The sequence below is a fragment of the Myxine glutinosa genome, chromosome 9, assembly GCF_964187855.1.
Source record: "Myxine glutinosa chromosome 9, kmMyxGlut1.1, whole genome shotgun sequence".
Lineage (NCBI taxonomy): Eukaryota > Metazoa > Chordata > Myxini > Myxiniformes > Myxinidae > Myxine > Myxine glutinosa.
In genome coordinates this window covers 38324748-38613105 of record NC_136269.1, presented here as the reverse complement: position 1 = coordinate 38613105, position 288358 = coordinate 38324748, and the positions used below count along the sequence as shown (strand labels likewise).

The 288358-nt window shown below is 46.9% G+C and overlaps 1 protein-coding gene across 1 annotated transcript; it reads right to left on the bottom strand.

Moving 5' to 3' along the window:
• Positions 1 to 110027: 110027 nt before the first annotated feature.
• LOC144893714 (uncharacterized) lies at positions 110028 to 277947 on the bottom strand. The gene is made up of 4 exons (XM_078785091.1): positions 276888 to 277947; positions 211901 to 211972; positions 211286 to 211463; positions 110028 to 110058 (listed from the first exon to the last, which is right to left on the bottom strand). The coding sequence occupies exons 1-4, from the start codon at positions 277945 to 277947 to the stop codon at positions 110028 to 110030; spliced, it is 1341 nt and encodes a 446-aa protein (XP_078641217.1).
• Between the last annotated feature and the right edge of the window lie 10411 nt (positions 277948 to 288358).

The following is a 288358-nucleotide window of genomic DNA, read 5'->3' as shown; positions in this document are numbered from 1 at the left end:
GATAGATGGACAAGGGGCCCATACTAATACGGACATATAAGCAAGGCAACCGGTAAAACGCACGCTTGCGGACTTGCATCACGAATGACGATGATAGGTAGGCCTAGGTGAGGATGGCAGATGCAGAACATGTTACAGGTGCCTGACAGAGGGGGAAATGTCAGCCGGAATAGAAAATACCATCAAACAAAAAGAGAGATGGAGTGAGATTGTGCTCAGATGCTTTTTAAAAGAATGAGGATAAAAGCGGGACCGATCGGATTCAAAGAGATTATTACACAAAAAGAAGAACCAGAGACGAATGGAGTGAAGATGTACAGTTACACTACATTTGGAAACCTGAACAAGGCACAAGTTACTGGATGAGCACATGTGACCAGGCATGGCTGCAGGGATCAAGGGCGGACGGATTAGAGGGGCCAATATCAGATCGGCAATTACAGGACGACCAGGCCAAGACAAGATCGGCAGTTATAGGACTACCAGGTCAAAACAAGATCGGCAGTTACAGGACCGTCAGGCCAAGGTCAGATCGGCAGCTATAGGACCGCCAGGTCAAAACAAGATCGGCAGTTACAGGACCGCCAGGCCAAGACAAGATCGGCAGTTATAGGACCGCCAGGCCAAGGTCAGATCGGCAGTTACAGTACCACCAGGTCAAGACAAGATCGGCAGTTACAGGACCGCCAGGCCAAGGTCAGATCGGCAGTTACAGTACCACCAGGTGAAGACAAGATCGGCAGTTACTGGACGGCCAGGCCAAGGTCAGATCAGCAGTTACAGGACAGTCAGCCCAGGAGCAGCTCGGCAGATACAGGACCGCCAAGCCAAGATCACCGCGGCAGTTATAGGACAACCAGGCCAAGATCACCTCGGCAGTTATAGGACCGCCAGGCCAAGGTCAGATCAGCAGTTACAGGACAGTCAGGCCAAGATCAGCTCGGCAGTTATAGGACGACCAGGCCAAGATCAGCTCGGCAGTTATATGACCACCAGGCCAAGATCACCTCGGCAGTTATAGGACAGTTAGGCCAAGATCAGCTCGGCAGTTATAGGACAACCTGGCCAAGATCAGCTCGGCAGTTATAGGACAACCAGGCCAAGGTCAGATCAGCAGTTACAGGACAGTCAGGCCAAGATCAGCTCGGCAGTTACAGGACAACCAGGCCAAGATTAGCTCGGCAGTTATAGGACCGCCAGGCCAAGGTCAGATCAGCAGTTACAGGACAGTCAGGCCAAGATCAGCTCGGCAGTTATAGGACAACCAGGCCAAGATCAGCTCGGCAGTTATAGGACCACCAGGCCAAGATCAGATCGGCAGTTATAGGACCACCAGGCCAAGATCAGCTCGGCAGTTATAGGACCACCAGGCCAAGATCAGCTCGGCAGTTACAGGACAGTCAGGCCAAGATCAGCTCGGCAGTTATAGGACAACCAGGCCAAGATCAGCACGGCAGTTATAGGAGCACCAGGCCAAGATCAGCTCGGCAGTTATAGGACCGCCAGGCCAAGGTCAGATCAGCAGTTACAGGACAGTCAGGCCACGATCAGCTCGGCAGTTACAGGACAACCAGGCCAAGATTAGCCCGGCAGTTATAGGACCGTCAGGCCAAGGTCAAATCAGCAGTTACAGGACAGTCAGGCCAAGATCAGCTCGGCAGTTATAGGACAACCAGGCCAAGATCAGCTCGGCAGTTATAGGACCACCAGGCCAAGATCAGATCGGCAGTTATAGGACCACCAGGCCAAGATCAGCTCGGCAGTTATAGGACCACCAGGCCAAGATCAGCTCGGCAATTACAGGACAGTCAGGCCAAGATCAGCTCGGCAGTTATAGGACAACCAGGCCAAGATCAGCTCGGCAGTTATAGGACCGTCAGGCCAAGGTCAAATCAGCAGTTACAGGACAGTCAGGCCAAGATCAGCTCGGCAGTTATAGGACAACCAGGCCAAGATCAGCTCGGCAGTTATAGGACCACCAGGCCAAGATCAGATCGGCAGTTATAGGACCACCAGGCCAAGATCAGCTCGGCAGTTATAGGACCACCAGGCCAAGATCAGCTCGGCAATTACAGGACAGTCAGGCCAAGATCAGCTCGGCAGTTATAGGACAACCAGGCCAAGATCAGCTCGGCAGTTATAGGACCACCAGGCCAAGATCAGCTCGGCAGTTATAGGACCACCAGGCCAAGATCAGCTCGGCAGTTATAGGACAACCAGGCCAAGATCAGCTCGGCAGTTACAGGAATGCCAGGCCAAGATCAGCTCGGCTGTTATAGGACCACCAGGCCAAGATCAGCTCAGCAGTTATAGGACAACCAGGCCAAGATCAGCTCGGCAGTTATAGGACCACCAGAGCCAGGCAACCACTGCTAGTCAAGTGGAAGAGGAATATTCCCTCTGCTTGAGCCATATGCCAAGAGGGATTAAGATTACACTGCATCAGCAATGCAAGACGAGATGCAGCAATGACAATCCCCAGAGGGAGCTCTATTCCATGCTATTGCAGTCTAATGGCATATTACTTGGAAGAGGCTGATTACGTTCGAGGAAGGCCTTGTCTACACACACACACACACACACACACACACACACACACACACACACACACACACACACACACACACACACACACACACACACACACATACACACACACACACACACACACACACACACACACACACACACACACATACACACACACACACACATACACACACGCACACACACACACACACACACACACACACACACACACCTGTCGTCCATAAGGTCTACCATTTTCCTGAGAGTGATGGCAACCCTTCAATCCATGGAACATTTTATATCCCTTTACGAGATTCCAGGTGAAGCGACTTTGTTCCTACCTGAAGCCGATGATGTCACCTTGCGTGAACCTTTCAAATAATTTCTCTCTTTGCTGAATATCTCCGGATGCATTAGGCCGCTGTGACGAAAATCGTTTCCTGCTTTGATCCATGCTGTATAGGCTTAACACCCAGGCAACCTCCATGAAAATTGCTCTGGTAATAAACTATTTGAGGCCTCTAAGTTAGTGCATCAAATCAATGTCCACAGTATGTGCTTTTTGCAGCAAAATTGTCTGTAATGATCAAACGAGCTGAACCTCCATGGAGGATGATGATGATTTGGTGAATGGTAACTTGTGCTGTCAAAAACGTTAATTTTGGACATACAGCCTACAGGTTGCAAGAATGTATATTGTATATCAGTGTTTACCATCATTTACTGTTTGACATGTAGGCCTAAGCAAAATTGAAAATTGTTAATTTGAGCTTTGGCGCAGCACTTCCAAAACCCATGACCTCCACTACCTTGAAGGGCAAGGGCACCAGGTTCTAATGCAACACCTTCACATCCAAGGTCCTGTTGAAGTCGCACACCATCCGGACTTGGACATATGTTCCGATATCATCAAACATATATGTCGCCGTCCATGTGATTCGTTCATCGTCACTGGGTCAAAATTCAGGAACTCCCCACCAAACGCCGTTGGGGGCGCAACTTCACGAGATGGACGGCGGCAGCTTAAGAACTTTCTAAATGCACTGTATATATATATATAATTATATATATATATATATATATATATATATATATATGTATATGTATATATATATATGTCTGTGGGAGAGAGGGAAGCACACAAGCACAACAACAACAGAGAACAAGGACATTGAGAGATCTGTGGGAGAGAGAGGGAAACACACAAGCACAACAACTGTGGAGAACAAGGACATTGAGAGATCTGTGGGAGAGAGGTCTGGGGCAGGCGAGTTGGGTGGGGGGGGGGGGGGGTAAGGGAGGAGGGCAGGAGGGAGGGGGGAGGAGGGAGGACCGGGGCAGCGTTTAGGGCGACAGATAGCATGCGCGGTGCGCTTTGTTTGCAGCGAGGACTGGCCGGGACCATAAGCTCGTCGCTCTTCGGAGCGTCGCGCACGATTCGGGCCGGGTCCCGCACTGAATGGTCAGTACCGCGTCAGAGTGGCGATCGGCGCGATTCCGGGGGAGGGGTGTGTGTGTGTGTGTGTGTGTGTGACCCACTCCCCCGTGTGTGTATGCATGTGTGTGTGTGAGACCCACGACCGCGTGTGTGTGTGTATCTGTGTGTGTGTGTATGACCCACTCCCCCCCCCCCCCGTGTGTGTGTGTGTGTGTGTGTGTGTGTGTGACCCCCCCCCCCCGTGTGTGTGTGTGATCCACTCCCTCTGCCTCCCCCCCTCCCCCGGAGGACGTAACGGAGGAGAGGTGTGGAACGAAGTGTGCGAACGACGAGTGTGCGCAAGAGGGTGTGCGAGAGGTGTGGTGTGTAACAGGGAGTACGGTGGTGGAATTGACGAAGTGCATGGGATGTATGAGCAACAAACGGAACGAGTGGTGTGAGCATGTCCGGGAGGCATCGACGTTGACCGGGGCAGCGTTGATCCAACTCAACATTTCCTTCATCTGCAGCTCCCTCTGTGCACACCTTACATTTGAATGTAGCTGCCACACTGGTTTATGACCCTCTCAGACCACTACATTTCTGATGAACCGACTCAGCGCACATTGTACATTGAATGGAGTTCACTCCGACACCCTTCCTGCACACAGCACAGGGCCACATATATATATATATATATATATATAATAACATAAGTTCAAAACACACCTGGTCACAAGTGTGCCGCACTGACCGGGTCCTCAGTCGAGGTCCTCAGCATTATCCCGTTTTGGCCCTTCAACCTCGATACGGTCAGCTAAGGTCAGCTATATATATTGTTGCGGAAATGAGGATTGTGTTTTTTTATTGTGTGTATTATTATTATTGCTTTATTCTGAGCCCTCCTTGCTCCAGTGTGTATAAAGGTCAAAAGGGCGTCCCGGTAGTTAATTCCATAAAGCATACATTGAAGGACACTATAATATCCCTTTTCAGTAGTTTATATCCTTATTATGTGTTTTAGGGTAAGGCCTTGTCTTCCATTAAAATGACACTCCATTGCACCAAGTGAAAAAGATAGATTCCCTTCATTCTTCATTCCCATTCCCAAAAACCTCCATTTCCCCTTTCGTCATCGCCAAGCCTCAATCTGCCAATTACATCCCCTCCAAGTCTCCAATGCCAACTGCACTGGGCAGTTGGCCAGTTTGTTACAGCTGTGGGTTGTTTTCGCCCCAAAGCCGCCATTGAACATGTGCTCGGGTTGGGGAAGAAAGGCGTGCCCGCCCGTCGTCATCAAGGGCGGAGCCAGAGGGTCGCGCGACCAACCAGGGCCGAGGTGAGCACACCGATGGGCGTGTCTTAAAAGCCGGTGGCTTAATCGCCGGAGGCGCTATAAAGGCACGCGCGCAAGAAGTTGCAAGGAGGTCCATGACAGAGGAGGTCCATGACAAGAGCAGAGCTGAGTTGTGTGGTTTTGGGAAAGAGCTGGGTTGGTCGTCAGTGGTGGTCAGTGGTTGTGTTGAGTGGTCAGTGGTTGCGTTGAGTTGTCGGTGGTGAGGAGTGATTGAACCAAGAGGAAGAGTTGGACCAAGAGAGAGAGAAAGAGTGGTTGGACCAAGAAAGAGAGAGGAGAGAACCCGTCACGCCAGACCCCCCACCAGCGCGTCGGCTCCACCAAGCAGCTCCGACCCGTGATCCCGCGCACACGACAGGATCGGTGGCATCAGCGGCCGTCGAGGTCCAGCCCGCCGTCCCGTGCAGGATCAAGCTCCAGCCGCACACCTCCTTCCAGCCAATCCACTCTGCAATTCCCCATTCGTGTACGTGAGTTTGTTCTGTTTGTTCTGTCCAGGGAATAAGTTAAGCTTGTATAGTTAAGCTAGTAATTTTCACTGTGTCACCTGCTTTTTCAATGTTCCCTGTACATAACCGTGACTGCTCCTTTTGCTTGTGTGTGTAAATAATAAATCCCGTTACTCTTCTGAACGTCTTCTTCTTCCTCTTTACATTCGGTCGCTTTAGAGTTTTCCATATTGAATATCTTTGGCGCGATACGGCCAACGTTCGGGTGAATCGGGTGAATCGGGGAAACTGTTAGGTCGCGGTGCCATCCGCTCGGCAAACATAACATCCTTAACCGCGGACCATAAGAATTGGTGTCAGGAGTGTCGGATTCGGACCTGGGACTAAATTTATTTAGCCCAAATTTTGGACACAATTGTACAATTGGCCGTAACAATTGGTGTCGGGAGCAGGGTCGGACCCGAAGCGCGCTTAACGCGCTCAAAATTACGAGCTGCTGGAAATTGTTTTGTTTTTAAAGAAAAACCCGAATTTTGAAATCGCGCCATGGCTGGTCAAGGCGACGGGATGTCGGTGGGAGAGATAGACGGGGTAGAATCGACCCAGGACCTCGGGGAAATGTATGTGGAGGAGGGCAATGAGGAGGGGGTTGAGGAGGTGTCAGGCGCGCAAAATGGCGCTCTCACGCACGAGGTGACGGGCGCGCAAAATGGCGCCTCGCACATGGCCACGGCGACCGCGCCCGCGACCGTAGCAGCGCCGCCGGTGGATTCGAACCTTTCTTTCCTGCAAATGGGGGCCCTTATGGACAAAATGGGGGAATGGCTAGAAGCTAAATTTGAGGGGTTAGACAATAATTTTAAGGGGTTAGACAAGAAATTTGAGGGGTTAGACAAGAAATTTGAGGGGTTAGACAATAATTTTAAGGGGTTAGACAAGAAATTTGAGGGGTTAGACAAGAAATTTGAGGGGTTAGACAATGAGATAGAAGGGGTGAAAAATGGGTTAAGGGGGTTAGAAAACACAATGGACGACAAATTGCGGGAAGTAGGGGAGCAATCCGCCCGGGAAATCAAACGGATGGGGAACCAGAAAGAGGAGGTGAAAATCGGGTTAGAAAGTAAATTGGATGCTCAGAGGGATTAATTGGGACAGATGTGGGTGGCATCTACAAAAGAGATGGAGGAGATGAAAGAGGAGATACGACGAGGTGTAAGTGAGGAGGTCTCGGGGGTACGCGAGGAGGGTAAAGCGAGGTGAAAAGCGGATGGAGAAAGAGGTGAGGACGCACATAGAGACGGTCAAAATAGCCTTAGAGGACGAACTTGAGGAGACGCACCGGGAAATAAAAGAGGTGAAGCAAAAATTAGAGGAAGTGGAAGAAGAGGTGAGTGAAATTAAGAAGAGATGGACAGAAACTAAGAGAGAAATACAGGAAGAGGTGATGGAATATGTACAAGGTCGGTGCTCAACTCATAATTGTGTGCTCACTAACCAAATAAAGAGTTTGCAGGTGGCGAAGGAGGTGCGGAGACGGGGTGCCAAGGTGAGTGGCGATATACGTGGAAATGTATATGATGTGAGGGGAGCTTCAGTCGGCTTGGGGGTTGATTTGGATCCGGGTGTTCGTGAGAGGCCGTTGGTGAAGTGTGCGACAGGTACGGTGTGCGAAGGAGGAGGTGTGCGAGTATGTCCGACTCTGGGGTGTGTGAGGAAAAAGTGCGCGCAAAGGAGTGAGTGTGCTGTCGAGAGTGAGTCGGTCGTAGCGCGTGTGCGAGGGGGCACATGGAAGCGCGGTGTGGTGAGTGTTACAGAGGATGTAGCGAGAGAATGTACACCTGTGGTGAGTGTTACGGAGGAAGTAACGGGAGAGTGTGCGCAAGAGGATGCGCGAGAAAGGTGTGTAACGGACGGGTGCATGGGGAAAGAGTGTGCTGTCAAGAGTAAGGGAGGATGCACGCCTGTGGTGAGTGTTACGGTGGAAGTAACGGGAGAGTGTGCGCAAGAGTGTGCGTGAGAAAGGTGTGTAACGGACAGGTGCATGAGGAAAGAGTGCGCTGTCGAGAGTAAGGGTGAGTGCACTGTCAAGAGTGGTGGTGAAAGTAGTGAGAGTGACACGGAGCGTGAGTTGGTTGTGACAGGTGAGAGAGGATGTACACCTGGAATGGAAGGATGCACACCTGGAATGGTAGAGCGTGTGTGGGAATGCACACTTGAGTTGGTAGTGAGGCACGTGGTTGGGTGTGCGAGTGAGAGCACACCTGTGATTGTCACAGAGGAGGTGACCGAGAAGGGGGCACGAAGAGGTGTGTTGGTGAGGTGTGTGAACGACGAGTGTGTGCCAAGGTGTTCAGTGGTCAGGTGTGTGACCAAGTCTGTGAGCGAAAGAACGAGTGCAAAAACGAAGTATGCGGGGTGTACGGGCGGCGTTGGAACACCGAGCTCGGTGAGGGTGAAAGGGGTAGCGTATGCGTGTGAGCATGCAGGTGAAGCATCGACGGTAACCGGGTTAGCGGTTAGAACGACATTTAGCCGAATCGGGCCCTCGGTGCGCGCCGGGCAGCTTCGTGTGCCGCGAGGACCAGCGGGGATCCGAACCACGGCGGTTTCGAAAGAACCACCATACGTGATCCACGCCGGGCCGCGCTTTGAACGGCCGCGTCCGTGCTCCACTAGGCGGAGCGGGCAGCCCGATAGGAAGGGTCGTCATGGCGACTCCTTTTTGTTGAGACGTTCCGGCAGGTCGAGATCGGGCCATTGGACGGCTTTGTGCCGAGGTGGTGCGTGGGATCTCGGCCCGGGTAAGCATCCTATCCTGCACCGAATGCCGGACGCATCCAGCCGCTGGCACCAAACAACCCGCATTCATTGCTCGGCTTTACGAAGCCGAGCGTTAGAAGTGAATTGGCGCACCGAGAGGCACTAGTGAGAAGACTGATGACGAGAATAGTGGTTTGGGCCCGAAATTGCAAAGCAAAATTTGAGGATTGGCAGTAATTGGAAAATTTTTGATTGGTTGCCATTGGATGAGCCAAATTGATAGTGGGAGATGCCCGATGTGGTGGGATGGCAACTCTGCCATCTCTCACAGCGGAGGCAAAGGAGCACTAGTTTATGGGGTTTATGGCAGTGTAAGCTCACCGAGGGAGGGTTTGGATAATGTGTAGGGACCTAGAAGATGACCTTAGGTAACGTTAAGATTAGGTAGTGACAATGACACCTGTAGTGGGGACGCAGAGAGATTAGTGTGGATGATAACGACGTGGTATGTGCTTAGTTTAAAGGGAAGACGGGGAGCACTAAGTTAGCAGGGCAACAGGTAGTTTAGATGATGCCATGTGAGTGTTGGAAGTGTATCCAGAAGTGTATTGTGAAAAGTGTGTGAGGAACAGGTGTGATTGCACAGGTGTGCAACTGAACAGGTGTGTGGAGCAGTGTATGAGTGAGTGATAGTGATGAGTGTTGTATTGACCGAATGGTCCAGGAAGGAAGGAGGGTGCAGGTGGCACCAGGTGTGATTGCACAGGTGTGCAACAACAGGTGTATGGAGAATGGTTGTGTGGAATAAATGGTAGTGTGGAATACATGGAGTGTGGAATACATGGAATATTGGAATGGATGGTCGTGGAGTGAGTATGGTGGAAACTATGGAGTGGAGTGGATGGTGCGAAGGTGTGAATGGGGGAAGGATGGACCCCCATCACGAATACCAGGGGAGGGTAGTGTAAGTGTTAGGTAGAGGGTATAGGTAAATTGTGGTTGGATATTCGCATCTGTGGTGCGGGTGAAAGAATGGTATTTGGATGGGTGCATTAGTGTTGTGGAAATGGCTGGGCGTGTAGCCTGTTAGTGTGTGTAGTTGGTTTGGGCACTCCACCACTGTGAGGATGTCGGCCAGGTGAGGCCGCAGGTGGGCTCTGGGAGCCGGTAGTTGTTGTGGATGGGGCCCGAGGATCCGGAGGACGGACCCGGGTAGCCCAGTGCCAGAGGGCACCAAGGGGTGACAGAGCCAGGAGGGGCCTTCCCCAGTAGATAGGTTAGGTTAAGGAGCAGGTAAGTTCGGGTGGCAACTGCAGTGGTGGAGGTGTGCAGGTGGGTAGACCTACTGGGAGAGCTACAAATCTCAGCCCAGAAATTGTGCAAGGGCACCGGGAGATGAATCAGGGGAGTGAGACCCCAAATTGAGAAGCACCACAGTTTGGTCAATGGGAATTGGTTTTTAGAACCCATAGTGTAAGTTGGCCAATGGATTGGCAGGGAAAGACCCTGGGTAGTGTAAAGTGTGTTAAAGTCATTGAGAGGATAGTTAGGATTGAAGTCTCCTCGCACCATCTGCATCCACTCACCTGGAATGACGTACCTCCACACCATGCCAGGTTGTTTTTATTATTTTTATTGATGCAAATGTTTGGAATGTGAGACGCATCATGACGTGGGTGTGACATTGTGCTTTGTTGTTCCATCTCTTCCTCCTTATGAGGATTGATGACGAATTGGGTGATGGCAAATTTTGGCTAGAGGGATTGTGGTGATGAATTTGGTATAGAAGAAATATGGGGAAGACGTGACAGTAGTGACGAATTTGTAAATGTGTAGATTTTGTACATATGGGGTAAGGGCAAGGGTAGTGTAGGTGAAAAGGGGGGGTGACGTACGGTAGGGACGAGCTTTTCTCACTTCGCTCTCCGTACGCATTTCGCCTTGCATTGCCTTGTTTGATGTGTACCCTTGTGACCTTACCCCTCGCTCATCTGTCTGTCCCCCCTTTTGTCTCCCACATGAGGACCTGTGCGCCACTGGGCGCCGAGGGGAGCATGCGTGAGTCCGCCATTGTGCGCCCGGAACTCCCAGAACCAGCTGTCTGCATCGATGCACCACATTATGGACCACATGTCTGTGGCCGAGCACCACTTATGGACCCCATGGGTTGGGGCATGGCCCCTCTGCTGGAACCGGCCCTGAAGGCCCGAAATCTTGCTGGCGGACCTTGGCCACAGGGCACCGATGCCCCACAGGTGAACCATACATAGTCGGCCCCCCTGTGGGCCATAAATAAAATAAAAAGGGACACATTGGGTGCATTTTTTATTGCAAATAGGCCGCCAGCAAAGGAAAATGACAACATCTGGAAGAGAGTAATAGCCAGCAGAGGGAGCCGAAGAGCAAGAGACCACCTACAGGGTTAGGGGTTGTTTGGTTATTTTTATTGATGGACAGTGATGATTGTGCACCGATTGGTGCTTGAGGGTGTATTGGTGCGTTTATGGGTGCTTCCAGGGTGCATTGATGCAGAGCAGACTGTCTCCCCCCCAGAAAGAACAATCACAGGTCCTGGGTTGCGTTTTGTAAATAAAGTAGCGTCAATTGTAAATAATGCTCCCTGTTGTGTAAAACCAATCAGGTCCACACAACTTTAGTCCAACGGTTTGGTTTAATTGCATTTAGATCATGACATCATCCTGTAAAGTAGAAAATACAATAAGTATACGATGTGACGTCACATGGGTCCATTGATATCATTCAATGCAAGCAAGCTGGATATTCTATGCAGGCGTACCGTTAGTGAGTCTACCAGATGTAACATGTCACAGGAGAAGTCTCGGAGCACCGTCCGCAGCAGCGGGTCTTATAGTCATGCCCCTAGCGGTGTCAACGAGCAGCGAGCATCACCCCAGGTTCAGTACGAATACGATTTCACTACATTCTCCCCCCGTCAGAATTATACGGCAGTGCGGCTAGAAGCGAGTGAGCGTCAGCACGAACAGGGTGGAACATCAGTCGACCCAACCGTATCGGGCCGGGCGGCGAATTTCCCTGCCAGCACGCGTCCGAAATTCCCCGGGTACGGCATCACGTATCCCTGCGTCCCCGGCGTCGGAGGCGCCAACAGGGTCGGGTGACGAAGGGGTTAACTCCAAGTCGTCGGGCCCAGGTAGTCTCGGCGAGGGGAGGGTCGGTAGACTTTCGGCGATGGGAGCGTCGGGAGAGGCCATAGTCTCATAGATGGGTTCGATCGGTTCGTCCGATTCCCTACTTAGGTCGTCGACCCCGCAAGGGGCAAGGTGACGGACGGAGACAGTAGTCTCTCGGCCATCAGTCGTCATCACACGAGCATGCTCAGGATTAGCCTGGAGAATCTGCACTTTGTCCACTAGGGGGTCGTACTTGCTCGCGCGAACCGCCCGTTTAAGGTAGGCCGGCCCGGGCCCAGCGAGCCAACTGGGCAAAGACCGTATACACCCCGAGCTCCTGGGGTGGTGGAAAAGTCGCTCGTGGGGAGTTTGGTTGGTTGCCGTACTCAGGAGAGCCCTGATGGAGTTCAACGCCGCAGGTAGCGACCAAGCCCATTTATCGAGGCCCCGGCCGAGGGTCCGGAGGTGGAGCATGACGGCCCTCCAGATAATCCCGTTGAAGCGTTCGATCTGCCCATTAGCCTGGGGTCTGTACGGCGTGGTGTAACTAGACGCAATGTTATTTTGAAGCAGATAGCCGCGCACCTCCTGAGACAAGAAGACCGCACCCCGGTCGGTATGGACATAGGCCGGGTAACCGAACATTGAGAACAAGTTCTGTAAGCATCGCATCACCGTGGCAGCAGTCATGTCCGCGCACGTATAAGCAAAGGGGAATCGCGAGTACTCATCTACGATAGTGAGCAGATAGCGAGAGCCGCTCGACACCGGCAATGGGCCCTTGAAATCCATCGCCAAGCGTTCCCACGGGCGTGTAGCCTTCACCAGAGTCCCCATGGGAGGGTTATAGAAACGCGGTTTGATGTCCGCGCAGATAGCGCAGTCGCGACAGATACGGCGGATATCGTCAATCGAGTATGGGAGATTCCCACTCCGCACAAAATGAGCGAAACGCGTTACGCCGGGATGGCCCGCAGTGGCATGCAGCACCCGTAGGCCCTCCAAAGAGGTGATACCGGCACATGTAGCTGGCCGTGATAAGGCATCTGCGGCCTGGTTATCCTTCCCTGGGTGATATTTGATGGTGTAACAGAAGTCGGCGAGTTCGATACGCCAGCGAGTGATTTTCTCGTTCTTAATGCGCTGGGCGTGTAAGGTGTCGTACATGAACGCAACGCTTTGCTGGTCCGTGATGATTTGGAAGCTCCGCCCGAGTAAGTATGGGCGCCATCGCCGAATAGACTCGACGATCGCATACGCTTCCTTTTCAACGGACGAGTGTCTCCGCTCAGCGGTGGTAAGAGTCCGAGAAAAGAAAGCCACTGGACGCCCCCCTTGGGAGAGGGTCGCCGCGATGGCCTGATCCGAGGCATCACTTTCGAGGACGAACGAGCCGCTCTCGTCGATTGTCGCGACGGCGGCTCGGGCGATGTCGGTCTTAAGGCCGTCAAAGGCCGTCAATGCGGCCGGACTCAGGGGGAAGGTGTCGCAGGCCACAAGGGGGCGAAGTTTCGCGGAGAAACTTTGCACCCATTTGGAGTAATGGGCGAACAGCCCAAGGGCGCGCTTCAGGGACGCCCGATCGCAGGGAGGGGCCATGTCGAGCAAAGGTCGCAGACGCTCCTTATCCGGAGCGACAGAGCCATGGGTCACGGTGTACCCCAGAAGATCTATCGTGCGTAGGGAATATTGGCACTTACCCTCGTTCATAGTTAAGTGATACCGCTGCGCGACCTCAAGGAAGCGCTTCAGATTAGCATCATGGTGCCCTTGGTCATATCCACAAACCGTAAGATTATCGCGGTAGACGAAAACATCGGTTAAGTGCTCCCGCGCAACGAGGTCATCCATGGCCCTCTGGAAACAAGCGACCCCGTTCGTTACCCCAAAAGGCAGTCGCGTAAATTGGTACAACCGCTGCCCCGACTCAAATGCGGTATAGATACGATCCGCCCTAGAGATAGGGATCTGGTGGTACGCACTACGGAGATCGAGAGTGCTATAGACCGAATACTGGGACACCTGTTGCACTAGCGCGTCCATCCCCGGAAGGGGGTAGGCATCCAGCTGTGTAAAGCGGTTAATCGTTTGGGAATAGTCAATTACCATACGTCTGCGGTGGGCCTCGCTGCGCACCACCAAGACCTGGGCGCGCCACGGCGACCTACTAGGTTCTATGATGCCGTCTTTCAAGAGCTGAGCCGTTTCGTCCGCAATGAATTGCATGTCAGCGCGAGAGTAGCGTCGGGATTTTACCGCGACAGGGGTGCAGTCGGAGGTTAGATTGGGGAACAGTGAAAGCGGCTGGACGTCCATTTGCGTTAGGGCGCACACCGCAAGCGCGTCGTCCGCCCCCACAACAAGAGTGTCAGGCCCACCAAACTCCATTACCAGACGTCCATGCAGCTTAAGAAAATCGTGTCCTAACAGAATATCAGCACATAATGCGGGTAAAACCATAAGGTGTACATCAGGGAAAACCCGTCCCTTTAGCACGAGTTTCAATCGGCATTCCCCCTTCGTGCTGAGTCGAAGCCCCTGGGAAGCCATGAAGATCCATCTCGTAGACCTCCAGATCCGCCATCCATGCCTGAGCACAAGTCGCTGGTCGATAAAACTATCCGTAGATCCTGTATCCACCAAGGCCCGAACACAATGGCCTTCGACCATGAGGGGAATAAGGGCTTGAGCCAGGCCAGACGAGGCAGCTGGGAGCGGGACTGAGCCCCCCGAATGGGTCGGTCCAGCCTCGCGGGTGGATCCTACGCCAGCAGCAGTTTTGCGGTTGTGGCCGGAGTCTGTGTTGTCCATGGGAAATCCATTATCGTCATCAGAGGGCTTTCCCAAGCATTCCAGTGTTTTGCGATTCAAAAACTGACAATTCTGATGGGAAAAGGCCTCCGTAGTATTTGAAATCGCCTTTTGACAATTTTGGCAGAAAAAGGCTTCCGTAGTATTCGAAATCGCCTTTTGACATTTTTGGCAGCAAAGGGCCTCCGTAGTCTTTGAAATCTCCTTTGTCGGGGCGTGGGCCGCCGTTAGCTCGTGGACGACTCGAGGAGAACGTTCCGCTGGGGCTTGGCGTGGCTTCAAAGCCCCTTGCGTGGCCCGGAGATTGGTCAAGGACACGTCCTTTGTGCCCGATGGAGGATGAGACGATGGTGGCTGTCCGGAGACGCCCGCCAAGGACGTCTGAGCGCCCAGGGGCCCGCAGAGAGGGGCCCTCCCCTTCGAAGTCGGGTAAGGCGCCGGGTGTCGGGCTCGGCTCACGGGCTCCGCAATGAGCCCATTCAAGGTCGCCGCACCCGTGCGACCGCGGCCGCGCGAGTCCATGAGCCGCGAGCCGCGTGCTGTTTTCCTGCACACTTTCGCGTAATGACCCTTTTGCGAGCACAAATGGCATATAGCATCTCGTGCCGGACACACGACCCGGGCATGACGTGGCCCCCCACAAAAAAAGCATGCGGCCCCACGTAAGGCCTTGGGTCTGGTCGTAACGGCAGCCGTCAGGGCTGGGTCATCCTCCGGAGCATCCCGGAGTTCAGCGAGCGGATCCGCGTCCTCGGCGGTAGCACTCTCTGGCCGGGCGTGTAGTGTGGTGCCCGCCACGAGGCGCGTGCGATCATAGGTGTTCGATTGCATCCGCGCTTCGGTGTACACTGTCCCTTGCTCGAGTGCCGTAGCGAAGGTCAGGTCGGTCTTCTCCAAGAGTTTGAGCCTTAGTTCCTGGGAGGAGACCCCTGCAACGAAGGCATCTAAAAGACGATCATCCTGAGCCTGCGCAGGAGTCCGTGGCTCCCTGACGCTGTCCAGCAAAAGCTGCCGGAGCTCCTGGGCGTAATGGTCCATTGCCTCGTTGGGTTGCTGACGTCGCGTTTGCAGCAAATATCGTGCATACACCGGGCTTTTTTCCTTTATGTACAGCCGTTTGAGTTCCGCGATGGCAAGGTCATACGTCTCGCATTGAGCGATAGCGTTGTATACCCGGTAGTCGATTTTTGAATGGAGAGTTGCTAGCTTCGCGGCAGCCGTCGGAGCAGTCTCAGGCTCATCAAAAAGATTCTCCAATTGTCGGAGCCAGTGCTTCAGCTGCAAGCCTCCATCCGTGGCTTGTGGGTCGGCGCTGAATACGGACACCGTCAGCGTCTTGTTGCCAGCCATGTCTGTGGATCTTAAATGCAATTAAGTGTTGTGTAAAACCAATCGGGTCCACACAACTTTAGTCCAACGGTTTGGTTTAATTGCATTTAGATCATGACATCATCCTGTAAAGTAGAAAATACAATAAGTATACGATGTGACGTCACATGGGTCCATTCATCTATCTATAATTCCAGTAATCTCTGTGTGTATGTTTGTATGTTTGTATGTTTGTATGTTTGTATGTTTGTCTGTGACCGCTGTTTCTCGACAACCACGGGTCCGATATACTTGAAACTTGCCAGGTATATTGCTGGGGACCCGAGGATGTGCCTTTTCAAGGTTTCATATTAATCGGACAAGTAGTTACCGAGCTATGTCCAAAAAACGATTCAACCAATCAGAGAGCAGCGAGTTATCACGTGTGCCGAACGTGGCGAACAGACTCTGCCTCGGACGGCACATTTGAGAGCGTATTCATTTATTTCACGTTGGCAAACTATGTTGCCGCTATGTTGGCGTTAAACTATGTTTTAAAACTAATTAAAACTAATTTGCGATTCTTTCGCTTTCCTGCGCGTTTGTGCACGCTATGGCGATTTCTTTACCAAACTCCGCAAGCCGTTCGCTTTGGACCAAACCATTTCATGTAAATAGAGGGTGGGGATTGTCACCGTACTCGCAAGCCGTTCGCTTTGGACCAAACCATTTCATGTAAATAGAGGGGGGGGATATAATTTTAGATATAGATATAGTACGGGCATGCCCTAGTATCATTCAATGCAAGCAAGCTGGATATTCTATGCAGGCGTACCGTTAGCGAGTCTACCAGATGTAACATGTCACAGGAGAAGTCTCGGAGCACCGTCCGCAGCAGCGGGTCTTATAGTCACGCCCCTAGCGGTGTCAACGAGCAGCGAGCATCACCCCGGGTTCAGTACGAATACGATTTCACTACACTCCCCACCGTCAGTGTATAGTTTGAAGACCATTCCGCAATTCGGTTAGCTGTGGGCGTGAGTCTGTTAGGTAGGGTGCAATGGAGCAGCGGGACATCTGTATTTATGTTTTAAGACTGTCGCACTCAGGGTCAGGTTAAAAGTAGAGGGAACTACACCTACGTGTCACACTAAATTAAAGTTATAGGCCCGGGACGTGCCTAAGAGGAGGAGGGTGCAGTGTTGCGGAAATGAGGATTGTGTTTTTTTATTGTGTGTATTATTATTACTAGGGCGTGCCCGCACGTACGTGCTTGCCCGTACGTGCGTGCAAAAAAACATGCGTGCAAACAACAACAACAAAAAAAAACTTTGAAACCACGTGGCAGTAACGACCACAGAACCCCCCCTCTATTTACATGAAATGGTTTGGTCCATTCGCAAAGCCAAAGCGAACGGCTTGCACGTGGCAGTAACGACCACAGAACCCCCCCCCCCCCTCTATTTACATGAAATGGTTTGGTCCATTCGCAAAGCCAAAGCGAACGGCTTGCGAGTACGGTGACCATACCTTGGGAACCACTTGTCCGATTAATTTCAAACCTTGAAAAGGCACATCCTCGGGTCCCCAGCAATATACCTGGCAAGTTTCAAGTATATCGGACCGGTAGTTGTCGAGAAACAGCGGTCGCAGACAAACACACACACACACACACACAGACACACACACATACACACAGAGATTACTGGAATTATAGATAGACTAGGGCATGCCCGTACTATATATATATCTAAAATTATATCCCCCCCCTCTATTTACATGAAATGGTTTGGTCCATTCGCAAAGCCAAAGCGAACGGCTTGCGAGTACGGTGACAATCCCCCCCCTCTATTTACATGAAATGGTTTGGTCCATTCGCAAAGCCAAAGCGAACGGCTTGCGAGTACGGTGACAATCCCCCCCCTCTATTTACATGAAATGGTTTGGTCCATTCGCAAAGCCAAAGCGAACGGCTTGCGAGTACGGTGACAATCCCCCTCCCCCCTCTATTTACATGAAATGGTTTGGTCCATTCGCAAAGCCAAAGCGAACGGCTTGCGGAGTTTGGTAAATAAATCGCCATAGCTCGGTAACTACTTGTCCGATTAATATGAAACCTTGAAAAGGCACATCCTCGGGTCCCCAGCAATATACCTGGCAAGTTTCAAGTATATCGGACCCGTGGTTGTCGAGAAACAGCGGTCACAGACACACAGACACACACACATACACACACACATACACACACACATACACACAGAGATTACTGGAATTATAGATAGATTGCTTTATTCTGAGCCCTCCTTGCTCCAGTGTGTATAAAGGTCAAAAGGGCGTCCAGGTAGTTAATTCCTCAAAAAAGAACCCCTCGGCACAAACATAGGGGCAGGTGCAGACTGGAAGTTTGGGACGATTACACCTCACCACCACATAATTTAAAACACCTCACCACCACATAATTTAAAAGACCTCACCACCACATAATTCAAAACACCTGACCACCACGAAATTGAAAACACCTCACAGCCATAAAACACGTAATACAAACACCTCACAGCCATAAAACACGTAATAAAATCACCTCACAGCCACAAAATGAAAAACACCTCACCACCACGAAATTAAAAACACCACCACCACGAAATTGAAAACACCTCACAGCCATAAAACACGTAAAAAAATCACCTCCCAGCCACGAAATTAAAAATACCTGACCACTACGAAATTAAAAACACCTGACCACTACGAAATTAAAAACACCTGACCATCACAAAATTGAAAACACCTCACCACCACAAAAATAAAAACACCTCACCACCACGAAATTAAAAACACCTCACCACCACAAATTGAAAACACATCACAGCCACGAAACACGTAATTAAAAACACCTCACAGCCACAAAACACTAAATTTAAAACACCTCACAGCCACAAAACACGAAAATAAAAACACCTCACAGCCATAAAACACGAAATAAAAAACACCTTACAGCGACAAAACACGAAATTAAAAACACCTCAGCCATGAAACACGAAATTAAAAACACCTCACAGCCACGAAATTAAAAACACCTCACAGCCACGAAATTAAAAACACCTCACAGCCACGAAATTAAAAACACCTCACAGCCACAAAATTAAAAACACCCCACAGCCACGAAATTAAAAACACCTCACAGCCTCGAAATTAAAAACACCTCACAGTCATGAAATTAAAAACACCTCACCACCACGTAATTTAAAACACCTCACAGCCACGGAATTAAAAACACCTCACAGCCACCAAATTAAAAACACCTCACAGCCACCAAATTAAAAACACCTCACAGCCTCGAAATTAAAAAAACCTCACAGCCACGAAATTAAAAACACCTCACAGCCACGAAATTAAAAACACCTCACAGCCACGAAATTAAAAGCACCTAACAGCCTCAAAATTAAAAACACCTCACAGCCACCAAATTAAAAACACCTCACAGCCACCAAATTAAAAACACCTCACAGCCACGAAATTAAAAACACCTCACAGCCACAAAATTAAAAGCAACTAACAGCCTCGAAATTAAAAACACCTCACAGCCACCAAATTAAAAACACCTCACAGCCACCAAATTAAGAACACCTCACAGCCACCAAATTAAAAACACCTCACAGCCTCGAAATTAAAAACACCTCACAGCCACGATATTAAAAACACCTCACAGCCACGAAATTAAAAACACCTCACAGCCACAAAATTAAAAACACCTCACAGCCTCGAAATTAAAAACACCTCACAGCCACCAAATTAAAAACACCTCACAGCCACCAAATTAAAAACACCTCACAGCCACCAAATTAAAAACACCTCACAGCCACCAAATTAAAAACACCTCACAGCCACCAAATTAAAAACACCTCACAGCCACCAAATTAAAAACACCTCACAGCCACGAAATTAAAAACACCTCACCACCACGTCATTTAAAACACCTCACAGCCACGAAATTAAAAACACATCACCACCACGTCATTTAAAATACCTCACAGCCACGAAATTAAAAACACCTCACAGCCACGAAATTAAAAACACCTCACCACCACGTCATTTAAAACACCTCACAGCCACAAAATCAAAAACACCTCACCACCAAGTAATTTAAAACACCTCACAGCCATAAAACACGTAATAAAAACACCTCACAGCCACGAAATTAAAAACACCTCACCAACACGTAATTTAAAAACACCTCACCACCAAGAAATTCAAAACACCTCACCACCACGTAATTCAAAACACCTCATCAAAAACTAATTCAAAACACCTCAACACCACATAATTAAAAACACCTCACCACCACGTCATTTAAAAACACTTCACCACCACGTAACTCAAAACACCTCACCACCATGTGTTTTAAAAACACCTCACCACCACATAATTCAAAATGCCTCACCACCACGTTATTAAAAACACTTCACAACCACGGAAACAAAAGTTTCACGGAGTAGTTCAGTGACAACAGACACTGCCCAGATATGTAGATATATAGATAAATGACTGTACCTGAGTTGCTGTTTTGTCATGGTTTACACCAATCATAATTCAAACAATCATAATACACAAATGTATTTGTAATATACATGATATTACATTTCATAAACAATTGCAGTTGAAGACTTAAGTTGAAAAAAAAAATCCCCCCCCCCAAAAAGAGGAAAAATTGGAAAAAAAATTCAAAGGAAATACCCTTAGGACATACCGACGGGAGATATATGTGCATACCAGAAGTTTGGTCGGATTTCACAAAAGTTTGAGGGAGTAGTTCAGTGACAAGACAAGACAACACAACACAACACAACACAAGACAGACACTGCACAGATATATATATATATATATATTGTTGCGGATCGACGTCGACGTCGATGCCCGTCGACGTACAGAGCGGGAGTTAAACCCCCTTTCCCCCCTCGGGTCTTCGAGTCCACGAGGCCGATTCACCACTCCCATAGCGAGCGTGCGGAAGGGTATCGGGTCGAGTCCACACGTACCTTCGGTACCCACGCCGCCACGATAATGGGGACTGGACCTCGCACAAGCCACGCTAATCGAATACGCCCGAGCGGTTTGCGTATCACGTGACTCGTGCCGTTACTTTAATTGAACCCGATTTGAGCGGTTTTATTCGTACGATGCTCGGCCAATAGTGAAAGGACGGGAACGATCAAATAGAAGAAAGAACACGGGTTTATTTACAACTATACAAGGATCATAGTAAGGGCATTTTATGAGATATTTCTCAAATCTGTTAACTAAATTGTTACCAAAAAATTTCTTCACCAATATGTTTGTAAAGGTGTGTAATAACATGTGTTAAAATGTTGAAGTTCAACTCCCGTGGGAAACCCAGAAAAAAAGCTGTTGAATTCGGGTACCGAAAAATTATTTTCGAGAATTTTTATTTTTTTTAATCGGCCCTTAAGTAACTTATGAGGGGTCAAATAAGGGTTTTTCATGATTCTGAGTTGATTGTTAACATTTATATTTTCACTTTTACATTTACACACAAAGTAGCTTTTATTTCGCATACATATATAATACTCAAGAGTTATTTCTCATTCACAATGTCAGAAGTTTCAACAGTCATTGTCTATGTCTTCTTCAGACTCAACAACATCATGACTGCAGTTTCTGCATGTAATGCCATTACAGACTCCACAGGCCGAGATGCACGTGACCCCATTCTTCTTGCAGCTGCATCGCCGGTTGCTGCAATCTCCATGACAATTACAGCTCGTGAACTGCAATAGCTCCTCAGGAGCCGTGGGGTCCAGTGTTGGAACTGGCTCATACCCATGCACACCTATTGTCCATCCATAGTCACTGGGGTTCAGAGACATGCTCTGTAGAAGGATCCAGTCCCGGGTCTGCAGGTAGGCACGGAGTGAATGTTGTGCAGCTGCACCCTCTGTTGGAGGTAGAGTCTCTGGTTTGATCACTCCTGCCGCTGCCTTCCTTGAGAACATGTTGCACCGAATTTCACCCTTCTTCAATTCCTTCAATCTCCTTCTCCTGGGAGGAACTCGATCTGTGTGCTCTGCTTTGCATCATTAGCATGGATTCTCTTCATCCAGCCATTCCAGTTGGAGTGTGGGAACTCAGGATCGTTGGCTTTGATCACCCACCCCGCTGCCCAGAGTGTGTCACCTGGAGTGAGGAGTGGCTGATCATGAGCCAGGGAGGAGGAAAGCTCAGCGAGGGGGAGAAACATGATCGCGTTCGTTCCTATCTGTTTCCTGTTCGTAAATGGAATAATCTTTACTTCAGTTCCTCTCAGGATCTTAGCTTTGTCGAGTGCCTTCAACTTCACCCGGGGGAAAGCTGCTGTTGTCTGTGGATCTGGCAAAGGTGGTGCCGGAGAGGTGACTTCGATCCAACCCATTGAGTGAAAGGGAGTGTTTCCGTGAATAGAGACAATGTTTAAATCTATATTGTCTCCAACAAACTGAGTGACTGCATTGTTTGTTTCCCCAACCTCCATAAAGATCACCTGATCATTACTTGACAATTCACTTTCACTGGCTGGCACTTTGGCTGTCATCACTGATTGATCCTCAAGCGCAGCATCAACCGCAACCTCATCATTGATCTGTTCATCGGTTTCCTCCACAATGGTGTCAAGAGTGCCAGAAGTATCTGGAACATCATCTCCACTCCTACTATTAAGGAAGCAGTATTTGTAGTTTTGTGTCTCCATGTAAGACTCAGTGTATCCCAGCCGGTGGAACTTGTTGAGCATCCATTTTGACCCAAATCTATGATCAAGTTGTATGGCAAGCCCCATTTGGTGTGGCAATACTCCAGACCGAGGTCGACAGGCCTTAATAAAATTCTGCCCCCAAACGGCAACTCTTTCGTCTGTCTTGACAATCGGTCTCAAGAACATCTGAAGGCTTGCAGGAACAAGTGTCAGCTGACTATCGATGTCAGTCATACTGTGTGTGGTGGGGTATGACTTTGGACCTAAATCAATCAAGGCAATATCATTGGATATGAACTTGAGTGCCGTCTTTATGATCTGAGTCTTCTCATCTCCATGGTCAAGATTAGCATGATGCTCTCGCAGAATATTGTCGGTGCCATCTTTGAGACAGAGTACATCTGCCCTTCTTTCCTGTGTTGTGAAATACAAGGTGTCTTCGTATTTCTCTAGAAGTTTTATCTTTAGCCAATGCTTTGAATAAGAAAGGCTCTTCTCTGGTGACTGATCAAACTCCTGCAGCTTTTCATGGACTTGGTCCATGTTCATTACCCCATGCTCTAATTCTGATCCTGTTGTTGACTTCTTGCTGCGACAGACAATCAGTGACATGGTTCTTTTAACAAATAAATCACCAAAGTGTAAAAGAAACTCACCAGATTGATATACTGAGTTAAGAAAGTAAACCCAAGTCAAGAAAAAAAAAATATTCCATATTAAATGCCAAGTCTGTATATACATACATTATAAACGTTAAACGTATATATACATATATATATACAGACAGTATAAACATATATGTATATATATATATACGAGCTTTGCTCGGCTCGCTCCGCATGCCTCACCACGCGTCGTCGTTACACAGGAACGGGAGTGTTTTAGCTGAGGATAATGACTGTACCTGAGTTGCTGTGTTGTCATGATTTACAGCAATCATCATACAAACAATTATTTTGCACAAATTTGTTTGTTGTGTTTGTGATATTACATTTTTATAAACAACTTAGGTTGAAAAAATAATTTTAAAAAATTCAAAAATGAACCGCTCAGCACATACATACAGGAGGGGTAGGTGCAGACTGGAAGTTTGGGACGATTACACCTCATCACCATGTAATTAAAAACAGCTCACCACCATGTGATTCAAAACACCTCACCACCACCTGATTCAAAACACCTCACCACCACGCAATTCAAAACACCTCACCACCACGTAATTCAAAACACCTCACCACCACGTGATTCAAAACACCTCACCACCACGTGATTCAAAACACCTCACCACCACGTGATTCAAAACACCTCACCACGACGTGATTCAAAACACCTCACCACCACGTGATTCAAAACACCTCACCACCACGTGATTCAAAACACCTCACCACCACGTGATTCAAAACACCTCACCACCATGTGATTCAAAACACCGCACCACCATGTGATTCAAAACACCTCACCACCATGTGATTCAAAACACCTCACCACCACGTGATTCAAAACACCTCACCACCACGTGATTCAAAACACCTCACCACCACGTGATTCAAAACACCTCACCACCATGTGATTCAAAACACCTCACCACCGTGTGATTCAAAACACCTCACCAACATGTGATTCAAAACACCTCACCACCGTGTGATTCAAAACACCTCACCACCATGTGATTCAAAAAACCTCACCACCAAGTAATTCAAAACACCTCACCACCACATGATTCAAAACACCTCACCAACAACGTTATTAAAAACACTTCACAAACACAGAAACAAAAGTTTGAGGGAGTAGTTTAGTGACAACACAGACACTTCCCAGATATGTAGATATATACATAAATGACTGTGCCTGAGGTGCTGTTTTGTCATGGTTTACACCAAACATAATACAAACAATTATTTTGCACAATGTATTTGTAATGCACGTGATATTACATTTCATAAACAATTGAAGTTGAAGAAATTAAATTTTTAAAAAATCCAAAAAACTTTTCAAAAAAAAAAATCTATTCTGAAATTTTCTTTTAAAAATACCCTTAGGACATACCCACGGGAGAGATTTTTTTTAATTTTTTTTTTTTTGTATACAAGAACGAGGTTCGTGAAAGAGCTAACATTAATCACAAAATGTCAAACCGACACACAAAACACAAAAAACAAAGGGAGCGGCAGACAAGATGGGGAGAGAGGGGGAAGGACACAAACGCAACATTTGAGAGCAGGGACATCGGGAGAAATGTGGGAGGGGGAGGGCTTGGGGGGAGGTGGGAGAGGTATAAATCATATTAACACTGAAAGGACTTCCAGGAAAGAAGTTGGAATTTCAAAAAAAAAAAGAAAAAAAAAAAGTGTATCTGGGGTGAATTAGCGGGGGTAGAAAAGATCAAGGTTTTGGATGGGGGAAGATAAGAGATGGTGGTGAACAGCTGTTTTAAAGACCTGGAGGGAGGAGTGGGATTGAAGGGAGTGGGGGAGTTTGTTCCAGAGGCGGGAGAAAAGGGGAATGAAAGAGTGAAGGTGAGCCGAGAGCCTAGACTTTGGCAGTTTAACCATAAGAGGGTTGCAGGCAGATCTTGTGCGACCTGAAGGAATATTGGGGAGACAGAGCACAGAGAGAGTTGGGGGAGCAAGGCCGGAGAGGAGTCGGTAGAAGACAGAAAGACCACCAACCTGCCTGCGGTGAGTGAGTGAAAGGCCCTCGGAGTTAACTTCATCGCAGGAGATTCCAATGATTCTGAAAGCTTTGGTTTCAACAGCGTGAAGCCGAGCTAAGTGTGAGGCAGGAGCACCAACCCAGAGGGGGGAACAGTATTCCATTGAGCTGCGGTTCAAAGCCTTGTATGTGGTGAGGAGCTCAGGTGTGCCAAGGAAGGACTTCGCACGATGGAGGATGCCCAGTCGGTGACTGGCTTTGGAGGCCAGCTTGGAAATGTGGTTTTCCCAAAAAAGATCATGGCAGATAGTGAGACCCAAAAGCTTGAGCGACAGAACTTCTTGGAGAGAATTGTTGAGAAAGTAGATGGGAGGGTTTTGCAGTTGATCCTTTCGGAGAGACATTGAAAGAGTGTGAGATTTGTCAGGATTGAAAGACATGTTCCACTTGTTTGACCATTCTGTGATTTTGTCCAGGTCTGCAGAGAGCGAGGAGGCTGCAGACTGCCGATCTGAGGGATGAGGAATGGAGCGGAAGATAGTGGAGTCATCAGCAAAGAGATAGAGAGGATTTTCCAGAGAGTCGGAGAGATCATTGATGAAGACCAGAAATAGCACAGGGCCCAGAACACTACCCTGCGGAACTCAGAACAGGAAGGGGAGATGAGAGAAATCCATTCAGGGCCACACGTTGCCTACGACCATAAAGGAAGTCCGCAATCCATCAGTGGAGATTTCCATGGATACCATAGGAGGAGAGTTTGGTGAGCAGAGCTGGGTGCCAGACCATATCGAAAGCACGTGATATGTCAAGTGAGACAGCTCTGATTTCCTGTTTGGCATTGAGGACCTCCATCCATTGTTGAGACAGCAGAAGCAACATGTCCAAAGTAGAATGACCTGGTCTGAATCCAAATTGATGATCAGAGATCAAGCCATTGGAGAAGAGGAAGGATTTGATATCCGAAGCAATGATGGATTCCATGACTTTGCTGATAAATTCGGAGCAGGCTGATTGGTCTGTAGTTGCAAGGATCTGTTTTTGCACATTTTTTGTGTAAAGCGGTAATGTTTGCTGATTTGCAAGATGCTGGCAGATGACCTTGAGCAAAAGATAGGGTGAAAAGAACAGAGAGAGGGTGAGATAGAGCGGCAGAGCAGGATTTTGCCAGAAAGATAGGTGCATACCAGAAATTTGGTGGGATTTCACAAATGTTTGAGGGAGTATTTCAGTGACAACACAACACAGGACAGGACAGACACTTCACAGATATATATATATATATATATATATATATATATATATATATATATATATATATATATATATATATATATATATATTAGGGCCAGTTTTATTGTAGCCTGTGAACTCACCTCCCACGACACTTGTTCGACTAACAATTGCCAGGCGCAAACATCAACAACTATCCTGCAGGATAGTCAAAGAGGTATTCAGTGTCCCAGGTGTTGGCCTTTCCATTTAACGAGAGACGTTCATCAATTCTGAAGCGCTCTTGAAAGAGCTGTGTCGTTAATTTGCACTCGGCTTTAGAACACAGTTTATGGGAGTCTGTGAGACATTGCAATGGCCATTAAGTATGGCGTTAAGTAAACTTCAAGGAGAGTATGATACCTCATTTACACCAACTGCTTGAATTTCCAGAATGGCATTTTTAGTCATGTTCTATATGTTAACAAATATAATTTCGTTCAGAATTTTGGGAGATAAGCAAAACTATACATTTTTGGAATCGGAGCATGGAGAATCCGAAAATCAATGTTGGCATTTGCACAGACACCTGCATGGCCGCCATTTTGGATTTTCAAAATGGCCGCCATAAAATACATATTTTGCGTGATCTTGGTTTCTAGTCAACCTAGAATCTTATTTAAATATGCTAATCCTATGTTTTCTGGGTCAAGGAATCCAATAAAGGCCTCAAAATAGTGCTCAGGATTATAGAAAAGCAACAAACAAAGGTAATTGAAAACCATTGTCTTTGTGATATAACTGTATTACATAATACATGATATTGCAAGTCCTTTGAAGTTATAGGTTGTTATAGGAAGTTATAGGTAGTATCAGATTGAACTACAAGTCCTATACACAGGATCTACGAGGCCTATACCGTTCAGGAATATGCTTTTACAGATCTTCATCACTGTCCTGAGTGTCATTTTCGCAAAGGTGTCTACGCAAATGTAAACATTAATTTTTGGTTTCCTCATGCTCTGAGTATTCCAAAAATGTATTGTTTTGCTAATCTCCGAAATTTTTGAACGAAAAAACATAGTGAACCTGACTATTTTGCGGGGCAGCGAGGTAGCCCGATGTTGAAGTCCGCACCACGGATCCGTGCCGAGGATAATTTGTGCTGATGAATTAGCGAGAATCCAGTGGGAATAGTCCCTCCGAATGAAAGAGTAATTGAATGTGCAGAACAGACATTTTGATAAAGCTTAACTTGATAGAAACAAGGTTTGACTTCAACGGGTGGTATTCTTCGACACGACGTGTCGTGGCCTTTCATGTAACTCGATTGGCAATGGAATTAGATGTTCCGATGTTGGGGAAACCTATCCTCGTGCAGGGAAAAAAAATGAAGGACGATTGTGATTAATTCGAAAAGCTTGACATGAAATTGAAAAAGAGTTTCACTATAAATATAAATTGTCCAGACGCTTCGTCTGTGCTTCGCACATATCGGGAGATATACTTATAGGATCAACGTCCCTAAAGGGATTAACTTGTTACAACATCTACTTCCAATCCCAATGACATTGGAATGTCAAGGCATTGCCGTAAGCTTAACGATTTATCACACTGTTAGGCCTAATCGGCTAATGCGTCAGATCTAGTTGAATGTTTTAAAAGTTTTGGTGCACAACCCCCTAAAAAAAGAGGAACCTGCACATGGTGAATGTGGCTGAAGTAGAGTTGGCCATAAAAGGGTTTTTTATGCAAGATCCAGGCTCATGGAAGAGCTGGGTTGTGGAGGTTAAGTGGGAATGTACTGACAGTGAGGCCCCAGTTGGACACAATAAGCAAGGGAATGGACGTCCAGGAAAAGAGGAGAGAGACAGAGGAGGGGAGGAAACAGTTACCTGTAAGTGAGAGTTGGGTTGGGTTAGGGTTAGAGTTCCTTTAGGGTAGAAATGATCACTCGTATAGGAGTTGAGGTGAGGGATGACACGAGATGGTGGGGCGCCACTTGATGGTCACTTCAAAGATGGACCAGGCCCGTATGTTTAGTCAAAATTACCGTGTGCAACACTTTGATATTTTCTGTACTCCGTAGTTATAATTTGGTGAAGGAAATGGTCGAATCAAGTCTTGTGTATGACAAATTACAGCTCGCAGATCTAAGTCTAAGTTGGACAGCCAGTTGGACAGCACGGTCTGTTGTTAGGTGGATTGCCCGAAATCTTTCATCAAATCTCCATAGGTGACACTCATTCACAATGTGATGAATAGTCTGATCAAACTGTCTTTGAAATTCCATTTGTGTAGGTGGTGTGATGCCCTTGCAAGAAGAATATGAATCCTGTTGAGGGAAGGCCACTGTTTCCGGGAGAGGTCGAAACTTGGGGATCACTCACCAGGTCTTCGTTAACAAGGTTGGTGTCTGCCCAGAGATTGCGCCACTTGTCCTTTGTGTTCAACCCCGTATCACTCAGAACATTTGCAGAGCCCTAGAAAGGTTTGTGTTACTGGGGTCACATACAGTATTTAGTAGATCTGCAGCTCTTCCTGAATTGGAAGCTCTGGGTTGGCTTTGATTGCTGTCAAGCTCTCTCAGGATTCTTGCCATCTGGTGCACATCAAGGAGTGAGATGTGAGACAGGACTGGGAGCCACTACATGGGTGTTGATTTCAGTGTACAGCTGATTATCCACGTCAGTGTTTTCAGGGCAGTGTCCAAGTATTTTTCCTGGCTGCTCTCTGAGCAAACAGGAAAACAGTATTCCAATGAGTACACAAGAGAAAGGATAGCAGTGCGAAGAGGGCGCACACTTGATCCCCAGCTGGTGAGAGCCCGCTAGTTTCTGGATGATGTTTGATCTTTACTGTGACCCATTTTAGGTGTTTGCGGAACGTGAGGTTGCGATCAATGGTGACTCCAAGGTACTTGGGGAAAGGTTCATTCTTGACAAGTTTGCTACCAAAGGAAACCTGGAGTTTGCTGTTAGCCAGTCGGTTGTTGAGATGGAAAGCGGTAGCTGTAGTCTTAGTTGGGTTTTGGCGGAGGCTCCAGTCGATGAAGTATTGCTTCATTACCTTTAAGTCCTGGGACACAGTACTGTTGAGATCTTCAAAGATCTTTAAAGGACACAGTACTTTTGAGATCTTCAAAGATAGGATTGCTCAGGTAGCAAGGGCAAGATCATCTGTGTAGGCAAACTTTCTTGAGGTGGTACAACCCATGTCGCTCACATATATGTTGAAGAGGAATGGAGCTAAAACAGACCCTTAGGGAAGACCATCATTCAGAGTCCTCATGGAGATCGTTTGCTCTCCGAGTGAAACCCTTTATCTTGGATTGGTAAGTGTTACGTGGTCCCCTCAGTGTATACCAGGTCTCGGTGACCCCCGGACCGTGAGAGGACCTTCGCCAGCAAATAGTATTATATAGGCGCATTCGCCACGCAATCCATAGGAATTTCACCCAGGCGACAACTGATGTGCAAGTATATATTTCCAATGGTAATGATACCAAACACTTTCAAAGACACAACCACGGAGATTTTCCCCGAGCAATCAACAATACACAACCAGGCACAATCAATATTACAACCATGTGAACTCATCTACACAAACTCTAAGATGGCCATCTTAATCTTATACATTCCTCACGTGAGCCCCACTCCTGACTCCCTCCGTGGTCAATGTCTCTCCTCTCCGCACACGGGCGGTTGAACGAGCCCCGGGCGGACGTGCTCTAAACGTGCCGTCTCGGACTGGGGCCGCGGCTGCAGCGCACCTCCTTGCCAAGCCACGGGGCAAACCCAGCGCGGCGTCCAACGTGCGCGAGGCCCCAAGTGCGACTCTTACGCGTCCTTGTAGATGGGCAAAAACCCCGCGCGGCTTCCGACGCGAGCGAGGCCCAACGTGCGGACCCGTACGCGTCTTTGTAGACGGGGCAAAACCCAGCGCGGCTTCCGACGCGAGCGGCCCAACGTGCGGACCCGTACGCGTCTTTGTAGACGGGGCAAACTGTCCCGGACGCTTGGTTTCGTGCACGAACTCACAGTGACTGGACGTGTCCAAAGGTATTTACCGCCCAGGTAACTCCTCTCGCCAGACGTTTCGCAACGGCGCGTTTTCCGCGCAGCGTAAGGTCGATTCCACCTTCTCGTCGTCGCGGGGCGAGGAAGAAGAAGCACCGTCCTTTTCTCTCCTCGTGTCTTTTTTTTTTTCCGTTTCCGGCCACTTCCGTTTCCGGCCACTGGTTCCGAAGGGCTCCTGACCCTCCCATCACAACAACCCTTAATATAATACACACGGATAAGCAACCTGAATGGTAATTTACATACATTCACCTAAATATGTAACACTCCCCCCCTTCAAGAAAGAAAGTTTGAACTCAGCGAAAACTTTCTTTGCCGGCCAATTTGGAGAAACAAACCAGATAACTCAACCCCCCCCACATTATCAGTTCCCCCCGGGCACAGTTATCACTTAAAAATAAAGCCAGTTAAGCCACTCGATAGCACTTTTCCGGGAGGCCAAGCCGAGTATTCACTACATGGATGCCTTTAGGAACGCGGAGTTCACGGTTAGTCCGTGCAGGAAAGTTCTCTACATGGGCGCCTTGAGGAACGTGGAGTTCACGGTTAGTCCGTGCAGGAAAGTTCTCTACATGGGCGCCTTGGGGAACGTGGAGTTCACGGTTAGTCCGTGCAGGAAAGTTCACTACATGGACGCCTTTAGGAACGGCGTTCACGGTTAATTCGTGTAGGAATCTTGGCTCGGCGGCTCCGCCGCCTTCAGTGCTTCAACTTCTCAGAACGTCCCTAATAATTAGGGTGGGACCACTGGTCCCTGTAGTCCCCTGAATACCGGTCTTCTTCTCGGCCACTACTTTGCCAATTCTTCCTTCGGGAGCGGCCGTAACTCAGGGAGCCTCCATAATAATATTGACTGCGGCCACCACCAAAACTACCGCCCAGTTGTCCTCTCCTGTAGACCTCTCGACGCCTACGAAATGCCTTCCCTACTGTTATGGTCCGACCCTCCAAATCCTTGCCATTCCAATTCTTCTCTGCCTCTCTGGCGTCTTTTGTGCTGGCAAACGTGACAAAGCCGAACCCTATTGACTGTTGCGTTTCCCAGTCTCTTACCAACCGCACTTCCACCAGCGGCCCATATCTGTTGAAGACAGAGGTCAGAACTTCTTCCTCTGTTTTGAAGTTCAGTCCCCCTACAAATAACTTGGCACTTTTGTCACCATCCCGAGCTGGTGTGGTGTTATTTTCCCTGCTGGGCTCTTTATCAACCCTCAGGTTACCATAAACTTGACCCCCGGCCAAATCATTCCCGAGAACCACAGATACACCCTCTACAGGAAACGTGGCTTGTAAACCGACGGTGACCGGTCCTGACACCAAATCGGACTCCAACTGGATGACCTGAAGGGGAGCACTAACACCGCCCCCGATCCCCTGTAAACGAACACTATCCCCCGTTGCCGTCTCCTCGGACCATGGCAAAATGCCTTCAAGCATTAAAGATTGATGGGCCCCTGTGTCTCTCAATATCCTAACCGGTCTCCGGTTAGTCGAGGCTCCATCCAGTGACACAAACCCCTCGGAAATAAATGGTTGGTAACCCTCTTGATGGCGATTTCTTACGCTAGCCATCGCATTCGGAGTTGTAATAGTCGGACTCCGCTCTGGGTTGTCCCTTTTCATGAGGTAACAACTGGACATCAAGTGTCCAGGTTTTTTGCAAAACGCGCAAGTAGGCCCGGAGGAAAAACTCGGGGTCTGCCTCGGGCCCCCCGAACTATAAGTTTGTCTTGGGCCCGCATCCCTCTGATTTCGAACCGGTGGGGTATCATAGTTGTCCCCATAATCATCTCGAGGCCGCCGCCATGTATGGTCGTTCTCCGCACCTGCTGTTCCCCACCTCCCCTGCGGAGATCTAGGCGAGGAGTTAGGTTCGTGGACCCCTATTCGGTGGGTTAAGGCATAATCATCTGCCATGGTGGCTGCGTCCCACAACTTTGGTACCTTCTTTTCCTGCAGGTACACTTTGATGTCCTCGTGGACACACTGCTGGAATTCCTCCACCAGGATCAAGTCCCGCAATGTTTCGAAGTCTTTCCCGACTCCTTTTGACTCACACCACCGATCAAACATGTTTTCTTTCACTCTGGCAAACTCCACATGGGTCTCACTCTCCCTCTTCCTGGCATTCCTGAATTTTTGCCTGTAAGCTTCCGGAACCAACTCATAGGCTTTGAGGATGTGCTTCTTCAGTACCTCATAATCTGCACATTGGTCCATTGGTAGCGCCGAATAAATTTCCTGAGCTTTCCCCACCAGCACACTTTGCACGAGTATGGTCCATGCCTCCTCCGGCCAGTTTAATTGTCGAGCCACTTTCTCAAAGTGTGGAAAAAATTTCGCGACTTCTTTTTCACTGAACGGTGGAACCAGCCTCACATGTCTGCCCACATCCCAGGTTTTCTGGTTAGGTGTCGACCCCGTCAGCAAGGGTGGTGCCTCTCCCCGTTCTCTCATTAACTCCAGCTCCTTGATTTTGATTTCTTGCTGAAGCTGCATGTCACGTTCCTTTAATTCCCTTTCCGCTTTTCTCTCCTCTGCTTCGAGGTCCCTTGCAGCTCTCCTTTCCTCTGCTTGTTCCTTTTCTCTTCTTTCCTGGAGTTCTCTTTCCACTCTCCTTTCCTCTGCTTGTTTCTCTTCTCTCCTCTCCTCTGCTTTCCTTTCTTCTTCTGCTCTTTCCTTTTCTGCTTTCCTTTCTTCTTCTGCTCTCCTTTCCTGGAGTTCTCGTTCCACTCTCCTTTCCTCTGCTTGTTTCTCTTCTCTCCTCTCTTCTGCTTTCCTTTCTTCTTCTTTTCTTTCCTTTTCTGCTTTCCTTTCTTCTTCTGCTCTTTCCTTTTCTGCTTTCCTTTCTTCTTCTGCTCTTTCCTTTTCTGCTTTCCTTTCTTCTTCTGCTCTTTCCTTTTCTGCTTTCCTTTCTTCTTCTGCTCTTTCCTTTTCTGCTTTCCTTTCTTCTTCTTTGATCCGTTCCTGGCTCCGTAATTGCAACTCCAGTTTCCGGAGCTCCACGTCTTCTGGTTCTTCGGGTAGCCACTCCCAGGCTAACTCGTCCCATGTTCCTAATCCCACCATAGATTGTATCACCGTGGCCTGCAACTCTGCCTTCCTCAAATTAGTTCGGACCTCCAAGTTAAAATGTTTGGCCAATTTCAAGAGATCCGACTTTAGCAACGCTCGGAACTGTGCCTCACTCGGGGTTACCCCAAAGTTCTGTGCCACAAACGCCATGGTGCCTATCGTTAACACCTGTTAACCTTCACCCCAAGACTTTCCCCAATTTCTCAAAAAAAAAATATTACCAATTAATAATTAATTAATAAATTTTAATTACCAAAAATATTATTATTTTATTATTTTATACACTTTTAGATCCCGGACGTAGACCCAATTGCGAAACCGCAAATCGTAATTTGGACGAGCCCCCAATTCTGTTACGTGGTCCCCTCAGTGTATACCAGGTCTCGGTGACCCCCGGACCGTGAGAGGACCTTCGCCAGCAAATAGTATTATATAGGCGCATTCGCCACGCAATCCATAGGAATTTCACCCAGGCGACAACTGATGTGCAAGTATATATTTCCAATGGTAATGATACCAAACACTTTCAAAGACACAACCACGGAGATTTTCCCCGAGCAATCAACAATACACAACCAGGCACAATCAATATTACAACCATGTGAACTCATCTACACAAACTCTAAGATGGCCATCTTAATCTTATACATTCCTCACGTGAGCCCCACTCCTGACTCCCTCCGTGGTCAATGTCTCTCCTCTCCGCACACGGGCGGTTGAACGAGCCCCGGGCGGACGTGCTCTAAACGTGCCGTCTCGGACTGGGGCCGCGGCTGCAGCGCACCTCCTTGCCAAGCCACGGGGCAAACCCAGCGCGGCGTCCAACGTGCGCGAGGCCCCAAGTGCGACTCTTACGCGTCCTTGTAGATGGGCAAAAACCCCGCGCGGCTTCCGACGCGAGCGAGGCCCAACGTGCGGACCCGTACGCGTCTTTGTAGACGGGGCAAAACCCAGCGCGGCTTCCGACGCGAGCGGCCCAACGTGCGGACCCGTACGCGTCTTTGTAGACGGGGCAAACTGTCCCGGACGCTTGGTTTCGTGCACGAACTCACAGTGACTGGACGTGTCCAAAGGTATTTACCGCCCAGGTAACTCCTCTCGCCAGACGTTTCGCAACGGCGCGTTTTCCGCGCAGCGTAAGGTCGATTCCACCTTCTCGTCGTCGCGGGGCGAGGAAGAAGAAGCACCGTCCTTTTCTCTCCTCGTGTCTTTTTTTTTTTCCGTTTCCGGCCACTTCCGTTTCCGGCCACTGGTTCCGAAGGGCTCCTGACCCTCCCATCACAACAACCCTTAATATAATACACACGGATAAGCAACCTGAATGGTAATTTACATACATTCACCTAAATATGTAACAGTAAGTATAGAAGAAAGGACACGTATTGTGGCTTGGCACTGGAAATGTCTGGCAGCTTTCAGCAGAAGACTATGTCACCTTAACGTATTGTTGCGGTTTTGAGTTTTGTACAGTCAGTATAATAAAGGTTAAAATTTCCCCCTCATAGTTAGTCACACAAGCAACATGTAGCCTCGCGATAGTGTAGTTATTTCTTAGTATTTGTGAGCTTAGTCCTTTTCCTATGTTAGTTCTGCGTTGAGTAGAGTCAGGAGAATAGGTCCTACTTCTACCGACTTTCCAGCCTCCCTAGCCTCATGCCCCTTTGCGCTGACTTTGGTTCATTTTGGACGAATTAACACGAGGCAGGCCTAGGAGGGTCGGGGCGGAGCCGAATGATGGGCAGCAGAGTGTGATGTTGTTGTTGTTGTTGTTGTTGTATAGCCTCGGACAGTTCTCTTGACCAAACCCGCGGCACGGAGACAGCCGATTGATCTCCCAGGAGCGACCCAGAGATCCCCCACATCTAGGATGGTGTACCCCTGCCTTCAAAAGTCAGGTCCACGACAGAGTTGGAGAGAGAGGGAGAGAGACAAGAGGAAAGGTCACAAAGGTCCATGGGGACCGATTGGCACTGACTATGATCACGCTGCCCTGACAAATCTTGGCAGCAAGATTGAATGGGGAAGATTTGGCCCCCGACTTGCATTGGGGGTACAAACACCACAAAAAGGCGTCCCGGATAGGTGCCATTATGATGTAATATATTAAGGTGGGACAGATTTGCCCTTCTCTATTCGTACATTCTCCTTCACCCTTATGTTGGGTACATATACTGAATATTTTTCGATGAAGTCGTCTGCTTTCCTGTGAGCCAGACAGCCATCTTTCAGAGCCAAGGAGATGTTCAGAAAACTGAACATAACCATCAGCACCGAGCATGCCATACAGACATGGGGTGCGGTAGGTGGGTCGTATGTGGGGTTGGTAGTAGTTGTGATTGTTGTGGTCATCTTCTTGCCCACCATATACAATAATGACACTTGAAAACAAAATAAAATCCAAAAAACCTCACACCAAAAGTGCATTTTCTAGTTGGTAGAAATGTTTTTGTATGAAGATGGAAGTAATACCCCATAGACCCCAGTTCGATAGAACCACCAATGAAATCCTTCCTGGGCAAGTAGTGCCGGTGTATTTAGTGAATTGTTTGAAGTCGATGGGTAGCGTGCTTTTTAATACGACATGGCATACGTCACAGAAGCCATTACTGTGATGACAAAACATATATCGTTTCCCAGTGACAGAGATATACCAGTAGTGATCGATGGTGTGTCTTTGGCCCAATCTCATTTCTTTGTTTGCAGGCGAAATCAAGGGTGATGGAAGTATTGGAGTTTGAAATTAAATCAGGTTTTGGCAGCTGGGAGAGGCTCTGTACCCCGCATGGCAGCCGGCGAATGTTATGTGGCAGCGGTGGCTTGTCGGATCAGTCAAGCATAATATGATCTCCAGTCAAGACATCGCTTATGATTCGCTGCCATATGATGATGGCATGAAAAGGTAATGCAAAAATCAATCTTTCAATATCACGTCACATCTTTCACTGGGGTGCATGTGGTAGTTGTAGACCAGCAGTTATGACAGGATGGTTTGCTTCTGATTATTCTAGCCTAGATTTGAGTCTTGGTTAGGCCATAACTCGTCATCACAGTGTTCCACATGTCTGGGAAGTCTTCAATGTGTGGGCCGTCCCTCAGATGGGCATTGCGCAGGACGTTAATACCCTTCTACCAGCAATGGTTGTTGATGTATATTAAGGAGCCCACATTGTCCTTCAGGGAAGAGTAGTTAAATTATCGCTGGTACCCTGAACAAATTTCAAATTCCTGCTCGAACCTAACTATTCGACTAGCAGGCCGCGTGAGACGGTTTGAGAAAGACTTGGGCCAAATACTTTCCCCAGCCAACCCCATGAGGTGGCAATAATTGTGGACATTAAAGAGCCATCATCCAACAGGATGATACAGATGGAGCAACATTACTCTTGAGATGTCTTGTCTGAGTCTGAGTCCTGACCCATCTATAAACTGTCAGATTGGTGCTTTGCCGACAACGTGTGTTAGATGAGCGATGAGCCTTTAGATGAGCGTTAAACTAGCTGCTGTGTATGATAAAGACTCCATGGTGTCTTTCACGAAGAGTAAGCACATGATCGTTGGCACCGTGAACAAATTACAAATTGATGCCACCTTCCGTCGAACATGTAGTTCCTGAACATCCCCTCGCCTCTTCTCGAAATATTTGCCCAAAAAACTTCGCCTGCTGACCCCTCAAAAGGTGAGAAGAATTGGGACTGTGAAAAGAGAATAAGAAGAAATAGTGGTAGGAGGAGGCATAGTGGTAGTAGTAGTGCTTTTGGTGGAAAGCCCTCAGACTTAGAGGTTTGGGCTCAAGGTACAGGAGAGCTCAGGCAGACATAAGTTTATTGTTCACTGTCGTTCAGTAGTAGTATTAGTATCAGTAGTATTCGTCGTAGTATTGGTAGTGGACGACCTTTGATCTTATGAGATTAGTTGATCAACCTTCTGCTTGGTCTATGCAGGTAGTACAAGCTGTGCTACCAGCCCTTGGTGCACTATCTGTGAAAGATACCTGGGGAGTTTTAACTTTTACATTGTTAAGGAACGGTCGGCTTAATCTTTCTGCCCTTGTTTGAAATTGTGATGTGATGATTTGAAATTGTGAACGGTCGGCTCAGTGATGCAGCTTCTCCTGCTTTTAGCAGATCAACTCTTCCTAGGAATCACTCTCAGAGCCATACAGCTCTAAACCAGTCACGCATTGCTAACCGAGTTATCTTTCCTCCCTATTCAATTTGCAACTAGAATGGCACTTGGTAGAGCACATACTTCCGCAGGCTTAACAGTTTACGTTTTATATACAACTGATAGGTCATATCTGGATCCAGACCTGAAACAAAGTCAAATCGGCTTGTTCTTGTCACCTAACCAACTCATCCACCTAGTTTTGTCATTACTTGTCCACAACTTTTTGAGATATCGTTTTTGGTCCTATCTCTCAATGGTGAAGATTCACTGAAAAATTCTCAGATCCAGATCTTCACCAAAATCTAATCAATTTGTCTGTGTCACATAACCAACTTCTCCACTAAATTAAACCCAAATCCGTCCAAAACTTTTTGAGATATCCTGTGGACAAACAGACAACAAACAGGAGTGAAAGCATAACCTCCACCCATTCGCCAAACTTTTGCATCGTCCATCGTCCACGTCCATGTATCATGTCCTACTCCTCATTCTGCCGGACACCCGTTATTTGTTCAATTCTCCCTCTATTTTGTCCATCAACCCTGCAATTGGCATTTCCTCTCTTTCCTTTGTTCTGTTGAGTCGTGATCCGTTCACAGTGTTCTAGCTCTTCCCCGAGCTTTGAGTCTACACAAAATAGTGATGAGATGGCAGTGCACCCGCTGCCTTTGAACAGCAATAATTTTCATGAACCGGTTGACTTTTTGGCGTTTAAGGTGCCTGAGAGAACTCACCTACCCTTCGCGAAATACCCGTGAGATCTTTATCTTCCACCAACGACCAGCTCTGGCAGATGGGTCCTCTAGATTGACCTCCATCCGAGTGACGACACACACGTTGATGCCTCATCTTGCGTCACACCAGGATGACAGTTTATTGCTGGGAATTTGGGAGATTTTTGAAAAGGAGGGGGGGGGAGGGGGGGGAAAGGAAAGAAAAGTCTTTTGCATTTGGTGTGGGTCGACAGACAAATGGAACAATGACATCAATACGCGCGAGGAAACAAAGGCAGCACTGCCATTTGGAGTCACTGCCTGTGTTTTCTGAGCACCTGCAATTGTTTTCCCTTGCATCGGTTCCCATTCGGCCACTTTGTCTCACATGGAAGAAAGAACACAGGAGGGGAAAAGCAGCGGGAGGGGTGGGTGTGGTTGAAGGGGAAGGGGAAGGGGAAAAGTGGGGAGGAAAGGGGGGGGGGACTGTTCACAAAGGGCATCTTTAACTGACCCCTTTGACAAGGATTCATTTTGGAGAGTGCTAATTGGGACCAATGGTAAATTTTTCACTGAGTCTCTCTGCCACTCCACTTCCACCTTCAGTTATCAACTTTATTTCAAACTAGCAGATAATGCGGTTCCACCGGGCTGTTGTAAGGGAATTAGATCCCAAAAGAGTGTGGAATAATTTGGAAGTTGCACTCATAAGGAGTCTGAGGTTCCGTTTGTGGGATAATTCGTCCGTTTCCAAAAGAATGAAGTTTTCTCAATGAAATAAATGGACGAAAAGGAAATTATTCGTCTGACAGAATTATTTGTGGGTTATATAATGTTTTACTTCTGGTGGGAGTGCAAACCAGCCATATTGAGTTTATACACCACCCCGTGAAACTCTGTGCTTTCACTCACACAAGGCATTGTCAGTGTTATTTTGTACGCGTCGCATATTAAAGAAAATATAGTCGTGTGGCGGACATGAAAGCCCACTGGCGTGGTGACATCATTCCGCGCACCGAGTGGGCGGTGGCCACGCCCAAGAGAGAGGCGTGGCCTCAAGATATACACGGGGCGCGCAGCCCGGAGCAGCTCAGTGCTGCAGTTTGAGTACTTTCAATAAAGACTCTTTTATGAACCGCGTTGTCCGCTTGCTCCTTGCGTAAGCATTAGCGCGCGCAGCATCGCGCTTCATATTGTGACCTCGACGTTGGATCTGCCATAGCGATCCTTCCGAACACGACGCCATTGCAATGGCAAACAACAATGCAATGTCGATGAAACTTCCCGAATTTTGGGAGGCCCAGGCCGAAGTCTGGTTCGTCCAAGCCGAAGCCCAATTTCAGCTTCGGCGCCTCACCTGCGACGACACGCGCTACTGCCACGTCGTCGCCTCCCTCGGGCCCGGCACGGCTGCTCGAGTTGTGTCCGTCCTTCGCCACCCACCGGACGGCCACAAGTACGAGGCACTCAAGCGGCTACTCCTAGCCACGTTCGGCCTCACGGACGACGCACGGGCCGAACGCCTCCTGGATCTCCCCGAGCTCGGCGACACGCGCCCGTCGGTCCGAATGGACCAGATGCTGTCACTGTTGGGCGACGAAGCCCCCGGTTCTCTATTCCGGGCGCTTTTCCGTCGCCAACTTCCAGCACAGGTTCGCCTCGCGTTGGCCGGGACCGTGCTAACGGAACCCCGAGCATTGGCAGCCGAGGCGGACAGGTACTTCGCGGCTTCGGATACGCGGGCGAGAGTCGGTGCGGCCATCACGGACCTCGAGGCTGATGCTGCTGATCCACAGCATCAGCTTACACAGCATACGCAGCATGCTGATACGCACCTCGTGACCGCCGCCATGCCCCGCCCACCGCCGCGGCGAAAACCGCCACCACGGGGAAAACCACCAACTCCACCGGCCTGGCGGAGCCAGCCGCACTCCTCCAGCTCCACCACCTGGTGCTGGTTCCACGCCAAGTTCGGCCACGAGGCTCGGCAGTGTCATCCGCCATGCTCCTTCAACAGGTCGGGAAACGCCCGGGCCGGCGCTCAATAGTGGCAATGAGCGCCGGCCGTTCGAGCAGCCTGCTGTTCATAACGGACACCTTATCCGGGCGCCGTTACCTGTGCGACACGGGAGCGCAGGTGAGTGTCGTTCCCGCCAGTATGTCAGACAAGCACGCCACGGGCGGGGGCCCCGCGCTGCTTGTCGCGAACGGGACGCCCATCCGTACGTACGGAAAACGCTGCCTCTCTCTGCGGTTCGGAGGGCAGGTTTTCCGATGGACGTTCGTCACCGCCGACGTGCCCATGGCACTGCTTGGCGCGGACTTCCTGTGCGCTAATGGGCTCCTGGTCGACGTAAAGCGCAGACGTCTTGTCCAGGCCGAGACGTTCAGCTCGCTCGCTTGTGCGCTGCCCAGCTCGTCGAGCAGCTCAACGAGCGGCTCACCGAGCGGCTTGCCAAGCGGCTTGCCGAACGGTTCGGTTCCGGCCACATTGATCTGTACACTTCCGGCAGCGGACGAATTCACCCGCCTCCTCGCCGGCTTCCCGGCCCTCACGCGGCCCACCTTCTCGGCGTGGACCGTCAAGCATGGGGTGGCCCATCACATCCCCACCGTCGGGCCACCGGTCTACACCCGGGCACGCCGCCTCGAGCCGACGAAGCTGGCGGTGGCAAAAGCGGGGTTCGCTACCCTGGAGCGACTCGGCATCGTTCGGCGCTCGGAGAGTGCTTGGGCATCGCCGCTGCACATCGTGCCGAAGCCCGGCAGGGGATGGCGACCGTGCGGGGACTATCGCCGTCTCAATGACGCCACCACTCCCGACCGCTACCCCGTCCCCCACATTCAGGACTTTTCCACCCATTTGGTGGGCATGTCCTTCTTCTCGAAGGTGGACCTCATACGCGGCTACCATCAGGTCCCCGTCAGGCCGGAGGACATCCCGAAGATGGCGGTCATCATGCCATTCGGACTCTTCGAGTTCCTGCGGATGCCCTTCGGTCTGAAGAATGTGGCTCAGGCGTTCCAGTGACTGATGGACAGCGTCCTGCGCGACTTGGATTTTGTCTACGTCTACCTGGACGATATCCTCGTCGCCAGCGCGTCCCGCGAAGAGCACCTCCGCACGCTCTTCGAACGCCTGGGCCAGCATGGCCTGATTGTGAACCCCGCAAAGTGCCGGTTCGGCGTCGCCGTAATCGATTTTCTGGGGCACCGTGTCACCAGGCACGGAGGCGTCCCCCTGCCGGCCAAGGTGGAGGCGGTGAAGGGGTTTCCGCACCCCCGCACGGTCAGAGGGCTGCAGGAGTTCCTGGGCATGGTGAACTTTTACCATCGGTTCCTGCCCCGTATCGCCCAGCTCCTGCGCCCCCTGCACGAAGCTCTCTGAGGTAAGCCGGGCAAAGGCGACGTTACCTGGACCGAGCAGATGGACACGGCGTTCACGGGCGCGAAGCTCGCCTTGGCTAATGCCACCATGCTCGCGCACCCGGCGCCCGATGCACCGATCGCCCTCACCACTGACGCCTCGGACTACGCGGTGGGCGCGGTGCATGAGCAATGGGTGCGTGGAGCTTGGCAACCGCTGGCGTTCTTTAGCTGGCAGCTTCGCCCGCCCGAACGCCGTTACAGTACCTTCGACCGCGAGTTGCTCGGGCTTCACTTGGCGGTCAGGCACTTCCGCCATCTGCTCGAGGGCCGTGCGTTCACGGCCTTTGTCGACCACAAGCCGCTGATCTTCGCGATGGGCAAGGTCACCGAGCCGTGGTCGGCCCGGCAGCAGCGTCACCTCTCGGCCGTGTCCCAGTACACGACGGACATCCGGCACGTCGCGGGGAAGGACAACCCGGTGGCGGATTGCTTTTCCCGGGCCGTCGCCCACGCAGTCCACCTCGGCATCGACTATGCCCGGATGGCAGCGGACCAGGCCGCTGGCCCGATGTCCAGGCCTTGCGGACCGCCGTCACGGGCCTCCGCGTCACCGAGGTGCCGTTCGACGGCGCGGGCGCGGCCCTCTTGTGCGACGTCTCCCTCGGGCGGCCTCGCCCCATCGTGCCCGCGGGCTGGCAGCGCCAGGTGTTTGACGCCATCCACGGCCTGTCCCACCCGGGCGCGAGGGCCTCCCAAAGGTTGATCGCCGACAAGTTCGTCTGGCATGGCCTCTGGAAGGCCGTCCGCGGCTCGGCCAGGACGTGCCTCGCGTGCCAGCGCGCCAAGGTGCACCGGCACACCCAGGCCCCGTTGGCCCCGTTCACGGTGCCGGAACGCCGGTTTGACCACGGCCACGTGGACCTGGTGGGACCTCTGCCTCCCTCGCGGGGTTTCACCCACGTCCTCACCATGGTGGACCGCACCACCCGGTGGCCGGAGGCCGTGACCTTGGTGTCGACGATGGCGGCGGACGTCGCGCAGGCTTTCATCGCCACCTGGGTCACCCGGTTCGGCACCCCCTCAGACATCTCGTCCGACCGCGGCCCCCAGTTCACCTCGGAGCTCTGGGGTGCGGTCGCGCAGGGGCTCGGGGTCCGGCTGCACCGAACCACGGCCTACCACCCCCAGGCTAACGGCCTGTGTGAGCGATTTCACCGCTCATTGAAGGCCGCGCTCCGGGCCACCCTCCGCGACGGCGGCTGGGTCGACAGGCTCCCTGGGTCCTGCTGGGCCTCCGGACGGCGCCCAAGGAGGACCTGCGCGCATCCGCGGCGGAGTTGGTCTTCGGGCAACCGCTGCGGGTGCCGGGCGAGTTCCTCCCCGACTCCACAGCACCATGTTCACCGCCTCCTCGCACAGCAGCACAGCAGCGCTCCGCTCTGCAAGAGACCGCCCAGAGGTTCGCCCCGGTGCCAACGGCATGCCACGGGCACCCACCGACACAAGTCGCCCCGGAGCTTCGCACGGCGGAGTACGTCATCGTCCGCCACGATGCCCACCGGACACCACTGCGGCCCCCGTACGACGGGCCTTTCTGCGTGCTGGAGACCGGGGCGAAGCACTTCACCCTGGACATCGGCGGTACTCCTGACCGCGTTTCTGTAGACCGCCTCAAGCCGGCCCACCTCGACGTGGACCATCCACCGCCAGTGGCCCGACCCCCGCGTCGGGGCCGCCCCCCTGCGGGCGGACCCCCGGCACCGCCCAGCCCCGCCGCCACGCCGCCCCCCGGTCCTGCACCCATCCCAGGGGCAGCCAGAGGCATCCCACCTGGCATCCCTGCACCCCGGACGCCGCCGATCGCCAGGGGGCGCTTCGGCCGGGTCATCCGTTTGCCCCGCAAACTGGCCCTCCAGGTGCGCGGGAATTCTGGGGGGGCGCGTGTGGCGGACACGAAAGCCCACTGGCGTGGTGACATCATTCCGCGCACAGAGTGGGCGGCGGCCACGCCCAAGAGAGATGCGTGGCCTCAAGATATACACGGGGCGCGCAGCCCGGAGCAGCTCAGTGCTGCAGTTTGAGTACTTTCAATAAAGACTCTTTTATGAACCGCGTTGTCCGCTTGCTCCTTGCGTAAGCATTAGCGCGCGCAGCATCGCGCTTCAGTGGAAGCATTAGTAATGGAGTCCCAGTTTCCATTTGAAAGATAATTGGTTGGTAAGAGAAAGTGAATTCAATTTTTTGTTTTGCGATGATTTTTCTTTAAAAGCTTCAGAGCGTTCACTATTAATGCTGAAAAGTTTTCTCAGTAAAGCAAATCGATGGAAAGGTAATGATACGTTGACAAAATTGACTGAATAGGATGGGGTTTTCTTTTTGACAGAACAGGCTTTTCTTTTAACTTCCGGTTTGTGTACGAACCAACGACTCTGAGTATATACACCACTTGTGCAACCAAAATGCAATTAACTCGACATTGCATGAATAACTAGAGTGACACTCAATAGAGAGCACACCTCTGCCAGGTGAACAGTTTATGTTTTGCATCCCAGAGTAGACCAGAAAATCACAATATAGAATCACATTTAATTGAAATCATTCGTCCACAACTTTTTAAGATATCCTACTGTATATCGTTTTTGGCCCGATCTCCCAATGGTGAAGAATCACTTAAAAAATTATAGTAGCCGGATCCGAATGCGGATCTTCACCAAAATCGAATCATTTCGTCCTTGTCAAATACGCTACATCTCTGCCAAATTTGGTCCGAATCCGTCCACAACCTTTTGAGATATCCTGCTATATATCGTTTTTGGTCCTATCTTTCAATTTTTATTATTTTTTTATTTTTTTATTTTTTTTTGTATACTGAATTGAGGCTCGTGAAAGAGCTAACATTTATTTCACAAACAAATCAACCAGACAAACAAAATATACAAAAAGAGGGAGCGGAAGACAAGATGGGGAGAGAAGGGGAAGCACACAACCACAACATTTGAGAGCAGGGAGAAGTGTGGGAGGGAGAGGGCTTGGGGGCAGGAGGGATGGGAAGGGGGGGGGGGGGGGGGGATGAAGAATTACTTAAAAAAATTAGACGAGCTGGATCCGGGATCTTCACCAAAATCGAATCGAATCGTCCTTGTCACACATACAACCTCTCCACCAAGTTTTGTCCAAATCTTTCCACAACTTTTTGAGATATCCTGCTATGTATCGTTTTTGGCCCTATCTCTCAATGGTGAAGAATCACTTAAAACATTATAGGAGCCGGATCCGGATCCGGATCTTCACCAAAATCTAAACATTTCGTCCTTTTCACATAAGCTACATCTCTACCAAATTTCATCCGAATCCGTCCACAACTTTTTGAGATATCCTCGTATGTATCGTTTTTGGCCCGATCTCCCAATGGTGAAGAATCACTTAAAACATTATAGTAGCCGGATCCGAAAGCGGATCTTCACCAAAATCTGATCATTTCGTCCTTGGCAAATACGCTACATCTCTGCCAAATTTGGTCCGAATCTGTCCACAACCTTTTGAGATATCCTGCTATATGTTGGTTTTAGACCGATCTCTCCATGGTGAAGAATCACTTAAAAATTAAATAATTCTCATATACGAATCCATATTCAGATCTTCACCAAAATCGAATCGAATCGTCCTTGTCACACACACAACCTGTCCACCAATTTTCTTCCAAATCCGTCCATTTTTTTGAGATATCCTGCTATGTCTCGTTTTTGGCCCGATCACCCAATGTTGAAGAATTAGTTAATAAATTCTACTTGCTTATTCCGAATCCGGATCGTCACCAAAATCCAAACATGTCGTCCTTGTCACTTAAGCCACCTCCCTGCCAAATTTTGTCGGAATCCGTCCACAACTTTTTGAGATACCTTGTTCACAAACAAACAGACAGACAGATAGGGGTGAAAACATAACCTCCATCCACATTTGGTGGTGGAGGTAATGATATTTCTAAACCTCCGCATGCACTGTCTGGAGCCAAGAGCTCTAAAATGACGTATCGTTCAGCATTGTGCATGCTGTGGTTATGACGTTTACCATCATCAGACGCAATCAGGCACCTTGTATTTCTATGTACAGTATGTAGATATTAGATAGATTACATTTCCTCTTGAATCTTGACTGTCGTATTAGCCTCCATATCTTCCTTCGGAAAATATTTTCAGACTTTCTGTTTCATATAGTACGGCAGATAGGTGAAATATTTGTCAGAATTGTGCCTTTGATGACACAAGAACGAGAGTTGGCACACAGTTAGACTATGCCCTAAGGAAGATATTTGGCTATAGGGCCATCGCAGATTTGTCCTGTGACAACAATGGCGGCCATTTTTCCAAAAAAGGACAAATCTGCGATGGCCCTATAGCCAAATATCTTCCTTAGGGAATAGTCGAACTGTGTGCCAAATGCCATGCTTGTATCATCAAAGGTACAATTCCTGCACCTATCTGCCAAACTAACAGTGGAGTATAAGATGCCATAAATCTATTATGGAGGGCAGACAAGCAAGACAGAGAACACAAAGCACCTGATTAATTATCAGATTCTGGACTTCAAAAAAAAGACTTTTGCTCGATGGCCACAAAAACATACCAGGCAGGAACACCAGGACGTGGATGACTCGGGGCATGCGAGGACAGAGTTAAAGCTCATCGTATTGCCTGACCCCGAAGACCCAAAACATCCTGAAGACACAAAACACCCCGAAGACCCAAAACACCCCGGAGACCCAAAACACCCCAAAGACCCAAAACACCCAGAAGACCCAAAACACCCCGAAGACCCAAAACACCCCGAAGACCCAAAACACCCCGAAGACCCAAAACACCCCGAAGACCCAAAACACCCCGAAGACCCAAAACACCCCGAAGACCCAAAACACCCCGAAGACCCAAAACACCCCGAAGACCCAAAAGACCCAAAAGACCCTGAAGACCAAAACGACCCCGAAGACCCAAAAGACCCTGAAGACCAAAAATACCCCAAAGACCCTTAAAGACCAAGAAGAACCAAAAGACCCTTAAGACCCAAAAGCCACTGAATACACTGAAGACCTAAAATACACTGAAGACCAAAAATACCCAAAACACCAAGAAGACCCAAAACACCCCGAAGACCCAAAACACCCCGAAGACCAAAAAGACCCAGAAGACCCAAAACACCCTGAAGATGTTTTTTTTTACGTTTACGATGAGGTGTTTTTAATTACGTGTTTCGTGGCTGTGAGGTGTTTTCAATTTCGTGGGGGTGAGGTGTTTTGAATTACTTGGTGGTGAGGTACAACACAACACAACAACTCAGGTATAGTCATTATCCTCAGGTAAAATAAGCCCGCTCCTCACTAACGACTCGTGGTGAGGCGAGCGTAGCGAGCTGAGCCAAGCTAGTATATGTTATATATATGTCAAGTATGAAAGTGCAAACATTCCCGAAAGTGCAAACGTTCCCCGTTTTATCCCGACACTGTGACGGCGGGTTTATTTCCGTTTCCGGGAGTTACGGCTCAGCTTCGACCACTCCCCCACCGTGTGTGTGTGTGTGTGTGTGTGTGTGTGTGTGTGTGTGTGTGTGTGTGTGTGTGTGTGTGTGTTTGAGCCACTCCCCCATGTGCGAGTGTGTGTTTGTGACCCACTCCCTCTCCCCCCCCCCCCCCCCCCTCCCATGTGTGTGTGCGACCCACACCCCCTTCCCCAGTGTGTGTGTGTTTGACCCACTCCCCCACCCCCCCCCCCCCCATGTGTGTGTGGGTGTGTGTGTGTGTGTGTGTGTGTGTGTGTGTTGACCCACTCCCCCGAATGTGACCCAGTGGATCTGATAAATTGCCAGTAACCATTTTGTAAAACTGTATGTGCAGCAACTAAATGAAGATGTCCAAATGTCACACATGCCCATGCCCGTGGGATTCCCACTGTGACCCCACTGGGGGTGAAACGGGCCTGTATCTGGAGAGTCAATGAATGTTCAACAATCGATCAGAGTCTGTCGAAATACCTTACATGGCGACGAGGATAAACATCTGGATGATGACTTATTTTGGCCATATCGATGAATTTGACCCTCATGAGGGAGATTTTGACACGTATTCTGAGCGGTTGTCTTTCTACTTCGAGGTGAACGGCATCGCGACGGAAGCCCGGATGAAGGCTGTCTTCCTGTCCGTTTGCGGGGGAGAGACGTTCACATTTGTTAAAAACCTGATTCGTCCTTGGACAATCCAGGAGCTCACGTATGCAGAGCTCAAGGCCACTTTGAAGGAACATTGTAATCCATCTCCTTCAGTCATCCTGTGTCGGTTTAATTTTTGCATGTGCAGACAGCAGCAAGGTCAGTCGATCGCAGACTTCATTGCAAACCTCAAAAAACTGTCACATCTGTGTGAGTTTGCGGACACTATTGACGACATGCTCCGTGATTTGCTGGTGGTTGGCATGTCCGATGACCGCACTCGTAGAGGCCTGCTTGCTGAGAGAAGACTGACTTTCCAAAATGCCAGAGACACCGCCATTTCCATGGAAAGTGCTGAATGCAACGCCACAAGCATTGGCACCATTCGCTCGTCTGGTACCAACCCTGCTGTGAATCGGTTGGATCATGATCAGCCAAAACGTTTGAACAAGTCTCCTCGTCAGAAGCCAGTGCAGTCTCAAACCCACAACAAATGTTTTCGGTGCAACGGAAAGCACCCTCCGGAGACGTGTCCGTTCAAAGATGCCACCTGCCATTTCTGTTCGAAAGCTGGCCATATTGCTCCAGTTTGCATCACTCGCAAATCGGGAAAAGAGAAAGCTGCTGACTAGAAGATTCATCAGTTTATCGGATCGGGGGAACCTGAGTTTGATCAGGTGAGCTCTGTGTCCAACAACTCAGAAGCGTATGACCTATTTCATATTGATTCTTGCGATAAGCGGGATACTTTTCTTGCCACTGTTGTTGTCAACAATCGACCATTGCAAATGGAGGTCGACACTGGTGCAGCTGTCTTGCTCATCATCCGTGCTGTTTTCACAAACCTGTGGAGTGATGCTGACCGACCCAACCTGAAACATACAACCTATGGACTCTCCACCTATACAGGTGAGAAGATTGTTCCCTGCAGTACTTGTGACGTCATGGTGGGCTACGATAACCGCGAGTTTCACCTATCCCTGATTGTCATTCCTGGAAAGGGCCTTTCCTTACGAGGCAGGAACTGGTTGAGCATAATTCAACTGAAGTGGAAAAGCATTCATCAACTCCGGGAAGCCAATCTTTTTTGCTACCGCAGCATACACAGTCAAAAATGTGCTGGATACATACCCGGACGTCTTCAATGATGAGCTTGGAACCTTGAAGGGACATACGGCTGAACTCAGTGTTGACCGGTATGCCAATCCTATATTTTGCAGAGCTCGCCCAGTCCCTTTCGCCCTGCAGGAGCGGATTGACAAGGAACTGGCTCATCTTGAAAATCTGGGGATCATCGGGCAAATTCAGTACGCCGAATGGGCGGTGCCCATCATCTACAAAACCTGGATCGAGTTCTGAAGAAGATTTTGGACTCCGGCCTACGTTTGTGTCGAGACAAGTGCAAATTTATGGTGCCATCGGTCACCTACCTGGGTCATACGATTGATGCCGAGGATCTACACCCAAAAGGTGAGAAAGTCTTTGAGCTATCAAGGATGCTCCGGCTCCACGAGACGTAACCAAATTGAAGTCATACCTCGGTTTGGTTCAGTTCTATGGTCGTTACATCCCGAATGTGACCGACGTTTTGGGCCCCCTTTATCGTCTTTTGAGGAAAGGAGTCTCCTGGAGCTGGGGGTCCACTGAACAATCAGCATTCCAAACCTCCAAGGATATGCTCAAATCGTCCAATGTTCTCGTTCATTTTGATCCAAAGAAGGATCTTGTGCTGACATGCGATGCCTGTCGGTACGGAGTGTGTTGTGCATTATCACACGTGATGCCTGATGGTACTAAAATAACTGTTGCATTTGCTTCCAGAACGTTGTCCCTGGCAGAGGAGAACTATTCCCAACTTGACAAGGAAGGATTGGGAATCGTTTTCGACGTCAGCAAATTTTGCCAATACCTTCTTGGACATCGTTTTACGATTCACACTGATCACAAGCTGCTGATCAGTCTGTTTGGTCCTACTAAGGCAGCATCTGACACACTACCACCAAGGATCATCCGATGGTCACTGCTTATCGCTGCTTATGACTACACCATATGTTATAAGGCTGGTTCGTTTATCACAAATGCAGATGCCATGAGTCGGTTACCCCTTCCAGAATCCGTTGATGATTCGCCGACACCAGGATCCATTATCGAGCTGATGGATCATCTGGAAGATTGTCCTGTCAACGCCGGCCAGATCCACACCTATACTCGACGAGACCCCGTTCTGTCCAGAACTGTCCAGGCTGTGCAGTGTGGATGGCATTTGCTACCTGAGGGTGACCCAGCTTTTGCGGCTTTTAAAGCACGTAAAAACAAACTCAGCGCGGAAAATGGTTGCCTACTCTGTGGATGTCGTGTCATGATCCTGGAAAATCTGCGTTCTCGGGTCATGGATGAAATCCATGACTGTCACCCTGGGATTCTGAAGATGAAGTCACTCGCTAGAAACTATGTGTGGTGGCCGATTCTTGATGCTGATATCGAACATCATGTTCGACATTGTTACCCCTGCCAGAGCACCCGCAATACACATTCGAAAGCACCACTGCATCCCTGGGAATGGCCCAGTGAACCGTGGCATCGCCTGCATCTCGATTATGCCGGGCCTATTAACAGCAGCATGATTCTAATCATCAAGGGTGCGCACACAAAATGGATCGATGCCTATGTGACGCATGGTACTACGTCGGCCATTGTCATCGAAAAACTCAGACGCTGTTTCGCCACTCATGGTCTGCCCAGGATGATCGTGAGTGATAACGGTACGTGTTTTTCCAGTTCCGAGTTGGCCGAGTTCACACGTCGGAACGGCATGAAACATAAGTTTGTCAGCCCACATCACCAGGCTTCAAATGGCTTGGCCGAACGATCCGTGGGAATCACCAAATGCGGATTGCAGAAACTTCAGGAGGGAAGCCTGGAAACAAAGCTGTCTAGTCTCCTGTTCAAATACCACATCATGCCACAATCAACAACCGGTGCAGCTCCGTCTGAGTTATTGATGAAACGACACCTGAGATCGACACTTGACAATCTCAAACCAGACATATCATCAAATGTGTATCAGAGCCAGCTTAATCAAAAGTTGGTGCACGATATGTCATCCAACAGTCGCTGTATCAACATCGGCGATCCAGTGTTTGCCCGAAATTTTGGTGCAGGTGCGACGTGGCTACCGGGGGGCATCATCGAGAAGCCAGGTCCACTATTCTGCGTGATTCGACTGCAGGACAGCCGCAAAATTCATCGACATCAGGACCACATAACCTACTGTCACTGTCAGTCGATAGAGCCTACAGCATCGTCACAGTCAGAACAACAGTTCGACCCGCCACTGCTGGAGATCTTCGTGGCCTCTCCAGCCGGCTCGGATGCCCCGACAACCATTGCGAACGCTACACCCTTCGTGGAGCCCAAAGGGATCACCTCGGACTCTGTATCCACTGGTCCACCGCGATGCTCAATGGGCGAGAGAAAAGCACCCGACCGTTTGAATCTTTGAAGATGTTTTCTCACGTTGACACATGTTCTATTTTCACATGGCACATGTTCTATTTTCACGTTGACACATGTTCTATTTTCACGTTGACACATGTTCTATTTTCACGTTGACACACACACAGGGGCAGAATTATCCCCATGTCCACTTGCTTTTGTTTGCACACATATTTTCACATGTTTTTGGAAATGTTGCTTTTGGAATGTCAATTTTGGAAATCTAGCACGTATTGCTCTTGGTAAGTTTGGACTTAAAGGGGAGGATGTCAGGTATGAAGGTGCAAACATTCCTCGTTTTATCCCGACACCGTGACCGACACTGTGACCGCGGGTTTATTTCAGTTTCCGGGAGTTACGGCTCAGCTCGGATGGCGTGGGGTGAAACGGGCCTGTATCTGGAGAGTCAATAAATGTGCAACAATCGATCGGAGTCTGTCGAGATACCTTACAATATATATATACGAATCATGAAGAAGATCATTGATTTCGGGTCGTTTATTGTCACATATCCTTTCCGCATATCTTGTGGGATTGTGAGTTGAACAGGTGACCATGATAGGTGGGGAGGGGGTTTGAATGCTTGGAGTGAGGAGAGGATTGACACCCTTAGGGTTGAGAGAGGGGGAAGGAGAGGACTTGGTATTGGGAGGTGGCAGTTGAGGACTGGTAGGGGGTAGGGCATCTTCATTTTTTTTTGCCCAATGCCTCAAAGTAAAGGAAAGAGTGAGGAAGACATCAAGATGAACCTTTTTGCCATTCAGCCTGCAACAAGTAGCCCAAAAGAGATTCTCAAAACAGTTGTTGATCATAGTACAAGCAACGTCCTTCATCACAGCTCAAACTTTAACCGTTCAAGGACCAAGGGACACATATGTCCCTAAACATTACAGCGGTGTATCTCTGACATTTTACATGAAATTTTTATATTCCTTTATGTTTGTACATTTGCAAACATTGCAGCTAACACTGGGACACGTCTTTTTTATCGTTTCCATAATTTTTCTTATTGATTCGAAAATATTGTATATTTTTGTCATGCATACTCTTGAATTAAAATCAATATTCGTGATTATTATCACCAAACTAATCTTACTATAATTCACCAAATGATCCACCACGCGGTAACCCGGGTTGCCCCGTGATTTTTAATCATTGTACATAATTAATTAATCTGTTTTAGGGGGAGTGTAACCCGGGTTCGTGTGATAGGAAAATCCTTTGTGTCACCAAGGATTTTCCTATCATGCGAACCCGGGTTACACTCCCCCTAAAATAGATTAATTAATTATGTAAAATGATAAAAAATCACGGGGCAACCCGGGTTACCGCGTGGTGGATCAAATGTCTGTCTGTCTGTCTGTTCCCAGGTACCGCAAAAACGGCTGAACCGATCACAACGAAATTTTGGTTGGGTAATCCTGGGACTCCCTGGAGTAAAATAGGCTATATTGTTTTTCCAATGTTTTCCAATTTTCCAATTTTCCAGTTTTTCCAAACACGATGGAGTAATATTTACCGATATAAACAGTGATGTGGCTTTTATTGAAATTCTACAAATACTGTTTAGATTTTGATGATTTGCGTGTGATATGATTTAACGGATGTTTACATAAATCGTTTAAAATAAAAAAGCCTTCAATTTCTGATATTTTGCCTTTTAATTTGGGCCTCCCAATTGAAGCCCCGCCCGTAGGGCGGGTACCGTTGCTAGTAATAAAAATTGGACTTGTATCTGAAATTACTTTCAAGATGCTTGTGATCCTCAAGGGAAGTTTTTCTATCATAGCTATCATGGAAGTTTTTTTTTCCTTCACTAAATTTTACTTTTAAAACGATTCATTTTTGTTCCTCGCCCCTTAAAGGTGTCAGAGATGGGGGTGGGAGGCAATAAAATGAGCTCCGTCCAACCGACCATCTAAACGACTGTCCTTCCGACCGACCGTAAGTCCGACCGACCTACCGACCATCTGTCCGATTGACCGTTTGTCTGACCGACCATTCGCCTGGCCGACCCTCCGTCTGACCGACCATCCGACTGTCCGTCCGACCGTCTGACCGTCCATCCGACTGACCGACCTTTCGTCTGACCAACCATCTGTCCGTGCAACCATCCGTCTGACCGACCGACTTTCCATCTGAACGACCATCTGTCTGACCGACCATTTATCCAAACATCCGTCCGACCATCTTTCTGACCGACCATTCATCCAAACGTCCATCCGACCGACAGACAGTCATCCGTCCAACTGACCGTCCATCCAACCATTCATCTGGCCGACCGTCTGTCCGACCGACCGTCAGATCAACCGTCCGTCTGACCGACTGAAAGACCAACGATCCGACCGTCCATCCAACCTCTCACTCTCACTCTCACTCTCACTCTCTCTCTCTCTCTCTCTCTCTCTCTCTCCATCCCGAACTACCGAAATTCGTTCGACCGACAGTGCATGTACTTTTGTGTTTCCGATATTTCAAAAACCGTTCATATTGTAGACATCTATTCCTCATGCTGTTATGTCAACCTGATTAGATCACGGCTGTGATTGGCAGAATTGTTGCCATGGCAACAATCTCAGTAATTTGGCTTGTTTTTCTTTGTCTTCTTTGACATGTCCTGGATTAAAAGGTACGAAACATTTTACCAGGGAGAATGCGATGTCAATTCTTCCTGTTTGTTTGGTCAGTGCAGATGTAAGATAAATCAGTCGTGGATATGCCCCAAAAGTTAAGGACATCCATTCTTTAATAGGATCATAATGTCGATCCATTTCGGGCGAAACACAATCATGTTTGTCCAGAGCATCGTGTGCTGTCCTGAGGCTTGTGCTATAAAGATAGCGCAAGACATTGGAAGCACAGAGCACATTTATTTCCATAATATGAAGCCCTGATGTTATTCGTAGTACAAGAAACACAATGATGATGGTTTATTTATTTAATTTTTATAAATAAATAAATAAATAGACTAACACAATCAAATATACATGTGGCACCACGCTTGGCCCATGGCCTCTGTCAATGCCCAGAAAGCTTTTCTTTTGGCTTGGCAGTTTTGTCGAAGTGTGTTCCTATTGCAATTACTGGGCAGATGGCACAGATGTCATGTTTATTAATGTACCTTCAGACAGCCTGTTTCGGCCCTTTACGTTCGTGCCTTGTGTACTAATGTGACGCACACATTATACAGGAGCCCTCAAATCCAGCAGCACTTTCCTCATTGGCAATGCTCATCGCAAACAATCAGGTTTTAGCTGCACACCCATGAGAAAAAGGCAAAGGCATACTCGTTTCTCGGTGAAAGGCCATTCGATGGGCAAGAAATGCAATTCCTTCTGAAGGGATGCGTTTCCTTCTATACAGAACCATTTACAACTGGCACCACAAAGCTGTCACTGAATGGAACTCGATCACTGCAGTTCAATGGAATGCATTGGACATCCCTTAGGGAGATACGGACCATCTCTGCCAAGGCCATCCAGACCTAAGCCGTGGGATATGCACCTGGGACAGTGATGCATCTGCTAACACCGATGGGATGTGGTTTATCAGACACACCTATTGCAGAATAGCAAAAAAAAGAAAAAGAAGATACTAGGCCTACTACCATTTCCAACAAGCTAATTTGGCATGTTCAAAATTGGGAAAGCTTAATGACATAAATGGTCACAAAAATACAAAAAGGAGCAAGCGGAGCAGGAATATAAAGAGGTGTTCACATCCATAAAGACAGATGAGAACAAGGTTGAAAAGCCAGGAAAACACCAATTAATGGCATCGTTCCGTCACTACATGTAGATTAACCGAGTGTGAATCAGACATGAGAAACATTCTGGATAATGATGAGTCAGAAATTATTTGGTGCGTTCACCTGCAGTTGCCTTCTGTTAGTATAAAAAAGGTGTTTTATGGTGTTCTGAAGACCAGGTAGCACGCCAGCAACCAGATACAGTAGTTCGGGACTCCATTAGGAAGTCACGGATATGTTGCATTTTCCTTCCCTTTGCTTTGGGAATTCTTGAGAAATACTCTCGAGGCAAATGTACTTATCTCCAGCTGTGTTGTTGACACTTGGGGTCTGTTCGACTTTCCATGACCATGCTGCGCGCAGGCGATCGTGCCAGCAGCACACTGCCATGTCGAGGATGGCATTAGGCACTTGGCCATCACCCAGGAAATTGGTGGGCCTCGATACTTACCACAGTAGTCCCTTCTGGAACCGAATTGCTTTACGCATATATAAACTCGTCTTGACTAAGTGTCTGCCATTGACAAGCTCGTCGTGCCTGGGAGAGCTTGTTATGTCAGGGGAGGTTCAACATTTGGAGTGGCTCGAGTCAACGTTGGTGGGTTCAACCGGAAGTCGTCGCCCAGGAAAACGGAAGCCACCCACGTGAGATTGCAAGATGTCGTCCATTGATAAAAAAATGGCGTTCAAGTGCATCGTTATTTCTCCGTTGATCTGAGCACGTCTGTACTTCCAAAATGCGAATGTCATGGAGGCGCAGCTTGCTTTACACGCATCGATTCTCAGCGTGGGACGCGATGCCATCACACAAGCGAGCGTGCTATCCGCATTCCGTGTCAAGCCATGGCCAATATGCCTGCAGATCCGCATTGATGAATTGCTAGATTATATCGTAGGAAAGAAGCTGTTTAAATCAGTCACTTATTTCCAGATAAGAAGGGGGGGAAGAAAAAGAAAAATCGAGGAAACTTTTTCAATCACCTGACAAAGCTCGAAAGGGCATGAATGCGGACTGTGAGAAATAATTGAATGGGTTTGAAATGGAGTGCCGGTGGATAGGTGAATCGCTGTACTGGTCAGAGGGGGGAAAAAAGCAGTGTTGATGGGGATGAAAGAGGGCGGCTGGGGGAGTGGGATAATTGGCCTAAAATAGACAGCTTTTTAGATGGAAACCTCTGAATTTTCCTTAAGAGCTAATTCTTTCACCTCCCAGTGTCAATAGGATGGAGACCAGAGCACCACACACCTGATATCAGCAGTGTTCGGAATTCAATAAGACGACCGAGGGCAGTGCCTGATTTAACGCTTTACCCTTTTTCCGTAAGACATGGCTCAGTGTAAATTGTCTGGTGGTTAGCACGATTGACGCTGGAGGTATTTCAGTGTGGTCGAAGCAAGAGCTGCCTCGGCATTTGTGCATAGCTTTGCTGGATGACGCCATAGTCTGGAAAATATTACTGGAAGCATTAAGAGCTTTTACACCGAGGTGCTGATTCAGCATTTGGTAGCTGCACCCTTACAGAAGTGTCTCGAGGATTTGCTAAATTATACATGCCAGGTCAATTCTTTGCAAACGAGATTGCTCAGCCTTTTATGTGCTATGGCGGTAGCCCTTCTTACCATGAATTACACATATTCTGAAGCATAATCATCAAATAATTTTTATGAAAGGCAAGATCTCCTTTACAGTTGCACATAATCTCATGTTACGCAAGTTCTATGAACTCCATCATATTCTACGTATTTATCTGGATTCTGCTGCTTTCTCGTTCTCATATGTATGTATATATATATATATATATATATATATATATATATATATATATATATATATATATATATATATATATATATTGTTGCGGATATGAGATTGGCCTCCATCCATATCCGCTTGTAAATATTCCCCTATTTCCCCAATACTTCCCAACTATCCCCAATCCCCCATTCCCTAGTCCCATTTTCTGTAAACAACACTCTGTAGACCCGACCTTCCCCTATTTCCCCCATTAAATGTCGCATCCAGGTCCACCACATCTCACGTAGACAACTATAGGACATCTTGCTAGTTATTCTTAGTCCATGTCAGTTAAGGACTCGTTTCCATTAATTCTGACTCTTCGTTGCACCAGAATGTGATTGTATGGCACCGTTAGGAAGTTTAGGACCTCCCAATACCTCCCCGCAGCTCTTCCTCACGGTTCAGCAACAACAACAACAACAACAACAGCAACAACAACGGCGGCGGCGCGGGGAGTGCGCGTCCTCACTCCGGCTTGGTTAGCCGCCATCGAACGCGTGCTCGACGGGGTTACCACGTAGGGGCTCGCTGTCAGCTCCTCGTCAAGGGCGGAGCCCGGTAACCCCCCGCACCCAATAGAAGCGGCGGACCGATTCCATCTGGGGCGGAGCCAACGAGCCGAGGGCGTGTCACTCCCCGCTGAGCATGCGCAGGAAGAGGGAGGTGACGTCAGATGCGCCCTCAGCTTGGAGAGAGAAGACGCCACCTCCGAGCGCTGCAATACCTCCCCGCATCTCTGGACCGGACCGTGTTTGATTCTGCCCCTGAGCCAAGGTGCACCTTGTGCTATCGACTGCCTGTCCTTCCTTGCCATCAATCCCTGTGTAAGTCAGTCTTGTTCCGTTTGTCTGTGGTCTGTCGGGGATAAGATAAGACTGTAACTAAGTGCCCATCTTTTCTGTGCTTTACCTCTTACCTTGTAATCTACCCCTTTTCTGCACCACCAATTATATCCTCCTCCGGAGGTCTTGAGAACGGTACCCCCTTGTGTCGTTTCATTTATCCCAGCCGTTGTGTCCTTTCCTTCATTGATTTAGCATAGCGCGATTTGGTCAACGTCGGGTGGAATCGGGTGAGTTGGGGAAGAATCGGGGGAATTGTTAGGTCGCGGCAATACCACCGCTCGGTAAATAACATCAAATCCGCGATCCGTAACAATATATATATATACTAGATGAGATCTGAGTCTGGGAGGGAGGTGGGAGTGGGTGGGATCTGGGGGTGGGGGGAATGTGGTGAGGGGAGGGGAAGTGTTCGTGGGGGTACTAAGTGGAGTGGGGAAGATACCTGATCAACCAGGTGAACCTGAGTTTGAGGGTGGAGCTGTGGGGGGCTGATGCTTCCTCATATATTTATGAAGCCTGGTGTTAGCTTAACGGCTAAGGTGGCTGGCTTAAGATCCCAGATCGCAAGGTCCTGAGTTCAAGCCCTGTCTTCCCGTTGAATTAACACCAGGTGGGTTGACTCAGCCAGTCCTTCTTCCGAGGTGGGCAAAATGAGCACCAGCTTACTGGGATGAATGAGCCATTCGAGTGTCCTGCATCGGAGTGGCGACCCGTCCAGGATTGTGCCCAATAACCAATAAACTGCTTCTGCAGCCATATGCTTCTGAAGATGCAAAAAGGAGTGGTCATCCTATATAGATATTAGGGTGGCCCTTAAACCGGGTGAAAATTTAAAGATGTTAATTCGAATGTTCTCATGGCCTAAATGTGATCCATGTGGGATGGCAACACTGCAGTCAAAATTTCATACACGTCTGTTTATATTTAGAGGTAGTCCACGCACCCTCAAGAATCAGGATTTTATATATATTTTATTTTTTTATCTCTATATATATATATGTGCAGTGTCTGTTGTGTTGTCCTGTGTTGTGTTGTGTCACTGAACTACTTTCTCAAACTTTTGTGAAATCGTACCAAACTTCTGATATGCACATATCTCTCCCGTCGGTATGTCCTAAGGGTATTTTCTTTTGAAAAAAATTCCATTTTTTTTTTTTTGGGGGGGGGAATTTTTTCGGGAATTTTTTTTTTTCAACTTCAATTGTTTATAAAATGTGATATCACGTATATTACAAATACATTTGTGCAAAATAATTGTTTGAATTATGATTGGTGTAAACCATGACAAAACGGCAACTCGGGTACAGTCATTTATCTATACTAGGGCATTGCCCGTACGTGGGTGCCCGTTCCTTGCCAAAAAAAAAAAAAACGCTACCCGTACGCTCTACCCCGCCCGTACGCCCGTAAACAAAAAAAACAACGCTCTTCGCTTCCGCCCTTCGCTCTGACTGAATTGGGAGAAATAATGCGCATAAGAAATCGAATTACGTACCGTAATGGCGGTCAGCTCGTAACGCGCTCAGCTCCGCTCGTCTCACATCGGCCACGCCTACGCAACAAAGCGTTCTGTGATTGGCTGCCGGAAGTGAAGTCGTCACTGTCCGGAAGTTCGCAAATCGCAGTTACGATGAATCGTTTTAATTTAATCGCAGTTTGAATTCGTTTTAAAACATAGTTTAACGGCAACATAGTTTTCCAACGTGAAATAAATGAATACGCTGTCAAATGTGCCGTCCGAGGCAGAGTCTGATCGCCACGTTCGGCACACGTGATAGCTCGCTGCTCTCTGATTGGTTGAAGCGTTTTTTGGACATAGCTCGGTAAGTACTTGTCCGATTAATTTAAAACCTTGAAAAGGCACATCCTCGGGTCCCCAGCAATATACCTGGCAAGTTTCAAGTATATCGGACCCGTGGTTGTCGAGAAACAGCGGTCACAGACAGACACACAGACACACAGACACACAGACACACAGACACACAGAGATTGCTGGAATTATAGATAGATATCCACACATTTGGGCAGTCTGTGTTGTCAATTAACAACTCCCTCAAACTTTTGTTTCCGTGGTTGTGAAGTGTTTTTAATAACGTTGTGGTGGTTTTGAATCACGTGATGGTGAGGTATTTTGAATTATGTGGTGGTGAGGTGTTTTTAAATGACGTGGTTGTGAGGTGTTTTTAAATCATCATGGTGGTGAGGTGTTTTTAAATCACATGGTGGTGAGGTATTTATAATTACGTGGTGGTGAGGTATTTATAATTACGGGGTGGTGAGGTATTTATAATTACGTGGTGGTGAGGTGTTTATAATTACGGGGTGGTGAGGCATTTATAATTACGTGGTGGTGAGGTGTTTTTAATTATGCAGTGGTGAGGTGTTTTGAATTAGTTGGTGATGAGGTGTTTTGAATTACGTGGTGATGAGGTGTTTTGAATTACGTGGTGGTGAGGTGTTTTTAATTTCGTGGCTGTGAGGTGTTTTTATTACGTGTTTTATGGCTGTGAGGTGTTTTCAATTTCGTGGTGGTGAGGTGTTTTTAATTTCGTGGTGGTGAGGTGTTTTTATTTTCGTGGTGGTGAGGTGTTTTTATTACGTGTTTTATGGCTGTGAGGCGTTTTCAATTTCGTGGTGGTGAGGTGTTTTTAATTTCGTGGTGGTGAGGTGTTTTTAATTTCGTGGTGGTGATGTGTTTTTAATTTCGTGGTGGTGAGGTGTTTTTAATTTCGTGGTGGTGAGGTGTTTTAATTTCGTGGTGGTGAGGTGTTTTAATTTCGTGGTGGTGAGGTGTTTTATGGCTGTGAGGTGTTTTAAATTACTTGGTGGTGAGGTGTTTTTAATTTCGTGGTGGTGAGGTGTTTTTATTACGTGTTTTATGGTTGTGAGGTGTTTTTAATTTTGTGGTGAGGTGTTTTTATTACGTGTTTTATGGCTGTGAGGTGTTTTTAATTTCGTGGTGGTGAGGTGTTTTTAATTTCGTGGTGGTGAGGTGTTTTTATTACGTGTTTTATGGCTGTGAGGTGTTTTTAATTTGGTGGTGGTGAGGTGTTTTTAATTTCGTGGTGGTGAGGTGTTTTTATTATGTGTTATATGGCTGTGAGGTGTTTTTAATTTCGTGGTGGTGAGGTGTTTTTATTACGTGTTTTATGGCTGTGAGGTGTTTTTATTATGTGTTTTATGGCTGTAAGGCGTTTTCAATTTCGTGGTGGTGAGGTGTTTTTAATTTCGTGGTGGTGAGGTGTTTTAATATGTGTTTTATGGCTGTGAGGTGTTTTAAATTACTTGGTGGTGAGGTGTTTTTATTACATGTTTTATGGCTGTGAGGTGTTTTAAATTACTTGGTGGTGAGGTGTTTTGAATTAATTGGTTGGGGAGGTGTTTTGAATTACGTGGTGGTGAGGAGTTTTTATTACGTGGTGGTGAGGTGTTTTTATTGCGTGTTTGATGGCTGTGAGATGTTTTCAATTTTGTGGTGGTGAGGTGTTTTTAATTTTGTAGTGGTGAGGTCTTTTTATTACGTGTTTTATGGCTGTGAGGTGTTTTCAATTACTTGGTGGTGAGGTGTTTTAAATTACTTGGTGGTGAGGTGTTTTGAATTACTTGGTGGTAAGGTGTTTTAAATTACTTGGTGATTAGGTGTTTTGAATTACGTGGTGGTCAGGTGTTTTTAATTACTTGGTGGTGAGGTGTTTTAATTACTTGGTGGTGAGGTGTTTTTATTACATGTTTTATGGCTGTGAGGTGTTTTAAATTACTTGGTGGTGAGGTGTTTTGAATTAATTGGTTGGGGAGGTGTTTTGAATTACGTGGTGGTGAGGAGTTTTTATTACGTGGTGGTGAGGTGTTTTTATTGCGTGTTTGATGGCTGTGAGATGTTTTCAATTTTGTGGTGGTGAGGTGTTTTTAATTTTGTAGTGGTGAGGTCTTTTTATTACGTGTTTTATGGCTGTGAGGTGTTTTCAATTACTTGGTGGTGAGGTGTTTTAAATTACTTGGTGGTGAGGTGTTTTGAATTACTCGGTGGTGAGGTGTTTTAAATTACTTGGTGATTAGGTGTTTTGAATTACGTGGTGGTCAGGTGTTTTTAATTACTTGGTGGTGAGGTGTTTTAACTACTTGGTGGTGAGGTGTTTTGAATTACTTGGTGGTGAGGTGTTTTAAATTACTTGGTGATTAGGTGTTTTGAATTACGTGGTGGTGAGGTGTTTTGAATTACGTGGTGTTGAGGTGTTTTGAATTACGTGGTGGTGGTGAGGTGTTTTGAATTACTTGGTGGTGAGGTGTTTTGAATTACTTGGTGGTGAGGGGTTTTGAATTACGTGGTGGTGAGGTGTTTTTAATTACTTCGTGGTGAGGTGTTTTGAATTACTTGGTGGTGAGGGGTTTTGAATTATGTGGTGGTGAGGTGTTTTTAATTACTTGGTGGTGAGGTGTTTTAAATTACGTGGTGGTGAGGTGTTTTGAATTACGTGGTGGTGAGGTGTTTTTAATTACTTGGTGGTGAGGTGTTTTGAATTACTTGGTGGTGAGGGGTTTTGAATTATGTGGTGGTGAGGTGTTTTTAATTACTTGGTGGAGGTGTTTTAAATTACGTGGTGGTGAGGTGTTTTGAATTACGTGGTGGTGAGGTGTTTTGAATTACTTGGTGGTGAGGGGTTTTGAATTATGTGGTGGTGAGGTGTTTTTAATTACTTGGTGGAGGTGTTTTAAATTACGTGGTGGTGAGGTGTTTTGAATTACGTGGTGGTGAGGTGTTTTTAATTACTTGGTGGTGAGGTGTTTTAAATTACTTGGTGGTGAGGTGTTTTGAATTACTTCGTGGTGAGGTGTTTTTAATTACTTCGTGGTGAGGTGTTTTGAATTACTTGGTGGTGAGGGGTTTTGAATTACGTGGTGGTGAGGTGTTTTTAATTACTTGGTGGTGAGGTGTTTTGAATTACTTGGTGGTGAGGGGTTTTGAATTATGTGGTGGTGAGGTGTTTTTAATTACTTGGTGGAGGTGTTTTAAATTACGTGGTGGTGAGGTGTTTTGAATTACGTGGTGGTGAGGTGTTTTTAATTACTTGGTGGTGAGGTGTTTTAAATTACTTGGTGGTGAGGTGTTTTGAATTACTTGGTGGTGAGGTGTTTTGAATTACTTGGTGGTGAGGTGTTTTGAATTACGTGGTGGTGAGGTGTTTTGAATTACGTGGTGGTGAGGTGTTTTGAATTACTTGGTGGTGAGGTGTTTTGAATTACGTGGTGGTGAGGTGTTTTGAATCACGTGGTGGTGAGGTGTAATCGTCCCAAACTTCCAGTCTGCACCTAACCCTCCCCTATGTGTGTGCTGAGGGGTTCTTTCTTGAAAAAAAAACATTCAACCTAAATCTTCAACCTAAATTGCCTATAAAAATGTAATATCACAAACACAACAAATACATTTGTGCAAAATAATTGTTTGTATTATGATTGGTGTAAATCATGACAACACAGCAACTCAGGTACAGTCATTTGCCTCAGCTAAAATAAGCACGCTTCTCAGTAACGACGCGTGGTGAGGCGAGCGCAGCGAGCCGAGCCAAGCTCGTATTTCATATTTCTCGTCCATAGATGTGATAATTATTCACAAGCATGTTTTATCAAACGGTGTTTATTTATTTCTGTGATACATTCTGTATTATCTGTGATATGTGTTTTTAGTGTTATGTGACCTCAATCACATGGCCTTCAGGGGGAAATGTTCAAGGGTGCTGGACTACCTCTAAGGATTTATGCATGTAGTCGTCATTTCGTCTGCTTTGTTATTAGGGCATATGGACCAGTTGTAGAGGGTGAGAGCGTAACATTGCAAACTTTCAAAAATAAGGGCCACACTAATATATTGTTGTGGATATGAGGATTGTGTTTTTTAAAATTGTTTTATTGTGGACCCTCCTGCCTCCAGTCTGTGTATAAAGGTCAAAGGTCGTTCCGTAGTTATTTCATAAACATCCACCAGCCAATCATAGATTTCCTCCTTGTTGGTAGTGTTACATATTTATGTGAATGTATGTGAATTACTATTCAAGTCTTTGCTTATCAATGTGTAGTCAATTAAAGGTTGTTGTGATTAAAGGGTCAGGAGCCCTTCTGGGGAAAAGGAGACCGGAAACGGAAGAAGAAAAGACACGAGGTCCGGGAGAAGCGATGATTCTTCTTCTTCCTCGCCGAGCTCGGACGCGAGCGGTATCGCTATTGAGCAACGTAACAGAATCGGCGTTTGAAAGCCCGACGGGCAAAAGTAATTACCCCTTGACACGTCAAAGTGCCATGGGTTCGTGCACGGAACCAAGCGTCCGGCACAGTTCGCTTCACCGTCTACCAGGACGCGTACGGGTCGCACTTTGGGCCTCGCGCGTGGTGCAAGCCGCGCTTGGTTTTGCCCCGTTGCTTGGTAAGGAGGTGTGCGCTGCAGCAGCTGTCCCCGGTACGAGACGGGCACGTTTGGAGCACGTCCGCCCGGGGTTCGTTCAACCGCCCGTGTGCGGAGAAGAGAGACATTGTGAGAGACATTGACCACGGAGGGAGTCGGGAGTGGGGCTCACGTGAGGAATGTATAAGATGGCCATCTTAGAGTTAGTGTAGATGAGTTTACATCTTTGTAGTATTGATTGCTGATTGTTGATGGTTGATTGCTCGGGGAATATATCATTGATTATTCCGGATCCTTGGTGTGGGGTTTCTTATTGATTGGAATTCATCTTGATTGCGTTACGGAAGCGCATACATAATAGATCTTTCTGGCGGAGTTCCTCTCACGGTCCGGGGGTCACCGAGACCAGGTAGTCACCGGGAGGACCACGTAACAGAATTGGGGGCTCGTCCAAATTACGATTTGCGGATTCGCAATTGGGTCTACGTCTGGGATTTAAAATTATATAACACTAGGGCGTGCCCGCACGTACGTGCTTGCCCGTACGTGCTTGCCCGTACGTGCGTGCAAAAAAACATGAGTGCAAACAACAACAAAAAAAAACTTTGAAACCACGTGGCAGTAACGACCACAGAACCCCCCCCCCTCTATTTACATGAAATGGTTTGGTCCATTCGCAACGACCACAGAACCCCCCCCCCCTCTATTTACATGAAATGGTTTGGTCCATTCGCAAAGCCAACGCGAACGGCTTGCGAGTACGGTGACCATACCTTGGGAACCACTTGTCCGATTAATTTCAAACCTTGAAAAGGCACATCCTCGGGTCCCCAGCAATATACCTGGCAAGTTTCAAGTATATCGGACCCGTGGTTGTCGAGAAACAGCGGTCACAGACAAACACACAGACACACAGACACACACACATACACACAGAGATTACTGGAATTATAGATAGACTAGGGCATGCCCGTACGATATATATATCTAAAATTATATCCCCCCCCCCTATTTACATGAAATGGTTTGGTCCAAAGCGAACGGCTTGCGAGTGGTGACAATCCCCCCCCTCTATTTACATGCAATGGTTCGGCCCAAAGCGAACGGCTTCCGGAGTTTGGTAAAGAAATCGCCATCGCGTACACAAACGCGCAGGAAAGCGAATGAATCGCAAATTCGTTTTTATTAGTTGTAAAACATAATGCCCAATTATTCAATTAGCGCCAACGTATTTTGGCTGTTTGCAATTTAATCGCAAGGCAAAGTAGAAAGAGAAGAGGGAAAAAAAGAAAAGCCTTGCCTTGCTGCAAACAGCTGCTGCAAACAACAACAACATGGAAGGCTGCACTGTCCGGAAGTTGGCATATCGCAGTTACGATTATTTTAGTGTTAATGGCCAATTATTCAATTAGCGCCAACGTATTTTGGCTGTTTGCAATTTAATCGCAAGGAAAAGTAGAAAGAGAAGAGGGGAAAAAAGAAAAGCCTTGCATTAACGCATTAACGCTTGCATTGCATTAACGGTTCGGCACACGTGATAGCTCGCTGCTCTCTGATTGGTTGAAGCGTTTTTTGGACATAGCTCGGTAGGTACTTGTCCGATTAATTTCAAACCTTGAAAAGGCACATCCTCGGGTCCCCAGCAATATACCTGGCAAGTTTCAAGTATATCGGACCCGTGGTTGTCGAGAAACAGCGGTCACAGACAAACACACAGACAGACACACAGAGATTACTGGCATTATAGATAGATAATAAAATAATAATTTTTATTAATTAAAATTAATTAATTAATTATTAATTGGTAAATTTTTGAGAAATTGTGGTAAAGTCTTGGGTGAAGGTTAACAGGTGTTAACGATAGTCACCATGGCGTTTGTTGCACAGAACTTTGCGGTAACACCTAGTGAGGCACAGTTCCGAGCGTTACTAAAAGCGGGCCTCTTGAAATTGGCCAAACATTTTAACTTGGAGGTCCGAACTAATTTGAGGAAGGCAGAGTTGCAGACCACCGTGATACAGTCTATGGTGGGATTAGGAACATGGGACGAGTTAGCCTGGCAGTGGCTACCCGAAGAACCAGAAGACGTTGAGCTCCGGAAACTGGAGTTGCAATTACGGAGCCAGGAACGGATTAAAGAAGAAGAAAGGAAAGCAGAAGAGAGGAGAGAAGAGAAACAAGCAGAGGAAAGGAGAGTGGAACGAGAACTCCAGGAAAGGTTAAAAGAAGAAGAAAGGAAAGCAGAAGAGAGGAGAGAAGAGAAACAAGCAGAGGAAAGGAGAGTGGAACGAGAACTCCAGGAAAGGTTAGCAGAAGAAGAAAGGAAAGCAGAAAAGGAAAGAGCAGAAGAAGAAAGGAAAGCAGAAGAGAGGAGAGAAGAGAAACAAGCAGAGGAAAGCAGAGTGGAACGAGAACTCCAGGAAAGGTCAGAAGGGAGAAAAGCAGAGGAGAGGAGAGCTGCCAGGGAACTCGAAGCAGAGGAGAGAAAAGCCGAAAGGGAGTTGAAGGAACGTGATCTGGCGCTTCAGCAAGAGATTAAATTCAAGGAGCTGGAGTTAATGAGAGAACGGGGAGAGGTACCCCCCTTGCTGACGGGGTTGACACCTAGCCAGAAAACCTGGGAGGTGGGCAGACATGTGAGGCTGGTTCCACCCTTCAGTGAAAAGGAAGTCACTCAATTTTTTCCACACTTTGAGAAAGTGGCTCGACAGTTAAACTGGCCGGAGGAGGCCTGGACCATACTAGTGCAAAGTGTGCTGGTGGGAAAAGCTCAAGAGATTTATTTGGCGCTACCAATGGACCAATGTGCAGATTATGAGGTATTGAAGAAGCACATCCTCAAAGCCTATGAGTTGGTTCCGGAAGCTTACCGGCAAAAATTCAGGAATGCCAGGAAGAGGGAGAGTGAGACCCATGTGGAGTTTGCTAGAGTGAAAGAAAATATGTTTGATCGGTGGTGTGAGTCAAAAGGAGTCGGGAACGACTTCGAAGCATTGCGTGACCTGATGCTGGTGGAGGAATTTCAACAGTGTGTCCACGAGGACATCAAAGTGTACCTGCAGGAAAAGAAAGTACCAAAGTTGTGGGACGCAGCCACCATGGCAGATGATTATGCCTTAACACACCGGATAGGGGTCCACGAACCTAACTCCTCGCCTAGATCTCCGCAGGGGAGGTGTGGAACAGCAGGTGCGGAGAACGACAATACATGGCGGCGGCCTCGAGATGAATATGGGGACAACGCTGATACCCGAACTGTTCGAAATCAGGGGGCTACGGGCCCAAGACAAACTTATTTTTCGGGGGGCCCGAGGCAGACCACGAGATTTTCCTCCGGGCCTACTTGCGCTTTTTGCAAGAAACCTGGACACTTGATGTCCAGTTGTTACCTCATGAAAAGGGAAAACCCAGAGCGGAGTCCGACTAGTACAACTCCGAATGCGATGGCAAACGTAAGAAATCGCCCACAGAAGAGTTACCAACCATTTATTTATGAGGGGTTGGTCTCACTCAAGGGAGACTTGACTAACCCAAGACCGGTTAGGGTTTTGAGGGACACAGGAGCCCATCAATCCTTAATGCTTGAAGGCATTTTGCCATTGTCAAAGAGTACCGCAACTGGTGATAGTGTTCGGTTACAAGGGATCGGTGGCTGTGTTAGTGCCCCACTTCATGTCATCCATTTGGAATCCGATTTGGTGTCAGGACCGGTCACCGTCGGTTTACAAGCCACGCTTCCTGTAGAGGGAGTATCTGTGATTATCGGAAATGATTTGGCCGGGGTGCAAATTTATGGTAACCCGAGGGCGGGTAAAGAGCCCCGCAGGGGAAATAATACCACCCCCGCTCGGGATGGCGACAAAAGTTCCAAGTTATTTGTAGGGGGACTGAACTTCAACACAGAGGAAGAAGTTCTGACCTCTGTCTTCAACAGATATGGGCTGCTGGTGGAAGTGCGGGTGGTAAAAGACAGGGAAACGCAACGGTCAAGAGGGTTCGGCTTTGTCACGTTTGCAAGCACAAGAGACGCCAGAGAGGCAGAGAAGAATTGGAATGGTAAGGATTTGGAGGGTCGGACCATAACAGTAGGGAAGGCATTTCGTAGGCGTCGAGAGGTCTACAGAAGAGGACAACTTGGCGGTAGTTTTGGGGTTGGCAGCAGCCGATATTACTATGGAGGCTCCCAGAGTTATGGCACCTCCCGAAAGAATGAAGGTCAGAGCACTGGCCGAGAAGGAGACCGCCAGTCAGGTAACGGCTGGGACACGGGGTCCCACCGTAACTGTTAGGAGTCTGGAGAAGTTGAAGCACTATATACGGGGGAGCCGCCGAGCCGGGGCTCCTACACGGACTAACCGTGAACGCCACGTTCTTAAAGGCGTCCAGGTAGTGAACTTTCCTGCACGGACTAACCGTGAACTCCACGTTCTTAAAGGCGTCCATGTAATGAACTTTCCTCCCCGGACTAACCGTGAATTCCACATTCCTTAAGGCGTCCATGTAGGGAATACTCCGCTGGGCCTCCCGAAAAAGTGCTATAGAGAGGTTTAAATTTGGGGGCTTTGGTCACCACCTCTTAACCGTCATTCAAGAGAAACTAGAAGTGGTTGACGCTTGGTCCAGAGGGAATTAATCTAGGGGATTGTGTGAAATTTTGTTGCTTTATATTTAAGTGATGACTGTGCCCGGGGGGAACTGATGAGTTGGGGAGGGGGGGGTGAGTTATCTGGTTTGTTTATCCAAGTTGGCCGGCAAAGAAAGTTTTCGCTGGGTTCAAACTTTCTTTCTTGAAGGGGGGGAGTGTTACATATTTATGTGAATGTATGTGAATTACTATTCAGGTCTTTGCTTATCAATGTGTAGTCAATTAAAGGTTGTTGTGATTAAAGGGTCAGGAGCCCTTCTGGGGAAAAGGAGACCGGAAACGGAAGAAGAAAAGACACGAGGTCCGGGAGAAGCGACGATTCTTCTTCTTCCTCGCCGAGCTCGGACGCGAGCGGTATCGCTATTGAGCAACGTAACAGAATCGGCGTTTGAAAGCCCGACGGGCGAAAGTAATTACCCCTTGACACGTCAAAGTGCCGTGGGTTCGTGCACGGAACCAAGCGTCCGGCATAGTTCACTTCACCGTCTACCAGGACGCGTACGGGTCGCACTTTGGGCCTCGCGCGTGGTGCAAGCCGCGCTTGGTTTTGCCCCGTTGCTTGGCAAGGAGGTGTGCACTGCAGCAGCTGTCCCCGGTACGAGACGGGCACGTTTGGAGCACGTCCGCCCGGGGTTCGTTCAACCGCCCGTGTGCGGAGAAGAGAGACATTGTGAGAGACATTGACCACGGAGGGAGTCGGGAGTGGGGCTCGCGTGAGGAATGTATAAGATGGCCATCTTAGAGTTAGTGTAGATGAGTTTACATCTTTGTAGTATTGATTGCTGATTGTTGATGGTTGATTGCTCGGGGAATATATCATTGATTATTCCGGATCCTTGGTGTGGGGTTTCTTATTGATTGGAATTCATCTTGATTGCGTTACGGATTGGTTCCGCTTCCGGTCCGGTATGAAGAGGACGCAGGCGTCACATGCTCGCCGCTTCTTCGACCGGGCCACTGTCAGTTGCTTTCTTTTTTGGTGGTCGTGCGGATTATTTGGCCATTGAGTCTGCCCTCTGCATAGTCCTGGCTCTGCTCCCTGCTTCGCCTGCCCGGCTCCTTCGCCTGCTTGCTGTTTCCTCGGGCACACTCTCGTGGGTTGTGACCATCGCAGCGGTTTGGTGGCGGTTTCCCGCCGTGATCTAGATTTGTAGCGGCTGCAGTCGATTCCCGCTGCATTTGCCGCTTTGCCGTGATCAACCTTGGCCTCGTGCCTGCCCTCGGCTTGGTCCCGGCTCTGCTCCTGGCTTCACCTATCTGGCTCCTTCGTTTCCTCGGGCCCGCTCTCATGGGTTGGGACCATTGTTTCACCTCCTCAACCTTGGCCTCGTCTCGTATCTCTGCCCCTGCCTGGCATGGCTCTGCGGTACTCCGCCGCAAGGCTCCTTCTGCTCAATACCCGCTCCACCCCATCATGCATCTCTGCCATCAAATCAAATGGACTCCTCCGACGACCCAGGTACATTCACCGTGGCTCCGGTCGTAAGTTTGTTTATTTGCAATCAGGTCACTCCATCCCCGTCCTCTGTTCAGCTCAGCGCACTCTCACTCTTCGTCCCAGCGCACCTGATCACAGCAACGCACACGATCGCACCTCCTGCCTACGAACCCTGGCTAAATCACCTGAATTCATCCCTGCTGTTCAAAACAACATCAAGCTCACCCTGTTCAACACCCGGTCCCTCAACAACAAATGCCTCATCCTGAACGAATACATCCTGGATAACAAACTGGACTTTCTCTGTCTCACCGAAACCTGGCAACAACCTCTGGACTACTACACACTCAACCTCACCACACCCAATGGATATTCCTACGTCAATAAACCACGCTCGGAGGGCCGAGGTGGTGGAATTGCCGTTATCCACCGTCAAGACATCAAGACCAACCTCATCTCCATCGCATCTGCTCCATCATTTGAACACCTGGCTTTTAAACTCTCTGGTCGCACGCAGTCAGTCATGGCTGTCGTCTACCGCCCTCCCAAACCCCACCCATCATTCCTGTCTGACTTCTCCTACTTTCTGACCCAGCTATGTTCCCTCTCCCCCTCAATCCTCCTCCTTGGTGATTTCAATATCCACATGGACTCCACTGACTCCACAATAACCACTGACTTCATTGATTTACTCACCTGCTTTAACCTCACTCAACATGTCGACTTTCCTCCCCATATCCGTGGTCACATTTTGGACCTTGTCTGCTCCACTGGATTAAATTTGCACCATCTCTCTGGCTCCGACCTCACCCTCTCTGACCACTTAGCCATCACTCTGACCATCAACATCCCCGCCCCAACACCAAGGCATTATCGCACTATCAACTTCCGTAAGCTAAACGCTCTTTCACCTACCTCATTCTCATCCACCCTCTCTGAAAAAATGTCCACTTCTCCCTTCATTGACCTCCACACCCCTTCCGACCTCACTGACTACTACAACCACACTCTCTCCTCCTGCCTTGACCAGCTTGCGCCTGTAAAAACCAAAACAGTTTCTTTCACCCATTCTGCTCCCTGGTTTACCCCTGAACTCCGCCTGATGAAAACTCGTGCTCGCCAACTTGAAAGACTCCGCAATAAAACGGGTCTCACAGTTCACTCCCAAGCCTACAAGGACCACCTACAACACTACAAAGATGCCCTCTCCCGCGCCCGCTCCGCCTACTACTCTCAAATTATCCACTCTGGCTCCGGAAACCCAAAAGCACTCTTCTCGACAATAAACAAACTCCTCCGCCCCCTGAACACCACCACCCAGTCATTCACAGTAGACAACTGCATCTCCTTCCTCTCTTTCTTCCAACGCAAAATTGACAACATCTACAACAGCTTGACCACCGCCGCACCCGCTCCCCCTCAAACCACCTGCCCCCCCTCGTCCTGCCATCCCCTGTCTCGGTTCTCCCCAATCTCCCCTACTGACCTCTCTGAACTCCTCATAGGAATGAAAACTGCCACCTGCACTCTTGACCCCATCCCCTCTAGCTTTGTCAAGGCCTCCCTCCCTGCTCTCTCTCCACTTATCATTGCAACAATAAACTCCTCCCTGTCTACAGGCATCGTCCCACCTTCCCTCAAAATTGCTGCTGTTACCCCCATTCTAAAAAAACCTGGTCTAAACCCTGACACCCTAAACAACTTCAGACCCATCTCCAACCTACCCTTTCTGTCAAAAGTTTTGGAACGCGCTGTAGCCACTCAACTCAAACATCATCTCTCTGCCAATAACCTGTATGAAACATTCCAATCTGGATTCCGCTCCAACCACAGTACTGAAACTGCTCTCCTCAAAATCAACAACGACCTTCTCCTCTCCTCTGACGCTGGCAACCTCAACATTCTCGTCCTCCTCGACCTCAGCGCTGCCTTTGACACCATCGATCACACCATCCTCCTCACCCGACTTGAATCCACCTTTAACGTTACCGGCACTGCCCTCTCTTGGATTAAATCATACCTCTCTGACAGACGCCAGTTCATCTCCATCAATAACTGCAAATCCCCCACTGCTCCCCTCCCCCACGGTGTCCCCCAAGGTTCAGTTCTTGGCCCCCTCCTCTTCATTCTTTACCTGTCCCCCCTTGGTCACTTAATCCGCCGTCATGGTCTCCAATTCCACTGCTTCGCCGATGACATCCAGCTTTTCATCTCCACCAAGTCCGTCTCCACCGACACCCACTCTATCCTGACAAACTGCATCACTGAAATAAAATCCTGGCTTCAAATCAACTTCCTCAAGCTTAACTGTGATAAATCTGAAATAATCATCATTGGCCCAGAAACGCTCACAAAATCCACCCATAACTTTGCCCTCAACATCGACGGTATCCCAGTATCCACCTCCCCTCACATCCGGAATCTTGGCGTCATCTTTGACCAAACCCTTTCCTTCGACAAATACACGAAACGGATCACAAAGTCAGCCTTCTTTCACCTGAAAAACATTGCCCGTCTCCGCTCATCCCTCTCCTCCACGGCTGCAGAAACCCTCATCCACGCCTTCATCACCTCCCGTCTGGACTACTGCAATAGCCTCCTCTATGGTTCACCCTCAAAAATCACCAATAAACTCCAATACATTCAGAACTCCGCTGCCCGTCTACTCACCCATTCCCGGACACGTGACCACATCACCCCCGTCCTTTACAAGCTTCACTGGCTCCCCATCCCCCAGAGAATCCAGTACAAAATCCTCCTCTTGACATACAAAGCCCTCCATAACCTGGCCCCATCCTACCTGGCTGACCTCCTCTCCAGACACACTCCCACCCGCAACCTCCGCTCTGCTGGTACCAACCTCCTGACCCCCTCCATCCGGACCAAATTCAGATCCTGGGGGGACAGGGCCTTCTCCATCGCTGCTCCCACCCTCTGGAACTCACTACCTCATACCATCAGAGACTCCTCCTCACTCACCACATTCAAAACATCACTAAAGACCCACCTGTTCAACACTGCATTCAACATTCAACCCACAGCATTTAACCCCTGACTATCTCTTCTCCTTCTCCCTCCTTTTGCTTTAAATATTTCCCTATTGATTCTTGTCTTTTTGCAATTGTTGTTTTCATGTATTGTTATGCATTATGTTTTCCACTCTGTCAAAGCGCCTTTGGGCTTCTGGAAAAGCGCTATACAAAATAAATGAATTATTATTATTATTATTATTACGGAAGCGCATACATAATAGATCTTTCTGGCGGAGTTCCTCTCACGGTCCGGGGGTCACCGAGACCAGGTAGTCACCGGGAGGACCACGTAACAGTAGTTATTTCCTTATTCTGTGTATTAGGCTAAGGATTTGTCTTCCATTAATTGACACTCCATTGCACCGAATTCAAATAGATAGATCCCCTTTCATTTCCATTTCATAAAGCCTCAATTGCCAACTGCATTCACCGCGACTCCATTAGCCACGAGGTAGGCTTGGAGAAGAAGGGGGAGGAGCTGCCGAATCCTGGGCGTGCCGCCCATCGTCATCAAGGGTGGAGCCAGAGGGCCCGTGCCGACCAATCAGGGCCGAGGCGAGCTCACCGATGGGCGTGTCCTAGAGGCCGGCGGTTTGATCGCCCGCGGTGTTATAAAAAGCGCGCGCGGAAGCCTTTGATGGGAGTGATGAGAAGGAGTCGAAGGTGGTTGCGTAGAAGTGCGAAACCAGAAGTGTGCCAGAGATGGTAGAGGAGTCCAAGTCCAGAAGTGCGAAACCAGAAGTGCGCCAGAGACGGCAGAGGAGTCCAAGTCGAGAAGTGCGAAACCAAAAGTGCGCCAGAGACGGCAGAGGAGCCCAAGTCCAGAAGTGCAAAGAAAGAGTTCTGCAGAGAGCCGCTTCAACCAGCCGCGTGAAGCCCTGACGGGGCAGCGAGTGACCCTGCCAGTGTGCGGTGTAAAGCCGAATACAAGGAGCTGCCGGCACCTCGCTTCCCGCCCGGAGTGGACCTGCTCGCTGTGCCCTGTGATTCCACCTGCTCATCCCTCCAAACGATTCCTGTCCTTCCATCCTTTTGTGTACGTGAGTTTGTTTTGTTTGTTCTGTCCAGGGTATAAGTTAAGCCTGTGTAGATAAGCTAGCATTTCACTGTGTCTCCTTGATTTCTTCTGTAAATTATTTTATTATCCTTTCCTTCTTCCTTGGTTTCTTTGGTCCTGTACATAGTAATAAATTATATTCGTATTGCAAACCCTTTTCGTCTTCTTCGTCTTCTTCTTCACATCCGTGTCGTCTTTGTCTTTTCCTCATTGAATATCTGTGGCACGATTTGGCCAACGTTTCAGGATCGGGTCTGTATATATATGTATATATTAAATGCCAAGTCTGTATATATATATATAACTGTGAGAAATAGTAGAAACTCCACAGTACGAGCAGGGCGTCTCATTTGCATTGAATAAATAATCGGGAGATTGAATAAGACGCGGACGTAGCTTCAGGGCTTCGATCTTTAATTCGACAAGCTTTCGACCAACAAAGGTCTTCTTCTGAGTCTACAAAAACAGCAGGCATGTATATCAGTCAAGTATGTGTAGTGATATCTGTGTAAGATGTGTGATATGTGTAGAAAATGCATACAGAAGGAAGAGCCACGCCAAAGCTCACTCACCGGCCCCAAGTTCAACGGAAGTGAAGCGCAGCTTACAGTTACGGTTTGCGTTACATTTCCGGTGCACGTGCATATACAAATATAGGGATACATACATACATAAACATACAAGCATATATTCATATGCCAATGCCCTGAAGCTACGTCCGCGTCTTATTCAATCTCCCGATTATATATATATATATATATATATATATATATATATATATATATATATATATATATATATATATATATATATATATATATATATATATATATATATATATTGTTACGTGGTCCTCCCGGTAACTACCTGGTCTCGGTGACCCCCGGACCGTGAGAGGAACTCCGCCAGAAAGATCAATGATTTATACGCTTTCGTAACGCAATCAATATGAATTCCAGTCAATAAGAAACCCCACACCAAGAATCCGGAATAATCAATAATATATTCCCCGAGCAATCAACAATCGTCAACAATCAACAATCAACAATTGATCACCAATATTATTAAGATGGCCATCTTATATATGTGTGTCCCCTTTCCCCACTCCCGACCCCTTGGGTACTCACGACCCCTTTGGTCTCTGTCCCTCACAATGTCTCTGGGCCCCTCCTGACCAAGATGATGGTCGGCTTCTCCGCACACGGGCGGTTGAACGAACCCCGGGCGGACGTGCTCCAAACGTGTACGTCGTGCACCGGGGACAGCTGCTGCAGCGCACACCTCCTTGCCAAGCAACGGGGCAAAACTAAGCGCGGCTTGCAACGCGCACGAGGCCCAAGGTGCGACCCGTATGCGTCCTTGTAGACGGTGAGGCGAACTGTGCCGGACGCTGGGTTCCGTGCACGAACCCACGGCAACTTGACGTGTCAAGGGGTAATTACCCCGCGCAGGTAACTCCTTTTGTCAGACGGGCTTTCAAACGCAGCGTCCTCCACGCTGCTCTATATCGATCCCAACTCGCGTCGGAGCTGGGCAAGGAAGAGGAAGAAGATCGTCGCTTCTCCAGGACCTCGTGTCTTTTATTCTTCCGTTTCCGGTCTCCTTTTTCCCAGAAGGGCTCCTGACCCTTTAATCACAACAACCTTCAATCGACTACACATTAATAAGCAAAGACCTGAATAGTAATTCACATACATTCACAGAAATCCGTAACACTCCCCCCCTTCAAGAAAGAAAGTTTGAACCCAGCGAAAACTTTCTGTGCCGGCCAACAAAATTTCACAAAACCCCTAGATTAATTCATTCTGGACCAAGCGTCAACCACTTCTAGTTTCTCTTGACTGACGGTTAAGAGGTGGTGACCAAAGCCCCAACGTTAAACCTCTTGATAGCACTTTTTCAGGAGGCCCAGCTGAGTATTCCCTACATGGACGCCTTAAGGAATGTGGAGTTCACGGTTAGTCCGGGGAGGAACGTTCATTACATGGACGCCTTTAAGAACGTAGAGTTCACGGTTAGTCCGTGCAGGAAAGTTCACTACCTGGACGCCTTTAAGAATGTGGTGTTCACGGTTAGTCCGTGTAGGAGCGCCGGCTCGGCGGCTCCCTCGTATCTAGTGCTTCAACTTCTCCAGACTCGTAACAGTTACGGTTGGACCCCTTGTCCCAGCCGTTACCTGACTGGCGGTCTCCTTCTCGGCCAGTGCTCTGACATTCATTCTTTCGGGAGGTGCCGTAACTCGGGGAGCCTCCATAGTAATATCGGCTGCTGCCAACCCCAAAACTACCGCCAAGTTGTCCTCTTCTGTAGACCTCTCGACGCCTACGAAAGGCCTTCCCTACTGTTATGGTCCGACCCTCCAAAGCCTTACCATTCCAATTCTTCTCTGCCTCTCTGGCATCTCTTGTGCTTGCAAACGTGACAAAGCCGAACCCTCTTGACCGTTGCGTTTCCCTGTCTTTTACCACCCGCACTTCCACCAGCGGCCCATATCTGTTGAAGACAGAGGTCAGAACTTCTTCCTCTGTGTTGAAGTTCAGTCCCCCGACAAATAACTTGGAACTTTTGTCGCCATCCTGAGCGGGGGTGGTGTTATTTCCCCTGCGGGGCTCTTTACCCACCCCCGGGTTACCATAAATTTGCCCCCCGGCCAAATCATTCCCGATAATCACAGATACTCCCTCTACAGGAAGCGTGGCTTGTAAACCAACGGTGACCGGTCCTGACACCAAATCGGATTCCAAATGGATAACATGAAGTGGGGCACTAACACAGCCACTATCCGATCAGCCCTTGTAACCGAACACTATCACCAGTTGCGGTACTCTTTGACAATGGCAAAATGCCTTCAAGCATTAAGGATTGATGGGCTCCTGTGTCCCTCAAAACCCTAACCGGTCTTGGGTTAGTCAAGTCTCCCTTGAGTGAGACCAACCCCTCATAAATAAACGGTTGGTAACTCTTCTGTGGGCGATTTCTTACGCTTGCCATCGCATTCGGAGTGGTAATAGTCGGACTCCGCTCTGGGTTTTCCTTTTTCATGAGGTAACAGCTGGACATCAAGTGTCCAGGTTTCTTGCAAAAAGCGCAAGTAGGCCCGGAGGAAAAACTCGTGGTCTGCCTCGGGCCCCCCGAAAAATAAGTTTGTCTTGGGCCCGTAGCCCCCTGATTTCGAACAGTTCGGGTATCAGCGTTGTCCCCATAATCATCTCGAGGCCGCCGCCATGTATTGTCGTTCTCCGCACCTGCTGTTCCCCACCTCCCCTGCGGAGATCTAGGCGAGGAGTTAGGTTCGTGGACCCCCTATCCGGTGTGTTAAGGCATAATCATCTGCCATGGTGGCTGCGTCCCACAACTTTGGTACTTTCTTTTCCTGCAGGTACACTTTGATGTCCTCGTGGACACACTGTTGAAATTCCTCCACCAGGATCAAGTCACGCAATGTTTCGAAGTCTTTCCCGACTCATTTTGACTCAAACCACCGATCAAACATGTTTTCTTTCACTCTGGCAAACTCCACATGGGTCTCACTCTCCCTCTTCCTGGCATTCCTGAATTTTTGCCGGTAAGCTTCCGGAACCAACTCATAGGCTTTGAGGATGTGCTTCTTCAATACTTCATAATCTGCACATTGGTCCATTGGTAGCGCCGAATAAATCTCTTGAGCTTTTCCCACCAGCACACTTTGCACTAGTATGGTCCAGGCCTCCTCCGGCCAGTTTAACTGTCGAGCCACTTTCTCAAAGTGTGGAAAAAATTTAGCGACTTCCTTTTCACTGAAGGGTGGAACCAGCCTCACATGTCTGCCCACATCCCAGGTGTTCTGGCTAGGTGTCGACCCCGTCAGCAAGGGTGGTACCTCTCCCCGTTCTCTCATTAACTCCAGCTCCTTGAATTTAATTTCTTGCTGAAGCGCCATGTCACGTTCCTTTAATTCCCTTTCCGCTTTTCTCTCCTCTGCTTCGAGTTCCCTTGCAGCTCTCCTCTCCTCTGTTCTGCTTTCTGTTCCTCTGTTGTCATCCTTTCTAACCTTTCCTGGAGTTCTCGTTCCACTCTCCTTTCTTCTTCTGCTCTTTCCTTTTCTGCTTTCCTTTCTTCTTCTGCTCTTTCCTTTTCTGCTTTCCTTTCTTCTTCTGCTCTTTCCTTTTCTGCTTTCCTTTCTTCTTCTGCTAACCTTTCCTGGAGTTCTCATTCCACTCTCCTTTCCTCTGCTTGTTTCTCTTCTCTCCTCTCTTCTGCTTTCCTTTCCTCTTCTTTTAACCTTTCCTGGAGTTTTCGTTCCACTCTCCTTTCCTCTGCTTGTTTCTCTTCTCTCCTCTCTTCTGCTTTCCTTTCTTCTTCTTTGATCCGTTCCTGGCTCCGTAATTGCAACTCCAGTTTCCGGAGCTCAACGTCTTCTGGTTCTTCGGGTAGCCACTCCCAGGCTAACTCGTCCCATGTTCCTAATCCCACCATAGACTGTATCACCGTGGTCTGCAACTCTGCCTTCCTCAAATTAGTTTGGACCTCCAAGTTAAAATGTTTGGCCAATTTCAAGAGGTCCGACTTTAGTAACGCTCGGAACTGTGCCTCACTCGAGGTTACCGCAAAGTTCTGTGCCACAAACGCCATGGTGCCTATCGTTAACACCTGTTAACCTTCACCCAAGAATTTACCCCCAATTTCCCCAAAAATTTACCAATTAATACTTCATTAATAAATTTTAATTAATAAAAATATTATTTTATTATTTTATACAATTTTAGATCCCGGACGTAGACCCAATTGCGAATCCGCAAATCGTAATTTGGATGAGCCCCCAATTCTGTTACGTGGTCCTCCCGGTAACTACCTGGTCTCGGTGACCCCCGGACCGTGAGAGGAACTCCGCCAGAAAGATCAATGATTTATATGCTTTCGTAACGCAATCAATATGAATTCCAGTCAATAAGAAACCCCACACCAAGGATCCGGAATAATCAATAATATATTCCCCGAGCAATCAACAATCGTCAACAATCAACAATCAACAATTGATCACCAATATTATTAAGATGGCCATCTTATATATGTGTGTCCCCTTTCCCCACTCCCGACCCCTTGGGTACTCACGACCCCTTTGGTCTCTGTCCCTCACAATGTCTCTGGGCCCCTCCTGACCAAGATGATGGTCGGCTTCTCCGCACACGGGCGGTTGAACGAACCCCGGGCGGACGTGCTCCAAACGTGTACGTCGCGCACCGGGGACAGCTGCTGCAGCGCACACCTCCTTGCCAAGCAACGGGGCAAAACCAAGCGTGGCTTGCAACGCGCGCGAGGCCCAAGGTGCGACCCGTACGCGTCCTTGTAGACGTTGAGGCGAACTGTGCCGGACGCTGGGTTCCGTGCACGAACCCACGGCAACTTGACGTGTCAAGGGGTAATTACCCCGCGCAGGTAACTCCTTTTGTCAGACGGGCTTTCAAACGCAGCGTCCTCCACGCTGCTCTATATCGATCCAAACTCGCGTCGGAGCTGGGCAAGGAAGAGGAAGAAGCTCGTCGCTTCTCCAAGACCTCGTGTCTTTTCTTCTTCCGTTTCCGGTCTCCTTTTTCCCAGAAGGGCTCCTGACCCTTTAATCACAACAACCTTCAATCGACTACACATTAATAAGCAAAGACCTGAATAGTAATTCACATACATTCACAGAAATCCGTAACAATATATATATCATTCAGAAAGTATTCAGACCCCTTCACTTTTTTCACATTTTGCAATGTTGCAGCCTTGTGCTGAAATCGTTTAAATTCATTTTTTCCCTCATCAATCTACACACAGTACCCCATAATGACAAAGAGAAAACAGGATTTTAGAAAGTTTTGCCAATTTATTAAAAAAAAAAAACTGAAATATTACATTGGCATAAGTATTCAGACCCTTTGCTATGACACTTTATATTTAGCTCAGGTGCCTCCTATTTCTCTTGATCGTCTTTGAGATGTTTCTACACCTTGATTGGAGTCCATCTGTGGTAAATTCAATTGATTGGACATGATTTGTAAAGGCACACACCTGTCTATATAAGGTCTCACAGCTGACAATGCATATCAGAGCAAAAACCAAGCCATGAGGTTGAAGGAACTGCATGCAGAGCTCAGAGATGGGATTGTGTCGAGGCACAGATCTGGGGAAGCCTACAAAAAAAATTCTGCTGCATTGAAGGTTCCCAAGAGCACAGTGGCCTCCATAATTCTTAAATTGAAGAAGTTTGGAACAACCAGGACTCTTCCTAGAGCTGGCCGCCCGGCCAAACTGAGCAATCGGGGGAGAAGGGCCTTGGTAAGAGAGGTGACGAAGAACACGATGGTCACTCTGGCTGAGCTCCAGAGATCCTGTGTGGAGATGGGAGAAACTTCCAGAAGGACAACCATCACTGCAACACTCCACCGATCTGGGCTTTATGGCAGAGTGGCAAGACGGAAGCCTCTCCTCAGTGAAAGACACATGAAAGCCCACAGAATCTTGTTTCTCACAGTCTGAGAGTCTTTTAGGTGCTTTTTTGCAAACTTCAAGCGGCTTTCATACACAACTGATAAGGTCCGGAAAACTTGGCTTAAATGAGGTGGAACTGGCAGCCTTTCGATTCTACAAACACATGAAAAATCCTTAAACCGGAATTTGGTTTGATTCAACGTTTGTGTAAAGTAAGGACGTGCTTTAAATAACTATTCACAAATTTGTCGACATTGTTTTATGTTATTCCCAGGACTGCCATGATATCTTGGAGCTACGCACACTTGCCTTTGAGTGCATTAGCTTAGGTTTCAGCATCGACCCACCAAGCTGTTGGCTGTATGCAGAGCGATCCATCAACGCATGCACCATCCATCAGACGGATGATAAGCTGCAGAGCCAGCCTGCCAGCACTGGTCATAGGTGACGTTGGTGATCCAATTGTGTATCGTCAAAGTCGAAGAGTTACCAACGGCACCCTAAATAATTACAAATTTGTGTCACCCTCATTCGAATGTTTGGCCTGACCAGCCGATTCAGGCAAAACACTTTCTCCAGCTGACCATGTTGTGTTCTATTTTACGTGCTTGATTATTTCCGAGGTTGCGGTTGTTGTTGTTGGTGAATTGCCAGATGCTTAAGGATTGCTGGGAGGGGATGATGATGTAAGCAGAAGGGGATTGTGGGAGAAATGAGAGGGATGCTATCTTGACGGTGTCAGAGATGTGCTGGTGGATCCGTGCGTCGAATAAACGGTCTTGTACATAATGGTCAGTGCCATTGTTTAGCATTTATTGAGTGACACAACAGACCACACACCTCGCTACTCGCATGTGGGCATAATTGGGCCTCCAATCGCAATGGTAGTAGTAGTAGTAGTTGTTGTTGTAGTAGTAGTAGTAGTAGTAGCAGTAGTGTTATTTGAAGATATTATTCAAGTCCATAATAATGTGTGGAAGCAATATATCCCATTAATGGCGAAGTTAATCTTCAAAATACTCCTCCAACAAGCCTTCCTTCAGCACAAAGATTTGATTTTCAATGCTCTGAACAGCAGTGCGACTGCAGAGTTTCCCTCAAAAGTTGAGAATTCTCTAGCTCATTGAAGTCATGCAATATTCATGAGACAATTGCATGTTGCCTTTATTGCTGAGGCTATACAAGAAGAGACCAGACTTTGTGTGTACACCGAGGGGACACATTTAAACCGGCCTCAAAATACAAGCCCACACCCTGGGGAGGGTTCTCTCTGATGTAATGTGCAAACCATGCCTCGTAGCAAGAAGATGAGCAAAAAAAATGTTTGAGAACTGCAAAGGCATCTTTTTTTTTTCTTTTTCTTTTTTAACTATATCGAGGTGAACCATATGCTAAAATAATGCTTTATAACCTTCATGCGTTATGTGAAATTGCCTTGAAATGCTTAATCACAATGCTCAGATGTTTTACATACTTTATAAAATTATAACGTTAATTTATTTTATTTTATCCTATACGAGCATATACCACCCGTCGCTTTGCTGACGAGAATAATATGGGAGGGAGCAGAGAGAGGAGGGTGGGGGAGAGGAAGTGTGGCAGATGGGGGGGGGAGGGGTGGGTGGGGAGGCGAGAACAATGCCTCACCACCTGGAGGGAGGGGTGTGAGTAGGATGGTGGGAGCGAGAGGAGAGAGGGAGATGTGTGGGAGGAGAGTGCTGCACTTTGTTTGGAGAAGGGAGGAGTGAGGAGGAGACAAAGAGACAGAGAGGGGGTGGAGGTGGGGGCGGGGGCGGTTATAAAAAGAAATATAAATGTGAGGGGGAGGGGAATTAGGAAAGATAACTATGTTATTCTTTATGGCCACACACATAAATATATACATGCTGTTATGTCGGTGGGGTAGAGTGATATATAGATTCAGGTAGATCTGCATAGGTAGGTGCTCCAATGATCGTGGGTAGGAAGAATCACTTCAATGTACATAAGTCAGGGACCTGTTTAGCCCGAATGTCAGATTACGTGTATATTTGTTCCAATTACAAGGATATAACTAGTGTAGTGTTAACTAGTGTAGGGATTACGTTAATTCCCTTGTTAGTCAAACCTCTGTGATCTATCTTTTGTCCCTTAAAGCACCACACGTACTAATTAAATCCCCCCCACAGTAAAACCAACTTGCATAGCAACACACATAGCACGGGCAAGACGGGAGCCACGCCCAGGGGGACTCGCTGTTGGGCGGGAGTTGACCAGTGGGAGGAACGGAGTAGGGAAGGACTTGCGATTGTCCAGGGGCGGGGCAAGAAGCTTCCCGTGGATTGGTTGTTACGGATTCGTCACTTCCGTTGTTGTGGTTTTCATCCACTGTAAACATTTTTGATTCCATATACTATTATTGTTGTCGTTTAAGGGAAATAGAGATTACTATTTTCAAAAGGTAAAAAAGTTTATGTTATAAAATGAAACCGGAACCGAACGACGACGCAGAGGAAGAGGAGGAAGAAAAGGCGGAACGAATGAGTCGGACAAGAAGCCAAGCTGCTTCGAGGTCTGGAGCGAACGATTGGCGAATGAGGGTGACGAGTGAACTTTGGGTTTCCTGGGAAAGGGATTCCTGCGACAGAGTTGTCATCGCTGTGACAGATAAACCTGCGTGACAGGTTTTGCGGTTGATTCCAGAGAGAATCATCAGAGTGCCGTTACGCCACGAGAACGGGCCGTCGGCCATTTTTACCTCGCGCAGGATTTGCGCATCGCTCAAGGTTTTTCACCTCGCTTTAACCATTGTCGCCGCATTCAGACGTTAATCTGGTGAGCGTGTGTAACGTGGCTTTTGAGTGGGAAATCTGCAGTTTGCCGAGTGGGAGCCGTGGAACGTCCATACCCGAGGGTGTGATTTCCCAGTCACCTTGAGGGCACCTTTGTGCAGCTTTGGCAGCGTGACTGTGACTGTCATCCGAACGGGATTCTGGTCTCGATTAGACATCGTTCTGATGATTACTGGAGCGGATCGACTTTGGCTTGATGCCGGAATAGAAACATTGGGAATGTTCTTCTTTTCGCTCACTTGGAGCACAGTGAGTTATATTGTACAAACCTGATGGTACCATCATAGGGAAAATATATTGGTTGTACAATTGATTACTATTGTTGTTGTACTGTTATTGTTATGTGATCTTAATACAATACTTGTTTGTTGGTAACAATTGGTGTGGTTTCACCATTGATCTTTGACATACAGAATAACACATCTTTCTGCCGTGACTCCTCTTGGGGCTCAGAGGTACACCGTGACCGGGGTTTGGGGAGGAGCACTTAACAGTAGGAAGAATCACTTCAATGTACATAAGTCAGGGACCTGTTTATCCCGAATGTCGGATTACGTGTATATTTGTCCCAATTACGAGGAATATAACTCGTGTAGTGTTAACTAGTGTAGGGATTATGTTAATTCCCTTGTTAGTCAAACCTCTGTGATATATCTTTTGTCCCTTAAAGCACCACACGTACTAATTAAATCCCCCCCACAATAAAACCAACTTGCATAGCAACACACATAGCACGGGCAAGCCGGGAGCCACGCCCAGGGGGACTCGCTGTTGGGCGGGAGTTGACCAGTTGGAGGAACGGAGTAGGGAAGGACTTGCGATTGGCCAGGGGCAGGGCAAGAAGCTTCCCATGGATTGGTGGAGGGAGAGGCCCGAGGAGACATCACGCTGATTGGTAGGGCACGCCGATGACGTCAAAGGGTGAACTGCGTGTGATAGGTGGAGAGCAAAGACAGTAGTTATGGCCTGCTGGCATTCGCAGAGAGAGACAGATGACGTCACGAGGGATTGATAAAACGAGCTGAAAGACCGACATTTTCCTCTCTTGTTCTGGACCTTCTCCCTGCGCTGGACGTGACCCTTGCTCATTAACCTTGGACTCAAGCTTGTTGGATGACGGCGGACGGTGGAGAAATGGTGAAGCGCTGACGATCCTCCTCCCCTGCGTTCACGTACGGGACCTCGCGAGCGATCGCGCGGGGACGCGAGGCTTGCCGCTGCAGTGTACGCTGGCCTAGCAGCGTGGCGTGAGAGGCTCGCACCAACGACCGGGCGGTTCCCGCCAAGAACGGAGCCGCATCAAGACTGCACGCTCGGTGTTGGATGATCGCTGCCAAGGTGCCAATTGAGCTTAACACACACACACCCGGTTATTTTTATTTATCTGTCCTGTGTCTGTGTTTAAGTCTGGTGTGAGGAATCCCAATTTAGGATATTTATTTACCATCGCGTTTCTTGTCACCGGTATTCCGTTTAATGAACCTGTTTATTTTTGTATATTTTAAACCTGGGTTTTCGTTTGAGTTATTTCCTGCAGGGTTGAAGACTGCCCAGCGAGATCGCAACCGGTAAGCTAGCGCTTCTTCTTCTTCGTTGTTCCTCCGCATAGATAGTACAATCTGCTAATTGAATTGAACGCCTCCAATAACGCTCAAATTGCTATCCATGATTTTCCGGTCTTCACCGAGGGGAATCACAGGACAATACACACATATGTATACACGCATACATCTATGTACAGGCACTTCCCTATTTATGTCATATACAGTGCCTTCAGAAAGTATTCACACCTTTTGACTTTTTTCACATTTTGTTGTGTTACATCCTGAATTTGCAATGGATTGAATTCAGATTTTTTTTGTCACTGATCTACACATAATACCCCATAATGTCAAAGTGGAATTTTCCCTGGTCCTTCACAATTTACAATTCCTCCCTCTGCTGCTGCATTCTGGCATTCACACACAGGTCCGATAGCCCTCCAGGTCCTCATTTACTTTATTGATTCTTGTATTAGTAGCCCCAGTTTTGTCTTCCAACTTTTCCCCCATTCAGACAGCCTGGGTATTACCCTCTTCTATTTTTAATACCATTTCCTCTCATTTTGACTCAAATTCTATCGCCATTGCCTTCTCTATTTCCCAGAATTTAGTCTCCATTTTTATCTCAAATTCTCCCAGTCTGTCCATATTTTGATTATTTATTCTCCCCTCTATGTTATAAATTCGTGCCCCCAGTTCCTGTGTTATTCCCTCAATTTGCCCCTCCACTTCATCAATTTTGTTTTCCATTCCACTAATTTCTCCCTTCAATTCTCCCTTCAATCCATCAATTTGGCCCTCCAATTCTCCCTTCAATCCATCGATTTTGGTATTCATTTGTTCTTTCATTCCATTAATTTCGTTGGTTTGGGCATTCATTTTGTTTTCCAATCATTCATTCCTTTCCTTCATCCATTTGTATAATTATTCACTTCCATTAATAATTTAAACATGGCCTAGAGAGTCATCGCACCCGTTCCCTGTGTCTCAGACTCCGACATTACGGGGGACGGAGGTCTGTCGCTCAGGACGGGGGAGGTTCCAGCCCTACCCTCATACAATCTACCCCCAGCCTGCTTCCTTGCACTTCGGAACCTTCTAGCTGCACCTCCATTTCGCACACATCCGCCATTACGTGACGAGGAGCTTTAACTGCACGTGCTTAATTTACCTCAGAAACAAAAAAACTTTTAATTTTTTTTTCGAAAACGCGATGTTGCGTTTTCGCACACCAATCGACTAAAATTTTGGACACCCCGGTACTACAATAGATCCTCCCTCCGAGAGAGAGAGAGAGAGAGAGGCGATCGTTCAAAATTTAGATTCCAAAAGCTGAGTGCAATTTCCACTCAGCGAGTGTCACACTTGTACTACCTGACACGTTTTTTTTTATTTTCCAAAGGGTTCAAATCCCACTCCTGATACCAGTTATTGTATCCCCGTGGTTAAAACCCCAAGGGGACGAATGACCGAAACAAGCTTTAACTCCGAAGTGTACTCCAAACCTTGGCGGGATTGTCTTTGGCGTGCCCGGGAAGGCCCGAGCCTTGTCTAATCGGGAACAAACGCAGGGGTTAATCCGAACCCACAAACACAAAGACAGCAAAGGCCACAATACAAGAAAAGTAAGATTCGACAAATAATGATTTAATGAAAATAAATGCAAATAACAATGAAAGGTGAGGTTAAAAACTAAATTTCCTAAATTAGACGTCTCCATTCAGACTCGTATACAAACAAGGGGAAAAGCTAATGAAAGAAAATAAATAATGTTTTGGTATCAGCCGGCACTCAGCTTTGCGTCACCAAATGGCTGGTAAGGCTTTCTAGTCGTCGCCTCGAACCACCGTGCGGGAAACGCACAAAATAGCATGGAGTCGCGCCCATAGCCAGCCGCCCAAGAGGCAAGCAGGCAGGATCCCTCTTTGTTTCGCTCGCGGCTCCCTCCTTCTCCGCAGGGTACCACCGTGAACCAACACCTCCTCCTTCCACGTTGCAAAAGTCCCGAAGCCACGACACATCTCCTCACCAGTGCACCCGAAACCACAGCGTCCACTCGAGACGAGAGCCAGAACGAGAGAGAGCCAAAGATGGCGAGACACGTCTTTTTCCTTTCAGCTCTCGAATATTCCACGATGACGTCACACTCTGTCCAATCACCGAGCTCTACTCAATCACGAAAGCAGGGGCATGGCCTCCCCTTTACGAATCGTCTGGGGGTGGAGACCAGTCATCATTCAGGAATGTTCAGATGACGTCGGAAGTCGTGAGGTGGGATTTACGTGCCGATCGGCAAATGTGATGGGTGTTGGTTAGCCCTGGCAGCGTTGTGAGAAAATCAGTCCATTTGTTATATTTGTTGTTTGGCGGGCTTTTTAATTGTAATAAAGATGGAGGGAAGATCACATGAGGCAAACACGTACAGGGGAATTTAACCTTGCAGACCCTACATAAATAGCACCACTCCACTCCTCCTCGTGGAGACACCTAAACACTTAACCGGACATTCTACTCGACTTATGTACATCAATATGGGTTCTTGTTCTTCGCGACACTCAGAGCATGCTAATCTACACAATTTGACCATTCTAAAGGTATTTCTTCATTTACCCCCACAAACGTATATATATATATATATATATATATATACAGTCGTAGCCAAAAATATTGGCACCCTTGCAATTTTTTAAAAATAACTCACAATTTTCTCAAAAATAACTTGAAATTGACAAAAGTATTTGGTCTCCACAATTCCTTATTTCACTGTTAATATTACAGAACCTTTGTTTTTGATTCAGAACTTAATATATCCTTTTAAATCACAAAATAAAAAGAAATGGCATTGATAAAATTATTGACACCCGAGACTAAATATTTGGCAGCACAGCCTTTGGACCAAATAACTGCAGCAAAGTGCTTCCTATAGCCATGAATGAGATTCCTACACATCTCTACTGGCAGTTTATCCCACTCTTATTTTGCAAACTGCTCCAGTTCTCCCAGATTTGAAGGGTGCCTTCTCCCAACTGCTCTTTTCAGATCTCCCCACAGGTGTTCAATGGGATTTAGATCTGGACTCATTGCTGGCCATTTCAGAACAGTCCAGCATTTTGTCTTGAACCATTCCTGGGTGCTTTTTGAAGTGCGTTTGGATCATTGTCCTGCTGCAAGACGCAGTGGCGGATCCAGGGGCGGGGGTGCAGGAGTGCGCACCCCCCACCCCCCTCTTCAACACAACGGCATGGATGTGCTGGAGGCATACTCTATGATTGACGACAAGAAGGACGCGCTCACTCAACTACGGTCAAATGCTGAAACTGAATTCTCTCTGTGGTTCGATCACGCTAAGGCCATGATAGAATCTGTAGGAGGCGATGTCACAATGCCGAGAGTTGTAAAACGACAAATCCATCGTCCAAACACTGCCGCCAATACTCCCTTGCTCTTCTACCTCAGAAACATGTCCATTCCATTTCTCGACCACCTCAGCCAGGAAAAGGACACCCGATTCTCTGCTGAAAATCGGGAAGGTAGTGATCTGTTTCTGCTGATGCCATCTGCAATAATCGCCGATACCTGCGACATTCCAGCCCTACATCAGAAGCCATTGCGTTGGAAAAACGACATGGAACATCCCGCAGGACTGATAAATGAGCTTAGAGACTGGCAGATGTTTTGGAGAAGAAAGCCCAACAACACGCTTCCAAACACATTCATGGATTGTTTCTGCGCAGTAGATGGAGACGAATTTCCATCCATCAAAGTCCTACTCCATATTGGATGCACCCTCCCTGTAGGCTCCTGTGAGGCCGAACGCTCATTTTCTTGCCTGCGTCGTCTGAAGACCTACCTAAGAAATTCCATGGGAGAAAGTCGGTTGGCATATCTCTGGCCCTCATGAACATAAACCATGACTTCACCATATCCCCACATGATGTGTGTGACATTTTCATTCAGAAACACAAGCGCCATCTATTCCAAAATAGCATAATTTAAAATTAATAAAATAATTCACATTCCGCTGTCCTATCTGATCTCTTTTGTGGGGAAAACCCCCTGCCTTGAGCTTCACAACCTAGGCGCATGGCGGTGCCGGGCTTTGACCAACACCAATTAAACTACTCTGTACACCTTAACATGGCGTGCGTTTAGAAACATGGGAATTCGTCTGGATGCTTTGTAGTTAATTAGCCGAATTAACTCAGGAGATCATGACAATCATTTCGCGAGAACTACACAAATCAGAAATTCCATATCAGAAAGCTCCAGTAGAACTACACAAAAAACATGCTGCACGCATGTACACCACAGACATATATATATATATATATATATATATACACACACACACACACACACACACACACACACACACACACACACACACACACACACACACACACACCTACAAAATTCATCAATTTATAGCAGAAAGAACAGCTGGGCAAGTCGTTTCACCAGTTCCTCTATCTGACCATTAGTCATTGCGAATCTGTTGAACTGTTGGACCAGGGAAGAACACAAGGAACTGCAGAAACTTCCAAGAACGCAAGAAATGCCGTTTCTGACGATAAATTTTTAAAAATTTCCTGGGGGAGGACCTCCACACCCCCCGTAACCCTCCCGCCAGCGCTTTTGTCTCATACACCCCCCCCCCAACCCTCCGTCTTGGAATTCCTGGATCCGCCCCTGAGACCCATGTCCTTCGATGGAGACCCAGCTCTCTGACACTGGGTTGAACATTGCGCTCCAAAATATCTTGGTAATCTCCTGATTTAATGATGCCATGCACACATTCAAGGCACCCAGTGCCAGAGGCAGCACAGCAACCCCAAAACATCACTGAACCGCCTCCATGTTTGACTGTAGGGAAGTTAGATGTTCTTTTCTTGGAAGGCTTAATTTTGTTTTCTGTAAACATAGAGATGATGTGCTCTACAAAAAAGGTCTAATTTAGTCTCATCTGTCCACAGAAGGATTTTGGCTTGTTCACATATGTTTTGGCAAACTGCAGTTGGGCTTTCTTATGTCTCTCTCTCAGCAGTGGGGTCCTCCTGAGTTTCCAACCATAGAACCCCCTTTTATTGAGTTGGCACGAGTTAAAACTGTCGTACCTTGTGTCTGAAGGTCAGCTTAAATCTGTTCGGCAGTTGATCGAGGTGCTTTCTACATCACTCTAACAATTCTTTGCTGCAATTTCGATCAAGTTTTCTCTTGCGGCCACGTCCAGGGAGGTTGGCTACAGTGCCATGGGCCTTAGACTTCCTGATAACATTGCGTACGGTGGACACAGGAACGTCAAGGTCTCTGGAGATGGACTTGAGGGCTTGAGAATGTCCATGCTTGGCTACAATCTTGTGTCTGACCTCCTCATACAATTCTCTGGATTTCTTTATTTTGTCCCTGCTCATTGCGGTACACACAGTGACACAAAGCAACAGAATGACTCCTTTTCTCCCTTCAAACTGGATGAATGAGTGATTTTAATATTGCAGGCACCTGCAACTCAGCACAGGTGAGTTCAATTCCAAAGTAAAGGAGAATCATTAGCTTGATTTCATATTATTTCTAACAACCTCTGACAGGTGCCAATAATATTGTCCGGGCCATTTTAGGATTTCTGTGTGGAATAAGCTAAGATTTAGTCTTTTTTCAACTTTTTTGTTTTGTTCCACTGCAAACAAAAGAAATACATATGTGGATACCAAAATATTTTTTAATTTCAACAATTTTCTGGAAGAAATGGTGTATTATTTGAAAAAAGTGCAAGGGTGCCAATATTTTTGGCTACACCGGCTGCACCATTTTTGGCTACACAACTGTGTATATATATATATATATATATATATATATATATATATATATATATATATATATATATATATATATATATATATATATATATATATATAATTATATTGTAAAATATATAAGTTGCCATTTCTTTAACTAATATTATACACTTTAGTTCTGTATTTACAGAACTCTGAACACTCCTCTTGTTTCTGAAAATCAATTACAATTTTGATCCTAAATCATCTGCAAGATTTTGGGACATTTTGATATAGTATTTGTGCACACCATGTAGCTCACCTTGGCTAAAAGCAGCGAGAGGAGTGTGCATTATGAATAATACCTTCTGGTTCTCAGTTGCAGGATGTTCCCAAGTGACGTTAATCGTATTATTTGTTTTCCATCCCCTTCTGAGCAATGGAGTTTGAGTGAGAAGGGGGATTGACAAGTGTGGAGCATCCGAGAGAGAAGGAAGAGAAAATGTCGGAAACTGGTGATTTATCAGAATGTGTTGATATCTTATCGGATTTTCCAATGATATTCATGAGAACTTCAGGTACAAACAGAGTCCTTGAAAGTCTGGGTGAGTCAGATATTCTGTTCGGTTATCTGCTGTTGACCGATTCGAAATGAAGTGAAGTTTTTGTTTTTATAATTATATTTTGACACTAATATCCAGGATGTTTTATTTCTACCATTTCATTTTTCCGCTGAAAAAACCTGTCATGCCACAAATTTAAAGTTTGATTGTTTGGCCTTCGATGCCATGTCATTCAGTTACTATTACTACTACTACTACAACTACTACTACTACTGATACTACTACTACTACTACAACTACTACTACTACAACAACAGTAGAGTAATCTAAAACGGCACTCAGTAGAGCACATACAGTCACGTGAAAAAGTAAGTATACCCCATGTAAATTTTGACTTTTTCAACATATTTCAACATACAGCTATTTGATCTTCATTTCAACAATATTGATAGATAAAGGTGATATAATATAACAAATATCATGAAACATTTACATTTTGTAGTCCATTGTATAATTTAAATAAACATAAATGCAAATTTCGCATGTGGAAAAAGTAAGTACACCCCTACATTTCCCACTTCTTCAAATACCTAAAATTAGAATCAAGTGCACCAGCTCAAGTGCAAATGATTAGAACATCGTTAGAGAGGATCTTGGAGGAACCTGCCTTATTTAAACCTCAGACATTTAGTTTGGTTTGCTCTTTGTTGTTGAAATGTGCAGCGTCACCATGCCTAGATCAAAAGAGCTTTCTGAGGCCTTCAGAAAGAAGGTCATAGATGCCTACGAGTCTGGGAAGGGATTTAAAAAGGATCTCCAAACAATTTGAAATTAATCATTCGACTCTCCGGAAGATCATCGACAAGTGGAGAAGATTCCAAACAACTGCCAACTTGTTCAGACCAGGCCGCCCCAGCAAGTTCAGCCCGAGTGCAGAACACAAGATGCCGAAAGAAGTCTCTAAGAACCCCAGAATGTCATCACGGGACCTACAGGTAGCTCTTGCCACTGTTGATGTCAAAGTGCACGAGTCTACCATTAGAAAGAGGCTGCACAAATTTGATCTACATGGGAGGTGTGCCAGGAGGAAACCTTTGCTGTCCAAAAAGAACATCAGGGCAAGACTAAAGTTTGCCAATGAAAACCTAGGCAAAGACCAGCACTTCTGGAACAATGTGCTCTGGACAGATGAGTCAAAGGTAGAGGTATTTGGCCACAGTACCAGAAGACATGTTTGGTGAAAACCAAAGACAGCATTTGACCACAAGAACCTGATACCAACAGCAAAGCATGGTGGTGGAAATATTATGGTTTGGGGGCAGCTTTGCTGCATCAGGGCCTGGGCAGCTCACCATCATATAATCCATGATTAATTCTTCATTATACCAGAGGGTCACCTTTTGCCCTGTTCAAGTGACTCATGGTCGTCACTCTTGGCTTCCTCTCCCCATTGGTATTTTTGTGAATACTAGGGCGTGCCCGTACTATATATATATCTAAAATTATATCCCCCCCCTCTATTTACATGAAATGGTTTGGTCCATTCGCAAAGCCAAAGCGAACGGCTTGCGAGTACGGTGACAATCCCCCCCCTCTATTTACATGAAATGGTTTGGTCCATTCGCAAAGCCAAAGCGAACGGCTTGCGAGCACGGTGACAATCCCCCCCCCCCTCTATTTACATGAAATGGTTTGGTCCATTCGCAAAGCCAAAGCGAACGGCTTGTGGAGTTTGGTAAATAAATCGCCATAGCTCTGTAACTACTTCTCCGATTAATATGAAACCTTGAAAAGGCACATCCTCAGGTCCCCAGCAATATACCTGGCAAGTTTCAAGTATATCGGACCCGTGGTTGTCGAGAAACAGCGGTCACAGACAAACACACAGACACACACACATACACACACACATACACACACACATACACACAGAGATTACTGGAATTATAGATAGATAAGATTGTTCTTCACAGTTCTGTTTAAATATGTTTCAACTATCCCCTTCAGTGTTTTATTCAGTGGTTTATTTCAACACGCTGTTTTTCTTCTTATTTAAAAGGCTCCTTTCAATTTCCTCTTCAACTCATTCCATTTCAAAAAAATATTCAATCTCTTATGATTCCAAATCACTCCAAGCTCTAAATTCTCATTCATTCCATCCCTCCTCCATCGTTCTTAAACGAATCGCTAACTTGAAAATCACAACAAACCCAATTTGTTATATATGTTCATCTTTCATTAATCATCCACTTTCTAAACTCCCCCCTTGCCCCTCCCCTTCAAATGTCCCCTCCAACCATCCCTCCCAAATTCTCCCTCCTCCCACCTCCTTCTCAAAGCTGCCTCCTCCCCACTTCGTCTCCCTTCTATGTCATACGTCCACCTCCCCCAACCTTCTACTTCCCTCTGCCCCCCCCCCCCCTCAAACAAACTCTCACTGTGCCTCATTCCATCACCATCAAACCTTTCGTCCTCCTCATCCTTCCCTTTCTTGTAACTCTTCTGTAATCTCTGACACACTATCAACTGCTCTTCCTACATCCCCCTCTCACCCTTCATCTGACCCTACCCCTCCCCTCCCCTGTCCTGCACCCGATGCTCCCCCTCTCTCCTCACTAACGGTATGGACCTCAAACATCCAGGGCCTTCGCTCAAACCTGATTGATCTCTCCATTCAGGTTGCTTCTGAAAATCCAGACTTGATCTGCTTAACATAAACTTTCCTCCTTCAAGATGTCTCTGATTCCTTAATATCTCTTCCTGGTTACTCCCTCCTCCGGTATGATAGACCTGAGCCTCGTCCTGGTGGTGGGGTGGCTATCTTTATCAAAAACTCTCTTCCTCACTCTCCTTGCACTGCCCTCTCTCCACCCCACCCCCAGGAGTACCTCTGGCTACGGCTTCCTCTCCGCTCCCACCCACAGGAGTACCTCTGGCTACGGCTTCCTCTCCGCTCCCACCTTTTGTTCATATGTGTTCTGTACCGTCCTCCAAACAGTGATGACTCCATTTACATTTCTCTGTCGGACAACATAGACCAACTTCTATCAACGCATCCAAACTCTCTCTTCCTCATATGTGGCGACTTCAACTGTCATCATGCCAGCTGGCTGGGTGTGGGTTCATCTCCCACCAGCCATGGCACCTCAGCAAAGGACTTCTGCAACTCATTGGGACTGACACAATCTGTCAATTTCCCGACCCGGATCTCAGTCAATGGAGTATCTTCTCTTCTGGACTTGGTTATGACTAACTTCCCTGCAAATGTCTGCTGCTCTTCTTCTGCTCCAATCGGTTCTTCTGATCATGTGCTTGTTAAAATGGACATCTCACTGGCCATTCTCAGAGAGCCTCCTCAGCGCCAACGAGTCTGGCATTTCACTCAGGCCGACTGGCATGGTCTGCAAGCAGCCATCAATCAACTGGACTGGTCTCCCATCTCTAATGCCTCTGACATCAACTCTTTTTGGGAATTCTTCCAAAGCAAACTGCTCTCTCTCATGCACAGATTTATCCCATCTTGTCTTCAGTTGTCTTACCCTTCCTCCCGTCCATGGTACACTGAATCTTGTGGTGAGGCAGTTGCCCTGAAACAACTTGCCTTTGCGTCTTGGAAGGCAAATCCAACTGAAGGCAATCTCAGTTCCTTCCACCAAGCTCGAAACAAGTGTGTGTCTACCCTCAGGAGTGCCAGGAAGCACTATCTCTCCACACTCAAGATTGAACTCTCAAACCTGACTCCTTCCTCCAAATCCTGGTGGCGTCTGGTCAAATCCGTTTCTGGTGTTTGTCCCCTCCCTTACCATCTCCATCCCCTCCCTTACCATCTCCTCCATCCCCTCCCTTACCTCAAATGGCTACACAGTTGACACCGCACGTGACAAAGCCGAATGCCTCAACTCTGTGTTTGCCTCAAAATCTTGTGCCCCAAACCCATCTCTCTCTGTTCCCACCTTTCCCAGTCGAACCCAACTGCTCCTGGACTCTGTGTCCTTCTCTCCTGACAAGGTGGAGAAGTTTTTATCAAACCTCGACTCTGATTCTGCAACTGGACCAGATGGCATCAGCCCTCGGGTCCTAAAATCCTGCTCTGCCGCTCTATCTCACCCTCTCTCTGTTCTTTTCACCCTCTCTTTTGCTCAAGGTCATCTGCCAGCATCTTGGAAATCAGCAAACATTACCGCTTTACACAAAAAGGTGCAAAAACAGATCCTTGCAACTACAGACCAATCAGCCTGCTCCCAATTTCCAGCAAAGTCATGGAATCCATCATTGCTTCGGATATCAAATCCTTCCTCTTCTCCAATGGCTTGATCTCTGATCATCAATTTGGATTCAGACCAGGTCATTCTACTCTGGACATGTTGCTTCTGCTGTCTCAACAATGGATGGAGGTCCTCAATGCCAAACAGGAAATCAGAGCTGTCTCACTTGACATATCACGTGCCTTCGATACGGTCTGGCACCCAGCTCTGCTCACCAAACTCACCTCCTATGGTATTCAGGGAAATCTCCACTCATGGCTTGCGGATTTCCTCTCTGGTCGAAGGCAACGTGTGGCCCTGAATGGATTTCTCTCATCTTCCCTTCCTGTTCTGGCTGGAGTTCCCCAAGGTAGTGTTCTGGGCCCTGTGCTATTTCTGGTCTTCATCAATGATCTCTCCGACTCTCTGGAAAATCCTCTCTATCTCTTTGCTGATGACTCCACTATATGCCGCTCCATTCCTCATCCCTCAGATCGGCAGTCTGCAGCCTCCTCACTCTCTGCAGACCTGGACAAAATCATAGACTGGTCAAACAAGTGGAACATGTCTTTCAATCCTGACAAATCTCACACTCTTACAATGTCTCTCCGAAAGGACCGACTGGAAAACCCTCCCATCTACTTTCTCAACAATCCTCTCCAAGAAGTTCTGTCGCTCAAGCTTTTGGGTCTCACTATCTGCCATGATCTTTCTTGGGGAAAACCACATTTCCAAGCTGGCCTCCAAAGCCAGTCGCCGACTGGGCATCCTCCGTCGTGCGAAGTCCTTCCTTGGCACACCTGAGCTCCTCACCACATACAAGGCTTTCATCCGCAGCTCAATGGAATACTGTTCCCCCCTCTGGGCTGGTGCTCCTGCCTCACACCTTGCTCGGCTTCACGCTGTTGAGGCCAAAGCTTTCAGAATCATTGGAATCTCCTGCGATGTAGTCAACTCCGAAGGCCTTTCACTCACTCACCGCAGGCAGGTTGGTGGTCTTTCTGTCTTCTACCGACTCCTCTCCGGCCTTGCTCCCCCAGCTCTCTCTGTGCTCTGTCCCCCCAATATTCCTTCAGGTCGCACAAGATCTGCCTGCAACCCTCTTCTGGTTAAACTGCCAAAATCTAGGCTCTCTGCTCACCTTCACTCTTTCATTCCCCTTTTCTCCCGCCTCTGGAACAAACTCCCCCACTCCCTTCAATCCCACTCCTCCCTCCAGGTCTTTAAAACAGCTGTTCACCACCATCTCTTATCTTCCCCCATCGAAAACCTTGATCTTTTCTACCCCCGGTAATTCACGCCAGAGTCCTTGCAGTGTTCATATGTTTTATTCCTCTCCCACCTCCCCCCAAGTCCTCCGGATGTCCCTGCTCTCAAATGTTGTGTTTGTGTCCTTCCCCCTCTCTCCCCATCTTGTCTGCCGCTCCCCTTGTTTTTTGTGTTTTGTGTGTCGGTTTGTCTTTTTGTGTGATTAATGTTAGCTCTTTCACGAGCCTCGATCTTGTATACAAAAAAAAGAAGAAAAAAAAAAGGGTGCTTGAGAATAATGTGAGGCCATCTGTCGGAAAGTTGAAGCTCAACCGAAGGTAGACCTTGCAACATGACAATGACCCTAAACATACCACTAAATCCACCAAGGAATGGCTGAAAAGAAAGGAATGGAGGGTTCTGGAATGGCCAAGTCAAAGCACGGATCTAAATCCCATCGAGATGTTGTGGGGGGATTTGAAACGAGCTGTGCATACAAGAAACCCCTCAAACATCGCACAGCTGAAAGAATTCTGCATGGAGGAGTGGGCAAAAATTTCTCCCAGTCGATGTCAGAGACTGGTAGACAGTTATAAGAAACGCCTACTTGAGGTTGTTTCTGCCAAAGGGGGCAATACCACCTTTTATAGCCAAGGGTGTACTTACTTTTTCCACATGCGAAATTTGCATTTATGTTTATTTAAATTATACAATGGACTACAAAATGTAAATGTTTCATGATATTTGTTATATTATATCACCTTTATCTATCAATATTGTTGAAATGAAGATCAAATAGCTGTATGTTGAAATATGTTGAAAAAGTCAAAACTTTACATTGGGTGTACTTACTTTTTCACGTGACTGTACCTCCGCCAAGCTATATAGTTTGTTTTGTATCCCACTGATAGACCGGATCTGGATCTGGACCTGAACCAAAATCTAATTGTCTTGTTCTTGTCACCTAACCAACTCGTCCACAAAGTTTAGTCATAACTCGTTCATTAACTTTTCAAATATCATGTTATATATCGCTTTTCGTCTGATCTCTCCATGGTGAAGAATTACATAAAAATTAAATTAATTATTGTATCAGAATCCATATTCAGATCTTCACCAAAATCGAAACAATTCTTCCTTGTCACACACCCATCATGTCCACTAAGTTTCGTTTGAATCCACCCATAGCGTTTTGACATATCGTGCTATATGTCGCTCTTGCCCTATCAATGGTGAAGAATCACTTTAAAATTCTCAGATGCAGATCCGGATCTTCATCAAAATCTAATCATTACATCCGTATCACATACCCACAGCTTTGGTCTTATCTCTTTTATGCAAATGACGTCGCTGTCACCTTGACTGACCTTTGACATATATAGTCAAATAATATTGACAGCCTCACCTTTTTCCTTCGGAATCCTCTGTTAAAGTTTGACGAAGATAGCTGAAAGCATTCGCGAGTTATTGCACTCACAGACAAACAAACAATAAATATGTCGTGCATAGCACGATACTTGCGGAAACCCGAAAATAAGTTGTTGGCCTATAATGACCTCAAAAATAATTGGTGGTTGAATTCAGTGACCTGGTATGCAAAATCCTGTTAAATTTCCAGTCAATCGAATGAAAATTGAAGATTTTAGAAATTTGGCCTATGGTGACCTTTTGGCCTATGTTGACCTCAAAAATAGTTGAGGGTTGAATTCAGGGACCAGATATGCAAATCCTCTTCAAATTTCAAGTCAATCAGCTGAAAGTTTAGGATTTTAGAAATATGGCCTATGTTGACCTTCTGGCCTATGTTGACCTCAAAAATAGTTGGGGGTTGAATTCAGTGACCAAATATGCAAATCCTCTTAAAATCTCAAGTCAATCGGATGAAAATGGAGGAGTTTAGAAAATTGCACCTAAGTTGTGACCTTTGGCCTATGTTGGCCTTTTGACCGATGTTGACCTCAAAAATAATTGGTGGTTGATTACAGTAAAGTGACATAATATGCAAATCCTCTTCAAATTTCAAGTAAATAGGCTGAAATGTTATATGTTGTTGACTTTTGACCTTTGTTGATCTTGCGATTGACACACAGACATGCAGACAGAATAATGCTGCAACCATCCAAAATACTTGAAAAACCTTCGATTTTCGCAAGTGGAAAACGAGACAGATTTTTTGAATTTTTTTTTTTCATATTTAACATATGTTAACATATTTTACATATTTAACATAGAAATTTAACATATGATGAATATTTTCAATTTCCGTTCGTAACAAACAGACAGGGCTGAAAGCGTAGTACACCTCCATCTACCTTGGGTGGCATTGGTAATAAACAATCAGAGGTTGAATAAATGAGATTACCATGTGCATTATAAGTGCTGATGCTAAAACAAAAACTTTCTAAATTTGGAGACATCATATGTGCAGAAAACGAACGTCTGGAGAAATCAAACATGCCGGGTATGGTGCGGGAAGAAGAGGAAGAAGCAGACCTTGCATGTGGTGAATGGATGGGGTTCAGGATTGTGAAACCTAAACGGTCTATGCCAGAACATCAGGAATCAGTGCAGGATCAAGATGTTTGGATAAACATGATCATGAATCAGGTCAAAATCAGATAAACCCAAAGTCAGCCACGACTTGATGGAAATAGATAACGAAGTGATGAAAGCCGCGTGAAAAGTGGTAAATATAAAAGAATTATCATGTTTTCCGTCCCATAGAAATGAAACTGACAAGTCCATTGCCCGAGCTCGAAGCGGGCCATAATTTGACTCCGCCAACAAGGTACAATCCAAAAAGGCTTCGATTAAGGTCCGAGTAAACGGTTGAAAGATGGACTCCAAGGAACGCGCCATTTTATAAACGTTGCGAAGCCGATCCCTTGGTCGAAACTGTGATTCCGGGATCCTAATTTTCAAATCGATGTCACCCTTGTATAACATGCGGTCACCAATAACGACAGAGTGGCCGAGGGGTAACTAGATTTGCGGCGAGGAGACCGAATGATTTAGCTTCAGCAGCTTTTGAACGATTACGACGTCACAAAGGGAACTAACGAGTTCTCCTTGGGAGAAGCCATCCGATGGACACGAACCACGGCAAACGCAGCATCGTAATGTTATATATGCGTGGAAAATGTGCACCTTTTATCTTCAGCATCAAAACGCAGCCATTGCCAATTAATACTGTGCAAACACTACCCCAAATTTTTTTAAATAATTTGCAAGCTGTTAGCCGACATTGCTCTTTTTAACAAAGTGCCAGCTGGTTGATGTTGTGTGGGCATGGGATGTACTGGCTAATGTCGACAAATTGCCCACCGACTGTTAATTCTACCTCTGAATATATATATATATATTTTGAATACTGAATCGAGGCTCGTGAAAGAGCTAACATTTATTCCACAAACAAATCAACCAGACAAACAAAACATACAAAAAGAGGGAGCGGAAGACAAGATGGGGAGCGGCGGGGAAGAACACAAACACAACACCTGAGAGCAGGGAGAAGCGGGGGAGGAGGCGTGGGAAGGTGGGGGGGGGGGGGGGGGGTGGAGTGGTATAAAACGCAAAGAGACCAAGGACTTCGAGGACAGAAGTTGGTATTTCAAAAAAGTGTAGGATTTGGGGTGAAATTAGCGGGGGTAGAAAAGATCAAGGTTTTGGATGGGGGAAGATAAGAGATGGTGGTGAACAGCTGTTTTAAAGACCTGGAGGGTGGAGTGGGATTGAAGAGAGTGAGGGAGTTTGTTCCAGAGGCGGGAGAAAAGAGGAATGAAGGAGTGAAGGTGAGCAGAGTCTTGATTTTGGCAGTTTAACCATAAGAGGGTTGCAGGCAGATCTTGTGCGACCTGTAGGAATATTTGCAGGACAGACCCCAGAGAGAGCTGGGGGGGGGGGGGCAAGGCCAGAAAGGAGTCGGTAGAAGACGGAAAGACCACCAACCTGCCTGCGGTGAGTGAGTGAGAGGCCCTTGGAGTGAGCTTCATCGCGGGAGATTCCAATGATTCTGAACGCTTTGGTTTCAACAGCGTGAAGACGAGCTAGGTGTGAGGCAGGAGCACCAGCCCAGAGGGGAGAGCAGTATTCCATTGAGCTGCGGATGAAAGCCTTGTATGTGGTGAGGAGCTCAGGTGTGCCAAGGAAGGACTTCGCACGACGGAGGATGCCCAGTCGGCGACTGGCTTTGAAGGCCAGATTTGAAATGTGGTTTTCCCAGGAAAGATCATGGCAGATAGTGAGACCCAAAAGCTTGAGTGACAGAACTTCTTGGAGAGGATTATTCAGAAAGTGGATGGGAGGGTTGTCCAGTCGGTCTTTTCGGAGAGACATCGTAAGAGTGTGAGATTTGTCAGGATTGAAATACATGTTCCACTTGTTTGACCAGTCTGTGATTTTTTCCAGGTCTGCAGAGAGTGAGGAGGTTGCAGACTGCCGATATGAGGGATGAGGAATGGAGCGGCAGAGAGTAGAGTCATCAGCAAAGAGATAGAGAGGATTTTCAAGAGAGTCAGAGAGATCATTGATGAAGACCAGAAAAAGCACAGGGCCCAGAACACTGCCTTGGGGAACTCCAGCCTGAACGGGAAGAGGAGATGAGAGAACCCATTCAGGGCCACACGTTGACTACGACTAGAGAATCCTTTTATGGAATGTCCAAATTCCTTTTATGAAGAATCTGTTTTATCTGAAACGACCTCACTTCAGTGGTGGTGTGGATAGTAGTGGTTAATTCATTCATTACCTCCGCCACCAAAGGTGGATGGAAGTTATGTTTTCACCCCTTACCTCCACTATGTTTGTCTGTTTGTTACTTGGCCAAAAAAAAGAAATTTTTTTTTGCAAGTCTGTTGATCACTCCGGTTGTTGTGTGTGTTTGTCTGCCTGTCAGCTCACTTATACTTGCCTACAGGTCACAATTTTAAACCGATCTTCACGAAACTTCACCAAATGGTAGAGTTCGTGGTCCGACAAAATCGTATATATTTGAGGTCAAAAGGTCAAAAGGTCAAGATAGGCCAAAGGTCACCCACTTTTTTCCAAATTTCTAAAATCCTCAATTTACATCCGATTGACTTGAAATTTGAATAAAGTTTACATATCAGCTTACTGAATTCAAGCACCAACTGTTTTTGAGATCAGCATAGGCCAAAAGGTCAACATAGGCCAAAGGTCAACCACCTTTTTTTTGAATTTCTAAAATCCTCAATTTTCATCCAATTGACTTGAAATTTGAAGAGGATTCATACATCAGCTAAGGAATTCAACCACAAAATATTTTGAGATCAGCGTAGGCCAAAGGGTCAACATAGGCCAAAGGTCAATTACTTTTTTCTAAAATCCTCAATTTCAATCTGATCGACTTGAAATTTGAATAGGATTTTCATTTCAGCTAACTGAATTCAACCACCAACTATTTTTGAGATCAGCATTGACCAAACGGTCAACATAGGCCAAATGTCAACAACAATTTCAAATTTATAAAATCCTCAATTTTCATCCGATTGACTTGAAATTTTAATAGGATTTTCATTTCAGCAAACTCAATTCAACAACCAACTATTTTTGAGATCAGCATAGGCCATAGGTCAACCACCTTTTTTGAATTTCTAAAATCCTTAATTTTCATCCGATTCACTTGATATTTGAATGAGATTTACATATCAGCGAACTGAATTCAACCACCAACTATTTTTGAGATCAGCATAGGCTAAAGGGTCAACATAGGCCAATGGTCAACCACTTCTTTCAAATTTCTAAAAGCTTCAATTTTCATCCGATTGACTTGAAATTTGAATTGGATTTTCATATCAGCTAACTGAATTCAACCACCAATTATTTGTGAGGTCAAAAGGATGCTCTACTGAGTGCCATTCTGCTTTGTTCTCTTTTGCCAAGTGTCGCTCTATGAGTGATTTTTCATCTGTTTGTCTGTCTGTTTTTTTTAGAACAAAATATCTCAAAAAGTTGTGGACGGATTCGGACGAAATTTGGCAGAGATGTAGCGTATGTCACAAGGACGAAATTATTACATGTTAGTGAAGATCCAGATTCGGATCCGGCTCGTAGAATTTTAAAGTGATTTTTCACCAGTGGGTGATAGGGCCAAAAACGATACATAGCAGGATATCTCAAAAAGTTGTGGACGGATTTGGACGAAACCTGGTGGACCGGTTGGGTGTCTGACAAGGACAAATAGATTGGATTTTGGTGGAGATAAGAATATGGATTCGGATATGAGAATTATTTAATTTTTCAAGTGATTCTTCACCATTGGGAGATCAGGCCAAAACGATACATAGCAGGATATCTCAAAAAGTTGTGGACGGATTTGGACGAAACTCGGTGGACCGGTTGGGTTTCTGACAAGGACAAATAGATTCGATTTTGGTGAAGATCTGAATCGGATATGAGAATTATTTAATTTTTTAAGTGATTCTTTACCATTGGGAGATAGGTCCAAAAATGATACATAACAGGATATCTCAAAAAGTTGTGGACGGATTTGGACGAAACTTGGTGGACCGGTTGTGTATGTGAGAAGGAATAATCCATTCGATTTTGGTGAAGATCTGAATATAGATTCGGATATGATAATTATTTAATTTTTTAAGTGATTCTTCACCATTGAGTAATATGGCCAACCAGGCAGGCAGAGGTTTGCTCTCCACTGAGTGCCGTTCTGGTTTACTTTGTATGCAACTTATATGCAGTGCTCCATGTTGGTTCGAGCAGGAATGTGGAATTAGTTCATGGTGCCGTTGATAGCTCGCCTACTCTTCACGAAGGTATACCTTGAGATATTTAACATATCCACCGACTAATGCCGGCGGCAGATTTGGGATGCCCATTCAATGGTGAGCAGACACACTGACATCTCGCAGGCATCACAGTTGATAGCCGGGTCGACATTTGAACCCGGACTAGAGGGCTCAGAGGCGAGTGTGCATACCTTTTGGTCATCCTGCCCAGTAGTTGGAATAATGATTTGTAAAAAAAAAAAAAAAAAAAAAAGCAGCATCGAGTGTATCATCCAGATGTGGTATGCCTTATCATGGTAAAATATACATAAACTCGATCGCAAAAAACCTCACCCAGCTTTCTCTCCATGTGCCAGTCATGCATCATCCAGTAGAGCAGACCATGCTGTCCGTGCATTCTGCTGCTGTTCCACTCAATCACTGTGGATTACAATCACATGTAACAAGAATCAAAACACGAAATGTTTGCTCTTAACAGGAACAGGAATTCACAACAGGAACAGGCATTCACAACAGGAACAGGCATTCACAACAGGAACAGGAATTCACAACAGGAACAGGAATTCACACCAGGAACAGGAATTCACAACAGGAACAGGAATTCACAACAGGAACAGGAATTCACAACAGGAACAGCAATTCACAACAGGAACAGCAATTCACAACAGGAACAGGAATTCACCACAGGAACAGGAATTCACAACTGGAACGGCAATTCACAACTGGAACGGAAATTCACAACAGGAACAGGAATTCACAACTGGAACAGCAATTCACAACTGGAACAGCAATTCACAACAGGAACAGGAATTCACAACTGGAACAGCAATTCACAACTGAACAGCAATTCACAACTGGAACAGCAATTCACAACAGGAACAGGAATTCACAACAGGAACAGCAATTCACAACAGGAACAGGAATTCACAACTGGAACGGCAATTCACAACAGGAACAGGAATTCACAACTGGAACAGCAATTCACAACAGGAACAGGCATTCACAACAGGAACAGGAATTCACAACAGGAACAGCAATTCACAACAGGAACAGGAATTCACAACAGGAACAGGAATTCACAACTGGAACAGCAATTCACAACAGGAACAGGTATTCACAACTGGAACGGCAATTCACAACAGGAACAGGTATTCACAACTGGAACGGCAATTCACAACAGGAACAGGAATTCACAACTGGAACAGCAATTCACAATAGGATCAGGAATTCACAACTGGAACTGCAATTCACAACAGGAACAGGAATTCACAACTTGAACAGCAATTCACAACAAGAACAGGAATTCACAACAGGAACAGCAATTCACAACAGGAACAGGAATTCACAACAGGAACAGGCATTCACAACAGGAACAGGAATTCACAACAGGAACAGGAATTCACAACAGGAACAGGAATTCACAACAGGAACAGGAATTCACAACAGGAACAGGAATTCACAACAGGAACAGGAATTCACAACAGGAACAGGAATTCACAACAGGAACAGGAATTCACCACAGGAACAGGAATTCACAACTGGAACGGCAATTCACAACTGGAACGGCAATTCACAACAGGAACAGGAATTCACAACTGGAACGGCAATTCACAACAGGAACAGGAATTCACAACTGGAACAGCAATTCACAACTGGAACAGCAATTCACAACTGGAACAGCAATTCACAACAGGAACAGGAATTCACAACTGGAACAGCAATTCACAACTGAACAGCAATTCACAACAGGAACAGGAATTCACAACAGGAACAGGAATTCACAACTGGAACTGGTTGGTTGTGGAAAACCAATCAGGTCCACACAACTTTAGTCCAACTTGTGGTTTAATTCCATTTAGATCATGACATCATCCTGTAATGCAGGAAATGCAATAAGTATACGATGTGGCATCACATGGGACCATTCATAACATTCAATGCAAGCAAGCTGAATATTCTATGCTGGCGTACCGTTAGCGAGTCTACCAGATGTAACGTGTCACAGGAGAAGTCTCGGAGCACCGTCCGCAGCAGCGGGTCTTATAGTCGCGCCCCTAGCGGTGTCAACGAGCAGCGAGCATCACCCCGGGTTCAGTACGAATACGATTTCACTACATTCTCCCCCCGTCAGAATTATACGGCAGTGCGGCTAGAAGCGAGCGAGCGTCAGCACGAACAGGGTGCGGAACATCAGTCGACCCAACCGTATCGGGCCGGGCGGCGAATTTCTCTGCCAGCACGCGTCCAAAATTCCCCGGGTACGGCATCACGTATCCCTGTGTCCCCGGCGTCGGAGGCGCCATCAGGGTCGGGTGACAAAGGGGGTAACTCCAAGTCGTCGGGCCCAGGTAGACTCGGCGAGGGGAGGGTCGGTAGACTTTCGGCGATGGGAGCGTCGGGAGAGGCCATAGTCTCATAGATGGGTTCGATCGGTTCGACCGATTCCCTACTCAGGCCGGCGACCCCGCAAGGGGCAAGGTGACGGACGGAGACAGTAGTCTCACGGCCATCAGCCGTCATCACACGAGCATGCTCAGGATTAGCCTGGAGAATCTGCACTTTGTCCACTAGGCGGTCGTACTTGCTCGCGCGAACCGCCCGTTTAAGGTAGGCCGGCCCGGGCCCAGCGAGCCAACTGGGCAAAGACCGTATACACCCCGTGCTCCTGGGGTGGTGGAAAAGTCGCTCGTGGGGAGTTTGGTTGGTTGCCGTACACAGGAGAGCCCTGATCGAGTTCAACGCCGCAGGTAGCGACCAAGCCCATTTATCGAGGCCGAGGGTCCGGAGGTTGAGCATGACGGCCCTCCAGATAATCCCGTTGAAGCGTTCGATCTGCCCATTAGCCTGGGGTCTGTACGGCGTGGTGTAACTAGAAGCAATGTTATTTTGGAGCAGATAGCCGCGCACCTCCTGAGACAAGAAGACCGCACCCCGGTCGGTATGGACATAGGCCGGGTACCCGAACATTGAGAACAAGTTCTGTAAGCATCGCATCACCGTGGCAGCAGTCATGTCCGCGCACGTATAAGCAAAGGGGAATCGCGAGTACTCATCGACGATAGTGAGCAGATAGCGAGAGCTGCTCGACACCGGCAATGGGCCCTTGAAATCCATCGCCAAGCGTTCCCACGGCCTCATAGCCTTAACCAGAGTCCCCATGGGAGGGTTATAGAAACGCGATTTGATTTCCGCGCAGATAGCGCAGTCGCGACAGATACGGCGGATATCGTCAATCGAGTATGGGAGATTGCCACGCCGCACAAAATGAGCGAAACGCGTTATGCCGGGATGGCCCGCAGTGGCATGCAGCACAGGTAGGCCCTCCAAAGAGGTGATACCCGCGCATGTAGCCGGTCGTGATAAGGCATCGGCGGCCCGGTTATCCTTCCCCGGGCGATATTTGATGGTGTAACAGAAGTCGGTGAGTTCGATACGCCAGCGAGTGATTTTCTCATTCTTAATGCGCTGGGCGTGTAAGGTGTCGTACATGAACGCAACGCTTTGCTGGTCCGTGATGATTTGGAAGCACCGCCCGAGTAAGTACGGGCGCCATCGCCGAATAGACTCAACGATCGCATACGCTTCCTTTTCGACGGACGAGTGTCTCCGCTCAGCGGTGGTAAGAGTCCGTGAAAAGAAAGCCACGGGACGCCCTCCTTGGGAGAGGGTCGCCGCGATGGCCTGATCCGAGGCGTCACTTTCGAGGACGAAAGATCCGCTCTCGTCGATTGTCGCCACGGCGGCTCGGGCGATGTCGGCCTTAAGGCCTTCAAAGGCCGCCAATGCGGCCGGACTCAGTGGGAAGGTGTCGCAGGCCACGAGGGGGCGAAGTTTCGCGGAGAAATTTTGCACCCATTTGGAGTAATGGGCGAATAGCCCGAGGGTGCGCTTCAGGGACGCCCGATCACAGGGAGGGGCCATGTCGAGCAAAGGTTGCAGACGCTCCTTATCCGGAGCGACAGAGCCATGGGTCATGGTGTACCCCAGAAGATCTATCGTGCGTAGGGAGTATTGGCACTTATCCTCGTTCATAGTTAAGTGATACCTCTGCGCGACCTCAAGGAAGCGCTTCAGATTAGCATCATGGTGCCCTTGGTCATATCCACAAACCGTAAGATTGTCGAGGTAGACGAAAACATCGGTTAAGTGCTCCCTCGCAATGAGGTCATCCATGGCCCTCTGGAAACAAGTGACCCCGTTCGTTACCCCAAAATGCAATCGAGTAAATTGGTACAACCGCTGCCCCGACTCAAAAGCGGTATAGATACGATCCGCCCTAGAGATAGGGATCTGGTGGTACGCACTACGGAGATCGAGAGTGCTATAGACCGAATACTGGGACACCTGTTGCACCAGCGCGTCCATCCCCGGAAGGGGGTAGGCATCCAGCTGTGTAAAGCGGTTAATCGTTTGGGAATAGTCGATTACCATGCGTCTGCGGTGGGCCTCGCTTCGCACCACCAAGACCTGGGCGCGCCACGGCGACCTGCTAGGTTCTATGATACCGTCTTTCAAGAGCTGAGCCGTTTCGTCCGGAATGAAGTGCATGTCTGCGCGAGAGTAGCGCCGTGATTTCACCGCGACAGGGGTACAGTCGGAGGTTAGATTGGGGAACAGCGAAAGTGGCTGGATGTCCATTTGCGCTAGGGCGCACACCGCAAGCGCGTCGTCCGCCCCCACAACAAGTGTGTCAGGCCCACCAAACTCCATTACCAGACGTCCATGCAGCTTAAGAAAATCGTGTCCTAACAGAATATCAGCACATAAAGCAGGTAAAACCATAAGGTGTACATCAGGAAAAACCCGTCCCTTTAGCACGAGTTTCAATCGGCATTCCCCCTTCGTGCTGAGTCGAAGTCCCTGCGAAGCCATGAAGATCCGTCTCATAGACCTCCAGATCCGCCATCCATGCCTGAGCACTAGTCGCTGGTCGATAAAACTATCCGTAGACCCTGTATCCACCAAGGCCCGAACACAATGGCCTTCGACCATGAGGGGAATAAGGGCTTGAGCCAGGCCGGACGAGCCTGCTGGGAGTGGGACTGAACCCCCCGAATGGGTCGGACAAGCCTCGCGGGTGGATCCTATGCCAGCAGCAGTTTTGCGGTCGTGGCCGGAGTATTTGTTGTCCATGGGGAATCCATTAATGCCATCAGAGGGCTTTCCCATGCATTCCGGTGTTTCGCGATTCAAAATCTGACAATTTTGACGGGAAAAGGCCTCCGTAGTATTTGAAAACACCTTTTGACACTTTTGGCAGGAAAAGGCCTCCGTAGTATTCGAAATCGCCTTTTCCGGGGTGAGGGCCACCGTTAGCTCGTGGACGACACGAGGAGAACGTTCCGCTGGGGCTTGGCGAGGCTTCAAAGCCCCTTGCGTGGCCCGGAGTTTGGTCAAGGACACGTACTTCGTGCCCGATTGAGGATGAGACTGTGGTGGCTGTCCGGTGACGCCCGCCAAGGACGTCTGAGCGCCCAGGGGCCCGCAGAGAGGGGCCCTGCCCTTCGAAGCCGGGTAAGGCGCCGGGTTTCGGGCTCGGCTCGCAGGCTCCGCAATGAGCCCATTCAAGGTCGCGCGCGGCCGCGAGCCGCGTGCCGTTTTCCTGCACACTTTCGCGTAATGTCCCTTTTGCGAGCACAAATGGCATATTGCGTCTCGTGCCGGACACACGGGCCGGGCATGACGTGGCCCCCCACAGAAAAAGCAGGCGGCCCCGCGTAAGGCCTTGGGTCTGGCCGTAGCGGCAGCCGTCAAGACTGGGTCTTCCTCCGGAGCATCCCGGAGTTCCGCGAGCAGGTCCGCGTCCTCGGCGGTAGCACTCTCCGGCCGGGCGTGTAGCGTAGTTCCCGCCAAGAGGCGCGTGCGATCATAGGTGTTCGATTGCATCCGCGCTTCGGTGTATACTTTCCCTTGCTCGAGTGCCGTAGCGAAGGTCAGGTCGGTCTTCTCTAGGAGCTTGAGCCTTAGTTCCTGGGAGGAGACCCCTGCAATATAGGCATCTAAAAGAAGATCATCCTGAGACTGTGCGGAAGTCCGTGGCTCCCTGATGCTGTCCTGAATTCACAACAGGAACAGGAATTCACAACTTGAACAGCAATTCACAACAGGAACAGGAATTCACAACAGGAACAGGAATTCACAAAAGGAACAGGACTTCATAAAAGGAACAGGACTTCACAACAGGAACAGGAATTCATAACAGGAACTGGAATTCACAACAGGAACAGGAATTCACAAAAGGAACAGGACTTCATAAAAGGAACAGGACTTCACAACAGGAACAGGAATTCATAACAGGAACAGGAATTCATAACAGGAACAGGAATTCATAAAAGGAACAGGACTTCATAAAAGGAACAGGACTTCATAAAAGGAACAGGACTTCATAAAAGGAACAGGACTTCACAACAGGAACAGCAATTCATAACAGGAACAGGAATTCACAACAGGAACAGGACTTCATAAAAGGAACAGGACTTCATAAAAGGAACAGGAATTCACAACAGGAACAGCAATTCATAACAGGAACAGGAATTCATAACAGGAACAGGAATTCATAACAGGAACAGGAATTCACAACAGGAACAGGACTTCATAACAGGAACAGGAATTCATAAAAGGAACAGGACTTCATAAAAGGAACAGGACTTCATAAAAGGAACAGGACTTCACAACAGGAACAGGAATTCATAACAGGAACAGGAATTCATAACAGGAACAGGAATTCATAAAAGGAACAGGAATTCACAACAGGAACAGCAATTCATAACAGGAACAGGAATTCATAACAGGAACAGGAATTCATAACAGGAACAGGAATTCACAACAGGAACAGGACTTCATAACAGGAACAGGAATTCATAAAAGGAACAGGACTTCATAAAAGGAACAGGACTTCATAAAAGGAACAGGACTTCACAACAGGAACAGGACTTCATAACAGGAACAGGAATTCATAAAAGGAACAGGAATTCACAACAGGAACAGGAATTCATAACAGGAACAGGAATTCATAAAAGGAACAGGAATTCACAACAGGAACAGGACTTCATAACAGGAACAGGAATTCATAAAAGGAACAGGAATTCATAAAAGGAACAGGAATTCACAACAGGAACAGGAATTCACAACAGGAACAGGACTTCATCACAGGAACAGGAATTCATAACAGGAACAGGAATTCACAACAGGAACAGGAATTCATAACAGGAACAGGAATTCATAAAAGGAGCAGGAATTCATAAAAGGAACAGGAATTCACAACTTGAACAGCAATTCACAACAGGAACATCAATTCACAACAGGAGCAGAAATTCACAACAGGAACAGCAATTCACAACAGGAACAGGAATTCATAACAGGAACAGGAATTCACAACAGGAACCAGAATTCACAACCGGAACCGGAATTCACAACAGGAACAGGAATTCATAACAGGAACCGGAATTCACAACAGGAACAGGAATTCATAACAGGAACAGGACTTCATAAAAGGAACAGGACTTCACAACAGGAACAGGAATTCATAACAGGAACAGGAATTCATAACAGGAACAGGAATTCATAAAAGGAACAGGACTTCATAAAAGGAACAGGACTTCATAAAAGGAACAGGACTTCATAAAAGGAACAGGACTTCACAACAGGAACAGCAATTCATAACAGGAACAGGAATTCACAACAGGAACAGCAATTCATAACAGGAACAGGAATTCATAACAGGAACAGCAATTCATAACAGGAACAGGAATTCACAACAGGAACAGGACTTCATAAAAGGAACAGGACTTCATAAAAGGAACAGGAATTCACAACAGGAACAGCAATTCATAACAGGAACAGGAATTCATAACAGGAACAGCAATTCATAACAGGAACAGGAATTCACAACAGGAACAGGACTTCATAAAAGGAACAGGACTTCATAAAAGGAACAGGAATTCACAACAGGAACAGCAATTCATAACAGGAACAGGAATTCATAACAGGAACAGGAATTCATAACAGGAACAGGAATTCACAACAGGAACAGGACTTCATAACAGGAACAGGAATTCATAAAAGGAACAGGACTTCATAAAAGGAACAGGACTTCATAAAAGGAACAGGACTTCACAACAGGAACAGGAATTCATAACAGGAACAGGAATTCATAACAGGAACAGGAATTCATAACAGGAACAGGAATTCATAAAAGGAACAGGAATTCACAACAGGAACAGCAATTCATAACAGGAACAGGAATTCATAACAGGAACAGGAATTCATAACAGGAACAGGAATTCACAACAGGAACAGGACTTCATAACAGGAACAGGAATTCATAAAAGGAACAGGACTTCATAAAAGGAACAGGACTTCATAAAAGGAACAGGACTTCATAAAAGGAACAGGACTTCATAAAAGGAACAGGACTTCATAAAAGGAACAGGACTTCACAACAGGAACAGGACTTCATAACAGGAACAGGAATTCATAAAAGGAACAGGAATTCACAACAGGAACAGGAATTCATAACAGGAACAGGAATTCATAAAAGGAACAGGAATTCACAACAGGAACAGGAATTCATAACAGGAACAGGAATTCATAACAGGTACAGGAATTCATAACAGGAACAGGAATTCACAACAGGAACATCAATTCACAACAGGAACAGGAATTCATAAAAGGAACAGGACTTCACAACAGGAACAGGACTTCACAACAGGAACAGGACTTCATAACAGGAACAGGAATTCATAAAAGGAACAGGAATTCATAAAAGGAACAGGAATTCACAACAGGAACAGGAATTCATAACAGGAACAGGAATTCATAAAAGGAACAGGAATTCATAAAAGGAACAGGAATTCACAACTTGAACAGCAATTCACAACAGGAACATCAATTCACAACAGGAGCAGAAATTCACAACAGGAACAGCAATTCACAACAGGAACAGGAATTCATAACAGGAACAGGAATTCACAACAGGAACCGGAATTCACAACCGGAACCGGAATTCACAACAGGAACAGGAATTCATAACAGGAACCGGAATTCACAACAGGAACAGGAATTCATAACAGGAACAGCAATTCACAACAGGAACCGGAATTCACAACCGGAACCGGAATTCACAACAGGAACAGGAATTCATAACAGGAACAGGAATTCATAAAAGGAACAGGACTTCATAACAGGAAGTCTCCCTGATGGATGCAGATTAAGAGCTCGTCTGGGACTTTTTTGGGTGACGTAAGCGCTGGGTGCCTCTTGCTAATATGCCTTTCTGGTGCTTGGAGATTAAGGAGCGCCTGTCAAGGAGAGAATGTAAGAGCACGTCTGTATTCCTGCACTGCCTCTTCATGTTCAGACTGCATGCCGGCATTGACCTATATCTCCACCTACACATGTGCCATGATGACAAGGCATTATTAGGCTTTCAAGCCTGCCCTTAGCGCCTTGGGGAAATCCTACACGGGCTTGTTTTTAACAAAACAAAACCCTGCTTGGCCGTGCTAAATGCTCGTGAATTCTCATATCTTTCCACTGCCAGTAATGGCTGAGACAAGATGAATTCCGGAGGAACTCAGCTGACCTCAACAACAGTGCCGAAGCAGTTTACAGTTTACCTTTCCCCATGAGAGGTTTCATGAGTTTCAAGGCAAACTGCACACAAACCATTTCAATATCTTTCGACCCGATTAACGGCTTGAGCTGCTCTACTGTAAATAAATAATAAATTAATTTAGTTTTTTTTTTTGAGCAGGTACCACTCCCTCCTCGTGATGAATCTACGAGTACCCGACTGCAAAGCCGCAATGAGCCGGCGAAGCCAACGCCTCTTGCCACTATTTTACCCATCATTCTGGCATCAGTAGGTTAGGTAGTTGGTAGTAGGTTGGTGTAGTAGGTACCGTACCGAGTTCAAAATGACACCATTTGCATTCTGGATGAGATTAAAATTTATAAAATGTTCTTCTTGATTAATTCGGTGAATTCCGTCTCAATTTCGGATATTTCCGGCCGTGAAAAACTATCCCCTACGGCCGCGAGATTTCTAAAATATAATTCTTCGTCAATTTTAGAATATTTGATGCCGTTTTCAGCGTCCGAAACGCAGTAATAAGCTTTTTTGAAATATTTTTTTAAATGCTCGAATCTCATTGGTTCCGGTGTTTGGTGACGATTTTCGTTGAAGATAACCAGGCCCGTGCGGGCCGAGGTTGGTCTTAAAGTATTTTAATTACAAATTAGAGGTGCATAAGATTGTGGATCAAAAAAAGATGGGTGAAACAAACTCCTATTGAACTTTTTTCAATTTGTTATGCATACTTCCGCATCCGCAAGATGGCGGCCTCCATTGAGCGATTTGGTGCGTCAAAGCTTCGAAATTCTCAAGAGATCCAGCAAAATCTGGCTTTTCAACATAATATAATTCAACTTCAACATATTTTTTCAATTTCAACATAATATAATTTCAACACAACATAATTCAATTTCCTTCTCTGTTCTTATTCTTTGTGCTCATTCGTTTATTCGTTCTTATTCGTTCGTTCGTTCTTCGAACGACGTTCACTGTTATTACTGTTACTGTAATAACAGTTATTACTGTTATTACTGTTCACTGTTAACGTTCACTGTTATTAACCTTAAAATGTTTACACTTTCCCCTCAAGTTCTGTATTCCATCATATATTATAACACCTCTTTCTTCTTCTTCTTTAAAAGGCTGCTTTCGACTTGCTCACCAAATCTATTCATCCCCCCAAAAAATTCCATCTCTTTCAGTGCCGCTTTTCTACATTCCCTAAACTCTCCTGCACTCCATCTCCCTCCAGCGTCCTTAAACGTATTTTTGACCCGAAGGTCACAAGAAACTCATTTTGCAATAAATGTTCGTTTCCCATTAATCGTACACTTTCTAAAATCGAATCTCACCCCTCCCCTCCAAATCTTCCCCATAACCCCTCCCATTCAAATCTTCCCCATCACCCCTCCCCTCCAAATCTTCCCCCTTGCCACTCCCCTCCTAATCCTCCCCATCACCCATCCCTTTCAAATCTCCTCCCTTGCCCCTTCTCTTCTAAACTCCCCCCACACCCTCCCCTCCAAGACTCCCCCTCGCCCCTCCCCTCCTAGACTCCCCCCTCACCCCTCCCCTCCGAGACTCCCCCCTCCCCTCCAAATCTCCCCCATATCCCATCCCTTTCAAATCCCTCCCCTTGTCCCTTCCCTCCTAAACTCCCCCCTTGCCCCTCCCCTTCAAATCTCCCCACCCTCATTTCTTCTCAATTTCCCCCCTCCCACTCCCCCTCCTCAAAGCGTCCTCCGCGCTTCTTCCCCCTTCCAACTCTCACCTCCATCTCCCCCAACCTTCTGCCTCGCTCTTCCCCCTCCTAAAATAATACCTCATTGTGCCTCACCCAATCACCATCAAACCTTTTGTCCGCCCAATCCTTCCCTTTCTCCGAGCTATTCTGAAATCTCTGACACACCTTCAACAGCTCTCCCTACCTCTTCCACCTCTTCCACATCTTACCCTACCCCTCCTCCCCCCTGTTCTATATCCGATGCTCCCCCTTCCTCTTCATTAATGGTATGGACCTCAAACATCCGGGGCCTTCGTTCAAACTCAACTGATCTCTCCATACAGGTTGCTTCTGTCAAACCAGACATGATCTGCTTAACAGAAACTTTCCTCCTTCATGATGTCTCTGATTCCTTAGTATCTCTCCCGGGTTACTCCCTCCTCCGGTATGATAGACCTGATCGTCGTCCTGGGGGTGGGGTTGCTATCTTTATCAAAAACTCTCTTCCTCACTCGCCCTGCACTGCACTCTCTCCACCTCACCCCCAGGAATACCTCTGGCTACGGCTTCCCCTTCGCTCCCACCTCTTGTTCATATGTGTGTTGTACCGTCCACCAAACAGTGATGACTCCATCTACATCTCGCTGTCTGATAATATGGACCAACTTCTGTCTACTCATCCTAACTCTCTCTTCCTCATATGTGGTGATTTCAATTGTCACCATGCCAGTTGGCTGGGTGTGGGTAACTCTCTCACCAGCCATGGCTCCTCAGCAAAGGACTTCTGCGACTCACTGGGACTGACACAATCTGTCAATTTCCCGACCCGGATCTCAGTCAACGGAGCATCTTCTCTTCTGGACTTGGTTATGACTAACTTCCCTGAAAATGTCTGCTGCTCTTCTTCTGCTCCAATCGGCTCATCTGATCATGTGCTTGTTAAAGTGGACATCTCTCTGACCATTCTCAGGGAGCCTGCTCAGCGTCGACGAGTCTGGCATTTCACTCAGGCCAACTGGCACGGTCTTCAAGCAGCCATCAATCATCTGGACTGGTCTCCCATCTCTACCACCTCTGACATCAACTCATCCTGGGAATTCTTCCAAAGTAAATTTCTCTCTCTCATGCACAGATTTATCCCATCTCGTCTTCAGTTGTCATACCCTTCCTCCCGTCCATGGTACACGGAATCTTGTGGTGAGGCTGTTGCCCAGAAACAACTTGCTTTCGTCTCCTCAAAAGCAAATCCAACGGTAGGAAATCTCATTTCCTTTCACAAAGCCCGAAACAAGTGTGTGTCCACCCTCAGGAGAGCCAGGAAACAATATCTCTCTGTTCTCAAGACCGAACTCTCTTATCTGTCTCCCTCTTCCAAATCCTGGTGGCGTCTGGTCAAATCTGTTTCTGGTGTTTGTTCCCGCTCCATCCCCTCCCTTACCTCAAACAGCTGCACAGCTGACAGCGCACGTGAAAAAGCTGAATGCCTCAACTCTGTGTTTGCCTCTAAATCTTGTGTCCCAAACCCATCCCTCTCTGTACCCACCGTACCCAATCGTACCCAGCTGCTCCTGGACTCCGTGTCCTTTCCTCCTGACAAGGTGGAAAAGTTTCTGTCAACCCTCAACTCTGATTCTGCAACGGGACCTGACGGCATCAGCCCACGGGTCCTAAAATCCTGTTCTTCCGCTCTTTCACTCCCTCTCTCTGTTCTCTTCACCCTCTCTTTTGCTAAAGGTCAACTGCCATCTGCTTGGAAATCAGCCAACATCACCGCTTTGCACAAAAAAGGTGCAAAAACAGATCCTAGCAACTACAGACCAATCAGCCTTCTCCCAATTATCAGCAAAGTCATGGAATCCATCATTGCTTCGGATATGAAATCTTTCCTCTTCTCCAATGGCTTGATCTCTGATCATCAATTTGGTTTCAGACCAGGTCACTCTACTCTGGACATGCTGCTTCTGCTGTCTCAACAATGGATGGAGGTCCTCAATGCCAAACAGGAAATTAGAGCTGTCTCCCTCGACATATCACGTGCCTTCGATACGGTCTGGCACCCCGCTCTGCTCACCAAACTCTCCTCCTTTGGTATCCATGGAAATCTCCACGCATGGCTGGCGGACTTCCTCTCTCGTCGAAGTCAACGTGTGGCCCTGAATGGGTTTCTCTCATCTCCTCTTCCTGTTCAGGCTGGAGTTCCCCAAGGCAGTGTTCTGGGCCCTGTGCTTTTTCTGGTCTTCATCAATGATCTCTCTGACTCTCTTGAAAATCCTCTCTATCTCTTTGCTGATGACTCCACTCTCTGCTGCTCCATTCCTCATCCCTCAGATCGGCAGTCTGCAGCCTCCTCACTCTCTGCAGACCTGGACAAAATCACAGACTGAGCAAAAAAGTGGAGCATGTCTTTCAATCCTGACAAATCTCACACTCTTACGATGTCTCTCCGAAAAGACCGACTGGACAACCCTCCCATCTACTTTCTGAATAATCCTTTCCAAGAAGTTCTGTCACTCAAGCTTTTGGGTCTCACTATCTGCCATGATCTTTCCTGGGAAAACCACATTTCCAAGCTTGCCTCCAAAGCCAGTCGCCGACTGGGCATCCTCCGTCGTGCGAAGTCCTTCCATGGCACACCTGAACTCCTCACCACATACAAGGCTTTCATCTGCAGCTCAATGGAATACTGCTCTGCCCTCTGGGCTGGTGCTCCTGCCTCACACCTAGCTCGTCTTCACGTTGTTGAAACCAAAGCGTTCAGAATCATTGGAATCTCCCGCGATGACGCTATCTCCGAGGGCCTTTCACTTACTCACCTCAGGCAGGTTGGTGGTCTTTCCGTCTTCTACCGACTCCTCTCCGGCCTTGCTCCCCCAGCTCTCTCTGGGCTCTGTCCCCCAAATATTCCTGCAGGTCGCACAAGATCTGCCTGCAACCCTCTTATGGTTAAACTGTCAAAATCAAGACTCTCTGCTCACCTTCACTCCTTCATTCCTCTTTTCTCCCGCCTCTGGAACAAACTCCCTCACTCTCTTGAATCCCACTCCTCCCTCCAGGTATTTAAAACGGCTGTTCACCACCATCTCTTATCTTCCCCAATCCAAAACCTTGATCTTTTCTACCTCCGCTAATTTCACCCCAAATCCTCTTTTTTGAGGTGACTTTTGTCTTCTTTCCTGGAAGTCCTTGGTGTCCTTGCGTTTTATACCTACCCTGCCTCCCCCCAGGCCCTCTCCCTCCCACACATCTCCCGATGTCCCTGCTCTCAAATGTTGTTTGTGTGCTTCCTCCCCTTCTCTCCCCATCTTGTCGACCGCTCCCCTTTTTATATACTTTGTTTGCTTGTTTGTTTGATTTGTTTGTTTGATAAATGCTAGCTCTTTCACGAGCCTCGACTCTATATACAAAAAAAAAAAAAAAAAAACATACGCGTTCATTCACAACACCGGCTTCGCCAGCTACTCGTACCCGACTGCAAAGCCGCAATGAGCCGGCGAAGCCAAAGCCTCTTGCCACTATTTTACCCATCACTGTGGCATCAGTAGGTTAGGTAGTTGGTAGTAGGTAGGTGTAGTAGGTACCGTCGGTGTAGTAGATGTAGTAGGTGTAGTAGGTGTCGTAGGTGTAGGTGTAGTAGGTACCATTTGCATTCTGGATGAGATTAAAATTGATAAAATTTACTTCTTGATTAATTCGGTGAATTCCGTCTCAACTTCGGATATTTCCGGCCGTGAAAAACTATCCCCGACGGCCGCGAAATTTCTAAAAAATAATTCTTCGTCAATTTTAGAATATTTGACGTCAATTTTAGAAAATTTTCACCCTCCGAAACGTGTAATAAGATTTTTTTAAATATTTTTCAAATGCTCGAATCTCATTGGTTCCGGTGTTTGGTGACGATTTTCGTTGAAGATAACGAGGTTGGTCTTAACGTATTTTAATTACAAATTAGAGGTGCATTAGATTGTGAATCAAACAAAGACGGGTGAAACAAACTCCTATTGAACTTTTTCGCATTTGTTTTATGCATTCAAATGCTCGAATCTCATTGGTTTCGGTGTTTGGTGACGATTTTCGTTGAAGATAACGAGGTTGGTCTTAACGTATTTTAATTACAAATTAGAGGTGCATTAGATTGTGAATCAAACAAAGACGGGTGAAACAAACTCCTATTGAACTTTTTCGCAATTGTTTTATGCAAACTTCCGTATCCGGTCGATGGCGGCCTCCATTGCGCTTCGGAATTCTCAAGCCAAGGGATACAGCATAATCTGGTTTTCGACATAATACGTACGTCGTACGCGTTTATTGACAACACCGGCTTCGCCGGCTACTAGTTCCCGACTGCAAAGCCGCAATGAGCCGGCGAAGCCAAAGCCTCTTGCCACTATTTTACCCATCACTATGGCATCAGTAGGTTCGGTAGTTGGTAGTAGGTAGGTGTTGTAGGTACCGTCGGTGTAGTAGGTGTAGTATGTACCATTTGCATTCTGGATGAGATTAAAATTGATAAAATTTACTTCTTGATTAATTCGGTGAATTCCGTCTCAACTTCGGATATTTCCAGCCGTGAAAAACTATCCCCGATGGCCGCGAGATTTCTAAAAAATAATTCTTCGTCAATTTTAGAATATTTGACGCCGTTTTCACCCTCCGAAACGTGTAATAATATTTTTTCAAATATTTTTCAAATGCTCGAATCTCATTGGTTCCGGTGTTTGGTGACGATTGTCGTTGAAGATAACGAGGTTGGTCTTAACGTATTTTAATTACAAATTAGAGGTGCATTAGATTGTGAATCAAACAAAGACGGGTGAAACAAACTCCTATTGAACTTTTTCGCAATTGTTTTATGCAAACTTCCGCATCCGGTCGATGGCGGCCTCCATTGCATGATTTGGTTTTAGAAATATTTTTTCAAATGCTCGAATCTCATTGGTTCCGGTGTTTGGTGACGCTTTTCGTTGAAGATAACCAGGCCCGTGCGGGCCGAGGTTGGTCTTAAAGTATTTTAATTATAAATTAGAGGTGCATAAGAATGTGAATCAAACAAAGACGGGTGAAAGAAACTCCTATTGAACGTTTTTCAATTTGTTATGCATACTTCCGCATCCGCAAGTCCGCAAGATGGCGGCCTCCATTGCGCTTAGGAATTCTCAAGCCAAGGGATACAGCAGAATCTGTTTTTCGACATAATACGTACGCGTTTATTGACAACACCGGCTCCGCCGGCTTTAAATCAGCTTCCGTGATGGTGGTCCAGCAGGTGACTTCCAATCATTTCGTCCATCTTGATCTCAGACCGGTTTCCATGTCGAAAGATGTCGATGGTTTTCACGGAAAACTTTGGCGAAAATGTTCGTTAGAAGGTGGCAAAATTTAATGACTGATATTAATGAGATTTAATGACTAATGGGTTTCTGATATTGAACCGTCCTTTTTTTTACCAGGGCATGGATCTCTCATGGATCCCACCCTCTCCCCTGGAACACCCAGTCATATACAGTCGTTCATTTGCAAACATTTCTGAGTCAAAACGACTGCAAAGAGGAACCATGCTTTAACAGATGTCATTATGAAACCTGAAACTTCTTTTTTTTATTTAGGCCAACACTACTCCTGCAAAAGGATCATACGAATGGGAAGATTTTAAAGAAAGTTGTGAGCATCCTATATATTATGCATCATAGAACATTTGGAATGAACTCAAAATAAAAGAGACACGAAGCAAGGTAAGTGGGTAATACAAGTGAATTAGAATTGTTCCCTGAAGAACACAGCAAAAAGAAAGTGAGGAAGAAGAGCAACAACACAAGTCACCTACCTCTCTGTGTTTGAGATGAACAATCGAGCAGAAGAGAACCATGTGGAGATCTTTGATAAAAATGAAGATCATGGTGTAACACTGTCAGAGAGGTGTACTTGAATACAGGTCATAATTGTAGGGCTGAAGTAGAATAGATTTTGATTGAAAATGTTGTACAAGTGAACTTTTATTTTATTTTTGATTTTTTGCTTGCCAGTTTGACATTCAGGGTCATTCAGCACTTAAAACAAGAACTAGCAATCACATATTGCATACTCTCGCCCAGACATGTTTCGTGTTGTTTTATAGTACGTATTTTATCAACATACATTCTAATTGTACAATGTTTATACTTTATAGACGAACTCACATTGTAATTGTATATAGTTGATAGATGTACTCACGTTGTGATTGCACATAATTTATAGATGTACTCACATTATATATATACTGTTACGGACCGCGGATAAGGTGTTGATTTGCCGAGCGGATGGCGGCCGCGGCCCGTACTATTAACAATGACAGACCCGATTCCTTAAACGTGGGCCAAATCGTGCCACAGATATTCAATGGGGAAAAGACAAAGGCGACACGGATGTGAAGAAGAGGAAGACAGAAGTAGGAAATACGAATATAATTTATTTGCTATTTACAACCAAAAGAAACCAAGGAGAAGGAAGGATAATAAAATAATTTACAGAAGAAATCAAGGAGACACAGTGAAAATTCTAGCTTACCTATGCAGTCTTACTTAGAAACCCAAGGACAAGACAAACAAAGACGGACTCACACGAATGGGGAATTTGCAGGCAGGAATGATCGGAAGGAGGAATAGCTTGGCGGGAGAGGAAGGTTCAGCGGGGATCGGTCGGGCTGGAAGCAGACAGCCGCCGTCAATACTCGAGCTGGGATCGCCAAACCGCCGCGGTTCCAAACTGCACGGCGAAGCTCCTCCGGTGCACCGTGCGCTCTCCAAAGCTGCTCCTTAGAACTCTTTCTTGGCACCTCTGTGCAACTCTCGCTTGGCACTTGGCACTTGGCACTTGGCACTTGGCACTTGGCACTTGGCACTTCGCACTTGTTCTTTCGCACTTGGCACTGCACACTTGGCACTTGTTCTACTTGGCACTTCACACTTTCCGTATCTCTGACTCTCCTTTCGCACTTCTGCCGTATCTCTGACTCTCCTTAACGCAACCCTCCTTGGCACTTCTCACTTAAACGCAACCACCTTCGACTCCTTCTCATCACTGCTTTCAAAGGCTTGCGCGTGCGCTTTTTATAATGCCGCCGGTGATCAAACCGCCGGGCTCTAGAACACGCCCATCGGTGAGCTCGCCTCGGCCCTGATTGGTCGGCACGGGCTCTCTGGCTCCGCCCTTGATGACGATGGGCGGGCACGCCCAGGATTCGGCAGCTCCTCCCCCTTCTTCTCCAAGCCTACCTCGTGGCTAATGGAGTCGCGGTGAAAACCGCCCAATAGCTGCGGCGAATGCAGTTGGCAATTGAGGCTTTATTAAATGAAAATGAAAGGGGATCTATCTTTTTGAATTCGGTGCAATGGAGTGTCAATTAATGGAAGACACGGCCTTAACCTACATAGAATAAGGAAATAAACTACCAACAAGGAGGAAATCTATGATTGGCTAACGTGATTGTATATGACCGAATTAAGGGACGCACTTTGACCTTTATACACAACTGGAGGAAGGAGGGCGATATTTTTACAACAATTTACACAACAAAAAAAAACACAATCCTCATTTCCACAACACTGCACCCTCCTCCTCTTAGGCACGTCCCAGGCCTATTACCTTTACGTTTAGTGTGGCACGTAGGTGTAGTTCCCTCTACATTTAACCTGACCCTGAGTGTGATAGTTTTAAAACACAAATAAATATGTCCGCTGCTCCATTGCACCCTGCCTAACAGATTCACGCCCACAACTAACCGAATTGCGGAATTGTCTTCAAACTATACATTTACGGTGGGGGCGCATTATTTACAATGACTACTGGTATTTACAAAACTAACCCAGGACCTGTGATTGTTCTTTTTGGGGGGGAGACAGTCTGCTCTGCATCAACGCACCAGGAAGCACCCAAAACGCACCAATACACCATCAAGCACCAATCGGTGCGCAGTCACCACAGTTCAATAAAAAATAAAAACAACAAACCCTTGGTGGTGTCTTCCTCTTCGGCTCCCTCTGCTGGCTAATGCTCTCTTCCTGATGTTGTCATCTTCTTTGCTGGCGGCCTATTTGGACATAAAATAAAATGCACCAAACGTGTCCGTTTTTATTTATTTATGGCCCACAGGGCCGACTAGTGTGGTTCACCTGTGGGGCATAGGTGCCCTGTGACCAAGGTCCGCCAGCAAGATCTCGGGCCTTCATGGCCGGTTCCAGCAGAGGGGCCATGCCCCAACCCATGGGGTCCCTCAGTGGTGCTCAGCCACAGACAAGTGGTCCATAAGGTGGTGCATCGATGCAGACAGCTGTGGTTGCGAGAGTTTCGGACGCACAATGGCGGACTCACGCACGCTCCCCTCGGTGCCCAGTGGCGCACAGTCCTCGTGTGGGAGACAAGGGGGGGGGGAGGGAAAGACAGATGAGCGAGGGGTAAGGTCACAAGGGTACACATCAATAAAGGCAATGCAAGGCGAGGTGCGTATGGAGACGGAGCAGAGAAAAGTTTGTCCCTACCGTACGTCACCCCCCCTGTCACCTACTCTACCCTTGCCCTTACCCCATATTTACAACAATCTACACATTTACAAATTCGTCACTACTGTCACGTCTTCCCCATATTTCCCCTATACCAAATTCGTTCCCACAATCCCTCTAACCAAATTTGCCATCACCAATTCATCATCAATCCTCATAAGGAGGGAGAGATGGAACACCAGCACAATGTCACACCCACGTCATGATGCGTCTCACATTCCAAACATTTGCACAATAAAATAATAAAAACATGGCATGGTGCGGAGTCCTGTCACCTCAGGTGAGTGGATGCAGATGGTGCGAGGAGATTTCCATCCTAACTATCCTCTAAATGACATTAACACACTTTACGCTACCCGGGGTCTTTCCCTGCCAAACCATTGGCCGTCTTACACTCTATGCGGTTTTAAGAACCAAATTCCCATTGACCAAACTGTGGTGCTTCCTCAATTTGGGGTCTCACTCCCCCGATTCATCTCCCGGTGCCCTTGCACAATTTTCGGGCTGGGTCGTGCAGCTCTCCCAGCAGGTCTACCCACCTGCACACCTCCACCACTGTAGTTGCCACCCGAGCTTACCTGCTCCTCACCTAACCTATCTAATTGGGGAAGGCCCCTCCTGGCTCTGTCACCCCTCGGTGCCCTCTGGCACTGGGCTACCCGGGTCCGTCCTCCGGATCCTCGGGCCCCATCCACAACTCCTCTACCGGCTCCCAGAGCCCACCTGTGGCCTCACCTGGCCGACATCCTAACAGTGGTGGAGTGCCCATACAACTACACACACTAACAGGCCACACGCCCAGCCATTTCCACAACACTAATGCACCCATTCAATCACCATTCTTCCACCACGCACCACAGATGCCAATATCCAACCACAATTTACCTGTACCCTCTACCTAACACTTACACTACCCTCCCCGGGTTTTCGTGATGGGGTCCATCCTCCTTTCCCCCATCCACACCTTCGCACCATCCATTCCACTCCACAGTTTCCACCATACTCACTCCACGACCATCCATTCCATACTCCATATGTTCCACTCAACCATTCTCCATACACCTGTTGTTGCACACCTGTGCAATCACACCTGGTGCCACCTGCACCCTCCTTCTTCCCAGGGCCATTTGGTCAACACAACACACATCACCATCACTCATTCACACACTGCTCCATACACCTCCATGCTCAATACAACTCACAATCCTCAAACACACGGCATCATCTCATCTACCTACTCCCCTCTGAAACTCGCGCTTCCCAGTCGTTCCTTTAAACTATTGCGCTCCCTTGTCATTATAATCCAAACTAATCTACCTGTGTCCCCACTACAGGTATCATGTTGCTACCTAAACCTTACCGTTACCTATTGTCAATCTCTAGGTCCCTACACACTATATCCTAACCCTCCCGGGCTAGTTTTCACTGCCAAACCCCATAACTAGTGCTCCTTTGCCCCCGCTGTGAGAGATGGCAGAGTTGCCGTCCAACCACATCGGGTATCTCTCACTACCAATTTGCTCATCCAATTGCAACCAATCAAAAATTTTCCAATTACTGCCAATTCTATTCACTTTTCTAAATTTTGGATCAAAAACACTATCATCATCACCGTCCATTAAACTTGAGCCTCGGTGCGTCATGACGTCATTAAAACTCGGCTTCGCACAGCCGAGCAATGAACGTGGGTGGTTTGGTCGCCTGCAGGTTGAATCCGTCCGGCTTTCGGTTCAAGGGAGGTGGTTTGGTCGGGCCGAGATTCCACGCACCATCTCGGCGCGGCACCTTGTGGTCGCCGGCCCGATGGCTCGATCTCGCCCGGTCGGAACCCCACCCCCGCCAGGGGGCTCCGTTCCGCTTCCTCCTACTACGAACCAGTCGCCTCGCCCGACAAGGCCCGGACTCGACCGTGCGGGGCGGGGCCAGGCCCAAATCGTGCACAACGCCCCGAAGCGGGGCGACGCAGCATCGATCCGCGCGAGGCATCGCATCCAACAAAGCCAAAGGGCGCCCCGCGCGAGGCTTCGCATCCAACAAAGCCAAAGGGCGCCCCGCGCAAGGCTTCGAATCCAACAAAGGGCTCCGCGCACCGAGCGCCCGCTATCCGTCGCCCTAACTGCTAACCCGGTCAACGTCGATGCTTCACTTGCATACGCGACCCGTTTCACACTCACAAAACCTGGCGTCTCGGCGCCTCCAGTGCATCCCACACACTCCGTCCATTCCACCAACGCACTCCCTGTTACACACCACACCTCCCACGCACCTTCTTGCGCACACTCGCCGTTCGCACACCTCGGTCCACACCTCTCCTCCGTTACGTCCTCCATAACACTCACCATGGGCGTGCACTCTTGCATCCACCCACTACCGCACTCCGATGTGCTCCCTCGCACTCGCGCCACAACCAACTCAGGTGTGCTTTCTCGCACACCCTCGCCGTTCATCCCATACGTGCATCCTCGCACCCGCTCCACCACCAACTCACTCCTCATGTCACACTCCGTACACCCCGACGTGCATTCTCGCTCGCACTCAGTTTCACTCCCACACTTTATAACACACCCACTCGCCGACGCACACTTTTTCCTCACACGCGCGCTATTTCCACTCACACGGGACCCTTCACCAACGCCCGGGTGCCATATTGATCCCAATCGCGCGACAATTCTCTTCGCGCCGAACACTTTTCTACAAAATCTCCCTGCACAACATACAGCACGACTCACCTGGGGGATCCTTTTCTCCACGCGCACCTGCAAATCTTTATAAAGATTAGCAAGTACGGAATCAGGATGTGTATTCAGACTTTGAGCAATATGCATCTCTCCCTTCAATTCCCGGGCTACCTCCGTCGTCTTTTCAATTTCAACCATAACTATTGCTCTTTCTTTATTCACCTCAACGACCGCTGGCTTTATTAAAATTCCCACTTGTACCTCAGCGGTCGCCGGCTTCCCCATACCCCGGGTCGCGATTTTTACCCCGGTCATTTTACCCGCGCTTTTCTCCGCTTCGCTCAACCAGCGCTTCTCGATCCGCGTTACCTCGTCGTGCACCCTTGGGACCTTCTCGCCCACCATGCGATCCATGGTCTCCCCACATTTTTGCATGCGGTCACCCATTCTGTCCCCAATTTTGCCGATTCGCTCAATTTTGCTTCCTCGCCTCTCGATTTGATTTCCTAGTCGCTCCCCCATTCTGTTTTCCATTTTCTCACTATCAGCCCTCATTCTGTTTTCCAAACCTCCAATTTGGTTTCCCATACTCATCTGTACAGCTGCCTGCAGCTGCGCAATGAGGGCCTGCATGTCAATCCCTCCCACTTGTGCAGCGGGCGCGGCCGCCGTAGCCATGTGCGAGGCGCCATTTTGCGCGCCCGCAACCTCGTGTGCGAGGGCGCCATCTTGTGCGCCTGAAACCTCCTCAACCACATCATCATTTCTCTCCTCCATTTCTTCCCCCTGGTCCTGGGTTACTCCTAACCCCTCTTCTATTTCCCCCACCGGCATCCCGCCGCCTTGACTAGCCATGGCACGATTTCCAAATTTAAGATTTTTAAATAAAACAAAATTTTTGGGCCACCCGTAATTTTGAGCGCGCTATTCGCGCTTCAGGTCAGAATCTCACTCCCAGACACCAATTGTTACGGCCAATAGTACAATTGGTGTCCAAAATTTGGGCTAAATAAATTTAGTCCCAGGTTCGAATCCCAACTCCTGACTACCAATTGTTATGGACCGCGGATAAGGTGTTGATTTGCCGAGCGGATGGCGACCGCGGCCCAAACTATTAACAATGACTAAGACCCGATTCTTTAAACGTGGGCCAAATCGTGCCACAGATATTCAATGGGGAAAAGACAAAGGCGACACGGATGTGAAGAAGAGGAAGACAGAAGTAGGAAATACGAATATAATTTATTTGCTATTTACAACCAAAAGAAACCAAGGAGAAGGAAGGATAATAAAATAATTTACAGAAGAAATCAAGGAGACACAGTGAAAATTCTAGCTTACCTATGCAGTCTTACTTAGAAACCCAAGGACAAGACAAACAAAGACGGACTCACACGAATGGGGAATTTGCAGGCAGGAATGATCAGAAGGAGGAATAGCTTGGCGGGAGAGGAAGGTTCAGCGGGGATCGGTCGGGCTGGAAGCGGACAGCCGCCGTCAATACTCGAGCTGGGATCGCCAAACCGCCGCGGTTCCAAACTGCACGGCGAAGCTCCTCTGGTGCACCGTGCGCTCTCCAAAGCTGCTCCTTAGAACTCTTTCTTGGCACCTCTGTGCAACTCTCTCTTGGCGCTTCTCACTTGGCACTTGGCACTTGGCACTTGCCACTTGGCACTTCGCACTTGTTCTTTCGCACTTGGCACTGCACACTTGGCACTTGTTCTACTTGGCACTTCGCACTTGCCGTATCTCTGACTCTCCTTTCGCACTTCTGCCATATCTCTGACTCTCTCTCTCTCTCTGACAGTTTTACAACACTAGATATGTCCCACCTACTGCATTGTGGACTAACTAACAGACTCACACCCACAGCTAACCGAATTGCGGAATTGATTCTCAAACTAAACATAAAGCTGGTGGGGAGCATGTTATTTACAACACTAAACTAATTATTTACATCTCTATAACCCAGGACCTTTTCTTTTGTGGCAAGAAAATTTGGAGGGGAGAAAACACAGCAATGCACCAATACACCAATACACAAAAATGCACAGTTCACCATTTCAAATGTCATATTTAAATGTCACATTTGCTGCTTGGTTGCTGCTTGGCTGCACCTTCTTGCTTCCTGCTTCGTCTTCGGTGTGCCATAATAAAAACTTGTAGGTCTTCTTTCCTGACACACCAGAATATACTGTACAAACCGTGTTCGTTTTTATTTACCAGCAGGGCCAATCTTAGGTCGTCCGACTGCGTGACATCGACGCCACTTAAACCCAGTGGTCCGCAGGTGCAAGGTAACGTTTGCAGCAAATGACCACTCAGCAAAGATGCCAGGCCACAGAACGTGTGGTCCATAAGGTGTATTGGTGCAGCAAAAGGTAGCAGGCACGCCGCACAAGTGTAGCCAGGCGCTGCTGCACAGTTCAGGGTTCCTGCACACTCCCCTCCAAAATGGGTCCATGGCTGGGGAGGAAGACACAGCACAGTTAGCAAAATAAAGGGCGCAAAGGTACACATCAATACGAGGCAATGCAACATGAGGGGCACGGGAGAGCGAGCGGAGCAAGCTCATCCATAACCGTTCGTACCCCCCCACCCCCCATGTCAGCCTACACTACCCTTGCCCTTCTCTGTATTTACAACTTACAAATTCGTCACTATGTCTTGTCTCCCATATCCGCCTCTAAACCAAATTAGTCTTCCAATCCCTCCCAAGAAGGAAGAGATGGAATTACACACAATGTCAAATCATGTCGAGATGCGTCTTACCCACTCTAATCGTTCACAAAACCTGCTGTGGAGTTCCGTCTCCTTGGTGAGTGGATGTGGATGGTGCGAAGAGATTTCTCATCCTACCTATCCTCTAATAACATTAACTCAGTTACACTACCCGGGGTCTTGCCCTGCTAATTCAATTGGCCATCGTTACCATATGTGGTTCTAAAAACCAATTCCCATTGACCACCCTGTGGTGCCCTCCAAATTTGGGTCTCACTCCCCAATTTTTCACTACTGTGCCTTTGCACAATTTTGGGGCTGGGTCGTGTGGCTCCACTGGCAGGTCCAACTACCTGCGCACCTCCGCCACTGAAGTCGCCACCCGAGCTTACCTTGCTCCTTGCGACTACCCTAAATTGGGGAAGGCCCCTCCTGGCTCTCTCACCCTTCTGATGCCCTCTCTGGCATTGGGCTACCCGGGTCCTTTCCTAGGATCCTCGGGACCCACTGAACACTACCCTGACTGGCTCCCAGAGCCTACCTGCAGCCTCACCTCGCCGACAGACTACCAGTGGCGGTGTGCCCCAATAACCATATGCACCAACAAAGCCCACACGCCCAGCCATTCCACAGACTTATGCACCCATCCAAGCACTTCTTTGCCACGACCTGCACCACAGATGTCAATATCCAACAATTTACCTAAGCCCTCTAGCTGACTTTAAACTACCCTCCCCGTGTATCTGTGAAGGGGTCCATCTTCCCCCATCCACTCCTTCGCACCATGCATTCCACACCACTCATTTCACACCATTCATTCCACACACACCAAGTTCCCCACTTGCACACCATGCAACTCAATTCATTCAACACAATTCCACTACTCCTCAATACACCACTCATACCATCACCTCTGGTCATCCCCGACCAATGCCTCATTTGCTCAAGCCCATGCACACAGTGGTTCCCATTCAATTCCTCATTTGTTCAAGCCCAAGACACACCCACAATTCCTCTACACTACTACACACCCGCATCATCTAACTAACTATTTCCCTCTAAAACTCGTGCTTTCCTGTCTTCCCTTACACTAAGCACTACCTCGTCATTATCATCCTTCTGATCTCTCTACGTCCCCTCTACCTGTACCAATGCCACTACTTAAATCTCAGTCTCCTATTGTCATCTCTAAATCCCTAACAATATCCTAACCCGCCCTCGGCTAGTTTTCACTACCACCCCATAATCTATTGCTCATGTGCCCCAATGAATAGTAAAGCTACCATTCACCAACGCCATTACTATCTGTCCACTATACTGGAGCCTCTCGGTGCGGAAATACATTTTCGTCATCACAGCTCGGCTTCGAAAAGCCGAGCAATGCATGCGGGTGGTTGGTCTCCTGTTTGTTGTGTCCGTCCGGCATTTTCGATTCAGGGGAGGAGGTTTTGTTGGGCCTAGGTTCCAGGCATCATCTCTGTGCGGAGCCTTTCGGTCCCCGGCATGATGGCCCAACTGCCCACGGTCGGAGCACCGCGGCCGCCAGGGGGCGCGGTTCCGACCTCTCCTACCCCCCCTCAAACCGTGCCAATCGCCTTTCCCACCAAGGTGCGGCACCGACCATACAGGGCGGGGCCCGGCACGAATCGTACATGCCGCCGCGGCAACGATCCCCGCCAGTCCCCGCCACACACAAAGCACACCACGCACCAAGGGCTCGCGTCGGCTATTCGTCGCGCTAAATGCTGCCCCGGTCCGCGTTGATGGCCGAGTCGCATTCTCACATCCACACGCGACCCACTCCTTACTCGCACACTGAGGGGCTCCAGCACCTATCATACACTCCCTGCATTCTATTACAGCACTCTCCCATGCACACTCTTTTCTTGCACACTCAGGTGCACACCCTACAGGCACACTCACGGCACACACACTCCATCATCATACACCCTCGCACACATGCTGGCACACTCATACTACTCGCGCACTCCGTTACACACTTGGCCATCGCACACCCTTGCGCACACTCTTTTGTTACACCCTCAGTAACAACCACGGGTGTGCACTCTCCGGGTACACACCCATTCAGCGCACACTTAACCACGGGTGTGCACTGTCTTGTTGCACACCCAATCACGTGCTCTGGTGTGCACTCCCGCACACGCTCCACAACACGCTCTGGTGTGCATCGTCACACACTCTCTTCGGCCATCGCACACTCTGTGTCGCACTCTTCACACATACACTCCGTTGTGCATTCGCTCACTCTCAGTAACACACACTCCCGTTACACACTCGCGCTTCGGTGCCGTTCGCACACGCGCGCCATTCACCTTCACACATCGCACCACGGACCTTCCACGAGCGCCCGGTTATGTCGCGATCCCAAGCGTGCAAAAAAACTTTTTGCGCCAAACATTTTCGCGCCATACACGCTCCTACTCACCTTCGGGATTCTCTTCTCCGCCAAACGCACCTGCAAACCTTCATTTTTGTTAGCAAGTACAGCATCACAATGCGAACACGGACTTTGCGTGCATTCCATTTCTTCCTTCGATTCATTTCCCGATTCTATCTCTGCCGTGTCTTCGGCCCCAATTTCAACTATAATGTCTTTTTCCTCGATGACCGCCGGCGCCAATAAAATTTTATTTTCCAATTCAGCGGCCGTCGGTTTTCCTACACTAGTCGCGATTTCTACCCCCTCGGTCACTCCGGCCGCGCTCTGCTCAACCCCGCTCTCCACGCGTTTCTCACATCGCGTTACCTCGTCGCGTACCTTTGCGACCTCTTCGCTCAACATGTGATCAATGTCCTTCCCAAAATTTTTTATTTCTTTGGTGGATTTGTCACCCAATCCTTTTATTTCCCGGGTGGATTCGTTCTTGTTGCACCTTGCTTCGTCCCTTATTCCTCTCATCGTAGCCTCTATTTTTTTCGTTCGTGCTATGATTTGTGTCATGAGCAACTGTATGTTGGAACTCACTTTCACAACGGGTTTGGACTTTGCCGCCACGTGCGAGGAGCGGCCAATGTCTTTGCCAGCTGCCGCACCCTCATTAGCCTCCATTACCACCAACTGTCCCTCTCGGTCCTGGGTTATCAATTCTTCTCCCTCAAATACCTCATCTTCTAACCCCTCCGGCATCCGATCGCTTTGGCTAGCCATGGCACGAATTTAATTCAGATGTTAACAACTAAATTTTGGTCGCTCGTAATTTTTGAGTGCGTTAAGCGCACTTCGGGTCCCAATCCCACTCCTGACACCAAATGTTGCGGATCTGCCGCCAGCCTTCTCCCCTTACCAAGGGGGGATTAGTCCCCTTGTCTTTGACTGGCCTGGTGGAACCCGGGACCTATGACGTCCTTCCCGGACAGCGCGAAATAGGGTATCAGGACTAAAGTTCGCTATTACCTAATTATTCGCACTGCCCTAAAACGAGGAAATAAGCCCCGCACAAACCACGCGTGTTTGAGATGCCGAGCGGTGCGTACACGCGATCTGTGCCGTTTATATGGTGAACCCGGTTCTAGCGATCATATTCGTGCCATGCTTAGTCAATGGCGAAATCACAGAGGCGATCGAATTGGAAAAAGGAATAACAGGTTTATTTACACTATTCACAATGGTTCAGAGAAAAAGGGGACACAGTGCAGCCTTAAACAGTCTTACTTAATACCCAGGACAAACGGGCCTGTCACACACACACTCACATGGGGTTTGCAGCTGCAGGATGATGGTCCGCGTCAAAGGATGGCTCTCGTGCAGCTCCCTCCGGTCTCCGGCTTGTCCCGTGCAGATGGTAAGTAGAGAAGGCAGGAGCTCTCCACATGTCGTTTGGACGCGCAAGGTTATTACGGGGAGAACGGTAGGGTGTGGGCTCTGGCGGTTAATCACTGGCAGGCTATTACCGTGTTTACTCGCGTGGCTGAAGTAGGCGCTATTCGCCACCGGCGCGTCTGGCTGCAGCCGTGTACTCAACGCCTCTTCTTCCTCTCCTCTGGCGCGTACGTTATATGATGGCAAGTTACAGTTCAATGCCTCAAAGCGAGTGATGCGAGTCAAGTTCTCCTCAATCAGTCCTCTCACCAAGCACTCTCCCAACGAGTCCTATCGCCACTGCCGTGTGCACGCGAGTCCTTTAGTCCTTCAAGTCCTGTTCAAGGGCTTTGTGCAGTGACTTATCTAGGCACGCCATGCGAACCTTCTAGAACTCACCAGACGCTCCTCTCCACGCCCTCTCATGCCATGCCGCTAGAGCCCTGGTTGGCTGGTGGCTCTTACTGTCATCGCATCTGACGCTCTGCCTTGACGCCGCCCCCACACCGACCCCGCGCTCCTCCTTCTTAGGCCTACCTCGTGTTACTCGACTAGTGAGCGAACAAAGGGCAGCAAATGCTGCGGGCAGTCAAAGCGTAATAAACTGAGCGGGCAGCCAAATGGGGCGCGGGATCAATTACGCCCATCGAGGTGGAATTAGAGGGTGGACGCAAAAATGAACGGGACCTAATCTCATGTCTTTACACAACGCAGGTATCAATAGGGGAAATGGCCTATACTTACACATACTATGACATAACTAATACTACAAGTGGGCCTACGTGTTGCCCGTGGACTAACTATGGGGGTCTACCCTTTAACCTTTAATGACCAATATGTGCAATCTCAAAACCGTAGCAATATATATATATATATATATATATATATATATATATATATATATATATATATATATATATATATATAATCGTTAGATTAAATAAGACGCGGACGTAGCTTCAGGACGGCGATCTTTAATTGTCGACAAGCTTTCGACCAACAAAGGTCTTCTTCTGAGTCTACAAAAACAGTAGGCATGTATATCAGTCAAGTATGTATAGTGATATATGTGTGAGATGTGTGAAGTGTGTAGAAAATGCATACAGAAGGAAGAGCCACGCCAAAGTTCACTCACCGGCCCCAAGTTCAACGGAAGTGACCGTTTGCGTTACAGTTAGGGTGCACGTGCATATACAAATATAGAGATATACATACATAAACACACAAGCATATATTCATATCCCATTTATATTCATATAATATATTTATATATTTATATAAATGACATATAAAGGTAGAATGAATGAATGAATGAATGAATGAATGAATGAATGAATGAATGGGTTACGGTTAACAATTTGATTGGGTTGATGTAAGAACATGCTTTAGTCATCAAAATTTATGCCATGAGGGACTTTTGTCCGAAGTTTGTGTATCCAAAAGGACTCACGTTTCAGAATCGTGGTGTGTGATCGATTTGTGATTGATTCAATGGCAGAGATTTGAATGTCATTTATAGAGTGATCCGGTTGATTAAAGTGTATCGTGTAAGGTAGAGATTTGCCCTGACTGGTGTGGAAGTTATTGATTTCTGACCGGGTGTTATTAAATCGTGTGTAGAGTGTATTCTCAGTTTTTCTGAGACCGTGTTGGACACTCAGGGACCTCTTGGTAAAAGCAAAGCACCCACAGCCCCACAACAAAGAAACTAGGATCCCTGGCTTCTATAAATGCACAGCAAACAAATGCATTATTCACAAGCATTTACTAGAAGGAAACAAATTCTGTAGTTCTAGCACTGGACAAAAATTCCCCATCACCTCCTATATGAACTGCAAATCTACATGGGTCATATACCTAATCACTTGCCAAAAGTGCACCAAACAATATGTTGGAAAAACTGAAAATACACTCTACACACGATTTAATAACACCCGGTCAGAAATCAATAACTTCCACACCAGTCAGGGCAAATCTCTACCTTACACGATACACTTTAATCAACCGGATCACTCTATAAATGACATTCAGATCTCTGCCATTGAATCAATCACAAATCGATCACACACCACGATTCTGAAACGTGAGTCCTTTTGGATACACAAACTTCGGACAAAAGTCCCTCATGGCATAAATTTTGATGAGTAAAGCATGTTCCTACATCAACCCAATCAAATTGTTAACCGTAACCCATTCATTCATTCATTCATTCATCATTCATTCATTCTACCTTTATATGTCATTTATATAAATATATAAATATATTATATGAATATAAATGGGATATGAATATATGCTTGTGTGTTTATGTATGTATATCTCTATATTTGTATATGCACGTGCACCCTAACTGTAACGCAAACGGTCACTTCCGTTGAACTTGGGGCCGGTGAGTGAACTTTGGCGTGGCTCTTCCTTCTGTATGCATTTTCTACACACATCACACATCTCACACACATATCACTATACATACTTGACTGATATACATGCATGCTGTTTTTGTAGACTCAAAGAGGACCTTTGTTGGTCGAAAGCTTGTCGACAATTAAAGATCGACGTCCTGAAGCTACGTCCGCGTCTTATTTAATCTAACGATTATTTATTCAATACAAATGAGACGCCCTGCTCGTACTTTGGAGTTTCTACTATTTCTTACAGTTATATATATATATATATATACATACAGACTTGGCATTTAATATGGAATATTTTTTTTGTGGGGGTGAACTTACTTTTCAAGTTGACTTAGAAGCAAAAGTTCATTGGAATTATGTTGAAATTATTCAAGATTTTGTTAATGTGACCTTTAAAAGAAACAAAAACCACATTTGACATTTCGAAGCAAATAAATTGATCCTTGAAAGTGATGTAAACTGATATCGAACTCAATTCACGGACAGTACTGTGTTAAACTTCTGTACATTTTCCAGAAGTATCTCTTTATTTTGCACATTCGCCAAATTTTTGTTAACAAAAACAAAAGTTAAATTAGAACTGGGATTACGGACAGTAAAATTACAGTTCAGTCCACCGTGTAACTCCCACGAGCATTCAGGAGAGCACGTACACGTCGAGGCATGCTGTTCACGAGATTTGCCAAGGTTTGGACAGGAATCGCTTGCCATGCAGTTACAAAGGTCTGCTGAAATTCACGCACAGAGGTCGGCTGCTGGTCCAAGTTGTCTATTTGACGCCTTAATTCTGCCCACAAGTTCTCTATCGGATTCATATCCGGGGACATGGCAGGCCACTCCATATGCTCTACACCACGGTCAGCAAGAAAGTGTTGGATCATGTGAGCATGATGAGGCCATGCATTGTCATCTTGGAAGACAAAGTTTCCTCGAAAGGCTACACGAGCAAATGGAAGCAATGTTTCTTCCAGAATGACCCTGTACTTGAACTGGTTCAGGTTTCCATTCAAAACAACCAGGTCAGTTTTGCCCCCTGCATGAAAAGCAGCCAAAACGGTCACCCCACCACCTCCAGCTTGGACTCTTGGCACTATACAATCTTCGTTGTAGGCTTCATGCACTTGTCTGCACATTCGGACATGGCCATCTTGACGATAGACCAGAAATCAAGACTCGTCACTGAAGATCACGTGATTCCAGTGTCCTGGCTGCCATTGACGGTGCTCTCTCGCCCACTGCAATCGGCGCTGGCGGTGTTGTCTTGTCAGGAGTGGCTTTCTCAGGGGACGCCTGGCACGATAGCCTGCTTGAACCAGTCGTTGGTTGACTAGCCTTCTGGACACAGGCACAGTTTTCAGTTGCTGCCACTCAGCCCTAAGCCGATTAGCTGACTTGGTACGGCCATTGCGGTCTAACCAGTGCAGCTGGCGATCATCCCTCCTTGTGGTTCTGCGGGGACGTCCTGGCCTCGATATTGGAGGAGGGACACCCCTCTGAGCATTTCGTTTCGGGATCTTTGACACCTGACCTTGAGTGATGCCATACTGCCGAGCAATAGCACGCCGTTTCATGCCAGAATTTCGTAAAGCCACCACTCCATGACAAACAGCATTGTCGAGTTGACGGACCATCTCCAGAGGAAGTGGCAATAACTTTTGTAGACGTGCAGCAGTTGTTTTCCACTAATACAGAACGCAACAACCCTTATATACCCGATTGTGAAGCCAATCGTCAAATGTACCTGTCCGTACATTTTGTCCCGCCACCTGTGATATAATCCTGTTATTGACTTCTTGCTGCGACAGACAATCAGTGACATGGTTCTTTTAACAAAGACATCACCGAAGGGTAAAAGAAACTCACCAGATTGATATTGTGAGTTCAGAAAGGAAACCCAAGTCAAGAAAAAAAAAAAATTCCATATTAAATGCCAAGTCTGTATATATATATACATATATATTGTTATGTTTGTGGGGTAGGGATACTTTAGTACAGGTAGAATGTATAAATTAGCATGATCCAAATGTTGTGAAGAAGAAGAAGAAGAAGAACCACCACCATGTTATAAGTCGGGAATTTGTTTTGCCCGGATGTCGGATTAAGGTGTATCTTCGTCCCCATTATGAGGAATGGGGCATGTTAGCTCCATTACCTCGTGGTTGCTCCTCTGTTCACCCTTCTCGGTTTTGGGTCTGGCAGTAACGGTTGTGTGCCGGCATCTTGTCCTCGTTCCCCTGTTCTCTGGCATCTGGGCATTGAGAGTGAATGTTCCCTCTTGCGCCTATCGTTCCAAAAGCGATAGTGGATGGTTGTGCTTCGCTCTCTGCACGGGGAGGCTTCATTGCGAACAGCCATGTTCAGGCATCGGGCTGGTGGTCATGAGGCGGAAGAGCCGCGGACGGAGAGCTGCAGTTTTCCCCAAGCAAGAACGACGGGCTGCACGAAAACTTCTGTTCGTTTCGCGCGTGAGGCCCGGAGTTAAGAGACGCACAGTGAGGCCTGCTTCATGCCAACGAGCTTGTTTCACGCGCAAAGACGCAAAGGCCTCAGACGATCTTTTGACGATTCCTGGCGAGACGCACCAATCGAGTGAGCTAAGTGCAATTAAAGCCACACACGTTTATTAGTCCCCTACCGGTGTACACCGGAGTTAGTGATCTCCACTAACTATGCTAGAAATTTCATGCTTTTCTCAAAAAATGCACAATTTGTTAAAATATGAGAGCTTATCCGCTGTACTATTTCAGAGTTATGACGTTTTTAAGCACTAGGGCATGCCCGTACAAAATTATATCCCCCCCCTCTATTTACATGAAATGGTTTGGTCCATTCGCAAAGCCAAAGCGAACGGCTTGCGAGTACGGTGACAATCCCCCCCCTCTATTTACATGAAATGGTTTGGTCCAAAGCGAACGGCTTGCGAGTACGGTGACAATCCCCCCCCCCCCCCTCTATTTACATGAAATGGTTTGGTCCAAAGCGAACGGCTTGCGGAGTTTGGTAAAGAAATCGCCATAGCTCGGTAACTACTTCTCCGATTCATATGAAACCTTGAAAAGGCACATCCTCGGGTCCCCAGCAATATACCTGGCAAGTTTCAAGTATATCGGACCGGTAGTTGTCGAGAAACAGCGGTCGCATACACACAGACATTCACACAGAGATTACTGGAATTATAGATAGATGAACCTTTAAAACCGAGCCCCTCCCTCATTTTTGATCCAATCGAGGGGAAACTTCACAAATCTGTTCAGCATGTCAGTCTACTAAAATGTCCTTTTGGAATTTGTGATAGGGCACGTGGTTTGGCAGATATCGTTAATTAAACGAAAATATTTTTTTTTAAAATAGATATCTCTTGAATCGCCAGTACCTCAGACCGTGAGTTGGTAATAATTTATATAATTCACACAGTGCAATACATGCAGGCCGCTCCACGGAGCGACCTTGCGGGCTTATCAATGAGGCGAGGCGTGACACACGTGTCTCAGCATACCTCAGATCAAGTTTGAAAACCAGCATCAACCGTGCATAAATTTGCATATTCGATCATTTTTGACAAAGTTATGGCACTTTGAACTTTGGTAGGGGACATGTATTGCAGCACAATACTCAGAATGCTTGTTATATAACCACCGTTTAGAGGCCATTTTTCCCCGCAAAGCGGGGGTTGGCCTTTTCGGGGACCGTGGTAGTTGTTGTTTTTTGGTCCCCTTTTTGAAGCAATGTTTTACGGCCGGATGCCCTTCCTGACGCCAACCCTTTTTGCCGCCTTTAACGACAAACAGGGAATTACCAGTGAACTGGTACTCAATTAGCCGACCTCGGAAGGATGACAGGCTGAGTCAACCCCCCTGGCATTAATTCGGTGATCGACCGAGATTCGAACCCAGGATCCTAGGATCCTAAGCTGGCACCCTAGCCGCTAGCCCAACACCAGGGTATCAACACCAGGTTGTTATATCTATCATTATATTTCCCTTTGTCTGTGTCCTGGATCTGTGTGTGGGGATGTCCCATTTAGGATTTTATTTACCGCGTTTTTTTGTATTACCGGCATTTCTTTTAATAAAGCTGGTATTTTTGGACATTTTAATTTTGTGTTCGTTTGAGTTATTGATTGCAGCTTTGAGGACTGCCGGTGGGATCCGTCAGGGGAAGGCTCCAGTTGTCCCCCTCCCTCTCGCTTCCCCACGTGTATTCTTCACCATTTGAACTGAACCCCTTGGAGTAACAGCTCGTTTGGTCATCCGTGCTACCTTAAGGTGTTCACCAAGGGTAGTCACGTGACAATATACATACATATATATATATATATATATAGATAAATATATACACACACCCCGGTGATGCGGGGTTGCACCATCCACCATCCTGCATAAACCAGGTCATGCTGAGCAGGTTTGTGGTGACCTTTTCGACTATATCATTATGGAACTTCTGGAGCACGGCCCGGTAGCGCTCACTGTTGATCGTCATCATCCAGCTGTTGACATTCTCAAACCAGTAAGGCCCTAGCATTCCCCATCTGGCATTGAAGGTGCAGAAGCATGTGACCTTAGGCCCTTTGAGGTACCTCTCAGTGATCTCCTCAGGTGGTTCTTCCCCCCAGAAAATGTCGTTGTGGTTGTTGATTTAGTCGCATACCACAGAGCCACCACTTTTGTCTTCTGCTCCACTGTCAATGGCATAGTTGAGCTACGAAGCTAGAAATCCGAGGGAACAAATACCACAATAACGCCACCGAACTCTGAAAAGGAAAATTGAGTCGGTCAAAAAACAAAGAAATGTCAGGAAGTCAAGGTTGTATCAATCTTTTTGAAACAACCTGCAATTTGACGCATACATGCAATCCTTTAGAATAGCATGTGGGACATTGGATAGTTGATACCTTAACCCAGACCAGACATGCCTGATCCTTGCATTGTACTATTCATTCCTGCAGTTGTACCTGGACAACCAATCTTGAGATGCCTCTGGTAGGGAGATTTTTTTTAATTTTTTTTACTTTTGTCCTTTCAGTTCAGCTGCCAGCTTTATTTCCACCAGCGATATTGATATACAGTATGTATATATATATATATATATATATATATATATATATATATATATATATATATATATATATATATATATATATATATATAACTGTAAAGTACGCTTTCACGATACCTTTGTCCCATCCAGTCATATTGAACCAAATTCAACAATTCATACAACTTTTGGAATGCTTCCCATTTTAATATAAAAATATAATGAAATACCGTTTAATTCTGGTCTTGCATAAACTTGCAATATTGCCACTATGATGGAGGACAGAGGCCCCAGTGGTTATTCTTTTATTTTATTACTCCTTTGTTGGCAGCATTATTTTCCCACCGGTCTCCGGCTTTGTTACAGGCAACTCGGCGGAGTTTGGAGATGTCAAAAATGAAGAAACAAAATTCTGCATTTGGGGAGCCTTGGCACTGGAAGTGATTTGAGGTTTGACCAATCATGTCTTACGGTCTATGCAGGCTTCCCCGAGGGGTTGCAAAAACTTGATGAGACTGGGTTCCCTAAAGAGTGGCATCCAGTTAGGTGATGATCCTCAGTCGACGGTAACTTGGTTACCAAATCAAAGCCTTGCCTTTGTTTCTTCATGGAGCGAAATGAAGATCCCAGGTGTAATTAACGAGGCTGGCAGCTTGTGGTGGAAATATTTTTCAAACAAACTAGATTAAATGCAGCTTCAGGGGCCAAGAGCTTGGTTTAAAAAAAAAATTCTGCTGCCTCCACAACCATCCATCATACATGATGGTGGTCAAATACGAGTTAACTTCCACACCAAAAGTGTTGGTTTGAGTCCACCGTATGCATTTTGGTTTGCGACGCAGGTGGTGCCCTCTCCGTGTGGCTGTTACAATACTGTTTCATATTCTTTAAAAACGTATTCTGTCGTTGTTTTTGGATACTTTTCCAGCTGTAAAACATTGTTGTCACATTGAGTATTATTTTTAATATTCAATGGAACATGTAGGAATAAAACAACACTGCAGTTAGCTTCAGACGTGACATCGTCAAAGCCTCCAATGCGCACAATTTATTGAGTTTGATATATTTTCCAGTTACAAGTCACATTACTCTCTAACCCTCTGACTCTCTTTAAAATCCCCTTTATCTATTTAGTGATGACACGACCCTTTGTCTTTGCTTTGCCTCATCCTTCAGAAAGGCAGGAAGCAGTCTCTTCCATCTCTGGAGACCTTGATATTATCACGAGTTGCACAAACACTTGAAATATTTATTGAAAGCCTGAAAAATCTCACTCTCTCTCTCTCCGAAAGGACCATCTGGCAAACCCTCCCATCTACTTTCTTATTGAAGAAGTTGTCACACATCTTTTGGGCCTCGTTATCAGCAATGATCTTTCTTGGGTAAACCACACTTCTAAGTTGGCCTCCAATGGGTGTATGTATGTACGTATGTACAGTGCATTCAGAAAGTATTCAGACCTCTTCACTTTTTCACATTTTGTTATGTTGCAGGGTAATGCTGAAATCGTTTAAATTCATTTTTCCCTCATCAATCTACACTCAATACCCCATCATGACAAAGAGAAAACAGGATTTTAGAAAGTTTTGCAAATTTATGAAAAGGAAAAAACTGAAATATCACATTTACATAAGTTTTCAGACCATTTGCTATGACACTTAAAATTTAGCTCAGGTGCCTCCCATTTCTCTTGATCATCTTTGAGATGTTTCTACACCTTGATTGGAGTCCACCTGTGGTAAATTCAATTGATTGGACATGATTTGGAAAGGCACACACCTGTCTATATAAGGTCTCACAGCTGACAATGCATATCAGAGCAAAAACCAAGCCATGAGATCGAAGCAATTGCCTGCAGAGCTCAGAGACAGGATTGTGTCGAGGCACAGATCTGGGGAAGCCTACAAAAAAATTCTGCTGCATTGAAGGTTCCCAAGAGCACAGTGGCCTCCATAATTCTTAAATGGAAGAAGTTTGGAACAACCAGGACTCTTCCTAGAGCTGGCCGCCCGGCCAAACTGAACAATCGGGGGAGAAGGGCCTTGGTAAGAGAGGTGACCAAGAACCCGATGGTCACTCTGGCTGAGCTCCAGAGATCCTGTGTGGAGATGGGAGAAACTTCCCGAAGGACAACCATCACTGCAACACTCCACCGATCTGGGCTTTATGGCAGAGTGGCCAGACGAAAGCCTCTCCTCAGTGAAAGACACATGAAAGCCCACGTGGAGTTTGCAAGAAAGCACCTAAAGGACTCTCAATCTGTAAAGGACTCTCAATCTGTGAGAAACAAGATTCTGTGGGCTTTCATGTGTCTTTCAATATATATATATATATATATTGTTGCAGATCTCACCGTCGGCCCTTTTTTCCCTTACCAAGGGGGAATTAATCCCCTTGTCTGTGACTGACCGACGTGAGTCCTGAAGCTGCCCAGCTCCCTCCAGAGAGGCAGGTGAGCAACCTCGTTCGAGACCGCGGACAAGATGTTAATTGCCGAGCGGATTAGCAGCCGCGGCTCGAACCATTAGCAAAAACTAGACCCGATTCTTATTCGTTGGCCAAATCGTGCCACAGGTATTCAATGTGGAAAAGACAAGGATGAATGGACGAGGAAGAAGAAGAAGGCAAAAGTAGGAAATAACAGGATTTATTATTATGTACACAAACCAAAATCAAGAAGAGCGGAAATAAAAGTAATATACAGGAAAATGGAAGGATCAGAAGGACACAGAGCAATTTCTAGCTTACCTATACAGTCTTACTTAAAACCCCAGACAAGACAAACAAAACAAACTCACGTACACAAATGGATGAATGAGGGCCGGAACGAATGGCTGGAAGGAGAGGAAGGTTCAGCTGGACGCAGGAGGACGGCCGGGCCGGGAGCAAGCAGCCGCCGACTCTCCACCCTCGGGTCCACACTGCCGGGATGTTCGCAGCAGCGTGTCGGAGCTTGACGTGGCAAGGCTGGTTGGAAACAGCGTCTCCCTCACTCGTACTCCCGCAGGTTGCACGTCTCTCTTTACCAACTCAAGCGCCTTCCTGACAGAAACTGCCTTCGTGCTCCCTCGCTCATCTGGCTCCCTCCCTCATCTGCTGCCTCAATCGTCTGCTCGTGGGGGCTCTCCCCCCACGGGTTATATAGCCAGGCCCTACCAAGCCATGACCACACCTTACCAAGCCATGCCCACCGAGTCCTGGTTGGGCACAAGGGTTTCCTGGCTCCACCTCCTGAAGACGATGGGCCGGCCACGCCCTTCTCCCCCGAGTTGACCGCGTGCGTAATGGAGTCTTGGGGTGAAGAAAACCGCCCAAAGTTACTGGCACTTTGAAGAGGCCATGGGGGTGTCAGAGGGATCTATCCTATTTCAATTCGGTGCAATGCAGGGTCAACTAGTGGAAAACAGAGCCTTAAACTACATAGAATAAGAAACAAGTGAATCCACTTGGATTCCGCCCAGGTTGGCACATGGAAATTATGATGTAGCATAATTATCATCTCGGGTCAAGATTTGAAATTATGCCATGGTTTTTGTAAAATTGCTACTAGTATTCACATTATGTACTTTCACCAAAACATACATCATCATAGAAACATACATAGAATTTGGGTCCTCTGGGTCATTTGGGTCCTCTGGGTCATTTGGGTCCTCTGGGTCATTTGGGTCCTCTGGGTCATTTGGGTCCTCTGGGTCATTTGGGTCATTTGGGTCCTCTGGGTCATTTGGGTCCTCTGGGTCATTTGGGTCATTTGGGTCCTCTGGGTCATTTGGGTCCTCTGGGTCATTTGGGTCCTCTGGGTCATTTGGGTCCTCTGGGTCCTCTGGGTCATTTGGGTCCTCTGTGTCATCTGGGTCCTCTGGGTCCTCTGGGTCCTCTGGGTCCTCTGGGTCATTTGGGTCCTCTGGGTCCTCTGGGTCATTTGGGTCATTTGGGTCCTCTGGGTCATTTGGGTCCTCTGGGTCATTTGGGTCCTCTGGGTCATTTGGGTCCTCTGGGTCATTTGGGTCCTCTGGGTCATTTGGGTCCTCTGGGTCATTTGGGTCCTCTGGGTCATTTGGGTCCTCTGGGTCATTTGGGTCCTCTGGGTCATTTGGGTCCTCTGGGTCATTTGGGTCCTCTGGGTCATTTGGGTCCTCTGGGTCATTTGGGTCCTCTGGGTCATTTGGGTCCTCTGGGTCATTTGGGTCCTCTGGGTCATTTGGGTCCTCTGGGTCATTTGGGTCCTCTGGGTCATTTGGGTCCTCTGGGTCATTTGGGTCCTCTGGGTCATTTGGGTCCTCTGGGTCATTTGGGTCCTCTGGGTCATTTGGGTCCTCTGGGTCATTTGGGTCCTCTGGGTCATTTGGGTCCTTTGGGTCATTTGGGTCCTCTGGGTCATTTGGGTCCTCTGGGTCATTTGGGTCCTCTGGGTCATTTGGGTCCTCTGGGTCATTTGGGTCCTCTGGGTCATTTGGGTCCTCTGGGTCATTTGGGTCCTCTGGGTCATTTGGGTCCTCTGGGTCATTTGGGGCCTCTGGGTCATTTGGGTCCTCTGGGTCCTCTGGGTCCTCTGGGTCCTCTGGGTCATTTGGGTCCTCTGGGTCATTTGGGTCCTCTGGGTCATTTGGGTCCTCTGGGTCATTTGGGTCCTCTGGGTCATTTGGGTCCTCTGGGTCATTTGGGTCCTCTGGGTCATTTGGGTCCTCTGGGTCATTTGGGTCCTCTGGGTCATTTGGGTCCTCTGGGTCATTTGGGTCCTCTGGGTCATTTGGGTCCTCTGGGTCATTTGGGTCATTTGGGTCCTCTGGGTCATTTGGGTCCTCTGGGTCATTTGGGTCCTCTGGGTCATTTGGGTCCTCTGGGTCATTTGGGTCCTCTGGGTCATTTGGGTCCTCTGGGTCATTTGGGTCATTTGGGTCATTTGGGTCCTCTGGTTCATTTGGGTCCTCTGGGTCATTTGGGTCCTCTGGGTCATTTGGGTCCTCTGGGTCATTTGGGTCCTCTGGGTCATTTGGGTCCTATATTCCTATCCTATAACATATATATCCTATAACCTATCCTATATATATCCTATATCATATAACATATATCCTATATATCCTATAACATAACATATAACAAATATATCCTATATTATGTACTAGCGAGCGGCCGCGTACCAGCCAAAGGGGTAGCCCATGGTTAGCCTAAATATAGATTTGATGACGTCATGTTTACACATCTGAGCGACAGAAACTGGCTACACATCTGAGCGACAGAAACGGAGCTTCACTTTTGGAGAGACAGAAATTCCCAGGCAAACGCTATAACGCACCAGGTTTACAACCTGTGCGTTAATAACTATTTAGAAGGGTATATGGTGGCCTACGTGCTTGCGATGGATTAACTAAAAGGACGACCTTTGACCTTTACACAACGGAGGTATTTACAAGAATCACTAGAGGGGCATATTTACAAACAGGATTCTCAAATCCGCAACAATATATATATACTAGCCGAAACCCGTGGAACATCCACGGAAGGGAGGATGTGGTGTATGGATTTGCTTGTCCGAGTAAGAGTTAAGAAGAAAGATGAGAATGAAGAGTGCGTATATGAACAACGTATTTATTGCAATCTACTTAAATGACAACGCTACGATATACTTTTGAAAAATGAATGGATTCGTAATAGGAATCGGCATAGCACCACTCTGGGATTGTCCACTCAGTGGACGGCTTGCTGTCGCCTTCGACTGTCCAATCAGTGGACGGCTTGCTTCGCCTTCGCCCAGCAGACGCCAATACGATGGCGTCGTAAGATGGCGTCGTATCGGCAGTTAATCGGATGCTTTTGCGCCCCAACGTCAGCTAATTCAGATTTTTCGAGTATGGCTATACGTGATAAACAAAGAGCGCAGTTCATAGATCGTAAATCCATTAGTGCCGTGGGCATCGGGTCACTGGGTGCAGCGTAAAAGGGATAACAAAGTTGAGTCCTTACGCTATTATTATATAGAGTACCCGGCATTGCTGTGTGGGGGAGGGGAGGGAGGGGGAGGGGGGAGGGGGAGGGGGAGGGGGGAGAGGGAGGGGGAGGGGGGAGGGGGGAGGGAAGGGGAAGGGGGAGGGGGAGGGAGGGGAGGGGGGGAGGGGGAGGGGGAGGGGGAGGGGGAGGGGGGAGGGGAGGGGGGAGGGGGGAGGGGAGGGGGAGGGGGAGGGGAGGGGAGGGGGGAGGGGAAGGGGGAGGGGGAAAAGGGAGGGGGAAAAGGGAGGGGAGGGGGAAAAGGGAGGGGGGGGAAGGGAGGGGGGGGAAAGGGAGGGGGAGGGGAGAAGGGGAGGGGGTAGGGTGGAGGGGGAAGGGAGGGGCAGGGGAGGACGGAGGGGGGAGGGGGAAGGGAGGGGCAGGGGAGGACGGAGGGGGGAGGGGGAAGGGGAGGGCCAGTCAACAATGACTTTGCAGTTCTCATGGTCGGAGAGCAGCACAACAATCGCGACATTGTCCTGAATCTTCGCAACAGCACGAAGCGGCTTTTGGAGACTCACCGATCCTGTGACGCCCTCCAGTACCGGCGTTGCCGGGTGGGGGAAGGGAGACCCATACATTCCCAACCCGTACATTCGCCCTCTCGACTCAAGCTCACTCGGACAAAAGCCTCGCACAAATTACACCGTGAAGGCCCAATGGCCATGTCTATGCCACAAATCAAGTACATGAGCGAGTCGGGCGCACTGAATTGAAAATATATAGAACGCTCATACTCCATGAAAAGTGAAGCCAACTGGCGGCGGGGATGGAACATCACGTGATCGCTCTGAGCGAATCAGCGCGCTGCTCTGCCACCGGTCAGAATCCGTGTATAATATTCCTCGCTGAAAAAAAAAATCTATGTGAAACATGCTACTATCGATGCTAAATCATGCTAAATCATGCTAAATGCTAATCATGCTAAAATCTATGCTACTTGCTGTGAGTTTATGGCGGCAAGGAACATCACGTGATCGCGTCACGAACATCATTCGTGATCACGTCATCACGTGATCGTGATCGTCATCAATGAGCGCGAATGAGCAAATCAGCGCGCTGCTCTGCCACCGATTCAGATTCCATGTATAATATTCCTCGCTGAAAAAAAATATGGATCTAAAGATGAAAGAAAAAAAAACCGATGTGGTGTGAATGGCAATGTTCCTCGCTGAAATGTGAAAAAAGGCAATCGCTTTTCGCTCTGAAATACGTGCGAACGCGTAACTGAGATAATGGTGGCAAGGAACATCACGTGATCGCTCTGAGCGAATCAGCGCGCTGCTCTGCCACCGGTCAGATTCCGTGCATAATATTCCTCGCTGAAATGGGCTGAGGTAAAAATATGGTAAAAAAATATTATGAAATAATTTTTTTTGGTCAGCCATGTTCTTCCCAGGCTCAATGGCCATTGGCCATGTCTGTGCCAAATATCAAGTACGTGAGCCTCTCCGTTTAGGAGTCTATCGGTAACATTACACACACACACACACACACACACACAAACTGTGTTTTATATATATACAGTCACGTGAAAAAGTAAGTACACCCCATGTAAAGTTTTGACTTTTTCAACATATTTCAACACACAGCTATTTGATCTTCATTTCAACAATATTGATAGATAAAGGGGATATAATATCACAAATATCATGAAACATTTACATTTTGTAGTCCATTGTATAATTTAAATAAACATAAATGCAAATTTTGCATGTGGAAAAAGTAAGTACACCCTTGGCTCGAATAGGTGGTATTGCCCCTTTGGCAGAAACAACCTCAAGTAGGCGTTTCTTATAACTGTCTACCTGTCTCTGACAACGACTGGGAGAAATTTTTGCCCACTCCTCCATGCAGAATTCTTTCAGCTGTGCGATGTTTGAGGGGTTTCTTGCATGCACAGCTCGTTTCAAATCCCCCCACAACATCTCGATGGGATTTAGATCCGGGCTTTGACTTGGCCATTCCAGAACCCTCCATTTCTTTCTTTTCAGCCATTCCTTGGTGGATTTATAGGTATGTTTAGGGTCATTGTCATGTTGCAAGGTCCACCTTCAGTTGAGCTTCATCTTTCCGACAGATAGCCTCACATTATCCTCAAGCACCCTCTGGTACAATGAAGAATTCATAGTGGATTCTATGATGGTGAGCTGCCCAGGCCCTGATGCAGCAAAGCTGCCCCAAACCACAATATTTCCACCACCATGCTTTACAGTTGGTATCAGGTTCTGAAGGTCAAATGCTGTCTTTGGTTTTCGTCAAACATCTCTTCTGGTACTGTGGCCAAATAGCGCTACCTTTGACTCATCTGTCCAGAGCCCATTGTTCCAGAAGTGCTGGTCTTTGCCACGGTGTTCATTGGCAAACTTTAGTCTTGCCCTGATGTTCTTTCTGGACAGCAAAGGTTTACTCCTGGTACACCTCCCATGTAGATCAAATTTGTGCAGTCTCTTTCTAATGGCAGACTCGTGCACTTCGTCATCAACAGTGGCAAGAGCTACCTGTAGGTCCCGTGATGACATTCTGGGGTTTTTCAAGACTTCTTTCAGCATCTTGCGGTCTGCTCTCGGGCTGAACTTGCTGGGGTGGCCTGGCCTGAACAAGTTGGCAGTTGTTTGGAATCTTCTCCACTTGTAGATGATCTTCCGGACAGTCGAATGATTGATTTCAAATTGTTTGGAGATCTTTTTAAATCCCTGCCAGACTCATAGGCATCTATAACCTTCTTTCTGAAGGCCTCAGAGAGCTCTTTTGATCTAGGCATGGTGAAGCCGCACACTTCAACAACAAAGAGCAAACCAAACTAAATGTCTGAGCTTTAAATAAGACAGGTTCCTCCAAGATCCTCTCTAACGATGTTCTAATCATTTGCACCTGAACTGATGCACCTGATTCTCATTTTAGGTATTTGAAGTAGTGATAAATGTTGGGGTGTACTTACTTTTTCCACATGCGAAATTTGCATTTATGTTTATTTAAATTATACAATGGCTACAAGATGTAAATGTTTCATGATATTTGTTATATTATATCACCTTTATCTATCAATATTGTTGAAATGAAGATCAAATAGCTGTATGTTGAAACATGTTGAAAAAGTCAAAACTTTACATGGGGTGTACTTACTATTTCACGTGACTCCATATATATATATTGTTACGGCCCGCGGATAAGGATGTTGGTTTGCCGAGCGGATGGCACCGCGGCCTAACAGTTACCCCAATTAACCCGATCCCCGAACGTTGGCCGGATCGCGCCACAGATATTCAATAGGGAAAAGACTAAGGCGACACGGATGTGAAGAAGAAGAAGACAAAAAGGTTGGAAATACGAATATAATTTATTTCTATTTACACCCAAAAATAACCAAGGAGAAGGAAAGATAATAAAATAATATACAGAAGATTTTAGAGACACAGTGCAACGCTAGCTTATACGAGCTTAATTAAATACCCAGGGACAAAACAAACAGAACAAACTCACGTACACAAGAAGGATGGAAAGGCAGGAGGTGGATGGCTGGAGGGAAAGGAAGGTCCACTGGTACTGCAGCACGATCGGCGTGTTTGGTAGCCGCCGTTCCTTCGCGGCCCTGCTCAAAACCGCCGTCCAGGCCCCAAGCGGCGGTTGTTGCTGCTGTGGCCACCGCTGCTGCTGCTGTTGTCTGCTGCTGCTGGCGAGCAAGGCGACGAATAGCGGCTTTGTGCTTCCCTGGATGGTGATCTCCTTAATGTTCTCTATGTTCTTTTGCTCACATGCCAGCCTCGGACTCTGCTCGGAAAAGCACCAGCTCAGGAACAAACATCGGCCCACTTGATCAGCGGTTGCTGTGTACAAAGCTTCCTTGGGTGATCTCAATGTACTCTTGTCAAAGCTCATCTGCTTGGGGAGCGTCCCGCGGCGGGTTATATAGGCCCCGCCCCTCAACCTTCGCGAACCTCCTTGATGTTTCTCTCCACACCCTCTCCAAGTCCAACCCCTTGTTCGTGGTTGGTTGAGTGGGGCTGACTCACTCCTCCCCTCTATGACGAGGTGGGGACCCGCCTTTCTTCCCCGATCCGAGCACATGTTCAATGGTGGTTTTGGAGGGGATGTAATTTGCAATCGAGGCTTGGCAATGATGAAAGGGGAAAGTGAAAGGAAGGGGATCTACTCTTATTTAATGCAGTGCAATGGAGTGTCATCTTAATGGAAAACAAGGCCTTACCCTAATACACATAATAAAGATATAACTATCAACCAGCGGTATTCTATGATTGGCTAACGTGTATGCTTTATGGACTAATTATGGGACGCCCTTTGACCTTTACACTACGGAGGTATTTACAAGGAATCATTACATTTTACAGAGGGTGATATTTACAACAATTTACTATACAATACAACACAATAAAAAAAACACAATTCTCATATCCGCAACAATATATATATATATATATATATATATATATATATATATATATATATATATATATATATATATATATATATATATATATATATATATATATGTATATATATATATATATATATATGTATATATATATATATATATGTATATATATATATATATATGTATATATATATATATATATATATATATATATATATATATATGTATATATATATATATATATATGTATATATATATATATATATATGTATATATATATATATGTATATATATATATATATATATGTATATATATATATATATATATATATATATATATATATATATATGTATATATATATATATATATATATATATATATGTATATATATATATATGTATATATATATGTATATATATGTATATATATATATATGTATATATATATGTATATATATATATATATATGTATATATATATGTATATATATATATATATACAGGGTGATTGAAAAGTAACTCCCTATTTTAAAATACTTATAATTTATTTCTTAACTATAATTTTTACAAGAAATGGATATAAGAAGAAAGCGTATAGCATGAAGTGTTATTTAAAATTCGATATGGGCACCAGAATTCGCCACCAGCTTCTCAAGCCGCCCGGGAACCGCATCAACTGATTTCACCAGGAACTCTTGTGGGATGGAAGATATAACTTCTCGTATTCGCCCTTCAAGTTCTTCCAAAGTCGTTGGTTTGGTACAGTAGACTTGCTCTTTTACCCAACCCCAAAGAAAAAAGTCACATGGTGTTAAGTCAGGGCTCCTGGCTGGCCACTCATACGGACCACGTCGACCCATCCATCTCCCAGGGAAGTGGGCATTCAGCCATTCACGAACAACAATAGCAAAATGTGGAGGAGCGCCATCTTGCATGAAAATCAAATCTTCAACATTCTCAGAAGCACTGATAATTGGCCAGATTTCGTCTTGCAGCATGGTGAGGTACCTTTTGGCATTCATGGTATCGCGAAGAATGAAGGGACCTACAATCCTTTCCGAAGTCATTCCACACCACACCGTTACCTTGGGCCGATATTGCGTTTTTTCAGAAATAACACGAGGATCTTCTCCTGCCCAGTAATAGCAGTTGTGACGGTTCACAAACCCACCGATGTGAAATACCGCTTCATCAGACCAGAGGATATTTTTAAAGAGATCAGACCAATCTTCATACCACTAGCTGGGCACGCTCCTACAGGGTAAGACGTCCAGCCATGTTTGTAGGGCTTCCGAATTTCAAACAAAAAATAATCTGATAAAAAACCAACACAGATTAAATTCTCATACATTAAGGAACAAACACTAAAACTTTGAGAAAAATATTACAATAAATAAATAATTTCTAAATATTTTAAAATCCCGGGTCTGTCAACGTACTAAGGGGGGGGGGGGGCGGGGGGGGTTTAGGATCCCGTTTCCCCTCAGACTCCGGGCCCATTGGGCCGTCAGCGGTGACGCAGCTCGCGCCCGGCGGGCTGTGAAGCAACCTCAATTGCCAGTCTCCCAGCCACGGGCCAAAGGGTTACTGGTCACTAAACCCAAATACCTTCAAAGACACGTGGCCAGAAAGACCGGGTATTGAACCCCTTCGCAATTCACACCCAATTCCGATAGAGTGCACCGAGCGGTTTTGTGTGGGGCGAATTGCGGTTTTATCCTGCGTGATTGATGGGCCTGATTGAGTGGTCAAATTCGGTTTCGGACGATGCTAGGCCAATAAAGAAAAGACGATACGAACAGGTTGAAAACATCAAAATGTACATGCCTTTTATTTACAAGGAATGCTCAGAACGACCAGAGAGACGTAGCTTGCAGGTCAGAGAGGGCGGCCGGATCAGAGAGAGTTCGAAATGTGATGAGCCCTGGTTAATATCGGACCCTAAAGGCTTTTCAGAATGTTCTACAGCTATACCGGGAGCCCAGGGGGGTCAGCCTAGCTGGAAAGTTAACCAATTTTCATGTATATAGCAATGGTCCATGTGCATGTCCATGTAAAGAAATGGACGTCTGCCGGGCACATTATGTTGGGTGTGGTCAAAAGGGCCATTAGAACGGGACCCCAAAATTGAGCTAGATCAGCTCTGTGAGTTAACCTGATGAAACCTACATGAAATAGTTCGGCATAGTCCCAGATATCATCAATGACCACTGCCAGACAGTTTCAGTGGTGGGTTATGCCTGCCAGACACCACCGAATGACTCCACCCCCAAAATTGAGCTAGATCAGCTCATAAGTTAACCCGGTGAAACCTACTGGAAAATGTTCGGCATAGTCCCAGATATCATGAATGACCACTGCCAGACAGTTTCAGTGGTGGGTTATGCCTGCCAGACACCCCCGAATGACTCCACCCCCAAAATTGAGCTAGATCAGCTCGTAAGTTAACCCGGTGAAACCTACAGGAAATAGTTCGGCATAGTCCCAGATGTCATGAATGGCCACTGCCAGACATTTTCAGTGGTGGGTTGTGCCCGCCAGACACCACCGAATGCCTCCACCCCCAAAATTGAGCGAGATCAGCTCGTAAGTTAACCCGGTGAAACCTACTGGAAAATGTTTGGCATAGTCCCAGATATCATGAATGACCACTGCCAGACAGTTTCAGTGGTGGGTTATGCCTGCCAGACACCCCCGAATGACTCCACCCCCAAAATTGAACTCGATCAGCTCGTAAGTTAACCGGTGAAACCTACAGGAAATAGTTCGGCATAGTCCCAGATATCATGAGTGGCCACTGCCAGACATTTTCAATGGTGGGGTGTGCCCGCCAGACTTACATTACCGGTACTCCAAAATTTAGCGAGATCAGCTCGTGAGTTAACCCGGTGAAACCTACTGGAAAATGTTCGGCATAGTCCCAGATATCATTAATGACCACTGCCAGACAAGTTTCAGTGGTGGGGTGTGCCCGCCAGACACCCCCAATGCCACCACCCCAAAATTGAGCTAGATCAGCTCGAGAGTTAACCCGGTGAAACCTACATGAAATATTTCGGCGTAGTCCCAGATATCATGAATGGCCACTGCCAGACATTTTCAATGGTGGGGTGTGCCCGCCAGACTTACATTACCGGTACTCCAAAATTTAGCTGGATCAGCTCATGAGTTAACCCGGTGAAACCTACTGGAAAATGTTCGGCATAGTCCCAGATATCATGAATGACCACTGCCAGACAAGTTTCAGTGGTGGGGTGTGCCCGCCAGACACCCCCAATGCCACCACCCCAAAATTGAGCTAGATCAGCTCGAGAGTTAACCTGCTGATAATAAAATTGAGAATAAAATACTATGGAATAACAGCAACATAACTTTTGAAAATCAGATGTTTTACTTCAAGTCATGGGAAAAGCAGGGATTTGTAAGGTATAACACGTCATTTGTCGTGGGTATTGTAAAGACGCTGACGTTATCTGTTTAATGTAATGCGTTGCCGAAACTATTATTTCCCTTTTAGTTCGTAATATTAAAGAAAGCGTTTCCGATATCATGGTTGGATAAACTGCATACTGCTGAAACAGGTATGGATTAGTCAGGGGAACAATTTATAGAAATGTCAACTGAAAATGCTATCAATGTTTTAAACATGAAAACAAAACACTTCTACTCATTGATTGTAGAGAGAAAAAAAGATAGAACCTGATGTATTTAATCTTTGGCAACAACGATGAGCTGTGGTACCATGAGGTCGATGCTGACATCGGTACCATGTGGTTTTACGGTACCATGAGTGCCGCTGTAAATGGCATCCGATGCCATTGCAGTTACCTTTCGGTCGACTGTAACCTTGTGTGCACCACTGAAAGTTAGTGTCATGCCACCAAGGAGACATCTGAAGAACAGGTCCAGCTGTGCTGGTATTCCTTCAAATTTTGGACTGTTGCAGGATTTGGGGTCTTGGTCTTCGGGAGCTGCATCATCAGAGATCTAATATGGAGAGCGGTCCATCTTAACTTGTTATCCTGTTCATACCGTTTAGAATCCTCATAAAGGCGAGCCTTGGCATCCTCTTCTGGAAGAGCAGAACTATAGATGAAGTTGCCTTTCCGAGGGTCTGCCAGTTTTACTGTGATTTTTTTTCTTTGAAATGGTCTTTTACCTTCCTGGTACGATTTTGAGCTGTGTAGGCCTGGAGGTCTGCCCCATCTCCTCAGACACTGGTGTACTCCTCTTTGTACATGCAAGTAAATCACTAACTAACACAAATCGTTGCTTTCCTAGCACCTCATTCTGGATATATGAAAGCAGAGATGCAAATGCTCTCTTGTGGTAGGACTGAGACGAGCTCCCTTGATTGGGCCTATATTGATCATCAGTCTTCCTCAGGAACTGGACACGGCATGATTTGTGGTATTCTGCTTCCTTTGCGATCAGGTCCACGCCACTCCGAATGAGACTCTTGATACGTTCGTTTTTCGAAGACTTTACCCGATGGCAAAGTGACTCACAACCGGCAACTGTCGCTATCTTCAGTCTGGGCTCCTCTTTTTCCATTTTTCTTCTTACGGATTTCGCCACAGAAAATACAAGTCCCTTTCAACAGGCCCTGCTGATCCGACTTGGGAAGGACACTGCAGCGTCTTGTTTGGATGGAAGCCTTTTTGGCAGTAGGTTCATCATCAGGTGGCAGGGGTTCTGTCAGACGCTTCACTGCTGTGTAATGCTTAAGACAAGAAGGGTGATAGCTGACAGTAGATTCGTGATCACTGCTTACCAAAATCTGTTGTGTGAGAATAACGCATTGTATTAAAAAATCCCCAGAGCCACACTTTTGCTAACACCCATTGTAAAAAGAAATGACTACAGTAATATTAAATATTAATTGAGAGGAATGAAAATTGACATTTTTCGTGGTATGGGCATTAGCTTACCTTGAGGGAAATGGTTCAGTCACATGTACAAGAATGATCATAATGGTCCAGTCAGACACGAAAAATATATGCCTTCATTTCCCTCAATCAAGAAAAGAGCATAAATTCACATTGTTTAGCTTTAAAGTTAATGACCGTACAGCTAAGCATATAGGCTCCACTTGTAGTATATAGTGTGAGTAACCTTGGCTGCATAAGGTTCATTGACATGTCTATATCAGTGGATAAGGTAGACCTAATTAATTGGACAAGTGGCCCTCCATATGATGGATGGACAGCATCAGCAGGAGGGTGAGGGTTCGGTGAATTCTATGCATTTTGTGATTAGGCCTCAGCGCTATTCTGGTAACATACACGTACCTGATGGATTCAAAGGGATGTACATGTACATGTACCGCTTTGCATCACCACAAACACACTGATTTTGAGTATAGTTACAAAGGAGAGACTTCTCTTAAATCTTTAAGTTTTAAAGCTTGATTAATGAGATAATAGGTGGCAGCATGATATCTATGGGGAGCAATTTAAGTAACAAAACTTACCTCTCGTACTGCTTCTAATATCTTCTTGGATGTGTTGATGACTGATCATTAATAAAATGAGTTGGGTTGCAGTGAAAAGAGAACTTGACTACTTGAATCCTATTTTAAACGGACTATTTCCCACACATATACCGGTAAAAGTGTCACAAAAAGTAATACATGTAAAGTAACACGCCTGGCACCTTGTTGTCCAGGTTCAGGCTTGGTCAAATACATGCTATATTGATAATTGTGAGTAAATTACAAAGCCACAGAATCAAGAGATAAATTGGGCTTTTTCTCAGATCAATCTAACCGTCTAGCTCAATGGAGGGGGGGGGGGAGGCGGGGGGCGTTCGGGGGTGTCTGGTGGGCACACCCCACCACTGAAAATGTCTGGCAGTGGTCATTGATGATATCTGGGACTATGCCGAACATTTTCCAGTAGGTTTCACCAGGTTAACTCACAGAGCTGATCTAGCTAAATTTTGGGGTCCCTTTCTAATGGCCATTCTGACCACACCCACCAGAATGTGCCCGGCAGACGTCCATTTCCTTACATGGACATGCACATAGTCCATTGCTATATACATGAAAATTGGTTAACTTTCCAGCTCGGCTGACCCCCCTGGGCTCCCAGTCTAAGCCTCCCATTGGCCGAGGTTGGTCACGTGCGGTCATTCCCTCCCACCTCCTTTAGGAAGGTTTCATTCCTCCTTCCCTCTTTTATTCGGGGAGGTTTTACAACCCACCATTGGTTGCCTGCTGGTGACGTGGGCTCGACCTGATTGGTCGCCTGCTGGTTACCTGTCATTGGTCGCTTGTTTGTCACATGGCCTGTACTTATAGCCACGCCTCCCTGCACATGAAAACGTCTTCCCTCAACCACACGGAGGTTTGAAATCCTGCCTAACTCAATGCATATTGGTGTGGATTACTAAACATTGGGAGGGGAGCTAATCTTTACATTTAATAAGAAATAACTGACTGATGCAGGCTACATGTTGTCGTGCAATTAACTATAGGGGGTTTGCCTTCATAACAAAACCACAACTATATATATATATATACAGACTTGGCATTTAATATGGAATATTTTTTTTTCTTGACTTGGGTTTACTTTCTTAACTCAGTATATCAATCTGGTGAGTTTCTTTTACACTTTGGTGATTTATTTGTTAAAAGAACCATGTCACTGATTGTCTGTCGCAGCAAGAATTCAACAACAGAATTATATCACAGGTGGCGTGGCAAAATGTACGGACAGGTGCATTTGATGATTGGCTTCACAGTCGGATATACAATGGTTGTTGCGTTCTGTATTAGTGGAAAACAACTGCTGCACGTCTCCAAAAGTTATTGCCGCTTCCTCTGGAGATGGTCCGTCAACTCGACAATGCTGTTTGTCATGGAGTGGTGGCTTTACGAAATTACGGCATGAAACAGCGTGCTATTGCTCGGCAGTATGGCATCACTCAAGGTCAGGTGTCAAAGATCCTGAAACGAAATGCTCAGAGGGGTGTCCCTACTCCAATACCGAGGCCAGGACGTCCCCGCAGAACCACAAGGAGGGATGATCACCAGCTGCACTGGTTAGTCCACAATGGCCGTACCAAGTCAGCTAATCGGCTTAAGGCTGAGTGGCAGCAACTAACAAATGTGCCTGTATCCAGAAGGCTAGTTAACCAACGACTGGTTCAAACAGGCTATCATGCGAGGCATCCCCTGAGAAAGCCACGCCTGACCAGACAACACCGCCAGCGCCGATTGCAGTGGGCCAGAGAGCACCGTCAATGGCAGCCAGGACACTGGAATCACGTGATCTTCAGTGACGAGTCTAGATTTCTGGTCTATCGTCAAGATGGCCCCGTCCGAGTGCGCAGACAAGTGCATGAAGCCTACAACAAAGATTGTATAGTGCCAAGAGTCCAAGCTGGAGGTGGTAGGGTGACCGTTTGGGCTGCTTTTCATGCAGCGGGCAAAACTGACCTGGTTGTTCTGAATGGAAACCTGAACCAGTTCAAGTACAGGGCGATTCTGGAAGAAACATTGCTTCCATTTGCTCGTGCAGCCTTTCGAGGAAACTTTGTCTTCCAAGATGACAATTCACGGCCTCATCGTGCTCGCATGATCCAACACTTTCTTGCTGACCGTGGTGTAGAGCATATGGAGTGGCCTGCCATGTCCCCGGATATGAATCCGATAGAGAACTTGTGGGCAGAATTAACGCGTCAAATCGACCACTTTGACCAGCAGCCGACCTCTGTGCGTGAATTGCAGCAGGCTATTGTCACTGCATGGCAAGCGATTCCTGTCCAAACCTTGGCAAATCTCGTGAACAGCATGCCTCAACGTGTACGTGCTCTCCTGAATGCTAGTGGGGGTTACACGAAGTACTGAACTGTAATTTTACTGTCCGTAATCCCAGTCGTAATTTAAATTTTGTTTTTGTAAAAAAAAAATTTGGCTAATGTGCAAAATAAAGAGATGTTGGAACCCATCTGTGGATCGGTCCCATCGGCCGATGGGTCTGACCCATCTGTGGATGCACGAGAAATGACAATGCAGACCCATCGGCCGATGGGTCTGCGCCATCTGCGGATGTGTTGTTCACCTTGAAGGAATGTGTATGCATCAATGGTGGATGAGTATGTTTATTTGAACCTAAAAATAAGCAATTATTGATGTCATAAATGTTTATAAAGCAGTCCGTGACATGTGGTTTGTCGATAACCGTTTGTCGATAAGATAAAAATAAGATAATATTTTTAGGTTCAAATAAACATACTCATCCACCATTGATGCATACACATTCCTTCAAGGTGAACAACACATCCGCAGATGGCGCAGACCCATCGGCCGATGGGTCTGCATTGTCATTTCTCGTGCATCCACAGATGGGTCAGACCCATCGGCCGATGGGACCGATCCACAGATGGGTTCCAACAGAGATACTTCTGGAAAACGTACAGAAGTCCTGAGCTTCACCAAAAACTAATCAATTCTTCCTTATCCCAAGGGCAATCATCCACCAACCTTCATCCAAATCCGTTCAGAACATTTCCAGATATCTTGTTCACAAACACACGAACACACACACGGACGGACACGATCGAATGCATCACTCCCTGGCGGGAGTAATGATGATGTCATAGGCGCCTCCATTATGACGTCATAATTTGACAAGTACATAACTTCATCCTATCAAGATGATATTTCTTAAGCATAATCTAGGAATAAATTAGTTTAGAAAAAAAATTGATGACATCATCGGTCACGTGGTTCGGCCGTCATCTTGGAAAAATCGAAAAACTCTGCACCTCTATCTCCGAAAGCGCTGAATAGAAAAAATTGAGACATGGCTCATTGTAAAGAACTCTCCATGGGGAATAAAATATGTTAATGATGATGTCATAGGTAACTCCATTATGACGTCATAATTCGACAAGTACAAAACTTCATCCGATCAAGATGAAATTTCTTCAGCATAATCTAGGAATAAATTAGTTTAGAAAAAAAAGGACATCATCGGTCACGTGGTTCGGCCGCCATATTTGTTTTAACACAAAAGCCTTAAAAACCACAGAAAATACATCCTGGCAAGGGTTTGCAATCTCCGATTGCTCTTTTTCTTGTTCATACTGTATTGACAACACCCTCCTTTGAGAGATAACAAAGACATCGGAAACTAGAACGTCACTCAGTAGAGCGCATACGTCCATCAGGCTGAACATTTTACGTTTTGTATCCCACTAGTAGGTCAGATCTGGATCCAGACCTGAACCAAAATCTAATTGGCTTGTTCTTGTCTCCTAGCCAACACATTCACCAAGTTTTGTCTTAATCCAATCACATTTAGACTGTGCGGTCCCCCTGTGCGGTCCCCCTGTCTTTCCCTCGCAGTCCCCCTGTGCTGTCTTTCCCTCGTGGTCCCCCTGTGCTGTCTTTCCCTCATGGTCCCCCTGTGCTGTCTTTCCCTCGTGGCCCCCCTGTACTGTCTTTCCCTCGTGGTCCCCCTGTGCTGTCTTTCCCTCGTGGTCCCCCTGTGCTGTCTTTCCCTCGCGGTCCCCCTGTCCTGTCTTTCCCTCACGGTCCCCCTGTGCTGTCTTTCCCTCGTGGTCCCCCTGTGCTGTCTTACCCTTGCGGTCCCCCTGTACTGTCTTTCCCTCGCGGTCCCCCTGTGCTGTCTTTCCCTCGCGGTCCCCTGTGCTGTCTTTCCCTCGTGGTCCCCCTGTGCTGTCTTTCCCTCGCGGTCCCCTGTGCTGTCTTTCCCTCGTGGTCCCCCTGTGCTGTCTTTCCCTCGTGGTCCCCCTGTGCTGTCTTTCCCTCGTGGTCCCCCTGTACTGTCTTTCCCTCGTGGTCCCCCTGTACTGTCTTTCCCTCGTGGTCCCCCTGTGCTGTCTTTCCCTCACGGTCCCCCTGTGCTGTCTTTCCCTCGCGGTCCCCCTGTGCTGTTTCCCTCGCTGTCCCCCTGTGATGTTTCCCTCATGGTCCCCCTGTACTGTCTTTCCCTCGCGGTCCCCCTGTGCTGTCTTTCCCTCGTGGTCCCCCTGTGCTGTCTTTCCCTCGCGGTCCCCCTGTGCTGTCTTTCCCTCGCGGTCCCCCTGTGCTGTCTTTCCCTCGCGGTCCCCCTGTGCTGTCTTTCCCTCGCGGTCCCCCTGTGCTGTCTTTCCCTTGTGGTCCCCCTGTACTGTCTTTCCCTCGCGGTCCCCCTGTGCTGTCTTTCCCTCGCGGTCCCCCTGTGCTGTCTTTCCCTCGCGGTCCCCCTGTGCTGTCTTTCACTCGTGGTCCCCCTGTGCTGTCTTTCCCTCGTGGTCCCCCTGTGCTGTCTTTCCCTCGTGGTCCCCCTGTGCTGTCTTTCCCTCGTCGTCCCCCTGTGCTGTCTTTCCCTCGTGGTCCCCCTGTACTGTCTTTCCCTCGTGGTCCCCTGTGCTGTCTTTCCCTCACGGTCCCCCTGTGCTGTCTTTCCCTCGTGGTCCCCCTGTGCTGTCTTTCCCTCGCGGTCCCCCTGTGCTGTCTTTCCCTCGTGGTCCCCCTGTACTGTCTTTCCCTCGTGGTCCCCCTGTACTGTCTTTCCGTCGTGGTCCCCCTGTGCTGTCTTTCCCTCGCGGTCCCCCTGTGCTGTCTTTCCCTCGTGGTCCCCCTGTGCTGTCTTTCCCTCGCGGTTGTCAGCTCTTTCACGAGCCTCGATTCAGTATACAAAAAAAGAAAAAGAAAAAAAAAAAAGAAGAAGTTTAACACAGTACTGTCCATGAATTGAGTTCGATATCAGTTTACATCACTTTCAAGGATCAATTTATTTGTTTCGAAATGTCAAATGTGGTTTTTGTTTCTTTTAAAGGTCACATTAACAAAATCTAGAATAATTTCAACATAATTCCAATGAACTTTTGGTTCTAAGACATCTTGAAAAGTAAGTTCACCCCCACAAAAAAAATATTCCATATTAAATGCCAAGTTAGTATATATATACATATACTATACACAAAGAATTAAGTTAAGCACCCCCCCCCCCGTTTTTTTACAACCTCGCACATTACAAGTTTGTTGTCGTCAAAACAGTGTAATATACCCATGATATTGCTATATTTTCTGGGGAAGTGATATTATGGTCACATAAAAACATAACAATCATGCCGTTTTCAATATTTTATTCTGAATAATTTAAGGTGAAATTTTTTGGGAATTTTAGGCATATTTTCACCTCAATTTAAGTATGGAGCTATAGGTCCATCACGGACAGTGTGGATGACGTTTATGTTTTCTAACGTACAGTCATTGTTCTGAGAAGACCTCTAGCGATCTTTGCGTCAATAACGTGTGTAGGACCCACGTGATCGGATCACTGACTCAACCAATCACTTTTTTTCACTTTGATCACTCAATTTCATCAATGGATAATTGCTAATGTCATACCAATCATTATTTGATCTCACATACCTTAGAATATATGCCAATGTATACATATACACAAAGAATATATATTAGGGGGTGCTTACCTTAATTCGTTGTGTAGGGGTGCTTAACTTAATTCTTTGTGTATATATATATATGTATATATATATATATGTATATATATATATGTATATATATATATATATATGTATATATATATATGTATATATATATATATATATATATATATATATGTATATATATATATATATATGTATATATATATATGTATATATATATATATATATATATATATATGTATATATATATATATATATATATATATATATATATATATATATATATATATATATACATATGTGTATATATATATATATATATATATATATATATATATATATATATATATATATATATATATATATATATATAATATACGGTATATATATCCTCTTTTGTTCATACTGTGTTTGAACCCATGAAGGCATTAAATCAATAATATTCCTTATGACAGCCCATCCATATTTTGCCAAATGTGGAGTAAATTTTGTTGCGTTGCAGCCCTTGTGTATTACTTGGTGTAGATTGGCTTTTCTGAAGCTTCCGAATCATGTTCCCAGACTTGCTTGTTTGCATTCACATCAGTACTCTGTGGTGCCCAGGCAAGAAGCTACCGGCCATTCCAGCCAAATGTTGGTCTGGATGTATGGTGGCATGTGGCACCATCTTGCTCCAGCAAATGTGTTCCATACTGAGCAAAATGCCGTTCTCGCGTACAACCACCATCTTGCCAACCATAGTTATTCCATCAGAAAATGTATTTGAGATCATGTCGTAAAAGTGTTACGGGGAAATGAAGCTACTGCCACAGATAAAGGCCATTTGGGCCCTCTCAATGCTTGTGCCATATGAAAAACCAACACTTCCAGCTACTGCTGATGGAGTTAATATAGTACGAGTACCATTAATATACATTATTTGTGCACTAGCACACATTGGCCTGCCTTTCGCAAAGCATGCTGTGGGATCAATATTTTGCACAGGCTAAATTGAACCGTAAAATCGTTCAATACAATGCCACGCCAGCATGCTCAAAAGCCACAATGGGATTGAGGTTCTCTTTTCTCAATTTCAGAACTGTTTGTTTGATTCAAAACATCATTATTCAGGATGAAAATAAATGTATATTATGTATGTATATATATATATATAATTGCTTGAATGAGTGGTTTTTATATTGCAGGCACCTGCAACACACCATAGGTGAGTTCAATTCCAAAGCACAGGAGAATCACCTGCTTGAAACCTAATTATTTACAACAACTTCTAAAATGTGCCAATAATATTGTCTGGGACATTTTAGGATTTCTGTGTGGAATAAGCTAAGATTTAGTATTTTTTCAGCTTTTTTTTTGTTTTGTTCCACTGCAAACCAAATAAATACATATGTTGATACCAAAAGATTTTTTAATTTCAACAATTTTCTGGAAGAAATGGTGCATTATTTGAAAAAAGCGCAAGGGTGCCAATATTTTTGGCCACAACAGTACACACACATATATATAAATTGAATTTATTGAAATTTACACAGTTTAATGTCTCAATGTACTCTGAAATTTAGCACAGAACAAATAAACAATTGGAGATAAAAAAAGAAATCATAGAATCATTTTGTTTAACAAAATTTAATTTAAATTTTTGACTCAGCAAAGTAGCCACCTTTTGCAGATGCAATTGCCGAACACACTTGTGGCATTCTTTCTACAATGGAAATCAAATATTGTTCGGGAAGCTCTTCCCAACACTGTTGCAGAAGTTCCCACAAATGTGTTGCACTTGTAGGTTGCTTTGTTTTCACCCTTCTGTCCAGTTCATCCCAAACCAGCTCGATGCGGTTTAAGTCTGGAGACTGTGCTGGCCATTCCATCATTGGAAGCCGACCGTCTTGTTCTTTTCCTCGAAGGTAGTTTTGACATAGCCTGGAGGTGTTTAGGGTCATTATCTTGCTGTAGGATGAACCCCTGACCAACTAGGTGTAAACCAGAGGGTATTGCATGGCGCTGAAAATGCTGTGGTCGCCCTTTTGGTTCAGGGTGCCAGTCACTCTGTGCAAGTCACCGACTCTGGATCCAGTAAAAGAGCCCCAGACAATCACGCTTCCTCCTCCATGTTTGACAGTTGGTGTCACACACTGAGGAACCATCCTTTCGCCTACTCGACGGCATACAAAAACCCTGCGTGATGAACCAAAAATTTCAAATTTTGATTCATCGGTCCATAAGACCTTCTTCCAGTCTTCATTGGTCCACTGGCGGTGCTTCATGGCCCAGGCAAGCCTCTTTTTCTTATTTTGCCATCTTAGCAATGGCTTTCTTACTGCCACTCGACCTGTCAAACCTGCAACTCGAAGTCTTCTCTTCACAGTTGAAACTGAGACTTGCTTACTTTGACCCGTGTTAAGCTGAGCTTGAAGCTGTTGTCCTGTGAGCCGCCTATCACGCAAGCTGTTGACTCTCTCAAACTTGTCTTCTGATTCTGTTGTGGCTTTGCCAGACCTCTTCCTGTCAGCGTTTCCTCCAGTTTCCAATATACTACATCCTGCAGTGCAATATTGTCCAAATAATGCTTCAGAGAGTGTAATAACAGTCTGTTCCAATACTGCTTTTATACAGACAGGGGGTTTGTAATCAAATAATCAGCAGAGGTTGGGACACCTGCAGGAATTGTTTGCATCAACTTTCAAGGCTTAATTTACTTACATTGCTGCAGAACAGCTGTAAGTTGTTAAGCCATTACTTGTTCCCTGAAGAAGGCCTTTTTTTTTTACAATATAACTATGTAATTTATATTATTTTCCCGTTTCAGCTAACCTAAACTTTTTTTTAACCTCGAGCAGTTTGTTTACTGCTTACCTTTGTACCATTTCAGGTTATTCACTGGACTTGAATTGCTTAAATTTCAATAAAAACTGGAAAAATCGAGGTGTTCTAAAACTTTTGACCAGTAGTCGTAGTATATGTATGTATATATATATATATATATATATATATATATATATATATATATATATATATATATATATATATATTGTTACGGAACCCAACGTCGGCCTATGGTTCCCCTTTGAGGGGGGATTAGTCCCCTCGTTTGTGACTGACCGACGTGGTCCCTGAAGCTGCACCACGACCTCCGGAAAGGCCGGTGCACAGCCCCGTTCGTACCGCGGACAGATGTTACTTGATTGCCGAGCGGTTTTTAGCAACCGCAGCACGAACTGTTAACAAGACTAACCCGATCCTGAAACGTTGGCCAAAATCGTGCCACAGGTGTCCAATGAGGGAAAAGACAACAACGACGGATGTAGAGGAAAGAAAGGCAAAGGGTAAGAAATACAAATATGATTTATTTACTATTTACACAATTGAAAGCAACCAAGGAGGAGGAAGAATAATAAAATAAAAACAGAAGGAGAAGAAGTGGACACAGTGAAAATGCTAGCTTATCTAAACAGGCTTAACTTATACCCCAAGGACAAGACAAAGACAGACTACAAGCACACTTACACGGGGGATGATGACAGGAATGGCAGGAGGTGGATGGCTGGAGGGAGAGGAAGGCACGGAGCTGGCTGGAGCTTGACCCCGCACGGGATGTCGGGCTGGACCTCGATGGCCACCAATGCCCCCGATCCTGGTTCCCGCGGGGTAACGGGTCGGAGCTGCCTGGTGGAGCCAACGCTGCCTGGTGGAGTCAAAGCTGCGTGGTACTGCTCCTGCTTGCTCTCAGGACTCTCTCTCAACTCTTGCTCTCAGGACTCTCTCTCGACTCTTGCTCTCAGGACTCTCTCTCAACTCTTGCTCTCAGGACTCTCTCCGTAGCTCATCTCCAGCGCATCTGGACTCATCTGAGGTGGGGGCGTCTCCCGCGGGTTATATATAGCCCCACCCTTGAACCTTTTTGAACCTCCCCGATCGCTCTTCCTCCGCCCTCTCAAGCCAAACCCCTCGTGCTTGGTTGGTCGGCAAGGGCTGGCTCACTCCTTCCCTCTATGACGAGGTGGAGACACGCCTTTCTTCTCCGAGCCAACCGCGTGCTCAATGGAGGCAAATGCAGTTGGTAATTGACGAAAGGGGGGATGTGCATGGAATCTACCTTGTTTGAATTCGGTGCAATGCAGTGTTAACTAGTGGAAAACAGAGCCTTAACCTAATACACAGAATAAGGAAATAACTACCAACAAGGAGGAAATCTATGATTGGCTAACGTGATTGTATATGACCTAACCAAGGGACGCCCTTTTGACCTTTATACACAACTGGAGGAAGGAGGGTGATATTTTTACAACAATAAAAAAACACAATTCTCATTTCCACAACAATATGTATATATACTCGTATATATATGTGTGTATATATATATATATATATATATATATATATATATATATATATATATATTGTTCATGTTGATATATATATATATATACTATATATATATATATATATATATATATATATATATATATATATATATATATACACATATATATATATATACACATATATATATATACACATATATATACGAGTATATATATATATATATATATATATAGTGTTGCGGAGATGAGGACTGTATATTTTTTGATTGTGTGCTGTACTATTATTATTATTGTTTATTCTGCGCCCCCCTACCTCCGGAGCTGTGTAAAGGTGAAAGGGCATCCCATAATTAGTCCACAAGCATACACGTCAGCCAAATAATAGAATACCTCTGTTTGATAGTTATCTCTTATTATGTGTTTTTAGAGTAAGGCTGTGTCTCCCATTAATTGAAATACTCCATTGCACCAGTGAAAGAGATAGATTCCCTTCATTCCCACTCCCCAACACTTCCATTCCCCCCTTTCCGTCAATTGCAATTCGCATTGCCAACTGCATGTTGGGCGGTTTTCCCTTCATCCGCCATTGACCACGAGGCAGGGTTGGGGAAGAAAGGCGGGTCCCCACCTCGTCAGAGAGGGGAGGAGTGATCCAGCCCCACTCGACCAACCATGAACAAGGGGTTTGGCTTGAGAGGGCGGGGAGAGAACGTTTGGGGGAGGTTCGAAAAGGTTGAGGGGCGGGGCCTATATAACCCACGGCGGGGGTGTTCCCAGGAGAGATGCACTTTGAGTTGGTCTGAGTTGGTCCGAGTTGGTTGAGAGTCGGTCGTCAAGTGGAGAGTGGTGAAGAGTCAGTCAGTAGAGGTGGTGGTCAAGTGGTTGCGTTGGTTGCGGTGAGGAGTCGGTGGTAAAGAGTGAGGGACCAAGAAAGAGTTGAGGGTTTGGACCAACGAGTCAGACAAGTCCTGGGAATGCAGCGGACGGAGGCCGCAGCAGCAAGAACACCCAACAGCCAAAGGGGGCCTGAACGGCGGTTTGGAGCAGGACCGTAAAGGAACGGCGGCTGCTAAACGCGCCGGTTGAGCTGCAGGACCCCCTTGGACCTTTCCTCTCCCTCCAGCCATCCACCTTCTGCCTTTCCATCCTTCTTGTATACGTGAGTTTGTTTTGTTTGTTCTGTCCCTGGGTATTTAATTAAGTCTGTAGGTAAGCTAGTATTTTCCCTGTGTCACCTGCGTCTTATGTGCTTGTAAATAAACGTGACTGCTTTCTTTTTGCTTGTGTAAATAATAAACCCAATTACTCTTCTGTCCGTCTATTCGTTTTATTCCTTTTCCTCTTGCATTTCGTCGTTTCAGTCTTTTCCCAGATTGGGCAGCTGTGGTGCGATACGGCCAAAGTTCTGGGTGAATCGGGTGAGTCAGGGATCCTGTTAGGTCGCGGTTAAATACACCACCGCTCGGTCATCATAACATCTAAACCGCGATCTGTAACAATTGGTGTCAGGAGTGGGATTCGGGCCTGGGACTAAATTTGTTAGGCCCAAATTTTGGAACACCAATTGTGTTATATCTGTAACAATTGGTGTTGGGAGTGAGAATCGGGGCCCGAACCAAATTTGTTAAATAAAAAAAAACATCTAGAAAAAAATTTTGTCAAAATTACGAGCTGCCGAAATTTATTTTGTTTTATAAAACCCGAATTTTGAGATCGCGCCATGGACAATCAAGGCGATCGGATGTCGGTGGGAGAGATAGACAGGGTGGAATCGACCCAGGACCTCGGGGAAATGTATGTGGAGGAAAGGGTGGAGGAGAGTAAAGAAGGTGTGGTTGAGGGGGTATCAGGTGCACAAAATGGCGTCCTCGCGCACATGGTTGTTGCGGCACCAAATTTAGCCGCGCCCATGGTCGCGGTAGCCGAACCCGAGATGCCAATGAATTGGAACCTGTTTATGAAACAGATGATGGCCTTTATGGTAAAAACAGACGATAATTTCAAAGGGATGGAAAACAGGATAGGGGACCAAATTGAAGCAATAACGAACGAATTGGGAAACCAAATTGAAGCAACAACGAACGGAATGAGGGCCGATAGAGAGGCACGGGAGCAGAGGGACAGAGACCGCAAGTTGGGCGAAAGGGTCCCAGGGGTGCACGACGAGGTAACGCGGGTCGAAAAGCGCTGGTTGAGCGAAGCGGAGGAAAGCACGGGTACAATGACGGGGGTATAAATCACGACACGGGGTTTGGAAAAGCCGGCGACCGATGAGGTAAAGGGTGTTTTATTAAAGCCAGCGGTCGTCGAGGTGAGTAAAGAAAAAGCGGAAGTGGGCATTGAAATTGAAGAGATGACGGAGGTAGCCCGGGAATTGCAGGGAGAAATGGAAAATGTGCAAAGTCCCTGCTCACATCACGATGCTGTGCCTAATCCGAATGGAAGTTTGCAGGTTTTGGTGCAGGGAGGAAGAAGAACCCCGAAGGTGAGACGTGCTGTGTATTGTGCTGGGAGATTTTGTAAATGGATGTTTAGCGACAAAAGAATTGTCGCGCGATTGGGATCGATATGGCACCCGGGCGTTGGTGAAGGGTCCCGTGTGAGTGGAAATGGCACGCGTGGGAGAAAAAAGTGTGCGTCGGCGAGTGGGTGTGCTATAAAGTGTGGGAGTGAAACCGAGTGCGAGCGAGAATGCACGTCGGGGTGTACGGAGTGTGACACGAATAGTGAGTTGGTGATGGCGCAGGTGCGAGAGGGCACATCGGAGCCCGAGTGCGAGCGAGAATGCACGTCGGGGTGTACGAAGTGTGACACGGAGAGTAAGGTGGTGGTGGAACGTGTGCGAGGAAGCACACCTGAGTTGGTCATGGCGCGGGTGTGGGAGAGCCCATGTGAGCGCGTTAGTGGGTGGATGCAAGAGTGCACGCCCATGGTGAGTGTTACGGAGGACGTAACGGAGGAGAGGTGTGGACCAAAGTGTGCGCGAGAGGTGTGGTGTGTAACAGGGAGAGCGTTGGTGGAATGTACGGACGGCGTTGGAACGCCAGGTTTTGTGAGGGTGAAAGGGGTAGCGTATGCTTGTAAGCATGCAAGTAAAGCATCGACGGTAACCGGGTTAGTGGTTAGAGCGACGGATAGCCGATGCGAGCACTCGGTGCGAGGAGCCCTTTGTTGGATGCAGGGCCCGGCGCGGATCGAAGCTGCGTCGCTTCTCTTCGAAGCGTCGTTGCCGATTCGGGCTTGGCCCCGCCCCGCACGGTCGAGTCCGGGCCTTGTCGGGCCAGGCGACCGGTCCGGTTCAAGGGCGAGTGGGAGGAAGCGGCACGGTGCCCCCTCGTGGGGACGGGGTTCCGACCGGGGGAGATTGAGCCATCGGGCCCGGGACCTCAAGGTGCCGCGCCGAGATGGTGCGTGGAGCCTCGGTCCAACCAAACCACCTCCCTTGAACCGAAAGCCGGACGGATTCAACCTGCAGGCAACCAAACCACCCGAATTCATTGCTCGGCTTTACGAAGCCGAGTTTAATGATGTCATGACGCACCGAGGCTAGGATATAGCGGACTGTGATGATGGTGATCGTGATAGTGATAGTGTTTTGATCCGAAATTTAGAAAAGTGAATTGGATTAGCAGTAAATGGAAAATTTTTGAATTGGCTGGAATTTGGACGAGCAAAATTTATAGTGAGAGACCCCCGATGTGGTGGGATGGCAAATCCACCATCCCTCACAGGTGGGGCAAATGCGCTATAGTTTATGGGGTGTATGGCAGTGAAAACTAGCCCGGGTGGGTTAGGTTATATTGGTAGGGATCTAGCGAAGATGACATTAGGTAACGTTAAGTTTAGTTAGTGACTGATACCTGTCGTGGGGACGCAGGTAGATTAGTGTGGATTATAATGACGTGGGAGCGCAATAGTTTAAAGGGACGACTGGGAAGCGCAAGTTTCAGAGGGGAGTAGTTAGCTGAGATGATGCCGTGTGTGTGAGGATTGAACAGGTGAGAATGGAACAGGTGTGATTGCACAGGTGTGCAACTGAACAGGTGTGTGGAGCAGTGTATGAGGGAGTAGTGGTGATTGCGTGTTGTGTTGACCAAATGGTCCAGGAAGAAAGGAGGGTGCAGGTGGCACCAGGTGTGAGGGCACAGGTGTGCAACAACAGGTGTATGTGGCTGTGTGGAATAAATGGTAGTGTGGAATATCTGGAGTATTGGAATGGATGGTCGTGGAGTGAGAATGGTGGAAATTGTGGAGTGGAGTGGATGGTGCGAAGGTGTGAATGGGGGAAGAGTGGACCCCCATCACGGATACCCGGGGCGGGTAGTGTAAGTGTTAGGTAGAGGGTATAGGTAAATTGTGGTTGGATATTGGCATCTGTGGTGCGGGTGAAAGAATGGTCTTTGGATGGGTGCATTAGTGTTGTGGAAATGGCTGGGCGTGTAGCCTGTTAGTGTGTGTAGTTGGTTTGGGCACTCCACCACTGTGAGGATGTCGGCCAGGTGAGGCCGCAGGTGGGCTCTGGGAGCCGGTAGTAGTTGTTGTGGATGGGGCCCGAGGATCCGGAGGACGGACCCGGGTAGCCCAGTGCCAGAGGGCACCATGGGGTGACAGAGCCAGGAGAGGGGCTGTCCCCAGTTAGTTAGGTTAGGGTGAGGAGCTAGGTAAGCTCGGGTGGCAACTACAGTGGTGGAGGTGTGCAGGTGGGTAGACCTGCTGGGAGAGCTACACGTCACAGCCCAGAAATTGTGCGAGGCACCGGGAGATGAATCGGGGGAGTGAGACCCCAAATTGAGAAGCACCACAGTTTGGTCAATGGGAATTGGTTTTTAGAACCCATAGTGTAAGTTGGCCAATGGATTGGCAGGGGAAGACCCCGGGTAGTGTAAAGTGTGTTAATGTCATTTAGAAAGTAGTTAGGATGAAGTCTCCTCGCACCATCTGCATCCACTCACCTGAGGTGACAGGTACTCCACACCATGCCATGTTTTGATTATTTTTATGATGCAAATGTTTGGATTGTGAGACGCATCATGACATGGGTGTGACATTGTGCGTAATTCCATCTCTCCCTCCTTATGGGGATTGATGATGAATTGGTGATGGCAAATTTTGGTTAGAGGGATTGTGGAGACGAATTTGGTATAGGGGAAATATGGGGAAGACGTGACAGTAGTGACGAATTTGTAAATGTGTAGATTTTTGTACATATGGGGTAAGGGCAAGGGTAGGGTAGGTGACAGGGGGGTGACGTACGGTAGGGACGAGCTTTCTCACTTCGCCCTCCGTACGCATTTCGCCTTGCATTGCCTTATTGATGTGTACCCTTGTGACCTTACCCCTCGCTCAATTGTCTTTCCCCTTTTGTCTCCCACATGACCTGTGCGCCACTGGGTGCCGAGGGGAGCGTGCGTGGGTTGGCCATTGTGCGCCCGGCACTCTCAGAACCAGCTGTCTGCATCGATGCACCACATTATGGACCACATGTCTGTGGCCGAGCACCACCTATGGACCCCATGGGTTGGGGCATGGCCCCTCTGCTGGAACCGGCCATGAGGGCCCGAAATGTTGCTGGCGGACCTTGGCCACAGGGCACCGATGCCCCACAGGTGAACCACACATAGTCGGCCCCTGTGGGCCATAAATAAAATAAAAACGGACACGTTAGGTGCATTCTTTTATTGCAAATAGGCCACCAGCAAGGGAAGATGACAACACCAGGAAAATAATAATAACCAGCAGAGGGATCCGAAGAGCAAGAGATCACCTGCAGGGTTAGGGGTTGTTGATTTTATTTTTATGGAACACTGATGAACTATGGTGACTGCACCGATTGGTGCTTGAGGGTGCTTTGGTGCGTTTTTGGGTGCTTTAATGGTGCATTGATGCAGAGCAGACTGTCTCCCCCCCAGAAAGAACAATCACAGGTCCTGGGTTAGTCTTGTAAATAAAAGTAGCGTCAAGTGTAAATAATGCTTCCCACCGTCAGTGTATAGTTTGAAGACCATTCCGCGATTCGGTTAACTGTGGGCGTAAGTCTGTTAGGCAGGGTGCAATGGAGCAGCGGGACACATTTATTTATGTTTTAAAACTGTCGCACTCAGGGTCAGGTTAAAAGTAGAGGGAACTACACCTACGTGTCACACTAAAAGTAAAAGTTGTAGGCCCGGGACGTGCCTAAGAGGAGGAGGGTGCAGTGTTGCGGAGATGAGGACTGTATATTTTTTGATTGTGTGCTGTACTATTATTATTATTGTTTATTCTGCGCCCCCCCTACCTCCGGAGCTGTGTAAAGGTGAAAGGGCATCCCATAATTAGTCCACAAGCATACACGTCAGCCAAATAATAGAATACCTCTGTTTGATAGTTATCTCTTATTATGTGTTTTTAGAGTAAGGCTGTGTCTCCCATTAATTGAAATACTCCATTGCACCAGTGAAAGAGATAGATTCCCTTCATTCCCACTCCCCAACACTTCCATTCCCCCCTTTCCGTCAATTGCAATTCGCATTGCCAACTGCATGTTGGGCGGTTTTCCCTTCATCCGCCATTGACCACGAGGCAGGGTTGGGGAAGAAAGGCGGGTCCCCACCTCGTCAGAGAGGGGAGGAGTGATCCAGCCCCACTCGACCAACCATGAACAAGGGGTTTGGCTTGAGAGGGCGGGGAGAGAACGTTTGGGGGAGGTTCGAAAAGGTTGAGGGGCGGGGCCTATATAACCCACGGCGGGGGTGTTCCCAGGAGAGATGCACTTTGAGTTGGTCTGAGTTGGTCCGAGTTGGTTGAGAGTCGGTCGTCAAGTGGAGAGTGGTGAAGAGTCAGTCAGTAGAGGTGGTGGTCAAGTGGTTGCGTTGGTTGCGGTGAGGAGTCGGTGGTAAAGAGTGAGGGACCAAGAAAGAGTTGAGGGTTTGGACCAACGAGTCAGACAAGTCCTGGGAACGCAGCGGACGGAGGCCGCAGCAGCAAGAACACCCAACAGCCAAAGGGGGCCTGAACGGCGGTTTGGAGCAGGACCGTAAAGGAACGGCGGCTGCTAAACGCGCCGGTTGAGCTGCAGGACCCCCTTGGACCTTTCCTCTCCCTCCAGCCATCCACCTTCTGCCTTTCCATCCTTCTTGTATACGTGAGTTTGTTTTGTTTGTTCTGTCCCTGGGTATTTAATTAAGTCTGTAGGTAAGCTAGTATTTTCCCTGTGTCACCTGCGTCTTATGTGCTTGTAAATAAACGTGACTGCTTTCTTTTTGCTTGTGTAAATAATAAACCCAATTACTCTTCTGTCCGTCTATTCGTTTTATTCCTTTTCCTCTTGCATTTCGTCGTTTCAGTCTTTTCCCAGATTGGGCAGCTGTGGTGCGATACGGCCAAAGTTCTGGGTGAATCGGGTGAGTCAGGGATCCTGTTAGGTCGCGGTTAAATACACCACCGCTCGGTCATCATAACATCTAAACCACGATCTGTAACAATATATATATATATATATATATATATATATATATATATATATTGTTACGGACGCGGCTAGGATGTTAATTGGCCGAGCGGATGGCCCCGCAGTTACCCCGACTAACCCGATTCCTTAAACGTGGGCCAAATCGTGCCACAGATATTCAATGGGGAAAAGACAAAGGCGACGCGGATGTGAAGAAGAGGAAGGAGACAAAAAGGTTTGAAATACGATTATTATTTATTACTATTTACAGGATTGAAAGAAACCAAGGAAGAAGGAAAGATAATAAAATAAAAACAGACAGAGGGACGGACCAGAACGGCACAGTGAAAATTCTAGCTTATCTATGCAGTCTTAATTAACCCAGGACAGAACAAACAAAACGGACTCACACGAATGGGGAATGGAGGCAGGAAGGATTGGCTGGACCGGGAGGAAGGTTCAGCTCGGACCACAAGCTGGAAGGCTTGGCAGGGCCCACAGCAAGCCGGGCCTTGTCAGGCTGGGAGCGAGCAGGGCGACGTCGGCACACGTATCTCGCTGCACGCGGCCGGGGCTGGTTGTCACTCCACGCCTCGGGCTCTTTTGGTCCTCCCCTTCTTTCTCCAAATCGTCTGACGCGTCTTTCTCTCCTTGCGCACTTGTCTCAGAGGCTTCCTTCTCGCTTCTGTCGCACTTGTCTCAGAGGCTTCCTACTCACTTCTCTTCCCTCCTCGCGCACTTCTCTCAGACGGCTTCCGCGCGCGCTCTTTATAACGCCGCGGGCAAATCAAGCCGCCGGCCTCTAGAACACGCCCATCGGTGAGCTCGCCTCGGCCCTGATTGGTCAGCACGGCCCTCTGGCTCCACCCTTGATGACTATGGGCGGGCACGCCCAGGATTCGGCAGCTCCTCCCCCTTCTTCTCCGAGCCTACCTCGTGGCCAATGGAGTCTTGGAGCGAACAGTTGGCAATTGCGGCTTTGGGAATGGGAATAAAAGGGGATCTATTTATTTGAATTCGGTGCAATGTAGTGTCAATTAATGGAAAACAAATCCTTAGCCGAATACACAGAATAAGGAAATAACTGTCAACAAGGGGGAAATCTATGATTGGCTAACGTGAGTGCTTATGAAATAACTACGGGATGCACTTTGACCTTTATACATAACTGGAGCAAGGAGGGCGATGTTTTTACAACAATTTACACAACAAAAAAAAAACACCATTCTCATATCCACAACACTGCACCCTCCTCTTAGGCACGTCCTGGGCCTCTTACCTTGACTTTTAGTGTGGCACCTAGGTGTAGTTCCCTCTACATTTAACCTGACCCTGAGTGTGACAGTTTTAAAACATAAATAAATATGTCCTGCTGCTCCATTGCACCCTACCTAACAGACTCACGCCCACAGCTAACCGAATTGCGGAATTGTCTTCAAACTATACATTTACGGTGGGGGCGCATTATTTACAATGACTACTTTATTTACAAAATGCAACCCAGGACCTGTGATCGTTCTTTTGGGGGGGGAGACAGTCTGCCCTGCATCGATGCACCATGAAGCACCCAACAACGCACCAAGACACCCTCAAGCACCAATCGGTGCAGTCACCATTGTTCAAGAAAATAAAACCAACAACCCCTAACCCTGCAGGTGATCTCTTGCTCTTCGGCTCCCTCTGCTGGTTAATATTATTTGTTCTTCCAGATGTTGTCATTCTTTCATTTTCTTACTGGCGGCCTATTTGCAATAAAGTGTGCCCAATGTGTCCTTTTTATTTTCTTTTATTTATGGCCCACAGGGCCGACTACGTGTGGTTCACCTGTGGGGCATCGGTGCCCTGTGGCCAAGGTCCGCCAGCAAGATTTCGGGCCCTCATGGCCGGTTCCAGCAGAGGGGCCATGCCCCAACCCATGGGGTCCATCAGTGGTGCTCGGCCACAGGCATGTGGTCCATAATGTGGTGCATCGATGCAGACAGCTGGTTCTGGGAATTTCGGGTGCACAATGGCCGACCCACACACGCTCCCCTCGGTGCCCAATGGCGCACAGGTCATGTGGGAGACAAAAGAGACAAATGAGCGAGGGGTAAGGTCACAAGGGTACACATCAATAAGGCAATGCAAGGCGAAATGCGTACGGAGAGCGAAGTGAGAAAGCTCGTCCCTACCGTACGTCACCCCCCTGTCACCTACCCTACCCTTGCCCTTACCCCATATGTACAAAATCTACACATTACCAATCCGTCGCTACTGTCACGTCTCCCCATATTTCCTCTATACCAAATTCGTCACCACAATCCCTCTAACCAAAATTTGCCATCACCCAATTCATCATCAATCCTCATAAGGAGGAAGAGATGGAACATCAAGCACAATGTCACACCCACGTCATGATGCGTCTCACATTCCAAACATTTGCACAGTAAAAAATAATCAAAACATGGCATGGTGTGGAGTACCTGTCACCTCAGGTGAGTGGATGCAGATGGTGCGAGGAGACTTCCTAATCCTAACTATCCTCTAAATGACATTAACACACTTTACACTACCCGGGGTCTCTCCCTGCCAATCCATTGGCCAACTTACTCTATGGGTTCTAAAAACCAAATTCCCATTGACCAAACTGTGTTGCTTCTCAATTTGGGGTCTCACTCCCCCGATTCATCTCCCGGTGCCCTTGCACAATTTCTGGGCTGTGACGTGTAGCTCTCCCAGCAGGTCTACCCACCTGCACACCTCCACCACTGCAGTTGCCTCCCGAGCTTACCTGCTCCTCACCCTAACCTATCTAACTGGGGAAGGCCCCTCCTGGCTCTGTCACCCCTTGGTGCCCTCTGGCACTGGTCTACCCGGGTCCGTCCTCCGGATTCTCGGGCCCCATCCACAACTACCGGCTCCCAGAGCCCACCTGCGGCCTCACCTGGCCGACATCCTCACAGTGGTGGAGTGCCCAAACCAACTACACACACTAACAGGCTACACGCCCAGCCATTTCCACAACACTAATGCACCCATCCAAACATCATTCTTCCACTCGCACCACAGATGCCAATATCCAACCACAATTTACCTATACCCTCTACCTAACACTTACACTACCCGCCCCGGGTATCCGTGATGGGGGTCCACTCTTCCCCCATTCACACCTTCGCACCATCCACTCCACTCCATTGTTTCCACCATACTCACTCCACGACCATCCATTCCAATACTCCAGATATACCACACTACCATTTATTCCACACTCCATGTATTCCACACAACCATTCTCCATTCACCTGTTGTTGCACACCTGTGCAATCACACCTGGTGCCACCTGCACCCTCCTCCTCTTCCTGGACCATTTGGTCATCACAATAGTCAATACACATCACCATCACCATCACTCAAACACTGCTCCACACACCTGTTCAGTTGCACACCTGTGCAATCACACCTGTTCCATCACACCTGTTCCTCACACACTTTCAATCCTCACACGGCATCATCTAAACTACCTGTTGCCCTGCTAACTTAGTGCTCCCCGTCTTCCCTTTAAACTAAGCGCATACCACGTCATTATCATCCACTCTAATCTACCTGCGTCCCCACTACAGGTGTCATTGTCACTAACTAACCTTAACGTTACCTAATGTCATCTTCTAGGTCCCTACACACAATATCCTAACCCACCCGGGCTAGTTTTCACTGCCATCAACACCATAAGCTAGTGCTCCTTTGCCCCCCCGTGAGGGATGACAGAGTTGCCATCCCTCCACATGGGGGATGTTCCCACTATCAATTTTGCACACCAAATCCAACAAATCAAAAATTTGCCAATCATCTGCCAATCATGAAATTTTTCCTTTTTCTAATTTTGGGTCCAAAACACTAACCTCATCACCCGTCTACTAATTAGATCCTCTCGGTGCGCCAATTCACATCTACAGCCCGGCTTCGTACAGCCGAGCAATGAACGCAGGTTCTTTTGTGCCAGCGGCTGGATACGTCCCGCATTCGGGGCCGGGACGGGGGCTTACCCGGGCCGAGATCCCACGCACCACCTCGGCACCGAGCCGTCCAATGGCCCGATCTCGACCTGCCGGAACGTCTCAACAAAAGGTGGTCGCCATGACGACCCTTCCGATCGGGCTGCCCGTTCCGCCTAGTGGAGCACGGACGCGGCCGTTCCAAGCGAGGCCCAGCGTGGATCGCGTACGGCGGTCCTTTCGAACCCGCCGTGGCTCGGATCCCCGCTGGTTCTCGCGGCACGCGAAGCCCGGCACGCACCGAGGGCCCGATTCGGCTATAAGTCGCTCTAACCGCTAACCCGGTTACCGTCGATGCCTCACCTGCATGCTTACACGCATACGCTACCCCTTCCTTGCTCATACACCCAGCTGTTCCCATGCTCCTCGTCATTGCACCTTCTCCAACACACCCAGGTACACTCATTCCGCTCACAGACTTGGTCACACACCTGACCACCGAACACCTTTGCACACAATCGTCGCTCGCACACCTCACCAACACACCTCTTCGCGCCCCCTCCTCGGTCACCTCCTCTGTGACAATCACAGGTGTGCTCTCACTCGCACACCCAACCACTTGCCTCACGACCAACTCAAGTGTGCATTCCCACACACGCTCTACCACTCCAGGTGTGCTTCCTTCCATTCCAGGTGTACATCCTCGCTCACCTGTTACAACCAACTCACGCTCCGTGTCACCCTCACTACTCTCACCTCCACTCTTGACAACGCACTCACCCTTACTCTCGACAGCGCACTCTTTTCTCATGCACCCGTCCGTTACACACCTTTCTCGCGCACACTCTTGTGCACACTCTCCCGTTACACCCTCTGTAACACTCACCACAGGCATGCATTCTCCCTCACTCTTGACAGCGCACTCTTTCCTCATGCACCTGTCCATTACACACCTTTCTCGCGCACACTCTTGCGCACACTCTCCCGTTACTTCCTCCGTAACACTCACCACAGGTGTGCATTCTTCCTCACTCTTGACAGCGTACTCTTTCCCCATGCACCTGTCCGTTACACACCTTTCTCGCGCATCCTCTTGCGCACACTCTCCCGTTACTTCTGCCGTAACACCCACCACAGGCGTACACTCTTTCGTTACATCCTCTGTAACACTCATCACTACGCGCTTCCATGTGCTCCCTCGCACACGCGCTACAACCAACTCACTCTCGACAGTGCACTCACTCCTTGGCGTGCACTTTTTCCTCACACACCCCATGGTCGGACATTCTCGCACACCTCGTTTTTCGCACACCAGTCCTGTCGCACACTTCACCAACGGCCTTTCACGAACACCCGGATCCAAACCAATCCCAAAGCCGACTGAAGCTTTCCTCACATCATATACATTGCCGAATATTTCGCCACTCACCTTGGCACCTCGTCTCCGCACCTCTTTTGCCACCTGCAAACTCTTTATTTGGGTAGTGAGCATCACATTATGAGTTGAGCACCGACCTTGTACATATTCCATCACCTCCTCCTGTATTTCTCTCTTAGTTTCTGTCCGTCTCTTCTTAATTTCACTCACCCCCTCTAACACCTCCTTTTACTTTTGCTTCACCTCTTTTATTCCCCGGTGCGTCTCCTCAAGTTCGTCCTCTAAGGCTACCGTGACCGTCTCTATGTGCATCCTCGCCTGCCGGTCCTTTGTCTCCATTACCTCTGTCACCTCGTCCAACCTCATTGTCAGTCCCTCACGTACCATCTGACATTGCCTCTGTGTCGCTATTAAGTCATTTTTAATTTCTTTTTGTGTCGCCTTTAACCCTCCTAGTACCGCAGTGTTCCTTTGAACCTGCTCCACTAACTCCGCTTGTCCCTCTGTCAGCTGTTCCACCTCCTCCGTCAGATTTTCTATTCCCCCTTGTAACCTCGCCGTATTATTTCTCACCTCTTTCTCTATACGCTTTTCGCCTCGCTTTACCTCCTCGCGTACCCCCGAGACCTCCTCACTTACACCTCGTCGTATCTCCTCTTTCATCTCCTCCCTCTCTTTTGTAGATGCCACCCTCATCTGTCCCAATTCATCCCTCTGAGCATCCAGTTTGGTTTCTACCCCGATTTTCACCTCCTCTATCTGGTTCCCCATCTGTTCGATTTCCCGGGCGGATTGCTCCCCTATTTCCCGCAATTTGTCTTCCATCCTATTTTCTAACCCCATTAACCCATTCTTTACCTCTTTTATCCCGTTGTCTAACCCCTCAAAATTTTTTTCTAATCCCTTAAAATTATTGTCTAACTCCTCACCGGTACCCCTCGCTTCGTCCCTCATTACCCCCATTTGGCCCTCCAATCGCTCAATTTGGCTCCCCATACTCATCTGTACAGCTGCCTGTAGCTACGCAATGAGGGCCTGCATGTCAATCGGCTGCATGTTAAAGCCCGTTGATACAGCGGGCTCGGCTACCGCGCGCTCGTGCGAGGCGCCTTTTTGCGCGCCTGAAACCTCGTGCGCGAGAGCGCCATTTTGTGCGTCTGATACCCCCTCAACCATATTGCCAATGTTCTCCTCTACTTCGTCCCTCTGATCCTGGGTTACTCCTAACCCCTCCTCTAGCTCACCCACCGGCATCCGATCGCCTTGACCAGCCATGGCGCGATTTCAAAATTCGGGTTTTTCTTTTAAAACACAATTTTTCAGCAGCTTGTAATTTTGAGCGCGTTAAGCGCGCTTCGGGTCCGTATCTCACTCCCAGACACCAATTTGTTACGGTAATAACACAATTGGTGTCCAAAATTTGGGCTAAATAAATATAGTCCCAGGTTCGAATCCCAACTCCTGACAACCAATTTGTTACGGACGCGGTTAAGATGTTATTTTGACCGAGCGGTGGTGTATTACCGCGACCGAACAGTTATTCCCCGACTAGAACCCGATTCCACCCAAACGTTGGCCGGATCGCACCGCGGCTGCTCAATGAGGGAAAAGACTAAAACGACGAATGCAAAGAGGAAGACGAAGGCAAAGAAAGGTTTGGAAATACTACTAAATTTATTTACTACTAGGGCATGCCCGTACTATATATAAGCTAGGACGTGCCCGTACGTGGGTGCCCGTTCCTTGCCAAAAAAAAAAAAAAAAAAATTTGTGTAGGGGTGTGTGTGTGTAAACATCCTAGGGCGTGCCCGTACGTGGGTGCAAAAAAACATGCGTGCAAACAACAACAACAAAAAAAAACTTTGAAACCACGTGGCAGTAACGACCACAGAACCCCCCCCCCCCTCTATTTACATGAATGGTTTGGTCCATTCGCAACGACCACAGAACCCCCCCCCCTCTATTTACATGCAATGGTTTGGTCCATTCGCAACGCCAAAGCGAACGGCGAACAGCTAAATCGCCATAGCTCGGTAAGTACTTGTCCGATTAATTTCAAACCTTGAAAAGGCACATCCTCGGGTCCCCAGCAATATACCTGGCAAGTTTAAAGTATATCGGACCCGTGGTTGTCGAGAAACAGCGGTCACAGACAAACAAACAAACGTACAAACGTACAAACAAACAAACACACAGAGATTACTGGAATTATAGATAGATTTACACACATAAGCAAAAAGAAAGCAGTCACGTTTATTTACAACACATAAGACGCAGGTGACACAGTGCAAATACTAGCTTACCTACAGTCTTAATTAACCCAGGACAGAACAAACAAAAGACAGACTCACGCGGGGAATGACAGGAATGGCAGGAGGTGGATGGCTGGAGGTGAACACTTGGTGGAGCCAACGCGGAGCTTGGTGGAGCTTTGGTGGAGGTGAACGCTTGGTGGAGGTGAACGCTTGGTGGAGCCAACGCGGAGCTTGGTGGAGCCTTGGTGGAGGTGAACGCTTGGTGGAGCCAACGCGGAGCTTGGTGGAGCCTTGGTGGAGGTGAACGCTTGGTGGAGCCAACGCGGCTGGTGGGGGGTTGGTGTGACGGGTTCTCTCTCCTTCCCTCACAAGCTTCAGGACTCTTTCTCTCTCTTTCTTAGTCCCACCCAGTCCAACAACTTCCTCTCTTGCTTAGTCCAACTCAAGGCCTTCCTGTCTTCTGATCTCCTCCCTCCTCGACTCTCTCTGGGGGCCTCTGCCTCGGGTTATATAAGCCCCACCCTTGACCCTTTGCGAACCTCCCCAAAACGTTCTCTCTCCACCCTCTAAAGCCAACCCCTCGTTCTGGGTTGGTAGGCAAGGGCTGGTTCACTCCTCCCCTCTATGACGAGGTGGGGACCCGCCTTTCTTCCCCAACCCTGCCTCGTGGTCAATGGCGGATGAAGGGAAAACCGCCCAAAATGCAGTTGGCAATTGGAAGGGAGGTAATTGGCAATGGCACTCGAGGCCTGGCAAAGACGAAAGGGGAAATTGAAGTTTTGGGAGTGGGAATGAAGGGAATCTATCTCTTTCACTGGTGCAATGGAGTATTTCTATTAATGGGAGACACAGCCTTATCCTAAAACACAGAATAAGATATAACTATCGAACAGGGGTATTCTATTATTGGCTGACGTGTATGCTTGTGGACTAATTATGGGACGCCCTTTTGACCTTTACACAGCTCCGGAGGCAGGAGGCGCAGAATAACCAATAATAATAATAATAAAGCACACAATCAAAAAAAACAGTCCTCATATCCGCAACAATATATATATCTGGGAGGGCTGCGTTCTGCTTTTTGAAACCTACATATGGAGACAACAACCAATGACACACTTCTCTGGCAGACATTGGACTTAATGCCATGGACATAACCAGACAAAATTCAACTAGTTACCTTGGAGGAAATGACCTAACTTTTGGTGACGCCATCTTGTTGATGTGGCTTTTCTCTCTGCAGTCAGTGGGGCAATTGAGAAATTTCCTTCTCCCCCCACCTCCTCTCCTCCACTCGTCTCCATTAATTGCCAACCCACGGGATTTATCTGTGTTTTGTCGTCTAAATGCTGAGCGTCAAATGAGGAAGCAGTATTTTCTTGTGTTTGGTATGACTCGTTCAGGTTCAGAATCAAACCGCGAACCTGTCAGACACAGGGCGGATGCTTTCTTCTTATTTATTTTTTTAATTTCCCATTTTGTATTCCTCATTGTGACGCAGAAAGGTGGATCCGTTTGGAGCAGATGGTCATCATTTAGCTGTCTCGTGAACAACATCCTGAAGAGATGTGTCACATCTCAGATAAATCGGCGAGAAAACGGAATAACAGGGAAGGGAGACTATAAACGACTATGCTCAGAACTTCATTGATCACTGACAGAGTTGTTTAACTTTCATTTTGTGCTTAAACCTGTAAGGGCGTGTTTTTCCTGCTCGGAACCGAAGGCATTGACATAAAGTGTTGGTTTCATGTAAGTAAACATTGTTGTGGATGTCGTTGTGATGAAGGACTAATGAAGGGAGCTGGACATTGGGTTTGTTGGTTGTTATTAAAAAACAAAATGGCCGCCGCTATCTGGGGCCTAAAACGATCATTTGATTTATCTGCCTATCATCCCTTCAGATAACAAATACAGGTATTCTTTTAATAATGAAGGTATAATTTTTCGATCAAAGTATAATAATGAATTATTTTCTCTCTCAGGAGGAGAGAGAGAGACGATTAGACCTGCCTGATCCTCGCCATCTTCCCTGAAAGTGCCTCCGTGGATTCATGCAAATGTAATTCTTTGGGATAGATTGACATCGGTGCGATCAATGGAGCAAGGTGAGGTGTAAATTGCTTTTTACCATTTGATTATCGTACTAAATTGTTACAAACGCCTTTGATGAAGTTATATAATTGCACGGTTTGTATTGAACAGGTAAGCTCAATTTGAATCAAATGGTAGGCCCTATTTGCTTGTTCTGCCTCGATGTTGTTTGTGTGATATAATTTAGCGAAATACTGTATTAAAAATGGTGTTTTGCCTGAAGAGCTTTTTGAAGTGTGTGTGTGTGTGTGTGTTTGTGTGTGTGTGTATGTGTGTGTGTATGTGTGTTTCTCTGAGTGTGTGTCTCTGTGTCTGTGTGTGTATGTGGGTGTGTATGTTTGTGTTTCTGTGTGCGTATGTGTGTGTATGTGTGTGTGTGTGTGTTTGTGTTTCTGTGTGCGTATGTGTGTGTGTGTGTGTGTGTGTGTGTGTGTGTGTGTGTGTGTGTGTGTGTGTGTGTGTGTGTGTGTGTGTGTGTGTGCATGTGTGTGTGCATGTATGTGTTTCTCTGTGTCTGTGTGTGTGTGTATGTTTGTGTTTCTCTGTGTGTGTCTGTGTCTGTGTGTGTCTCTGTGTCTGTGTGTGTCTCTCTGTGTCTGTGTGTGTGTGTGTGTGTGTGTGTGTGTGTGTGTGTGTGTGTGTGTGTGTGTGTGTGTGTGTGTGTGTGTGTGTGTGTGTGTGTGTGTGCATTTGTGTTTCCTTTCTTGCTCCTTTTTGTCAAACCGTTGACCTGTTGGTCCATTTAACCAAATTTCCATTGATATTCACGGCCTTGTTCCATACCTGCCTGCTGTAGTGCTTGAGCATTAGCTTGTCTTTCACCAAATCCAGATATGCTTGGGCCAAGGCAGGGATTAACCAATGACGCAGAGACTGAGAAAGTTATTATTATTGCCAAATTATACGACTATTATTATTGTTGTTAATATTGTAACGCAGAATTCAGACCTCAGCACAACATGAGTATGTGGCCCTGTCGTCTTTTATTCCAGCTTGAAACACACAAACAAATCCCGGCCGCCGTCGAGTCTCATGAGCAAGGCTCATCAAGCTTCACTAACTGGGCGTGGGCAACTACTTTACAAAGCGCCGCCCTCATCAACCTTTACGAACTGAGAGGGGTCAAGTACTTTGCAAAGCGCCGCCCTCATCAAGCTTCACGAACTGGGTGGGGTCAAGTACTTTGCAAAGCGCCGCCCTCGTCAAGCTTCACTAACTGGGCGTGGTCAAGTCCTTTGCAAAGCGCCGCCCTCGTCAAGCTTCACTAACTGGGCGTGGTCAAGTACTTTGCAAAGCGCCGCCCTCGTCAAGCTTCACTAACTGGGCGTGGTCAAGTAATTTGCAAAGCACTGCCCTCGTCAACCTTCACGAACTGGGCGTTGTCAATTACTTTGCAAAGCGCCGCCCTCGTCAAGCTTCAAGAACTGGGCGTGGTCAATACTTTGCAAAGCGCCACCCTCGTCAAGATTCACGAACTGGGCATGGTCAAGTACTATGCAAATCGCCGTCCTCGTCAAGTTTCGCGAACTGGGTGTGGTCAAGTACTTTGCAAGGCGCCGCCCTCGTCAAGCTTCACAAACTGGGTGTGGTCAAGTACTTTGAAAGGGCCGTCCTCGTCAAGATTCACCAACTGGACATGGTCAAGTACTTTGCAAAGCGCCACCCTCGTCAAGCTTCACTAACTGGGTGTGGTCATGTACTTTGCAAAGCACTGCCCTCGTCAAGCTTCACCAATGGGCATGGTCCAGTACTTTGCAAAGCGCCACCCTTGTCAAGCTTCACTAACTGGGTGTGATCAAGTACTTTGCAAAGCGCCGCCCTCGTCAAGCTTCACGAACTGGGTGTGGTCAAGTACTATGCAAAGCGCCGCCCTCATCAAGCTTCACGAACTGGGTGGGGTCAAGTACAATGCAAAGCGCCGCCCTCGTCAAGCTTAACGAACTGGGCGTGGTCAAGTACTTTACAAAGCGCCGCCCTCATCAACCTTTACGAACTGGGAGGGGTCAAGTACTTTGCAAAGCGCCGCCCTCATCAAGCTTCACGAACTGGGTGGGGTCAAGTACTTTGCAAAGCGCCACCCTCGTCAAGCTTCACTAACTGGGCGTGGTCAAGTCCTTTGCAAAGCGCCGCCCTCGTCAAGCTTCACTAACTGGGTGTGGTCAAGTACTTTGCAAAGCGCCGCCCTCGTCAAGCTTCACCAACTGGGCGTGGTCAAGTAATTTGCAAAGCACTGCCCTCGTCAACCTTCACGAACTGGGCGTTGTCAATTACTTTGCAAAGCGCCGCCCCCATCAAGCTTCACGAACTGGGCATTCTCAAGTACTTTGCAAAGCGCCGCCCTCGTCAAGCTTCAAGAACTGGGCGTGGTCAAGTACTTTGCAAACGCCGCCCTCGTCAAGATTCACGAACTGGGCATGGTCAAGTACTATGCAAATCGCCGTCCTCGTCAAGTTTCGCGAACTGGGTGTGGTCAAGTACTTTGCAAGGCGCCGCCCTCGTCAAGCTTCACGAACTGGGTGTGGTCAAGTACTTTGAAAGGGCCGTCCTCGTCAAGCTTCACCAACTGGACATGGTCAAGTACTTTGCAAAGCGCCACCCTCGTCAAGCTTCACTAACTGGGTGTGGTCATGTACTTTGCAAAGCACTGCCCTCGTCAAGCTTCACCAATGGGCGTGGTCCAGTACTTTGCAAAGCGCCACCCTTGTCAAGCTTCACTAACTGGGTGTGATCAAGTACTTTGCAAAGCGCCGCCCTCGTCAAGCTTCACGAACTGGGCGTGGTCAAGTACTATGCAAAGCGCCGCCCTCATCAATCTTCACGAACTGGGTGGGGTCAAGTACAATGCAAAGCGCCGCCCTCATCAAGCTTCACGAACTGGGTGGGGTAAAGTACTTTGCAAAGCGCCGCCCTCGTCAAGCTTCACGAACTGGGCGTGGTCAAGTACTTTGCAAAGCGCCGCCCTCGTCAAGCTTCACTAACTGGGCGTGGTGAAGTACTTTGCAAAGCGCCGCCCTCCTTAAGCTTTACTAACTTGGCATGGTCAAGTACTTTGCAAAGCACCGCCCTCCTTAAGCTTCACTAACTTGGCATGGTCAAGTACTTTGCAAAGCGCCGCCCTCAAGCTTCACTAACTTGGCGTGGTCAAGTACTTTGCAAAGCGCCGCCCTCCTTAAGCTTCACTAACTTGGCGTGGTCAAGTACTTTGCAAAGCGCCGCCCTCCTTAAGCTTCACTAACTTGGCGTGGTCAAGTACTTTGCAAAGTGCCGCCCTCCTTAAGCTTCACTAACTTGGCGTGGTCAAGTACTTTGCAAAGCGCCGCCCTCCTTAAGCTTCACTAACTTGGCGTGGTCAAGTACTTTGCAAAGCGCCGCCCTCCTTAAGCTTCACTATCTTGGCGTGGTCAAGTACTTTGCAAAGTGCCGCCCTCCTTAAGCTTCACTAACTTGGCGTGGTCAAGTACTTTGCAAAGCGCCGCCCTCCTTAAGCTTCACTAACTTGGCGTGGTCAAGTACTTTGCAAAGCGCCGCCCACCTTAAGCTTCACTAACTTGGCGTGGTCAAGTACTTTGCAAAGCGCCGCCCTCCTTAAGCTTTACTAACTTGGCGTGGTCAAGTACTTTGCAAAGAGCCGCCACATGTCCCGAAACTCGAGTTAAAAGTTGTACACGTTCTGCTCTGATAATGTTCGCCCCTGTGCTCTCTGAAGAGAATCGGCGCACAACCGGTTTAACCAGTTCTTCTGGTGGACTCTCCCATTCCACTTTGCGTCAGGAGGGGAAAATGGATTGATCCAAGTTGAGGAGGGAAACGAACTTCTGCTATAATTGGCTTAATGTAGCAGTAAAAACTGCACTGTCACAATATTATTAGTATTAATTAACTCCGCCAATGAAGGTGGACGGAGGTAATGTTTTCACACCTGTTTGTGTCTGTCTATTTGTCTGTCTGTCTATATGTGAACAGGATATCTCAAAAAGTTGTGGACGGATTCTGACAAAACTTGGTGGATGAATTGCATAGGTGACAAGAACAAACCAATTAGATTTTGGTTCAGGTCCGAATCCAGATCTGGCCTATCAGTGGGATGCAAAACGTAAACTGCAACGGAGGTACGGTCTCTGCCGAGTGCAGTTCTATTCTTTTTTTTGTAGGCTTGGTCAAGGCTCGTATAAGAGCTAACACATAGAACATATAATAAATGGAGTGTGTGACAAGAGGGGGAAAGAGAGAGAAGCACAATAACAGTGGAGAACAGGGACATTGGGAGATCTGTGGAAGGGAGAGGGATTGGGTGAGAGGTACACGGGATAAACAAGATGGACACGACAAAGACTTTCAGGAAAGAAAACAGAATTGGAAGTAGGTGGATTTGGGGTGGATTAACGGGGGTAGAAAAGATCAAGGTTTTGGATGGGGGAAGATAAGAGATGGTGGTGAACAGCTGTTTTAAAGACCTGGAGGGAGGAGTGGGATTGAAGAGAGTGTGGGAATTTGTTCCAAAGGCGGGAGAAAAGAGGAATGAAAGAGTGAAGGTGAGCAGAGAGTCTTGATTTTGACAGTTTCACCAGAATAGGGTTACTGGCAGATCTTGTGTGGGATATTGGGGGACAGAGCACAAACAGAGCTCGGGGAGCTAGGTCAAACAGGAGTCCGGAGAAGACAAAGACCACCAACCTGCCTGTGGTGAGAGAGCGAAAGGCCCTCAGAGTTAGCTTCATCATGAGAGATACCATTTATCCTAAAAGCCTTGGTTTATACAGCGTGAAGCTGAGCTCTGTGTGAGGCAGGAGCACCAGCCTAGAGGGGAGAGCAGAACTCCATCAAGCTGCGGATGAAAGCTTTGTATGTGGTGAGAAGCTCAGGTGTGCCAAGGAAGGACTTCACATGCCGGAGAATGCCCAGTCAGTGTCTGACTTTGGAGGCCAGCTTGGAAATGTGGCTTTCCTAGGAAAGATCATGGCAGATAGTGAGGCGCAAAAGCTTGAGTGACAGAACTTCTTGGATCTTGGAGAGGATTGTTGAGAAAGTAGATGGGAGGGTTTTCCAGTCGGTCTTTTCGGAGAGACATAGTGAGAGTGTGAGATTTGTCAGGATTGAAAGACATGTTCCACTTGTTTGCCCAGTCTGTGATTTTGTCCAGGTCTGCAGAGAGTGAGGAGGCTGCAGACTGCCGATCTGAGGGATGAGGAATGGAGCGGCAGAGAGTGGAGTCATCAGCAAAGAGATACAGAGGATTTTCCAGAGAGTCGGAGAGATCATTAATAATCATATAGTGTCTTCATAATATAATGGAATCTTCTCAGAAATATGATATGGTGTATGATATGTTGTGATCAATAAACATTCTGTCAGTCGTTAGCTGTCGTAGACTGTCTTAAGGTGACCATATAGCAAAGCTGACATTCATAACAAGCATCCTCAGTCGATCCAAGTATTTTCTTGAAAAATCAGAACTACTCACACTCTACAAGGCCTCTGGCCGGTCGGTTGCATAAAGCAACCTTAAGGAAAGATTTGAGGATTTACCAAAATATTTCCTCATATAAGTTTCCTCTTAAAGACATCCTTCCTTTGAGGATCATTGCATATTCGACTATTCCCTAAGTTTTTCCTTTAAACCTTCCCTAAACTCAAGGGAGCACCTCTTCCCCCTCCCTCCCCATACTTAAACACTAAAGCTCCAGTCCCACTGTGGCGATTTTTAAGCGAACGACAAGGAAACAGTACGAAATTGTTACAACGATTTAGGCCACGAATAATTTCAAAAAATGCCACCGGGAATGCCAGATCTGGTTGAGCAACGAATCGACAGGACAATATTTGCGAATCAACTTGATGTAGCAACGAATGTAGTAGAATAAACTCGACGCAGAAAGAACTAGAACGAGGCAGTGCGACGTGTGAGCTGAAGTAGGCGAAGACGTACAACGACGTGTTACGAAACGCAACGGAACAGGTAGACGGAGAATGGAAGCGCAACGAACTGGAAAGAACTGGAAAGAACTGGAACGTGTCAGAACGATGCAATACGAATTGTTCGGAGGCTATAAATATTGCGCATTTCCGTGGCGCTTCGCCAGTCCTTGTGAACATTTCCTTCCACGTTGGACCAGGTGGGCGACACCATGGTTGTTCTGAACATTCTGTAACTGGACCTGCAACAAATATGTAGGTAGAGTGAATGATACTGTATGAGACCTAGCTGTCAATGATACAAAAGTACTGGGCTAGCATGATGTTATATATTATTTTTAAATAATTTCATGTAACTAATAACCTGCAGGAGGTCGTGTGCTAGTTGTAGTCTCTGAAGAGGGGTGAGGATGACAACCCACAGGAGGGACAGTGACTTTAAGAGCCACATAGTGATGAACCACAGTGATGTGAGCTATTCTGGAAACTGACTTCGAGGAGAATCGGGCCCTTCTTATATACCCCTCGTACCCAAAATCGTGCTGGGTCTACTTGCTATCTACCGTTCTACATCGTCATGGTCGTTCTGTATTCTTTCTTCATCTCATACAGCCGTTGGAACTCCTTGTGCCTCGTTGCTTTGTCGCATAGCTGTTCGTTCTTAATCTTCTCTGCTTTCTGCGATTACCAACGACCGTCGTTCTTCCTCATTGCGCATTGAGTCAGGTCGTCCGACCACCGTTCTGTGTCTTCTCTCCTCGCGGCAGAAATTGAACCAGAACCACAACGGAAAGCAGCGATCTTAACAACGAAGCGGTGAGAGTCACAAAGAAGAGGAAGGATTACTCGCGAATACACAACGACAATGGGCGAATGTGATTAAATCGTTGCGGCGCAACGACAGTTTTGAACATTTCAAAACTGTCGGAGCGCCTCTGCGAATCGAGACGATCTGCACGATGCGCAAGGAAAGTTTAACAGAAGAGGAACGAACTTTAAAAAATCAGAACGTCCAAAGCGATTTTCTCCACGAATGCCAGATCGTTGTGGTTCGCTTAAAAAATCGCCGCAGTGGGACTCGGGCTTAACCTTTGATTTTCCATTTGGTGCTCTTCATGGAAATTGGTCAGGAAGACGACGATTATCGCTTCGCAAGATGTCGGGGACACTAGATGCTGATAGAACAATACTTCCACAATTGACAAATGATCTTGCTTTTGGATGCCTCTTCCTATCACTAATCTGATTGGTTGCCTGGCGTAGCATCCAGACTGAGTGCACACCTTGACTCTCTTGTTCCTCATTTCTCACATCTGTGGAACCAACCACCTTCAGAAGGATGTCCTATCACACTCTTTCCTCCAGTGTTTCAAGCAGGCAGTGCACCACCATCACATGTCATCCCCCATCCTTACCCACAATCTTTAATACCTCCATTAACCCTTCCCAACCCAACCCTCTTTCTTCTCTCTTGCAGTGTTTTATCTCTTTCTCTTTCTCTCCCTTCTTTCCTGTTTTAATTACCTCCACCACCAAAGGTGGATGGAGGTTATGTTTTCACCCCTGTCTGTCCGTTTGTGAACAAAATATCTCGAAAAGTTGTGGACGGATTCAGACGAAATTTGGCAGAAATGCAGCGAAAGTGACGAGGACGAAATGATTCGATTTTGGTGAAGATCCGGATTCGGATCCGGCTACTAGAAAATTTTAATTGATTCTTCACCATTGGGAGATAGGGGCCAAAAAACGATACATAGCAGGATATCTCAAGAAGTTATGGATGGATTTGGACGAAACTTATTGGACAGGTTGTGTGTGTGTGTGACAAGGAAGAATCGATTCAATTTTGGTGAAGATCAGGATCCAGCTGATGGAATTTTAAAAGTGATTCTTCACCATTGAGTGATGTGACCGATCAGGTGGAGGTATGCTCTCTACTGAGTGCCGTTTCAGTTATTTATGAGGTTATTGCGTCCATGTTGCCCTCTGCCATACTCTCAGTTCATACCATTCGTCACTTGCCTCTTTATTGAGCCTCATTCTTGTGGAGACAAAAAATATAACATCTTTTGAAGTCTTGGCTTGAAAAAAAACCCAACACCATATCTTATAAAAACGAGGCATGTTATCTTTGAATAACAAAGCATAAACAAGTCATGATCCATCTCCCCAGTTCAGCACAATGTGTAAGCTGAGCGTAAGCTAAGAAAATTGTTCAAAGCTTAAGACAGGACCTCCATCCCGACCCCCCAAACTGACCTGTATATATACATCCTTCTCCGTCCTTTGTTCAATAAACCGAACGTTTTTCATTTGAAATCCATACTGTCAGCCCGGGAGCCCTCTGGTGCTGACGTTCGGGATACAGAACATATAACAATGACCGAGAAGGTGAGATTGGGGTGAACAGAGAGAGAGAGGGGTTGGGAGGAATCTGGCTCCAACATATTCTCCATTTTGCACTTTTATCTTATAAGCTTGGAAAAAAAAAATCTGTTCTTCAAACATGCTGTATATTGTACTTCATTCTCATTATTAATGTCTTTGTTTGAGAACTCACTTGGCTAGTTCGTGCATTTGACGCATTTCTCATAACTCTGTTATTACGGTGAGGGCAATTTATCATCCTTATGTCTACTTGGTGTCACATCCCCTAACTAGTGTTGACATAAAAAGATGAAAACCCCAAAACATTGACAAACAAACCTTCAGACCCAATATTGGAAAAGAGGGCGAATAAATCTTTTCGGAATATCCGACGAGGGAGGGGAGGGAATATTGCGTGGTTGAGTTTCAGGATTTCATTTGACAGGATGAAGTTTGGGGGCAATATTGGATGCAGTGTCATCATAAAGAACAAAATGGAGTCAAATGTCGGTGCTTATAACGCATGTTGCTCGTGCTTGAGAATGCTGACAATGTGTTAAAGGATCCAATCCAAGCATTGTGTGACCATTGTGCATGGATGTCTTCATTTAACTGCCTTTGGAATTCAAAAGCGATAAAGTAAATGGCTGATGATCCTTCACCACTTATCCCCACTACCAGCTTGTGCTTATGGGTCCAATTCCATCGCAGCTGCAGCACATGCAGTTGGCATTCAATTATCGTGTGCGTATTGCACACGTGGTGCTGGAAAACCCTTTCCTGACCTTCCTCCAAGCGTGTGGAACACATTCTGGTCAATGTCATCAGTAACTGCTGTGTGTCGACCAAGTGGAATCTCAGGCCTGTAGGTACTCGTATCTGCATTGCCTGCAGTTGTTGCGGGTGACGTTGACATTTCATGTAACTGGCAACTTGTACCTATTATGTGTAGGCTGACTATAAACTATATCAACCAGGTACTTCGCAAGCAGGACATTGCAAAAATGATGGCATTGTCCCTCGGATGGATCGTTAAGCTTTGGACCTCCGGTTCGGATTTGCTCCACACGTGGGTCGCTTTTGCAGTTGCTCCTTCCACCTGAATTGAAGTTAAATTTTCCCAACCGGATCCATCATATATTTCTGTTATAGTTTCGTCTATGTGTGCTGGATGTACTTTCATCGATTTTTTTTTCTATATTCGTTTGTTATTTCAGAAGCCTTGGCCTTCTCGGATATCCAGAGCATCATCGTCTCGGCTTGGAGGTTGTTTTGTCATCCTGTTTCTCTTTTTTTTTTTCCAAAGAAATTGTCCTTTTTATCCCTTTTAAATGCTATCATATTGCCCATAGTCCCTGAGTGTGTGTGTGTGTGTGTGTGTGTGTGTGTGTGTGTGTGTGTGTGTGTGTGTGTGTGTGTGTATGTGCGTTTCTCTGAGTGTGTGTCTCTCTGTCTGTGTGTGTATGTTTGTGCTTCTGTGTGTGTATGTGGGCATGTATGCTTGTGTGTGTGTGTGTGTGTGTGTGTGTGTGTGTGTGTGTGTGTATGTATGTATGTTTGTGTTTCTCTGAGTGTGTGTCTCTGTGTCTGTGTGTGTATGTTTGTGTTTCTGTGTGTGTATGTGGGCATGTTTGTGTTTGTCTGAGTGTGTGTCCCTGTGTCTGTGTGTGTATGTTTGTGCTTCTGTGTGTGTATGTGGGCATGTATGCTTGTGTGTGTGTGTGTGTGTGTGTGTGTGTGTGTTTATCTGAGTGTGTGTCTCTGTGTCTGTGTGTTTCTGTGTATGTATGTGGACGTGTATGCTTGTGTGTGTGTGTGTGTGTGTTTGTGTTTCTCTGTGTGTGTCTCTGTGTCTGTGTGTGTCTCTGTGTCTGTGTGTGTCTTCTGTGTCTCTTCAAGACAGCTGTTCACCACATTCTCAGATATTTCCCAATCCAAACCCATGCGTCCCCACATTGCTCCCCACATCCATTGTTTGTCCAAGTATTCCTCTATCTTTGCCTCCAACTCCGCTGTTGGTGTTCTAGCTCGTCTATACTCTTCATTTTGTCCTGTTATGTCCTGATCCATTCAATGTACTAGTTCTTCCACGAGCATTGACTATATATATATATATATAATGCATCTGGGGACCCGTCTCTGCCAGCATAGGTTGCTGGTGGACATTAAAGATCCTTTCAATGAAGAATGGGTAAGTTGTCACTGGAACCCTGAGCAAATGCCAACTTTTCTACCCGAACCTACTGCAGAGGCCCGAAATGATGCCAACGGTCTGCACGGTCTGCACGGTCTGCACATAGCGACGCTATTTGATTGCATTTGAATGGACACGAGGCATTGTATAATCGCCGCTTCCCAGCTTTGCCCACGGCCATAATCGGGTTTATCAATTTCCTTTTTGCCCTTATAAAAGATGTTTGATGTGCGAGGTCGGCGTAAGACAATCATAATGTTACAATACGCGTAATTGAGTGTTCAGTTATGCTTCTTACCAAGGTGAGACTAAAATTGTCAGAAACAAACAGTATATCTCTCCGTCTGTGTATTTATTTCTCTGTCCACGTATATCTATCTCGTTGTCCAAGGACAGGTCACCTATAAATTGTTGACTCATCAACTCTTCCATCGATGCCGATTCTTTATGACTTTCTCTAGTTCAGCAATATTCCTGAAATATCAGGAAACCGAATATATTTGAGACTGGGGAATTTTATTTTTCCAAATACAAGCCTCCTCCTCACGATCAACAATGTCAAGGACCAAACCAGAAATTGAGCCAAATAGGCACCAAAGGAATATTTGTGTGTAACCTGAAACTGTAACTTTTGACAATTCCCCGCAGCATCCCCAAATGAACATTCAATTCTTATTATCTTCTCTCTCGCCTTGTTTTCTTTTCCTTTACCTGTCAATGCCACGTGACTTCCCATGGGCCACCACATCGAAGCAGCCGTTGCAGCCTCCCCTCCACCCTCGGCTCGGCGTCAACCGGTTTGCACCAGGAGATTATTGACCATGGTGTGTTAACGCAGTCTGTCGACTCATTGTGCCACTTATTCATGATTAAACATCAGACCCTTCACCATATTGACCATGTTTATATATGCTTAAGGGAATTCTCGGAATTCTTGCTTTCGTACTGAAAATACTTTGACACTGTCAAAAATATTGAGCTTTAGTTGCTATTTTGATATAATGTATGGGATTTTGTATTGAAAATGGTGGAAATTTTGATCACAACCCCACACCCTCGACAAGCCAACCCCCTCCACAACATTCCTCTCATCCACAACCCCCATCCCTCCATAACATCGCTCCCATCCACAACCCCCACCCATTCATAGCATCGCTCCCATCCACAACCCCCTCCATAGCATCGCTCCCATCCACAACCCCCTCCATAGCATCGCTCCCATCCACAACCCCCTCCATAGCATCGCTCCCATCCACAACCCCCTCCATAGCATCGCTCCCATCCACAACCCCCACCCATTCATAGCATCGCTCCCATCCACAACCCCCACCCATTCATAGCATCGCTCCCATCCACAACCCCCTCCATAGCATCGCTCCCATCCACAACCCCCTCCATAGCATCGCTCCCATCCACAACCCCCTCCATAGCATCGCTCCCATCCACAACCCCCTCCATAGCATCGCTCCCATCCACAACCCCCACCCATTCATAGCATCGCTCCCATCCACAACCCCCACCCATTCATAGCATCGCTCCCATCCACAACCCCCACCCATTCATAGCATCGCTCCCATCCACAACCCCCTCCATAGCATCGCTCCCATCCACAACCCCCTCCATAGCATCGCTCCCATCCACAACCCCCACCCCTTCATAGCATCGCTCCCATCCACAACCACCGCCACCCCCTCCTCAGCAACATCCCTCCCCTCCACAACCACCGCCCCCCCCTCCACAACCACCGCCCCCCCCTCCTCAGCAACATCCCTCCCCTCCACAACCACCGCCCTCCCCCCCTCCTCAGCAACATCCCTCCCCTCCACAACCCCCACCCCTCCGTAACATCCCTCCCCTCCACAACGCCCTTCCCTCCACAACATCCCTCCCCTCCACAACATCCCTCCCCTCCACAACACCGTCCCCTCCACAACACCGTCCCCTCCACAACACCGTCCCCTCCACAACATTGTCCCCTCCACAACACCCTCCCCTCCACAACATCCCTCCCCTCCACAACACCGTCCCCTCCACAACACCGTCCCCTCCACAACATCCCTCCCTCCACAACATCCCTCCCCTCCACAACATCCCTCCCCTCCACAACACCGTCCCCTCCACAACACCGTCCCCTCCACAACATTGTCCCCTCCACAACGCCCTCCCCTCCACAACACCCTCCCCTCCGCAACATCCCTCCCCTCCACAACGCCCTCCCCTCCACAACATCCCTCCCCTCCACAACATCCCTCCCCTCCACAACATCCCTCCCCTCCACAACACCGTCCCCTCCACAACACCGTCCCCTCCACAACATTGTCCCCTCCACAACACCCTCCCCTCCACAACATCCCTCCCCTCCACAACATTGTCCCCTCCACAACGCCCTCCCCTCCACAACATCCCTCCCCTCCGCAACATCCCTCCCCTCCACAACACCGTCCCCTCCACAACATTGTCCCCTCCACAACGCCCTCCCCTCCACAACATCCCTCCCCTCCGCAACACCCTCCCCTCCACAACACCGTCCCCTCCACAACATTGTCCCCTCCACAACACCCTCCCCTCGACAACTCCTACCCCTCTCCACAACCCCCATTCCCTCCACAACCTTCCCACCCCCCCTGATCCACAACCTCCCCACCGCACCACGATATCTCTCCCATCCACAACATCTCTTCCATCCACAATCACCCCCTTCCACAACCCCAACCCCACGCACCCCCTCCACAACCCAACCCTCCCCACGCTCCCCAAAAAGGAAATCTCAGTTATTTTGCAAATATGCAATTCAATGCTGCTACTTTGCAAACACATTGTTGAAGCTAAAGCCCACAAGTGGCTTTCCAAGCAAATGTAACTGAACACACGATATTAGCCCAAGTAAGCACGCGAAGCACGTAAAGCACGCGAAGCACGTAAAGCACACGAAGTGAAGGGAAGGGTTAAGCAATTAATTGGTTCATTCTGTCTTGTCTACAAACGCCGGTTTATGATCCATGAACACCTTAATTTCAATTGAATGTTATATATTTTGAACACGAATCAGAAAACAAACCTGTTGTGGCGGACACAAAAGCCCACTGGCGTGGTGACATCATTCCACGCACCGAGTGGGCGGTGGCCACGCCCGAGGGGTAGGCGTGGCCTCATGATATACCCCGGGCGACCAGCCCGGAGGAGTTTAGTGTTACAGTGTAGTCTTACAATAAAGACGTTTATATGTTACCGCTTGTCCGCTTCCTCCTTGCTCACAAGCAGCGCGCGTAACGCCGCGCTTTACTGGTGACCCTCGACGTTGGATCTGCCGGAGCGATCCTTCCACACGCGACGCCATCGCCATGGCCGCCTTCGTCAAACTTCCGGAATTTTGGGAGGCTCAGGCCGAAGTCTGGTTCGTCCAGGCCGAAGCCCAATTTCAGCTTCGGCACCTCACCGGCGATGACACGCGCTACTGCCACGTCGTCGCCTCCCTCGGGCCCGGCACGGCCGCTCGAGTTGTGTCCGTCCTTCGCCACCCACCGGACGGCCACAAGTACGAGGCACTCAAGCGGCTACTCCTAGCCACGTTCAGCCTCACGGACGACGCACGGGCCGACCGCCTCCTGGATCTCCCCGAGCTCGGTGAGACGCGCCCGTCGGTCCGAATGGACCATATGCTGTCACTGTTGGGCGACGAAGCCCCCGGTTCGCTATTCCGGGCGCTTTTCCGTCGCCAACTTCCAGCGCAGGTTGGCCGGGACCGGGCTAACGGAACCCCGAGCATTGGCGGCCGAGGCGGACAAGTACTTCGCCGCTTCGGACACGCGGGCGAGCGTTGGCGTGGCCGTCACGGCCTTCGACGCTGATGTTCCACAGCATCATCTTCTACAGCACGCTGATGTTCCACAGCATCATCTTCTACAGCACGCTGATGTTCCACAGCATCATCTTCTACAGCACGCTGATGTTCCACAGCATCATCTTCTACAGCACGCTGTGGTTCAGCAGCATGCTGATACGCACCTCGTGAACGCCGCCACGCCCCGCCCACCGCCGCGGCGAAAACCGCCACCGCGGGGAAACCCGTCGACTCCACCGGCCTGGCGGAGCCAGCCGCACTCCTCCAGCTCCACCACCTGGTGCTGGTTCCACGCCAAGTTCGGCCACGAAGCTCGGCGGTGTCATCCGCCGTGCTCCTTCAACGGGTCGGGAAACGCCCGGGCCGGCGCTCAATTGTGGCGATGAGCGCCGGCCGTTCGAGCAGCCTGCTGTTCATAACGGACACCTTCTCCGGGCGCCGTTACCTGTGCGACATGGGAGCACAGGTGAGTGTCATTCCCGCCGGCACGTCAGACAAGCACGCCGCGGGTGGGGGCCCCGCGCTGCATGCCGCGAACGGGACGCCCATCCGTACGTACGGAAAACGCTGCCTCTCTCTGCGGTTTGGAGGGCAGGTTTTCCGATGGACGTTCGTCACCGCCGACGTGCCCATGGCACTGCTTGGCGCGGACTTCCTGTGCGCTAATGGGCTCCTGGTCGACGTCAAGCGCAGACGGCTTGTCCAGGCCGAGACATTCAGCTCGCTCGCATGTGCGTTGCCCAGCTCAACGAGCGGCTTGCCAAGCGGCTTGCCGAACGATTCGGTTCCGGCCACGTTGGTCTGTACGCTTCCGGCAGCGGACGCATTCACCCGCCTCCTCGCCGGCTTCCCGGCCCTCACGCGGCCCACCTTCTCGGCGGGGGCTGTCAAGCACGGGGTGGCCCATCACATCCCCACCGTCGGGCCACCGGTCTACGCCCGGGCACGCCGCCTCGAGCCGACGAAGCTGGCGGTGGCAAAAGCGGAGTTCGCTACCCTGGAGCGACTCGGCATCGTTCGGCGCTCAGAGAGCGCTTGGGCGTCGCCGCTGCACATCGTGCCGAAGCCCGGCGGGGGATGGCGACCGTGCGGGGACTATCGCCGTCTCAATGACGCCACGACTCCCGACCGCTACCCCGTCCCCCACATTCAGGACTTTTCCGCCCGTTTGGCAGGCAGGTCCTTCTTCTCGAAGGTGGACCTCATACGCGGCTACCATCAGGTCCCCGTCAGGCCGGAGGACGTCCCGAAGACGGCGGTCATCACGCCATTCGGACTCTTCGAGTTCCTGCGCATGCCCTTCGGTCTGAAGAATGCGGCTCAGGCGTTCCAGCGACTGATGGACAGCGTCCTGCGCGACTTGGATTTTGTCTACGTCTACCTGGACGATATCCTCGTCGCCAGCGCGTCCCGCGAAGAGCACCTACGCCACCTCCGCACGCTCTTCGAACGCCTGGGCCAGCATGGCCTGATTGTGAACCCCGCAAAGTGCCGGTTCGGCGCCGCCACAATCGATTTTCTGGGGCACCGTGTCACCAGGCACGGCGCCGTCCCCCTGACGGCCAAGGTGGAGGCGGTGAAGGGGTTTCCGCGCCCCCGCATGATCAGAGGGCTGCAGGAGTTCCTGGGCATGGTGAACTTTTACCATCGGTTCCTGCCCCGTATCGCCCAGCTCCTGCGCCCCCTGCACGAAGCTCTCCGAGGTAAGCCGGGCAAAGGCGACGTTACCTGGACCGAGCAGATGGACACGGCGTTCACGGGCGCGAAGCTCGCCTTGGCTAACGCCACCATGCTTGCGCACGCGGCGCCCGATGCACCGATCGCCCTCACCACCGATGCCTCGGACTACGCAGTGGGCGCGGTGCACGAGCAATGGGTGCGTGGAGCTTGGCAACCGCTGGCGTTCTTTAGCCGGCAGCTTCGCCCGCCCGAACGCCGTTACAGTACCTTCGACCGCGAGTTGCTCGGACTTCACTTGGCGGTCAGGCACTTCCGCCATCTGCTCGAGGGCCGGGCGTTCACTGCCTTCGTCGACCACAAGCCGCTGATCTTCGCGATGGGCAAGGTCACCGAGCCGTGGTCGGCCCGGCAGCAGCGTCACCTCTCGGCCGTGTCCGAGTACACGACGGACATCCAGCACGTCGCGGGGAAGGACAACCCGGTGGCGGATTGCCTTTCCCGGGCCGTCGCCCACGCAGTCCACCTCGGCATCGACTATGCCCGGATGGCAGCGGACCAGGCCGCTGACCCCGACGTCCAGGCCTTGCGGACCGCCGTCACGGGCCTCCGCGTCACCGAGGTGCCGTTCGACGGCGCGGGCGCGGCTCTCTTGTGCGACGTCTCCCTCGGGCGTCCTCGCCCCATCGTGCCCGCGGGCTGGAAGCGCCAGGTGTTTGACGCCATCCACGGCCTGTCCCACCCGGGCGCGAGGGCCTCCCAAAGGCTGATCGCCGACAAGTTCGTCTGGCATGGCCTTCGGAAGGCCGTCCGCGGCTGGGCCAGGACGTGCCTCGCGTGCCAGCGCGCCAAGGTGCACCGGCACACCCAGGCCCCGTTGGCCCCGTTCACGGTGCCGGAACGCCGGTTTGACCACGTCCACGTGGACCTGGTGGGACCTCTGCCTCCCTCGCGGGGTTTCACCCACGTCCTCACCATGGTGGACCGCACCACCCGGTGGCCGGAGGCCGTGCCCTTGGCGTCGACAACGGCGGCCGATGTCGCGCAGGCTTTCATCGCCACCTGGGTCGCCCGGTTCGGCGCCCCCTCAGACATCTCATCCGACCGCGGCCCCCAGTTCACCTCGGAGCTCTGGGGGGCGGTTGCGCAGGGGCTCGGGGTCCAGCTGCACCGAACCACGGCCTACCACCCCCAGGCTAACGGCCTGTGTGAGCGATTTCACCGCTCATTGAAGGCCGCGCTCCGGGCCACCCTCCGCGACGGCGGCTGGGTCGACAGGCTCCCCTGGGTCCTGCTGGGCCTCCGGACGGCGCCCAAGGAGGACCTGCGCGCATCCGCGGCGGAGTTGGTCTTCGGGCAACCGCTGCGGGTGCCGGGCGAGTTCCTCCCCGACTCCACGGCACCATGGTCCGCGGCACAGCAGCGCTCCGCTCTGCAAGAGACCGCCCAGAGGTTCGCCCCGGTGCCAACGGCATGCCACGGGCACCCACCGATGCACGTCGCCCCGGAGCTTCGCACGGCGGAGTACGTCTTCGTCCGCCACGATGCCCATCGGACACCACTGCGGCCCCCGTACGACGGGCCTTTCCGCGTGCTGGAGACCGGGGCGAAGCACTTCACCCTGGACATCGGCGGTACTCCTGACCGCGTTTCGGTAGACCGCCTCAAGCCGGCCCACCTCGATGTGGACCATCCACCGCCAGTGGCCCGACCCCCACGTCGGGGCCGCCCTCCTGCGGGCGGACCCCCGGCACCGCCCAGCCCCGCCGCCACGGCGCCCCCCGGTCCTGCACCCATCCCAGGGGCAGCCAGGGGCATCCCACCTGGTATCCCTGCACCCCGGACGCCGCCGATTGCCAGGGGGCGCTTCGGCCGGGTCATTCGTCTGCCCCGCAAACTGGCCCTCCAGGTGCGCGGGAATTCTGGGGGGGCGCGTGTGGCGGACACAAAAGCCCACTGGCGTGGTGACATCATTCCACACACCGAGTGGGCGGTGGCCACGCCCGAGGGGTAGGCGTGGCCTCATGATATACCCCGGGCGACCAGCCCGGAGGAGTTTAGTGTTACAGTGTAGTCTTACAATAAAGACGTTTATATGTTACCGCTTGTCCGCTTCCTCCTTGCTCACAAGCAGCGCGCGTAACGCCGCGCTTTACTGTTGTCTTTACCATACTTTGGTTCTGAACTTGTTCGGATCGCGCATGTTCAGAAAGAAATGAGATAATTTTTTTACTCTGTCTGCCTGTCTGACAGTTAAGCAAAATAGAAAATCATTCCAAACAGGAAACTTACTGTTTTTAAGGACGTTATAAAGGACACAAACACCAGGTTTGAATGTGGTAACTAATGTAATGTGGTAAATGAGGCGGTGTATAAGATGCTAAATCAACAGCGTTAAACTTCAGAAAAATTTCTATACGACTTTTAAAATCGTTATTTCATTTTAATTGAATTATATACTTGAAAAATGGAGAACACAAATCGCCTTTTTAGCACTTTCAAAACACTTCCGTTTAGTAGTTCCGTTCGGAGTACAAGGCGGCAGAATATAGTAACACTGTTCAAAAGTTTAAGGAAACCTGGACTATAAATGATGCACTTTGTACGGTCTCCCCACGAGATACTTTGCTCTTATTTGTATAAATGTGTTATTTGGCATTCTTTTTGGTGTTCTTTGGCGTTCTTTTTTTTGGTGTTCTTTGGCGTTCTTTTACCTTCCCCTTATCTGTCTTGGTAGTGCTTTCTCTTCAAAATGCTCTACCTTGTCTACTGTAGTTCAAACCATGGACTTGCAGAGATGAGGAATTGAGCGACATTAAACTGGGAACATATGTTTGCCTGAGCTTGCATGAGCTCTGAACGCAAATCCCTGTAACCTTTCCAACAAAAGCACTACTACTAATACTATTATACTACTACTGCTACTACTACTAATGCTGTTACTACTACTGCTGCTACTACCCCTGCTACTACTACTGCTACTACTACTATGACTTCTGCTACTACTACTGCTACTACTACTATGACTTCTGCTACTACTACTACTACTACTACTACTACTACTACTACTACTACTACCACGCCACGCCATTTTGCTGCTCCTCGAGCCGTGCTATTTTCGACATTTCCTTCTCATCCTCTTCCGTTTTCGTTTGTATTTTTGGTTTATTTGGGTTATTTGAACCGAGTTGGTTCATTTTGTTACTTTACTTTGACGTCCCGTTTGAGTTATTAGCCCTTTGTGTTCGGGTCTAGCCGCGGCGTGCGGCCGCACCCGTGTGGGACTAGATTTGCCGCGCCCGATTTGCGGCGTATCACAAACTGTTTGACTTCCTTGTTTTTGCTTAATCACCCTTGACTTTCTGTGCTAAATTTGCATAGTTTTGGCGATTAAGCCGATAAGTTATTTGCTCAATGCGCATTTGATTATCCTTTTGAGTTAATCACCAGCATACCTGCACGGTCGTGCTGAAATAAGCAAAAGCTCACGAACGAGCTCATTGATATTTTTTTCTCATTTTCATTTGACGGGAAATATACCGTTAATAGCAATCATGCCTCTGGATGGTACATGGGCAAGGATGGCCGCTACTACCTCTGGTGCAGGTGGGAACCGCCCTGCCCACCCGTTTAAGGTGTTAACAAGGAAGCACGGGGTGAAATGCGAGTTGGGACAAATCACCCAAATAGAGGCCTATGTGAACGCACTCGCTAGTGTGGTTGATCCAGCAACGATAGTTGCAGCCTCGAAAATGTATGGACAAGCTGTGTTCTTTCTTAACTCAGAGGCTGCAGCAAACAAAGTCATTGAGAAAGGGATTAGTGTGGGAGGACTCTTTGTACAAGTCGAGCCGCTCTCAAGTCTTGGTACAAGGATAATTATATCTAATATACCTCCTTACGTGCCTGACAATGTCGTGGTGCCTTTCCTGGAACGACTGGGAGTGTTGAGATCACTCATCAAGCCTGTGTCTTTGGGCTGTCATGAGCCCTCCCTACAACATGTCTGGTCTTTTAAAAGACAAGTATCCATTGAATTGGGAAAGGACGCTGAATGTGAGGGGTCGTTTGTTATTCCTTTTGACGGAAAGAATTACAGGGTGTTTTATATGACAAACGAACCCCGTTGTTTTGTATGCAAAGCGAAGGATCACAGGAGAGCAGACTGCCCCACTATCATTAAAGAGGTTGCAGCTCTTCAACGTCCAGATCAGCCTCGAGAGGATCCCAGCGTCACTGAAGGTAACCTAAGAGAGGCGGCTGCTCCTTTGTGCTCGAGGGCAGTGGACCCTCAAGAAAGTTCTATACCAGCTTCTCATCCCATCTCTTCTGCTGCCATAAATCAATGGCAGGCAGTGGGAGCAGGGAAGGCAAAGAGAGCACAGAAGAGGAAATCAGAACCCGCAGAGGATGGGACCACGGAACACCCTGGTACAATTGAGGATGACACGGGAAGTAATGTGTCAAAGGGATTTGTAAAGCCTAGTATTCTGAAGGAGAAAAGAGTGGTAACCCAATCTGAAGAAATGGAAGAAGAAGAAGAGGAAACTATTCATCAAACGACAGGATATGGAGAGTCTTCTCTCTCAGATCCACCCAACGACAGTTTGAAGAACTAGGGCATGCCCGTACTATATATATATCTAAAATTATATCCCCCCCCCTCTATTTACATGAAATGGTTTGGTCCATTCGCAAAGCCAAAGCGAACGGCTTGCGAGTACGGTGACAATCCCCCCCCTCTATTTACATGAAATGGTTTGGTCCAAAGCGAACGGCTTGCGAGTACGGTGACAATCCCCCCCCTCTATTTACATGAAATGGTTTGGTCCAAAGCGAACGGCTTGCGAGTACGGTGACAATCCCCCCCCCCCCCCCCTCTATTTACATGAAATGGTTTGGTCCAAAGCGAACGGCTTGCGGAGTTTGGTAAAGAAATCGCCATAGCGTGCACAAACGCGCAGGAAAGCGAAAGAATCGCAAATTAGTTTTAATTAGTTTTAAAACATAGTTTAACGCCAACATAGCGGCAACATAGTTTGCCAACGTGAAATAAATGAATACGCTCTCAAATGTGCCGTCCGAGGCAGAGTCTGTTCGGCACGTTCGGCACACGTGATAACTCGCTGCTCTCTGATTGGTTGAATCGTTTTTTGGACATAGCTCGGTAACTACTTCTCCGATTAATATGAAACCTTGAAAAGGCACATCCTCGGGTCCCCAGCAATATACCTGGCAAGTTTAAAGTATATCGGACCCGTCGTGGTTGTCGAGAAACAGCGGTCACAGACACACACACAGACATACACACAGACAAACACACACACAGAGATTACTGGAATTATAGATAGATGAACAGGAAGGGAGACCGTCAGGTAGTAAACCCAGCATGGTAAAGATAAACAACCTAGAAGTATCTCACTTGACAGGGCCAAACGATACTGTGATGTTGGCTCCTGAGAAAATACATCCAATAATAACAACTGCAACGAAGCTTCAAAATAAACCAGGGATTGAAACATCTACAAGAGCAGTTCTGAACCGAAGGATTAACACCGAAGTTTCAAAGGATTCTGAAGTAGCATTCATCGGTGGGACAGACAGAGAGAAGGAACCAGACACACAAGCATCAATAAAGTTGCTGGCACTGACCGACATCTCAGGTGATGTCACTTCACTCACTGTTGGCGCAGAAAGGGGAATAGTTGAGCACATCTCTATTTTACCACCCCAAAAGGTTGGATCTCCTATACCAACTGAGGAGGAGGCATCCACTCCCACAGGTGAAGCAACGTCCGCCGCATCAGAGCCAAAGGAGCATTCCTCCGTGCCAGAAGATTATGCCAAGTCAGCCTTGAGAGACGACATGGCAGAAGACTTGACACACTGTACAAGTACACCAAAGGAGAAGGATCTTGAACCTCCAGACAGCGATGATGAGGAAAGTATTGGTGATGGGGAAGACTATCAAGGGTCACTGACTGGTTTAGAGACAGACCTACCTGCAGGACGCCATTCCTGCATCCCCAGCCAGGAGATACTCGAGTTCCTGGAACAAAGCTTGCATAGCAGGAAGAAAGTGGAAAATGCACTGAAACGGTGGAAAGATTATGACTTGCTAGTGCATTCCTTGTATGTACTAAGGAGAGAGGGACATAAAACAAAGACTTCAGGCTCGGCCGAACAAGCCCGAGTCAGGAAGTTTCTAGCAAAGTTGTTGAGTTACGGGCCTGAATATAAAGTCGTTTAGGAGGATGAATTTCACAGAAACAAAACTCTCAATACAATAATGACATCAAACTTACGAATAGGATCATTGAATGTCAATGGCTGTAAGGATGCATTCCGTGTGCACTGTGTGATTCTGTGTGAAGGAAAAACTTGATGTAACCTTTCTGCAGGAAACCCACACGACCCCAGAGGCTGCATCCCGATGGGAAAACCAATGAGAAGGCTTGGCCTTTTTCAGTCACCTAACGGACACATCTTGTGGAGTGGCTACCCTCTTTTCACCAAAGAGGAAACCTGAAATACTTGTCGTAAAGGAAGCCAGTGTGGGGCGGTTGCTACATATAAAAGCAAAGTTTGAAGAATTTGTTGTCAATTTCGTCAACATTTATGCACCTTGTGTAGGAGTTGCAAGGGGGATTTTCTTCAACCGGTTGCAGAGATTCATGCTCACCTTGCCTGCTGAAGAGTGTGTAATTCTTGGAGGAGACTTTAATTGCACTCTAAACCCCTCCCTCGATCGAATAGGTCAGGAGCCGCATAATCCCTCTGTAAGAATATTACAACAAACCATAACACTGTTAAACTTGAGGGATACTTGGCACATACAACACCCCACAGACAGAACATTCACGTATACGAGTATCAGAGGTGGTCATATATCACAATCCCGGCTCGATAGAATTTACGTGTCTCACCGTTGGTGTAAGATTGTCAGTGACTCCGGCATAAAAGTTGCCCATTTCACAGATCACAACTTGGCCTGGATTAAGTTTTCCCTGGCGGAAACAAGGCAAGGCCCGGGCTTGTGGCACCTGAACAATGCTTTAAGTCAGGATGAAGCCTTTTTGTCAATCTTTTTCAATTTTTGGAAAGCCTGGAGGAATAAAAAAGGAGATTTTTGCTCGCTTGGATTCTGGTGGGATGTAGGCAAGGTACGATTGAAATTGCTGTGTCAGGGATACTCGTATGGATCGAGCAAAACACTTGGGTTAGGGATCAAAAGACTGGAAGAGGAACTGCTGCACCTTGAGAAGCACCTGGCCACACTTACCTCTACTGAACTGCAGGCATACCAAGAAAAAAAGAGCACCCTTAAAGCATGTAGTCGGGTGAAGGCACGAGGGGCGTATGTGCGCTCTCGTTTGCAGTTTATTTCTGAGGATGAATATGTCCTGAATTATCTCAAAGGGGTGGAAAAACGCAAAGGTCAATTCAGGACTATAGCGAGTGTTCTCGCAGAAGATGGTCTCTTGCTCAATGGCTCTGAGAGTGTTCAAAAACGAATTAGAGCCTTTTATGCTCAGCTGTATTCGGGGAAGAGCACAGACGCAGGTGCAGGTGGCACATTGTGGAGTAGTCTTCCTGAAGCCTCTGTAGAAGACCGGGAGCAGCTGGAGACTCCATTATCTCTGGAAGAATTGAAAACCGCCCTGCACAGCCTATCAAGAGATAAATCCCCTGGCATGGATGGCTTATCATGTGAATTCTGTACAAAAGTATGGGACTTGGTTGGACCTGATTACCTAAGCGTAGCTCAGGAAGCATGTGATACAGGTATAATGCCCCTTTCTTGGCGTCGAGCGATTCTGGTCTTGATTCCCAAGGAGGGTGACTTGAGAGACGTGAAGAATTACCGCCCTGTGTCTCTGCTGTGTGTGGATTATAAGGTCATGGCTAAAATGTTGTCACTCCGTCTCGGACCAGTCCTGACAAAACTAGTCAGCCCGGACCAATCTTATGCCATTCCAGGCAGGACAATACATGACAACATATCCCTTGTCAGAGACCTGATACAGTATGCGGACATGACTCGGACTCAAGTCGGATTTCTCTCCTTGGATCAGGAGAAAGCCTTTGACCAGATGAACCATGAGTATCTGTTTGAAACCTTGCTAACATTTGGGTTGGGGAGGAGATTTGTAGGCATGATTCAGACGTTGTACATGTCGGCAGAATGCCTAGTTAAAGTCAACGGTTTCTTGCTCGCACCCTTTCCATTTGAGAGAGGAATAAGACAAGGATGTCCCCTGTCCGGCCAATTATATTCCCTATGTATCGAACCCTTCCTTTGTTTGATGAGAAGAAGGCTAACTGGCATTGTGGTGCCACACAACAGGGTCAACCTCAAACTTTCTGCATATGCAGATGATGTTCTCGTGTTTGCCAGTAATGCAAGGGATATGCAAATAGTTTATGATTGTCAGCAGGTCTATTCAGCAGCATCGTCTGCTACAATCAATTGGAGGAAAAGCTCGGGGCTTCTTATTGGACAAATGCAGGTAAAGGAGCTACCAACGCTTTTTCAGAAATTGACCTGGAGTCGCAATGAGATCAAATATTTGGGGGTGCACTTGTCCACTTCCCATGGGTCCTCACCACTCATTAACTGGAACACTTTAGGGGACAAGATCGAAGCAAAGTTGAGAGACTGGAGTGGACTACTAAAAGTCCTGTCTGAGGGGAAAAACACTCCTTATTAAACAGGTTATAATTCCGAAGTTAGTATTCAGGCTCTCTTGCATAAGCACTCCAGAGGAGTTTCTGGTTAAGATGCAGAGGAAGCTACTGGACTACTTTTGGAATGGTAAACACTGGGTTTCCCTGGGCATTCTGAGCTTGCCTTTTGCAGAAGGTGGACACCTTTTCCCTGCCTTCGAAGCCACTACCACGCATCCAGGCTGAAGACCATACAACGTTACCTACATGTGAACCCTGCACCGTAATGGTGCTCACTGGCATCGTACTTCTTCAGCAAAGTGCTCAATCTTGGGTACAAAAGGAATCTTTTCATCAGTACATCTCGGAGCCTGTCTAGCGCTACATTGCCTCTTTTTTATCAAGAAATGCTGAAGGCTTGGAATGTAGTCGACGTACAAAGAACAGTTCCTTATCCAGGCAAGGACCTGTTAGAAGAACCGCTCATTCTCAACCCTCTTCTACAGGGCCCAACTCTGGCTTCCTTTTCAGTAAGAAGGAGCCTCTTAGCTGGTAGCATATCCACAGTGGGAGACCTTCTGAACGATGGTAAGAGAAGGCTTATTTTACCCAAGGAGCTCGCAGCGAAAATGGGCCTGAGGACAATCAGGATCCCCTCCAGGATACTTGAAGAGGTCAAAAGCTCCTTGCCTCCCGATTATCTGGAATATCTAGAGAATCTCAAAGAGGGTGATGGATCTGGACAGATGTCCATCGGTAACTCCATGGATTTTAAAATCCGACCACGATGTTGCGACCTCTCTCAGCCAATACCTGCAAACAATATGAGTAAGATCCTTGGCACAGTGGAAATGTCGTTCTGTGGGCTATCAAGGAAAAATATATACCTGCTAGTGATCCACTCGCTCCATTATATAGCTCTTGCAACCCGACTAGATACTCCCTGGCGTGAGATTCTTCCACTTCCTTCGACTGTTCATCCACGTTGGGATTCACTTTATCTCTACCCAACGCCAATAATGATGGCAGACTTAAGTTGGAGGTTGCTACATGGTGCACTGAGCTCTGGATCTATGATGCGGCATTTCACTAACTTCCCAGAGGAATGCTGCTTTTGTGGTGAAAGGGAAACTATATTTCACATATCTATCTATAATTCCAGTAATCTCTGTGTGTGTGTGTGTGTGTCTGTGTGTCTGTTTGTCTGTGACCGCTGTTTCTCGACAACCACGGGTCCGATATACTTTAAACTTGCCAGGTATATTGCTGGGGACCCGAGGATGTGCCTTTTCAAGGTTTCATATTAATCGGACAAGTAGTTACCGAGCTATGTCCAAAAAACGATTCAACCAATCAGAGAGCAGCGAATTATCACGTGTGCCGAACGTGGCGAACAGACTCTGCCTCGGACGGCACATTTGAGAGCGTATTCATTTATTTCACGTTGGCAAACTATGTTGCCGCTATGTTGGCGTTAAACTATGTTTTAAAACTAATTAAAACTAATTTGCGATTCTTTCGCTTTCCTGCGCGTTTGTGCATGCTATGGCGATTTCTTTACCAAACTCCGCAAGCCGTTCGCTTTGGACCAAACCATTTCATGTAAATAGAGGGGGGGGATTGTCACCGTACTCGCAAGCCGTTCGCTTTGGACCAAACCATTTCATGTAAATAGAGGGGGGGGGGGGGGGATTGTCACCGTACTCGCAAGCCGTTCGCTTTGGACCAATCCATTTCATGTAAATAGAGGGGGGGGATATAATTTTAGATATATATATAGTACGGGCATGCCCTAGTACCTTCAATGCCACCGTCTTGAACCAGGCTTCTTACTGATGAAAAATCTTCTCTTGCGCTTCTGGCTTCACTTCTCTCCAACACTTTTTATCATCGGGCACCCGGTAAAGAAACTAAGCAAGTCACGAGATCTCCTTGTTAACTTTATTTTAGCCTGTGGGAAAATGGCAATATATAAAACCAGGAAGGCAAAAATAGATAAAGATGTGGTGGAACACAGTTCTGTATGGCTGAAGGGCTTAATACGCTCACGCATTATTTCGGAGTACAAGGCGGCAGAATATAGTAACACTGTTCAAAAGTTTAAGGAAACCTGGACTATAAATGATGCACTTTGTACAGTCTCCCCACAAGATACTTTGCTCTTATTTGTATAAACTAGGACGTGCCCGTACGTGGGTGCCCGTACGTGCGTGCAAAAAAGCATGCGTGCAAACAACAACAAAAAAAAACTTTGAAACCACGTGGCAGTAACGACCACAGAACCCCCCCCCCTCTATTTACATGAAATGGTTTGGTCCATTCGCAACGACCACAGAACCCCCCCCCCCCCCTCTATTTACATGAAATGGTTTGGTCCAAAGCGAACGGCTTGCGGAGTTTGGTAAAGAAATCGCCATAGCTCGGTAACTACTTCTCCGATTAATATGAAACCTTGAAAAGGCACATCCTCGGGTCCCCAGCAATATACCTGGCAAGTTTCAAGTATATCGGACCGGTAGTTGTCGAGAAACAGCGGTCACAGACAAACACACACACACACACACACACACACACACACACAGACACACACACACACACAGAGATTACTGGAATTATAGATAGATGTGTTATTTGGCATTCTTTTTGGTGTTCTTTGGCGTTCTTTTTTTGGTGTTCTTTGGCGTTCTTTTACCTTCCCCTTATCTGTCTTGGTAGTGCTTTCTCTTCAAAATGCTCTACCTTGTCTACTGTAGTTCAAACCATGGACTTGCAGAGATGAGGAATTGAGTGACATTAAACTGGGAACATATGTTTGCCTGAGCTTGCATGAGCTATGAACGCAAATCTCTGTAACCTTTCCAACAAAAGCACTACTACTACCACTACTACTACCATCACTACTACTACTACCACTACCACAACTACTACTACTACTACTACTACTACTACTACTACTACTACTACTACTACTACTACTACCACTACTACTACTACTACTACTAATTTTAATATTCCCAATTATTCCCACCTTTTTGTGGGATTGACCATGGGGTTGGTGTGAGCCATGTACTTCACAACCCGACTGATGGTGATTTGGATCGGATTTTGTAATTTGTTCAGGGTGCTGGCGATAACTCCCTGACCTTTTGGGGAAAACGGTATGGGATCGTGCTTCCGATGGACAGCGTACATGTTGATGCATCGATCTGCATACAAAACAACCAGAGTATGACAACTATCGGGGATGCCTCTTTGCGGTGGTTGCACCCCCAAACACAAGTCGGGGGCGAAATCTTCCCCATTCTTCCCTGCTGCCCGGATTCGTCAGGGCAGTGTGGTCACGGTCAGAGAGCCGATCAGTCCCCATCGACCGGCCCTTTCCCTCTTGTCTCTTCTCTCTCTTCCTCTTTTTCTATTTCTCTAAATCTGTCCTGGCCCTGACTTCGTGAAGGCAGAGGTGCACCACCATCCTGGATGTGGGGGATATCTGGGTCGCTCCTGGGAGATCGATCGGCTGTCCCCATCCCCATGCCACGTGCTCGAGAGAACTATCCGGAGCTAGATAACAACAACAACAACCAGGGTATATTGCTGCCTCGAGATTCTAACCTTGGCGAGGAAGCTCAACAATTGGTGTGCATACCTCTGAGCAATCCTGCCACCCCGTAAAACATGGACGATTTGTCCAAGCGTTTCATGAACCAGCTGGCTCTGCCTGATGTTCAACAGAAGATGGTTATTGCAGGAATTTGTAATTTGTTCAGCATGTCAGCATTAACCCGCCTTACTATGTGTCGTGCTTACTCTTCCTCATCGAAAGACGCCGTGGGATGTTTAAGGTCTTGCAGCTAATGGTGGCAGACAGGTGCCCAGCTTAACGTCCGTCCAAGAGACGGTGCACTAATAGATTGATGCAATGCTCTGCCTGCAAAGCACCAATCCGACAGTTTATAGCTGGATCAGAAATCGAACCCAAAGTAGACAGCTCTCTGCATCATCCTGAAGCACTCTTTTTACTGAATTCTTGAGATCAACAGCAGTGTCGGTTAACATAAAAATGGCCTTAGACATTGCAATACTCTGCTCACCTTCACTCTTTCATTCCTCTTTTCTCCCGCCTCTGGAACAAACTCCCTCACTCTCTTCAATCCCACTCCTCCCTCCAGGTCTTTAAAACAGCTGTTCACCACCATCTGTTATCTTCCCCCATCCAAAACCTTGATCTTTTCTACCCCCGTTAAAACCCCCCAAATCCACCTCTTTAAACCCCCAACTTCAATCCTGAAATTCCTAGAAGTGTTCATTTGCTTTATACCGTGTACCCCTCCCTCCTCCCCCCAGCCCTCCCCCTTCCAAAGATCTTCGATATCCCTGTTCTCTCCTATTATCCTTGTGTGCTTCCCTCTCTCTCCCCATCTTGTCTTCCCCTCCCTATATTGTTTTTTGTGTCCGACTGTCCGTTTATGTTTTTTGTGTTTTATATGCTAATGTCTGTTTACTGTGCTAGCTCTTACACGAGCCTCGATCTTGTATACAAAAAAAAAAAATACTAAAGGAAGGAAATAGAATGAAAAGGATGAGAATCATGTATTTTGGTGTTCTGTTTGTTATTGTACCATCTTTGAGACTTTAATTGATTATCGTTTTTAAAATGTTCTCAGCGTACTCTGTGCTTTGCACAACAATGTTATGTATTCTTGGTGTAGATTTTATTTTACACTGCTTCTAATTCAAAATTCCCTTTCATAGAAGAACAAGAAGAAAAAGACGTAAAATGTCATAACCCCTGGTTTTAGTAATTTTCCTGTATGGAGTTAAAGGCCACCAGTCGGCCATCTTTGGTCGGATTACAAAACAAAATCTTCTGCATATAATATATACCATCATTCATTATATGTGTGCCAAGTTTGAAAAAGATCGGTAAATGCATGTCTGAGAAATTGTTGAGGACGTGTTCAATACCGGATGTTTTGCAACTAAAATGGTCGCCAGTCTACTCGTCGGCCATCTTTTATCAGATCACAAAAAACAAAGTGAGGTGCATGTGTATGCCATGTCGTACTGAGTTGTGCCAAGTTTGAACAAAATCGGACCATGCATGTCCGAGGAATTGTTGGAGACACGTTTGAGTAACAAAATGGCCACCGGTCGGCCATCTTGGATCTGATCTCGAAAAACAATGACGTGCCAACATTGGTTATCCGTGTACCAAATTTGATCAACATCGGTAAATGCATGCCCGATAAATGGTTGAGGACGTGTTCAACATCGGGTATTTTACAACCAAAATGGCCGCCAGTCAGCCATTTTTGATCGCATCGTGAAACAAAATGATGTGCATGTGTATACAATCATGTATTGTCTTCGGGCCAAGTATTAACAAAATGGGTCCATAAATCTCCAAGATATGGTTGTGGACGCACAGACGGACCGACCGATGGACGAGACCCAATCCGTAAGCCGCCATTTCGGACTAAGTCCAATGGGGGCTAATGAAAGAGTTTCAGTGCTGTTGGGGCATTTTCATGGTAAATATTCCAATGGTTGCAGTTTTTCATTGCCCTCCTAGTGGGGGCGGTATTATATGGATTTTGGTCAAGTGGTACCAGCACACAAAGGCCTACTCCTTTGAGAGGTGTCCCGGAGTCTTTTAAATCTACTAGGCGAGTACTGGCAAACTGCACGACCGACTTATTGCCTTGTCCAAAAATTCAGATGTTGAGAAATTTTTTTGAAAGGTACTGTGGGATCTTCCTGATGTAACTGCCTTTGGAGCACCAGGATGACATTGGAGCTCGGGCCTATCCCGAAGGCGTTGTATCCAGACCAGAGAGCTCAATAACAAGTGCCCTACCTACATATTTTCATCCCCACGCCTTTTGAAATAAATGGTGGTGAGGGGAAACTGGGGGATATTATAATGGGCTCCGTCTGTCCGTCCGTCCATCCGTCACACCATCTCCTCATAAACGGTTGGGCAGAAATTCATCAAATTTGGTAGTTATGATCCACATGGCAGGAAGGTGCAAGAGCAGTTTAGCGTTTTGCTCCCACCCACAAGGGTGAGTTCAAAAAAACAAAAACAATAATGCATAAAATAACAAGAACGGCACTCAGGAGAGAGCATACCTCCACCTGATTGGTCATATCACTCAATAGTGAAGAATCACTTAAAAAATTCTACTAGCTGAATCCGGATCTTCACCAAAATTGAATCGATTCTTCCTTGTCACACACACAACCGGTCCACCAAGTTTCGTCAAATCCATCCATAACTTTTTGAGATATCCTGCTATGTATCGTTTTTGGCCCGATCTCCCAATGGTGAATAATCACTTAAAAATTCTACCAGCCGGATCCGAATCGGAATCTTCACCAAAATTTAATCATTTCGTCCTTGAGACATCCGCTACATCTTTGCCAAATTTCGTCTGAATCCGTCACAACCTTTTGAGATATTTTGTCCAGAAACGGACAGACAAACAGACAGACAGGGGTGAAAACATAACCTCCATCCACCTTTGGTGGCGAAGGTAATAATAAATAAAAAAAATGAAACTTTGTATATGCAATCCACATTGGGGGGACGCATGAAATACGTAACTTTTTTTTGGTTCCGGTTCATGCTCCAGGAGATGGAGACTTACAGGGGTCAAAACGGGGAAAAAAATTTAATGAAGAATTTGATATTGGGTCATTCCTGGTGGAGCATCACGACATCTTTCAACTTTACTTTAGGTGGGAAGCACGGGGATTATGCGATGCCGCAACATCGACTTTGCTCTCGTTTTATTTTTATCGACATTTTTTTTCTATACAAGGTCGAGGCTCATAGGGAAGATGATAAAATGGCAACGAACTGGCCGTGGAAGAAGTGGGGCCACATTGGACTCAACAGGCAAGGGAATAACTGAACTGGAAAGAGGAGGGGGGGGGGGGCACAAATCAGCAAAAGATGGTTTGGATAGTTAGGGTTAATGAGAGTAAAAAGGATTGCTTGTAGGGATGGAGACTTGAGATGGTGGTGCATGACCTTCTTGAATTCTGGAGGGGGGAGTGACTTTTGAACAGCCTCACGTCCCATGTATTGAGCTGCAAAGGCCTTGTAGGTTGTGAGTCGTTCTGATTTTTCAAGGAATTACTGGGAACAATAGAGGATGTCCAGTCTGCTGCTGGCTTTGGAGGCCAGCTGTGCAGTATGGTCACCCCAGGAGATGCCATGGTTGATGGCAGGACGACAAGGAAAAGAAATGTACCACTTCTGTTGTCTGACCATAAAAATCTATCGGTTGGTTAATTATCCTTGCTGGTGTTTGGGTCAATGGCTGATGGCCTCACGTCATTGTACTCTTCCTGATGTACCAATGCTGCGACAGTCTGATGAAGATCCATAAATGTAATAATGAACATTAAGTGAGACGTCAAATGGAATTAATTTTTCTGTTGGTGTTTGGTTTTGTTATATGAAATGTCATGTCAGCTTGCATTGCCATCGATATGGGTTTTCAGCACTTTCCTTTTCATTCCATGGCAGTTTGTTACCTTCGCCACCAAAGGTGGATGGAGGTTATATTTTCACCCGTCTGTTTGTTTGTTTGTTTGTCCGTTTGTGAACAAAATATCTCAAAATGTTGTGGACGGATTCGGACGAAATTTGGCAGAGATGTAGCGAAAGCGACAAGGACGAAATGATTCGATTTTGGTGAAGATCCGGATTCGGATCCGGCTACTAGAATTTTAAAAAATGATTCTTCACCATTGCGAGATAGGGGCCAAAACGATACATAGCAGGATATCTCAAAAAGTTGTGGACGGATTTGGACAAAACTTGTTGTACATGTTGTGTGTGTGACAAGGAAGAATCGATTCAATTTTGGTAAAGATCCGGATCCAGCTAGTAGAATTGTTAAAGTGATTCTTCACCATTGAGTGATATGGCCAACCCGGCAGAGGTATGCTCTCTACGGAGTGCCGTTCTACTTTTTATGTTATTTATTACTTCCTCAATCGAAGATTTTTCAAGTATATTGGTCGGTTGAGTTTGTTATTACTTGTCCAAATTTATTTATTTTGACAAGTATGTTGATCACTCCGGTTTGTGCGTGTGTGTTTGCCTCTCTGCTTACTTATACTTGCCTACAGGTCACAATTTTAAACCGATCTTCACGAAACTTCACCAAGCTGTAGAGGGCGTCACAATTGAGAAGCTTGTTGATTTTGAGGTTAAAGGTCAAAGGTCATCTGGAGGTCGAATTTCTAAACTCGCCATTTTTCATCCAATTGACTTGAAAATTGAACAGCATTTGTATATTGAGTCACATAATTGGAAAACAAACTTTCTTTGAGGTTAAAAGGTCAAAGGTCAACTCAAGATCAAATTTCCAAAAGTAGCAACGGTGCCCGCCCTACGGGCGGGGCTTCAATTGGGATGCCCAAATGAAAAGGTAAAATATCAGAAATTTAAGGGGTTTTTTATATTTTAAACGATTTATATAAACATCCGTTAAATCATATCACATGCAAGTCATCAAAATCTAAACAGTATCTTTAGAATTTCAAGAAAAGCCACATCACTGTTCATATCGGTAAATATTATTCCATCGTGTTTCAAATCGTGATATCAACAGTTGATATCACGATTTGAAACACGATGGAATAATATTTACCGATATGAACAGTGATGTGGTTTTTTAATTGAAATTCTAAAAATAGTTTAGATTTAGATGATCTGCGTGTGATATGATTTAACGGATGTTTATATAAATCGCGCCTCCAAATTGAAGCCCCGCCCTTAGTGTAATTCTTTGTCCGAGGTCACCGAGCCAATTCCAATTCCAGTCTTTGTCCGAGGTCACCGGGTCCGATCGGTGCAGCCGTGCAGCGATCGGTGCAGTCGTTTGTGCAGCACAAAAACTAGCAAATCAACAGTTAAAAGGATTTTGAGCTGTTTGTCAAAAAGGACAGTTAAAAGCTGTTACGGCCTTGGCAAGATCGATGGAGACAGCGATCTGTTAGCATATTCACCACCCAAATAGCTATGTGGAATTCTCTCATGTCAAGATTAAACGCTGCTTGAACTTTGGCCGAGGTCATTATCTACTTTTAATGATGTTTATATACGAATCGAAAAGAGAATAATTGGTTTTGGGTCGTCCTTTCCGCATATCTCATGGGATTGTGAGTTGGAGAGACGGCCGTGATGGCGGGGAGGGGGTTGGAATTCTCTCAAGCAGGGATTCAACCCGTGTCCTTATAAAAGGTCTTTGTCCGAGGTCACCGAGTCCGATTGGTGCAGCTGTGCAGCGATCGGTGCAGCCGTTTGTGCGGCACCCGGGAAAACAACATCGTCACAATGAAAATATCGTCACAATGAACGTTATGCGAACGCGAATGTTATGCGGGAGTCCAAACCTGAGAATGCTGGAGCCCAAAGCTGAAATTGGAAAAACTAAATAGCCTATTTTACTCCAGGAGATCCCAGGATTACCCACCCAAAATATCGTTGCAGTCGGTTCAGCTGTTTTTGCGGTGCCTTTGAATGGACAGACAGACAGACAGATGGACGGACATTTGGTGAATTATAGTAAGATCATCAATTTTCATCTGATAATCCGTCAATTTTCATCCGATTGACTTGAATATTGAACAGCCTTTGCACATTGAGTCACCAAATTGGAAACCATCTATTTTTGTGGTCAAAAGGTCAAAGGTCAACTCACGGTAAAACTTCTAAAATCATCACTTTTCATCTGAAAAACCGTAAATTTTCATCTGATGGACTTGAAAATGGAACGGCATTTGCACATCGAGTCACCAAATAGGGAATCCAACTATCTTTTGAGGCCAAAAGGTCAAAATAAGGTCAAACTTCTAAAATCTTAAATTTTCATCTGAAAAAATCGTCACTTCTCAACCTATTGACCCGAGCTCTGATCAATATCGTCAATTTTAGTCTTGATGAAATGGACAATTTGCTGGCAGCCTTTTTTGCGGGGGGGGGGGGGGGGGGAAGGGGGTTTTTTGTACAATGACAACTTTGTTTAATATGTATAAGCACATTTCATAAATTCGTGAAAGGTTTTATTTTTCAGTTATTTGTCATTTTCAGTTGTATTTCAGCTGTATTCATGCATGCAAATTGAATCGATATGGGTGTAATCAAATGTGCACTGTTGCATTATGCAATGCATTTGATTAAATTACCAGGGATTGTCATGCAAATGGGGAACATACTGCATAATCATTGCTTGTTGGTATTTGTACAAAACGCCACAGATTCCTACTGTAAATACAGCCTGTTTCACACAGTGATGTAAAACTAACCTATGCGTACCTCCAGTTACATGATTGGTCGAGATGTGATAGAATTGCATGATAATTTATCATTTGTAGTGAAAACACGTATTCATTTATACTTCAGAATTTTGAAATTGAGAATATGTTGCTGTGGTCATGCAACTGCAATGTATGCGTGGTTATTGCAGGCAATGTATGCGTGCACATAATTTGCAATGTATGCGTGCAGATTTTTTTTTGAGGCTGGAGCAAGTTACATCTTTTAAGTGGGTCGTTCAAAATGTTCTACAAACTAGATACTCACAATAGTCCAAGACATGCAACAAAAAATATAACGAGTTATATGTATGAGTGTTAATGTGTGTGTGTGCAGAAAAAAAGAAAGAAAATAAATATATATATACACGACATGGCCAAAAGTATGCGGACACCCCTTGCTCCTCATATGGTATCCATGGAAACCTACACGCATGGTTTGCAGACTTTCTTTCTGGTCGCAGTCAACGTGTGGCCCTGAATGGAATTCTCTCTTCTCCCCTTCCTGTTCAGGCTGGAGTTCCCCAAGGTAGTGTGTGTGCTGCGCCCTGTGCTTCTTCTGGTCTTCATTAATGATCTCTCCGACTCTCTGGAAAATCCTATCTATCTCTTTTCTGATGACTCCACTATCTGCCGCTCCATACCTCATCCCTCAGATCGGCAGTCTGCAGCCTCCTCACTCTCTGCAGACCTGGACAAAATCACAGACTGGTCAAACAAGTGGAACATGTCTTTCAATCCTGACAAATGTCACACTCTCACTTTGTCTCTCCGTAAAGACCATCTGGACAACCCTCACATCTACTTTCTGAACAATCCTCTTGAAGAAGTTCTGTCACTCAAGCTTTTGGGTCTCACTATCTGCCATGATCTGTGCTGGGAAAACCACATTTCAAATCTGGCCTCCAAAGCCAGTCGCCGACTGGGCATCCTCCATCATGCAAAGTCCTTTCTGGGCACTTCTGAGCTCCTCACCACATACAAAGCTTTCATCCGCAACTCAATGGAATACTGCTCTCCTCTCTGGGCCGGTGCTCCTGCCTCACACTTAGCTCGGATTCACGCTGTTGAAACCAAAGCTTTCAGAATCATTGGAATCTCACGCGATGAAGCTGATTCTGAGGGCCTTTCACTTTGTCACTGCAGGCAGGTTGGTGGTCTTTCTGTGACTCCACTCCGGCCTTGCGGTCCAGCTCCATCTGTGCTCTGTCCCTCAAATATTCCTTCAGAACGCACAAGATCTGCCAGCAACCCTCCACTGGTGAAACCACCAAAATCAAGACTCTCTGCTCACCTTCACTCTTTCATTTCTCTTTTTTCCCGCCTCTGGAACAAACTTCCCCACTCCCTTCAATCCCACTCCTCCCTCCAGGTCTTTAAAACAGCTGTTCGCCACCATCTCTTATCTTCCCCCATCCAAATTCTTGATCTTTTCTACCCCCGTTAATACACCCAAAATCCACCTCTTTCAATCTCCAACTTCTTTCCTGAAATTCCTAGTTGTGTCAATTTGTTTTATACCGTTTACCCCTTCCCCCCCCCCCCCCCCCCTCCCCTCACCGGCCCTCTCTCTTCCACAGAACTACCGACGTCCCTGTTCTCTACTGTTGTTGTGCTTGTATGTTTTCCTCTCTCTCCCTCTTGTCTCCCGCTCCCTTTATTTATTGTATGTTTTATGGGGCTGTGCCTGTTCTCGTGTGTAATGTGTTAGCTCTTACACGAACCTTGACTCTGTGTACAAAAACAAAAAAACAGCTGCACATGAATAATAAAATAAATAATTACGATAAAGCAAAAGGATTCTTTTGAAGAGAAGAACTCATCATGAATAATGACCTCTACCTTTATAAATCCTTTTTCTCTCTCTTTTTCTTCCTATAAATGCTTTATGATCATTAATGGGACAGTGTGTTATTGGATATCTTTTTTGAGCAAGGTAGCTTGTAAGGAGGTAATGGCGACCCTTAGGCATTTTTCTCGAGTATAAATCGAGAAGGTATCTGTGACAGATATATTCTGTATAAAATTTTATTTTCATTTAAAAGTTTTGAAATGAGTGCATCGGAAACAAAGAAGCAGGTCCTTGACTGTGATAGAACAGGCCTTGCAGCTGGTACCTTCAAAATGATCCTGATCTCTTCTTAAACTGTCACCCAAATTGCACCTTAAAGAGCCCTCAGGGCAGTTTGAGCCCAGGAAGACTGAGCAACCGGGCAGCTCAACATAATCTCCAAAGGAACGGGTATTCCACGAATCAGGGATGCTGCTCACTTCCGGCTGGTTTCCTTCACATATCAAGCCAAATCGTCTGAGATTTGCAATGAACCATTTTGGGAATCGACATCAGGACACCATAACCCAAGTGCGAATCGACCTCAGGACACCATAACCCAAGCGCAGGGCCTATGTTCTCACAGATTAATTATGGCAATATGTTAGGGGACACAATGTGAATGCAAGATGGTGTTACCCAATTAATTTGCCTTTGACAGACAAATTTGGATAAAATGTACTGGACGGGAAGCCGCTTGGTCTTTGTGAAGCACAAGGTGTGATTGAACTGTACGTTCTGGTAATAAAGTTTGGTAAAGGTAAAAAATACAATTATAACTGAGTGTATGTATAATTGCACAGAGCTGTGTAAATTGGGTGTGCTCACCGCAAATTAATGGCAGCAAGGGTTTCTATTGAATCTCACTATGTTGTGGCAATTTCAAAGCCATTATAATTGGACCCATCTCACTCATTTCCATGGGTAGCTAATTAATTTTTTTTTAAAGATTAAGGACAATTTGTGTATAGTGGAAATTTGGCTTCTTTGGTAACCATCAGCATCAATTTCTGATTATTTTTTGACAGAGTTTAAAACTGCCCATGAGCGTGACATCATAATCCGGTTAGTTCAGCGGAAACCCTCAAATTTGGGGTGCATGAATAGATTTTGCTTGAAAAATCGAAATGGTTTTCGTTGTGACAACTTTTCTGGAGAAAACAAAATTCCAAATAGTTCCATCGATGGGATTCTTGGTTGACTGATCTTCTGTGTTGTAATCTGGTGATCGTAGATTCAAACTAGCACAGCACTCAGTAGAAAGCATACCTCCGCCTAGTGAACAGTTTATGTTTTGTATCTCACTGATGGGCCGGATCTGGATTCGGACCTGAACCAAAATCTAATCAGCTTGTTCTTGTCACCTAACCAACCCGTCCACCAAGTATATTCAAGTTTATGTCCATAACTTTTTTAAATATCGTGTTATATATCGCTTTTCGCCTTATCTCTCAATGGTGAAGAATCATTCATAAATTAAATAATTTTCGTATCCGAATCCATATTCAGATCTTCACTAAAATCGCACAGATTCCTCCTGGTCACACACCCAACCTCCCCACCAAGTTTCGTCCAAATCCGTCGACATTTTGAGGTATCGTGCTATGTATCAGTTTTAGACCTATTGCTCAATGGTGAAGAATCAATTAAATAAATTAAATAATTATCGTATCCTAATTCATATTTAGATCTTCACCAAAATCGATTCTATTTGTCCTTGTCAGACATCCAACGGGTCCACCAAGTTTCGGCCAAATCCGTCGACAACATTTTGAGATATCGTGCTATGTATCAGTTTTAGACGTATTGCTCAATGGTGAAGAATCAATTTAAAAAATTAAATAATTCTCGTATCCTAATTCATATTTATATCTTCACCAAAATAGAATCTATTTGTCCTTGTTAGACACCCAACCGGTCCACCAAGTTTCGTTCAAATCCGTCGACAACATTTTGAGGTATCGTGCTATGTATTCGTTTTAGACCTATTGCTCAATGGTGAAGAATCAATTATAAAATTTAAATAAGTATCGTATCCTAATTCATATTTAGATCTTCACCAAAATAGAATCTATTTGTCCTTGTCAGACACCCAACCGGTCCACCAAGTTTCGGCCAAATCCGTCGACAACATTTTGAGATATTGTGCTATGTATCAGTTTTAGACCTATTGCTCAATGGTGAAGAATCAATTATAAAATTTAAATAATTATCGTATCCTAATTCATATTTAGATCTTCACCAAAATAGAATCTATTTGTCCTTGTCAGACACCCAACCGGTCCACCAAGTTTCGGCCAAATCCGTCGACAACATTTTGAGATATCGTGCTATGTATCAGTTTTAGACCTATTGCTCAATGGTGAAGAATCAATGAAAAAATTAAATAATTATCGTATCCTAATTCATATTTAGATCTTCACCAAAATAGAATCTATTTGTCCTTGTCAGATACCCGGTCCACCAAGTTTCGTCCAAATCCATTGACAACTTTGATATATCCTGCTATGTATCGTTTTTGGCCCAAGCTCCCAATGGTGAAGAATCACTTTAAAAATTTCTAGCAGCCGGATCCGAATCCGGATCTTCACCAAAATCTAATCATTTTGTCCTTGTCACATACGCTACATCTCTGACAAATTTCGTCCAACTCCGTCCACAACGTTTTGAGATATATTGTTCATAGTCAGACAGACAGGGGTGAAAACATCACTTCCACCCACCTTCGGTGGTGGAGGTAATGATGACCCTACTGGGTTGGAAATTGCAAACCAACCCTCAGCTTCCTTCCTTCCTACACAGACATGTTTTAAATTGCATCAGTGGCATAGCTCCGCCACAGTAATGACTGTGCAACCTTCATATTTTGGCACACTGTTGGTTGTGCAACAACGGATTCGTTCAGCGATGTGCTGTGGTTAACAATGAGACTTGTGAAGTCTCAGATTGCCGAAAGAGCTTAAGGATACTCTTTTTTTTTTCTTTTTTAATGTTTGTGCTATGCTAAATGGCCTTTCTGATTTGCCTCTCATAGTAACGTGCACGATATCTCTGGTTCAAAGAGATGCAGGATGTATAGAATGTACAGGTGCAGGGATGTACCAAGAGGGTATCTTCAATCTTACTTGGCTCACTTACGCACATCTGTCTTTACGTCGGCATTCAGATTATCTGCAATATTGTCACATGTACCCCCATGTCAAACGCTTTACCGCAGTTGTAGTGGAGACCTGCAACCACACCGGAGATTAACTCCACGAATGACCGTGCTTGTAGCAATTTAAGACAAAGCGCACACGAGCGGAGAATGCGCTTTGTACTCCGAATGAGGTACAATACCATGTCGGTAATTGATTAGGGTAATTAATCCAGTTTAATCCCCGTAGGGGTATTCGATAGAATGTAAAGGGGTTTTAATGGAAATATGGCAGGCAGATGAACACACAGCCTTGTGAAAGATAAATAAGTAAATATTTATTCATGGACAGGACCAACACTGACTGAAATATTGGACGAAAGATGGAAATCTTGGGCTAATGTGCAAATATGACTGACTGATGTACCATACTCTGTGTTGCAGCGCATTGGTTCTGCCGAAGCAGTTTCTCGTCCAGGAGTTGTGTTGGGCGGTTTGACATCTCTCTCCCAGCGGTAGTTTGCGTGGGTATTTGTAACTTGTCCAGAGTGCTGGCGCAAGCTTGCTTTATCTTTGTGAAGGGCACCTTGGGATATTTGACGTCCACCAACTCATGCTGTCAGGATTCAAACCCAGGATAGACTGCTTAGATGCGAGTGTGCGTACCGATATGCCCTTATGTCAGCCTATATATACATACAGTGCCTTCAGAAAGTATTCACACCCCTTGACTTTTTAAAAACATTTTGTTGTGTTACAGCCTGACTTAAAAATGGATTAAATGTGATTTTTTTTTGTCACTGATTTACACATGATACCCTATAATGTCAAAGTGAATTTTTATTTTTACAAAATAATTGTAAATGAAATACAGAAATATCTAATTTACATAAGTATTCAACCCCTTGAGTCAATACTTCGGAGAAGCCTCTCCTCTCTCTCTCTCTCTCTTTCTCTCTCTCTTTCTCTCTCTCTTTTTCTCTCTCTCTCTCTCTTTCTCTCTCTCTCTCTCACCACCACAAAAAGGACATAAATTAGACACAGCAGGGTTAAACTTCTGAACTAACACCTGTGTGGCCAGGGCATGATGGACCAGTCTCCAATTTAGGTCTACTGTACGTCTGACAGGACAGGAAACCTGTACATTTCATCACAATTTGGAGTAAGAAAAGCTCCTGCAGGTAAAAACTCTTTCCACTTGTTCCTTAAGGGTGCTGCACAGCCCGGTAATGACACCTCTAGACAAATTCTATACCTTGCCCTTTTTCCCATGATGTGGAACACAACGGATTCTTCGCTGTTGGGGGAAAACACTCCATGTTGTTCCTGGGCAGTGACTGGGAGTTCAGGGAAGGTTAAACGAAAATCTACTTCTTCATTTACCCCATTCCACCCAATGTTTAAATCTAAAAAAGTCTGGGATACAATCTTTATGACCCTGCTCACTATTCTAATTGAACGCAAGCCAATTTTTCCAGAAACAGCGCTGGCAGACAACCATCGCTTCAAGGATAGCTCCATAAGATCTCGCACTTTATTAATCCCATTGTTCGTAAAATGTTCCATAAAAGCTCGGCTGGTAGATACTTCAGCGAATAGTGAGTTTTGGAACAATGGCTCATGCACAAACCTCCTGGGATCATAAGAGATCTCCAACTGCTGCACTCCTAGAGCTTGCTAGGCATTCAGGAGAGACCGATGAAATGCAGGGAGCCGAGCTCTATCGACCTGCTTCAAGTCCATAAGGAAAAGTTCCCGGTCATAGTCCATTCCACCTACTTGCCTGAGCAAGGTATTCATGAGAGGATGCCAGGGCACAACCTCGCTGTACAGCAGACGTTTTATTGTCATTAGCCGAAAAGCCATTATTCGACTAGGGATGTGCACCAGGTTTTGACCACCTGAATTACGTGGTCTGCACAACACATCTGGCTTAAGCCAGTGGTGGCCTCCCCAGAAGAAGTCAACTAGACCCCTCTGAATGTTGGTGATCAGAGCTTGAGGAGGCTGGAGTGCTATGATCTTATGCCATACGATTGGAAGCACCAGGTTGTTTATTATCGTTACCCGTGCCTTAAGTGACAAGATATGGAGCATCCCTTTCCACTTTGATAGTTTCTGCTTAATGTTATCGAGGAAACCATCCCAGTTTTTCTTCATATAGCTTGTAGTTCCCAAATGGATGCCTAAGTATTTAAACCCATCCGTTTTCCATAACATTCCTCCTGGAAGAGTTGGGGGAACCATATGTGAAGCCTGTGACTCAGATAGGGTATCTGGGTACAGAGAAAGAGTTACACTTTTGTTCCAATTTACTCTTGCTGATGAAGCAAGTTCAAATTTGGCAAAACACCGGGATAGCTCAAAAACATCTTCCTGGTTTTTAACCACAACACACAGGTCGTCTGCATATGCTGATGTAACAATTTTGGAATTGTTTGACAAGGACAAACCAGATAAGGTGGTACGAAGGAGAGCCAGTAAGGGTTCGATGGACAGTGTGTACAACATGCCTGACAGTGGACAGCCCTGGCGGATGCCACGCTGAAAGGGGAAAGGACGACACAGACTGTTATTTACTTTTAGCAGGCATGATACATTGTTGTATAAAAGTTTTATGCAAGAAATGAATTTTTCTCCAAATCCTGCAGACAAATCCTGCAGTAAGAACTGCAAACAAAAATGAGTGATCCACACTGTCAAAAGCTTTCTCCTGATCAAGGAGTAATAACCCAAAAGCTTGCGACGCAGTATGACCGATAGTAATCAAGTCTTGAACCAAGAAAATACTGTCATACATGGATCGTTCAGGTATGCAATACGTTTGGTCATTCCCAACTAAGAACGAGATGACCTTTTTAAGACGCATTGCAAGCATTTTTGACACAATCTTATAGTCAGTATTTAACAATGACACAGGCTGCCAGTTTGTAATCTGCTGCAAATCCCCTTTCTTGGGAAGAAGACATAAGACAGCTCTTCTGAAGCTCAGGGGCAATTCCCCAGATTTAGGCTCTCGTGAAAAATCTCAATTAAAGCAGGACCCAGAACATTCCAAAACATTTTGTAAAATTCAGCAGGAAGTCCGTCAATTCCGGGGGCCTTGCCGTCTTCGAGTTGTTTCACTGCTGTTGTGAGCTCCTCCAGAGAAATGTCACATTCCAGTTGGAGTTGCTGCTCTTCAGAAAGAGATGGGAGAAGTTCAATCAGCTCATTTGCCATCGTTTTATCCACCGTTCTTGGAGTGAACAAGTTTGAGTAAAACTCTTGCAGTGAATGTTTAATGTCACTCTGGCAAGTCAGAACACCGTCGGAAGAGCATAGACTCTGAATCTGCCGAGAAGTGTTGGCAGCCTTCTGCATTTTGAAGAAATCTTTGTTTGGAGTCTCGAGGTGTATTATGCTCATCCGCAGGTGAGTCATTGCTCCCGCCGCACGCTCTTTGACCAGTTTGGCCAGCAGGGTCTTTTTTTCTATCAGCTGCTGATATTGGTCACTTCCCCAAGATGTTCCAGCTTCTTGTTCATATTTAAGTACATCTGCTTTTAGAGCACTTGTCAACCCAGATGTATTACTGGTGGCATAGCCACCATGATGCCACACCCATGCACGACTCACCAATGGAGAGAGAGAGAGAGAGAGAGAGAGAGAGAGAGAGAGAGAGAGAGAAAGAGAGAAAGAAAGAAAGAGAGAAAGAGAGAGAGAGAGAGAGAGAGAGAGAGAGAGAGAGAGAGAGAGAGAGAGAGAGAAGGAAGGAGAGAGAAGGAGAGAGAGAAGGAAGGAGAGAGAAGGAGAGAGAGAAGGAAGGAGAGAGAAGGAGAGAGAGAAGGAAGGAGAGAGAAGGAAGGAGAGAGAAGGAGAGAGAGAAGGAGTTTAATCGCTTCCCGAGGGGAGGAGATTCGTCACTTTGCGAGTGGCAGAGTTTGTTTGGCAAGGAGAGTGTGGAGTTTTCTCGCCCGAGTAGTAGCTTCATGGTTGACTCACCTGTTCGTTTTCCTGCTTTGTGTGCCTGCTTCGTCTACCTACTTTGTCGTCCTGAAAGTCTCCCTGGTTTCTCGTCCTGCTCATCTTCCTCCTCGTCCTGCTCATCTTCCTCCTCGTCCTGTTCTTGGCTGCTCATCCTGCTTATTCACCTGCCTCGTCAACGAACGTCAATAGCTAAGGCCTCCATCAGTTCTTGTTCCATTCCCGGTCTGTGCTTGAGTCTATTGTGTGGCTCCTTAGATTTTCTTAATTTCTCTTGTGAATAATTATTTATTGTGAATCAGTTCCCCCCTTTTTTCCCTCCCATCCCACCGTCGTGTCTTACACTGTTCCTGTTATTTATGGAGGGGGATAAAACCTATTCAATCAGATTAAGGATCCAGTGTGCTTCTTACAATTCCTGTGCATACCAAACAACCATTAATCAAACGCAGTCCAAGGGAGTTAGAGCGAGTTCGGTCCATCCATCCAGTGGTTGGTGTTAATGGACTGCTGGACATGGCAATACAATTTGCTCTCTTATGAAGAAAACAAAGACAATTTGCTCTTCAATTGTTTTCCATTGAGCAGTTTCGGAGATATGGAGGTGCAACATTTTTCGATTTTTCCAAGGTGGCACCTGTACCATGTGACCTATGGTGTCATAATTATCATTAAAAATTCTACAGGAGGAGACGCTTCTATGGTCAAAGTTTTCTTGTCCATCGGAATAAAAGTTGCAGAGAAATTTTTTTTTCATACTGATCAGATCAAGCGTTGTACTTGTTTCAATTTTTTGAAACCATGTTTTAAACATGAGAAAACAATAAGCCACGTTTCAATTTTTTCCATTGAGTGGTTTCAGAGATATATAGAGGTGTAACGTTTTTCCAAGATGGTGTCTGTACGATGTGATCTATGACGTCATAATTATGAATAAAAAATTATACAGGCTGAAGCGCTCCTATGGTAAATTTTAGTGTCAATCGGACCAACGGTTGCCGGGAATATGAATTTAAAAAATGGAGATACACCACGCGTATGCTACAGATCGCCTAACCCTGCTTTTCGCTTCGCGAATGCAGCGTAAAACCTGATGTTGAACACATCCTCAATTATTTCTCAGACATGCATTTACCGATCTTGTTCAAACCTGGTACACAGATAATGAATGATGACTTACATATGCACGTCATTTTTTTTGAGATCACATCCAAGATGGCTGCCTGGCAGCCATTATGTTGTTTAAACGTGTCCCCAACGTTTAAACAACATAACGTTTAAACGTGTCCCCAACGTTCTGTCTTCTACCGACTCCTCTCCGGCCTTGCACCCCCAGCTCTCTCTGTGCTCTGTCCCCCAAATATTCCTACAGGTCGCACAAGATCTGCCAGCAACCCTCTGATGGTTAAACTGCCGAAATCTCGGCTCTCTGCTCACCTTCACTCTTTCATTCCTCTTTTCTCCCGCCTCTGGAACAAACTCCCTCACTCCCTTCAATCCCACTCCTCCCTCCAGGTCTTTAAAACAGCTGTTCACCACCATCTCTTATCTTCCCCCATCCAAAACCTTGATCTTTTCTACCCCCGCTAATTCACCCCAGATCCACCTTGTTTGAAATTCCAACTTCTTTCCTGGAAGTCCTGGCAGTGTCCATATGTTTTATACCTCTCCCACCGCCCCCTTCCCATGCCCCCCCCCCCCCCAAAGCCCTCGCCCTCTCTCAGATCTCTCGATGTCTCCATGTCTCTCGGTCCCTGCTCTCAAATGTTGTGTTTGTGTCCTTCCCCCTCTCTCCCCATCTTGTCTACCGCTCCCGATGTTATATGTTTTCTGTGTCGGTTTGTCTTTCTGTGTGATTAATGTTCGCTCTTTCACGAGCCTCGATCTTGTATACAAAAAAACCATTTTTGGAACATGCATGGTCCGGTTTTGTTAAAATTTGGCACAAATGCAGCACATGAAGGCATGCACGTGCTCCTCACTTTATTTTGCGATCTCATCAAAGATGGTGGACTGATAGACTGGCGGCATTTTAGTTGTAAAAAAAACCCTGATATGGAGCACGTCCTCCACTATTTGAAGTCATGCATTTACTGATCTTTTTCAAACTTGGCACACTGATAAATGAATGATTGCTTACATATGTATGTCATTTTTACGGCATAGCCCATAGTGCATTGCTGTCTGGAACAGAGTTTGTCTGTCTGTCCAGTGTATGTATGCATGATGTATGTATGTCCCTCATGAACATCCACCAATCAGAGCTGAGCATCTGGTCACATGACAGGGACAGCCTATAGTAACCATTACAGTTGCATATCTTACTAAAAGGAAATATAATAACCTGTGGAATGTTTTAGGGGTCCTTGCGGATGTCTGTAGGAGGGTTCAGAAATTCCTCAATACATTTGTGTTTTTGAAATACGATCAACATGGACCCTGCTCCCGAATCCGGAAGTGGACAGATGAAGACGTCCGCGGGTTTGATATCTCAATACAATCATGACTTGACATTATATTTTGATATATTAATGATATAGTATTAATTTGTGATTGGAATGATGAATGATGCTGTCTGAAATGAAAATATAGAGATATTGAGTTTAAAGCAGAATGAGGAAATGACGTAAGGGTTTCCATCCGTGACATTTGCGGATTCCCCATTTGCAGTTTTGCCATTGACTGGATAAAGCAACATTCAGACTGGGTACGTTTTTGTCCAAGTCATTCACGAACCTGCTGGCGTTTGATTCAGGGTGCCACAGGAATGCAGATTAATTGGAAAAGTTTAATACATTATTTGCTACGGTAACTGTTAACTGGTATCTCCACACAGATCATACAATCCTCTGCAACTAAAGTATCAAACAAGCCCGGCTATGTCGTTTTTAGACTATCGGTGTTGTTATCATATCTAAGATGGCGGACTGGCGGCCATTTTGTTACTCAAACATTCCCCCCAACCATTTGTCGGACATGCATGGACCAATTTTTTTCAAACTTGGCACAAAGACAGCACATGAGAGAAAACATATGCAGAATAATTTTTTTGGGAATCCGACCAAAAATGGCCGACTGGCAGTCATTAACTCCGTACAGCAAAATTACTAAAACCACGGGGGCTATGACTATATATATATATACATATATATATATATATTTTTTTTCTCCTTGTTTTTATTCTTTTGATGTTTTATGTTTCTACATGACGTTTTGAATTTACAGCGTCACTGAAGAGGAATTTGCCTGCATACGAGACTTGCAATTATTATTATTAAAGCTGTCCATTGGCAGTGCATAGCATAGCCAATGCAAGAGCTGTGAAATGTATCTGTAAAGAAGTACAGAGTTTTATTTAGTGTTTACAACCAATTATATTTCTGTACCTTTGCAGGAAGTGGGTTGCTTCGATGAGTGGTGCCATCACTTACAGGGGGTGTTATAAAGCATATGTCACGTCTGCAAGCTTTCACTGATGGACGTTAAAAGAAATCCCACTCTACCTTTCGAAAAGTTTAGGCCAATGTGCTCCTGTGCCCTGGTTAAGCAAGCCCTGACCGACGCTGGGAAGAGCAATGGCAAACCACCCAGAGTATATAAATTGGTGAGTGTGCTTTGGTTTCTTGGGCACTTTGGATGTCATGAGCGGAATGATTCTGTATGGTAGATTGGTTTGTAAGTTTAATGTAAGGTACCATGGGTATTGCCCGCCTGATCCCTCTTCGTTATTTAGTACATGGTATACCTGGGCTTTTGTTTTAGTTTATGGTTTCATTTTGTTTTAGTTTATGGTGTTTCGTTTAGTTACTTTAGTGCACACCGTTGGTCAAAATAATCCGTACTGGCAATAAAAAATGAATTTAGAGCAAGCTTATACCTTAGATCAATGTTATTGAAATAATAATATGTAGTATTTCATTTGTGGTTCTAAAGTTTCAAGGTGAAAAAAAATAATTTAACACTACATTTTGCCTTTCCTGGTGATCTGCCATAATATTGTTTAATTGTTCCCTTTGGATAAAGCACCTTTAGGAAGCAACACATCTCGCCGTGTCATGCAAGCTCTGCTGGAATCGCGTCCTGAAAACGTCATCGTGTTTCATCGCATGGAGTGGTGTGACAACGGAGGGTCTATTCAGGTGCCTGGTGTAAAAGGTGTAAGCACACAAGCCGTGTGCCGTGACGTACCTAGTGTGCACACGTCACAGAGTTTCTGGCAAAAACCTCTTTTCTTTTATCATTTACAGGTGCCTACGATTACATCTTTAACGACCTCAATTATTTACACTTTCTTGTGGGGTTAGCCAGGGGACGTTGTTGTCTAAGTCTTCCAGCCAAGATTGATGTTCGAGGGATGGTGAAAGGAAGTTGTAATTGTGAATTTGTAATTGGGAAGTTGTAATTGCGAAGTTTCATTTGGGAAGTTGTAATTGGGAAGTTGTAATTGGAAAGTTGTAATTGGGAAGTTGTAATTGGGAAGTTGTACTGTAATTGTGAATTTGTAATTGTGAAGTTGCATTTGGGAAGTTGCATTTGGGAAGTTGTAATTGGGAAGTTGCATTTGGGAAGTTGCATTTGGGAAGTTGTAATTGGGAAGTTGCATTTGGGAAGTTGTAATTGGGAAGTTGCATTTGGGAAGTTGTAATTGGGAAGTTGTAATTGGGAAGTTGTAATTGGGAAGTTGTAATTGGGAAGTTGTAATTGGGAAGTTGCAATTGGGAAGTTGTAATTGGGAAGTTGCATTTGGGAAGTTGTAATTGGGAAGTTGTAATTGGGAAGTTGCATTTGGGAAGTTGTAATAGGGAAGTAGTAATTGGGAAGTTGTAATTGGGAAGTTGTAATTGGGAAGTTGCATTTGGCAAGTTGTAATTGGGAAGTTGTAATTGGAAGTAGTAATTGATTCAAGGTGCCGGTGATAAACTCGCCTACACTTTGTGAAGCACGCCATGGGATTTTTAGTGTCAACGAAGACCAATGCGGGCAGACTGGTTCTCCGGCTTAAAGTCAATTTGAGGGATGACCTACACCTTGAAGCACCGCCATTAATGCGAAGCATGAGAGGTGATACAGTAGCTGGCTCGAGATTCAAAACCAGGACAAACAGCTGAAAGACGAGTACGCACACCTCTGAGCTACCCCACACCTCTGAGCTACCCCACACCTCATATTCATCTGAGAAATGGAACAGCAAAGTTAAAGAATTCTGGTACAGTAAGTACCACCAACCTGCAAAACTGCCGACCAGGCGAGGCTCAGGTTAGAGGTTTCACCACCTTAATCTCTGCAGGGGCAATGTGCACCCGGTGTTAAATGTCCTCCAAATGGGAAGGAAGGCTATCACGTGACCTTCGATAGGCACAAGGTGTGAACCGACATGCATATGCCAATCAAGCGACCGCGCCACCACCCCACTCAGGTGGAAGCTTAACACCTGACACACGATACCGAGGTGTTGAAGTTTAAATAATTTCTCTCAAAGTTCAATCTGCCATTTCTCAGACGACGGTGACTAGGCCATGCTGCTCTCAGGTGTGGGGTCAGGTGGGCACCTCGTAGGTGGGCTAAAGATATTTTGATACAGGATTTTTTTTACTTTCCGCTTGTAATATCATTACAGACAAAAAGGTCACAAATCGTATTCCAATTTTGTGTGTCCTTTGAGTTTCCCAACACCATTCACCGTTTCCTCCCTTTATGATCCCCAAAGCCCACGAGCATGTTGCATATAAACATACAGTTGATGTGCATTGTGTTTAACGGCAATAGATGAGTTCTCAGAACAGATTCGGGATGAGTTCCATGGTTATCAAGAGCCATAAATGGCAAATGAATTAGCTGGAAGCTATGGATAATTACCTGAAAGGAGAACGTTACCTCAGGCAAGATAAGGCTCTCAGGTGCAAACAGAAATGCCCCAGGAACGATATCGCAGAATTATACAAGCGTTCGAAATTGTGCGCACGACGAAGCGGGGCTTCTCACATGCCACACACGTACCTGTCAGATCGAATCAGGCGATGCAGACAATACGTGGCAGCACCAAATGCTCCTTGTCATCGAGGGATGCACCGAGCACCGCAGGTAGTTGGGGGAACGCACGCTTTACATCTGCTCTGAGTGGTCGTGCGGTATCCGTGCTGTGCAGGTTGGTAATGTATCACGGTGCCTGTACTATAGCTCTCTATGGTGTGCACCAGGTACTGTAATGCAGCTGTACCACACTGTATAAAGGTGTGGCATCGTTACTGTGATATGAAAGGTGTGTTACGGTACTATGTATTGCAAGCAAACATTGGAACATGTGACAAACATTGTTGTTGTTGTTGTTTGTTAGCCCTGGACAATTCTCTCTCGAGAAAGAAAGAAAGAGAGAGTAAGAGTAAAGAAAAGACAGAGACAAGAGGGAAAGGGCCGATCCATGGGGACCAATCAGCACTCTGACCGTGACCGGATACGACTGCCCTGACGAATCAGCAAGGAAGAATGGGGAAGATATGGCCGCCGAATGGCATTGGGGGATACAACCACCACAAAGATGTTTTTTTTTTTGTTTTTTTTGTATACTGAATCGAGGCTCGTGAAAGAGCTGACAACCGCGAGGGAAAGACAGCACAGGGGGACCACGAGGGAAAGACAGCACAGGGGGACCACGAGGGAAAGACAGCACAGGGGGACCACGAGGGAAAGACAGCACAGGGGGACCGCGAGGGAAAGACAGCACAGGGGGACCACGAGGGAAAGAGACAGCACAGGGGGACCACGAGGGAAAGACAGCACAGGGGGACCACGAGGGAAAGACAGCACAGGGGGACCACGAGGGAAAGACAGCACAGGGGGACCACGAGGGAAAGACAGCACAGGGGGACCACGAGGGAAAGACAGCACAGGGGGACCGCGAGGGGAACACAGTACAGGGGGACCACGGGGGAAAGACAGCACAGGGGGACCACGAGGGAAAGACAGCACAGGGGGACCACAAGGGAAAGACAGCACAGGGGGACCACGAGGGAAAGACAGCACAGGGGGACCACGAGGGAAAGACAGCACAGGGGGACCATGAGGGAAAGACAGCACAGGGGGACCACGAGGGAAAGACAGCACAGGGGGACCATGAGGGAAAGACAGCACAGGGGGACCACGAGGGAAAGACAGCACAGGGGGACCACGAGGGAAAGACAGCACAGGGGGACCGCGAGGGAAAGACAGCACAGGGGGACCATGAGGGAAAGACAGCACAGGGGGACCACGAGGGAAAGACAGCACAGGGGGACCGCGAGGGAAAGACAGCACAGGGGGACCGTGAGGGGAACACAGTACAGGGGGACCACGGGGGAAAGACAGCACAGGGGGACCACGAGGGAAAGACAGCACAGGGGGACCACGAGGGAAAGACAGCACAGGGGGACCACGAGGGAAAGACAGCACAGGGGGACCATGAGGGAAAGACAGCACAGGGGGACCACGAGGGAAAGACAGCACAGGGGGACCGCGAGGGAAAGACAGCACAGGGGGACCGTGAGGGGAACACAGTACAGGGGGACCACGGGGGAAAGACAGCACAGGGGGACCACGAGGGAAAGACAGCACAGGGGGACCACGAGGGAAAGACAGCACAGGGGGACCGCGAGGGAAAGACAGCACAGGGGGACCATGAGGGAAAGACAGCACAGGGGGACCACGAGGGAAAGACAGCACAGGGGGACCACGAGGGAAAGACAGCACAGGGGGACCGCGAGGGAAAGACAGCACAGGGGGACCATGAGGGAAAGACAGCACAGGGGGACCACGAGGGAAAGACAGCACAGGGGGACCACGAGGGAAAGACAGCACAGGGGGACCGCGAGGGAAAGACAGCACAGGGGGACCGTGAGGGGAACACAGTACAGGGGGACCACGGGGGAAAGACAGCACAGGGGGACCACGAGGGAAAGACAGCACAGGGGGACCACGAGGGAAAGACAGCACAGGGGGACCACGAGGGAAAGACAGCACAGGGGGACCACGAGGGAAAGACAGCACAGGGGGACCACGAGGGAAAGACAGCACAGGGGGACCGCGAGGGGAACACAGTACAGGGGGACCACGGGGGAAAGACAGCACAGGGGGACCACGAGGGAAAGACAGCACAGGGGGACCACGAGGGAAAGACAGCACAGGGGGACCACGAGGGAAAGACAGCACAGGGGGACCGCGAGGGAAAGACAGCACAGGGGGACCATGAGGGAAAGACAGCACAGGGGGACCACGAGGGAAAGACAGCACAGTGGGACCACGAGGGAAAGACAGCACAGGGGGACCGCGAGGGAAAGACAGCACAGGGGGACCATGAGGGAAAGACAGCACAGGGGGACCACGAGGGAAAGACAGCACAGGGGGACCGCGAGGGAAAGACAGCACAGGGGGACCGTGAGGGGAACACAGTACAGGGGGACCACGGGGGAAAGACAGCACAGGGGGACCACGAGGGAAAGACAGCACAGGGGGACCACGAGGGAAAGACAGCACAGGGGGACCACGAGGGAAAGACAGCACAGGGGGACCACGAGGGAAAGACAGCACAGGGGGACCACGAGGGAAAGACAGCACAGGGGGACCGCGAGGGGAACACAGTACAGGGGGACCACGGGGGAAAGACAGCACAGGGGGACCACGAGGGAAAGACAGCACAGGGGGACCACGAGGGAAAGACAGCACAGGGGGACCACGAGGGAAAGACAGCACAGGGGGACCGCGAGGGAAAGACAGCACAGGGGGACCACGAGGGAAAGACAGCACAGGGGGACCACGAGGGAAAGACAGCACAGGGGGACCATGAGGGAAAGAGAGCACAGAGGGACCTTGAGGGAAAGACAGCACAGGGGGACCACGAGGGAAAGACAGCACAGGGGGACCGCGAGGGAAAGACAGCACAGGGGGACCACGAGGGAAAGAGAGCACAGGGGGACCTTGAGGGAAAGACAGCACAGGGGGACCACGAGGGAAAGACAGCACAGGGGGACCACGAGGGAAAGAGAGCACAGAGGGACCTTGAGGGAAAGACAGCACAGGGGGACCACGAGGGAAAGAGAGCACAGGGGGACCTTGAGGGAAAGACAGCACAGGGGGACCACGAGGGAAAGACAGCACAGGGGGACCGCGAGGGAAAGACAGCACAGGGGGACCACGAGGGAAAGACAGCACAGGGGGACCATGAGGGAAAGACAGCACAGGGGGACCACGAGGGAAAGACAGCACAGGGGGACCACGAGGGAAAGACAGCACAGGGGGACCGCGAGGGACAGACAGCACAGGGGGACCATGAGGGAAAGACAGCACAGGGGGACCACGAGGGAAAGACAGCACAGGGGGACCGCGAGGGAAAGACAGCACAGGGGGACCGTGAGGGGAACACAGTACAGGGGGACCACGAGGGAAAGACAGCACAGGGGGACCACGAGGGAAAGACAGCACAGGGGGACCATGAGGGAAAGACAGCACAGGGGGACCACGAGGGAAAGACAGCACAGGGGGACCGCGAGGGAAAGACAGCACAGGGGGACCGTGAGGGGAACACAGTACAGGGGGACCACGGGGGAAAGACAGCACAGGGGGACCACGAGGGAAAGACAGCACAGGGGACCACGAGGGAAAGACAGCACAGGGGGACCACGAGGGAAAGACAGCACAGGGGGACCGCGAGGGAAAGACAGCACAGGGGGACCATGAGGGAAAGACAGCACAGGGGGACCACGAGGGAAAGACAGCACAGGGGGACCACGAGGGAAAGACAGCACAGGGGGACCGCGAGGGAAAGACAGCACAGGGGGACCATGAGGGAAAGACAGCACAGGGGGACCACGAGGGAAAGACAGCACAGGGGGACCGCGAGGGAAAGACAGCACAGGGGGACCACGAGGGAAAGACAGCACAGGGGGACCGCGAGGGAAAGACAGCACAGGGGGACCACGAGGGAAAGAGAGCACAGGGGGACCTTGAGGGAAAGACAGCACAGGGGGACCACGAGGGAAAGACAGCACAGGGGGACCACGAGGGAAAGAGAGCACAGAGGGACCTTGAGGGAAAGACAGCACAGGGGGACCACGAGGGAAAGACAGCACAGGGGGACCGCGAGGGAAAGACAGCACAGGGGGACCACGAGGGAAAGAGAGCACAGGGGGACCTTGAGGGAAAGACAGCACAGGGGGACCACGAGGGAAAGACAGCACAGGGGGACCGCGAGGGAAAGACAGCACAGGGGGACCACGAGGGAAAGACAGCACAGGGGGACCATGAGGGAAAGACAGCACAGGGGGACCACGAGGGAAAGACAGCACAGGGGGACCACGAGGGAAAGACAGCACAGGGGGACCGCGAGGGACAGACAGCACAGGGGGACCATGAGGGAAAGACAGCACAGGGGGACCACGAGGGAAAGACAGCACAGGGGGACCGCGAGGGAAAGACAGCACAGGGGGACCGTGAGGGAAAGACAGCACAGGGGGACCACGAGGGAAAGACAGCACAGGGGGACCGCGAGGGAAAGACAGCACAGGGGGACCGTGAGGGGAACACAGTACAGGGGGACCACGGGGGAAAGACAGCACAGGGGGACCACGAGGGAAAGACAGCACAGGGGGACCACGAGGGAAAGACAGCACAGGGGGACCACGAGGGAAAGACAGCACAGGGGGACCACGAGGGAAAGAGAGCACAGAGGGACCTTGAGGGAAAGACAGCACAGGGGGACCTTGAGGGAAAGACAGCACAGGGGGACCACGAGGGAAAGACAGCACAGGGGGACCACGAGGGAAAGACAGCACAGGGGGACCGCGAGGGAAAGACAGCACAGGGGGACCACGAGGGAAAGAGAGCACAGAGGGACCTTGAGGGAAAGACAGCACAGGGGGACCACGAGGGAAAGACAGCACAGGGGGACCACGAGGGAAAGACAGCACAGGGGGACCGCGAGGGAAAGACAGCACAGGGGGACCATGAGGGAAAGACAGCACAGGGGGACCACGAGGGAAAGACAGCACAGGGGGACCGCGAGGGAAAGACAGCACAGGGGGACCGTGAGGGGAACACAGTACAGGGGGACCACGGGGGAAAGACAGCACAGGGGGACCACGAGGGAAAGACAGCACAGGGGGACCCCGAGGGAAAGACAGCACAGGGGGACCACGAGGGAAAGACAGCACAGGGGGGACCACGAGGGAAAGACAGCACAGGGGGACCACGAGGGAAAGACAGCACAGGGGGACCGCGAGGGGAACACAGTACAGGGGGACCACGGGGGAAAGACAGCACAGGGGGACCACGAGGGAAAGACAGCACAGGGGAACCACGAGGGAAAGACAGCACAGGGGGACCACGAGGGAAAGACAGCACAGGGGGACCACGAGGGAAAGACAGCACAGGGGGACCGCGAGGGAAAGACAGCACAGGGGGACCACGAGGGAAAGACAGCACAGGGGGACCACGAGGGAAAGACAGCACAGGGGGACCACGAGGGAAAGAGAGCACAGAGGGACCTTGAGGGAAAGACAGCACAGGGGGACCACGAGGGAAAGACAGCACAGAGGGACCGCGAGGGAAAGACAGCACAGGGGGACCACGAGGGAAAGAGAGCACAGGGGGACCTTGAGGGAAAGACAGCACAGGGGGACCACGAGGGAAAGACAGCACAGGGGGACCACGAGGGAAAGAGAGCACAGAGGGACCTTGAGGGAAAGACAGCACAGGGGTACCACGAGGGAAAGACAGCACAGGGGGACCGCGAGGGAAAGACAGCACAGGGGGACACGAGGGACGACGAGGAAAGAGCACAGGGGGACCTTGAGGGAAAGACAGCACAGGGGGACCACGAGGGAAAGACAGCACAGGGGGACCGCGAGGGGAACACAGTACAGGGGGACCACGGGGGAAAGAGAGCACAGGGGGACCACGAGGGAAAGACAGCACAGGGGGACCACGAGGGAAAGACAGCACAGGGGGACCACGAGGGAAAGACAGCACAGGGGGACCACGAGGGAAAGACAGCACAGGGGGACCGCGAGGGAAAGACAGCACAGGGGGACCACGAGGGAAAGACAGCACAGGGGGACCACGAGGGAAAGACAGCACAGGGGGACCACGAGGGAAAGAGAGCACAGAGGGACCTTGAGGAAAGACAGCACAGGGGGACCACGAGGGAAAGACAGCACAGAGGGACCGCGAGGGAAAGACAGCACAGGGGGACCACGAGGGAAAGAGAGCACAGGGGGACCTTGAGGGAAAGACAGCACAGGGGGACCACGAGGGAAAGACAGCACAGGGGGACCATGAGGGAAAGAGAGCACAGAGGGACCTTGAGGGAAAGACAGCACAGGGGGACCCACGAGGGAAAGACAGCACAGGGGGACCGCGAGGGAAAGACAGCACAGGGGGACCACGAGGGAAAGAGAGCACAGGGGGACCTTGAGGGAAAGACAGCACAGGGGGACCACGAGGGAAAGACAGCACAGGGGGACCACGAGGGAAAGACAGCACAGGGGGACCACGAGGGAAAGAGAGCACAGGGGGACCGTGAGGGAAAGACAGCACAGGGGGACCACGAGGGAAAGACAGCACAGGGGGACCACGAGGGAAAGACAGCACAGGGGGACCGCGAGGGAAAGACAGCACAGGGGGACCACGAAGGAAGGACAGCACAGCGGGACCGCGAGGGAAAGACAGCACAGGGGGACCGGACCACGAGGGAAAGACAGCACAGGGGGACCCCGAGGGAAAGACAGCACAGGGGGACCACGAGGGAAAGACAGCACAGGGTGACCACGAGGGAAAGACAGCACAGGGGGACCGTGAGGGAAAGACAGCACAGGGGGACCACGAGGGAAAGACAGCACACAGGGGGACCACGAGGGAAAGACAGTACAGGGGGACCGCAATGGAAAGACAGTACAGGGGGACCACGAGGGAAAGACAGTACAGGGGGACCGCAATGGAAAGACAGTACAGGGGGACCACGAGGGAAAGACAGTACAGGGGGACCGCGAGGGAAAGACAGTACAGGGGGACCACGAGGGAAAGACAGCACAGGGGGACCGCGAGGGAAAGACAGCACAGGGGGACCACGAGGGAAAGAGAGCACAGGGGGACCGTGAGGGAAAGACAGCACAGGGGGACCACGAGGGAAAGACAGCACAGGGGGACCATGAGGGAAAGACAGCACAGGGGGACCGCGAGGGAAAGACAGCACAGGGGGACCACGAAGGAAGGACAGCACAGGGGGGACCGCGAGGGAAAGACAGCACAGGGGGACCACGAGGGAAAGACAGCACAGGGGGACCCCGAGGGAAAGACAGCACAGGGGGACCACGAGGGAAAGACAGCACAGGGTGACCACGAGGGAAAGACAGCACAGGGGGACCGTGAGGGAAAGACAGCACAGGGGGACCACGAGGGAAAGACAGCACAGGGGGACCACGAGGGAAAGACAGCACAGGGGGACCGCGAGGGAAAGACAGCACAGGGGGACCACGAAGGAAGGACAGCACAGGGGGACCGCGAGGGAAAGACAGCACAGGGGGACCACGAGGGAAAGACAGCACAGGGGGACCCCGAGGGAAAGACAGCACAGGGGGACCACGAGGGAAAGACAGCACAGGGTGACCACGAGGGAAAGACAGCACAGGGGGACCGTGAGGGAAAGACAGCACAGGGGGACCACGAGGGAAAGACAGCACACAGGGGGACCATGAGGGAAAGACAGTACAGGGGGACCGCAATGGAAAGACAGTACAGGGGGACCACGAGGGAAAGACAGTACAGGGGGACCGCAATGGAAAGACAGTACAGGGGGACCACGAGGGAAAGACAGTACAGGGGGACCGCAAGGGAAAGACAGTACAGGGGGACCATGAGGGAAAGACAGTGCAGGGGGGACCACGAGGGAAAGACAGTACAGGCGGACCACGAGGGAAAGACAGTACAGGGGGACCACGAGGGAAAGACAGCACAGGGGGACCACGAGGGAAAGACAGCACAGGGGGACCGCGAGGGAAAGACAGCACAGGGGGACCACGAGGGAAAGACAGCACAGGGGGACCGCGAGGGAAAGACAGCACAGGGGGACCGCGAGGGAAAGACAGCACAGGGGGACCGCGAGGGAAAGACAGCACAGGGGGACCGCGAGGGAAAGACAGCACAGGGGGACCACGAGGGAAAGACAGCACGTGGGGACCACGAGGGAAAGACAGCACAGGGGGACCACGAGGGAAAGACAGTACAGGGGGACCGCGAGGGAAAGACAGCACAGGGGGACCGCGAGGGAAAGACAGCACAGGGGGACCGCGAGGGAAAGACAGCACAGGGGGACCGCGAGGGAAAGACAGCACAGGGGGACCACGAGGGAAAGACAGCACAGGGGGACCACGAGGTGTCCCCGATAGTTGCGAGAAACATTGTTATAACATGCGTTGCTCATGCTGCGTACATATTCATTTGGTGTGTGTGTGTGTTCCACACATGAGTGGGTTTCAGGAACTGAAACACGGAGACCCACCAGGTCTCAAAGTATCCACCTCCATGTTTGTGTGATTATGTGTGGGTGTGTGTGTTTAAAGGCTCGTGATGGATCTGCAACGCCAATCATACACCACTGGGCATGACTCCAGGCAAACAAAACCACTGAGTCCGGGGGGAAGTGAGGCAATTTCCCCTGGACACTGGCGACACCATCTTCAATAACATCGCTTTTCTCTCTGTACTCAGAGAGGCAATCTCTCCCCCACTTCCCACCTCCCCCCCACCCCCCCACATGGATCCCAGAGGGGAAATCTCTCCCCACTTCCCACCTCCCTCCCCCCCCCCCCCCCACATGGATCCCAAAGGGGAAATCTCTCCCCACTTCCCACCTCCCTCCCCACTCTCCCATGGATCCCAGAGGGGAAATCTCTCCCCACTTCCCACCTCCCCCCCCCCCATGGATCCCAGAGGGGAAATCTCTCCCCACTTCCCACCTCCCTCCCCATCCCCCCCACCCCCATGGATCCCAGAGGGGAAATCTCTCCCCACTTCCCACCTCCCTCCCCACCCCCCCATGGATCCCAGAGGGGAAATCTCTCCCCACTTCCCACCTCCCCCCCCCCCCCCATGGATCCCAGAGGGGAAATCTCTCCCCACTTCCCACCTCCCTTCCCATCCCCCCCACCCCCATGGATCCCAGAGGGGAAATCTCTCCCCACCTCCCTCCCCCCCATGGATCCCAGAGGGGAAATCTCTTCCCACTTCCCCATGGAACCCAGAGGGGAAATCTCTCCCCACTTCCCACCTCCCCCCCCCCCCCCCCCATGGATCCCAGAGGGGAAATCTCTCCCCACTTCCCACTTCCCTCCCCATCCCCCCCACCCCCATGGATCCCAGAGGGGAAATCTCTCCCCACTTCCCACCTCCCTCCCCCCCATGGATCCCAGAGGGGAAATCTCTCCCCCCCCCCCCCCCCCATGGATCCCAGAGGGGAAATCTCTCCCCACTTCCCCATGGATCCCAGAGGGGAAATCTCTCCCCACTTCCCACCTCCCTCATCACCCCCACCCCCCCCCCATGGATCCCAGAGGGGAAATCTCTCCCCCCCCCCCCCCCATGGATCCCAGAGGGGAAATCTCTCCCCACTTCCCCATGGATCCCAGAGGGGAAATCTCTCCCCACTTCCCACCTCCCTCCTCACCCCCACCCCCCCCCCCCCCCATGGATCCCAGAGGGGAAAATCTCTTTCTCTCTCTCTCTCTCTCACTCTCTCACTCTCTCACTCTCTCACTCTCTCACTCTCTCACTCTCTCACTCTCTCCCTGTCACTACCACAAAGACCCCATTCAAAAACGTCCTTCATCGCATGAGTCTCACTCACTGGGTTTTACGTGAATTAGGATTGACAGAAATTTGTTTTCAGTAATTAAGATTAAATTGAAGCAATTTTGAATTTCAGATGAAATTTCCAGAAGGGCTCAAGGGGAAAGTGACGATGAACCTTTGAGGTCTTCAGAAGCGAGGATGTCCATTTGTGTGCATTGGTGTTCGAGATTGCCATATGGAAGCCTTTTGGGGGAGAATTGAGGGGGAGAGTCGAGGATTGTGAACTGGGAGTGATCCATGCCAGAGATTCAAAGCCCAACACAATGTGTTGCTAATGTACTGTAATTGCATCATCAAGAGCTACCATTCAGGAGAACAACAAATCGAACTTACTGGTGAGAAAAGCAAAATGACGCATTGGCATCCAGAATGTGTTCTTCACTGTGGGTTCAAATCAAGCCACAACAAAAGTCCCGACCAGAGAAGCCAGGTACTTGTGGTTAATATTGAGACCAGGCAGAGTCTGTCTGTATAGTGTCACGTGATTACCTGCATTGTGTATTCTATAACGACGTCAATTTACTTAGCGGTTAGGGTGCCCGGATCGGCCGGCTTGGGATCTTGGGATCAAATCCCGGTCGATCGCTGAATTAACGCCAGGGGGTTGACTCAGCCTGTCATCCTTCTGATGTCGCAAATTGAGTACCAGTTCACTGGTAATTCCCTGTGTGTCGCAAGAGGCGACTAGCAGGGTTGGCGGCAGGAACGGCATTTGGCCATAAAAAAATTGCTTCAAAAAGGGGACCAAGGTGCCCAAAAAAAGGCCAAACCCCGCTCTGCGGGGGGGGGGGGGGGGGGGGGGGGGGGGGGTGGAAATGGCCTCTAAAGGAGTTCTATAGGAGGTTCAGTGTTGAAGACTGTTTATTGTATAAATGCTACGGATTGTATGTTCTCCACTGATTTTCTTTGTTGTTCTGGATTTTCCTGTTGCCGTTGCTTGTGCAGTTCTCTAGGGAGTTCCTTCTTACCTGTGTCCGTGTCATTAAGAACTTTCTGCCAGGCCGCTTCTTCGGGATGAATCAGATTTGTTCGTGCTTTGTCTCTCTGGATGAAGATTCCTTCAGCTGCATATAATTTATTAAGTCCTATTATTATCTCCCAGGAGTGGCTTGGTGGTGGAGCGAATGAAATGTTGTTGTTTTGCTTTCACTTGTGTGCGTTGAATTCCCACGGCTACACAGGGTGGAAACTTCCACACCCTGCGATGGAGTCGAGGATTGGTTCAGATTGTCCATGGAGATGTTCAAAGAGCAGATAAGAATCGACCACCACCATGGCCTTTAAGGGTCTACACCACCACCAGTAGCAAATGGTCTTTTCATGATGTGACTGTTCTGCCTTTTAGTGGGGCGGCTTAGCCCAAATATTCAAAAGAATTGTGCATTTTGTGATACAAGCACCAAATTTGGCACAAATGTACATTAATATGTTGCGAACATTTTCAGATATTGGGCCACTTGAAATTCTCTCTTTATGTCCGCCATATTGGATTTCAAAATGGCCGCCACTTGAAATCTACATTTGCTATTATCTCTGGACGTAATGCAGCTATTGACTTGATTCTGGTATCTAAATGTATGTTTTTGGGGGCAAGGAATCCAATGGTACCAATTTCAACTTAATATTATCTATCACAGTCTGTTATATAATTTTATTTGGAAATTATCTAGGCAAATATTGGATTCAACACAATACTTTGAAAAGAATGTCTTAGTTCTGTAAATATAAATAAATAAAAAAACTATACTAAATCACTAGTAACAACTCAGACAAGCTCATATATACTGGCAGTCTAAAATATAAATTCATATCCCATTAGGAAACAAAGTGACCCATTCATTTGTGTTTTTCATGTGCATATTTTATGTAACATTACATTCATATTGTCAATAAATACCAAACATGCATAATCCCCTTTTCCTAGACCCTTTAAGCCATCTTTTGTGTTTCTAGAGTACAGAAATTTCTTGTATAGGCTTCCATCTGTCTTGTTTCCTTAACAATGCACTGTAGCATGTCTTTAACAATGTTTACAAACATGACTCCACTACATGTCTTTAATCACAGCCCTGACCCAAATAAAAGAGTAGAGAGGCTGCATGTGTGTTGACCCACATCAACTGTGTTCTTTGTGTGTGGCTGTGTTTAAATCACCTTGTGACTCCACATAAATGAGTTAATTACATACAATCTGGGCTCAGCTAGACAACATTGTGTGGTCAGCAATGAAGACGAGAGTCTGAATTACATGTATGCAAAAGACCTTGTGAACCAGTGAAGCAAATACACGGGTAAGCATGAATTAAATCTAGGGCATGATATAATTTCCATGATGTTTACCTCTACACTCAATGGTGGAAGGAGGTAATGTTTTGATCCCAGCTTGTCTGCATGTCTGTTTGTCTGTTAGTCCACAAAATTCCAGACAAAGCTTGTAGTAGTGGTAGTTGTAGTGGTAGTGGTGATAACAGAAATTGTTATATAGAACTGAACTTATATTATTATTATATGCAGAAAATAACTTCATATCTATATGCCCTGCAGTGGACAGGTTAATTGGTTTATGCACTGAAGGGGTCACCCTGGTGTGCACTGCTGTGTTCTGCCTCACTGAGTTGTTCAGGTATGATGTACTCAGCACAAGCTTACCTGATACACATGTGTGCTGGCTAAAACCACTTGTCTGGTGGGCACGACAGAGGCAGGTTGTCTAATAGCCAACCTGGTCTTACTTTTTTGGGGTTTATCTGAAATTCTTACTATAAGGCTTTAAATTAGAAATGTTTTATATAAAGTAGTATTTTGAGTGAAGTGTGTATTCCACACTGACAGTTTTGACATGTTCTGAATTTAACACGAAGGCTGTAATTAACAGAACGGGGTATGTCTGGAAAATGTACTGTCCAACCTAATAAGAGTTTAGACTGATTTATATTTAAATCTTGGCTGTGTAAATATTGTAAGAATTTATGAATTCAAATGTTTTGTAAATATTCAATAAATTTGGGAATATTTTTTAACTAAAGAATCTCATGTGATTTTATTTCTCTTCTTGCCTCCGGTATGGGTGAAAATTTAATTCCGGCATAATCTCACAAAACTAATTCCCTAAGTGTGCCAAGCTAAATGCTCTACGATATAGAGGAATTATCCTCCTCTCCATTAGTATGGCGGAGGAAACCCCTCTATTATATATATAACAAAATGTTAACATTATATCATTGTATCGTTGCAGATTCAGAAGACAGTTCCACCATGTCCAAGAGCTTCAGACTAGCTGATGTTGAGCGAACTTCACCATCAACATCACAGCACCTCACCACAACTGACTGGAAGTTATGCCTTATATGTCAAGAGGACAAGACGGAGACATTGACCAAACCTGACCAATCAAAGAGAAAAGACATTGGGAGTGGGTACAGTTCACTCGCAGAGAACTTGGTCAAATTCAGTGAACTTGGAGAGCTTCCAGGATCATTTCACCTGGAAAGACTCGATGATGGTCATGGCATTGAAGCTGCGATGGTTGCACACGGTGCAAAATATCATCAGACATGCAGGCTCCAGTACAACAAAACCAAACTGCAGAGAGCACAAAAGAGAGCACTCAAGAAAGAATGTGAGAGCGATGAGGAACAAGCTGCATGCAAACGCACCAGGTTACATTCACGCTCATCGAGTACAGAGAAGAAGGTCCCAGAAAATTGTTTCTTCTGTGAACAACCTGCTGGGGCTGACAGTCTTCGGAAAGCTGCAACATTCCAAATGGACAAACGGGTGCGTGCCTGTGCAACCCTTCTTGGTGATACAGAACTGCTGGGCCGTCTCAGTGGTGGGGACATGATAGCGTTGGACGCCCAGTATCACCCACGGTGCTTGATAGGACTTTACAATCGCACAAGAAAGGCCCAGTCAACAGGATCACAGGACACAAAACAAGAGCGAGCAATGTCGGCAGTTGTCTTCGCTGAACTCGTCCTCTACATTGAAGAAACCAGACAAGATGAGGAGACGGCACCAGTATTCAGATTGGCTGACCTTGTCCAGCTCTATCAGTCCAGAATGGAACAGCTAGGAGTCCAGCTCGACACGAGAGTCCACTCCACACGACTGAAACAGAGACTGTTGGCTCAGTTTCCTGACATGCGGGCACACACCAGGGGAGAGACATCCTGATGGCATTTGAAGAAGATGTCGGTGCTGCTCTTGCCAAAGCCTGCGAGCTGGACAGTGATAGTGATGCAGTCCATCTTGCCCATGCTGCACAGATTGTTCGCCGTCACATGTTTGGAGAAGCCAAGCCCTTCACAGGATTCCCTGAAGTATGTCAAGAAGAATCTGTGCCACCGTTGCTGCTTGCCCTAGTCAGTATGATCCTAGAGGGACCCAGCATCAAGGAACAGATGGCAGACACTAACCCTGCAGCAATTGCCACAGCTCAGATACTGAAGTTCAACAGCATCAAACACAAGCGAACACGTGGCACCACATCATCCACCAGTGTCAGGCACAGTGTTGCACAGGAGACCCCACTTCCAATATACATAGGGATGATGCTGCATGCTCATACACGCAAGAAGGAATTGGCTAGAACCTAGCAGCACACGAAATAGCAGCTGGATTGGGACGAGAGAAGGCTCGTGCACTGCCAATGTTCCACGCTCTAACTGGATGCGACACTGTGTGTAGTTTTCATAGACATGGCAAGAACACTGCGTGGGCAGTCTGGACGGTACTGCCAGAACTCACTGAGGCGCTGCTGCTGCTGTCCTCTGCACCTCGTGACATACCAGACGATGCAATGCGCATCATCGAGAGGTTCGTGATCCTGTTGTATGATCGAACCAGCAAATGCACAGACATTGACAAGGCCAGGAGGAAACTCTTCGCAAGGAAGAACAATGTGCAGCTCATCCCTCCAACGAAGGCAGCTCTGGAGGAACATGTCAAGAGGGCAGTGTATCAAGGTGGACATGTGTGGGGTCAGATACTGCTGCCAGTACCAGAGCTCCCTCCACCAACCAACTGGGGTTGGTCAAGGACTGGAGAAGGACAGTACACACCTTACTGGACCAGGCTAACTGAGGCAGCTCACAGCTGCATTGAGCTGGTTTCTTGCAAGTGCAAGAAAGGGTGTGTGAGGCGCTGCAAGTGCAAAAAGGCTGCCCTTCAGTGCACAGCCCTCTGTGTGTGTGAAGGGGACTGCACATGACGATGAGTCAACAACATACATGTACTTGTGGCAATGCTGAACTTGTTAACATGACACTGTTTATGTACACGTATCTTCAGTACCGGTATATACCTAGCCTCAGATACCAGTACACCTAGCCTCAAATACTAGACCATGTAGCATGTCAGTATTATACCTAAGACATTTACAGAACTAAGACATTCTTTTCAAAGTATTGTGTTGAATCCAATATTTGCCTAGATAATTTCCAAATAAAATTATATAACAGACTGTGATAGATAATATTAAGTTGAAATTGGTACCATTGGATTCCTTGCCCCCAAAAACATACATTTAGATACCAGAATCAAGTCAATAGCTGCATTACGTCCAGAGATAATAGCAAATGTAGATTTCAAGTGGCGGCCATTTTGAAATCCAATATGGCGGACATAAAGAGAGAATTTCAAGTGGCCCAATATCTGAAAATGTTCGCAACATATTAATGTACATTTGTGCCAAATTTGGTGCTTGTATCACAAAATGCACAACAGGTTTGCTATGCTGCTACACTATTTGTGGTATCGTATGCTCATTTTACAGTGACTCGACTGCATACAGGGAAAATAGATGTGGAAAAAAAAAAAACCACCTTTAGAGGCCATTTAGAGGCCACCATTTAGAAACCACCTTTAGAGGCCAAAAACCACCTTTAGAGGAAAATAGATGTGGGTTAGGGTCAAATATCCCACCCAGCATTTGAATGGACCCATATTCTGAAAACTGCACCACCATCTCTTATATTATACATGCTGCATATGGAAAGGCAAAAGTGAGACAAGACCTGAAGAAGAAGATACTGTAGAGTGTAGATGAAGGTAGCTGGTTTTGTACAGAGCGACGACAGAGAGGAGCGGACAAAATGGCTGCCGCACGATCCACCACCAAGAGGAGATCCAATAGGATCTGGAGATCCAAATACAGTGGAGATCCAATAGGAGATGCACACAAATACAATGGGAGTAATTGGCATCTGGTAATGCCAAATACAAGTGCAATACACACCTGAGGTCATTCGGAAGATAGCGAGACATTGCTAGACACAAGTACCAGACAACATGCGGACGAGGTGGGGTACACGCCCTATTTAGCAAAGCCTGCCAAGCTTATGCACCATCCTGTAGGATGACCTTCCTTGAAGATGCACGGAGATATCAAGAGATCCTCCTCGATAACCAAAGCATTTACCACAAGCATCCAACTAGGGCATTCATCCTACAATTTTATGATCGACGCCATTCAACAAAGAATCTGTCATCACATTCAAATCGTGAGAATAATTGGCAGGAATTCCTCATGAACCTCACTGCATTTAAATTACATCTGCTATTTATAATATAGCTTTAGAAATATCTTAGTTGACAGGCTTGACAAGAAAAAGACGGTTGTAGAGCCATTACGACAGACAAAGGACGTAACAAAACAAGACGAAATGAATGCGAGTAGTTAGAAATGCCATGAAAGTTTTGGGAAATGTCGTGGGTTTCGGATAGGGTTTTCGCTAGGAAGGGAATATGGCGGGGGTAGGTGTAGAGGGAACAATGCTCTGAACTAGATTCCACTACAGTACATCCATTGTAATAATTGCTTCGGCCACCAAAGGTGGATGGAGGTTATGTTTTCACCCCTGTCTGTCCGTTATTTATTTTCTTTGTTTGTGAAAAAATATCTCAAAAAGTTGCACACGGATTTGGACGAAACTTGGTGGACCGGTTGGGTGTCTGACAAGGACAAATAGATTCGATTTTGGTGAAGATCTGAATATGGGTTCGGATATGAGAATTATTTACTTTTTAAGTGATTCTTCACCATTGGGAGATTGGGCCAAAAACGATACATAGCAGGATATCTCAAAAAAATATGGATGGATTTGGACGAAACTTGGTGGACAGGTTTTGAGTCTGACAAGGACAAATAGATTCGATTTTGGTGAAGATCTGAATATGGGTTCCGTTATGAGATTTATTTAATTATTTAAGTGATTCTTCACCAATGTGTGCTCGGGCCAAAAACGATACATAGCAGGATATCTCAAAAAATTATGGATGGATTTGGACGAAACTTGGTGGACCGGTTTTCAATCTCACAAGGACAAAGAGATTCGATTTTGGTGAAGATCTTAATATGGATTCGGATATGATATAAAAAAATTTTAAAGTGATTCTTCACCATTGAGAGATAGGGCCAAAAAACGATACATAGCAGGATATCTCAAAAAGTTGTGGACGGATTTAGACGAAACCTGGTGGACAGGTTTTGAGTCTGACAAGGACAAACAGATTCGATTTTGGTGAAGATCTGAATATGGATTCGGATATGAGAATTATTTAATTTTTTAAGTGATTCTTCACCATTGGGAGATTGGGCCAAAAACGATACATAGCAGGATATCTCAAAAAATTATGGATGGAATTGGACGAAACATGGTGGGCCGGTTTTGAGTCTGACAAGGACAAACAGATTCGATTTTGGTGAAGATCTGAATATGGATTCGGATATGATAATTATTTAATTTTTTAAGTGATTATTCACCATTGGAAGATTGGGCCAAAACGATACATAGCAGGATATCTCAAAAAATAATGGATGGATTTAGACGAAACTTGGACCAGTTTTTGAGTCTGACAAGGACAAAGAGATTCGATTTTGGTGAAGATCTGAATCTGGATTCGGATATGAGAATGTTTTTTTTTTTAAAGAGATTCTTCACCATTGGGAGAGAGGGCCAAAAAACGATACATAGCAGGATATCTCAAAGAGTTGCACACGGATTTGGACGAAACTTGGTGGACCTGTTGGGTGTCTGACAAGGACAAACAGATTCGATTTTGGTGAAGATCTGAATATGCATTCGGATATGAGAATTATTTAATTTTTAAGTGATTCTTCAACATTGGGAGATTGGGCCAAAAACTATACATAGCAGGATATCTCAAAAAATTATGGATGGATTTGGATGAAACTTGGTGTACAGGTTTTGAGTCTGACAAAGACAAATAGATTCGATTTTGGTGATGATCTGAATATGGGTTCGGTTATGAGATTTATTTAATTATTTAATTGATTCTTCACCAATGTGTGCTTGGGCCAAAAACGATACATAGCAGGATATCTCAAAAGGTTGTGGACTGATTTAGACGAAACTTGGTGGACAGGTTTTGAGTCTGACAAGACCAAACAGATTCGATTTTGGTGAAGATCTGAATATGGATTCGGATATGATAATTATTTAATTTTTTAAGTGATTATTCACCATTGGGAGATTGGGCCAAAAATGATACATAGCAGGATATCTCAAAAAATTATGGATGGATTGGACGAAACATGGTGGACCGGTTTTGAGTCTGACAAGGACAAAGAGATTCGATTTTGCTGAAGATCTGAATATGGATTCGGATATGAGAATTTTTTTTTTTTTTAAGTGATTCTTCACCATTGGGAGACAGGGCCAAAAACGATACATAGCAGGATATCTCAAAAGGTTGTGGACGGATTTAGACGAAACTTGGTGGACAGGTTTTGAGTCTGACAAGGACAAACAGATTCGATTTTGGTGAAGATCTGAATATGGATTCGGATATGAGAATTATTTAATTTTTTAAGTGATTCTTCACCATTGGGAGATTGGACCAAAAACGATACATAGCAGGATATCTCAAAAAATTATGGATGGATTTGGACGAAACATGGGCTGGTTTTGAGTCTGACAAGGACAAACAGATTCGATTTTGGTGAAGATCTGAATATGGATTCGGATATGATAATTATTTAATTTTTAAGATGCGCTCACGCTTTCGAAGCTAAGTGATATTTCTCAATCGTGTTTTTGTCGAGACTGTATCTATCTTTCGGTGTATGTACCTATAGCGTATGTTTTGGAAAATTTTCGGTGCTAATTTTTCGTACATGTATACACAATCGTCGGTTAATGGTATCGAGTATTCTGCGGCCTAGTACTCGTAGGCTTGGACTACCGTACCGTATCCGACCTTGTGGTTTGTTTTTCTCTCAGCAATTCGTCGAATGCGCTGAAATTATTTTCGTTCACTGTTTCGTCCCAGTCGTTCACCCCGTACCTCCTTGTTTAATATCTGTACTCACAAAACCCCCCCCCCCCCCCCAAAAAAAACAATTTCCTTCCCAGGTCTTATTCGTTTATTTGTTCTTTTTGTTCGTTCGTTCTTCGTTCGCGATCACGCGGTTAGAAATGTATAATCTCTCCCCTGAACAACTATTTTCTCTCATATATTATAACACCCTTTTCTTCTTTTCCCACAAAAGGATGCTTTCGTCTTGCTCACCAAATCTATTCATTCCAAAAAATATATATAATACCATCTCTTACAGTTCCTCCTTTCTACATTCCCTAAACTATCCAGAACTCCATCCCTCCTCCAGTGTCCTCAAACGTATTTTTGACTCGAAGGTCTCAAACTCATTTTGCAAAAAATGTTCGTTTCCCATGAATCGTACACTTTTCAAAATCCAATCTCACCCCTCCCCTCCAAATCCTCCCCATCACCCATCCCTTTCAAATGTCCCCCCTTGCCCCTTCCCTCCCCTCCCTCCTAAACTCCCCCCACACCCCTCCCCTCCGAGACTCTCCCTCGCTCCTCCCCTCCTAGACTCCCCTCTCACCCCTCCTCCTCAAAGCATCCTCCCTGCTTCTTCCTCCTTCCAACTTTCACCTTCATCTCCCCAAACCTTCTGCCTTGCTCTTCCCCCTCCTCAAATAACACCTCACTGTGCCTCACCCAATCTCCATCAAACCTTTTGTCCGCCTCATTCTTCCCTTTCTCCAAGCTATTCTGAAATCTCTGACACACCTTCAACAGCTCTCCCTACCTCTTCCTCCTCTTCCTCTTCCACATCTTACCCTACCCCTCCCCCCCCCCCCCCCTGTTCTGGACCCGATGCTCCCCCTTCCTCTTCATTAACGGTATGGACCTCAAACATCCGGGGCCTTCGCTCAAACTTGACTGACCTCTCCATACAGGTTGCTTCTGACAAACCAGATGTGATCTGCTTAACAGAAACTTTCCTCCTTCATGATGTCTCTGATGCCTTGGTATCTCTCCCAGGTTACTCCCTCCTCCGGTATGATAGACCTGAGCCTCGTCCTGGAGGTGGGGTTGCTATCTTTATAAAAAACTCTCTTCCTCACTCGCCCTCCACTGCCCTCTCTCCACCTCACCCCCAGGAATACCTTTGGCTACGGCTTCCCCTTCGCTCCCACCTTTTGTTCATATGTGTGTTGTACCGTCCACCAATCAGCGATGACTCCATCTACATCTCACTGTCTGATAATATGGACCAACTTCTATCTACCCATCCCAACTCTCTCTTCCTCATATGTGGTGATTTCAATTGTCACCATGCCAGTTGGCTGGGTGTGGGTACCTCTCTCACCAGCCATGGCTCTTCAGCAAAGGACTTCTGCGACTCACTGGCACTGACACAATCTGTCAATTTCCCGACCCGGATCTCAGTCAACGGAGCATCTTCTCTTCTGGATTTGGTTATGACAAACTTCCCTGAAAATGTCTGCTGCTCTTCTTCTGCTCCAATCGGCTCATCTGATCATGTGCTTGTCAAAGTGGACATCTCTCTGACCATTCTCAGAGAGCCTCCTCAGCGTCGACGAGTCTGGCATTTCACTCAGGCCAACTGGCACGGTCTTCAAGCAGCCATCAATCATCTGGACTGGTCTCCCATCTCTACCGCCTCTGACATCAACTCATCCTGGGAATTCTTTCAAAGTAAATTGCTCTCTCTCATGCACAGATTTATACCATCTCGTCTTCAGTTGTCATACCCTTCCTCCCGTCCATGGTACACGGAATCTTGTGGTGAGGCTGTTGCCCTGAAACAACTTGCTTTCGTCTCCTGGAAAGCAAATCCAACGGAAGGAAATCTCATTTCCTTTCACAAAGCCCGAAACAAGTGTGTGTCCACCCTCAGGAGAGCCAGGAAACAATATCTCACCATTCTCAAGACCGAACTCTCTTATCTGTCTCCCTCTTCCAAATCCTGGTGGCGTCTGGTCAAATCTGTTTCTGGTGTTTGTTCCCCCTCCATCCCCTCCCTCACCTCAAACGGCTTAACGGCTGACTCCGCACGTGAAAAAGCTGAATGCCTCAACTCTGTGTTTGCCTCTAAATCTTGTGTCCCAAACCCATCCCTCTCTGTACCCACCGTACCCAGTCGTATCCAGCTGCTCCTGGACTCTGTGTCCTTTCCTCCTGACAAGGTGGAAAAGTTTCTGGCAACCCTCGACTCTGATTCTGCAACTGGTCCTGACGGCATCACCCCACGGGTCCTAAAATCATGTTCTTCTGCACTTTCACTCCCTCTTTCTGTTCTCTTCACCCTCTCTTTTGCTCAAGGTCATCTGCCATCTGCTTGGAAATCAGCCAACATCACCGCTTTGCAAAAAAAGGTGCAAAAACAGATCCCAGCAACTACAGACCAATCAGCCTTCTCCCAATTATCAGCAAAGTCATGGAATCCATCATTGCTTCAGATATTAAATCTTCCCTCTTCTCCAATGGCTTGATCTCTGATCATCAATTTGGTTTCAGACCTGGTCACTCTACTCTGGACATGCTGCTTCTGCTTTCTCAACAATGGATGGAGGTCCTCAACGCCAAACAGGAAATTAGAGCTGTCTCCCTTGACATTTCACGTGCCTTCGATACGGTCTGGCACCCTGCTCTGCTCTCCAAACTCTCCTCCTTTGGTATCCATGGAAATCTCCACGCATGGCTGGCGGACTTCCTCTCTGGTCGTAGTCAACGTGTAGCCCTGAATGGGTTTCTCTCATCTCCTCTTCCTGTTCAGGCTGGAGTTCCCCAAGGTAGTGTTCTGGGCCCTGTGCTTTTTCTGGTCTTCATCAATGATCTCTCTGACTCTCTTGAAAATCCTCTCTATCTCTTTGCTGACGACTCTACTCTCTGTCGCTCCATTCCTCATCCCTCAGATCGGCAGTCTGCAGCCTCCTCACTCTCTGCAGACCTGGACAAAATCACAGACTGGTCAAACAAGTGGAACATGTCTTTCAATCCTGACAAATCTCACACTCTTACAATGTCTCTCCGAAAGGACCGACTGGACAACCCTCCCATCTACTTTCTCAACCATCCTCTCCAAGAAGTTCTGTCGCTCAAGCTTTTGGGTCTCACTATCTGCCATGATCTTTCTTGGGAAAACCACATTTCCAAGCTGGCCTCCAAAGCCAGTCGCCGACTGGGCATCCTCCGTCGTGCGAAGTCCTTCCTCGGCACACCTGAGCTCCTCACCACATACAAGGCTTTCATCCGCAGCTCAATGGAATACTGTTCCCCCCTCTGGGCTGGTGCTCCTGCCTCACACCTTGCTCGGCTTCACGCTGTTGAGGCCAAAGCTTTCAGAATCATTGGAATCTCCTGCGATGTAGTCAACGCCGAGGGCCTTTCACTCACTCACCGCAGGCAGGTTGGTGGTCTTTCTGTCTTCTACCGACTCCTCTCCGGCCTTGCTCCCCCAGCTCTCTCTGTGCTCTGTCCCCCCAATATTCCTTCAGGCCGCACAAGATCTGCCTGCAACCCTCTTCTGGTTAAACTGCCAAAGTCTAGGCTCTCTGCTCACCTTCACTCTTTCTTTCCCCTTTTCTCCCACCTCTGGAACAAACTCCCCCACTCCCTTCAATCCCACTCCTCCCTCCAGGTCTTTAAAACAGCTGTTCACCACCATCTCTTATCTTCCCCCATCGAAAACCTTGATCTTTTCTACCCCCGGTAATTCACCCCAGAGTCCTTGCAGTGTTCATATGTTTTAATCCTCTCCCACCTCCCCCCAAGTCCTCTCGATGTCCCTGCTCTCAAATGTTGTGTTTGTGTCCTTCCCCCTCTCTTTTGTGTCCTTCCCCCTCTCTCCCCATCTTGTCTACCGCTCCCCTTGTTTTTTGTGTTTTGTGTGTCGGTTTGTCTTTTTGTGTGATTAATGTTAGCTCTTTCACGAGCCTCGATCTTGTATACAAAAAATAAAAATAAAAAAAAAATAAAAATGATTCTTCACCATTGGGAGATTGGGCCAAAAACGATACATAGCACGATATCCCAAGAAATTATGGATGGATTTGGACGAAACTTGGTGGACAGGTTTTGAGTCTGACAAGGACAAATAGATTCGATTTTGGTGAAGATCTGAATATGGGTTCGGTTATGAGAATTAATTAATTTTTTAAGTGATTCTTCGCCATTGGGAGATTGGGCCAAAAATGATACATAGCAGGATATCTCAAAAAATTATGGATGGATTTGGACGAAACTTGGTGGACCGGTTTTGAATCTGACAAGGACAAAGAGATTCGATTTTGGTGAAGATCTGAATATGGATTCGGATATGAGAATTTTTTTTTTTAAAGTGGTTCTTCATCATTGAGAGAGAGGGCCAAAAAACGATACATAGCAGGATATCTCAAAAAGTTGTGGACGGATTTAGACGAAACTTGGTGGACAGGTTTTGAGTCTGACAAGGCCAAAGAGATTCGATTTTGGTGAAGATCTGAATATGGATTCGGATATGATAATTTTTTTTTTTTAAAGTGATTCGTCACCATTGAGAAATCGGGCCAAAAACGATACATAGCAGGATATCTCAAAAAATTATGGATGGATTTAGACGAAACTTGGACCAGTTTTTGAGTCTGACAAGGACAAAGAGATTCGATTTTGGTGAAGATCTGAATCTGGATTCGGATATGAGAATTTTTTTTTTTTTAAAGAGATTTTTCACCATTGGGAGAGAGGGCCAAAAAACGATACATAGCAGGATATCTCAAAGAGTTGCACACGGATTTGGACGAAACTTGGTGGACCTGTTGGGTGTCTGACAAGGACAAACAGATTCGATTTTGGTGAAGATCTGAATATGCATTCGGATATGAGAATTATTTAATTTTTAAGTGATTCTTCAACATTGGGAGATTGGGCCAAAAACGATACATAGCAGGATATCTCAAAAAATTATGGATGGATTTGGATGAAACTTGGTGTACAGGTTTTGAGTCTGACAAGACCAAACAGATTCGATTTTGGTGAAGATCTGAATATGGATTCGGATATGAGAATGTTTTTTTAAAAAAAGTGATTCTTCACCATTGGGAGATAGGGCCAAAAACGATCCATAGCACGATATCTCAAGAAATGATGGATGGATTTGGACGAAACCTGGTGGACAGGTTTTGAGTCTGACAAGGACAAATAGATTCGATTTTGGGGAAGATCTGAATATGGATTCGGATATGATAATTATTTAATTTTTTAAGTGATTTTTCACCATTGGGAGATTGGGCCAAAAACGATACATAGCAGGATATCTTAAAAAGTTGTGGACGGATTTAGACGAAACCTGGTGGACAGGTTTTGAGTCTGACAAGGACCAAGAGATTCGATTTTGGTGAAGATCTGAATATGGATTCGGATATGAGAATTATTTAATTTTTAAGTGATTCTTCACCATTGGGAGATTGGGCCAAAAACGATCCATAGCACGATATCTCAAGAAATGATGGATGGATTTGGACGAAACCTGGTGGACAGGTTTTGAGTCTGACAAGGACAAATAGATTCGATTTTGGTGAAGATCTGAATATGGGTTCGGTTATGAGATTTATTTAATTTTTTAAGTGATTCTTCGACATTGGGAGATTGGGCCAAAAATGATACATAGCAGGATATCTCAAAAAATTATGGATGGATTTGGACGAAACTTGGTGGACCGGTTTTGAATCTGACAAGGACAAAGAGATTCGATTTTGGTGAAGATCTGAATATGGATTCGGATATGAGAATTTTTTTTTTTTTTAAAGTGATTCTTCACCATTGAGAGATCGGGCCAAAAAACGATACATAGCAGGATATCTCAAAAAGTTGTGGACTGATTTAGACGAAACTTGGACAGGTTTTGAGTCTGACAAGACCAAACAGATTCGATTTTGGTGAAGATCTGAATATGGATTCGGATATGATAATTATTTAATTTTTTAAGTGATTATTCACCATTGGGAGATTGGGCCAAAAATGATACATAGCAGGATATCTCAAAAAATTATGGATGGATTTGGACGAAACATGGTGGACCGGTTTTGAGTCTGACAAGGACAAAGAGATTCGATTTTGGTGAAGATCTGAATATGGATTCGGATATGAGAATTATTTAATTTTTTAAGTGATTCTTCACCATTGGGAGATTGGGCCAAAAACGATACATAGCAGGATATCTCAAAAGGTTGTGGACGGATTTAGACGAAACTTGGTGGACAGGTTTTGAGTCTGACAAGGACAAACAGATTCGATTTTGGTGAAGATCTGAATATGGATTCGGATATGAGAATTATTTAATTTTTTAAGTGATTCTTCACCATTGGGAGATTGGGCCAAAAACGATACATAGCAGGATATCTCAAAAAATTATGGATGGATTTGGACGAAACATGGGCTGGTTTTGAGTCTGACAAGGACAAACAGATTCGATTTTGGTGAAGATCTGAATATGGATTCGGATATGATAATTATTTAATTTTTAAAGTGATTATTCACCATTGGGAGATTGGGCCAAAAATGATACATAGCAGGATATCTCAAAAAATTATGGATGGATTTGGACGAAACATGGTGGACCGGTTTTGAGTCTGACAAGGACAAAGAGATTCGATTTTGGTGAAGATCTGAATATGGATTCGGATATGAGAATGTTTTTTTTTTTTAAGTGATTCTTCACCATTGGGAGATAGGGCCAAAAAACGATACATAGCAGGATATCTTAAAAAGTTGTGGACGGATTTAGACGAAACCTGGTGGACAGGTTTTGAGTCTGACAAGGACCAAGAGATTCGATTTTGGTGAAGATCTGAATATGGATTCGGATATGAGAATTATTTAATTTTTAAGTGATTCTTCACCATTGGGAGATTGGGCCAAAAACGATATCTCAAGAAATTATGGATGGATTTGGACGAAACTTGGTGGACAGGCTTTGAGTCTGACAAGGACAAATAGATTTGATTTTGGTGAAGATCTGAATATGGGTTCGGTTATGAGATTTATTTAATTTTTTAAGTGATTCTTCGCCATTGGGAGATTGGGCCAAAAATGATACAGAGCAGGATATCTCAAAAAATTATGGATGGATTTGGACGAAACTTGGTGGACCGGTTTTGAATCTGACAAGGACAAAGAGATTCGATTTTGGTGAAGATCTGAATATGGATTCGGATATGAGAATTTTTTTTTTTTTAAAGTGATTCTTCACCATTGAGAGATCGGGCCAAAAAACGATACATAGCAGGATATCTCAAAAAGTTGTGGACTGATTTAGACGAAACTTGGTGGACAGGTTTTGAGTCTGACAAGACCAAACAGATTCGATTTTGGTGAAGATCTGAATATGGATTCGGATATGATAATTATTTAATTTTTTAAGTGATTATTCACCATTGGGAGATTGGGCCAAAAATGATACATAGCAGGATATCTCAAAAAATTATGGATGCATTTGGACGAAACATGGTGGACCGGTTTTGAGTCTGACAAGGACAAAGAGATTCGATTTTGGTGAAGATCTGAATATGGATTCGGATATGAGAATTTTTTTTTTTAAAGTGATTCTTCACCATTGGGAGATAGGGCCAAAAACGATACATCGCAGGATATCTCAAAAGGTTGTGGACGGATTTAGACGAAACTTGGTGGACAGGTTTTGAGTCTGACAAGGACAAACAGATTCGATTTTGGTGAAGATCTGAATATGGATTCGGATATGAGAATTATTTAATTTTTTAAGTGATTCTTCACCATTGGGAGATTGGGCCAAAAACGATACATAGCAGGATATCTCAAAAAATTATGGATGGATTTGGACGAAACATGGTTGGCTGGTTTTGAGTCTGACAAGGACAAATAGATTCGATTTTGGTGAAGATCTGAATATGGATTCGGATATGATAATTATTTAATTTTTAAGTGATTCTTCACCATTGGGAGATTGGGCCAAAAACGATACATAGCACGATATCTCAAGAAATTATGGATGGATTTGGACGAAACTTGGTGGACAGGTTTTGAGTCTGACAAGGACAAATAGATTCGATTTTGGTGAAGATCTGAATATGGGTTCGGTTATGAGATTTATTTAATTATTTAAGTGATTCTTCATCAATGTGTGCTCGGGCCAAAAACGATACATAGCAGGATATCTCAAAAAATTATGGATGGATTTGGACGAAACTTGGTGGACCGGTTTTGAATCTGACAAGGACAAAGCGATTCGATTTTGGTGAAGATCTGAATATGGATTCGGATATGAGAATTATTTAATTTTTCTAATGCTTCTTCACCATTTAGTGATATGGCCAACCAAGCGGAGGTATGCTCTCTACTGAGTGCTGTTCTAGTTGCTTATGGAATGCTTACTGAACCCAAAACACAGAGACCCAGAATCTTTAAACTAGATGTGTTCGTTAAAATCTCAGCAAATACCTCATGATACTGGGATCCCAGGTTCAAATCCCATAAATGGTGATGTCTCCTTGTAATTGTGTTTTCAGGGGCTGGCAGGATGGTCTAGAGCTAGACTCTAGAGGTACGCACACACACCTCTAAGCTGTCGAGCCTAGGTTTGAATCCCGACTCAGATATAAACTGTCATCCAGGTGGTTCTCAGGCAGCGTGCGTGCCCTGTCTGCCAGCATTCGTTGTTGGACGCTAAATATCCCATGGTGTCCTTTACAAAGAGTAGGCGATCTATCACGGGCACCATGAAACAAATTACAAATTCCCGTCCTAACCAGCAGGGGGCATCGCATCAGCGGCACACGCACTCTCAGCCAATGATGCTACCCTGCAGCCTTGTGCTGCATCGGAATGAATAATTGTGTTTTCATACGAATGAATAATTAATCGAATGAATAATCTTCCTTGTCCTGCATAAATATACAGTGGCCTGCAAATGTATTCACCCCCTACCAATAATGCCACATTTAGATGAATTACAAATTATGTCGAAATAATTTTTACAAATGAAGTTTTTTATTCATAACTGAAGATATCAAACTAAACACTTATAGTTGAAGGAAGTTCCATATATCAGGAATACCTGCAAAAAACATGTACAAATCAAAAATCAGTGGTTGTAAAAGTATTCAGCCCCTTAGGTGAGTACTTGGTGGAAGCACGTTTTGCAGCAACGACTGTGATGAGTCTTTTTGAGGAGATCTCTACCAGGTTCACACAGTGAGATTGTGAAATCTTTGCAATTTCTTCACGTGAAATTTGCTCTAGTTCTGACAAGTTCGATTTGAATCATCAATGGACTGCAATCTTCACGTCTCGCCATAAATGTTCAATTCAGAACTTTGACGGTGCCACTCAAAAACATTTATTTTCTTCTTATTCAGCCACCCCAGTGTGGCTTTAGCTTTGTGGTTCGGATCACTATCCTACTGAATTGCGAATCTCCTCCTCAGTTTTACATTCATGGCTGACTCAAGCAGGTTTTAATCAATGATTTTCCCGTACTTTGCACCATCCATTGTCCCTTCTATCCTGACAAGGTTGCCAGTCCCTGCTGATGAAAAGCAGCCCCATAACATGATGCTGCCACCACCATGCTTGAAAGTAGGGATGGCGTTAACAGGGTTATGTGCAGTGTTAGGCTTGTGCCAGACGTATTGCTGTGAATTTAGACCAAAAAGTTAAATTTTGGTTTCATCTGACCACAAAACGTATCTCCACGTGCCTGCAGTATCATTAAGATGCTTTTTTCACAAACTCCATTCGAGCGTTTAGATGTGACTTTTTCAGTAATGGCTTCTTTCTTGCCACATGTCCATAGAGGCCAGCATTGTGAAGGAACGGGATATTGTTGATTGATGAACACTGACCCCCATTTCAGACATAGAGCCTTGCTGGTCTTTCAAAGTCATTGTTGGATTTACAGTGACGTCCCAAACCAGCAACAACTTGCCTGGCTGCTGAGTTTGGATGGGTGACCTGATCTGGGTAGAATCTGGATGGTATGATACATCTTCCACTTCTTTATGATGGATTTCACCATACTCAAAGGGATAATGAGTTGCTTTGAAATACTCTTCTAACCCTCTCCTGAACGGTGCTTCTTCACCACTTTATGTCTGATTTCTTTGGAAAGCTCCTTGGTCTTCATGTTTTCCTTGATGCTTTACCAAGTGAGTTGCACATTAAAACACCTTAGATAAGTGGGGGAGCTTAATGTTTAAGTTAAACCACTTATTAACTACAGGTGAAACCGATTACTCTTGTTTTACACCGCTCCTTTCCTATGCCTACGATTCCTGGTCTGGGCATGTAACCGATGGGGGCCCGGTGATGACGCTTGCTGAAAGGGAGTACTCAGTTTTCACTCGGTTTCTTTCTTGTTTGTTTGTTTGTCCAGGCGATATCTCAGCCATTTTCCTTTCTCATTACTGTATTTATTTCCTTTCTCATTGAGTTAGGAAGCACATTACATTGACAAAGTGATTTGGCTGTAAAGGCTATTTTTGATTTATTGATTAATCAATTAATCGATTAATTATTTAATTATTAGATTAATGACTTAATTTTTTCAAAGTTACAGATTCAGATGAAATGGTGGTGGTTGAGGTATTCTATGAGCTAATTGATTAATAATTTAATTATTTCACGATTATTATTTATTTATTTTCGTTATTCATCACTTATTTATTTTCTTTTTCATCTGGGCAATATCTCAGGAACCTTTTGAGCTCGGAAGCTAATATTCAGACAAGACAGTGACCAAGTGATGTGGTTATAATGGATATGTTTGATTGACTGATTAATCAAGTAATCGTTAAATTTATATATGTGGCAAAATTACATGCTCGGACCAGAAATCGAATCCAGGTCCTCTGGAAAACCATACCAGTGCTCTGCCATCTGAGCTATCTGGGCGACCCTGTCTGAATATGCAATTTCCCCACACATATGATTGCCACTCCCTTTCCGCCAATGCTTCCAGGGCACTCTCTGTCAACCATAGGAGCATCAACGGCCTGAACACAAGAGGGTCTTCCTCCAATGGGGGTACAAATACATGTCCTCTCTTTTAAACACCAAGAGAGCTGGTACGGTTTTCCAGAGGACCTGGGTTCGATTCCTGGTCTGGGCATGTAATTTTCCCACACATATAAATTTAACTATTTATAATCCTGTTCATTAATCTAATTGAATCAATTAATCGATTAATTATTTATTTATTAGTCAATTTTTTTTTTTCGATAAATGACATTTAATTAATTTTTAAAAAGTTACAGCTTCGGATGAAACACTGGTGGTTGAGGTGTATGCTATTAGCCAATTGATTAATAAATTATTTTACGCTTATTATTTAATGATTTTAATTATGCAATTAATCAATCAATTATTGTACACCTCTCCCTCCCAATACCATCTACAGTATATGTGCCACGCTGGAGGATGTTATTTATTTATTGGGCATGGGGGCGGTGTATGTACTTTGAATGTATCTGTACTTTTTTTGTAACATTTCAAACAAATAATTTGTTCCTGAAGTGATTTACAGTTAATTAGGCAAAGAGTTTGAATACTTATGCAACTGAGAATCATATATGGTTTTCTCTGTTAATCTAACGTATTCGCATTTTATCTGAAATTTCTAGCTTTATCACTTTGGAGTACTTTGTAAAGACTTTATATGTTAAGTTTGATTTGAAAGTGTCCTGGAATAGGCTCAGGTGGCATCAAAATGTGAAATCATTGGAAATGGGGGGAGGGGGGAAGGGGAAAATACTTTTGCCGGTCACTGTAAGTAGCGTAATGGAGGACAAGATTCCCGTCAGGAATGGTTGACCAAGTTCCCCATCCAACTCCTTCCTCATCCCCAATAACATCCTGTGTGGGTTTATGTCCAGTATCCTGACCAGTGACCATCCACAAAATAGTTCTTTCCAACCTTATCATCCACAAACTAGAACAACACTCGGTAGAGAGCATACCTCCGCCAGGCTGAACAGGGTACGTTTTGTATCCCACTAATAGGCCGGATCTGGATTCGGATCTCAACCAAAAGGTAATCAGCTTGTTCTCATCACCTACACAACTCATCCACTGAGTTTCGACCGAATCCATCCACAACTTTTTAAGATGTCTTGTTCACAGATAGATATGGGTGCATACCTAACCTCTGTCTACCTTCGGAGGTAATAACGTTCAGCAAGCTGAAAGAAACGATTGGGGAGGATATTATTATTCCAGGGGAGGGCTTGATATTATCCCACCTTTCAAGAAAGGTCCATCTTACTTTAACTCAGGACAAAGTCTTCTACGAGAATAAATATATTCAGAAAAATGATAAAGAGAAATGAAAAAACCAACCATGTTGAGATTCTGCAGAGATCGCAAAAATGTTGAAACGCACAAGAGCACAACCGACTTGATATTTTATCCGAAGTCAAACATTCGGAGTTCCAACATTTCAAAAGCAGAATATCACCTGGGAGGAAAAGAAGAATTTCCTATTTATGGTATTTATTAATTTCTAGGTATGTATTAATAATAATAATAATGCATTTATTTTATATAGCGCTTTTCAGGAAGCCCAAAGACGCTTTGACAGAGTGCAAAACATAATGCATAGCAAAACATAAAAACAATTGCAAAAAAAGAAGAATCAATAGGGAAATATTCAAAGCACAAAGGAGGGAGAAGGAGAGGAGATAGTCAGGGGTTAGATGCTGTGGGTTAAATGTTGAATGCAGTGTTGAACAGGTGGGTCTTGAGTGATGTTTTGAATGTGGTGAGTGAGGAGGAGTCTCTGATGGTGTGAGGTAGTGAGTTCCAGAGGGTGGGAGCAGCGATGGAGAAGGCCCTGTCCCCCCAGGATCTAAATTTGGTCCGGATGGGGGGGGGGGGGGGTCAGGAGGTTGGTACCAGCAGAGCGGAGGTTGCGGGTGGGAGTGTGTCTGGAGAGGAGGTCAGCCAGGTAGGATGGGGCCAGGTTATGGAGGGCTTTGTAGGTCAAGAGGAGGATTTTGTACTGGATTCTCTGGGACATGGGGAGCCAGTGAAGCTTGTAAAGGACGGGGGTGATGTGGTCACGGGTCCGGGAATGGGTGAGTAGACGGGCAGCGGAGTTCTGAATGTATTGGAGTTTATTGGTGATTGTTGAGGGTGAACCATAAAGGAGGCTATTGCAGTAGTCCAGACGGGAAGTGATGAAGGCGTGGATGAGGGTTTCTGCAGCCACGGAGGAGAGGGATGGACGGAGACGGGCGATGTTTTTCAGGTGAAAGAAGGCTGTCTTTGTGATCTGTTTAGTGTATTTGTCGAAGGAGAGGGTTTGGTCAAAGATGATGCCAAGATTCCGGATGTGAGGGGAGGTGGATACTGGGATACCATCGATGTTGAGGGCAAAGTTATGGGTGGATTTTATGAGCGTTTTTGGGCCAATGATGATTATTTCAGATTTATCACAGTTAAGTTTGAGGAAGTTGATTTGAAGCCAGGATTTTATTTCAGTGATGCAGTTTGTCAGGATAGAGTGGGTGGCGGTGGAGATGGACTTGGTGGAGATGAAAAGCTGGATGTCATCGGCGAAGCAGTGGAATTGGAGACCATGACGGCGGATTAAGTGACCGAGGGGGAACAGGTAAAGGATGAAGAGGAGGGGGCCAAGAACTGAACCTTGGGGGACACCTTGGGGGAGGGGAGCAGTGGGGGATTTGCAGTTATTGATGGAGATGAACTGGCGTCTGTCAGAGAGGTATGATTTAATCCAAGAGAGGGCAGTGCCGGTAATGTTAAAGGTGGTTTCAAGTCGGGTGAGGAGGATGGTGTGATCGATGGTGTCAAAGGCGGCACTGAGGTCGAGGAGGATGAGAATGTTGAGGTTGCCAGCGTCAGAGGAGAGGAGAAGGTCGATGGTGATTTTGAGGAGAGCAGTTTCAGTACTGTGGTTGGAGCGGAATCCGGATTGGAATGTTTCATACAGGTTATTGGCAGAGAGGTGATGTTTGAGTTGAGTGGCTACAGCGCGTTCCAAAACTTTTGACAGAAAGGGTAGGTTGGAGATGGGTCTGAAGTTATTTAGGGTGTCAGGGTTTAGTCCAGTTTTTTTCAGAATGGGGGTAACAGCAGCAATTTTGAGGGACGGTGGGACGATGCCTGTAGACAGGGAGGAGTTTATTGTTGCAATGATAAGTGGAGAGAGAGCAGGAAGGGAGGCCTTGACAAAGCTGGAGGGGATGGGGTCAAGAGTGCAGGTGGCAGTTTTCATTCCTATGAGTTCAGAGAGGTCAGTAGGGGAGACTGGGGAGAATTGAGACAGGGGATGGCAGGATAAGGGGGGGCAGGTGGTTTGAGGGGGAGCGGGTGCGGCGGTGGTCAAGCTGTTGTAGATGTTTTCAATTTTGCGTTGGAAGAATGAAAGGAAGGAGATGCAGTTGTCTATTGTGAATGACTGGGTGGTGGTGTTCAGAGGGCTGAGGAGTTTGTTTATTGTAGAGAAGAGTGCTTTTGGGTTTCCGGAGCCAGAGTGGATAATTTGAGAGTAGTAGGCGGAGCGGGCACGGGAGAGGGCATCTTTGTAGTGCTGTAGGTGGTCCTTGTAGGCTTGGGAGTGAACTGTGAGACCTGTTTTATTGCGGAGTCTTTCAAGTTGGCGAGCATGAGTTTTCATCAGGCGGAGTTCAGGGGTAAACCAGGGAGCAGAATGGGTGAAAGAAACTGTTTTGGTTTTTATAGGCGCAAGTTGGTCAAGGCAGGAGGAGAGAGTGTGGTTGTAGTAGTCAGTGAGGTCAGAAGGGGTGTGGAGGTCAACGAAGGGAGAAGTGGACATTTTTTCAGAGAGGGTGGATGAGAATGAGGGAGGTGAAAGAGCATTTAGCTTACGGAAGTTGATAGTGCGATAATGCCTTGGTGCTGGTATTAAGAGTGGTGGAATGTAAATTCAGGTTGATAATAGGAGTAATAAGCTGCAAGCCTACAACTGGCTCTGACTCTGGGTATGGTTACCACCCTCTGGAGTTAGATCGACTGAATGAACCATTTGGCCATCCGGTTCGTGAAAGGCCTTGTTCCAAAAACTTTCCACAGCCGAACCCACAATAATGTACGAATAATTGGAACTTTACGAACTTGAATACTTTATTAGCAGCAAAAATGGAGCAATATTTCTGAAATATTATTGACTGCGACTTCGATATCGCTGTGCTACTTCACTTTCTTCATTTGCAAATCGAAAATCCAAGGGACCGAAACACTGTACGTTGTTGGTGTTTGGTATGTAGCATGTAGTTGCTGGTTGCATCACTGCTGGGAGTTGCGGCTGTGTCGCGAATGCCGTGCCCACTGTTATTGCAAGCTGGCACTCATTTTTGCCGACCTCGGAAGGATGGCAGGCTGAGTCAACCCACCTGGTGGTTTTTCACCTGCACGACAGGTGCTCAAACTCGAGACCCTAAGATCTTACGTAAGCCAGCCACTTTAACCTGCAGCCACCTAAACACCAAGGTAACACCACACATTAACATCATCAAACAAATAAACAGCTGGGAAATTCAGTCGCACATTGGTAACAGAATACAATAACATCACACAACGACTTACTCACCTCGGGGTCCACCATCGAAACCAAAACACAAACTTGTCCATCTAGCCACTTGTTCAATAAACTTACAGGCCAAGGTTAAAACATACCTTCCCTTGGGGATTAATCTGTACGTGAGTAAAATGATTATTTTGCACCTCTTTTCAAACACAATGTCTCTTGTTTTCACTTTTCATGGTTTAAAAAAAAACTTTGCCCTTTTCACCTTTTGGCTTTGTGCTGAAAGCTGACATTTTCTCCGAGAGCTTAATGAGAATCGACTGTCAGAGTGGAAAGCAAACAGGCCTACCTTCCCAGCAGCTCTCACCTACCTGACATGTAGCAAGTGGAGATGTAAATTAGGTTGTACTTCAACTGCAAAAATCTGAAGAAAAAAAATGATAAAAATTGGCAAAATCACTGCAAATAATCCAGTTTTTGTAATATCTGAATTATCTCCGAAACATTCATGCACATGCTTTGTTTTAGTTGATTTAGCATAATGAATATGTACCTTTAAAATATTAGCAGGTTGCATTTGGATTATAATTTGATATAATATTATATTTTGATTATAATTTGAATGATTTGATAGTTTTTGAGTGATTCAATCAAGTGAGTTGTTCAAAATGTTCTTGAAATGTGTTGTCAAATTTTCAATAAGTTAATATTAGTAATAGGCGTCCAAAAGTATCATTGACCATGTTGTTGAACATCGCCTGAGGCCCTCACTTCTTTTTTCTTCTGCCCTCACTTTTTCACCATTATTCGCTTTTAAATTTGTTTTCTCCGCAACCGCTTGAGCGAATGACATGAAACTTTCAACATCGGAGTGCCTTCCCTTGGAGAATATTTTGAAACAAAGTTAGATGATGAGTGGATGGAAAATGCGGCTGGCATTCCAAAAAAAAATTGGATGTAAAATGTGGCTGGCATTCCAAAAAAAAAAAAAAAAAAAATCAGTTTTCAGTAGGCATGGGCTGCAGGGCACATGTGTACACATAAAAATAAATAAATAAATATATATACATATATATACATTTCTATATATGTATACATTTCTATATATATATATATATATAAATGTATATATATATATATATATATATATATATATATATATATATTGTTGCGGTTTTGTGTTTTTACAAATAAAGGTTAATTTTCCGCTCATAGTTAGTCACACTACAACATGTAGCCTCGTTTAAGATCAGTTATTTCTTAGTAAGTGTAAGCGTAGACCTTTCCTATGTGTAGTTTTGCGTTGAGTAGAATAATGAGAGTTAGGTCTCCTTCCAATGCTTTATGCCGCCTTGATGCTTTGGTTTTTGGCGCAAATTACCACGAGGCCGGCCTGACAAGTCGAGGCAGGCTGAAGGAAGGCGGGACAGGAGAAGTGGGAGTGAACGGTAAGCACGAGCCGCCAATCAGGGCTCGAGGGGAGTGGCTTAGCACTGTGTCAAAAGGCGTGGTTTGGAACATTCGAGGTGGGCTAAGGGCGTGGCAATATAACCCTTTGCGCAGAGCCCCCCACCCCAGTGAAGGGACGGGTTCTCAGTTCTGAGGAGAGATGCGCTGAACAAGTGAGTTTTTGAGGAGGACCTGCGCTGAGTGATGAGCTTGAGTTATCAGTTCGAAGCGCTGTGTTGAATTGAGTTACAAGTTAAATGCTCGGTTGAGCTTGAGGCAGATCCTCTGTTGAGTTGTGAGAGTGAAAGCGCGCTGTTATATTAATCGCGATGTGAGGAACCGCCGAGCCGGGCGAGAGACGTGCATATTCGCCTGCCTGCCTTTGTTCGAGATACGTGCCGCAAGGATTCCTCCCACCTGCCTGCCTTCATCGAGGGACGTGCTGTGTCCGCAGAGGGCCACGCCGGGCGAGCTGTTCCTGACAACAAAGCCGGCGTGTTCAGCGCATGAACCATCCTTCCTTCATTCCCCCTGTGAGTGTGAACGGGCCCATTGTCTGGGCTTTAAGCTAAGACTGTTTAAGTGCCTGCTCTGTGTCTCTTCGCCTTGTATAGCTGTAAATAAACCTGTGTTCTTCCTTCTATTTGATCGTTCCCGTCAATTCCATCTATTGACTAAGCGTGGTACGAATTATAGCGCTCTAATCGGGTTCCAATAATAAGGTAACTGCACGGACCACGTGGTATGCCATCCGCTCGGACGTACTCAAATTACGCGTGGTTCATGCGAGACTTGATCCCCGCTTCCGCGGCGGCGTAGGTACTTAGGTACGTGTGAGATTTGTCCCGAAACCCTGTCCTGCGTCTGCCCGGGAGTGGCGACTCAAGTCTCGCAGTTGCGACGACCCAAAAAGAACAAGGGGCTTAATCTCCCCTTGGTAAGGGAACGAGGGTCGCGCGGAAACCGTAACATTTGGTGTCCGGGAGTGGGATTGGACCTGGAGTGCACTTCACGCACTCAAAATTACGAGCGGACGAAATTTAGTTGTAAAATCCAAATTGTATTCATACCATGGCTGGCCAAGGCGGTCGAATGCCGGTGGGGGTAGAAATAGAGGAATAATTAATGACCAAGGACTCACAAGAGAGACAGTTGGTAATGGAGGAAGCCGAAGAGGGGGCGGTAGCTGGCGAATAAAATGGCGGTGCCTCGCACGTGGCAGCGGCAGCCGAGCCTGCTGTGCGAGCCGCATCTCGCATTGAATTGCTCCTAATCCAACTAAATGCGAAAATGGACAAATCAGGAGCAGAAATGAAAGAAATGAATGCAAAAATGGATGCCCAAAGTGACAAATCCACCAAGGAAATGAAAGATGGGTTAAAAGGGTTGGAAAACAAAATAGACGCCCAGAAGAATGAAATGGATATAATGAATGAAAGAATGGACACCCGAGGGCAGACATTGGAGAAAAGGAGGGTGGCGTCAAAGAAAGATATGGAAAAATTGGGGGAGGACATTGGGCGCAGGTTGAGCGAGGAGGTCGCAGTGGCGCGCGACGAGGTGACGCGGTGTGAGGAACGCGTGAGGAGCGAGTTGAGGCAGAGCACAGCCAAATTGATGGGGGCTATGGAAATCGCGATGCGGGGTGTAGAAGAGCCGACGGTCGCCGAATTAGACGAGAAAATTTCATGGGCGCCGGCGGTCGTCGAGGAAAAAGAAATGATTGGGGTCGAAGAGACGGGAGAGATAGGAAATAAATCACAGAAGGAGGTTATGGAATGTGCACAAAGGTTGTATTCACACCGTGATGCAGTGCTTGCTAACCCCAATAAAGGTTTACAGGTGCTGGCGAAGAAGCTGGGGAAGGAGGACCCCGAGGTGAGAAATAATGGCGCGAATGTTTTTGGCGCGAACGGGGTTTTGGCGCGCTTGGGACAGAGACGAAACCCGGGCAGTCGCGGAAGGTCCATTGTGCGGTGTACGAGGGCGACTGGTGCGCGGTACGAGAGTGTGCGCCAGGGTGTGCGATGATTGGGTGTGTAACGAGAGAGTGCGCACCTGGGGGTGTGGAAAAAGAGTGTGCGCCGAAGTGTGTCGGAGAAGAATGTGTTACGGAGTGTGTAACAGGAGAGTGCGCACCTCGTTGTGAGGTAAAAGAGTGCGTGGAGGAAGAATGCACACCAGACTGTGTGTGGGAAAGGTGTGCGATAATGGGGTGTGTGAAAGGCGTGAGTGCGCCTAGGTGTGCGGGTACCAGTGCGAAGTGTGAGGGAGAATGCACACCAGAGAATGTGGAAGGAGAGTGTGCAGTAACGGAGTGTATGGGAGGCGTGCGGACACCTGGGTGTGCGAGTGCGGAGTGGGTCGCGAGGTGTGAGGACGCGGCTCAAGCATCGACACTGACCGGGGTAGCGTGTAGCGGGACGGATGGCAGATGCGAGCCCCCGGTGAGTTGTGTGCAGCAGGGACCGGCGGGGATCGGTGCCGCGGCGGTTTCACAAGGACCGACGTGCACAATTCGTGCCAGCCCCCGCACTGTATGGTTGGTGCCTCGCCGTGGCGGCAAAGGCAATCGGCGAGGTTCAAGGGGAGGTAGGAGATTTCGGAGCCGCGCACCTTGGCGGGTGCGGTGCTCTGACCGTGGCTGGTTGGGTCACCGTGCGTGGGACCGCGAGGCCACGCGCAGGGATTGGGCCCTGCACCTCGGCCCATCCATACCTCCCCCTTTGGATCGAAAATGCCAGACGGACACACCAAACAGGAGACCAACCACCCAAATGGATCGCTCGGCCCTCCGAGGCCGAGCCATGACAATGTACATCCACTTAGTGAGGCTCGAGTGTAGTGGACTGATGAGAGTAGTGTACCCTACGTGGAGGGATGGTAGTCTGACCATTCCTCACACGGCCAGGACCCATGAGCATTAGTTTAGGGGGATGGCAGTGTTAGGCACATGGAGGTGCCAGCAATGGTTACCTCCATGGGGCACCGAAGCTAGCGGAGGGATGGCTAGGATAATGTTAGGGATTTTAAAAGACCTTAGAGAAAAAAGATTTAAGTCGTGACACTGTACCTGTAGTGGGGACGTACAGTCATGTGAAAAAGTAAGTACACCCCATGTAAAGTTTTGACTTTTTCAACATATTTCAACATACAGCTATTTGATCTTCATTTCAACAATATTGATAGATAAAGGTGATATAATATAACAAATATCATGAAACATTTACATTTTGTAGTCCATTGTATAATTTAAATAAACATGAATGCAAATTTTGCATGTGGAAAAAGTAAGTACACCCCTACATTTATCACTACTTCAAATACCTAAAATTAGAATCAGGTGCACCAGCTCAGGTGCAAATGATGAGAACATTGTTAGAGAGTATCTTGGAGGAACCTGTCCTATTTAAACCTCAGAGATTTAGTTTGGTTTGCCCTTTGTTGTTGAAGTGTGTGGCGTCACCATGCCCAGATCAAAAGAGCTCTCTGATGCCTTCAGAAAGAAGGTTATAGATGCCTACGAGTCTGGGAAGGGATTTTAAAAGATCTCTAAACAATTTGAAATCAATCATTTGACTGTCCGGAAGATCATCTACAAGTGGAGAAGATTCCAAACAACTGCCAACTTGTTCAGGCCAGGCCGCCCCGGCAAGTTCAGCCCGAGAGCAGACCGCAAGATGCTGAAAGAAATCTCTGAGAACCCCAGAATGTAATCATGGGACCTACAGGTAGCTCTTGCCACTGTAGATGTCAAAGTGCATGAGTCTACCATTAGAACGAGGCTGCACAAATTTGATCTACATGGGAGGTATGCCAGGAGGAAACCTTTGCTGTCCAGAAAGAACATCAGGGCAAGACTAAAGTTTGCCAATGAACACCTAGGCAAAGGCCAGCACTTCTGGAACAATGTGCTCTGGACAGATGAGTCAAAGTAAGAACTATTTGACCACAGTACCAGAAGACATGTTTGGCGAAAACCAAAGACAGCATTTGACCACAAGAACCTGATACCAACTGTAAAGCATGGTGGTGGAAATATTATGGTTTGGGGCAGCTTTTCTGCATCAGGGCCTGGGCAGCTCACCATCATGGATTCCACTATGAATTCTTCATTGTACCAGAGGGTGCTTGAGGATAATGTGAGGCCATCTGTCAGAAAGTTGAAGCTCAACCAAAGGTGGACCTTGCAACATGACAATGACCCTAAACATACCAGTAAATCCACCTAGGAATGACTGAAAAGAAAGAAATGGAGGGTTCTGGAATGGCCAAGTCAAAGTCCAATTCTAAATCTCATCGAGATGTTGTGGGGGGATTTGAAACGAGCTGTGCATGCAAGAAACCCATCAAACATCGCACAGCTGAAAGAATTCTGCATGGAGGAGTGGGCAAAAATTTCTCCCAGTCGATGTCAGAGACTGGTAGACAGTTATAAGAAATGCCTACTTGAGGTTGTTTCTGCCAAAGGGGGCAATACCACCTATTAGAGCCAAGGGTGTACTTACTTTTTCCACATGCGAAATTCGCATTTATGTTTATTTTAATTATACAATGGACTATAAAATGTAAATGTTTCATGATATTTGTTATATTATATCACCTTTATCTATCAATATTGTTGAAATGAAGATGAAATAGCTGTATGTTGAAATATGTTGAAAAAGTGAAAACTCTACATGGGGTGTACTTACTTTTTCACGTGACTGTATGTGTTTGTGTATATATATATATATATATATATATATATATATACTAGACGACCCATGACCCGTTGGGTCAGTCAGTTTGAATAGATATGAGAATAGAACTAAAGCGAACGCTGGACATCATCAGGGAGATTATTTGGGCCAGCAAGCCATAAGGCTCACCTCTCCAGCGTTCTAAATCACTTATCTGTGACACGTGATTTCGGCCCTTATCTCCGATCACGTGTTTTTTTGGGGTTTTTTTGTAGAAAAAACACGCGACCCGTGGACTACCACGATTTTGTTGTCAGAGGACACTTCTGATGACGATGTTCTTTGTCGACGATCCTCCATTTACATAAACTCGCACGTTCTCTTTCCTCTTCCCTCGACTGAGCGCCACATACAGCTGACCATGCTGGAAGACCGGTTTCTCCAGGTAGACCAGCACATTCTCCATAGTTTGCCCTTGCGCCTTATGGATCGTCATTGCGAAGCAGGATTGTATGGGGAACTGGCAGCGCTGCAAAGGGATATCCTCAGCTTCCGACAGATTTAGTCGGATCCGAGGGAGCATTACAGTTTCGCCTTCAAACGTTGAACTTATGATCCTCGCAACTATAATATTTCGAAGCATGTCCTCAACAATCATGCGCGTCCCGTTGCAAAGTTTCGGAGGGTCCAAGTTCCGCATCAAAATGATAGGGGATCCTTTTTTGAGCTCGAGGTTGTGCGGCGGCAATCCCGAGACTTCAACGGAATGTAGGAATTCCGTTGGGAAGTGCGTTGCATCAGTACCCTCAGTCACACTGTTGAACGCAGCATACTCCTTGCTAGCACCAGGGAACCTTGTGATGCATCTTGAATTGATGTTTCGCATCATATCGTTGAGGGGCACTAATATAGACCTTGCTGAAAAAACCTCCATCGGATTGGCGAATGATGGATATATGGTATCGATGCACTCATCGAGCCCACTCGCTGTCAGCAGTATATCCTCTGGCAAATCTATCTCATCATCCGCATTTTTCTCGATTCTATCCTCGCCGATGTCGAGCAAAAATCTTGAAAACTGCCCACTTCCGTCGGTCAGTCGCATATTAGTTCTCAAGTGAAACATTCCAAAGCTCTGCCATAAGTAGGACTTCTTTATGCACGCATTCTCAACGTCAGCATCACACCCTCTTTTCACCACGGGCAGAAGTTGACGGAAATCACCACAGCATATCGTCAAGATCCCTCCAAAAGGCTCGTCTTTGTCACATACATCACGCAACGTGTGATCCACAGCCTCGAAACTCTCTCTCCTGATCATAGGACACTCATCCCACACGATGAGTTTTGTACTTCGAAAGAGGTCTGCGATAGTGGAATTTTTATCGATGTTGCATACGCCATCTTCCCTCGGTGTCAGAGGGATTTGGAACCTTGAGTGCGCTGTTCTTCCACCAGGCATGAGGGTAGCTGCTATGCCAGATGAGGCCACCGCAAGGGCAACTTCTCCACTCACTCTCACTTTAGAGAGAATCAGGTTAATAAGAAACGTCTTCCCTGTGCCTCCAGGCGCGTCAATGAAAATCATTGATGACTGATTCGTGCGGATGCAACCGCACGCAAAGTCATAGACAACTCTCTGCTCATCATTGAGCAGAAGCTGCCTTTCGTCTACGATTCGCTGTTGTTCCTCCGTGTCGTATTGGAGTTCTCTCAGTAGGTGAATGTTGGCAATCCCTTCATGACGAAGAACAGTCGTTGGAGTCGGCAAGTGAAAATGTGCAACAGTTCTGTTCAACAATTGCAGTTTCTGCTGCAAATACGATAGAGCCAAGTCATGATGGCGCTCGTTGATGGCAATATTGGGATCATTTGCAGATCGTCGATGAGCTAGAAGATAATCTTCAGCCATAGCGTCCTTGAAACGTTCCCATAGATCCAATGGATTGTCGACTTCACTTTGTGTGAGGAGCACAACGAACAAATCCCTCATGAGTCTGGGAAGGCATGTCCTCTCAGCATCCTCCAGAGTCTCGCGCCAGACAGCGTCTCCTTGCAGCAAACCCATTTCTCTGCAAGCGTCTTTGAATGTGGGTAGAATGACATTATCACACGTTCTCAGGACTTCGAACGAAGTCGGCCCTCTCACGTGGTGGAGGAGTAGTCGGAAATAGTACAGGTCACCAGTACGCGGCGAAACAGTGTAAACTCGTCCCAATATGTCATCCTCAAACATTCCAGGGTTGCCCTCCACCGGTCTGCCCTGTTTTCTTCGTTGCCATCTCTTCTTGGTCCATGTATAGAATCTCGGAACATCCACGTACAACAGTGTCTTAGCGAAATGGTCACGTCTGCAAAGATCCATAAACTCTGTCAACGTGGTTTTGGCCATATTGGGATTATTTCTTTGTTCACGAACGTTCCCAGCAAAAAATACCTGTTGTTCATTTGGCAGATGTACTCCTAAACGGATAACGGCCGGCTTCCTGTCATGGACTGAGAATCCAAGAATGGAGGCAACAGCCTCTGAAGGTCCAATGTATCTACCCGTCAAGTACTCCGTTATCTCGTCGTTTGTGCGCAGTGCATACGTAGCTTGATCGCTACCTTTCATGGCATACTTAATAACATACTTGATCGACTTTATAGAGCAGCATATTTCAACGTTGATGTGGCAATCAAACGTTTTCAGGAGATAGAGATTATGGGGAACAACCCACTGATTTGTAACAGGTCGTCGTTGCCTCCCTTCTTGGTGCCCTTCAAATCCTCCCATTTCTGGGGATCTTCTTCTATATATGAGGTACGAATCGTCTCCGCACCGTGTGTACGGAGCATATGACCGTGGGTATCTGTGTCTGCATGCTCCATTCTTCCAGCATCCAGTTGCTGTGGAACAATATGGACCATGGATCATGTGCTTCAACACCAGTCTGTGTCCCTCTGGATCTTCATCGGGATCTGGTATTTCAGCTTGTACAAATCGATCATAGTCTTGTGGTCTCGGCTTTGAAGCTTCATCGAGCCACAGCAAACTGTGTATGTGAGGGAGACCTCGCTTTTGGTACTCCACACACACAACGTGAGCGATACAGTTCCCGAAGAAGCCTTCTGATCCAGTGAGGTATTTAATGAACACCGTTTTCTTCAACTCGAACACTCTCGCAATGAGATCCGGTCTGTCGTTCTCACTTTGGTGAGGAAACAGGTTATTGGAGATTTCAGGCCACTTTGGATTACACTTCATAGTGATGAAGTAGGTCGCGTTACCATATTTTCTTACGTACATCATGGCATCTTGACATCGCTCCATCATATACCTCGGCCCCCCTACAAATGTCGATGACAGTAGTACGCGGCGTCCGATGTTGGACAAATCGTCATTGTCATTGAGAGCATCAGTGAAGCCACTGTATGTAGCAGACCTCAGCGATGCCTGGTTCAGTCTTATAAACGCCAATCTTGTGCCTTCCATTTTGGCTGCCATATCAACAAGATACTGCTGGAACAGACGCCCCCCTCTGAGGAGGTAGTTGAACTCATCCTCGTGGTTCATTATTCGGTAGGAGTAGTATTTCATGGCAGTCAATCTCCTGCCATTGGTCATGTTCATTTTGGGCTGCCATCGGTCATCTCCGAATGGGAAGAAGAGAACATACTGGAGTGCGTCGTAAGAACGGTGCAACTCAGAAATACTTTGCAGCGCTCCTCCTCTTGCTTTCAATACAATGTGACGCGCTGTAGCTTGAGGATCGACAGTATTCTTCACAACGACACCCACTTCATCAGCGAATTGACCATTGAACCTCCTCTCATGTTCACCAGCTGGTCTCCTGTTGGGATCAATAAGAACGAACGCCTCTGGCAAATTGCCTATTTCCTCGCGTGCTATGCGGAACGAGTGAACGTAAGGATTCACTTGTCTCAGCACGGTCTCTAATGCTCCAACTACATCACGGTGAATACCAGCATTGGTGAGTATCCGCATCCTCAACTGTACGCTGTCATGTGGATCTAAGAAATAAATTTGGAGGAATTTCGGTTGTTCATCCGCATTTGGCAAGAAGGAACCGATACGATGATGTATTTGACCCTGAATTATGACCGATGGGCTCCATGCACCATGCCGAGGAGAAACTTGGCTTCCTCCAAATGATGTCATTTGAAATAGACAGTTGTATTGTCTGATGTTCCTGCGGAATTCGTTCGCTGTGGGTCCATCGCCGGCAAACAGATTGTGTAATTGATGGGGTAAAGGTCCCAGATTTCCCAAGGACACCTTTCCATTCGTGCAGCAAAAATGAGCTGTTTCACCTTGGAAAAGAAGCGCTCTACAATGTGGACAAATCTTGTCCATCGCACCGACGTCAGCAGAAGTGAAATTTCTTGCATTCTGCGCGTTTCTCTGCCTTGTCTCAAGAACTTCCCTTATCCTATCTCTTTCTCGCTGCTCCTGAAGACGCTGTGCCGTCTCCTCTGCAGATTCCGCATCTCTCCTCATACGATCTCTTTCTTGCTGCTCTTGATGGCGCTGTGACGTCTCCTCTGCAGATTCCGCATCCCTTCGCAAGCTGACTCTCTCTCGTTCCTCCTGAAGACGCTGCGCTCTCACCTCCTCCGTCTCAGCACTCCTTCTCATCCTTGCCCTTTGTCTTTGCAGCTGAAGGCGCTGTGACCTTTGCTCAGGCGTTTCAGCATGTCGTCTCTTCCTTTGGCTTTCTCGTTGCTGCTGAAGACGTCGTGATCTCCCATCGTCTGTTTCAGCACCCCTCGGAGATACTGCTTCCGCACGAGAACTTGAAGGAATGTTGCTATTCACGTCCATAGACGTGAGGTGTGATTCGTTGTCCGCGTCCGTAGCGCCGTCGGAGGGTTGATACGACATTCTTCCTGCAAATAGTATTGTTTTTGTGCTATCATTTTGCCGATCATCAAATGACAAATAAATTACATTGTGACAATTAAAGATTTCAAATAAACCTATTTAAAGTGTATGCGCATATAAATAATAAAAAAAAATCGAAGAAATATCTCTCGGTAATTTCCTGAAACATTTTACTTCCAGGTAATAATGTTGAATGAAATAACGAAGATATATACTGTATGCCTGTTATTTTAGGCGGTGTATTTTCGTATATCAACGTCGATTTTTAAAATATATCTCTGCAATTTCCCGTGTGTGCGTGAATGTTCTCAATTATTTCTTTTACCGAGTCTAAAACCATCGATAAAAATGAAATCAGATGGAAGCGGTAATAATAAAAAAAATCGAAGAAATATCTCTAGGTAATTTCCTGAAACATATTTTTGCCGATCATCAAATGACAAATAAATTACATTGTGAAAATTAAAGATTTCAAATAAACCTATTTAAAGTGTATGCGCATATAAATAATAAAAAAAATCGAAGAAATATCTCTTGGTAATTTCCTGAAACATATTTTACTTCCGGGTAATAATGTTGAATGAAATAACGAAGATATATACTGTATGCCTGTTATTTTAGGCGGTGTATTTTCGTATATCAACGTGGCGCGATTTTCTTCCCGTTTTTTTTCAACCGAGTCTAAAACTATGTTAGCGACTGTGAAAAATGAAACGATATATCGAATTTGATTTGAAATAAAGCTGGGAGAGAGAGCAAGACACCACGGGCCTACAAAACAGGCCTCAAAGCTATGCGAGTTAATAAAATGGTGGATAGTACTACTCTCTCAAAGGGGTAAGCCACGCCCCCGGACCGATCGAATGTTACACACAAACATGCAAGATTTCAATTTTATAATTATATAGATAGATATATATATATATATATATATATATATATATATATATATATATATATATATATATATATATATATATATATATATAATATAAATATATATATATATATATCTTAATATATATCTATATATATATATATATATATATATATATATATATATATATATACATATATATATATATATATATATATATATATATATATATATATATATATATATATATATATATATATATATATATATATATATATATATATATATATATATATATATATTATATAATATGAATATATATATATATAAATATGTATATATGTATATATATATAAATATGTATATATATATGTATATATATATATATATATATATATATATATATATATATATATATATATATATATATATATTATATATATATATATTATATATACGGTATATATATATATACATATACTGAAACGCAAAAGAAGCTTACCACTTGTTTGAAATGTAATAAAATTGTAACAGTTCAAAATTAAACAAACCAACAATTGCTAATTGAAACATTGGCATTTTATTGATGACATGTCAAGTTTTTGACCAAGATACACCATCTCATCAGTTTGTTCTACAGTACAGAACAGCACAGGGTGCAATGTCAGTCCCCTTTCAATAGCATGTGTGGCCACCATTGTTTTGGATACAGGCAGTGCATCGTCGGCGTATACTGCCTACCAGTCTTTGGATGGATTGCTGCTGGATTCTGTCCCACTCAGTCCTCAATGTCTGAAGCAGCTCTGCCCGTGTCCTGGCCCTGCCAACTACGCGTCTCCCAAGCTCATCCCACAGGTGCTCTATGGGATTCAGGTCAGGGGAGAGCGCAGGCCACTGCATGGTGTTTATGTTCTCGCCTTGGAGAAATGCAGTGGTAAAACGAGCAGCATGGGGACGAGCGTTGTCATGCTGAAAGGTTCTCAGTTCTGGGTGGTCTAGCAGGAATGGCAGCAGATGAGGTCACAGGATGTTATCCACATACCGCTGGGCGTTAAGATTCCCATCCACAACCACCAGTGGCGTCCTGTACCGGCCTGATATGGCGGCCCACACCATCACACTTGGGCCACCCCACCTGTTGGCTTGACGCATGCAACAATCGGCATATCGCTCACCAGTTCTTCTCCAGACACGCTCACGCCCATCAGGACTGTCCACACAGAACCTTGACGCATCGCTGAAAGCGACCTCGTTCCACTGCGCCAAGGTCCACCGCTGATGCTGCTGGCACCATCTCTGTCGGTTGCGGCGATGGGCAGCCGTCATCACGGGGCCTCTGTATGGTCTTCTGGCAGTCAGACCATAGTCATGCAGTCGTCTTCGTGCAGTATCATTGGAGATCTGTGGGTTTGCACGCCCCGGCGTTTCTGCCGCAGTGCGGGATGCTGGACGGAATCGATCCCGCAGGTGACTTCGGACCATCTGCCTGTCCTGCCTTGCAGTGGTGACTCTTGGCCTCCCTGATCGAGGTCTGTCATCTGCAGAGTTGTGGAGGGTGTCTCTGTCCACCAGGGCCGATATCGTCTGGTGTGAACAGCCAAGGCGACGTGCCACCTCACGGTAGCTCAGTCCGCCTTGCAGCATGCCCAGGGCACGCTGCTGTTGATCCCTCGACAATCGTGGCATGTTGATTGAAATGCCCATTTTGCACTGGCCTTTTTAAAGCCAATATCAAGACATCACGTGCAGCTCATTAAAATCATCCCGTACCCCTTGGCTAATCACTGACAGTCAAAACGGCTGTTCAACAGCTGTGCTATGAAGTGACCATTGAAGGTTCAAGTGACCATCCGTGACCGTTTTGTCTGACAGTGAGGACACGATTGTCCACAAATAAGTTCACACATTTACTACACGCAGTGTTATTGTTGATATTTAAAGGTTTCAAAGGTGGTAAGTTTATTTTGCGTTTCAGTATATATATATATATATATATATATATATATATATATATATATATATATATATATATATACAGTGAAACCTTGACTTACGAGTTTAATTCGTTCTGAGACCGAGCTCGTAACTCAATTTGCTCGTTTCTCAAATTAAATTTCCCCATTAAAATGAATTGAAATGCTATTAATCCGTTCCCAAACCCAAAAACCACACCAATTTTTTTTGTTACGTGTTTTTAAATAAGAAAAATGTACTTTATAAATAACAAATAATGTATAAACAAGCACGACCTCGTATATACTGTACATAATAAAAGAGAATGTAAAGAAATAAACTGGTTTTATTAAGTGTATTTACTCACACTCCTCACTGTATTTACTCACTGTATTTACTGACACTGTCAACCACACAAACAACAACTTCTCAATCTCTTCATGGACAGAGGTCCGGAGCTTTGAAATAATCTTAACGCCCTTGGCTGGCGTTATAGCCTTTATCGACTCCTTCTGCTTCAAAATCGTACATATCGTAGAAGTACTACGATCGTACTGCCTCGCCAAGTCGACAACACGCACACCTCGCTCATGTTTTTCGACGATTACGTGTTTTATATCCAAGCACATCAGCCTTTTCTTCTTCTCAGCACTGCCCTTGGCACTCAATTTCTTAGGACCCATGGTTAAAACTAAGAAATTTTCCAAAATAAACAAAATGCGAAAACAAAGCAACAGCGATACGGCAGAGATGCTTGCACGGCAAGATAACCACGTGAACTGAACGCTCGCTGGGCCACCTAGTGGCAGGTGGCGTAAGCTCGCTCGCTCGTAACTCAGATCTCGGCTCGCATCACAAAGCAAAAAATCGACCGAGCGACGGCTCGTATCTCGGAAAACTCGTACGTTGGTGCACTCGTAAGTCAAGGTTTCACTGTATATATATATACACACATACATTTACATATATATGGATTGTGTTGGACATTGGGCATTGGAGTCAAAGATTTCAACATTTTTGGTAGATAATATTGTTACGTTTGTGGGGGTAGGAATACTTTAGTCCAGGTATATTTGTATAGGTATGTGCTCCAAATGTCATGTAGAAACCTCATTGTAATAAGTACTTGTATGGACTGTGTGTTCGGATTAAGCTTGTATATTTGTCCCCATCGCGAGGGGTTGGGGCATGTTATCTAGCTTAGGGAATAAGGGTATATTATCCCTTGTACGTCGTTCCCTCTGCGATTATCCCTTTGTCTCTTATGGCAACTCATTAGACACAAGTTAGAATCGCGCATTTAATGGCACTAATTAATAATAAAACCACCGGAAGCCAGACATTAACAATACCGCTGGCGCTGTGGCCGCTACATCACCGCAAGGACAGGCAGGCTGAAGGCCATGCACTAGAGAGCCGTGATTGGTCAGGGCATTGAGTGACAGAGAGGATTGAAAAGATGGGACTGGCTGATTGGTGAAGAGGTCGGATGACGTGAGAGCGGCGCGGACAAAATACTAGCACGGCAGACATTTTCTCTCTTGGGTCCAGACTTTGGTGGAGACGGTTGTTCGCCGACGATTCTCCCCCTTTCTTCACGTTCTGGACCTCGGTGCGGGCGACAGTGTGCCGAGACCTTGCTGGGGATTGTGAGGAGGCCAAGTTGCAAACCAAGAGCTGGGAACGAGGAGCTGCACGACAACTACTGTTCGCTTCGCACTCGACAAGGCCAGGAGTGAGAGCACACTCGGTGAGGCCGAGCAGCGTGCGAACGAGCGGACTGTGGTATTCTTCCCACCAAGAAGGGAGCCGGGTCTGGACTGTGCACTCGGGGCCGACGATTCTTGACGAGACCCCCCACCAGTGCTCAGAGCTAAGTGCACGAAATGACCACACACAGTTATTTTATATATCGTTATCTTTCCCCGTGTCCGTGTTTGGGTCTGTTGCGGGAGTGCTCCAGATAGGAAATTTAGTTTCGCCGTGTTTTATTTTGTACTGGCATTTCTTTGAATAAACCTGTTATTTTTGTACATTTTAAATCAGTTTTTGGTCGAGTTATTTTATGCAGGTTTGAGGACTGCCGGTGGGGTCCGTTCAGGTAAGCGTTCTTCAGCATCCTCATCTCCACCTACCCCCCCCCCCCCCCCCCACGTATTGACTCCGCCATATTTGATGAACACCTTGGAGCATCAGCTTGTTCGGCTATCCCTTCCTTGGAAAGATTTTAATCGCCAGGAATGTGACACTATGTAGAAGGCTTGTTATGGGGTGTCTTACTTTCAAAGTAACAAAAAAGTCAAATAGCAGGAAAAACTCAATTATTACATAGCTAATTTCATTTTTTTCCCCCATTTCACCCCTTTAAATGAAACGAAACAGCATTAAGCAGGAATTGCAAGTTCAGTGAATTTTACAACAATTCATATGAAGTTTTCTTTCAATGGGGGACTGTTCTGACAATTCTTTCTGAGTGGCATGAGTAAGTAAGGAAATAGATACAGTGTAATCAACTCCATTAATTTTTTTCTCTATTTTCATGCTTTTTATTTTTATGCTTGGAAACAGTTCTTGAAATATCATATCCATTTTGCATCAGTATGATCTTAACGCAATTAATTAATTTTGTTGATAGCATGATCATTTCTGATAGATGTCAGTCTACGCTCGTGACATCAGACTGTGGGCAACACTATTTTTGTGCATAATCGGGTTGCAAGAGTTCACTAGAAAGTATCTCAAAATGCAAAGCCCACACATTTTTCCCACTTTAACACATTTTAACACATTTTACGACAGTTAAAATTTTTTATACATTTGATTAATTTATGTTCTACATATTCTCATAATAAAGGTATGTTGATGATTTTATGACAAAAGCTCAATTAGTAAAAATATTATGGCCTGGACAAACACACTGAAGCTCAATGGTAACTAAAGAAACACAGCAGCGATTTGAAAAAAACGGTTCGTCTCGTGCTTGACGAGCTGCGACAGGGCTAATAAGGTCTATTTACAGTATAGTCACATTGACTTTGCCTTTTCAGATAATGACCCAATTTTTTATTATTCTCTCCATATCCTCATAATAAAGGTTTGTTGAAATTTGATGACAAAAGCTCAAATGATTAAAAAAAAGAAGTTATGGCCTGGACACACAGACACAGACACACGCACACACACACACACACACACACACACACACACACACACACACACACACACACACACACACACACACACACACACACACACACACCTTTTGAGTGTTCCATCAGCCTATGTTTCAGATAGGTTATCACCAAATTGGTTGTTACTGTGGGTTAATTTGATATTGTAAGACAAATCCCTGCCCAACGAGACATCTTACTGAGTTTGTGATATGATGGATCAGAACCTGCTTGCACTTGTCGGTAGTTAGTGTACCTTCGATCATGTTTAAATGTCCGTCACCCTTTGATAAGATGCAACCTGTATTGATAAACCCCCATGCTTCACTGCAGCTGTTATACACTGGCTGTTTTACCACTCCCTCGTCCGCTATAAAACAAAGTGTCAAACAGTTCAAAGTTGTTCATATCTGCAAAGAGCACATTTTCAACGTTTGGTCACACCATTGTTTCAACTCTGCTGGCCATTTCAGATTTTTAGTTTGGTGCCTTTCCTCAACAAAGGTTTTCAGGCAAGTACATATGCATTGAGACCACTTTGTGCTTGTATGTATCTTGCTGTTCTTGAAGAAACCTTAACACCCGTACTTTCAGATCCCGTACACCTGTACTGGGGCATTCACAAGATCTCTATTGCATCATCGTCTATCACATAGAAAACACCCGAGGTACCCAACATTACTTTTGTTGTGTTTGGAATTAGCCTCACTGGTTCACAGGCCTACAGAAACTACTCGACAAAGAAGGATTAGTTTGAAGTCCCTTGTGAGGCTCTACTTGGTCATCTTCTTGGGCAAACCACATTTCTAAGTTGGCCTCCAAATCCATTTGATGACTTGGTATCCTTCCTTGTGCAAAGTACATCTTTTGGCAAATCTGAACTGTTATCCACCTACAAAGCCTTAACCTTAACCTTAACCTGCAACTTTATGGAGTACTTCTCTCCCATTTGGGCTGCCTCACACCTTGCCAAGCTTGACGCCTTTGACGCCAAGGCCCTCAAGGTTATTAGAATCTCCTGTGATGAAGCTGAGTCTATCGCTTTCCCATCGCCGACAGGGTCAGTGGTCTCTCTACCTTCTACCACCTTCTTTCTGGCCTTGGACCCTCTGATTCATCTGTGCTTTGTTGTCCCCTAGGTTTATGCAGGACTCACACGGTCCACCAGCGACCCCCTTCCAGTGAAACTCACAAAATCCAGAATCGCTGCTCACCTCTACTCATTTGTTCCTCTTTTTCATGCTTGTGGGTCTTAAAGACAGCTGTTCACCACCATCTCAGATCATCCTAATCCAAAACCATGATATTTTCTATCCCCATCAATCCTCTCCCCCTCAAGCTTACCTCTTTCTTTCCTGAGTTTGCTTGGGTATCCATTTTGTCCACCTCTTGCGTACTCCCATATCCCTCATTCTTCCCCACATCCACAATTGTCCAAGTCTTCCTCTATTTTGACCCCCATTCCTGCTGTTCGTGTGTTTCCCCTTCTCTTTCTACTGTTCTTTCTGTTCGTTTGCATCCCAAACTGTTGTGTTCTGTTCTAGCCCTTCCATGAGCCTTGACTTTGTATTTAAAAAAACTCTTGTTTTAGGCCCAGGACGAGGCAATAGCCATCAGGATTGCATGCATTCCATCCGGACAGCTGCTGTGCACACAAATCTCTCTCTTCCTCGTGAGATGGCCTGAAGGGTGAATCTTTAGCTCGGAACATGACCAGCCAGACTGCAGATGAACATAGAGAATGCAGAGTGCTGTCAGGTAGCAAATGCGTAAATGTAAAATCGTGTGCTGACTATTGCTATTGATTATTAATTGTGATTGTTTGCTTTGAATTGTTCCGTATTAGCACGAGGACATCATCTCAGTTCAACATTACAGAGGGATCGCAGGGATCATGTAGCATTGTGGGGGTGACATAGCAACATCCAATATTGTAAGTGTGAATTGGGGGATGAGGCATGGAGGGATGGGGAGGCACCATGTGATTATTCATTCCAAGCAGTTGAATTCACTCAGTTAACATTTGTCCTTCCCTTGGCCATTCTAGGGTAGTAGTGAGCAGCCATCTTGTGTGCCGATCCTCATATATCTCACAATTCACTACCCTCATATGTGCCTTGATTACTTGTTCCTCTCCAAACCACTGTCATTAAACATGCGAGGTTGGTATTCTGTATCCAAAAAACGGGAAGAGGACATTTGCCAAGAAATTGAAGGAATGGAGGGAGATGTTTGGGGTGGTAAGATGTGAAGGGGATGCATTTGCTGACGCTGGAGTTGTCGTACTGCATTGAGATGTTTTACACGTTTAAAAATGGCTTGTGCATTCAATGTCTGGGAACCTGGAGAATGTTTAGGCTGTAATTTTAGTTTTTCTCAATATTGATGGTGAAGATGCCATTGGTGTCATGTATGACCCTATATGGTACATTTTTACCTTCATCACCAAAGGTGGATGGAGATTACGTTTTCACACCTTGCATAGGTATGCTCCCTACCGAGTGCCGTTCTAGTTGTTTTGAACTTATTAAGGTGATAGACAATATAATATGTGAGGAACTTGACCTGAAACCAATAGTTTGATTTGGAGATGTGGTCAATAATTGAAGAAATAATCCACGCTTTATAAAATAGCTCTTAAAGTGTCTTCAGAAAGTATTCACACCCGACTTTTTCACACTTTGCTGTTTCAGCCTGAAATTAAAAGGCATTAAATTGAGACGTTTTGTCAATGACCTACACAGAATACCCCATAATGTCAAAGTGGATTTATTTCTTTTTCGAAATTTTACAAAATAATTTAAAATGAAAGCTGAAATATCTGCAGTCAATGTGACAAGTATTCAACGCCTTTTCTATGACACTCCAAATTGAGCTCAAGTGGATCTTATTTCCTTTGATCATCCTTGAGATGTCTCTACAACTTGATTGGAGTCCACCTGTGGCCAATTCAATTGATTGGACATGATTAGAAAGAAACACCTTTGTACATAAGGTCTCACAGTTGACAGTGCATGTAGAGCAGAAACTCTACCATGAAGTCCAAGGAACTGTCCACAGAACACTGAGATAGATTTGTGAGGAGGCATAGATCTGGGGAAGGGTATAAAACAATTTCTAGATTATTGAAAGT

Coding starts and splice junctions, on each gene's coding strand:
- LOC144893714 (XM_078785091.1), bottom strand. CDS start 277,947: ATGACCAATGGCAGGAGATTGACTGCCATGAAATACTACTCCTACCGA. Junction 211,973..276,887: donor GATAACGGAGTACTTGACGG/GTAGATACATTG, acceptor GTTGAACATCAG/GCAGAGCCAGCTGGTTCATG. Junction 110,059..211,285: donor ATGGTCAATCCCACAAAAAG/GTGGGAATAATT, acceptor TGTGAATTCCAG/TTCCTGTTATGAATTCCTGT.